The 288,358-nt window shown below is 40.4% G+C and overlaps 12 protein-coding genes and 1 long non-coding RNA gene across 26 annotated transcripts; 7 read left to right on the plus strand and 6 right to left on the minus strand.

Moving 5' to 3' along the window:
- Positions 1-363: 363 nt before the first annotated feature.
- On the minus strand, positions 364-19,376 carry ikzf1 (IKAROS family zinc finger 1 (Ikaros)). 10 transcript variants are annotated; one of them, XM_049600474.1, is made up of 9 exons: positions 18,878-19,376; positions 14,332-14,385; positions 14,045-14,158; positions 11,793-11,867; positions 6,603-6,872; positions 4,860-5,027; positions 3,129-3,254; positions 2,500-2,631; positions 364-1,968 (listed from the first exon to the last, which is right to left on the minus strand). In XM_049600474.1, exons 1-9 carry the CDS (start codon positions 19,209-19,211, stop codon positions 1,265-1,267), a joined length of 1,977 nt encoding a protein of 658 aa, XP_049456431.1. In that variant the 5' UTR covers positions 19,212-19,376; the 3' UTR covers positions 364-1,264. The 10 variants fall into 10 exon arrangements, with proteins under 10 accessions (XP_049456431.1, XP_049456430.1, XP_049456433.1 ...); XM_049600473.1 differs by having other exon boundaries at positions 2,500-2,634; XM_049600476.1 differs by lacking the exon at positions 11,793-11,867.
- Positions 17,245-26,017, plus strand: LOC125903516 (uncharacterized). Its single transcript, XR_007451311.1, has 4 exons — positions 17,245-17,501; positions 20,402-20,864; positions 24,824-25,397; positions 25,617-26,017. It is a non-coding gene; the product is annotated as an uncharacterized LOC125903516 (long non-coding RNA).
- Positions 19,468-40,374, minus strand: LOC125903515 (spermatogenesis-associated protein 48). Its single transcript, XM_049600483.1, has 10 exons — positions 39,392-40,374; positions 36,964-37,061; positions 31,694-31,776; positions 31,139-31,277; positions 27,432-27,499; positions 27,307-27,348; positions 27,064-27,171; positions 26,729-26,833; positions 24,766-24,927; positions 19,468-19,602 (listed from the first exon to the last, which is right to left on the minus strand). Exons 1-9 carry the CDS (start codon positions 39,819-39,821, stop codon positions 24,792-24,794), a joined length of 1,209 nt encoding a protein of 402 aa, XP_049456440.1. The 5' UTR covers positions 39,822-40,374; the 3' UTR covers positions 19,468-19,602; positions 24,766-24,791.
- Positions 40,375-55,984: 15,610 nt separating this feature from the next.
- On the minus strand, positions 55,985-88,382 carry vwc2 (von Willebrand factor C domain containing 2). Of its 2 annotated transcripts, none has more exons than XM_049601134.1 (4): positions 88,116-88,382; positions 75,696-76,425; positions 74,116-74,245; positions 55,985-56,642 (listed from the first exon to the last, which is right to left on the minus strand). In XM_049601134.1, the coding sequence occupies exons 2-4, from the start codon at positions 76,344-76,346 to the stop codon at positions 56,491-56,493; spliced, it is 933 nt and encodes a 310-aa protein (XP_049457091.1). In that variant the 5' UTR covers positions 76,347-76,425; positions 88,116-88,382; the 3' UTR covers positions 55,985-56,490. The 2 variants fall into 2 exon arrangements, with proteins under 2 accessions (XP_049457091.1, XP_049457092.1); XM_049601135.1 differs by lacking the exon at positions 88,116-88,382 and adding an exon at positions 86,341-86,433.
- Positions 88,383-94,894: 6,512 nt separating this feature from the next.
- Positions 94,895-108,458, minus strand: zgc:110045 (uncharacterized protein LOC664755 homolog). Of its 3 annotated transcripts, none has more exons than XM_049601130.1 (14): positions 107,841-108,458; positions 106,469-106,509; positions 102,864-102,974; positions 102,661-102,684; positions 102,496-102,528; positions 102,279-102,395; positions 101,930-102,061; positions 101,378-101,506; positions 100,472-100,561; positions 99,807-99,848; positions 99,318-99,393; positions 98,322-98,374; positions 96,505-96,674; positions 94,895-95,236 (listed from the first exon to the last, which is right to left on the minus strand). In XM_049601130.1, the coding sequence occupies exons 3-14, from the start codon at positions 102,939-102,941 to the stop codon at positions 95,200-95,202; spliced, it is 981 nt and encodes a 326-aa protein (XP_049457087.1). In that variant the 5' UTR covers positions 102,942-102,974; positions 106,469-106,509; positions 107,841-108,458; the 3' UTR covers positions 94,895-95,199. The 3 variants fall into 3 exon arrangements, with proteins under 3 accessions (XP_049457087.1, XP_049457086.1, XP_049457088.1); XM_049601129.1 differs by having other exon boundaries at positions 94,895-96,183; XM_049601131.1 differs by lacking the exons at positions 94,895-95,236; positions 99,318-99,393 and having other exon boundaries at positions 96,520-96,674.
- A 3,710-nt stretch (positions 108,459-112,168) lies between these two features.
- On the plus strand, positions 112,169-124,428 carry mocos (molybdenum cofactor sulfurase). Of its 2 annotated transcripts, XM_049601127.1 has the most exons (15): positions 112,169-112,572; positions 112,661-112,750; positions 112,858-112,924; positions 113,032-113,676; positions 113,786-113,862; positions 113,991-114,190; positions 114,299-114,415; positions 114,501-114,872; positions 114,979-115,141; positions 115,273-115,360; positions 115,741-115,862; positions 120,625-120,721; positions 120,867-121,008; positions 121,104-121,208; positions 121,312-124,428. In XM_049601127.1, exons 1-15 carry the CDS (start codon positions 112,461-112,463, stop codon positions 121,414-121,416), a joined length of 2,502 nt encoding a protein of 833 aa, XP_049457084.1. In that variant the 5' UTR covers positions 112,169-112,460; the 3' UTR covers positions 121,417-124,428. The 2 variants fall into 2 exon arrangements, 1 of the variants encoding a protein (XP_049457084.1); XR_007451343.1 differs by lacking the exons at positions 120,625-120,721; positions 121,312-124,428.
- A 1,200-nt stretch (positions 124,429-125,628) lies between these two features.
- On the plus strand, positions 125,629-133,136 carry LOC125903935 (lysophosphatidylserine lipase ABHD12-like). Its single transcript, XM_049601132.1, has 13 exons — positions 125,629-125,848; positions 128,144-128,259; positions 128,353-128,458; positions 128,588-128,707; positions 128,858-128,888; positions 128,993-129,038; positions 129,353-129,482; positions 130,918-130,955; positions 131,048-131,127; positions 131,236-131,318; positions 132,022-132,100; positions 132,235-132,356; positions 132,461-133,136. Exons 1-13 carry the CDS (start codon positions 125,757-125,759, stop codon positions 132,480-132,482), a joined length of 1,065 nt encoding a protein of 354 aa, XP_049457089.1. The 5' UTR covers positions 125,629-125,756; the 3' UTR covers positions 132,483-133,136.
- Positions 133,137-136,508: 3,372 nt separating this feature from the next.
- tm9sf3 (transmembrane 9 superfamily member 3) lies at positions 136,509-153,412 on the plus strand. The gene is made up of 15 exons (XM_049601128.1): positions 136,509-136,711; positions 137,759-137,954; positions 138,092-138,214; positions 140,485-140,645; positions 140,754-140,831; positions 141,249-141,380; positions 141,588-141,754; positions 142,172-142,266; positions 142,391-142,521; positions 143,487-143,626; positions 147,166-147,234; positions 147,322-147,468; positions 150,140-150,223; positions 150,355-150,431; positions 151,759-153,412. Exons 1-15 carry the CDS (start codon positions 136,610-136,612, stop codon positions 151,824-151,826), a joined length of 1,770 nt encoding a protein of 589 aa, XP_049457085.1. The 5' UTR covers positions 136,509-136,609; the 3' UTR covers positions 151,827-153,412.
- Positions 153,413-153,662: 250 nt separating this feature from the next.
- On the minus strand, positions 153,663-161,531 carry prdx3 (peroxiredoxin 3). The gene is made up of 7 exons (XM_049601136.1): positions 161,386-161,531; positions 158,292-158,403; positions 155,662-155,803; positions 155,289-155,424; positions 154,944-155,047; positions 154,100-154,265; positions 153,663-153,833 (listed from the first exon to the last, which is right to left on the minus strand). Exons 1-7 carry the CDS (start codon positions 161,419-161,421, stop codon positions 153,783-153,785), a joined length of 747 nt encoding a protein of 248 aa, XP_049457093.1. The 5' UTR covers positions 161,422-161,531; the 3' UTR covers positions 153,663-153,782.
- Positions 161,532-162,389: 858 nt separating this feature from the next.
- On the plus strand, positions 162,390-165,856 carry sfxn4 (sideroflexin 4). The gene is made up of 14 exons (XM_049600747.1): positions 162,390-162,706; positions 162,829-162,894; positions 162,980-163,036; positions 163,130-163,156; positions 163,432-163,486; positions 163,928-163,953; positions 164,028-164,081; positions 164,172-164,234; positions 164,322-164,390; positions 164,501-164,591; positions 164,782-164,897; positions 164,991-165,076; positions 165,153-165,270; positions 165,346-165,856. Exons 1-14 carry the CDS (start codon positions 162,665-162,667, stop codon positions 165,421-165,423), a joined length of 948 nt encoding a protein of 315 aa, XP_049456704.1. The 5' UTR covers positions 162,390-162,664; the 3' UTR covers positions 165,424-165,856.
- dennd10 (DENN domain containing 10) lies at positions 165,684-170,990 on the minus strand. Its single transcript, XM_049600746.1, has 10 exons — positions 170,833-170,990; positions 170,693-170,747; positions 170,241-170,437; positions 170,039-170,118; positions 169,807-169,955; positions 168,600-168,711; positions 168,414-168,514; positions 168,169-168,276; positions 167,969-168,063; positions 165,684-167,871 (listed from the first exon to the last, which is right to left on the minus strand). The coding sequence occupies exons 2-10, from the start codon at positions 170,736-170,738 to the stop codon at positions 167,704-167,706; spliced, it is 1,056 nt and encodes a 351-aa protein (XP_049456703.1). The 5' UTR covers positions 170,739-170,747; positions 170,833-170,990; the 3' UTR covers positions 165,684-167,703.
- Positions 170,991-174,462: 3,472 nt separating this feature from the next.
- Positions 174,463-187,553, plus strand: eif3s10 (eukaryotic translation initiation factor 3, subunit 10 (theta)). Its single transcript, XM_049599947.1, has 22 exons — positions 174,463-174,633; positions 175,937-176,127; positions 176,215-176,351; positions 176,841-177,004; positions 178,543-178,742; positions 179,012-179,220; positions 179,308-179,479; positions 179,703-179,807; positions 179,968-180,066; positions 180,171-180,287; positions 180,571-180,756; positions 180,936-181,283; positions 181,384-181,488; positions 181,564-181,677; positions 181,807-181,929; positions 182,113-182,266; positions 182,617-182,798; positions 184,211-184,305; positions 184,413-184,852; positions 184,964-185,096; positions 185,212-185,462; positions 186,639-187,553. Exons 1-22 carry the CDS (start codon positions 174,585-174,587, stop codon positions 186,821-186,823), a joined length of 3,759 nt encoding a protein of 1,252 aa, XP_049455904.1. The 5' UTR covers positions 174,463-174,584; the 3' UTR covers positions 186,824-187,553.
- A 2,737-nt stretch (positions 187,554-190,290) lies between these two features.
- On the plus strand, positions 190,291-194,400 carry emx2 (empty spiracles homeobox 2). Its single transcript, XM_049600923.1, has 3 exons — positions 190,291-191,005; positions 192,156-192,340; positions 193,691-194,400. Exons 1-3 carry the CDS (start codon positions 190,615-190,617, stop codon positions 193,856-193,858), a joined length of 744 nt encoding a protein of 247 aa, XP_049456880.1. The 5' UTR covers positions 190,291-190,614; the 3' UTR covers positions 193,859-194,400.
- Positions 194,401-288,358: the final 93,958 nt, after the last annotated feature.

Below are 288,358 nucleotides of genomic sequence, written 5' to 3' on the forward strand. Positions count from 1 at the left end.
GTCATTCACTCTTTCTTGGTTCTTCCCTGACAGGTAGGAGTGAGTAGCATCTTGAATGACATCTAAAAGTAATTATTTCAGAAGGTTCGAGAGTATGAAATGAAATCTCCATATTTCTAAAGAAGGTGAAACTCTGCAAAACTTTTCATGAACTCCAGGAATCATTTTCAATTTAATGTGGACATTTCCACATTCTTTGACACGTGGATCATATAGCCCAGTAACGAAAAAAATATCCTATTAAAAACATACATATGAATATATACAGATGATCCCATGTAGCTGCAGGTCTGTGAGCCAACTATAAGTTCAGCTGTCTCCTCATTACTACACTCATTCAATAAAAACAAAACACTTCCCCACTCTTTGTGCATATATAAAATATCCTTTATTGATATTTTTGCAAGCATAAAGCTCCTTCAAACCTCAAACGGCTTATTTTCATTTTGTAAGTGTGTATCAATTCTTAGCCATCAGGTACAAAACAAAAGGCCAGGATAACATTTTCTTCGGATAAAATGAAAAAAATAAATTCCAGCAGCGGTCATGTTTTCACCTCTAACACGTTTCGTACAGTTGGACAGAAAGATGCAGCTTTTGTTAACTACTCTACAGACAAACATCGATCACTGTAATAAATACAAAAACAGACAGGCGTGTATATGTGATATAAATAATATGTAGGTTGTTACAAATACAAGAACAGGTTGAAACTTTTGGGAGGAAATGTGGGGTTATCTACATTGATTGTTTTTATTGATTGTATCTAATATTAAAGTGGTTTTCTGGCACTGAAAACAACTGCAGAATGGAATCTTTTATTGACATTTCAGACACTTCAGTGAAGATGGAAATCTTTTCTATTGCTGCCTGGTTTTCCAAAAGAAAAGACACGTTTATACATTTTATACACGTGGCAAGTGTAAATACATAATTTAAAACCTATGTAGGATGTGGCACATTAACTCTGCTGTGTTGTCTTCACTGAACATTATTTAGTTCCTTTAAAAAAAGACAGATGAACTACTCTTCCTTTTGAGCATGGGAAGGAAAATAAATGTTTTTTTTTAATAGTTGTACATTTATTTGTGTTTAACAGACATGCATACTTTGTATAAAAAACACATCTTTCAGACATCAACAGTGTATTTTACATTTTGTATTTCTATGCATTTGTTTCAGGTGCATGAGTAAGTGTGGTGGCATGTTTTCCGTATGTTCACCTGTTTGTCTGTGTTTGCTCTCTGGCCAATGGGGGTGGGGCTCAGTAGCGATGCTCCCCTCTTGTTATGTGAGAAGAGAACTCGTATCGGTCTTGACTCCGGTGACCGCAGAGGTTGCACTCGAAGGGGTCTCTGAAGCCGTGGCAGCCCATGTGAATGGTGTACATGACATGGTCCAGGAAGAGAACGCGGCAGTGTTCACACCGGTACGCCCTCACCTGCTCCCCGTCTGTCGTCACCACCTTGAAGCCCTCGGAGGCCATCTCAATGCTGGCTCGGATAGCCTCGTACTGCCTCTGCTGCTCCTCCTTCACCAGAGGGAGCACGCCGTTCCTCACCCCCGAGGTGATGTGGTTGGTCAGGTAGATGAGGCCGGATGCTGCCCCGCCTGGACGATCCTCGTTGTTGCTCTCGGTGTCTGTGGAGTCCTGGCCGCTGTGGCTGGGTGAGCCGTCCTTCTCGCTGGATGCAGACTTGGAGTTGGAGAGCAGCAGCAGGTTCTCAGCTGCGCTGTCTTTGGCTGACATGCCTGACCCCGTGTGACCCTCGGGCGCCGGCTTGTGGAGGGGGTACATGGAACCGAGGCCCACATCAGAGGAGGAGGCTGGGGAGGTCTGGACCAGAGGTCGAAGTGACTCAGCCCCCAGGTAGCTGATGGCGCTGTTGATGGCCTGGTCGATGACGTGGGGCTGGATCAGCTCACCTGCTCCTCCATCGAAGGAGAGGTCTGAGAGACGTTTGTCACCTGAGGGAGATAGGGACAGCAATGTAAAGATTATACTTCACTGACACACTTAAACGTCCACCTACATCCTGTGATTTCCACATCTTAATACTAAGCCTGCCTCTCTCTAGATGAATCTAAAAATGACTCGTTATTGTAGTTTCTGGTCTCATGGTCTCCTTTTGGTATTTCTAGTCTAGAACTGGCTTTTCCCTCGGCCTCTTAATATTCTATTTTTCTCCCTCTTTTGTTATGAAGATTATCATAATCTTATGTAAAAATAATATACAGGATTAAACACTGGGTAAATATTCAAACATCTCAAACAGTGCTTAAACAAATTAAAAGCACAATTCCTGATCAGGCTGGAAAAATAGACTTTAACTGTTACATTGCATGCTTTCGGGTGCCAGGTTTGCACAGAAAAACTAATTTACACAAAACACATTGAAGCTTCACCTATTCAGCTGTCATGGTGCAGCATTTACACAGATTTTTCAGCAAAAGCAGTGATGATGCATTTACACAAAGGAAGCAGATTTCAGCCCTTACCCACAAACTTCTGTGGCATAGTGCTCTTACGCTTAGCTACATTATTAGCTAGTCTGTCTAGCACCAAGGCTCTGTCAGATCCCGTCTGGCTTAAGTCTTCCCTCTGCTCATTCTGGTTGCTTTCTTCCTTTACTACTGGAAAGCAAGACAGAAAAGTAGATTTCAGAGTCAAAGTAATTTGAGTGCCTGATAACACATGCTGGTATTTTCTGGTCTGATGGTATTTTTCTCACAGAGCACAGAGCGGACTATTCTGACACACGTGAAGCACTTGGTCTATAAATATAGTATTTGTTCATGCTCACAGATGAGGTATGGATGTGTTTCTAGGTTTGAGTGCAGAGGTTTACAACAACCTGTGCTTTAAATAGCTATAGTGTACAGAACTTTACACTCACAATATGATTAAATCAACTTAATTATCTCTGCAGTCATTTTAAGTAGCTGAAGAATTTCTGCATTAGTTTATATTCAAAAGGAAATAACAGTAATTTGACCTGACCTGTCAGAGCATTTAGTAAAAGCTTCATGTTACACTGCTGTTGCATGCATAGCGGGCCCTGCACTCAGGGTAAAGTAGGCCATCAGATTTGGGTGAAAGTGATGTGTGCGTCTCGTGAGCCACCAACCTGTGTAGATGCTGTTCTGCAGCCCCATGCACTGGAGGTAGTTGTGACACCTCTCCTTGTGCTCCTCGAGAGAGCTGCGCTGCTTGTAACTCCGCCCACAGTAAGCACACTTGTGGGGTTTTCCAACTGCAGAAAATAACATATGATCAGTGATGAGAGCACAATAATGATTCAACGTATGGTTGAGTTCATCTTCTGTTCTAATTGCCCTTTTTGGTAACTCTTAACTGGGAAAAAAAACAGGAAGTGATGGATTTTTCATTTCCAGTTTTAATGGAATAAATATAAAAAGACAAACTGGGCATTTAGCATAAACAGTGGTCAGACAAAGAAAAGAGCACCACCTGTAAAAACAGAAAACCCAAGGAAAAGATCTGGAAGTACCGCCTACACTGTTTGATTGACAGCTGATCTTTGGGAAGTCCAGAGAAAAAAGTCACAAGTGGATAAGTTCACACTTGAGCACGACTGTAGCTGCTAGTGAGGTCATTGAGGTCATGTCCTCTGTGCTTTTTTTTTTTTTTTTGGGGAATTCAGGAATCAAGTTGGGGGGAGTTTACATTTTACAAATAAAAGTTACTCATGATGGGTATTTTCTGAGCTGATTCCCTTGGAGACTTGATTTAAATTTAACTATTTTCAAGATAACAAGATTAACAACTGAAGCTTGGTCTTGTAAAGAGGTCTTTTTAACTAAATAATAATATACCCATAGTGTGTATTTTAATCTACTAAAATATATTTGTATCTGTATCAGTCAGGTCAGAATTTTTACATGGGTGTCTGGGACTGGGGGGGACCCATGACCCTGGTATTTCTAAAATTCTGTCTTCAGCCCTGAGAATGAGCCACTACTACAGCTTATTCCTTTTGTGGAATAAACTAAAAACTAAAGAAAACTCATAAATGAGCCACTCTGTTTCACTGGGTGACAAATTCATAACCAGCATACTATTTACTCCAATCTGAGTAATATTTGCCAGTAACTACAGACCCCTGCTGTTTTAGGAAACTGCTCAGCCTTTTTATGAAATCAAATTAAATATTTGTGAGTTATGTTTTCAAAGCCTGTCCTCAGTAAGAATGAATTGGGCTTGGAGCTGAATGTCACAAACATAGTAGGGAAGCTGGAAAGTACTAAGAGACTGCCACACTGTTGGTTCTCATCCTTTCATGGGAATTTAAGGAACTAAAAAAAAATAAATAAATAATTTCAGTCTTATCCTTTAAGCTTAGGCCATCTTAGTCTGTAAGCTTTTTGATTTCAACACTCTTCCATTCATGCAGCCTTTTGCTTTCATTGAATTCAGTGCCTGTGCATACCAACTTGTGGAGAATTACAAAGAGCTTCAGATGGATAACCCATCATAGTGGTTATTATGCCAGCTTTAAGCTCAGTCACTGTTGTTGGTTGACGCAGCTGAACGTGTAAACTGACTTAAATTGCTATGCAGAAGTAAATGTGCAGGTTATCCCATAACTGTTTCTTCGAATTATTCAGAGCAGTCTTTGTAAGTGTACTGTTTACACCCAAAAATTTCATTAACACATACTTCTGCAAAGCATTTGCAAAAAAAAAAGGTGACACCATATCTACACCCAGTCAACTTCCCCTTATACAGTCCTGAGCTCTCTCTGTATGCACTGCAGAGCATGTCATGGCCTCAGAGCAGTTCTACAATTACCACGAGTGCAGAAATTTTCAGTGTGGGTGACCTTTTCTATACTCACCTGAGTGGGTGCGTAAATGACCGGTGAGGGCGTCCCTCCTGCGGCAGGCGTAGCTGCACAGGTGACACTTGAAGGGTTTCTCCCCTGAATGGAGCTTGATGTGACGCAGCAGGTTGCCCTTCTGGGTGAAAGAGGCGCCGCACTGGCTGCACTGGAAAGGGCGCTCTCCTAAAGAGAAGAACACAACAGATGCATGTTACTGTAAAGAGGGAGATTTAAAAAAAAACACACAATAAAACAACAGAAAAAAAGAAAACCTTGTGTGTTTTACTGGCACCCAGTTTTATATGTTTTTTATACACCCTACTAGGCAGTGCATAATTTTTCATGTTTTTCTTCTTGCACCGCTCTCCCTAACCTCACTATGCTCAATCCCTCCACTGACAACAATAAAAGCACAAAGTCTTTGTCTTTTCTACGAGGATGAAAAAGCATGTTGCTGCTGTAGGAACGCAGGGTCACTGCATTACAAGCATCCCAAGCGCCAGAACAAGCCGGATGATGGAGCGTCTCCGGGGCAGAGAGCAATCCAGCAGCCTGTGGGAGGGTTTCACAGCAGAGTGACACTCCATCTCTCCATGCTCCCCCTGCCCCACCGACTTCTGGCGCTCTGATCGAACAAGAGCCTTTCAGACTCAGCCTGCCAGTTCCGTAATGCACCATTGCCTAGGTCAATTTGATCTGAAAATCTCATTTTTTCCTCTTCTTCGTCTCTAAAATAAGAGCGGCACATCACAATGCAAATTCAGCCTCATTTGAATAAAGCGAAGGAAACACTTTGTGTTGAGAGCCAGTCTTCCTGATCAGCGCTTCTGGAATAAACCAATATCCAGCCTCTCCGAGTGTTGTGGCATTCTGTGAGAACGTTTTAATATGGCTTTTTTTTTTCAAAGGCCCCCCATAAAATAAGAGTCACCAGTGAAGCAGCAAAAATATATAAAAAAGGAAATTCATTAAAAATGCATTTCAGGAGCAAAGACTCACCACAGAATATTTTCTATTTAAATAGGAGGCACTTCATTATATCTTTTATTGTACTTTCTTTTGCATTTACATTAGTCTAGTGTTCCTTTCTTCCATTTTGAGTTTCATTAGTTTCTAAAGCTTGACAGTTAAGTGCCTTTTTCAAAAATGTTCCCCACCACTGGTTTGGCTTCATTACAATAGAATATCAATTTTGAAATTTGAAAAACTTTTAATAGCCAGATAATTGTCACTTCATAGAGATCCCATTTAATTGCCGCAGATATCCTGTTTCTCTACTGAGGGCATGTTTTTTCGGACCAAGTTAGTCTCTGCTGCTTTATCGCACAATAATTTGATCAGTTAATGTTGCTTGTCATGTGGTAATTCAGAGTCATTTAGATGAACAATAATGAATACTAATGATGTGCTCAAAGTCTATTTCACGCACGATAGGAAGGTTTACATGCATACAGCTAAATGCAAGGATGCCATTATAACAAGTACTGAGTATAAGAGCAGGCTTTTCAGTTTATCCATCACTAATGTTTGTGTGCAGGCAAAGAAGACACAAAGCGTCAGTATATACACTGTGTTACTGCTTGTGTTAGCGGGAGACAACTACTCTGAGCTTCATTTTTGCCATTTAAAGTCTAAAGTAATGCTCTGAACAATGGCGGGAGCCACAGTAGACACCTTTCTACCCCCCCCATTCATTCTCTCATACTAACAGTGAACATGGGTGCAAAGGAAGGGCAAGAAGTATTGCAGGTGGCTTACCAGTGTGGCTTCGCTTGTGCACCATCAACACATTGGGGCCAATGCAAACTATCCCACAGATATCGCACTTGAGCTTCCCGTTGGGCAGCCGGATACCGCCGGCCGAAGAGAAGGCCTTGGCTTCAGGGCTCGGTTGTGAGCCGTTCACCTTGGCCCCCGAGGCATCGATCACGCGCAAGTCTTCCGCGCACTCCTCCTCCTCCACGCCATTCATGTCACAGGCCAGCCCATTCTCCTCATCACTGCGAGCCTCAACTTTAATGTTACAGGCTGGAAAAGAGGGCAGGGAGGGGAGGGGGGGCCACGGTTTAGAATACGAGCATTGGTTCTTTCATGATGTTATATACTAAAGATGGGCAATTATCAGTGTGATATTGATACTGTGACATAAAAATAGAAAGAGCTGCTTATTGTAACATTGAGATGTAGCGTTCAAGTTGCATTTGCCTGGTCTGAAAGGCTTCATAAATGGAAAGTGAAGCGATTTTGTGAACCTATTTGACTGTCCTCACTGAATGGATGAATGTCTCTAAGAGATGTTTGGTCATTATATCTACTTTACCTCACTGATCATTTATAAAAGTGCAAGAGAATTTGTTTTGCCTTATGGATCTGCCTCTTTTTCATTTTGTTTGGAGTGCCTGTCCTTCATTCTAAGTAAAAACAGTTGTATTCTGTCATAATTATTGTTAAGTGATGCTCTTAATCTTATTATTTTAAGTGTTTTTATTTGATTTTATAAAAATAATTTACCTGAGTGATTGTCATTGTTAAATTATTCCTTATCTTTTGGTGAGATGCTTCTGTTTTTTTACTCAAAATGAGACACATCATAATATATGCTAAACTGTTGGACTCACAGCCATGAAACTTAACTTGTACAATTGCAATACGGCCTGGCTTTATTTGGATACATTCAGTATGGTATTGTAATTAACATGGTTCTGTTCATTTCCTTGTCCTCCGTCGGGACAGACAGTATGTTCAAGCACTGCTACTGCACTAAAACACAGGCTAACTACAGCAACAATGCTTTTGCAATGGCAAACCTTTACTGCACAATGCAACATTTTCAAATTGACCAGGACTGCATCAAAACTTCCCCTCTTACTTCAGCCGTTTTTGTGAATTCAGTCTGAGAGAACTCAACAAACACCAGATAAGATCGACCCACAGCCTTTTTGTCTAAACTGTAGACTACACTGCTCGTTTATTTTCAAGCAGCATAGAATATTTCATAAGGATACACTGGTGGGTAGCGTGTGTACTGTTTGAGGATGCCGGTGATGAAGAAACACACAGATCATCTCACACCATCACACTTTGGTGAAACAAATGACAGCAAGATAAACAGGAAACAGAGACACAGGAAGCAGTGTGAAACTAGGGACGACAGCGGTGTCTATCAAAGCAACAAAGTGAGATGAGCACACACAGGCACACACAAGATACACTTGGCCTTTTTACTATTTAGAGGAGTCTTGATCTGTGTACAGAAAGTAAATACTGCATGATTGGTGACGATTATTTGAACTACACTAAAATTTCTACTTGATGGCTGGTGTTCCCAAAGTGATTAGAAAAGAGAAGTGCCCTCTGTGCTGAACGACCAGCTCTCCCTCTTTTCCTGGCAGAGAACTTTAGAAATGTTTAAGAGAACTGACAGATCTTGCAAGTCCCACGGCTACCAAACTGTGGTTTGCATGTCACAGTGGCAGCCTGATTTCCCCATGCCTCTACCTCTGTTTGTACAACTGAAGAGGAAGAAGTGGAAATCATGAAATATAGGAATCTATGGAAAAGGGGAAGCTTCAGAAAGAGGGCCTGTCTAACTGAAATACCAAGAATTATGGAGAAGTGACAGAAAGGGAAGCACGGGAAAGGAATTGTAAAACAGCCTGTAACTGAAACGTGTTTTTTTTTTTCAGTCTTGTTTTCACTGAGAGCCACTGAGGGAACATATATCCCCTAATGCACACAAAGTTTCCCATAGAGAGCGGGAGGTGGTGTGAAATTTGAGAACTGACAGTATAGGATCATGAGACATTAATGATCACTTTTCCGATCAAAGTTTCATAATCCAATCGTCCATCTTCACACCACTTTTTTTTTAATTCACTGTTGCATGACAAACAATCTTCTTATCTGGTCGACTGTTGAAATTTTTTGGACATACTTGTCCTTTTGCTGAGCAGATGAGATAAGAGAAACACCAGCCGAGCACGCAAAGGGAAGGAAAGGCTTCACTGTTCATCAAAACAAAATGGTGATTAAGTTCTATTAAACTGCAGACGATGCTGATGATGAGTTATGGCACAAAACTGTGTATGAACCAGTTACCAAACATACTACTTGTGTGTCCAAAATGTGACTCTTATGCAACGACCCTTGCTATTTGTTAACACAAAACTCTGATACTGTTACTGGCATGATGCTTTTAGTTTCACTTAGGAGTTCACTGGTTTCATATGCTGTAATAGATTTAACTTTAGACAGTGGTTCTCAACAGGTGTACATCCACGTCCCTGTATGATAAACTCTAATTCCCTTCTTCTACACCATTATTTCATTTTAACCATTCCCCCATTACTATTAACAAACAAAACTGATTTTGCCTTAATTTCAACTATCTATTACCTTTCGCTTTTAATAATTTATCCATTAGTTAAAAGGAGCTGTATGTGACACTCAGAGCATATCTATGATTCAGTCTTGGCCAGGATTGCCTATACACGGCTCTCAACACTGTGGGTTGGGGTGGCATTGTCAGTGCCAACCGCCGCATGAGCGCAGTGCAGAATGGCGTGGATCAGCTAGCCGATGGGATACACACGCATGGACTCTATGCACTAACAGGCACGCACAGCCGAACTGGATAACGAAACTAAGACAGGAGAAGCTTGTATTACAACACACACAGAGGTAGTATGACTTAATTATCTGTATAATTCATCCATTACTTTAAGTTTTTAAAGATATCGTTCAGACTTTTTTACGTGGGGCTGTATGAGGCACTTATTTATAGTCAGTGTATTACCTTCAGTAGATGGCGGCCGACATGCCCCCCCTTCAGAGCAGCAGGCAGTGTCAACATGGAAGCTAAGTAATGTACTGCTATAGAGGGGGGCAGCAGTAAAATGTTTTCAATCAACGTCAGTTTAATTGCATTGCTATATTTAGAATATTTTCGCAACTTAACGTAGCTGTCAATTTTTCATAGCTGTCATTTCTGACAGGGAACTGAAGCCGTTATATTGCTCTTTTCAAAGCCAGACTCCATTGAGAAAAATGGTAATTTAACATCTTTGCACACAGGTGCTGCAGGACGACTGCTTCTATTGGTTAGTTTGTGGTATTGTGTGAATTAAAAAGAGTTAGTTCAGATTCACCCAGAGTCACGCATGACACAAAAAAACTAACTGATCATGGCAGTGGTAGAACAGCAGCTCCTTTGTTCAGCAATGTTAAATTACTGTTTTTGTTAATGGAGTCTGGTAGGTTGTACAAGAGCACTGATGGGGAACTAAAGCTGTTAACGGCTTCCCCGTTGGAAAGAGCTTTCCCGCAGCAAGGTAAAGCAGTGAATATATTGCTTACATTGCTTAGCCTCTGATTCGGTATTCCCGCCTGTTTAATTCCAAACTGGGGGCTGCTGCCATTTACTGAGGTAATGCACTGACTTTGGTACTTCATACACCCCACTTCAAAAGATCTGACCTGTCCCTTTAATAATTTATCCATCACTTTAACCAAACTATTTCAGCTGTTTATCCATTACAGCTAACTGTTTCGACTTCTCTGCTCGCTCACTATACTACTACTACTACTCTACACACACTCTCAACAAGTGCTGTTCAGGTGACTCAATATGAGAATGTATTCATTTCTATTAGTTCAAATTACTTAAGCTCCACCACAGTCCTCCTACATTCCTCCATGCAACAGCAGAAGTTCTTCCCGAGGTGCAAACACCCCTGGTTTTGAATAACAACCTGCACTAAGCAGCCGGAGCCATCTTTCTGAAGACTTTAAGTTGCACATGTTACAATCCATGCGTATGATTTTCGCACTTGAACCACTGAGGTTTTTCAGTCAGGCATGTAAGCACTTTAATGGTTACGTAAGTGTCAGAGAAAATTAATGGGGGGATTTTTTTGGGGCAACTGATCAGGTTCATCTCATTTGCATATCACAGAGCTTGAAAGCAAAACTATGAGCAGCTACACCACTTCAACCCTTCTAACTTAATTTATGGTTTTGCCCACATAATCTATGGTTGTCACAACTTTCTGGGTAACTTAAGTACTTAAGTAATGTCAACAGGGAGTTGTAAAATGATGTAATAATAAAAAGGCTTGATCATACTATTGGCAGGAGAGGCATTTCTCTGCACACAGAAATGTTGCCACTGATCCAGGAATAACTCTTAAATATAAAAAAAGATGTATACTCCACACAACACATTTTGTTAGTCACTTATTTCATAATTGCTGGACCTATGCACTAAAAAACCTTTGTGTATGTGTTGTTGTCAGTTCCTGAGACATCAACACCAACGAGGCTCTCAGGTTATCAGCGAGTTAAAGCAGACAGAAGGGAACCATGAACACTGGGCTGCCACCCACTTCTCATGGATATGGGGAAGTTGTGACTGAATTTGGAATAGGAAGAAGGCTTTTTACTTTTTATCTCATTTGTCACGGTCACACATCCTGATTTGGTCGTTTTGGGAAGCAAGGGTCAGACAAACAAAACAGGTCGCAATAAAATGGTTATAACCTGATGTGACTCTAATCCTCTGATCACAGATAAAGAGGTAACACACACTGAAGCAGAGAATCAAACAATGATAAATACAGAGAGAAGCAACTAACAAATATAAAAATGCTGTAGCACAAGTAAAAGAGGCAATTTTTGGCATAAAAAGAAAAAAATAATAATAAAACTATGTTGACAGGCTTTGATAGCAGGAGCAAGTTAGTAAGTGTGTTAGCTGAGCAGTGTGGAAACACAGGGAGTCCGCTGGAAGTTCCTGTTACTGACTTGTGCTGCTCTCACTGCCTGAAAATAACTGTGTGCAAACTAGTGGAACCACATGTGTTAAACCACGCCAGTAACACTCTGAACACGACTTGCGGGAACACCAAAAACAGACTGCCTTTCCCCTCACACTCTTTTTCAAAAACTCGCCTCCATGTTTTCGGGAACTAGACAGCTCAGTCTCCCTCTTTGTCTCATGAAAAAGCAAAGGCTCCGTCTGAATCACTGAAAGTGAAAGAGAAATCATGTCACTGGGATGTTGAGAAGTTCATCTTGTCGCCTTGTGACTAAAACCAAATATGCCTCCATGTAAATATTCACTTCAATCCACACAAGATAACTCAATTAATTTAGTTTGCATGTTTGTGACAGTTTACTAAACACACTGATATGGACGACAAACACAGTTCACTTTGACCTTAAACCTCCCTCATGCTCGGAGTCACATACATGTTGATTGCAGCGTTGTGAATGTGACAATCCCAGGCTGTGAAGGCTTATTTGCAACAGGAAACAACCTGGGTTTTGAGGTTTCTGAGCTTTCGATACTTTGAGGTCCTGTGTCCCACATATAGTCCCCCTGCTTTTCACCTTTTTTTCACTATAGAGAACTGAGCGGCACATGATCCTGGGTGATAATTATAACTCATTTGGGCTTTTATCACTGAGGCAGCCATGCATAGATGTACCAGATACTTGCACTTCCCTTCTTTCTCTCTGTCCCTATATAGACATGTGTACACACACTCATACGAGGTGATCGTGCCGTTACAGGGAATGAACAGAAACTCACTTATAGTACATAAAGTCATACACACACGCCGCCAGCTCTGCTGTCTTTACACGACGCTGATGAAAATCAGATATTTAAATTCTTTCTGCCCCCTTTTTTCCTGATTATACCAACATCTGTCAGTCAGCTCAGATGAGATGTACACACTCGTATAAAACATAGTTGAAACACTTCCTACCTCAATTTCACATGTTTTAATTTTTGCCCTCGATTTGTTCAGAAGTGTTCAGAGATCCCTTTTAACGCTGAGCTCGACACCTTCCAGCTCAACAGTTGTAAAGTAAAATAGAGAGCCTTTGTGAGTAAGCGTGTGTGTGTGTGTGTTCGCAGGTGTGTGACCTATGCGGTGTAGTGATGCGCTGATCTCTCTGAGCTTGGCCCTGTTCCTGAACTCTTTATCTCCAGGAGTGTTGAAACTGTCTGATGGCAAGTTCTTCTTAGGAAACTCTTACACATCCTATTTCAGTTTCCTCTCGCATTTTATTTTTGACTGTGTGCTGCTAATCGTTGCCGCCATCTGGATAAGTGGAAAAACACCGATGGAATGGTCAGCCGTCGTGCTCGGTTTTATTTGTCAAGATTAAAACAAAATACACAACCCACGTTATATTTGTGATCCTGAATTGCACCTTTTTTTCACAATTCACATCTTTAACTGTGAGAATTTTCCTCAAACTTGTCTGATTCTTTATGCCTATATTCTCTGTATCTCCTATTTTTCGAATTAGTAAAAATTTATAAATCACTTCAATAAATGACACCAGATTCACCTCATCTGAGTGCATCTTGAAAGCTGCTAATATTTTGGTCATTCCCTCGACATATTAATGTGCTTAGAAGTTTTACCAAGCTTTTAATTTTATAATTAAACAATAATTCTGATAAGCAAAAATAAGACCTGTATTATTTATGCTATGTAAACTGTATATTATGTCTGATTCATCTTGCTGTCATGTAAAACTGATTAGCTTTTAATGACTGATGATGATTACACCTTCCTGTTTTTTTGGGGTTTTTTTTTTTCACAAACCACCCACATTAGGAGACGTGAGATAAATATACGCCACTGATGTGAATCCCCCTAGCATGCTTCATCCTTATTTTCACCATGATATTCCCTGGCTTGATGTTCACAAACTCAAATCAAGGCCACATTAGCTATTCCTTAAGATTCAGCTTATTAATGACATGCCATGGATCAAAGGGATTTTTTTTTTTTTTACCTTTTTTCTGCCAATGACCTAAATGTGTCTCTTTGCAGCTTTAAATTAATTTTTCCAAGGGATTTGAAACGGCAAATATCTCCCACTGGATGTGCATGGGATTAAGTTATAAAAACATTTTATGCTTTTTTATACATATATGTGTGTTATGCTTTTGATACTGACATTACTTTCATTTAACCATTTAACTCTGATTTGGATGCTCTGGGAATGAATACATCACTGCTGGGAAAGCAGTGGGGTTGACTCATTTTGATTGCTGCTTCCTGGGTACACTCAACTTAACGTAGCAATCACACACTGAGAGGAATTTCTTCTTAATTTACACAAGCATCAGTGATGTTCTGACTGGCTGTGGGTGCATTTAGTGAGATGTTGCCTCATACCTTTGTCCGCTCTGTTGTTCTGCTGGTGGGTGGAGCCGGCTGACAGGTCCTCAGGGACGGCCATGGGCTCCTCTGCCTCCTCGGATGCTTCGTTGGCAGGGGGGCTGTCCCTGCCTGGGGAGACACACACATAAGCAAACACCCATCACTCACCACACAGCCTCTCGACGTGTTTCATTCAAGAGAAGCAAAATTACCTCTGCGTGGTGTAAGAGCTTATTTGTTGGGGCCTATTGTATTTACTTTCTGCACTCTACAGCTCAATCATGCAGTAGGTAGTCCTTTACCTGGCATCTGGGCCATTTCCTGGGCCTCCTCTGTCTCCATGCGGTGCAAGTACTCTAATGGGAGAGAGATGGAGATGTAGATGTGTGTAAGTTTAATCAAGTGCAGGCTGAGGAAACAACATTATAAAAAGCCAGAGTGGAGTAAAGGGTGTACTTCTCGGCGTGACTTTGTCACCTCAGTGAGATCACTCTTGTCACTGCTGCAGACACACCACTGTCCTCCACATTACATTACAAAGAATTACAGACATTTTCATTACAAGTCTGACAGAGAGACTGAGCTCGGAGAGTGGCTTGGCTCCGGCTGATGGGGCCCGCTGGTAGTGCGGGGTTGCCGGGAATGGGCTTTCAGACCACATTTGTTATTTATTGTTAATTTCCTGCCACGTAATCATCCAAAAATGCAAACTGACTGCCGCAAAATTAAGCAGAAAATTAACTGGCCCCAGGTCACGAGGATGCGGGTGTTTGCCGTTCCCAGCTGATCGGCGCTCGTGTTCTCTCTAATTTACTGAGCATGCATCGCTGAGCCCGCGGCCTGGGCACAGATGCATGCAAGCCACAATCAGAAACAAAGAGAGGGGAGGACAGATAGGGAGAGCAAGAGAGAGAAGAAGAAGAAGACAGAAGAGCGGCAAGATAGATATAGAGGCAGAGACGTAGATAGCAATGGGAGGGCAAGAAGTCAGAAGAGCAAATGCAACAGGAAGGTGCAGAGAAAAGAAAAGAGACAGAAAAGCAGGCCGAAGGACAGAGAAGTTCTCTTTATTTATGAATTTTTTTAGAAGCGATCCTCCGGCCAGGGCTGAATATCTGAGGAGTCACCAGTGCTCGTGGCCCCATTAATAATGGATGGCCCTCAAGCCTGCAGCAGATGGGCCCGACAGCCTCAGCCCCAGCTCCGCCACTTCAAGAAGCCCTTGGTGGGGCCGCTGCCCAGTCCAAGCAGCCACTCAGGGAGAAGTGAAGCTCCCGAAAATAGCGAAACGAGCCCAAGGGAGAAGGGGAACCTAGGCCTTCCTGTTTTACTGACAGATGGCTCCACACATTTGGAACAAATAGTGGGAAGCGACCGGGCCTCTCTGTCGCAATGCACAATATTCTGCGGAGTCAAGTCAGGAGCTCAGCGGCCTGCAGACGCCCAGGATGCAAGTGTGAGAGGAGGAGGAGGGGGGCAAAGGTCACTGGTGCAGAAGATTTGTTCAGCACAACACAGGGGTGTTGCGTGTTACTCTGCTGAGCTACAACTCCGCAGCGTACTTCTTCAGCATCTGGAGTTTGGAGGTCGGGGGCAGAGGGGGGTATATTCTCATGTGCCCTTTTTTTCTGGGCAGATGGTGCGAGGGGAAACACGGATGTGTTGGCGAGGGGGGCCTCAGCAGAAATAAAAAAGTCACAGAGTTCCTACATTCAGCCACAACCCACTTGCGTAGGCATGTGGAAAGTAAGGTGCACGTAGAATATTCAGGAAGTAGCTATTTTGTGATACTATTTTAATGCTGTTTACATTTTCTGTGTTGCAAACACTCTTGTTACTATTTTAAAAACTTTTCTCATGTTGTTTTTAGTTGTAATTTAGATAATGTGCTTTAATTTTCCTTTCCCAAAGTTTAAAGTCCTACTTTGGAAACATACTTTTTGATAAGAGCAGGTGCTGCACAACTAAAATGTTTACATCTAACCAACCAGTCATAACTTTTCTCATTATTTAATCAAATCAAACTGAAATTATAAATACAGCAAGACTTTTACTCCTTTCTGCTCATGTCCTGGCTGGTAACCTGGAGGACTGCGTGTGAGTGTAAATGAACTGGGGGCAGGTGGAATCTTTCAACCAGTGAAATGGAAGTCACAGAAAAGGCTTGCACTACAAGTAGCGCAGGGGGACTGGAAAAGTTTTGGTCTGAGTACGTCAAGTGAGGAGAGGCAGGAAGAGGCTTGTGGGTTGACAGAATTCTCGGTCCTCCTCCTTTGCGTGTGTGTTTGTGTGTATGTGTGTGTGTTGTGTTTGGTAGCTGGTGGGGGTGGGGGGGGGGGGTTTTAGAGCCGTCTGCTCATACTGAGGTGCAAAAACTACACCAGGGAGCAGGGTGGAGATGAGAAACAATGAAACCGTTAACAGATACTGTGGACCACACCAGCAAACTTTGGATACCCAGGAGGAGGCTTAGAAACTGGTGTTTAAATGAGAGTACACAATACACATTTATGATCAACAGTAAATACTGAAATATAAAGCAACACTCAAGTAAAGAAATGGAAAACAATGTTATAAAAAAGTTACTTGAGTGTTCAGTTAGAATTAAGTTCATGTCATCAAAATTAATTAAATTATTTTTTTTTAAATATTTTTTTTAACATGATAGCACACGTTTCTAAAATGATTTTATATTTAAATAAATAAAAAATAAAATAATAAAAGTGGGTTTTAAGGCAAAGGGGATTTTATGTAAAATATTTTTATATGTTTCTGCTTATGACAATTACATTTTTGGCTGCAATAAAACGTGTTGTAGCATTAAATACATCACTATATAACATATCATCACTATATGAATCCTGTGTCATCGCACGCTACTGTTGACTCCACTCTGATTACATGTTCAAACAATATGAATCATAATTCTATTTATTCTCAGACACTCCACTGAAAGTTTCCACCTCAGACAGTTACTAAACAGTCTTACTGGCAATTAATGAAAATATCTGAATTAATAATTTTCACGCCCATGGGTTTTCATGAGAAGTGATGAAGCTGTTGGCGCTTTCTTATCAGCCATTAGGATTAGAGATGCCAAGCAATGTGGTTGCACGGTCACCTTTGTTCATATGCACATGGAGATTCAGTAATTCATGAAACGTAATGGGTGTAAGTGGGTAGATAGTGTTAGCGGATGTGTTCTGGGAGCCTATCGAGGGGGTGAGGGGAGAGTAAAGGTGCGCTGAAGAGAAGTTTCCTTCATTTGCATCTGACACACTTCACTACTCTGCTATTCAGACAGTACAATCATTTTAATAACTGTCTGCCTTCCTCTGCCCCCCTCCTCCTCATCCTCCTCCTCCTACTTCTGTTTCTACTGACAAGAAAGATGATGTATCTGCAGACAGATTTGCAGCACTTTCAGCACTTCTCTTTCCAACTGAGATATGAAAAAGTCCTATTTGTGCAGGTACTGGGGTTCCTTCCCAAGTTTTAAATTGATCTGAAATCAAACTAATTTGTCTACTACTTTTGCCAAGTGTTAGTTTTTGTTGAATATTTGCATCTAAGTGTGATTTGAGTGGATTTTCAGAATTATTAAATTCCCTTAAATGTTTCAAACTCATAGAAAAATAACATTTTACCTGAAAGCAAACTTCAAAAGCATTCATACTTGCTTAAAATACATATTATAAAATGGAGATGCTCTCTCACAGTTTAAAACTGAATTAACTGACTCAGTGCTTTACATCAAACAGGCGCCACTTTAAAGACACAAATATGAATAGTTACATTAAATCTTAATTTAATCAAAAGCAAATGGGGCTTAAAATATTTTTGCAGAGGCTCAACTTCAGCAACGAGGAACTTTAGGTTTTGCAACATGTTATAAAGATGAAACACTGTATTTCCTCAACAGTCAGAGAGAGATTCTTTCTGTTTTTCTGCCTGGGCGTTGATGAACTACTTTCTACCTCAGTGTCAGCAGTGTAAAAAAGTTTCATCAGTCCTGCCTACATAGGCCTATGTGTGTGTTTTTTTCTTTCCTTCACACAGACGTTTAACGACTGTGTTTCGAGCCGGTGAATACAAAGCTTAACGGTATGAGAAATTAACACGTTTATCGATTATTAATTCATACGAAAGAGAAGGTAAGCGTTAGTCTGTGCGTGTTGATTTCCTGTTTGAGCAGCGCTGAAATATTCACACCTATGTTTTTTGGTCCTCGACAAAATTTCCGTCTTAATGAAAAGTTGTTGTTTTTATCTGAAAATGTGCGCTTCAATATTTTATGAAACTTCAGAGACAGAGGGACGATGTGAAGTTTACTGAGCGCGCACATCTGTTGCAACAGGTGCTATATCAGGAGTGTAATAACATAATAAACAGGTTAAAATAACACCAAAATGCGGAGATAATTAGAGGAAAATCTTAGAAATTAGACTGGTATTTTGTATATAATTTAAAGTGATTGTGAAATAATTTATCCATATGTTCCCAAAAGAAAAAGACACAGGAAAAATGGGGAACATTCCACTACTTCCGTTAAATTACTGTCTGTTTATTACCAAATGACGCGGAAACCTGACTTTATTTTTCTGTATTTAAACTTAAAGGTAGTCTTTCTGATAATCCGTTACATGCTCTGTACCAGCGGAGAATTACGCGCACCAAACGGGATCTGATGCTGCGGCGCACCTGCACCGAAACTAAAGGAGTCTCTTTCCCAGTCAGGTGTAAAATCTCTCCTACAGAACTTGAGAAGAAACCAGCTCAGTTTAGAGATGTTGATCTAGCCTTTGAGACGAGTGTGGAGCTTAAAAAGCGCGGTGGAAGTCACTTTACCTGCTATTCCTTGAGTTTGCAGTATGAAGTTCTTCCAACTCTCCCCGGCTCCATGTGCAGAAGGTCGCAGCGCCGCGGCGGCCCCATGGAGCTGCGCCCTGAGTCCCTCCCCTCTCCACTGCACTTCCTCGTTCCAGCCCAACATGACTATGTCTCTGAGCTCGACTGGGGCATTTTGCTCGCTTTTATCCACAGGCCGAGTCTGCAGCGGGGAGTCGAGCCTCGGAGCCCTTGGCACTTGCTTTGTGCCGTGCCAATAAAAGCTGACACCCAATAGACCATTACTGGCAGCCATGCATGAGATGGGATGAGGCGCGCGAGGAGAGTGGACCATTCATTGTTTATTTATTTCATTCTCACCGAGGAAGCTGACGGGCTGGGGTGGGGTGGGGGCTCCTTACTTGCATATTGGACAGCTCCCCTTCTGTCACCTGTTCTGGCACGCTGAAGCAGTCCATGAAATTAACACAACTGTTTCCTTTCCCATATAATGAGTTTTTTCTCTTTAATGTTTCATCCGTTTGACTTTGCTTATTCTCCCCAGCGATGGTCCCCTCAGTGTCAAAGCTTCTGTCCTGCCTCATCACATCAGCAAGTGTCCTGAATCTGGATCATGTCAGAACCTCTGCACATTGCTTCTTTCTTACAGCATTTTCCTCTTTGTTTCTTTCTGTTTGAAGATGCATGTCCACTCAGTGCATCTTCGCTGACTTACTGGCTCAGTCCTGCAGAAGATCAAGATACAGATATGCGTTATAGTCACTGAAATGTGGTTTTCCCTCTGGTTTTGTGTTCCTGAGTCTACAAACCAACACAGTCACTGGCTCTGAGTCCAGACCCAGCAGAGATATTTCAGTTTCAGATGCTTCCATCAATATGAGCTCTGTGAGACTTGCTCTAACTTCAGCATAAGAAGTTTGCTGCAAAAATTCAGTGACTTGAAACTGAGATACACAACATTGTATGTAAATTAGTAAACGCCTACTGTCTGCAGCTCATACGACTGGATTGGGCACAACACATCCTCTCCCTCCATTCTGCCATCATTCATGCTGATAGTATGAAGATAATATATATGGACAGGCCCTTTAAGATGTTTAATTTCCAATCTTCAGTGTCACTCTCCTGCACAGTCATTTAGTTAAAGCCACAGAGTGATGGGTGCCTATATACTGTCTGACATCATTAAGAGAGATATAAATTGTGGATTAATATTGATGGAAATTATAAATAAATAATGACACCTCAATAATAAACCTCTGGATTGTCTAAAGTAACTCACCTCTCATATTCAGATATGTCCTGTCATTATTATCTCATATGAATACTTGGTGGAATATGTCTGCTGTAATTACTGTATTTCAATTTACTGATGTACTCAAAGTTTATGCTGTTAAAATAGTTTTCCCCTCCAGAGCTGTACTCACTGCTGATTAATTTACTAGAGGTTATGCTCAGTTTTCCAGAGTAAGTAGTGGTTATACTCTGTTTTCTCTTCTTATCCCTGTATCCCACTGTCCCCAGGCCCCACAGAGCTCCCTTATCTCAGGAGAGCCTGTGCATGCTGGATTGCTGAGTCACCTTTCGTGGGAGGCTGCCCTTATCTCCTAAGAAGCACAACATTCAGGCAGTTGGTTGCAAAAGGAGGAACTTTGGGCAGGAGAGCACTGCGGCCTGCTGTGTCTTCACGGCCGTATTACGGATTGCAGCAATGCTCGCTGACTTCCTCAAAGTCTCACACCAGTGCTGTTTTCTCTGTCAGGTCAGAAGCTGAAGGGTTTGGATGTACGCAGGTGTGGAAAAGCTGCAGGATGAGCGACTCCTGAGGCCACACAAGAGGGAATGCTGGGACTGAAATGTGACTCAGCGCTATCAGCGAACGCAGAGGTGTCCAATCGTGACTGTGGTCTTCCAAGTCCCCAGAGATACTGTCCCGTCCCAGTGACACAGCAGCTTTGCTCACTACAGGCCAGACAGGCAAAACGCTGTGAGGACAATGATTCAGTCAAGGTTTTAGAGAAGTTACTGCAGTGGTGGGATCAATACTCACCACAGGCTGAGTTGCTGATCATCCTAACGTCTGACTTCTACGAAAAAGATTTCTATAGAGGGTTTCAAGGTTTTAGAAGATTACTTAATTCTACTGCCTTTTAGGTTTTACTACACTTATGGGCTTTAATCTACGGCTGCGCATCAAACAAAACATAACCTTCTGCTCCTTTAGGTTAATCCACAACCTGTAGCAAACCATGTTGCCGTAATTAATATCATTACCTGGCAAGTCTCAAAACATCATCAGGCAATGTAGCCGGTCGACTACCGAACAATAGGCTTTGGCTGGTTCTTATTTCATGGATCTTTAAGCAGTATTCACTGTTTCACATTTGGAAGCACGAGCAGCATGTAACCCTTAATTGGTTTCAACACCTTAATAAGTCAAAGGCGTTCAAGACTGATAATCACATTAAATAGTCCAATTTATCTAAAAAGTCAATTGCAAACTGAAAAACTCTCTTTCTTTAGGAATGCATTATGCTGTGAGGATGTCAGAGTAAATTAAATTCCCCTCTGCACACTAAAGCATCTATTTCCTTATGGTAATTATCTGCTGGAATAGACGTGTCACTAGAAGGAGTCAGGCATGCTTGACATTTAGCCTTTTTATGGAGCGGCGATGAGTAAAAATTAAGATGAGGAAAAGGAAATTAATCTCCAGCCCAGGCAGGCATTGAGAGATCCAGGAGGATAGTGGCTGAATCAATCATGATGTTTGTGAGCCTGTTTTGAAAAGGAGCCAGTGATGAGATTCAGACCACAGGCTGGAAAATCTGAGGAGGAGGAGGAGGAGGGCGCTTTTAGCAAATAGAGTTATGATTGCTTTGAGAAGGTTCACACAGTTTTATTGGTTCTGAACACCACCAGCAAACATATAAACTTGGGTACAATACCAATTTCAAAGAAACAAAGTGATGTTTTGAGAAATACAGTTTTGTCTGCAAGTCAGATAAAACAATTGATTATAAGGTATTATTATATTATATCTGGGGAAACAGCTAGCCGGACACAGGATGTCACAAGTGCTATTTTTTTTAGCTTCAGAGGTGCTGCTAGACAGATTTTGTTACCTTAAGACAGAACGAGGTTAGCCGTTTCCCCATTTCCAGTCTTTATGCTAAGAAAATGGTTTCCTGGCTGTAGCTTCATCTCTAGTACACTGATATGAGTGATATCAATGTTCTCATCTAACGCTCTAAAAAAAGCAATCAAGCGTATTTTCCAAAGTGTCAAACGTAATCTTTAACTGTCTAAAACATCACCATATGCATGTGAAATGATGATCACTAATTAGATTCAAAATGCTTTAGTTAATAGCAGCATGTCTGCTCCCTCCATCATTTCATGATGTGTTTATATGGAATGCTGGCTTTCCAGATTTAGGCTTAAAGTCAAGATTGTCCAGCACATTAAATGGTGGTTACTAGGCGTCAATCACCAACAGAGCTGTTGGCTGATATCAGGCCAAAAGGAAGCATGCACTCTGTAGATTCACTGGATTCACTATGATGCAAAGGAAAGGATAAATCTACAGTGTATGTTGGTATGATTAATTTCAAATCCTTTATACAAGAAGTTCAGATTCATTGTGATCAGTTTTGGGCAGGAACAGTGAAGTGAGATAATTTTTTCAGTAATGGGTATTATGAAGGTTTCAAATTCAGTCATTCCATTTCATTTACTAAACTCAGTCAGGCTCAGTTACTTAAAACAAATCGGGAGTTGACTTGACTGTCTTACCGGGAGTTTGATGGAGGGTTTTTTTTTTAGTTTGCCCTCTGTATACAGTGAAGAGACTGGCCTGGTTCGGGACATCTTAGCATGACACAGGGCCTGGAGGTTTAGAGAGACAGCTAGCGTCTTTCAAAAGAGGAGAAACGGAACTAACTCCAAAATTATTGTATTTAAATGTGTGTTCATGGCTGGCTTGCTAACAGTGCCTATTAGCCTACATTTGGAAGTCACTTGGGTTAGTTAAGAGTTGGAGGATGTGTGAATTCTGTGGCCTTGCTGTGAGGACAATGCTCACTAGACTAGCTGTTGATGGTCAGTAACTCTAACGTGGGCAGACTGTTAAAAATAATGTTTTGTTTTCTATTTCTGTACACAGTAAATATAGAATATGTGAAGTTTAGATGACTACCAGTTGTTTAAAGGCACCTTTGACACATCTGTGCTGAGTAACTAAAGTAAAGTAACAATAATGTCACTGGTGAGTAACTAATGTAATAGCTTTTTCAATGGATAACATGTAATGAGTAATTGATTAACTTGCCCAACACTCTGGGTGTCTACAGGTACCAAACACAAAGTTAATGCTTTTCAAGACCTTTTCTAGGTAATTTTAACCAAATTTAAGACTGATTTTTGGACAATTTCTGTTGTTGCTAAAGCATTGCGGGTAAGTAGAAAGCTAAGTAGAGTATATGTGGACCAATTTTATGTAGGAATATGGTTATTAGAGTGAGTTAAGTTAACCTACATTTTACCAACAGGCAAGTGCAAATATAAAGTATAAAGACATTATTAGGTTCTATTGTAGATTTAAAGATTTGAAACATCAGAAGTGTGAGCTGTCACACTGAAGAGCTTGATTCATTTTGACAAAAATACATTAAACATGGATAATTTAAAGATGGATAAATGATAGATAAATGAAATTAGATCAAATATCTGTTGCAATTAAGACCATGCCGACTGAAAATGAATTATATTTCAATTACTTTCAAGGCCATATATTTCTTAAATTGAATTTAAGACCTTTTAAAGACCTGCAGACACCTTGACACTGTCTTATACAGCCTGTAAAAAACAGATGTGCAATGTCTCCTGTAACATTCAAGGGTGTTTTCCAGAGTTTAATACATTAACCCTGATGATGTCTTATGAAAGGGACTTTTGAGCTTTTGAGTTAGGAACAAACACTTCTGACCTATACTAGTGTCTAAAACTCAGGATATCTTGGCCTCTGCTGTTTCAATTCAGACCATTATTATGTAAATCCATCTCTTGTGAGCCCCCCCCCCCCCCCCCAACTTTGTCACAAAGTGCAAATGGAAGTGCCCCTTTAATGACAATACATGTAAGATATTTAAGATGTGGATCAGAACTATGAAGCACAAGTGATCACACAACCTTATCTCCTGATGAAAAAAACAGCATGCTCAAGTAGAAATCCCTGAAATGTAAATCTAAACAAAATATAGATGAAGAGAAACAGGAAAACCAGCTCATCCCTATTTCCTGTCTAAGCGTGAAGCTGCACAAACCACAGACATATAGCTATAGCTGGCAGACACTTCATAATGATGTCTATTTGCAGTACAGTCACATCTACAAAAAACTAACGCCTCTAAATGATGTGTGCAGACTGCAGAATGTATTTAATATGTACTTCCTGAGTAAATCAGCTCAAGTTAATACTAAAATATGACTCATAATGGATCTCTTACACCTGCTGTTGTTTTTATGCTGTTAAATGCTAAACATTAGTGCAGAAAATCCATACTTCCCAAAATATTTTCTCTGTTTGGTCCACCTCTTTGCCCTTCATGATAGAAACAGCGTGTGTGGGCTGAAATGCACACACACACACACACACACACACATACACAAAGTGAGCGAGTGAGTGAGTCAGTGAGAGAGCGAATGTTTAAGAGGACAATGCAAGAGCTCACTACCCAGAGTTAGAAAACCACTCATCTAAATCAGGGAAATTATGATAATGGGGCATCTCATTATTCTCCAACTCACTCCGAATCAGTCACTGACATCACATCATTATAGACGTATTCATATAAACAGATTGGATGGCATAAAAAGGAAGCTGACACCTTCAAAACTTTCTCATCTGCTTTGTCTAATGCCTCCTCGCATGTTTGTGTGTGACAGGAAGCGCAGGTCTCAGGAAGGGGTTGCAGGGGTTCACTGTGGTCACCATTCGAGACAAAGGCGCTGCATGGCCAAAAGTAGGTCCCCCCGAATCTTTGATTGTCCTGTGAAAATATTACAATTTTAAGTCAGTAAATTATCATTTATTTTGGATCAAGTGAAAATGAAACACCAAATAAGTGCTACAGATTGATACTTAAAAAATACCCAAAGGCACTTGTGTAATGAGTGAGCTTTGGCAAGCAGAAATCCTGAAGACGTCTGACCGTTGCAGCAGACAGTTAATCAATCCAAGTGCTTGTCTTCTTTTCTGTTTTGGGGAAAAAATATGGGAGGCCAGCCTAATCAGCAGAGGAAACAGATCTCAGGGGGGTGTCAGGCATCAGGAAAATGGATCTAGGTTGTGAAAAACCACGATTACCACGAGCTGCTCTGGAATCAGCCATCTGGAGATGCCTGCTCCAAAAGCCAGTAAAGTTCGCTCAACTGGGGCCCATCTAGGAAACAGGTTTACACACCCTTAACAGACAGCCAACACTCCCAGAGCGGAGGGATGTCTGCTCTACACAGTGAGGTGTGTTACAGTGCTTACATTTTTATTCATGTTAAGTGACATGATCACAGTTAAGATGACTGTTAAACAGTTTTTTAATGACGTTAAATATACTAAAATGAAATACTTTCCATTGCTCTTGATGTCATATAAGAAATTCAGAAATCTCCTGTGAGATCTCCTCTGTGTGAGAATGTTATTTTTGCCCTCAAATTAACCTTCTTGTCATTTTCTCCCCAGTTTTCCAAGACTTCCAATTTCCCTCCTGTCTGTCTCCAGGAACGACATCCAATGTTTTTTAATCTCTGTCGGAACATTTCCAATTACTGTAGTCTTTGCCAACTGACCATTAACTTGTATCTCACCAGCCCACTCATCCAAAAAAATAAGATACACATTTAGCTGATGCAAATGCCCAAAGTTTAACGTGATGCCAGTCAAATACATACAGGCACTAAAACACAGAGACGCTGAAACACAATTCCAAACAAAAAGGGCACAACATTTTAAAAACCTTTATTATTTAGTATTTATAATATTTATTTAATTTGGGGTTTTTTTTGATGCTGTATTTATTGTGCATGCCCATCTGCTAATAACACTGCATTACTAATCTTTCTAATTTTATGCTATTTCTACAAACGAATAAACACACATAAAAAAATGACCATGTGTTTTGCTTGATATGGCAGAATTGGTTTGGTTGTACCTGAGTTATGCATCTTCTTCTTGGGACTTGTAGCACAATGATTAAAGCCTGAGATGTTTCTTGGCAAGAACTGCAGTGATTGCAAGAAGGTTTTACCCTCTGTAAAAAGTCTACATGGAATATTCTTTTTCTTTTTAAAAAACACCACTTACTACACAAGCGTAATGTGCCTGTTTAATACTGCCTGAAAAATGTATCAAATATTTTAAATTATTCATTTACTCAATATAACTCACTGTAGTCTTGGTATTAATGATAAGTACTCTGAGCTTTATTTAATTTTCAAATGAATAGCAGTATAATATGAGCGCATCTGTGTGGTGAAGTCAGAATGTAACCTGAGGCATGATGTGGCAGTGGGGTGCATTAGAACGCCCTCCAGTGGACATTTGTGATCATTCTTGTCCAGTGTCTTACAGCCATAAAATAATTATGTGTGCTGAGGATATGAGTAATACTGGGAGAAAAAATTCTGCAGTGGATACAACAGAATATCAAGAGAACATAAAAGAAAAGAGGATGATGACAGATTCATTAAAATAATTGCTAGCAATAAATAAAATAGTCTTTGCTTTGAGTTTTTGTCAGGTAACGGTTTCTTTGCTGCCTATGTGGCTTCATAAAAGTCACTGTGAAGACTCACCCAGAGGAGCGTGCAGCACTGGAGACAGCTGGGACAGAGACTGCAGCATCAGCAGCACAGTTAGCATAAGCAGCCCTGCCTGTACATCCAGGGATGGTGGTTCGGCTGGCACAAATCAAAAGTTTACACACTAATAATCAGGATTGGCTACAGAAGGTTGAATATCGCCATGTGAGAGGAATTTTAAAGATAAAAATCTGTTTCAGAATCTGCTTTAGTCATCCAGGGTGTAATAAAAAATATCTCTAGTGCAAAATAAATTTCATGCTAAATTAACACAGCTCAAGATCCACAGTGAATATGTGTGTGTGTGCGGGTCATAAAGTGTGTCTTACCGTGCTGTAGACACGTACTGGGGCACGACGCTCCTCCTCAGGGTCAGCGGGTGAAAGTCTTCATCCATGTTGTCAATGTTATCCATGTTCTCAGAGCCAATTGTACCTCTGCACATACATGAGAACATGTGCATAAAGGTCAGCTCTGAGGACACATGCCTGTGATTTGGATTCATAAACTCATACCAACATACATGTATGTGTAAGACACCTGCGGTGGCCTCTTAAATAGGAAGTACTCACGTGTACAAAGGGATTTGACCTGACCTTGGACATCCACTGCAGCTGGAAAGAGGAGAGAGAGAAGATGTTGATGATCACCATTAATGTAACTGTTCTTAAGATAAAGTTGGCTGTTGGAAACTTACAATGATATGGGTTTCCTGGCATCATTCCTCCATCGAAGCTGCTGCCTGTTCCACTCAGTTCCAATAGACTTGGAAAAGACAGCAAGGACAGATCTTTAGCAGAATTTATCAGTCACCTTTATCGAGACACTTTACAACCAGATACAGCCTCACTTCACTATATAAACACACACATGTAAGCAGACATGACAATTTTCACATCGGTAAGTGCTACATTCCGTTTTTTATCATCAGTATATTGTTGCAACATTGATTTGAAGACATTACAGGATAATTATGGTTATTACATATATATTTTTCTTGTTTAAACAAATGGAAAGACAACAAGTCTGTCTCTCAACACTGCAGCGATCTGCAGTGATAGTTTAGGCGTCTGGCCTATTTTTTCAACGAGCCACGAGCAAATCTGGCAAGAAAACACACTGATAATCTATAATAAACAAAATACAGGAGATATTAGATCTGATATAACTGATCCGATTATGATAAGTGATAAAATATGTCTATGCATGACTTATGACTTCATTTGGACTTGAGCCTTTTGACTTTAAAATACTTGATACCTTCCCACAAGGCCAAATAATAAAAAAGTGTTATTTAAAAAGTGTAACACTAATCAATTCATTTCCCTCCATTTCCTGCATTGACTAACATTAACGCTAATCATTTCCACCAGGTCAAAACTAAATTCCCCAGGTGATCCACTTTGTTTGAATCAATCTGATCAATCCATAACTGTTTATCAAACTAAATAAATGTAAATTTAAAAGGCATTAATGATTTTATAAACTAAGCAGTGGCCTTATAGAAGAGTGCGTTATGACTTGTTTAGGACTTGAAACTCAAAGGTTAGGACTTTGGACTTGACTTAGGGCTTGAGTGCAAAGACTTGTGACTTATTTGTGACTTGCAAAACACTGAGGGGTGAGTGTGCGACAATTGACATATCAGGGCGATTCTGCATCTACTGTACTGTAGTGTGAACATGACATGATGGTAGCAGGATGATGTATGTAGTATTTACTAAAAATTAACTACAGTGCCCGTGTTTATCATAGTGAAGGAACATGTCACTCAGTGCAAGGCTGCAGCTCATTGATGTGTTTTTAATAATTTAGAATAACTTCGGCATCTTTCAACCTGGATCCCATGGCCCCATGTAAATCGATCAAAGAGACTGATGTGAACAACACTTTTGGAAATTGTTCCAGTATTGAGGGAGCCAGCAGCGGCTGCAATGGAGGCACGCGGGGCAATCAAACATAGTCACTGTATGTCCATTAAAAGTGGTTATTTTTGCCACAGAGCGGCTAAGATTGTTTTGTGTTTTCAGTGTCTCTTTTCCTTTCACTTGATCCTGTCTGTTTGTTATTGCCTCCTTGAGCAGAAGTCTCTTACTGAAATACCACGAGATGTCACTTGTTGCAGCAACACAACAGTGGAAACCTGTGTGAGTTCTGGAGAGAGTAATCAGAGTAATTTACAGTAAATGTAGTTTAGTGTAATCTAAAATATATTCAGTGTCATGGATGATTATTTACCTGATTTCAAAAATGTGGATGAGGCTTTTGAATTTGACCGCTGCCGGTATTTATGTGAGCTGGAGTATACACATGAAAAGTGAAGGAGGAGGGAGAGAGAGGAAAAAAAAGGCAGCGGAGGGCAGCTGCTGCAAGGTCATGAAGCTGGGAGCTGTGAGGAAAAATGCATATTTTGTATAGAGTGGTTTGTGTTTGCGCATTTTTGACCTGTGCCGACAAAATGAGGAGCAACACTCCAAGTTGAATGTGGACGCACTTAAGTTTTGGTTAGTTGTGCAACAAATGGATCCTAACACTCCTGTCCTGGTGGTCAGGTCTGCAGTGACCAGCGAGATGAGTACTAACTGTCAAAGAGGAGAAGAAATCCAGAGCTTATTTTCCTGAAGAAAACTGCTGCTCCAAGAGTGGATTTACCTGCTGCTGTTGTTGACATTGCATAGTGTGACACATGAAAGCCTGGCAGGATAATCAATCAATACACAATTAGAAGGTTTAAAATATCGACTGATTCAGCACTGATTATAACAAATTTATATAGATTGATTTTCCATTTTCATCAGCTGACATCCATAGTATAAAATAAGTAATAATCAACAAGCTAACACTATGTTTACCACAGTGTGTGTGCGTGGTGGAAAAATACATTCATACTTCGGTATTATACAACCTATAATATACTTTAATTAAATTGTATGCCTACATTTGGCCTTCCTATGCATCAAGGAGATACCTACTGGTTATGAATGACAATGGTGTGTTAGTTATTGTACGAGGCCCTATACTCCGTCACAAATAAATACAGCAGCGAAAGAATTCAAAGTCCTGAACCACATTGTCAATCAGGTAAATAATCATCCATGACACTGAATATCTTTTAGACAATACATTTTCTATAAACTGCTCCCATTATTATACTCTCAAAAATAAACACCTTTAATTAACATACAGTGATGATACTTGATTGCCCTGTGTGCCTCCATTGCAGCTTGTTCCGCGGCTCCCTCAATACTGGAACAGTTTCAAAAATTGTTGTTTACATCAGTCTCTTTGATCAATTTACACAGGGTAATAGGGTCCAGGTTGAAAAATGCCAAAGTTATCCTTAAATGAAAGTCCATGGCACAGAAGAATAAACAACTACTAAGGTCAGAGTGCCTTGCTTTTGGAGTACCCATATATTTTCTGGTGGGGTGCTTCATAAATTGGGCCAACGCAGTGAAAAAAAACAAACACAACACGACACAGATAGAGAGCTGTGAAGTGTCCCAGTCGAGTGGGCTGACCGCCCCAGTGTGGTTTTGTGTGGCTGTCATAAGGAAAAAGTTGAATACTGAAAAATACAGGCATCCAAGTGCTTCAAAATAATAAGCCAATGCCTTCAGCGCCGCTGACAGTGACAGAGAGGAGGACCACAGTCACAGAGCGGATTCAGGACCACAGCTCACTGAGGCCAGTGAAAACACCAGCCAAGGTTCTGCGGCTGAAGTGGCAGAAGACAACAGGGATAAAAGGAGAATCAGTTCATTGTTGAATTTGGTCTTTTCATGGGATTTGATGGCTATAAGAAAAATATAGAATATCACTAAACATATCCCTTATCAGCCTCCTTCAGTCTCTATGCTGCATTTTACACTGTGTGCCCAGAGATGAAACCTGACAGGAAATGTGCTGCATTGTTTTAAGGCACAAGGGGCATATTGCTGCACGGCAGAAATATAGCACTAAACTGGATTTATTGAACATGGTGAAATAAGAGACAGTTAAGTATTAAATCTTCCTCCAACACATTTATCTCTTTCACTAAAACCAAATATAAAACAAATACACTTCATAATCGGAAACGTGGTTTAATTTTGAAAGGCAATAGCAGTTTGTTTTTATTCTAACAGTAATTACATTAAGGTAAAACAATTAGATTGATTTGTCTTGATAATGAATTACCTCCTTAAAAACTGCCACTGCCTAATAACTTACAGCAGTTATACTCTATGAAATAGTTTGTTTCAGACATGATCTATTAGCACCTCTCTCCAGAGTAATCAGCGATTACAAATTCAGATTTCCTTCAATCAGTTAAGGTGAGTGTAAACCTCGAGGTGCCCACAGCTGTGGAGAAAGAAAACAACTGAGCTCCAGCACTGGCAGTGTTTGTCACTTTGTTCTTACCTGCCACAGCTGAGGTCGACTATTGTAGCGCCTTGATGAGGGACGCTCACTCACTGGGTCCACAATATTCTCCAGGGTTGTTTCCGGTGCCTTCAAGCGCCGGGGTAACTTAGTATCCCAGCCAACTTCCTCATAACTCCTGCAAACGAACAGGATATGCCAGCCATTAAACATCAGTACCAAGTGCCTTGAGTGTAATTGATTAACTTGATTCCCGAAAGTTATTAGCTTTAATTTGAATTCTTAAACAGCCCCCTTCGTTGCACAAAGTATATTAGACAGCTTATTAACTGGGGAGCCAATTCTTCCCAGAGGCTTTAAGCAAGGCTACAGTCCATCTACATGATTTCATTGAACAGCAATTAACACAACAAGAGGACACACTGCTCCCTGATGACATCACTGAAGCACAAAATCAAACCTACTCACGCTCAATAACCCTCAAAGCACAATGACAGCGTGTGTGGACTGCACATAATGAATTATGTGGGAGGTGAGCTTTGTTTGGTTCCACTGTTATTGAAGGGAGACAATTAAGGGTCACAGTGCTCTAACCTCTGTGTTGCAGAGGTGTATCTGAAGCGCCGAGCTGCTGGTGAGTCGTCTGTCCACAGTCTCAAATCAGAAGAGAGGCCATCCTTAAAAAACAATATTCAAAGTTTATTTTATTTTATTGTCAGTGGTTTCATTTTGTGTACATTTAAAAATCAGGCAGCAACTTGCAAAAGATTGAAAAACAAAACAGGTGATTAGGATGCAAGACACTACATGGTCACTAATTAGTGTTGATATTTTTCTTTATTTTTCTTCCTTCCTTAATGTCTCACATAAACACTTTTAATTCAAAGAAAGATGTGTTTTGAATATTAATCAATAAATGCATACTTCTTAAACCAGCACCATATTAAAAACCAATGTACAAATGAAACATCACACCATTAACCTCATACACAACTCTATGATTCATGTGTGTGTCTTGTGTCTGACTATGCTGGTTTCAGAGAACATACGAGTTGTTCGACTGTGCATCATTAAGTGATTCAATCCTTTTTGGGAGTCCATAAATTTTCTCAGCTTTGGCCGTTAGTGGAGATATGGGATGGGAACCTCCAAACATCAGGTATAAATGTTAATAGAACAGACTTATGAAGATGTCTGATCAGAGACTAACTAAAAAGATATTTAACTGGGACATCTCCCACTGTCATCCCTGGGCTAATTACACGAGACCCTTGTTTTATTTGAACAACTTGCTATTTATTTCCCAGAGCAGCTTACTCTGTGATATTCAGGAGACTAGGAGTAAAATGTTGCTCATGTTTGGAAAAAATGGTCTGATAAATACTTAGTATCTCATAAAGAATCGCTTCAGTGTAGAACCCTTTGTGAAGTATAATTCAAACTAAAGACAAATATTCCTATGTGCACAGGGACATTACCATCAGCCTCAGAGACCGGTAGGTTTAATGCCACTCCAGAGGAGGACAGACATTGTTTGCTGTGTAACATACCGTAGGTGAAATTGAGAATGAGGCTCATTTTTTTGTTTTACTGTCCTGTCCAAAAAGACATAAGGGCTGTACTTTTCAGCAAAATGACCCCCATTTATGTTGATTTGTTTTGGTTGGATGACCATGAAAATTTGAGTTATGTTTTAGAGGGGGAACCTTTTTTGAGGCAGACTCTGTGGGAAGGCAGAGTATTCTCTCTGGAGACTGAGCAGTAAGATTACATGTATTTTGGATGGATCACTGCACTTATATAGTAATGGGGTCTTGTAAATCCATGAGGGTTAGGCACATGTTTGTAAACATGACACAAAATAAAAAAATATTAATCAATGAATCAGTCATTCACTTGGAGGGCCAGTGTGTAGGATTTCTGGCATCTAGCGAGGAGGTTGCAGAACTGAAACCTCTCCCATGAGCCAAGTGTGTAGGAGAGCTATGGTGACCAAAATGTAAATGGCCCTAATTAGAGCCAGTGTTTGATTTGTCTACTGGAGAGACATGGTGTACTCTGCAGAAAAGGACCCACTCTGTATGCAGAAATATCATCTCATTCTAAGGTAATGAAAACCCAACAAATCTTATTTTCAGGTAGGTATAACCTAGTGATATAGTTATGAATATTACATATAATTTCTGCCAATAAATCCCCCTAAATCCTACACACTGTACATTTAAAATCTCATACAAGTAGACCACTGGTTTTAAACATAAACAGTATAATGCCTCTAATACCAGCCTAATGATCTTACAAAGGACCTCTGGTACTCTCCAAATCTCTCAACAGTCTGCACAAATTCATTAATTTAATTAAAATCCCTTCAGTACCTGTAAATGAATAAAGAGATCAAGAATGAAAATAACAAACATCTATTAGATGTCAGAACATGAAATAAAACAAAAGTAAGAGTCTACAGCCCCGCTAGTGGCTCTTTGGGGCTGTTCTTCAGCACAGCCAGGCTTTGGGCTATATGCTAACATCAGGATGCTAACATGCTCACAGTGACAATGCTAATATGCTGATGTTTAGCAGGTATATTTTTACCATAATCACTGTCTTTGTTTAGCATGTTGGCCTGCTAATGTTGCACTAAATGCGAAGAGCAGCTGAGGCTGATGTCATTTGTTTTGCATAAACCAAAGTGCTGGACAAAGTGAACTTTAAAGGGATAGTTCAACACTTTGGCAAATTTGCCTATTGCCGTAATCCCTATAGTCATATGAGTAGGTACATTACCTTTAATTGTCAGTGCGTGCTGTTCTGAGATCGGTGGGACAGAGCTGACCGCTGAAATGGAGATAAACGGTACAGGTCCCTCTCTCCCTCAAAACTAATCAAATACACCATCAAATGACTCCAAAACACTCTAGTGGACAACACATGGCTTGCGCATTCCCCACATTATTAAATAATAATGTATAATTAAGTAACATTATGACACATGAAGCAAATACTCGGAACTACTTTCATGAGTAAACCACTGGGCGGAGTGACACAGTGCGTACCTGAGACAGTGCCGTTGTTATTGCTTGTAGCCATTTGCGGTATCGTCAGCTGGACGCACCAGAAGGTTTGAGGAAAGTTTAGTGTTTTTGTAAATCATGGTTTACACATGCATTGTAAAAGGTTGCAGTAACAAGCCAAAGACATGGAGCAGAGTGAAGTTTCACGTAGTTCCAACCAGTAATACGGACAGGATGAAACAATGGCTATTTGTGCTGGACATCGACCCCAACATGCCTGTGGAAATAGTCCGGAAAATGTTTGTGTGCTCCTGCAATTTTTTACCGGAGGACTACGCTGAAAGGATGGAGCGCAGAAGCTCAGGAATGGTTCAAACACTTTTCTTGAAAGATACTGTCATACCATCTGTTGGCATCACAAAACGAGCAGACGTGGTAAGTGATCATTGTGTATTTTGCTCAGCAATCTCTCTGCTGTAACGTTACCTCCATGTTGAGTAACATTAGCCTACAACCCAAGCATGGTAAATAAGGCTAAAATGCAAATGTTGTTGTGGTTATGTTATGGATAATTGCTTGCCCAGAGCATATAGTGAAGTGACTGGCATTACTTCTCATTGTTGGGAATAAACAGACTGCTAGGGAACATTTTATGTTGTGGTGATTTATGAGTGTGGAGTTAGCATGTTCTCCCCGTGTTCCGGTGATTATTTTGAGGCGTACACTATATTTATATTGCACAGGTGTACCTAATAAAGTGGCCAGTAAGCCCCACATTTACACCACCGGGTCTGGGTCTCCCCTCAGCCCCTGGTTGTTTGGCAGCCCCAACCTCTCTTCTTGCTCTCTCTTCTTCCAAAACCTGTAACTCTTCCTCTGTATATTCTGGCTTCTTCTCAACAAACTTGTTGTTTTGATGACGGGAGTAACTGCACTAAACATACGCTGTTTGAAATCACTCCGCCCAGCAAGTACTGTATGTCTGGAATGTAGCTCCGGCTCTGTATTTGGCTTCAAAACAACTCTGCCTTGTAATATTACATTATTAATTCATAGCATGGTGAATGTGTAAGCTACAAGTTGTCCACAAGAGCGTTTTGGAGTCATTTGATGGTGTATTTGATTAGTTTTAAGGGAGAGAGGGACCTGTACCGTTCACCTCCATTTCAGTGGGCAGCTCTGCCCCACCGAACTCAGAACAGCACGCACTGACAATTAAAGGTACTTTGACTATGGGATTATGGCAATAGGCAAATTTGCCAAAATGTCGAACTATCCCTTTAAGCCTCATGATGGTGTGAGATGAAAACCTAGGGCATCACCAAAGCTGATACAATTCATCCTGCCGGGGACATGTACTGTATGTGTAACATCTTTCATGGTGATCAAGTTTTTGAGACATTTAGGCTACCTAAATGTCCACAACACTTAATATTTTAACAAGAGATTAACAGAGTCATTAGGAGTCATCCTCAGAGACCCGTGAATATCTGTGCCAAATGTCATGGGTGGCACATTGGTTCAGTGGTTAGCACTGTCGCCTCACAGCAAGAGGGTGTCAGGTTTGACTCAATCAGCCTGCTGTGGCCCTTCTGTGTGTTTTTTTTTTTAAAGATTTTTTTATGGCTCTTGCCTTTATATTAGAACTGCTGGGGAGTGACAGGAAATGGGAGAGAGAGAATGGTAATGACACACAGCAAAGGGCCACAGGTTGGACTCAAATCAGGACTGCTGATAACCGCACCTTTAGTGCACACTCTACCCAGTGCGCTAAAGGGTGCCCCACTTTTGTGTGGTGTTTTGGTTGTTCTCTCTGTGTCAGCATGGGTTGTCTGCAGGTTCTCCGGCTCCCTCCCACAGTCCCAAAACACGCGCTTTAGGTTAACTGGTGATTCTAAATTGCTTGTAGGTGTGAATGTGAGCGTAAATGGTTGTCTGTCTCTAAGTGCCCTGTAATAGCCTTTCGACCTGTCCAGCTGGGATAACCCTTATTTGTGACCGTTTATCCTCAGGGACCCATGAATATCCACATGTCATGACAATCCAGTTTGTTGAGATATATTAGTCTAGAGCAAAGTGGTGGATCGACTGACCAACATTACCATAGAATGACGCAGCTAGTGCCTTAAAGCACAAAATGTCAGAATGTTGTCAAAATGACTAATGCAAAAACAAAAGTAAAGATAAAAATCCACACATACCCTGTTAAGTGAATCTGAATTAGTCAATCACACAATCTGACGTTCTTAGGCAACAACAAGCGGCACTGTTTTCACCGCTCGCCTCCCACGTCTCCAACTGCTTAAATACAGGCATCAATCAAGCCTCCATTCACAAGATAACACTTTAACTCTTCACTGCAGCTGAGGATGGCAAGATTCTCCTACGCTACAATAATGTATGTCAAGATAATTATGATTACTCCAATAAGCAGACTCAGAAACAACATAATAAAGCATGATTATGTTCTCAAAGTGAACACCTGCCTAAATAACAGTGGGCTAATGTGATGCTTTATCATGTGTGGTGAAGCCCTAAGGGTGTGTTTATGGATTACTCTTTCATAGTTAATATGTGTTTGCGTTATGATGGTGAAGTGATTAATCGACCAGTGATCTAATGAAATGTAATAACTATTTGTTCTAGAAACTGATCCAGTGTTTGTTCAAGCTTGTGTTTGTGGTGATGTGTGGTGCGGTGGATGGAATATAATATGTAAATAAATATGTGTTCAGATAGTTAAACAGGAAAAATTAAGGTAAATGAAAACAAAGATCTGTTGGGGTCCATGTAGTAAATACATGCTGTTCTGTAAAGCGCTTAAGTAGAAAAGCTAATTCAGTCATCACCCACCTGAGGTGCACCGTGTTTATCAGTGAATCTGCTGTGTGATGTTGCTTTAGCTGACGTCCTCGCTGAATGTGGTTGAACTTTAACAGGATTGGTTGAACCTGAAGATGACACAAAAACGATTAAGTATCTGGGACACAGGCAAATTGTGAATTATAATAAATCTAACTATGCACAGTAGTAACTGCTCTCAAGGCCAGATTACCCCAGGAGGGGGCCCGGGGGCAAAAATCAGCCATGGGCCCTTATTGATCCCCCCAGCACTCCTACTCTCTGTGAGCCTCACAGAGCAGACAGCAGACAAATGGCAGCTTAATAATACAGTATTATGCCTAGAGTCACACCAACTACCACTCCTGTTATTGATCACTACCTGCCCATGGTTTGCTGTGTGTCAATTTGTTTGTTATAATTTCATTAAACAGAAATGTGTGCATCCTGCTAACACAGTATAGTAAACATTATTGTCCTTATCAAAGACATAGACAGTTAGCATTAGCTAACAGTGTGTTTCTGGAATAAACACAAAGCCCAACCTTTCTGGAATATTAAATAAGGTTTCACATCTGCTTAGCTGCAGTAACATTAACATATATTACACTTATATTACACTGACACCACTGGCTCCAACTTTTAGCAACAGGAAATGCAGAGCCACTTGGCAGGACTAGCTAGCAGTTTTGAGGTATGCTAGCTAACAACTAGCTCAATTAGCAGCAAAATAAAACATTACACTATCTAATTTTCGATGAAACAACATAATTACACACTAAGAAGTTATGTCCAACAGCAGAAGACGTATTTTACCAGGAGAAGCAGTCACCTTGTGCTCTCTGCCTTGCTTCACAAATAATCTGCCCTCACTTATACTACTGCTGTCTAATGACCAGGAGGGGGCACTGCAGCACCCAAAATCTTAGCTAACAGTTTTAAATGCAACCCAGACACAAGGCACAACAGTAAACGTAATACAACTAAACAAGATATATGCAGAAGTGCAGGAGCTACTTCCAAACCCAGATGATCATTTGTATGTCAGATACTCACTCTGTGTTACCCTGAATTTGTGAAGGAAACTTTTTCTCACATGCCTCCATGTTGAACGAAGAATCCAAAAAAGCAACATTCTTGATGGGATGAAGTCAATGGGGTCTGCGTTTAACATCAGCAAAACTTTAAAAAAAAAAAAAAAAAAGAAGAAGTCTCATTTATCCAGTGCTGTGCTCAGTGCTTCCAAAACACATGCATTTTCATGAAAACAGTAGTATTTAAAGTGTTTTAGATACTACAGTTTTAGCAAAAATGCATGTGTTTAGGAAATAGCATAAGATTGAATAAATGAGACTTGGATTATACTGCATGAGTTATGTAAATGAGTATTTTTCATAGAGCCTGGTTTTACTATTTTTAACTGTGGACCCCTATGACTTCTATTCATCAAGAACTTTCTGTTTTTGGATTCTTTGTTCACTGTGGAGGCATGCAAGAAAAATAAAATTTTCTACAGGTAACATGGAGTGAGTTACTGATATACCAACGATCATTTGGAGGGTGATGTGTTCCTTTAAATCCTTTATGAAGGTGAACACTAGCTATTTTTATTAAACTTATTAGATATGAAAGGGTACATATGCACATCACTGGCAGCAGTGGTGTTTGCAGCATTTTGACATAATTTTAGTTATTTTAAAACTGTTTATTGAAAACATGTCACACTGTGGATGCAGCAGAGCAAATTCTGACTATCCAACTACAGCCGACATCACAGAGGTGAAACCTTCAACCAGTGAGAGCGGTGAAATTTTGATTTTCAGCCTGGTGTTCAGTGATGTTTTCACTTTTCTCTATTTTGTATTTGTATGATAACAATTTATGTACTTTGTGTGTTTAAAGTTTTGCGTGTGTGTTTCACTGCTAAACAACAAATTGCTCTTTGAGGTCAAAGTGAACAACTGAGACAAAATTGATTAATCTACAATTTACTGGATTAATAAGAAGTAATGTAATCATTTAGTCCATTAGATTGTGGGGAGCTCAAGGTGACCCCTTCAAACTGCAACATTCAAATCTTAAAGATATTTACTTTACTATCATATAAAATGAAAGAAAGCAAAAATCTTCACATTTAAGAAGCTGGAGCAAGAAAATGACCTTGTTGCCAATTAATGTTCTGCCTATCAACTAATCTGTAAATTAACTAATCATATTGGCCGTAGTCTAATTTGAGTTTCAGCTGCCCCAAGTGTTTGGGGCCTGTGGCAGTTGTCCTGTAGGTATGCCAGCCTTGAATACTAATATAATCTGTCCAACTTCATAACTCAGACCTGCACAGCATCTGATATACAATATATTGTGACAGACAAAAGATATATATTTTAATATCAAGGTTGTTATTTGAAGCAAGTTTTAAAATAATCTCTTGCTGTTTTACCACTGAGTGTTGCTCTCAAAACTGCATCAGGGATCCTCCTGGAGTTCCAATCCTTATCTTCCCTCAGGTCTACACAGATAACAGAGGAGTTTGGGGCAGTGTGTGGCCGCTCTCTGAAACCTGGAGGCACCCACAGAGCAGAGGCCACATGCTGAAAATCTATGAATTTCTGTCGACCTTTGACCCCTAAGACTACCTCCGCTCCGGCACTTAGCTGGCCGCAGCAAGGATCCAGCAAGGGAACGTCGTCTCGTAAAGGAGCCAGGTTGACACGCTCAGCCGAAGGCTGACTTCTAGCAAAAGGAGAGTTTACACGTCCAGATTCCCGTCCATCTTCACCACCTCCAGCCCTGTGCAACCTGGAGCTCAGCCGTCTGATGACATGCAGCTCTGCAGAGAATGGCTTGAAGGGATCCAAAACTGCTGTCATTACTGCCAGGGGAGAAACTCACAGTGTGTATGTGTGTCTACAGTATGTGTGTGTGGTTGACAGAGCAGGTCATAGATCTGCTGTCTGGCATAATGATGCAGTGAGCACTGGTTGCTCAGAGACCGTCTTTGTTTGCTGCTAGAATCAAATTACTGATATGCAGAGAGGCAACATGACCTGCTAGCTGTGTGTAGCTCCATACCATAGCACATTCATGTGTAAAAATTACTCTGTGTTTGTTATAATAATGGAGAACAAAGATCTAATGAACATCCCTCAGTATCTATTTTGGATGCCCCACACACACCAATAATTCACCTCAGGGGAGCTTTCACGACAACTGTTTCCTCTGAGCTGTAATGTTCTGGCAACCTACAACTACCAATTGATCACACTGACCAAATAAAAATGTTTTGTCAGTCGTCAGGGGCGGCTATTGTCCCTGGAAAATTACTCCACTCAAATGTGTTTTGGTGGCAAATAATAATGAGAAGACTCTGCCGCAGGGTTTACTGAACTGACCCTCCCGAGAGAAAGCTGCATTATGTCTTGCGATGGGTTAGGAATAGTTTATTTTCTTGAGGAAAAAAAAACATATTTTCCTCTTTGTAGAAGATAGTAGTTTTCTGCTTTTCTTTAAAAGCACCACTAGATGGAGTAATAGAGCCAGATGGTAACACCAGAAAACAGGCCTGTGTGTGTTGTCCTGTCCCTTATGAATTTAATGACAGTCCACAAATATCACAGCAAAAAATATAATTCCCTCCTGTAATATTACGATGATACATTATGAAATTAGAAATACCATTATAGCTCAACAAGGTGACCATAATACCAACACTGAATACCTCAGACACACTCTGGAGTCCCTGAAGAAATATAAAAATGATTTTTCTTCGGTGCATGCAGGCTAAACAACAAGCAGAAGTGGTGTTAGTTGACTTCAAATGTGAGCCGTGTTTTTAAAGTTGACAGTAAACTAAATGAAAATTATGTAAATCGCACGGATGTAAAAAGTGTTTTCACAAATGGTGTAATCCGGTGAATGCACTGGCTTGAAAGAGCTGTCTTATATTCACTGGAGCAAAGAAACACAAAATACTAATGTACTCAGTGCCTATTAATTAGTTTGCTCAGGTTGTCTGAATTGTTAATGCTGATGTAAATATTCCACAGAAAAATATATAGGCACATATACTGATTCTGTTATGCATGAGGCTTTAAATAAATAGTGAGAGCACCCTGGCTAGGTGGCATTTTTCTTGGGAGAGGATCCATGTTAATGTGTCAGTGGCAATGACGGTGATGCTTGCTGATAGATGATTTTTACTCAGGCTGTCATTAGCAAATGTAAACACCCAAGAGCTGTTTAAAAGGATGTGTTAAAAATAGCCTAATTAGAGTTATTCTGATAACTGAGTGGTGAATATGCCCGACTCCCACACAATGTTCCTCCACAAAAGGAGAACACAAATGACACTTGTGAGATCTGATGTGTGCTCCTTTTGAAATCGCTCTCCAGATAAAAAACATGCCATTTGTTGCATCAGTCTTGTGTCTCCTGAGAGCTGTGCTGATTGTACTTTCATACATTTCTAATGAATTAGGTTATATAGGTCCAGAGGTCCTCATGATTTATTGCATTTGGAGTCCATTAATTATTCCCATACCAGAAAATTTTCCATTCACCATATTATAGTCCCCCAGTGCTTTGTATCCCAATTATTTTGCAGGGGGGTTTCTGTTGTTACAGAAATTTAAATACCAGCCTCAGCCTGAGATGGCTGAATTTTTCGCAGGGAATCAGATATTGCCGGAGTGAGGAGTCATTACCATCGTAGCAGCCCTTGTTACTGAATCCTGTGTTATTAGTCAGCTTGTCTGCCATTCTCCAGACTCCTCCACAGTCTCAGAAATTATTTAAATCTCACATTTTGCCCATGGTGCTATGCCCAATGCTACAGAGCAGCAGCCATTAATTTGCACAGGCTGCATTCATCTGAGGGAAACTGTTGCTCTGGATTAAGAGGCATTGTTGTTGTTGTTGCTGCTGCTGCTGCTGCTGCTGCTGCTGCTGCAGAGGGTCATCAAAGCAAAGTCACAATTGTAGTGTTGTGGCTGAAGACAATATGGGCTGATGCTGCTCTGGGCAGGACATTATTTTTGTTAATCAGACAACAGGGCTGAGGGTGACCCAGGATGACACCTTGGGATCAGACAGGCAGGGCCGGGAGGAGATATGGCTACTGGGCATGGGGAATGGATCATCCAAGAGTGGAGAGGACGCTCCAGAATGTAGACAGACAGCATCCTTCATCACAAACTGTGCTGGCGAATCAGCGCTTCAAGAAATTAAACAGATAAATAGGAAGAGACGACAGACAGATATTAATGTTTGCAACTGTTCATGTCATATAACCTTTAATGCATTCAAATAGGGGTATATCTCATGAAAGTCACACCCATGTAAAGCTATCTCTTTGTCTGCTGGATATACAATTCATTCAGTTCATAACAGGGAACCTTATCTACGTCTGATTCTACATCCACTTCTGGGATCATGTCCGTATGTCTTGTAAACTGATGAAAATGCATGATCATATTTATAGCATAAGGGCCTTAAGTCATAGCTCATGGGTCATATTCATCACACTGTAAAGGCAGTGAATTGATTAGTGCTCGATGACCATGCATGCATTAGATTAGGGGGCAAATTGGCTGAAGTGAACTCTGTCTCATGCTGTGTGCGGCACCCTCAACCATTTGGAAAAATCCAAACAGAGTGCAGAGATGAAGCTCCCACGAGCGGCGGGGGTAGCCATGTCCTCAGAGAGTGGCCGAAGGCTTTATTGTAGTGCTGCTTCCCTGCCCTCGGTTGCTGCAGCTCTCCGCTTGTCACACTCAGTTAGCTCAATGAAGTAATGAATATGCCGCTGTACATTTTTCATGAGGGTGGTGGGAGTGAAAAATCTGCTCTTTATAATGCTTTTAATATGGAAGTTTTCACACACACTCTTCCCCCGCAAAGCACCCTCTGGGCTATCATGATGCCACATGACCATCATGTTTAATGTTAACATTCCCCAGGGGAGAGTCAGCATAATGCAATGTCACTTTCAGTGATGAATATGTTGACTACAGCAGATATACAAGCAGCTGTAAATCATGAGTAAGTTAAGATAACAGCCCCTGTCTTCCTTGCAAAGAAGTCAGGGGCTGCACAGGAAAAAACTGGTGGGAAAAGATCTCACTGTACTGTGAGTCACCTATTCAGGTCTCACATCATTAGAGTAATTAATTAGATTACAAGGAAGCACACCCATGAGCAGTGAAGGGAGAGGTATTCAGATGCTTTACTTTAAAGTATTAACACTGCATTGTGAAAACACAAGTAAAAGTCCTGCAGTCTTATGTAGAAGTATGTAGCCTAAGTATGATCATTAAAAAGTATGGTGTTTTTGGATGAACATTCCTGCTGCATTTATGTGTATGTTGTATTTTACTGCTGCAGATGTTTACAGTTATGCTAATTTTAACTTCCTGTTGGGTAGTTTAGTCTGCAGCAATGCATCATATTCTATAAGATCATCTTATGTTTAGCAATGCTGTCCTTTGAGAACCATGTATCTCTAAAAGGTCAGCTTTTCATGAGCTCAGAAAGAGCAGCCCTGTTTTTTAGCTTTGTGACGATGCATTTTCCAGCAGATCCAAGGGGTTATATATATATATATATATATATATATATATATATATTTAAAATCTTCATCCTGCAGTTGGTCAAAAACATTCACAATCAGCATTTCTGGCGATACACGGTTTTCACTGGACATGAAGGGGAATAAAAACGGTAATTTGAGGAGTAACTACAGCTGCCTGACATATATAGTGGAGCAAAAATACAATGTTTTTCTTTAAGATTAGATGCAGTAGAAGTATAAAGTTGCAAGAAATGGAAATACTTCAATAAAGTACAAGTACCTCAAATTTGTACTTAAGTATAGTACTTGAGTATTGTACATATTAGCCTTCATGCCACCACTGCCTATCAGCTTCCAGGAAATGGAGGACTGGTAACGATCCAAGAATTAATGCAAATGAGCACACTTGCGCTGTCCAAAAATCATCAACAATCTAGTAATTACGCAAATGACACAGGTGTGGCATGTTTTTAACCATTTTAAATGCACTATTTTCAACCATTTAATTAGCATGGAAACATGACATTGACACTGCTGCCCAGCTGGTGTTTTACGACAGTGACTCCCAACCAGAGGTACTTCTGCAGGTTACAGGTGGTCTGTGGAAAGATTGGAGTAGGTCAAAATAGAAATTATGATTTGATTAAAAAAAGAAAAAACATATCCACATATTTGCGTTGAGAAGGAAATAAACAACCAGGATTACACATTGGTGTGACAGAGTGAGGTGAACAGCTGAAATTATTAGCTAAAAGTAATAGATGAACAGTTGAAAAAGTCAAAGTAAAAGATAAACAGTTGAAATATTCAAAGTAAGGGACTGTTCTTTATTTATCACAGGAGGTTTTTTATTATCTTAACCCTATATTTTACTTTGAGGCTTTCCTGTGTGACTAGCAGAAAATGCATGAACTTCCATCCACCATAAATTAGTTACTGGATTTTTAAACACCTTCCCTTGACAGTTAAAAGTTGAAAATGCCTCTGTTTTTCACCCTTGTCGTGCATGCTGTTTAGTTTGAGCAAATGGTTGTTATTTTTTTTGTCCAAATTATAGATGATACATGTAGACAGGGTGATTTTGATGAAATATCACTGTCTTAAGCTCAGATGTGAGTGTTTTTTTCTGATGGGAATGTTTGTTGCACATGATGTGTAGCTGTGATGTGATGATGTGATGTGCAGGATTATCAGATATTTGAAAATCCAATGATAATTTCTATTTTTACAGTTTCTGGCCATGATATATGGTGTAAATTTGGCAATTTTTAAAGAGAGCATGCCCTCCAAACCCACGAGAGGATTTGGAAAACATGTTTTCTTTAAAAGATGGCTGTAAAATTAATACATTATCCAACCATTTCAATTTTTATGTCCCTCCTCTGAGCCAAAAATAAAAGGCATAAGTCTCTCCACAGTGCTTAAAAAATTATTTGAAATGTCTCCCCCTTTTTGCACCACCCCCTCTCCCCTCATAAATAACGAACAGTCCCTGATGGATAAACAGTTGTAGGTTAAAGTTGCAGCTTCTGCCACTCCAGCTGGTAGTTGTAGGAAAGCAAACTTCCCCAAACCAGTCTAAAAATAGACCATTCAATTGCACGTAGCCCAGTGTCCATGTTTATGTAGTGTTACTTTCCATCCACTTTAAAATCATGAAGGGTGGTGCTGATGAAGGGCTACTTCAGCTCATCTGGTGGTGGTGCATCAGACAAAAAGGTTGGGATCCACTGTCTCAGATCATTTCTTTTATGTATATTTTTGGCTCTGTCTCGAGGTGTCTAGAGGTGGCATACAGGATGCCACTCCACATTTCTGCTTTTGATCTGTGCGCAACAACCCACCTCTGATTTTCAATTACAAATAAGACGTTGCATTAGGCAAAGAAACACTGAGGGTAATGGACTTTTTCTGTTGCTCAGAGAGATGGACTTGTCCCTCGAGACCTTGGTTTCCATTATTAAACCACCATGTTGCCCACCTAGGCTGTTTCCATTCCCCCTGACCAAAGTGAAATTACCTGCTTTTGAGGCTTAAGCATAGAAACCAAACAGTGGTCGCCCACAGTCTGAACCTCCATTTCCTCCCTGCCCAGGTAAGGCTTTTTATGTTCTTTGGGAGGGCAACAAAGCAAGAAAAATTCTGCCCACTTGTTTGCGTTGAGGTCTGACATCCCTATAGGTTTCATGCACAAAATATCCCAAGGGAATCTACAGCAGCATGTGAGCCGGTGGTTAATACATTCTTTGGACACTCTCACAGTATGCACCAAGACCTGGATGATGAATTACCATACAAGGGCCATAGAAAATGAAAAAAAAAAATACCCCAGGATGAATGTTGTGTTCCAAATACAAACACTTAGTATTCTACAGGGCTGACACAAAAGCTGCTCCCTCTATGATAACCTAACAATCCACAATACTATCTCCAGTCTGACAGCAACTTATGCAGATGTGCGTGGCTCAGCAGCGCTCTGCTGAATTGAACCCCCCCTTGAAAAGTGTTCAGCAAGCAGGTCACATTGGCGTAGGCTGTCTGTTGTGGATGAAATGCTGAAATGCTGTCCTCCAAGATGCTCTAAGCCGTATTACTCACCTACCTGGCCTATAACAGCCTGTGATGGATAGGGCCAGATTGAACCTGCAGTCACCTATCTAACCCATGTCATTTAGAGAAAATAGGGGATTTGCTTTCACCCAAGCTTAAATTACTTCTTAACACTAATACAAAGCCATGTTAGACGTTTGCTTCCCATATCCTTTCCTTCTAAGAACCGGTAATCTGAGCATATCTCACTGTGTGAGATGTACTCCACAGATGTATGAATGGGGAGACAATTCAACCCTGCAACAGTGTCACCCTCATCTGGAGGCAAGACAAGGCAGAGAGGTGAAATTGAAAATGTGAATGTCTGGCTAATGGCAGAAGAGGAGTGCTGGAGATATAATACCAAATCTATAAAGGACAATTTCAGGCCCAAGACTCTGGAGACTCAGGCGCTCAATCATGAAGTGATTCACCCAGATTGATCAAGGAGCGTCGTAATCACATGGGAATGTTACATGTGGCTCCAAGGATGACTCGCAGAACTGTCAAGAGATTCAAAGCTGGATTTAATGGATTTGAGGTGATGTGCTTAGAAACCATTTCAGAAGGTGCAAATAGAATCCTGAAAGCATTTTACCAGCATTTAGCAGCTGTCCAGTGAAATTAATGTTCAGAACAGTAAAATTTGGAGGAATAAAGTCGCCAGCAGAGAAACAGAAGGCTGGAATTCACTCTGTCGTCTCACAGCAGAAATTCAAAGGACCGTATCTGTGAAAGAAGAATCGCAAATCTACTAATGAACCGCGCCGTTGATAACAGTCCCGTATTAAGCAGAAAGCCTAAATGCACTTACAGATAACAAGCCTTCTTTTATTTAAAGTGATTCTGGTTAAAAGCTCAGTGCTCCCTCAGAAATTGAAATAAACGCTGCAAATGTGACATTAAATATTCATAACCTTCAGCTGTCATCTAGCTCTTCCTGTGTGAAGATACATGTGCAGCAAAAAAACAAAATCCTACATAATTAATCACTTTAATAAGTGAGAAGTCCACGAAGGTAGATCATAACAGCATTATGGGAGAGTGAATTCATTGTGTAGCTGTATTAGATGAGACATTAAGAGCTGCATGAGCTGCTTTCTGGAGATATTATTAATCACTGTTCCCTAACACTGCCTGCTATAGATGCAGGAAGGTAAACTGCATGCTGACCCTTTGCTTATTTCCCTGTCTTATGGGCTCACGGAACATTTTCACCTCTGTCAAATCATTGTCTCACAAAGCTTTTAATGCATTTCATAAGATTGCAGACAGATAGGGCCAATGGCGCAGGCTTACACTCGTGTATGTGAAATCATGAAAGTAAACCCATGCTTTCAAAACTTTAGATTGAAGATCTCACTGAAGCGTTTTGATCTTTAACTTCAATCAAATGGCATCTCTATTCTGAACTTTAAAGACAAACCATGCTCAAAAAATTATTCATATAAAGTCCTGCCATGTTCATGAAATCACTTCTGTTGCTATACTTTGCGCTGCAATATGACATAATAATTTCATAAAACAATAACTCACCATTTCAAAAGACTCAATAAGGCTTTGCAAATCCCACTCAGTGCATTAAAGGACTTTATCAACCAGCTTTTGAACAAAATTGGAAATACTCATTCCAGTATCTCCCTCAAGTGTGTGTAGATAAATAATTACATGGCTTTCAATAAATGACTGAGTGAGAAACATATCAAAGATGTCAAAGAGGGAGGAATGTGTCAGAAATCCAAAATGCTATTTATTGATAAAAATACATTTGCCATGGACAAAAAGTCTGATATTATCTCAGTTATTATTCAGTCCTTTTCTGAATACTTGGCCGTTCAAATATAAGACAATTTCATAGCCTGAAACTTCATAGAAAAACAGTGGGGGTCTCAGGGGTTGTTTGTATTTGTATATTTCTACCTTAAAGGTAAAGTCAGCAATTCCGGATAGACGTTGTTAATATTTATCAATACCCAAACAAATACTGTAATAATACATTTACCGTCCCTCTTGAACCCACTGCCTTTCTCTTTACACATCAATGGCTCTTCCACTGTCCTGTGGACGAGCATGAACACCCCCTGTTGCCAATTAGCTGGAAGAGTGTTGTGTGCCCTGGTCTGAGCCACTTTGTTTGTTTCCCATTCTCAGAGTCAGGGCTGTGTATGAACACTGGATTTATTTTCAGTGCTCACCAGTGACTGTATATAAAAATGGATGACTGCAAATCCTACTGTTCAAAAATGAAGCCAATATATCGCAGATACAGCTGCTGCTATTGTGCTCCTTTAGAGCCAGAGTCTGCACAGTAGGGCACACCGGTTGACACACAAAGCTGTCAGTCATGATGTCACACACCCCCTTTTTTATATCATCCAATGACTAATGAACACTTGAACATACATCAACGTAATAAGAACTACCTAAAATGATGAATGAATGAATTTATTTGACTTGCTGTGCTGTGAGGGGGCAAGGCTTTAGGACCTATTCTGCAGCCAGCCACCAGGGGGCGATCAAGATGTTTTGGCTTCTCTTTTAGGGAGCTGTCATGCTGTCCATTTTTATAACCAACCTATGGTGCACACACAAAATGGACAGCTAGCAGACTTTAAGGAGATATTTGCTGAATTTGACAAAAGGTGTATTGGGTTGGAGTTGCTGACTGCGCCTTTAAGTTTTTCTATTGACTTTAACCCTTGAATAGATTGGTTTTTAGAAACCCATTTCTTAAGATACAAACAAAAGTTTTCAGAACATAATGTTGACAGAACGTCCCAGATAGCAAAATGTTACTGATTCAGCAGTCAGATTGAATCTGCATTGATGCCCGACACTGGAACCAATTTTAAAGAGCTTGTTATGTTTAATGTTGAATAAATATCAAATTTTCAGTCATGACTGACACTGAATCAATACTGATTCATCTGTGATCTCAAATGGTGCCGTAGATTGAGTTTCAGTTGATGCTGATGTATTGAAATAATGTTAAACTAACAAACTAAAAACTAACTTCACTCACAAAAAAGCTAGCATATAAACATTTTCAAATTGAAAATGACAGTAGGATCAATTTAAATTTGTATAATATTTACTGACAAAGTTAAGTTTGCCACCTTTGAATATTTCTTGAAGTGAAATATAATATCACAACATGTCTTGCAAATTAAACAGTGAGTAAAATACTCGCAGAACATGCAATATTAATGCAATCACCTCATTTGATTCCACACTTGTCATTTTTATTGTGAAGTTAATCCTTCCTTTGTTCCGGCCTCTCTTTGTCGAGCACTTCTCTGAATTGCTGAAGGTCAGCTGATATCGTTTTGTTTTTGCAGTGCAGTCCTCGAGAGGGGAAAAATTAAAAAGGCAGAGAAGATAAGATAGGTGAGATGGCTGCAGAAAACATAAAAATTGTACCTTGAAAAATTACAACAGTAAGTAAATGTTATCTTTTTTGAAGGGAAAAAGATAACATTGATAGATATGAAAATTACCTATCATATAGCCTATTAACTAAAACTATCCTTAATACACATTCTTAATTTGCAAATGTTTTGTTTTCAAAACCTTTAAGGTGAGGACAGTTTAGTCAGTATTTAAATAGTGTTATTTAAATATGTAATGCACTTAGGTAAAGTAAAGTTAAAGTTCCACTGACCGTCACACACCTGAGTGTGTGAAATTTGTTCTCCGCATTTGACCCATCCCCTGAGGGAGCGGTGAGCAGCAGCGGTGCCGCGCTGGGGAATCATGTGGTGATCTAACCCCCCAGTTCCAATAACTACTTAGATTGTAGTTATTGCACTGTGTTGGACCAAATTTTAACATACATTATAGAGATATAGCAATGTAATACAGTTTCTTTCAAAACAACCACAAAGCAAACATACAAACACACAGTCCTGACAGACTACCGCTTTCCCCACAAATCTCCTGACTACAGCCAGTAGGTGAAACAAGGTGACTGTATGGGGCCGAGTCAGCCCCATGACATACCATTACTTGCAGGTTGTGGGGGACCATGAGATGTGGTACTGGCCTGAGGTGCCCTCTGGTATCTCTGTGAAAACACATACTTGCTGTAAACAAGGAAATTAAACAGCTCTGCACAAAACCATATCATGAAAGATTTTTTTTGTATTTCATTTTCAGTTCACTTACCATTATTAAGCTCCCAGTAGTCTCAAAGGAGGTGTCTGCACACAGCTTGAGCTGTAGATACTCTTAATATCAATCCTGAAAAGGAGCCATAGAACGTTTCCCTTTATCTGAAAAGATGACTTTAAAATGTTTTTGAAGAATTCTATTTTCCTAAAGGACTTGAAGTCAAAGTACCCTGATAAATCTTCCATGTTTTTTAATAGCCAATCACCCATTTGTATCTCTGAGACATATATAATTGTACTAGTTTGAGCCCAACCAGCAAAGGTGACATGTAAATAGTCAAATCAAATCAGCAACAACAGCTGTTATTGTTTTCACCAAGATAAAGTGGTCCTGGAGCAGAAACTATCACATAGGGGTTTTAAATACTTTGCCAGGTATCTGTCTGTCTGTCTGTCTGTCTGTCTGTGGACAGGTTCTGTCACTGATAGCACCACAACTGTGCAAGATGCAGTCAATAAACTTCACAGCTGTGTGGCTGAGATCAAAATGGAGGCCGAGTTAAAAGATGGGTGTGGTCTGAGCACAGGCGCCAGAAGGGTGGGGGGTAGAAAATAGGAAAGGTAAGTCACAAGATTATTGTGATTTTAAATGTTTTACAATGTGCTGAGTATTGCAATAACACATATTGCGATTTATTAGCTTTTTTAACGGCAAATGATATTACCAAAGAAAATTTTGTTTATGTAATTGGATTTTGTTTTCAGTCACCTCTCTTTAATCATTTTTTTTATTGCAGCAAAATGTATGCAGTGGACTGAAAAAGCAGTTGATTTTATGACTGTAGTAGGCCAGCAAAAGTTGGATTTGTATTTAATATATTCATAATTTGAATTAAATGCTAATAGCTAGCCTAATGCTTGCTGGCATAACTTCTTTAGTAACAAACATTTTACAATAGTCATTTAAAAACATTTACCAGTAAAGATGCATGATAATTGCACTTGTTCAGGCTTTTGTGATATAAAAACACTAACCTACCAGAACATTGACAAAGAACTTGAAAGTTCTGGTTTGCTGCATTAGGCTTCTTTTTTGAGTTTACTTTTTTGTTCTTTTATTACTGAGCTAACTAGCCTATTGTTTGTTTGCACCCCTCTAGATCCGCCTTATTATGGATCCCACTGCTTTTTTTTTTTGGCAAATCCCACCCTACAAGAACTAGTCAGTAACATCATGAGTACTACACCAGTAGGGCAGGACTTGCCAAGAAAAGCAATGGGATCCATAATAATATGCCAGATCCCATCAAATATTAGAACTACTAGTCTCCAATCAATAGACCAATTTGCCAAGACAATAATGCAGCCAAGCTGACGGTGAAATAAATCCAAAATACACTGCCACCAAATGTTGTGCCTCAGGACAGTCACTCCTATCACTGAACTGAAGGGTGCTCCTCCCATCCTGTAAACCAGCCCCTGATCAGAAGCATGGACAGCTGCACTAGTTATATTGTCGATATTTACGCCACTGCATCACAGTGAAGAAGTGCTTTAAGATAAGTGTATCCTACAACCCCTTAAATGACTGTTCTCAAGTCCTCATCTAATTCATACTATTTTGTCGGGAAAGCTGGCAGCAGGCACAGTGAGGTGAACATATCACCTTAAAAAAATAAAATGTTGGTTTTAAGTAGAATTTATATATAAGTTCAACCATATAACAATGGTTGAGTGCAGGGGTCCACTTTTTGCTGTAAGGTTCATGTCCTCTGAGCTTGTAATTTAATGCTATGCCCCAATTCTGCTTTGACTAATCACAAAACTAAAATCCTCATCATCCCTTGCTTCAGATTTGTCTTCATTTTCAGAGCTGCTTTCATCAAAACCCTGCAAAATCAAGGACAGTGATGTGTCAGCACGTTAATATAAACAAACTTCGTAATCCTTTTGACTTTTAACCTTTTGTTTATTTGTAATATCAGTGACACAAAATAATGTCAAACAGGGAAACACATATAAAACAGCAGGTCTATAAAGCTTCTAGAGAAAACATTTCAACATTTAAATGTAACACATCGACACCAGAGATTCGTGAAACAAGAAATATCTCTAGTCTGGTTTCTTTTCTCCAGGGAAGGTAGCTTGATTTTTACATCACCTGCTCTGGTCAGTGATTTTAATCCCATCCGGAGTGCATATGTGGGTAATTTTTCCTCTCTACAGTAATAATTACAGCAACAATTACCGGCTGTTTTATGGTGAACCCGCTGGTCCTTCTATAATTTAATTCCTGTCCAGGCCGACGTCCTTGTATTTTTAAATGGAGTGAGTTCTTTGCACAGGCAGAGCTGCTTGTCCTTCTCATTTTTATATCATTTAATCAGCTCAGTGTGAAATGTGACTTTTATGAGAATATATAGGAAGAGAAAATTGTTTTCACTAACCTGATAGAAAGAAACAAAGTTAACACAGACATATAGACAGGCTGACATTGCTACTCCTAGCCATCCTAGCATGGCTAGGAGTAGCAATGTCAGAGAGGACTTTAGATTTAAAGAGAAAGCTCAGATCTTTTAAAGTAGGGTTGTATGTGGTGCATATTCAGTGGCAGGAGTGCCGACATCCCAGCCAACATTTGTATGTGATGCCCATGTGAGTAGTAAATAGGCTAAAAAATGGCCCCTATATAGGATTGCCCATGGGTTCCATTATGGGTTCCATTATGGGTTCCATGCCAGTTGCCCACATGGTTGGGTTTAATCAAGGGGGCCCCACATAAGTTATGCTAGGGCTATGTGGGTACGAAGTGGGTATGGGCCCAAAATGGGCATCTTATCTGGGGCCCACTTGGGTAAACCCATCCATGTGGGCAGTTGGCATGGGGCCAATGTGGAACCTGTGGACGATCCCATTAAAAGACCATTTTTCCATCCATTTATGACCCATATGGGCCATGGCTGGGATGGAAGCTAAACATTTTACTGTTTGACGGGGGCAGCAGCAAAATATATTTTAGACACCTAAAAACATCTATAACAGATGTATGCTTTACCAAGAGTATTTTCACTCCTTTACCTTTTCATCAGACAGCCTGTTCTGACGGGGAAGCCATTTCAGTTCTCCATGCTCTCGTCAAAACCACCAGACTCCAGTAACAGTAATTCAGGCTTGCTGAACAGGTCACACAATAACACAGACAAAACTAATCAAGGCAGCGGTCCACCAGCAGCTCCTGTGTTCAGTGGTATTAAATTACTGTTTTTCTCAGAGTCTGGCTTTGAAAAGAGCGATATAGCAGCTTCAGTTCACCATCGGAAATCGCTGTCTGATGGCAAGGTAAAGCAGTGACAATATTCTAAATACAGCGTATACTTAAATTGATAGTGATTTTTTTTTTGTTTTGTTTTGTTTTTTAGTTTTTAGGTGGGACTTTCAGGTGGCTAAAATATCTGTTGCTGAAACCTTGACAGCAGTACAATGCTTAGCTTCCATGTCAGACTCCAGCCTGCTTCTCCAAACTGGGGGCGTGCCATGTGATATCTACTGTATGCAATATACTGATTATGGATAAGTACCTCATACAGACCCATTTCCAAAAACACAACCTATCCTTTTAACTGATAAAGCAAAATCAAAGAATTAAACAAGATATGTGTTCATGGAATTTTACAAGGATTTAGCTAATAGGAGCTCTTGACTGAGCAAACTATTTTATACAGGGACAATACCAAACTAGAGGCATTTTTCTTGATAAACACTTAAAATTATCAACTAGTAAGGTGTAGATCCATCATCGAGAGCCCACAGTTCCGGAGGACATTTAATTTAATGCTGTTATATTTGAGTTACAGAAGTCTTGTTGTGAAGACGCATGCTGATGAACCTTTCAACTTTCCAACTTTCAACTTATGATGCTCTAATTTCAAATTACAGAGTTGGCTGATTGCTATAGATGAATAATGAATTTCATCACTTACTGTAATATGAACACACATCTCATCTCAGTGCAGCGGTGTGCATTGTCCAGAACAGGGCAGAAGCCTAATTACATAGTTAGAGCTTTGGGGAGACCAGGCTAATCTCTTATGGGTTTCTCCAACAGATGTGTCCAATTAATGGCCTGTCTTTGAAGGAGTTTAGATGTATACCACTCTGGGAATTTTATTTCAAAGTAAAAGACCCGGCCTCGTTTCTGATGAGTAGACTTTATAGGCAGTCTTAATCACGGCTTTCTTCCATCCGCCCAGTCATACACAGAGCTGATGTTGAATAAATGCTGGAATATGAACTGATCTGAGGCCAACTGTGAATGCTAATGACCTGGACAGAGCAGATAGTGTTGACAGATAACATCCCTGGTCGGAGTCATTACTTCACTGGCTGATACACAGCAGGTAAGCCGCTTGGACAATTAGACATGAGGGAGTATTATCTTGTAAAATAAAAGAATAGACACGACACTGCAGTAATTCCTCTAAATAGATGAAAATTGAGGGGGCATACGAAAATGAGCACTTTGTATTACTGGTGAGGACTGCTGGACAGGAGAGAAAAATCCCACAATCATTAACCACTTGCATGCAGGAGCACAAGTCCTGTTTTCCTTGAATGAATGAGTCCGGTTGGAGAGGACCTTTACAGTCGTAGAAACAGAGGAGTTAAGCCTGGCCAGAAAACCTTAATAGATCTGTGCCACCGCTCCCCTACTGCTCAGAGAGAAGCCTGTCACGTAGCATGTACATGCATTTAGGCTTATTTACCTCGATCCTGCCGACTGGCTGACAGGCACGTCTCACTGCTGGAGATGCAACATCGTTGTCTGGCAACCCCTCGATCAAAGAGTTCTGCGGAGTGGCCAGAACATTGCAAAGGGTGACACAGAGAGCGCCGCTCTGCAAATGCAAAAGATGACAGGAAAACACAGAAACACAACATCTGCATCCATTCATCAGAGCCTGCCCTTCAGCGTTCATAACCTGAACTTAAATTATTAATCATCATTTTGATCTGCTGGTCGATGGGCCCCTTGGCATTGCCAGATACATGCATTCATTACTCCTCCTCATCCTCAAACGGAAGATGAAGACAAGAAAAATATGCTGCAAGTCTTTTGACCTTTCAATTTCTAATTTTTTGGGAGCAAATTGGGATCAATGACATCAGAGTCTCCAGAGACAACTATTATAAATCCACAGGCAACTAGTGAGATTCTATTTTCTCACTTTCCAACCTCCCTTATTTATATTGTGGTGCTTTTAGCTATTGAGAATGAAACCGCAGCATTGCTAAATAACTTAATATTCTCTTGACAGTTCATTAAATATTTACCTGTAGTTTCCTCACAAACAGTTCTCATCCTGGGACTTAAAAACAAGAAAATGCCAGCATCTAACCAGTGAATTTGTTCACGTTTGTCACACTCAAAGGTTACCTGTGATATCTCAAACACAAAATTGGAATAAATTGGGTTGATCATTTTGTCTCAGTATCATTTGTTGCTTCAAGTGAAACTGCAAAACATTTTTATTCGGTTGGAAGTCTGCAAATGTAAAACACCATCCTCTCAGCAAAGGAGACCTACAGTTGAAAAGCACCATTTGAGCATTTACAGAGCGCAGATTGGCATTTATTTGAAACATGAACACACGGTACCAAGAGAAATACAAAAAAGCACTTTCAAATCAAAACACATTTGAACATCCAAAAAGATCAAAGAAATCAGGAAACAGTCAAGTCCTCTTGAATTTCCTTCCTTTTTCTCGTCATTTTTAACTCTGCACTTGATCTTCCCAAACAGTTAATCTTAACCCATCAATCTGAAATGGATCGCACATAGTCTGCACTTTGGTGGTAGAGGGACGGGTGTCAGGATTTGTCAGGTGACACCGCATGTCGAGACATTGAGGTTTTCACCTCCAAAGACAGCTGTGTGTGTTCTATACATTCTGTTTTATTGACCTCTGGTCCAATACATTGCTTAATAAAATACAGAGGCTATAAAAAATATCTGTTCACTAGTTCAGCATTAATTACTCCTATATTTGTATATATTCATAAATAATTTAATACATAGATAAATAGATATTCTGTGTGTGGATTATAAACTTTCATAAAAGCTTTTTTTTTTCAGTAGAGTGACTATAAATGCTGAAATGCTCGGGGGCTGCTGTCCGACCCTGATGTCCGGTAGATTGGGTGAAAAGGCCGAGAGTTTACATGCAGATTGGCACTGGTGTTGCGTGCCAATGTCCCCTCAGACCGTGCCAGTCTCTAGCTCCGCTGGCACTCGTTCTTACTGCAGGTGGCCTGACGCTCAATCTGCCATGTGCCCTCCTCGTATGTGCAGTAGCAGATTGTACACTCATCAATCTTCACCTCTCGGCCGGCCGGTATCACTGATGTGTCCGCGTAGCAGTTTGGCCCTGTAGGTGGTACGAGAGAAGCAGGGAAAGTTTGGAGCAGAACAGAAAGCAAGCCTTATAATATGTTTCAAAATGGGATCTCAAACCGGCCTTATATATTTTTAATGCGTTTCTTTTGTGTTGTCAGCAACATGTCACTTTATCGAGGTCAGACTAAAAATGCATGATTTGCTTTGCTCCTGTGATTTAATATGCTGTGGGAACTGTGCTCCGGTCAAACTAAATCAACAGAACCTTGATGATAGGTCAGTTAATGGTTTATAGTTCAAAATCTGACTTGCACACACATATACAGAACATTCATCCTTATGTTGGCGCTGCAGTAATTTTAAAGAAAAAACTGTGTTATTGAGGTTGCACTTGTCTGTGTTATTTTCCTGCTACTAGACCCATCAAGGACACTGTTCAATGTGTAAAAACGTCATTTAAGGACTGAATACACAATTCAAAGTCACACCTCTTTATGCTGCTGGAAGGATCCCAATCAGTTTGAAATCCTGTGAATTCACAGACACCCTTGTTAGTTTGGACGCAAGTGAAATATGAAATGCAGTAACTTGCACATTTTCCACTCCTGCAAATAAAACATCTTGCAGTGTTTTTTTGTTGATAAATCTGGTAAGTGCCATTAAACACCTGGATAAATAACGTGTGAATCAAGACGTTGACCCGGATTAACATAGTATCAATGCAAGCATTCTATTTCACATGCACTGGGCATCAGGGAGACACTTTTTTCCTTTATGTGCAGTTTATAACCTGTGCCACAAAGTGAGGCTGTGTAACATTTGAAAGAAGAACATTCTTTCTCTTACAAATGACAAGTTGAGTTCATAAACAATAAAACACACCCTATAGCCCAATCATACACTCAGGGTTGTTTGCTGCTTTTTGGTCTAGTGTGACCAGGAGCACATGGTGGCTCATGTTAGCTAATGTCAGCACTGGGCAAGCTGTGGTAACAGACTGAATATACATAGCAGATATCTAATAATAGTAATTCAATTCTTCCTCGTCAAAGTGAACATTTTCAGCTTCTACAATGTCATTCCTCCCAGGACATGGGTCTTCAACAGGGGGGCCCGTGTGGATATTTGATCCCATCCAGCCATTTTCGTAACCGCTTATCCTCTCGAGGGTGGCGGGGGGGCTGGAGCCTTTCCCAGCTGACATTGGGCGAGAGGCACGAGCAATTTAGAGTCACCAATTAACCTATCCCCAACCTGCATGTCCTTGGACTGTGGGAGGAAGCCGGAGTACCCGGAGTTGAAAACCCACCCTGACACTGATATCTGATTGCATAGCCATAATTCTAGGTCATTGTAGATATCTGAAATTGCATTTTTACTAGTCGTAATGCCAATTGTGGATATACATAATGAACTTTCTACAAGTCAACATGCCTTTTTGATCATCAAAATTACACAATGGGTATCTGGAACATTTTTACTCTGGATAGCCTACCTGAAATAAAAATTATGACTAGTAACAAATGGATTGTAGATATCTGGAATTAAAGATTTTCCTAGTAAGGAGTCTATTGCAGATAGACTTCATTGTCAATATCTAAAAATGACTTGAAAATGACCTGAAACTGAAAGCCCAATACGCATGAATAGATAAAGTGATGCCATTTGTCCTCAAAGAATGTCATTGTGGATATTTCAAATGTTGAATTATGAATAGCCTATAAATAATACATACACAGTCTAGTGATTAAATGTGAAAACAGCCACTGATACAGCTTTGAGGATTAAAAATAAATCTTAAATTTAGCTTTGACTACTACTTATTAAGTTGTAGATATACTGAAATACAATTTCTACTAGTAAGAATTGTCTTGTGGATATTTTTAATTAGCATTCTGACTAGTGAGAATATAGTTCTGACTAGGAGGAATGCTATTTTGAATATCTAAAATGTCATTATAGATAGGAGTGTGGTTTAATTAAATGTTAAAACAACTTGCCCTAAAAGAGTTTGGCTCGTTAAAGAGAGCTGGGTGCTAACTAAGGACACAAGCTAACGTTAAAAGGATTAGTACCCTTCCTTCCTTGCCATCTTGAATTACCATCTCAGTTAGCATGTTAGCCTTACAACCTAATAAATAGCTTTATAGCTGCATCTACCGCCATGAATGCCTGGGTTTTTAAGTGACCAGAGTTTGTCCCCTGCATTTTAAATTTCTCAAACATCCATGCTCAACAACTGTAGTTATTTTTGCTATGGGCATTAGCCCACCATGCAGAGCCCCATTCAGGGTCTTGTAGCTCAAAGATTCTTTTATTGGTGTTTTCTATAGGCTGCATAGAAATAATGGATGTAGCCACCATGACATCATCCATCGGTTTGAGGATGATCATTTTGAAGCACTGAGTGTGGCATTTTGGCTGTTGCAATCTTGTTTCTTTTTGGAGACAAAAGTGACCATATTTGAATGAGAAATTGGAGCTGCCTGTATGCCTCGACTGACCAGATGGTAGCCACTCCTTAATCAAAAGGTAGCTAAAGTACGCCCTGTTTTATCCTCTACTTCATTCTGAATTTACAAAATAATTTACAAAATGAACATCATACTGTGTTAAAGAAGACTTCAAACTAGCAACTGAAACTACAAACTCATTAGGAAAATGTTTACTGAGGTAATAAATCAAGTGAGAAGTAGGGTTCTTTTCTTATACACTTTTATACAATAACTTCCAAATAGAATGTGATGCACCACTTACGTGAAATTAATTGGTTAGTTTTTTAAGTGTACACTATATTTAGAGTATTTTCACCACTTCACCTTGCTGTCAAACAGCCCTTTGAGGAACTGAAGCTGTTATATCAAAGCCACAAGACTCCATTGACAAAAACAGTAATTTCACTGAGCAGAACACGGGAGTCTGTGGTCTACCGCTGCCTCGATTGGTTAGGTTAAGGGGAAAAAAATATTCCAAATATAGCATAAACTTAAACTGATATTTATTTTTTTAGGTGGCTAAAATAAATTTTGCTGCATTCCGCATAGGGATGGGAATTGATAGGATTTTATTGATATCAATGCCTTTATCAATTCTGCTTATCGATCCGATTCTTTATCGATTCCCTTATCGATTCCTACTGTGAATTAATGATATCACCTCCTGTCGTTTGTAACCCAAGACATCTGCTTTCATAACGTTTTATTATGAACCTTAAAGCCATGGTCTAGTTTAGAAAGACGATGAGAAAGATTTTAAAAAAAGCACCCCAGGGATGCGCGAGGCTCCACAGCGGGCTAGCAGCTCCAGGGAGGCTAACAACAACAGCGTCCTGCCGCCGTCTACCCGGAGCGGGGATGCACCGAAGTTCCACAGCGGGCTAGCAGCTCCAGTGAGGCTAACAACAACAGCGTCCTGCCGCCGTGTACCTGGAGCGGGGATGCGCAAGGCTCCACAGTGGGCTAGCAGCTTCAGGGAGGCTATTAACAGCGTGAAGTGAAGCCACGGCTTTGACCGCTTCTGTCTCTCCGCCATTACATCTTCTTTGTTGTTGAACGTGCTGCTGACTGACGAGCATAGATTCGGCGTAATGAAAAGAATCGATAAGGGAATCGTTAAGCAAAAAGGCTAATGATGTCGATGAATTGAACCAGTTGGAACCGGTTCTTAACAGGAACCGGTTCTCGATTCCCATCCCTAGTTCCGCATCCACAGCAGTACATTCTGTGCAGGTCTGGTTTATCAAGGACACTAATAACGGAACACAGTACATAAAATCAGCACAGCAGGAACGTCAAATAGGTCGGACCGCCGTGTCTACCTATATTGTTACAGTTATGTCTGACAACAGAAATTAACAAGCCTGCAGATTTCACATGTCTCTGCAGGTTAAATCAATTGCCTTCGTCTACCCAGAAGTGACTGTTGCGTGTCACAGCATGTCACAGGGATTTGGTCTATACAATCAGACTTTTATTGCAACGAATGGAGTCGCCCCCTGCTGACCATTAGAAAGAATGCAGGTTTAAGACACTTTTGCATTGGCTCCACTCTAACCTGGAGGTTATATTGTTTATTTGTTATTATTACATGACAAGGTTTTGATAATGTTTCAAGCCAAAGTAAGTCAGTGTTCTACAGAGGTAGAGATTTATTTAGCAATACATATATATATATGTATATATATATATTTAGCTATGATATAAAATATTATGAGCAGAATTATCCAGCAATACATTTCTGTTTTTCACAGCGACTGATGAAAGAAAGCCCTGTATGTGAAAACACATTTTGGAACGAAGGCCAATGGGAGACAAGTAAGTTTGAAAGTAGGGCAGGACTTCAGTTATTGTTTTACCATTGCTTTTAGATGCTGTTGCACTGACCACATTTCCATATGGAGTTCGGTGCAGCTAGTCATTTTATATTGTTTCTTTTAGACAAGTTTCATGACATCGCAGCAGACTTGAATACAGGCAGTCAAAGAAGAGAATGAACACAGGAGACAAAATGCACTACCCTTCATTTCATTTCTCTCAGTGGAAAATGGGCTCTAGCATCTGAGCTTTCATTGATTGTTTCCCAAAATAGTGTTACAGCACAGAAAAAAAAAATACGAGCATCAAGGTTTGTGAACAGGTTTCTGCTGGTGTCAGTGGCCATTTCTGACAGGATATCAATCTGAATGACACCGATACTGAGCACATTTGACATTTAAAGGTGGACTTTGCAGTTTCTGATTTTCCTTTCTTATGTGCTTATCAGAATAGATGTTCCTTTGGCCATCATTACCATGCTCTTCAGAGCACTGAGTGACTACTTATGGTTTATGTAGAGGAGCGTTTTTATTCTGGAAGACTGAGCTCCCGTCAGGGAAGATATGCATCCTGGGATTACAGTGATTATGCTAAATTTTCAAGGACCCAGTTCACTTGATTATATCTTTCACTGTCTCGTTCTGGAATTCAGAAATTTAATCTAAGTTTTATGTTTAAATTTGCACTCACAAATTTGATTAATCCATGTTAGACGTGCACATGAGAGGTAATCAACAGTATTTTGTTCCACACTCCTTAGACTGGCCGCACCACTAGTGAAGCATAAATCTTGCTGAAGGCGGCCTTCCTCCATATTGCCACACACTGTCCATTTACTTGCAATAAACTTTGTTTAGAAATACATTTCAGTCCTTCGACATTTACAAGGCAGAGGAAGTAAAAACTGAACAAGGTTTCCGTAGGTGAACCTGCAGAAAGGATCATTAGTGTCCTCTTTATCTGCTTAACCTGACGAAGGTCTATGAACCACAATGTTGAATTTCTGAACAAAGTGTACGGCAAGTAAAAGGACAGTGGGCAGGCTTTCGCTCTTCTCTTGCCTTTGGACATTTCCTCCTACGCACCTGTCTACAAAAAACTGAAGGTGTTCATGAGCCTTCACAGTCAAGGACTTCCTCCATATGTAACTTCAAAGTTGGAATGCACAGAGTGGGATTGTGCATAAAAAACCAAATTAAACACTGTTACACAGTTCTTTAATATAGTTTTGAAGTGCCCCCCAAGGGAATGTTCTTTTTTATTATTTTGCAGGAAATTGGATCTCACTAATGGACATTTTGACGTTGAAGGTAATAGTTGTTAAGAACTGAGCTCTGTAAGCCCAGAGACGTGCAGAAAAATGAACGACCATTGTGTGCATAAAAGATCTACTTGCCAAACCGACAATACCAAACATAAATGGCACTCCTCCTTGTATCACCCACAGCATTACCTCGCGTGGTACTAGGCGTGATGGGAAGACTTTTGTCTAGTGAAAGTGCCTCTGTCCTCAACCAGTGGCTGGAAAAAAGTGCTCATAAATCATCCATTATCTCTCAAGCTGCACTGCAAAATATAAACACTGTGGGAATTGCTTCCACAACATCAGGTATGGCATAACAATGGCTATTTCCCTTAGACTAACAAGGTCCTGAGCCACTCTGTTGTATAATTAAGATGCTGATAAATGGGGAGTCTTTCAGCTTCAGCCATCGCATTTCATTGGACGGCAGCACCCAGAAGGAGCGTGCTGGCACATCAATCATTGTGAACAGTTTGCAGAGGCCTGTCAAAATGTCAGCCCTAACACATTTATAAGTCTTCAGATGAACACGCACACACCCTATCTGAATAACAACTCATCCTGTGGCCCAGGCTGCTGTCGCTACTGATTCATCATCATTAGCGGCATTTAGAACACAGTGTCTCAAATAAAAGACGCATATGTCAAGGATATGCTTGGAAAGAAAAATGTGAAAAATAATCATGCACTTTACAGAATAAATCAAAAGTACTTCCTCCTGGAGCTGGGATTAAACCACAGCCCGTCAGCCAGTCATTCACTGTTGCATGACACTCATTTGTGTTAATTAATGCATGGATTCGGTGCCACTGTGCTTACTCATTGCTGTCACCCTATTATTCCACCATTCATATAACACCCACCTTTTTGTCATCGCTTCATTAATATAATATATCGCCGTCTCTCCATCACTCTCGGTCTTTCTCTGCCTCTCACTCTCTGTGGCAGAAAGAGATTTTTATAGGCGCATCAGGCTTCACAAGAGCTTTTCAACAAGAGGCAGAGACAAATGGACTGTGCATGTGCATGAACAGTTGGACCCAAACTGTCACTACAGCGTGTTAGAAGTTGGCATGGGCAACGTGTGAAAAACACGGCCATTAGCACCTGTGGCTTTTGGCTCCGTAGCAGTGCCAGATAATAGACAGGGAAACGAGGACAGATCCCGATTATCACACCCCTTCATTCTGAAATGTTTAAAAACCTGCAGAGCTCCATTATAGGGTAATGGAAAAAGAAGAATAGCACAAATCACTCATCTTAATGCATTTCTTGAGTACGTTTGCATTATAAATGCAGAATAAAAATGACCTTGCTTCATAAAGACTGAAAGTGGAGGAACTTTGCAGGGGGAGACTATGATTTAACAACAAAATTAATAATTTCTTTCAGAGATTCTGCGCGAAACGGGTTCGGACTTTTAAATATGAGCAGCCTCACATCAAAGCTGGTGACAGTGAGCTTTTATGGAGGTGCCACCTCATGTGAATGTTCGGTTGCATATGTTGTCTCCAGTGACTGCGTCCACTGATAATCTTTGTGGCTGAACAACCCAGCTGCACACAAGTAACACGACTGTCACGACTGATGTCCTTCACAGGGACGGAGCCACAAACCCTCGCCAGCCATCTCAGCGGTGTCCAGGTGACAGACTTCACTGAGAGATTTATCTAAACCCCATAAACAATTTATTTAAAGCTTTGACATCAAACTCAGAGGTCTTTTAATTTAGTTTTGTTACTCTCCATCTCTGCTTTGTGAAAAATGTATGTGGAAGTCATATTAACATTGACTTTTATTCAGAGGAAAATTAACACCAAACTAACAGACCAAAACCAAAAACCTCTCAGTGACCCAGCAGCAGTACTCTTATTGTTAAGACATAATGTGGCTAACCATTACCTTCATTATAGTGACCTTTCTCTGTTCTAATGCAATCATAACTCTGAAGTCCAGTCATGGAAAATTACCTTTAGATAATAAAATATCGCTGTGAATGAAAGAATTAAACCAAAAGGTGAAAAATGAAAAAAGTACCTTTTGTGAATTCATTAAATGATGCAAAATGTCCTACTTTCCCCATTCAATTTTATCAAACAAATATTTAATAGGAGTACACTTTAGGTATTATGTTACACAACAGTCCTTGTGTAACATGTTGCAACACACAACACACATACTGAATTCAATACCAGTCATCATTGTGGTTGTTGTATACTGAAGTCATGTTTCAAAAAGAGGCAATAATTGTTCTGTTAATTAACTGTGCGCTAAACCCTTTTTATTTGGTCCAGGCAAGTTTGAACTCCGGCAGCTGCAGCCAAAGTTGCAATTGACAGGGTTATATTTGCCAAACTCATCAGGTATTCCTCATTCTTAAATTTCCCTCGTAAAAGAAAAGCCTGTTGTTTTAAAATGCAAACACTGAAGCATAAACATTTTCATTCATTACATGTTGTATTTGAAATATTGCTACAGCACCAGGGCTATCTAGCTCCTATAGTACATGAAGAATGCTTCACCTTTATCTTCATGTCTGCTATAGATCATAAGCTCGAGAGGATGCAGACTTTTTTGCTTGAGACATACAGCCTTGGCCTCCTTGGCACCTTTTTTTTTTTTCTTTTATCGTTATATCATGTAGGTAGCCATCATGTGCCTATATACATAAGACCAATTTACAGCTTTTAAAATCATTCAGCTGGAAACAATAAAGTCAGTTATAGGGATAGGCAGAGTTCTACCATTAACATGAACTTATGCTGCAGATGCATCTGAAAAAAATCTGCCAGCAACAGTCATCATTTAAGCCAACAAAATTAAAAAAGTCAGTCATCAGTTTGAAACAAGGGGCCCCCTTTTATTAGCCTCTAAGAGAAATCAAAGATGAATTGTTTCAAAATTACTGTAAATTTGATGGTAAACTACACACATTATGTGCCATGTGTGCACGGAAAGCGTGGCGTAGCGACAGTAACTAAGGGAAGCAGGGCTTAGTCAACAGTCAATTAGAAAAGAGCATTCAGGTGCAGCCTCTCGCTCAGCACCCCGTGTAGGCTGAGTCCTTTGCAGCGGCCCTGGTTTGATTCCAGCCTGCAGCTGTGTGTCAACCCCATTCTCTCTCCCCCTCTCCTGTCACTCTCTAGCTGCACTGTAATAAAAGCAATAAAAGCCCCAAAAATAATCTTTAAAAAAAAAAAAGAAAGGAAAGGAGCATTAATTTTGGCGTAAATTGAGTGAGACTAGAGCTGCATCTAAAATCGCATACTATGCACAGCATACCCAAGATGTGTTCTGTTGTTCAACATACTATTGTGTGGATAAACAGTGGTACAGTTTCAAATGTACTGAGCTCTAATGACAAGACGCGTAATCATGCTATGCTGTCGACAACCTGAGTTCTACTGGCATTTGCAATCCCTGACAGCAAGCATGGCGATGTTAGACACGTTCCCCTATTTCCTCTCATATATGCCACATAATGTTACTAACGTTAGCTGACTTAGCATTGCAACCTCAACTTTGCATCTGCCTCAAGCCCCCGGAAACAATGACAGGCTTTAAAGCCAATTTTTGGAGTGGCCAAACGTGGAATTACAATTTCCAGGTCCATCACGTGATGCCATTGGGCCCAAAAAGACTTTTTACCATATACTGACATTTCGAAAGAGAAGTCTGTAAATCAGTGGATACATTTCTTTGAGCATCACAACCTAGGCTGACCAAACGTCCTCGTTTGCCTGGACATGTCCACTTTTCACGTCCCATCCAGGGCGTCCGGGGCGTCTGGAGGGTTTTTATAAACTGATTATAATGTCCGGTTTTCCGTGTGTGTGTGTGTGTGTGTGTGTGTGTGTTAGAGTGCGGCACGGGCCGCATATCCGAACCCGAACCGAGCCCGACATTATTTAATTACTAAAGCACTGAGTTTGTGTCACACAGTTGTTATGGTTACAGGCTATTTAACACGCCGGGCATGCGCCATGGGTGCTCTGCAGAGAGGGAGACCTCCGTGTTTGAGACGCTTCCAGCGAGGGGAGAGGTAGAAATATAACAAAATAAGATAAAATAGGAAAAACCTGTCTCCCTCTTTTATTTTATTTTCAGCGTTTAATCAAGGTGGAGGCGGGCGACGGGAGGTCCGAGACTTCCAGCGAGGGGAGAGGTAGAAAAAAACAGCCATGTGTGTGTGCTGTGTTCAGGTGTTGTCATGTAAATAACAGTGCCCAAGCAATAAACAGGACAGACAATAGGATTTTATTTATTTTTACACTACATTTTCACTGAAAGCTGACCGAATCCGACCCGAGCCCGAATACAATTTATACATTTTTGACCAAACCCGGCTCGACCCGTTGGGTACCGTCGGGCTCGGATCACCACACACTAGTGTGTGTATGTGTCCCCTATCTATAGGGGCCTATCTGAATTTCTGTCTTTGAGAGATATTATTTTGTAATATAACTGAATTTTCAATCCATACATATAAACTTTAAATATATTAAAATTATAAGGCATCTTTGAGTAAACTGCGAGTATCATTTAAGTAGGCTACCTCGTGGCCAGCCGAGTGTCCTCTTTTTTGGAAATCAAAATATGGTCAACCTATCACAACCCCCTCAACCCTCACTATCAAGTCATTTTGCAATAATGTTTAAAAAGTCTAAGAGCTGCATGATTAAATAATTTTGTCCCCATTTAAGTTAGTAGAGAGCTAAATCAGAAGTTAGCTGCTCGGTCACGCTCAGCTACGCTCTAGCGTCCTTGCTCTATGGATCTCTCAATGCCTCCGATGCAGGTTATTTCATACAGTGGAAAGTGAGCATTGTTGGTCTCATGCGGCAATGAGCAGCTTTCATAGGAATGAACAGGTGCCTGCCTCCAATGCTGTATCGAGATCTCCTTAGACATCCATGGTCTGCCTTTGTCACTGTCTGCCATTTTCTATTATGTAAGTTGTTGTCTCTACCATATCGCATTGGAATATTTATGCGTAGCGTCCAGTGTTTGCATACTGTCATATTTCATGGTAATATGCAATTCAAGCACTACTGGTTTCATACTAAGGTTTTGGATTAACTAAAAAATCTCCCCACATTGTTTTAGCTTCTTCAGTTGCATATCAGTGTGGAAATACGGACACAGTGTGGCTGTGTTTGCTATTATTCCCTCCCTGTGCTGAATGAGATGGGAGCTGCTTCAAATGGACAATTTGCATCAATATAATCAACTTCCCTTTCACTTGTGTTTTTTTCATGTATTCCTTTAAAAACCTGCCACTTCTTTAAAGGCTCTCTATGAATCATGCCTCTCTTAATTTAAATGAGTCTCCATCCCTCTTGGCAACCAGGCTACCATGTCTCGTGTTGCTCTATTTGAAGTGATTTTGGCTCGGGTTCAGGCTGTTTATCACATCCCCCCCAGATTAGTGTTGACCCTAATGTCTGAGTCTTGAAGAGCACCACTTGTTTCTTCACGCGTTGCCAAGGCGATACCCTGCAAGAGCAAAGGACAAGAGGGAGGGAGCCAGGGCCGAGGAGAGAGGCTTCTCCTGCATAGATTTTTTTTTTTCCCCTAAGCGTTCTTCAAAAGCAGATGCTGCAAGAGAGACAACACGAAGCTTAGAATTTACAACCAACACTCTAACATCTGTATCAAGTAGAAAACAGAAAATAATTCTATATATTTCAGAAATAAAAATAGTACTTCAAGCAAGAGAAAATATACAGCATGTTTTCCCTCTTTGACTTATTTTGACTAGGTGTTCTTTGCATGAATCAATATTGTTTAATTAAACTTTATAGCAGCGAGTGAGTGAACGTCACAAACTTTAGAGGGTATGAAACCATTTAATTGCAATGTGTTCCAGTGCTTTGAGATAATGAGTAAAAAATGATGAGAACCTGCCTCCATTCACAGCTGTTCTTTGATATTCATGAACAACTGTCTGGGGTGGATGTTAGCGATACCTCTCACTTTCATCTTCCTCCCCTGGCTCTTCCCCAAGTGTCTCCTCGCATACAGGCTGAATGACACATCTGAGACAGGGTGCTCTGCCATAAGCATTGATTTTGCATGCCTGAAAAGGCCAAGATAATGCCTGTGCATATTTGATGCACTTATCAAACATTGAAATACTTCATTGTGATTTATATCAATACTGAGGAAAATGGTAAACAGGAGAAGGGCTGTTAGCTGAGAAATTAGAGTAAAAGACAGCACGACCTGTTGAATGAGAAACAGAATCTGAGGTTTTTTTTCTCGTTACAGATCTGATATCTCAATCGTTCACCTTATTTGTTCCATTTTCTCTCCCTTTCTGCTTCTTTCATACTTTTTTATGCTTGCTCTTAAACTCTACAACACAGTTTTCTTTCCTTTTTGGTGGCTTTACACATCTGGATGAGTATTTAATTCTTTCCCATTAATGAGCTGAGCTTTGATGTGACACTGCGGATGCGTCAGGCTTCCTAGGAGGTCTTAACATCTGTCTGCACCTCAAACAACATCTGCAGACAAGACAAACAACACCACCTGAGCTGTAACTCTCTGACGACCTCCAATAACCTTATTTTTACATCATCAGTATTTCATCACGAAGCTACCACTGCCGCGCGGTCTCATATTGAGCGCTGCATGATCAACTGTGGCGAGATGGGAGTTGACAATCAATGATCCTCATCATTTAAATTAAGGCGTCTGTAATACCTGGCAAAGAAGCGTCATGAATAAAAGACAAAGTAAAATCCAATGTGTAATCGTTTTGATAATGATACAAGCTGAAGGAAGATCAGTGGTGTCATTTAGAGTGATGTCTCATTTACTTCCATTTACGTGTGATTAATGTATCTTCCAATTATTTAATAACGTAACCCCTGTGTAGTTAATCTCTTAACATGTTGTTTATTGTGTTTACTTTGTGGTGTCAGGTCTAGCATGAAATGAACTGCAAATGCAAATGAAAGCATATGACAATTAAGTCTTCAAAGCGACATGTTTTTGATGGATTATCCATTTACTCCAGTGGAAGGTGACCAGCAGTGTGCTGAGTCTGACACTTACAAAGATGTTTGTTGATTGCACAGAGTGTTTACACTTCCTGTTTACACGTTGACAACCCCATCAGCCCCGTTCATCAAATCAGAGCCAGAAATATTCCCTGCCCAATAAGAGGTTGTTAAACACATTCTGCTACAACGATACTCAACTCTGCTTAATTAACAGCTTTGATATTCACAGCTGAATATGTGAAAACGCCAGCAGGAGGCACAGACATGAGACAGGAAGTCTAAATGATTGGCACAAAACTAAAATTATATTTATTTTAAAAATAAAAATCTCACCTGCTGCTGCTTTAAAAACACTGTAGCCTGACTGCTGCGCAAATGAGGCGTAAATGTTGCCAAAGGCTATTTCTGCATCTTCATAAATACCACTGTGCTCCTGTAGATTACTCTGAAAGAGTGTGGGACCGAGCTGACAGAGGTTGCATGACGATGAAGGAACAGAATTCTAATTTTAGCAAAGTGCCATACAGGTGTGTGTGTGAGGGAAAATAATATGACCAGCTTAAAGGGGCGCTCCAGAGATTCAATATTTCACTTCCATACATGTGGGGGTTCACAAAAGATGGAATAAATTAAAAAAGAAAAGTCCAACTCAAAGCTGTAGAGGATTTTTTTTTTTTTTGCAGAACCAGGAGCTGCTTCAGGCACTCCTGGTTCTGCAAAAAAAAAAAAAAAGTCCAGATCATTTTTGCTTAGACAATGTTAGCTGACTGACAATTGGGTTGTATGGATGTGACACACTCCTGGTTGAATCATCATTACAAAGGAGGCACAACTGTGTTAGAAATATCTGGTGCTTTGATAAAACTTCAAAGGTACAACTGTATACATAAACAATTGAGGGAGAAGTTAACTACAACTCCCAGGGTGCATTTCTGCAAGAAATATACAATGTGGAGCTTAAGCTAGTTTACTTTTAAATTCAGGGTGAATTTTGAATCAGTCTCAGAACCTATTGCCTATCGGTCTGATGATGATAAACCTCTGAGGACAACAACAACAATATTTTGAGAGATCCGGAGTAACAAGCGGATACCTGAGCCAAGACTTCCTCTTCCATGCATCAGCCATTTTGGCTAATGTCTTTAAATGGATATCTGCATATGAATGTAGATAATCTTTTTTCTTTTTTTTTTTAAAGCTAATGAACAGCTAAATTGTTGTCAAAGTGTAGCCAGTGGCCAAGTCTGACATGTGCATCCCCTGCCCACCAAACACAGATAAACTGTTGGCAGTGGCAGGTAAAACCCTTCAATCCGCCACTTTGGCAGACAAGAAAAACGCACCACAGAAACACAAGTTTAGTATGGTTAGCATGATTTGAGAGAGCTACACACCCACTTGTTACCGTATCAGCATTACTAGCTCACGTATCAATTTTGTCTGAAGGAATAGTTTAGTGTGCAGTGAGTATGCGGTCAAGAGAGACTGACATTGGATGCGCTCAGAGCAGACAGGTGCTTCCCGACCACGAAAAACAACACCATTTTAATGGTAAAAGTATTTCTGTTTCTCAAGTTAGATAGTCTCTATATAAACTGAGCTATATTATATTTTTGCATGTAGGCGTGCATGTACGTGTATGCATGTGAATATACTCTCCCAACCTCCGATATAGAGCTCCCCTAAAAGCTACATTGTAGACTAGGTTAAACACTGGATTTTACCACGCATGTAATGTTCTTTGTGTAAATATCAAACATTGAATAAAATCAGTCTTTGCATTAAATGATGTCTTAATGATCTAAAAGTTAATCCTTCATTTAGTGCATAGACTTCAAAGGTGGCAAATAAAATTTCTGAGAGGCGGACAAAAAAATCAAATGCTTGCCTGCCACAGTGTCAGCTAGTGAAAAAAATTGAACTTCAGACCTTGCCTGATGGATCCCAAGATTGCATTTCAGCCAATGCGTTCCACCTCTTTTGCTCTCCATATCAAGTGTTTACCTGCAGCTCAAATGTGACTGGTCAATACTACTAATACTACAAACGAAAACCAGAACACTTTCGATTGCCAACAGATTCTGCATAATATGCAGATAACTCTTTAAAGAGATTAATTTGTTAATTCAGCAACTATGGTGCTGTGTTTTGTTAAGACATTCAATGACAAAGCATTTGCTCGCTTTTTTCTCCACAGTAACAGCAGACAAGGCTCTTGTGTATTGTAGTATTTAGAGTTATGCCAAACTGACAGAAAAACATGACATCTCAGAAACAAAGATGAAACAATTGAAACCGGGGGCCATAGCATAATCCCATAGCATTGTTAAATCATTCCTACGACTCCTGTATTTCTATCTTAAGGAACACTGAGAATACCATTAAAAGAAAAACTTCAAACAGGGATTTACAGCAGTAGGAATGGGAATTGCTAATATTTTATTGATACCAGTGCCATTATCAATTCTCCTTATCAGTCCCTCATCGATTCTTGAACAAATCAAATGTGTGGGAAAAAAAGTAGGCCTTCACAGGTTTTTAGTGTCATAACAACCGTTTTATTACCTTTGAGTCTGAACACACTGTATAAACAGAATATAAAAAAAGGAATGTGACTCAGGTGTGCAGGAGCACTACTGTTTAACTGTTTTCTTCGTCAAAGAAAAGATGTGCTAACTCTGCCTGCATGGCGCTAATGTATTATTATATATATATAACAGGATATTTACCCTTGGTAACAGATGTGCTGCTTGGTTGGGAAGCAGTGAAATCCATGAGTGAGTTTGACATCATTGATTTGCAATGTGCAACTGTAAGAAAACATGCCGGCATCGATTAAGGGAACTGACAAGTTCAGAGGTGTACAATTCAGATTCCAATTTTGAACCAGTTCTTAACTGGAACTGGGTCTTTTTCCGATCCCTATATAGTGGTATTTACAATACTTGAGAACCAGCAGCTACTCCCACTTCAAAGCTGTATAAAACAATCTCTGCCTGGTTAAAGCCCACATATTTCACACTCCACACCCCCAGTTTAAAGTGTAGGTTTAGAGAGAGACATGAAAGACATTATACAACTGTTTTCACAGGCTGAGTAGCACTCCTCCTGATGAGTAAACTGGTCTCCATGTGTACAACTGATAGTGCCCCTTTAACCACAGAAAGTATTTCTTATTTAGACTGTGACAGTGTTAGTTGTGGTCAGGTAACTTGGCATCTTAAGCATAGTAAGCCTTGTTTGTTGAATGGTAATGTGTGGTAATCTTATGGTAATGGGGACTAATGCCATCTTAAAACTCAAAATCCTTATCGGCTGGATGAGCCTGTGGATTTGGTGGGACTTTTGAATGCAGATGCACACTCTCTTCAGTCTGCCACATTCATGCACGTACTGTACTGTATCTACATCTGTGTCTGAGACTGATGTGCCTGCGAATGTAACCCAGCAAATCCACTGGGCATTTCACAGGGAAAATATGGAGCGCTGCCCAACCTCTGCACAAAGCACTTTCAGCATGATCAATATGTGCATATCTAAAAAGTGGGGGAACAGCAAAAAAAAAAGGGAACAAAGGACCAACATGTATTCCCCAAGATTACAACAGGCAAATATTAATAGAGCGAGTAACGTTTCGTGACTACCAATGCTTTCAACTCATTGTCTCTTGAGGTTGTGAGACAGACTTTAATTTGAGCTGGACAACCTCTGATTGATAACTAGTCACAAAAATCCATTACATGCAAATGCTTATGTCTATAATGTTTTATTGCTTTATAATGATACATTAGTCATCCTAATTTGACATTCTGGGTGTAATTATAATGAACATATGCTGAGTAAGGTGTTTTGTAGACATTTTTGTTTATTTCACTCAGCTTAATTATCTTCTTGAAATATTGTTTTGTCTCTTTTGAGGATAAACCTTGTTTTGGTAAATTCACTTGCTCAATCTGTTATTTCTTATTCTCTTGTGTTCATCATTATGCCCAGTTCCAACAAACAGCATGAAAATCAAAACGTCTTGCTTGCAGTTTTACTCAAAAATTACATTAGCAGTAGTGTTGTCTAATAAGTGCCTCATCCAGACAAAGCATTTTTATGTGGAACGTACCGTATAGCTTGTCTCTATCACAGGGATTTTGTCCTCATGCAGATTGCTTGCTCTTGTTTATAGCAGACAGCCTGCGCCACTTTAAGATTCCAACTCAGAGATACATATCGCAAGTCATCATTCTTTTTGCTGAAGGAAGCAATGTTGCTGACATTGCCATGTTGCATTAGAGTCACACCAAGAAAACAAGGGGACATAATCTAGGACATGCTGTCTGGAATCATCCGAAACAACTTCAGATAATCGACTCTGAGCCGCAGAATTCCTTCTTCTCAGATGGGCCAAAGCTCCTAGACCAACAGGATAATAAACCTACAGCTCCTAGCAGCAAAAAAAGTCTGTACCAGGCAGCAGCGACGGATTTGGAACCTACTCTAAAGCCTCCATCAGATAAACTGAGTAATTATGAGAAAATTAAGACTGAAAATGACACATGAGCAAATGTTTTATACAAAGCGGGTCATAGCTGATTAACAACAGTTGTTGGTGTAACTTCATTAGAATAGATCTCATGCTTCAAATATGCAATCTGATATGGCAAGGGACTGCGAACACTGCAGTGCAGCATGCTGCGTGCTTTGCGTCAGCAAAATGAGCATCGTGCTACCTTGCCCTCATAACTCCTGTTGAGGTGCCCTTGAGCAAAAACATTTGACACTAGTCTGCTTTGATTGGAGCTACTCAGCAGCCACCACTAGCAGACTGGTTACACTGGAATATACGTGTTCACCTCAGTGTTGTTGAAAGAAATGGTCCCCACTCACCAGTCTTGCAGATTGGACAGCACTGATCCGGCTCGTACTCCGGGTCCACACACTCAGTCTGAGGGCAGGCTGCCACAGAACACAACACCTCCCCACTTGGCTCACATCGACACTTCTCACATGGAGACACCTGGATAGCAGAGAGTAATTAACACCCTTATAAACAGTTCACACACAGATACACATACACACAGACAACAAAGAGTCTTCTCCTCTAAATTAATTTCTTGTTATCTTTGCCTCTGCCTCTTTGTTTGTCTCAGTGTCTGTCTCTCTTTTTCCAGCACCCGGTCTCTCTACAGCTATCTCTGTCTCTCTGTCTCACACACACACACACACACACACACACACACACACACACACACACACACACACAGTCTCCTGCCTGTCTGACTTGTTTAATACAGTGTGCATTCAGTGTCACAGAGCTACATCTATAGGGAAGTCCCATCCTTCTCAACTTCATTGCCAATGAATGCTTCATTTTAGAGAGAGCTGAGTCGAGAATTGAACTTCACTATCCAATCAGGGGAAATGGAGAAATCAATAGCAATGGGAAACAAAAGAAAGAAGCTTCCAATTTTCTTAGTGCGTGAACAGAAACATTAGAAATGATTGGTTATCCAAGCGTTTCTGTATGTCTGAAAATAGAACAAATGTGGGACAAAAGCTGGGACTGATAGTATACAGTTCAAATTACATCCAGCCTCTACATTCCCTGTGAAAGGCTTCATTTAGCAGCCACTTGTATAAAGCCATACACCTTTAATCTTAACAAGAGAGCAAAGGTTAATTCCACCAACAGTGCTGTAGATTGCAGAGGCTTGCGCCTCCGCATGGCACTCCACTGTGAAAAATGGAACGAGGCAGCACTTAGTACAATGCCCAAGAACTTAGCAATCAGGCATAAAAACCTGCCTGTTGCTTAGTTTCAAAGCACCCCACCACCCCACCGCACAGCACAAAGGCTGACGTATGCCTCTTGTGAAAGTGGAGCTTCCTGCAGATTTCCCTCAGCAGAGGCTTGACATAGAACTGTCGGTAATACAGTGAGTTAGTGGAGGAAAATCCCATATTAGCCTTAACCTCCTGCTGAGACACTCGCCAACATAAAGAGAGGTATTAGAAACCGGTAAATGTAGACGCAACACCCAGATTGTGGTGCAATCCTGAGTCGAGCCTTTCAAAGAAGTGTCAGAAGATAAAACATTAAAGATCTTTGCTGGTGCATTTCTTTGTCTCTTCACAAACACCCACATGCAGCAGCGTGCTCTGCAGAGTTGTAACATTACTATAACTGTAACGCTATCATCATGTGTATCAACAAACTGAATATGGAAACTCTCTGCTGAAGCAGGCAGCCTGCGGTAATATTCAGCCGTTGTGTGAGAAAAAAAGACAAGTGCTGACCTTTGCCATTATAAATCTGCCTGCCTGCTCGCTCGCATGCTGTGAGGCAAGGTAACTAGTTTCTGTGTAGTGCCTGTGATAAACTCCATTGAACAGCCAGGAGTGTTCTGTCAGCACTTCTTTCAACTTTGAGGATGTCAAAAATGAGTGAATGCAGTTAATGGGCTCACCTTAAACTCTTCTAGCGAGGCGTAGATTTTGCCACGAAACTCGCAGTAGTTCTTTTTCTCCTTGCACATAGGGCAACATTGGCTAGTGTCCACTTTAATGCAGCGAGGGTGAACCTTGGGACATTCTGGCTTGGTGCACAGAGGGCCCTCATCTGTGCAGAGGCAAGGGCACGTCGAAGGGCCCGGGGTGAACTCCTCACCGATGGCAAATACAAAGCCGCTCTCATCCATGCAGCCTTTCCCCCTGTAGTCTGGGTAGGCGTACTCGTCGATGGCGTCCAGGGAGAGGGTGACGTCACTGGTGGGGCCCTCGTCTATTTGGTTCAGGGTGTCCTGCTCAGTCCACAGCTCCTGGGGCTTCGCGCCCTTAGATCCTCGTGTCTGGGAGTTGATGTTTGGCCTGGTGCGGCTCACAGCAGTCCTGTTGAGGCCCAAAGAATTGATTTCCTCTGGCCTCTGCTGAGCACCGTATCCCGGCGGTTCCTCGGGGGCCTGCATGTCCTGGTGTTTGTCCTCTCTGGCTTGGGTCAACACTCTTTCTAGGCGTTCTCGGCTCGCTGGTAAGGTCGCTATAGGATTACACTGAGCGGCGCCCATCAGGAACCCCAGAACAAAGAGAACTTCTGCTGTCATGGCAACGGAGTGCAGCATCTCTCCCCACCACCAGCGAGGTGGGAAAACACCTTGGCTCACATAACACACTTCACATCTCAGGTGTGAGCCAGTCCATCTGGAAAGAGAAAATTAAACTGGGGTTATGCGCTCAGTATTTTTGTTACTTTTTATCCCAGGTTTGGAGTTTGTTTCATTTAGCCTCTAGAACAGTGTATGAAATTCAAGCGACTTCAGAGCCACAAGCAAACATCCCAGTGAGTGTGACGCAAGGCTGTAGGATCAGTGAATTGGATCATCAGGACAAGGAGTATTCATAGGGCTGTGTTAGGAAATCAATACTGCTTCTTACTGTAACACTTCCCTGCATCAATCACTCCCAGCAGCGACTGAGTAAGAGGAAAATGGCCAAAGTAGGACCTGAATCTAACACTCTTAAGCTCCTGCTCCTCTCATGGAACAAAGCATCCGAATCAATGTCTGCTTTTTTTTAAATGAATCACAGTCAACTGTACAAAAGCAGAAATTGATTTGAAAATAGAACATAATTCCAGTCTGGAAAGATGAATCTACTATAGCTGACAGATATCAATTTCAAAATAAAGCCAGATCTGCTGCAGCTTTTGCAAAGTGCTGGATGTGCACCAGAACTTTCTCTAAAATAAGGTCTACTAAATACCTCATTGGTTTGTTTTAATCAAAAGTAAAAGCGCCTCACTTTTTTTTTTTTTTTTTTATAGTTTTCTGCACTGTGAGGAGTCAATATACAACAGCTCAAGTGGAATGAAATCCCAGGATCAACTGCAGACGTTGCAGAGACTGCACATTTTTTAAAAGCTGCAGTCAATGTGTTTGTTTCTGTCTCTTGCTTAACTTGATTTACTGCGGCATCTTGAAATTCAAATGCCTGATATGATGCTTTGCTGCGTTCGGTGGCCTACTTCCATTCATTTCCTTCTCACCAAATGTTCGGTGTCATCTCTGAGCTTGGCTTAACGGGCTGCAGTCGTGTTGACATTTATAGCTTATTTCAAAAAGTGAGATAACATAATATTGACTGACTCAACAATTAACTGTAATGTCCTGTCTGCACTTGTTTAAGAATATAGTTCACCATATTGATTAATTTGTCAAACACAATGAACACAGGTAATTTCCAACAGAGTGACTGGGAGCCCTAAACAGGAGGTGAAGAGCAACTGAGCATGAAATAAGCCATAAGCAAATGTGTCTAGGTATGTGGTGATACAAAGAAAGAGCAGAGATTATGCTGGGACAACCAGCCGCATTAATTCTATCCAGCTCCAACTACGAAGCCAAAGTCTCTCTATATGTTTTAAGTCATGCATTTTGATATTCATGAATTCTGAGCCATTCTGAGGGAAAGGGGCTGACATTGACTGCTGGCACGCCAGTGGTATTTGTGCGGTGTTTTAGCTGAATTGCTATGTTTGAGGCAGAATCCTTGGAGCTGCTGTGGAACGGAGAGGAAGCAGAACGAGGTGCATACCGATAACGCTGCTGCAGCTGAGTGCGAGAGAGAGAGAGAGGGGGAGAGAGGGAGAGAGAGAGGGATGAGCCCAGGCTTAATTAGTAAAAGGACCTCATTTGGCTTTTCTCAGTCTCACCTCTCCACCTTAACAGCTGTTACTAGCTGTCTTACTGATACTGCTGCTGCTGCTCTCCGTCAGGACTGAGCACTGGGTAGCCCTCAGGCTGGTTGTCAACTGGGCACAACTAGACACAGTACCACAGTATCTTAAAGACCTAGGCTGCCGATAGATCGTTATTTCTCTCACTGTTACCAAATCTCATGAAAAGACCAAAAGCAGCTGCAAATTGATCCTACTAACAAGCAAGTATGAATTAATTCAAATCCTAATTTAGCTTATTCCTCCATATAACCATGGATATATAAAGAGAATTAAACACAGTGTTGAAAGCGAGGACCTGTTCATTCCTATGAAAGTTTCTCACTAGCACGTGAAGCCAAAAATGTTCAACTACTGCATATAAGATTACCCAGATAATCAGCACTGTGTACACACTGTGTGGCCTATTGAGCAGGCGCTCTGGAGACCTCCACCCACCAAGCCGGCTGCTTCCAGTTTGCAAATTTGCAAATTCTACAATAGTGAAGGAATGATCCAGCTTACTCTCCCTATGACTGACTTGTGCTCATTGCCTTTGTTGATTGGATTGATGAGGTTTAGGCAAAAAGAGTGGGACTGGTTAGGGTTAGGATTACAAAGTCACGGTGAGCCAAGTAAAGGCAGAGCAAGGCAGAGTAAAGCAGGCCATTCCTTCACTATCCTATCCTATCCTATCCTATCCTATCCTATCCTATCCTCTCGCAAATTTGCTTCAAGTTCCGTGCTCTGCTAACTTGAAGAGGGATAAAAATGATTCAATCATGCAGCTCTTCTAGATTTTCCAGTGTTATTGGACTGAACGGATCAAATCCAGGTAGTGAAAGAGTCATTTCACGGGGCTTAGATGCTCAAAAAAATGTATCCACTGATTTACAGATGTGTCTTTCACCATGTAAATCAATGGAAATAGTCTATATGGGCCACAGGGCATCATGTGACGGATGTAATTACACTATTTGGTCTCTGAAAATTGGCTTTAAAGGAGGCCTGATAACGACCCATGTTTACGTGTTTATTATAGGAGCAAAGGAAGAAGTAAGGTGACGGGGTGGGTGGATGGGTCAAACAAATCCAGGACTCTGACCCAGGACACCGCTGGTCATGTCCCCTGTGAAACCAAAACTGTTGATTTATTTAAATGCACACAGTAGTTGACTGAAATCACATTCTGAGCAGAATTAACTTTAAGTAAATTATGGACTTTATTTAAGTCATGTAACAAACACACTTAATTTAACTCAAACCATGATCCTTTTTATTATTATTATTATTATTATTATTATTATTATTATTATTATTATCCTCCTTTTGCCAAACCTAACCAAGTAGTTTTGGTTACTGTGACCATTTCACAATGCAGTGCACCTATCACCGGTACTCTCCGACGGTCATATATATATATTCTCTATGAGGATGTACTGGTTATTCCACTTGAGCTTGGTCTCACTCTCAAGTCACTGAAATCCAGCACTTGGGCAGTGACTTACAGCGTCAGAAACCAACAAAAAAGGGCGCCTTTAACGTCAGCATGATACACGGCCATGCCGTTATAGTGGCATCGGGGCAATGCGGCGGGACAAGGATGAAAGTTAAGGTGGCAAAAGTCCGACTGGGGCAGGCGGGAGGGGGGTTGGATGTTCTTCCTTCCTAAACCTAACCACATGTTTTTGTTGTCTAAACCTAACTATGAGTGTTTGTTGTTGAAGGGAAAAAAACTTGCTAACAACATGAAATAGGCCACTTACTTTAGCATTAAATGTGTATTAAAGAGACAGTTCTGAATATCTGAAGTGGAGCTGTATGAGCTACTTATAGTGTATTACAAACAGTAGACAGCCATCAGAATGCTCCATGTTCAGAGAAGCAGATGGAGGTCCCACCAGTGAGGCTCAACAATGCACGCTGTGGATTGGGGTTAGCAGTTAGCACCACTTTAAAAAAAAAAAAAGACCTACGTAAAAAAATCAATATCTGACTAAGTGAAAACTATATTGAGAATATTTTTACTTGCTGTCAGATAGCCCTTTCCTTTGGCACCACATTCTCAACTGTATAACGTTTGCATTCCTTTGTATGAGCACAACTGCACCACACAGTCTATAACGCCAGTCAGTGGCAACAAATATATGTAAATTTAAAAAACAGTGATTATGACACAATTCTGTTCACTGTGGAGACAAAATGATACCTTTCGTGATCCGAAGTACAAAGGAAGAACTTTTGCGTAGGGAGACTGATCAGCCGAAAAAGAGATGGGAAACTTCTGTGGAAATGGAGGCCAGACAGAACAGAAGCTAACTGTGAACTGTAATACATGCTGACAGACCCAAAGAGCTACTGCTGTCTGGACTTGGTTACAACACAACTTCAGGATCTTTCTGATCAGAAGATTCCAGAGAATCACATTTTACTGGTTGTTTGGTAAGTCATTTCATTTATTTGTAGGTCTTAGGTGTTATTTTATTTTACTCTTCAGCAAGTGTCCCTCTGGCTTATTTGGAGGTGGTTTTACATAATCCTCTTGAGAGAAATGTTCACTGCAAACGCAGCGTTGTCTCAGTCTTGCGGGTGGAGTGTTGATGTCTATATTCAGCGTAACTAGTTACAGCTGTTTTCATTTCTGTGTTCGAACAGCCTGGAAAAACACAAATATGTACCATCGTAAATCTATAGAAAATTGAATTTTTGTTTCAGTTGGATCAGGCAACAGCACTTTCTGACCCAAACACCTGACCTTACATGGCACTGTTGTACTTAGGCATAGGAATATGAAAGTTATACGTTTGAGAAAAAGGTAGTGCCAAAGGAAAGGGCTGTCTGAAGGCAAGGTAAAGTGGTAAACATATTCTCAATATGGCATCCACTTAACTGAAATACATTTTTTAGGTAGGTTGTTTTTTTAACCTGTTCCAATCCCCTGTCCATTCCCATGCCCAAAGCTCTTCTGGGATCTCTAGATATATAATTACTGTCATCTCGTTTCACTGAATTGCACTGGTTTGTTTGATGGGATGTCTGTAAACCAATCATAGTGTTACACATCATCTAAACTGGACTGCAGTAGTCTCTTTTTAAACAAGCATGGCTGACAGTGAGGCAAGGAGGAAGTACAAGGCACATTTAAGTCTATTAATCATATTATTAAAGAACATATTTTAAACTGTTTATAAAGTAAACATGAGATGTTATATTACTTATACATGTCAAAAAATCATGAAAGATTTATAGCTTTTACCCAGGATTTTTTTCAAAAACATTCATCCATTAGAATGGACAAGGGATCAGAGTTCCATCATAGTATGAATAGGAATGTACTGTTCTAATTTAATTTTCTAATGATACAATCAGCTTATAAAGCATTATATCGATTACGTACACAAGGGGTGTCAAGCTCATTTTAGCAAGCGAACAACATACAGCCCAATTTGATTTCTGGGCCGGCCTGTAAAACCATTGCAGAATAACCTATAAATAACAACAGCTCCTGGAGTTTCCCTTTCTTTTAGTGTAAAGAAGCACATTCTGAAAACATTCAAGCTTTTACAGAGCAGATGACGAACAGCATGAGATCTCTTCAGAAAAATAAGTGCAATTTCATCAATATGTCTGTTCAGTGAATCTACTACCCACATGTGCAAATATTTCCACTCCTGTGTAGTAATACTGGCTGCTACTGAGGAAGCAGGTTAAGTTATCCCCTGCCTTACAAACACTTACAAATCAAAGGTTTTGCCAGTGCCTTAACAATAGGGTTCCATCGATACTGTTTTGAGATAGAAGTCTGATACAGATTGTTTTATACTAAAGCTGCTGATTCACAATATTTTGCACTCTATTCCATATCTTTAAACATGACCATAATAAATATTGATTGTTTTTTCAAAGAACTGTATTCTGGTCAGGGAGGAAAAGCCCCTGAAGAAGCACTTCACATGAAGTATAATGCACACTGTTTAACTTGCTCCTGAAACCTGGCACCTTAGCCCCCACAAGTTTATCAATAGTAGGTGTGTAAAGTCATCTGGTGGGCTGGATTGGACCCTTTGAAGGGCCGGTTCTGGCCCGCTGGTCACATCTTTGATGCTTCTGATGTACACAAAATATTAATCTCAGGAGGTTTTCAGCATACTGTTAGAGAGATGTCTGGAGATATATTTATGAAAAAGATGATATTTTGAATGATGATGACAAATCCAATACAAATTATACATGCATTGTGCTTTAAAGCATCACTTTGCTTATTGATTGATGAAAAATAAATAATTTCATGTTTTTTATGAAAATAGGTTTGTTAAGTTTGTTATTTTTACTATTGCATGGTTTCGGCATTCAGATAATCCATTGAAATGGGCAGAAAAAATGACATGTAACAAAGTATCCTAATAAAAAAAGGAAATTTGCTTATGATACGTGAGTGCATTTAGTGTAGAAATCCAGTACTATTACTTTTTGTGTGTTTTGAACATAACTGGGCTCTTAATGGGTGGCTAAAATCCATTTGCCGCAAACCCCCATCATCAGCAGTGCATGTCTGAGCTTCAGTGGTGCAAATTTGTCTGCTTCTCCAAACTGGCAACATGCTAGCACCCATCTACTGTATGTAACACACTTGCCTCTGACTTAGTACTTCATACAGCCACACTTCAAAAAATCCAAACTATCCATTTAATCTGTGGCTGAGAAAAGTCCCCAACAAATGCATTACTTCGATTTGAGTAATGTTTGCTTAAAACTAGCCCACTGTGCCTGCTCTTAAGAGAAAATACAGACCTGTCTTGAAAATAGAAACTTTTATATTTGTGACTGTATTCAAAGATTCACTTCTTCAGCAGGAATTAATGGGATCTGGGCTGAGTGCCACACACAGTGTAGAGAAACCGAAAGTACTGAGAGGCAGTTAGTTTGGGTCTTGGGCATTTGTTGACAGTAAGACAAATAACGGCAGCCATATCTTTTAATATTTCTCCTTTTTTTTTACCCCATAAAAACAAAATCTTTACAACCCTATGTAAATTCTCTGGATCTGCTAATTAAATTATGAGCTACATTCATTATATCCTAAAGCCATCTTTAATACAGATCTAATCTTTTCTAAATGTCTAATTAATTCTCAGCCACACAGCATAATGTCTGTCATATTTTCAGGCTAGATTGAAGCACATATATACCCTTTTTTTCTATAGCACCTATGTTTTGCGCCTTTGTGGATATTTTTTCTCAGCATTCGTCAGGTTCAAGTGATCGCTAAGTTTCTTACATTCATAGTGTTGCATATAAGCCATTTGGTGAAAGGTCATGGATTTATCTTTGCCCTGCAGCCCTGCAGAGAATTTACTTTTTTTTTTGCTTCACTGCTCTATCTTGAATACTTGCAAAGCCATTTTGGCTGGAAAGAAAAAAATACTATGAACTGACATAAAGATATAATACAGTCTACACATCTCTGCAGCACAGGTTAGAAGCTTGTGCAATGGACTATTATGCAGACATATCACGAGTATTAATTTGAGTGTAATGAGCACAAAATATGTGATAAACTGCAACTGTGGCTCTGTAAAGTCTCTTTTAAGATCAGAGCCCGACACAGAAACTCTGTTTTTACCAACAGATTCAGACACTCTGCACAGGTGTGACCTGAATCAACCCATGTTCTGTAAAGCCTTATACCAACAAGCGGTAACAGCCATCAATCAGCAGCATACTGGGTTTACATAAGCCAACGTCACTGAGTTCATTCACGCTTCCGACACATTTGAACACCCACTTCAGAGCAAAAAAAAAAAAAAAAAAAACAGCTCTGCAAGTGGGAAAAACAACTCTCCAATTAACACTTGTCAGCTCCAAACAATTATCTCTGGAAAACAAACACTTATTAACGCTGGAAAATTAGCTGTATATTTTTGTCTTGAAGAACAGTCACCTTTTTTAACCGCACAGAGCAGAGTGGTCATGTGGTTTAAATGTTTCCACATCTGTTCAGCAACTGTCAGGACTCTGCGGGGCTCCAGATATTGAAGTGGTCCAAACTATTACCAAGCAACATTGAGTGCTAAAATGACAAGTGAGTCCAGCAAAATATGTTCAGTTATAAAAGGAAATATATAGTAGAACAATTCTTTTTAAAAAATCATACAAGTCCTAGTCAATTTTATGATTCAACAACATGCAGTTTGTGCTGCAATGTACAAGGTGGCACCAAAACAGTTTTGGAAACCGGGCAGGAAGCCTCCTGTGGTTTAGCATGCATTAAAATAACTCTGCTTAGCTTGGCAGTTACCTTGTAATCTAATGTTATTTCTTTAACTGATTCTAATTAATAAATAATGATGCAAAGCAGAAGCTGTGAGAAGTGATGTTGTGTATGTGGCAAACAAACTACACACCCCTGGAGTAAAATGTAGATCTTAAATATATGTATTACTGAAACATTGGTGCTCATATCATAAAAGTTTAATGAGTGGGTGGTAAAAGAGTTAATATGAACTGGGTTGCTTAACCTCCACTGAACCGGCCAGCCACGGTCAGTCAGCACTCAGACCAGAGATGTGAAAGTTGTTAGTTCGAACCTGACAAGCTGAACCGCAGGAAAACCGCTGCTGAAAACTCAGCAGCAGAGAGAGCTGCTATTGTTTCCATGAAATACAATATAACATCATTAGAACTCATTAGGGAAAGTGATCCTCCAGTGGGTAATAAATAAACCAGTGTTAGTATTACAGATGTGCTCTCTACAGTGTGTAAATTATACAGTGCTTTCTGTTTGGGGTCTAACAGTCCAAAACATACTTCAGATTGTTTTATCACTTTAATACTTGGTCACTTTTGCTAATTCTGTGAGAACTGTTTGAACCGATAATGTGTACCAGAAAATGACATGTTTTTTCTGTTTGCGGTCTCAGAGGCTGCTGCAGTAAAACACGGTTAAATACAATAGATTTTCATCTGCTCTGCTTGTGACTGGAGTTGACAGGATGTTTTATGTGGCACTGCCTTCCCAAATCACAAATAGGGTTGTATTTCTTTAATTGGAGTTTATAAGTTTGCTCATCAGATGTTTAACTGACCCTAAACATGAGTATTGTCACTATGTAGATTAATAAACTGTTCATTGTTTTCTATGAATGATTTCTTCGACAGACAAAGGGGACTTCTAGTTGTTCATGCATAGCCTATTTAACACACACAAAACATGAAACATTAAATTTTTCTGGTGTACTGCCACACATTTCCTTATGTTTTCTCTTTCAAATTTGTGGCAAGGAGAGGAGTAACCACTTCAATGCTTTTTGATAGTGTATTTCAATTGGAAAAAAAAGAATTATCAATATTATATATAACAAGAACTTAAGGAATATAGGTTGATATTGCAATTATCACATCTTTGCCGGGCAATGTTGCCATTTCAGATACGATATAGGGCTCTATCCCTGTCTGTAGCTAAATGAGCAGTATGTTAAACCTGCAATTACTTTTCATGTTTGTGTTTTTTTTTAACTGCTGTGTAATTTTACTCTGTCTTCAAAAGCTGATACAAGCTGGCACAAAATCCAGTACCAGTGTATAAGTAGGAGTAATCACATCAGCTGTCACAGTGACCAGACCCTCATCAGAATAGGACCTGACTCTGCCAAAAATTAAAAAATGTGTTTTCCCTTTCCCTCAAATATTCCAGTTTTGGCTTCAGAAAGCTCTACAGCTGCACTTTCTACACACAGTAAACAGCAATTATCACATGACAGTAGATGTTACCTTGGAGCTGCAACTACTTGGCAGCAGAAAATTATAATTACCTGCCGTAATGGCTAATTTTACAATAATAAAGTTGCATTTATTTATTCTGCTCCCCTATTGCAGTTGCAAATTTAAATTGCTGACAGGCCCTGTGCTGTTACTTTTAAGTCCTGACTGACAATGTTTCCACTTTCAACTGACATTTAAATGTTGCAGTTGCTTCCTATATTATAGTGGGAATGAACACAGCTTCAGCACAGCGCCAGCAGGAGTAGGTTTAGTCATTATCGTCACTGGAGATATAAATCCCTCTGTCAAAGGCCAAAGTTCTGTTTACATCTCAGGCTATTGAACATAGCCGGTTTGACCACTGAGGTGCAGCAACAATGATTAATCAAGCAGAGACTCAACCTGACTGTTAGTTCACGGTTCAATGATGCTCACCATCGCATTGATTCATGACTCATAAATTATTGTCGTTTTCATTACCCAGCAGAGCGGACAAGGCCCATAAGTCTTGACACAACAACCTTAGCTCCAAGTGAAATTTCAGCTCTACCTTGACTAATAAGATACTGTTATTCATATAGATTGAATTGGCAGTGCTTCAACAACACAAAGCATGGTAGTTAAGATGTGTTAAGGCTGACCTGCCTCTCGCTTTCTTCTTTGATGTCACTCAGAAAGGTTTCTTCCAGGGAGGTTGATAGCTCTTTCACTCACACATTAATGCTATAAATAGGTCCAAATGTACCCAGGCAGCGCTCTCATCTCCAGGAATTTTCCACACACGAGCTCAGATGTTTTTGTTTATTCCTAATTACCGTTTGGTCTTAATAAATGTGAGCAGTATTTAAAAGAATATTTGCAAATGTGCAAATTTGATCCGCCTGAAAAGCATGGTGAGAGAAAACGACAACAGAGGAAGTGATACATCAGTGGTGAGGCTCACAGCATCCTCCCTGTTTCGATTTCTGTTTAAGTGTACACACTTTAAGTCTGACAATGAGCCCCCAAAACAAGCAAACATCACATCCACATTGTCTTGGAGAATAAAACTCGACGTCCCTCTGTAAAATCAAACTGGATGTCATTGAGAGGAAAACCATCTCCTCAGGGCTGGAATTAACTCAGACAGACAATATGCCCTCGCCGCTGTGTGCACTTCATTTATTGCACATTACAGATTCTTCTACTTACACTGTTCCAGCTACCCAACATGCCATCGACGGCACATGGGGAATGCAACAATTTACTTTGAGGTCTACTTCAATTTATGACAAAGCAGATCATGGGGGATGAGACGTGAAATGTTTAGACAGTGGTGGCTAGTGGGCTTGGATCTGACAGGGCTGAGAAAGGATTGAATTAATGATGCCACGTTTGAAAACTCATTTTTATACAGATAAACAGTGTGAAATGATGAAATCCAATTAGAGCAATAAGGGATGCTAAGGCAGGATCCAAGAGTATTAAGCCATCTGCCAGTGAGTAAAGATTGCTGCAGGGCTGCCTAATTGAATTTTATCCTCTGACTGTAAATCTTACGAGTGACCCAAATCAAAAGAAAGTTTGCCTAAACGTGAAAAGCAAAACCAACAGCCCTTGCAAAACTGTCATATAATCTTAAGATTATGTGCAGTGGAACAAGGTGAGAATTTGCTCATACACAGAGCCTGCCAGGAAAAGTCTGGAGCAGGAAACATATTAAAGAGATGAGTGGAAATCAGCTTGATTTTTTTTGTAATGCTCAGATGGAACAAGAAAAGATGATGATGTCAAGCCGTTTTGACTTCCTTCTGTGTCAGAGACGTGGTGACATTTAAATAAAACTGTGAATAAATCTCAATTCAGTGATCATAACTGCAACAACCACTGACAAACAAGCAGCTATATTCTCAGGAGAGCATATCCTATCATCATCCAACCTTCTACCTTTCTGGACACTGAATGTATGCAATAGTGAAAACACTGTATTATGTGTTTGGGCTGTACTGTCAGAGCCTGTGTTGACTAGATGTTGCATCCTGGAGTGTGTGAGCAGGCAGCGTCTTTGTGCAGCCACTGAAATCCCTCTCATGCTTCTTAGAGCAGCCTCAGTCCCATTTCCATGAAAATACTAACACAGTTGACTTACACTGAAACCTATGTAGCCTCCACAGGTGCAACAGCCTTTGTCTGCAGGTTTGAACAATCTGCATCAGTTTCCCACCATCAAGCTCATCTGCATATAAAAGCTTATATGATAAATGCAATTTAATTCCCACGCAGGCATGGTGGCTTTACTGTAAGTGAGTGAAATCTTTATGAATTTCAGGAGAAGACACAGTAAAGTAAGTTGGTGTGAAACATGAGCATTCAAGCAAATTAGCCTGCACAAGATAAAAAGCCGCATCCCCCACACAGCATCAGTGATATAATTCACCTGTGATCCTCGGAGTCTGTCCGTATCCGTCAGTGCGCTGGGTTGAAACGCAGCCTTCGGACTGTTGGACAGCGGAGCCACGACAGCAACAAATGATCTGTGGTGAAGAGATGGAAACTGACGCTCGTTAAGCCAGTCAAATGCACAGTTTCCCCGGAGGATGCTCGCAGGTCATCAGCGTGTCGCGCTCAACTTTGATCGCCACAGTGAGTGAAAGCGCTCCGTCTCCGGCGATCCGCCGCTGCAAGTGCCGCGCAGCTACTGATGTCCCTGCTCTACACTGGCACTTTATTTCTCACGGTGACAAAAAATAAATAATTTAATAAATGGTGGGGGGTGGTGGGGCGCCAAGTTCAGGCGAGCGGCCGCTAGATGGGGCAGTTTAAAGTGAGTGAGGACCAACAGGCAGTCAATTAGTGAGCCGAAGAGACGTTTCACAGGTCGGTTCATGAGGTTCACACACCATTGTGATTAACGACTTTACATAATTATCTCGCATTAGGAAGTCGTTTCCATGACACATTTTGGTCACTGGGTAATTTGTTGCCGAATGAGAAAAGAATAAAGCACATTAGCCTACACAAGGAGGGGAAAAGTAAGTAAAATGTAGTGTAAAATCAGTGTTGGATCATGCAGGGCCACAGCAAGGATTTTACATTCACTGAGCCAGCCCCCCATGATCCACCACTCTGATTAGTTTGAGCAAAATTATGGAATAATATTTGGATTTTTCCTATTTTATTTCTTAAGTTAACTATTCATTTATACTGTCTTTTAATTTAGGCTGCAAAAGTAGTCTTAAGCGGGCCCCAAGGGGGTCCTCAGAGTTACTGCAGGGGGGCCACCAAATTATTTCATTTGTTTTATTAATTAGTTTTTAGTTTTTAATTAGTTTTAACACTAACACAAACTCAACATATTATTAGCAAAGATAAATTGACTTATTCATAAAATATTTTAATGGCAGGCTAACTGTTACTCATGAATCCCAGACACTCAGGAAAGCCACTCAACCTTGCTTCCAACTTTTTCCGCGGTATTGCAGCAAAAATCCCTTGTGGCTCAAAAAGTATTTCTCCCATAGAGGTTTTTGTAAAACTTACCTTGAGCAGAGAAAAACAATTCTGTTCAAAGTCTGTGAGCTGACCTGGAACTCATGAGAGACACTTGTGTGCATATTCAGTGAGCAGAATATTATTATATTATCATCATATCGTGGAAACAAACTTGGCAGCTAGAGACGTTTTTGGTGTATGCACCATAGGAATGAGTAGGCACCATCTTGGCATCTGGCATCTAGGTATCATTAAACATCTATGATGAATCCTTTTGTAGTCATGTGAGCTAACACCAAATCACTGTGCAACCACTGTCCATAACAGTAAGGTGAACTAGTTAGCTAACATTTACATACTATTGAAATATATTGGCCAGTTAGCTGTATAATATTCCAAGTGGGCGGACGTCCTTTTGAGCCATAATGGATCATTTTGTAATTCTTCAAGCAAGAGACTGTGACACACCGTCCACCTCAGAAACCCCTACCAAAAGTGCAGAGGGTGAGGTTAAGGCACCTAGCCATGCTATAACCGTTGCTGACTAAACAGCTACAGGAAAGTAAAACAAGAGAAGACCTGTAAATATTTAGAGAATTATCCCAAGTGCAACTCAGTTTTATACAATATATTGTAGTAAAGGGTTCCTGCTCTGTCTCTCTTTGAGCTTAGCGGTCCTTGGCTTGAAAAACGATGAAGACACCTGGTCTGAAGGCCCAAACACACTGAAGCATTACACTATTTTTTGCCCTGGCTTCGACTGTTTTGATTTGGAGCATTGATGAAGACCCAGCAGCCACAGCTGTGTTTTCTGCAGCCACAGTGTAAGGAGAGAGCTAAAAGGAATAAAAAGGTAAGGACAATATTTTATTAAAGAAATTAATTATTAAAGGTATACCATGCAGGAATTATGGGCTACTGTTTGAAAACAGCATCACCAGCAGAAGTGAAAGTGAAAGCCAATCCTAGATTTACACCACTTGGCATTTTACCTCGCTTTATTTGTGCTTTTGGTGCTGTGTCCACAACCAGGTCTCACTTTGAAGCTGTCGAAATCCAGCGCTTGGGCAGTGACTTCCGGCGTCAGATACCGGGAAAAAAAGCCATAATTTAATGTTGGCATGATATGCAGCTGGTTGCTGTTTTAGTGTAGAGGTGGCTGGTGGTGTCAAGGGGAATCGTGGCAGGAAAAGACGAAAGTTAAAGCAGAATAAAGGCTAGAGTAGGGTGGGTGGATCCAGCAAACACTTGACTTTCACCCATGAGAGCAGTGTTGGCATCCCATAAGAATATAAAGCCAAACCCTGTTCTTATTTTTCTAAACCCAACCATGTGCTTTTGTTGCCTAAACCCATTCACCACAGTTGTCGAAGGGAAAAAAGTATGTTTTGCCATGTTGCACTGACCTAGTGTGTTTATTTTGAAAGAGACTGTATGTAGATGCTGAATTTCCTGTGAGAACAAAAGTATATTTTCAAAGAAGACAATGCATGTAACAGGCAGAACTTGACACAGCTTCCCAGAACGCCAACAACCAATGCACCCACGGTCCCTTGCACGTTGTATCTGGACATGAAAAGTCCATGACCAAACATCGATATGTGACGAGATCGCAGTGAGAATGTGTTGGTCATAATTTCCTCTTGGTTGCGAGCTGCTTGCATTTGGTACCTGGTCACCTTTTTATAAAGTCACAACCCCACCTGTGCACTGTGCCCAGGGTCACCACAAACACAACAAATTAAGGATATAATAAAATACAGGCTGAGGACAGGGTCTCTGCAGGAAATACACCACCACACTCTCCTGGTGTGGCTACTTGTAGTTACGTTCATGTGAGTCTGTATAATGTTTATTTTTTATTAGGAAAATCCTGCAAAGCTTACCCTTAATAATAATAATGATGGCCCACAAAACTAAACAGTGTTCTGCTGCCAACCACCTGACAAAAACAGCAACATGCATCAAACAGTTGCCCTCCTGACTCATGTAACATTAGGCTACCTCAACAGAAATTTATAGAAAATTAACGGGGCATAAAGCATATTGTTCCCGCCTACTTGCGTCCTTTTCCCAAAATACTGCTGGCTCTGTGGAGTTGGAATTTTATATAACATTATTCAAAGATTGATGGGGGTATCTGTAATACACACACAAAGATGCCTAAATAAAGATCTTTTCCTAAAATACTGCTGGTTCTGTGGTGTTGGCATTTCGAGTATGATGCTTGCAGTGTGGCAAGGTAGCATCACTTGACATGTCAAATGAGACGTTTCAATTATCACTTTCAGTGTGTTTGCCCCTTTAATATTTTAAAGCCTTCTCCACACTGCCATGAATAAATTCTCTGGCTGAGAGATGCTGCAAACTTTCATCTATTTATTATTTTGCTGGAATATGGTAATTACAGTTAAAAATGTTGAATCTAAAAATACTGCATTCCGCTTATCAAGCACTCCTGTACTAACCTATAAGCATATTTAATACAGTTGTGAGGTATTTGTACTTTACTTTATTTGATTTTTTTTCTACCTGCACCTGGTCCAAAACATTTCAGAGGGAAATACTGTGCTTCTCACTTCACAAGATTCATCTGACAGCAGCTACTTTTCTGATAAAGATGAAGAGTGTACAACCTCTAAGCTCTCTAAGCTGTACTTGTACATCACCATGCTCATAGTGACAATGTTTAGAAGGTAAAAATGTGGAAGTGGCAATGGACTTTTTTTTCGACAAAACTAAAGACCTTTACACCATAAACTGATGCAGAAAAGGTACAAATTTGAATGCAGGAAACGAAACCTTCGTCCTTGGCTGAGGCTGAGGTGAATGTCATGGGTTTTGCAAGTATTTAGCAAGCGGCAGCCTCCAGGGCTGAAAAAATTAAGCCAACAAAGAAGTGCCAAAAACTGCAGTTCTTTGAACAGCCGCTTGAGGTCTACAGTCTACGGTATTTAGTCATGAACTAAAGTTGGTCAAATCAATATTTTGACCTGATGATAGTGCCAGAGAAAAAGTCAGATTCATTGGGATTCATCCTCTGGGGTCCATGAATGTCTGTACAAAATTTCATGGTACATTAAAAATTTAAGTTTCACGGCTATGGAAGTGAGCCTTCGAGCATACTGACGGTCAGGCAGAGTAAGAATTGAGGTTGCAGAAAGAGCAAAATATAACTTGTGCTTGTCTGCACCTTACTATGAACTGATGCCCATTTCCATCATGGACCAGCCTTCAGAAAATGAAAATTCCTATCTCCTTTTTTTCCCCCTTTCTCTCTATTGTGTGAGTAAATTGGGATTCACACAGAATTACAGCCTGGCAGGTTCTGGTCGTATGGTTTTTGATTATAACTTTTATTCTCCTTTTTTTTGGAAAAAAATACAAAGAAGAAACAGTCTCAACCAAAATTATATCGACATATCATATTCCAGTTACACAGGCTTTCATAGTATAAGAATATAGAGCATTTAATGAATATTATTTAAGATTTGACTATGAAGTCTGTGAGAACTGCTCCCAAATGTACAGCACTGTGTAATCACTCTCTTGAAGTACTTGCGGTTCCTCTATAAAATTAAATGGATGATTAATTTTTAAAAAAAAGATATTTGAGAAAATAACATAATGCAGTGTAATACAATAAACTAAACCACCCAACTGTAATAAAGTAACCGTAGAGTGAGCTCCACTGTAGCCAGCTACATTATAAGTTATGCATCAGTAGGAATAATCCAACATTATGACATAAATTATAACTGATAGAAACCAGTTTACCTGCATACCCGTAGTGTATACTCTTACTACACTATAAGAATATTATAGGACTACAACCAATGAAAATTACATAATGTAAGGTCTCCAATGTCTTATACTATTTGCTGTGTGATGTCGCAAAAGAAACATGATACATTCCCTTGAGATGATAGTAGCAGAATAGGAGATTTGAAAAACCATAAACCACAAGTTAACTATGACAATCACTAAAACACATTTACTGTATCTAGCACAGAAAGTACTATAATAAACTGCTTTACTGACCTATATAAAACTGTGCAAACTACTGAAGGAGTACCATAGACAAAGTAAAAAATACAATTAAGGCACTACAGGCATGCCAGTGTGTCCCTAGAGGAATATTTTTAGAGTACTGCAGTGACTTTTCATCAGGGATTGAGTGACAGCCCTGCCTACCAATTTGCCACAAACTTTCAAGTGGTTATGCACCTAAAAAAATATATATATATTTATTTACTTATTTACCTCTAAATTGCTTTTTCAAAACTGCATGATGGCAGCGAGCTCCAAAAAGTGGGACCCTCGCTCCTGCCTGTGTCAGGTTGAAAAAGGAAATCATTAATATAGCATTAGAAGCTGGCTGTGAACTCATAACTGCCCTGGGCACACATCAGCATACATGCAGTACTGTTCTCTGCTGCTACACCTTCCCCGAGGTTCAAATGTCATCCTTCACTGTCATTACATTTCTGCCCCCATTAACTATTGATTATCTCCACTTTAGCATTTCGAGCCCTCCTGTGGAAATGGCCCACATGGCTCACTACCCATACTCCACGGATCGGGCGGAACAGAAGTGCCAACTGCTTGGTTTTTACAGTAAAGGCGGGGGGTACTGCTTCACAGGGGGGCAGGGGTTAAGAGGGACAGAGTGGGACACAGAGCAGCAAGGACTGCCTTCGCTGTACCCTTCCTGCCCATTAGCAGTATGCTTGAGCAGACAACTGGAGGTTAAGTTGTTCTTTTCCAGGACCCGTGAGAATTTTGCAACAACATGTGTTGAATATTTACTGTGAGGTTAGTCCAAGTTTGCTTCTGTTTTTCAGGAGAGTGCAGGTAGAAAAGTTTGTCTGAGCAGCAACTTTATGCCCTCTGCCATCAACAAAGTGCATCTGTAATACCACGGTCTAGTTAGTGCAATGTTCTCTTTATATACCTGCCAAAACCTCTAAATGCGAGTGCTGCAAACTGCCAATGGCCACTATTACTGCTGTCTAGTGTTTCTATACGTCAGTATCACTGCTGTTTAATGTTTTACATGTTCTGATACATATTTCCTCTTTGGTGAAAAATATCATAAGCTAGAGAACAGGTATCTGTTTGTTATAAGTCATATTTTTCTGAATGATTTATAGAAGTTAGACAGAGACAAGGGCATAAGGTTTTGTTTCAACACTGGGGACACACACACACACACACACACACATCATCATCACACATTTCCTGCACTCTGATAAATGTTTCTGCATTGATTTATGTTGTAAATGCCTTAAATTTTATCATTATAAAAGCCCTCTGCTACTTAGAGCTACTTATGTTTTCTGCACATGTTCTAAATATAAGGATTTGCATCATTAAAATGTGAAAATATATCATATATTATAGTCATATCCCAGTAAATACCATATCCACTGGCACTACGTGTACACAAAGTATAACAAACTCATATTTTTAAATATCTTGTTCATACAAAAAAAAAAACCCTACAAAAAGCTCTCGAAGTTATTAACAGTGATTCCGGCTGAGTAGAAATTTGTTGCTCTGATTAATATACAATTAAAGCTCAAAGCCACTTAAAAGTAAACAACGCATAAATCATCAGAGTAGATGTACTTAAGAGTCAGAGTAATCAACAAAAGTAAAAGATTTTTTTTCCACTGACAAAATTACAACAAAACAGCCAATCTGTATTCATAAAAAGTTCCATTTATTTCAGTCATTTCATCAACAAATATTACAAATCTGCATTGTTTGGGGGGAGACCCACTCCAGAAACACATGAATAAAACATTTATCACAATAATTGCTCAGAGTCCATTTTAGATGCTGAAAGTTGAAGCATTCCAGTCATTTAGGTTGGAAAATAAACAAGACACATGCTATCATACAGAAACAATAAATGAGTTAGTTAGGCCAGTCCCGCTCTACAGAATTAATGTGTAGAGTGAAATCCACAAGAATCCCATGTGGCTTTAGGATAATCCCATCAGAACTGCAACAGCGCAACGCTACTACAGAACACCCAAGCCTGTTAGCACTGATGAGAGCCTATAGTGAAGGAAAGGTTAAGTTGACAATCCTTGTTAAAAAATACTGACACACCGACTTCTACTGTACAAGACAAACATTTTAACAGCCTGCTGCCAACAAAGCACCACGTCTCATGATTCTAGTTTGCGTTATCTAACAAAGAATGATTGTAAACTAGTGACACAGATAGAAAACTACAGCAATGTTTGCATCATGTGAATGAAAATATATGCATGATACCTCTCCTGGAGTAAGTCTTCATATAAAGCTCTGTAACATGAATCCATTTGAAAAAATAGTTTTTTCTAGGATACTAATACAAGCCTGAGTTACCCACATTAATTGCTATGCATGTCTGCCGATAACACTGAGTTAATATGCACCTCTGCTGCCTGTTTTAATTAATGAGAACATGTTTTGATACTACCATCCTTTCAGTGTGTTTCCAATATTCTCCTGATTTATGGAAAACAAGTGCTACATGGGCAAAACTTACACGCACCGGTGTAAGCTATTTTTAAGCCTTTATGCTAAATTTTAAATAATTTCTCATCATTTAATAATGTCTTAGCAGTCAGACGCACTGACTAGACTTAGAAAGCAGACATCAATAAGGAGCGAACTTCTGGCGCTCAGATTTTTTGATGCCAGAGGTTGGCATTTTTGCGGTGTAAGGGGATAAACCCTGAGTTAGGCTGGAAGCGGCTGCTGGGTGGACAGCCAGGAGAGGGAGAGTTTTCATGCCAAGCAGGCTGGAAACAGGGACGGCGTAATGTGGGTTTTGGATGGTTTGTAAGGCGGAGGGAGAGTGGACGTTAATGGTGGGGGCTGGGGTGGTGGCCGCCAGGACGGCCATAGAGGTAGCAGCTGTGGAGGCAGTGGGAGCGGACTGAGAGAAGCTCATGTTGAGGTCAACTGGGGTCGCAGAGGAAGCGGCCTGCATGGTGTATTTAGCCATCTCTAAGCTGCAGGTTGTGACGTTTGGAGGGGGGGTTGAGACAGTGAGGGGTTAAGAGGAGACAGTGAAAGATGAGAAGGTGAGACAAAGGAGAAGGGAGGTGAGAGAGAGGAGAAAACATAAGTATCAAAGAAGGAATGTGTTAAAAAGCAGAGACAATAAGGATTTTAATGCAGTCCATAGAACGGAGCGGTGAGACGGAACAAATCCAGCCTCACTCTGAGCACAATAACTCTGCCCTCATACAATAGCATGGTGTTTGGCTGTCTTATCATCAGGCCGCTATGTGATGCCCTGCTGGACGTGGCCACCCTGCGTAATGTCTTACCTGGCGTTGATGAGGTACTGGGCGATGCTGATGCTGGCCGGCGAGCCTGTGATCGTGACTTGGCGCATGGCTGAGCCATCAGTGGCGCTGGCAATTTTGATGTGAGCTCCAGAGACCTGGCGGATCTCATTGATCTTGCTGCCTTGTCTTCCAATTATGCAGCCAATAAACTAGAAAGGGAGAGAATAGAAACATGTAAATGGAAAAACAGCTCATGTTTTAATGCTTTTCAGGAATTAGATTTCAAAACAGCATTGGGAAGCAAATGCCATGGTGATAGCAGCACCACCACAGTCTCCTGGTAGTTTTCTACAGAAGATAACCTCATTCCCCAGCTGTGTTATTGTTACAGCAGAATATATGTCAATGATGCATTGTATCCATATCACATACACACCATGCTGTATTTCTAAGATCACATAAGGTTAGTTGCCAACACTGTGAATGTTATCACTAGGACACTGGCTAGTTTGACATTTTGGGAGATACAATTATTTGCTTTGTTGCCAAGAGTTGTATGTGAGCTCTCTCATGTTGTAAGGTAAATATGAAGCTATCACCAGCAGCTGGTTAGCTTAGCTTAGCTTAGCACCTAGACTGGAAACAGGGGAAAACAGCCACCAGCCAGCGCCTCTAAAGCTCACTTCTTATAATGTTATATTTGGCTTGTTTAATTCATTCAAAAACCAGTGTGTAAACAAAACTATCTGAGGTAACTGAGTGTTCACGAGCAGCACCATCTGGGGACATAAAAAATGAAGCCTGCAGGGAAGTGCTACAAACTGCAGTTCCTCTAATTGCCACTTGAGGCTGGCTCCAAGAGCCAGTCAATTCCCTTAGACCTCCATATTAAAATGCCCAACTTAACAGCAGAAATAAACATGTTTACAGCCTGGTACTATAGTCTCTATAGCTAATTTACTCATTAAAGTCAACTGTAAAGGGGTTATTTTTTATATATGTCTACAAGGCATCTCTATGGTCTATGAGACAGATTGACCCTGCTCTTCAATCTGCTCCTCTGCAGCATCAAGACAGCGACAGCCAAAATGCCAAACTTGAGGCTTCAAAACAGGAGTCCACAAACCAGTGGATGACATCTCAGTGACTACATCCATTATTTTGTACAGTCTGGCAATCTCAAGGTGTTACAAAACTCCAGGAAGTCACTGCTCCTGCCCAGGAAATACTCCAGCACCACCAAAAGCTATTTTGTTTTTTGCACAGATTAAGCAAACATGTCAGATAAAATATAGTGACAGAACCAGACTAGTCGTTTCCTCGTTTTCATTATGTGAAGCTAACTAGCTGCTGACTGTAGCTTCATATTTACAGCACAGGAATGGTATCGATCGTCTCATCTACTCCCTGGGAGAAAGTAAAAGACTCTATTTTCCAGAGACAATCCTTAAAACACTGGAAAATGTTTGGTTATACTTTGTGTAATTCCATAGAAACATAAAACTTAAATAACCCCTGATGTAATTTTGAGATGATTCATGAGTCTGATAATACATGAAAATAATTGTATCTAAGGTTAAGGGAGCACAGCTAATAGACTGCTCTCAAGCCTCTTAGTCTTTTATTGTTGATCCATTAATAGCTTATGGTATTATAAATGCCACTACAACTTAAAACTACAATGATTTTGGTTTATTTATCCAATAATTTATGCTTAAAAAAAGCAGGTGGAGGTTTTTGTGCCCAAAAATTCCTCATTACAGCTGTCCTCCCAGAAAGTGTTAATGGAGTAAGTAGCATGAGGATTAACGGTGCGAGTTTTAGTGCTGGAAGAACACAAACAATGTGGCACTTACATCATTAGGTATTGCCAGCTCTTGTGAACTTGTGGGGGCAGATGCATCCAATCCTGCAAAGTAGAACAAGGAATGCAAACAACAGTATGGCACTAATGGCTTTCACTTTCATTGCATGACAAGTTAACCTACTTTGTCTAGTTTACACTGCTAAAGTAGAGACATGAAAATGGCAAATGGCAAGAAAATCCTTCTAGACTGACACATTTACTGTCTATACATATTCATCACACATTCTATGCACATATTTTACATTACTACAGTAAGCTACGTTTTCATTTAAATAAGTGTGTTTCATAACACCATCGTGTCTGTATAATCAACATGTTGTAATGTTTTGTCCTCGGTTAGTTGTGGCAGAGTAAATGAGTACATGGGGTGGTTGAGGTCAGGGATGGTCTGGCCAAGACAATGTTAGATTTGGAGGAGAAATGTTGCAGAGGTGGAGGATGGGGTCGAGAGATTAGGATTTGTTTTGGAGAGGGAAACTGGACAAATGGAGCTGAATTTATTTTGGGAGGATATGAGAAATAGTGAGAAATGGTTAAATATTTACTAAACTGTAAATATTTCTGACATTTTTCACATTCCCCTCTCAGAGAACTCTGTTGTTTTACTTTTGTATTTCCTTCTGTCTGCTTCAATCTGTCACACACTCTTTTTGGATTATAAATATTTCAGTGACTAACTTTCAAGATTGTTGATAATAAACTAGTTTGGTGGCTTAACCTTAAAACTTCACAATCATATTCACTGTTCTTTTGTTTTCATCTATTTTCTGGCGTAAATAGATGCAAATACCAATGCGATGCAGGTTATATGCACATCTCTGGAAAGCCACCTTCCATAAAAAACCTGTGAGAGCATCTGTAAACTCTGAGAGAATGAAGATATCCTTGATCTTCTCTGAAGTGACAGGGGTGTTGATGGTGTGATTCGAAGAGGAGTGAAGACAGAGGGATAGATGGACTTCCCCAGGGAGCCGTGGGTACGTACCAGGGAAGGTAGGGTTGCTCTGCCCAAGGGAAGGGAGGGGGATATGCTGCATAGCCAACTGGTGAAGCTTGGTCAACTGCAGGGTAGGAAGGAAGTTAGAGCTAACCAATCAAACTGGATTATTTCAGAGGAGCTGACAGCTACAATACAGAGCCAATCTGAAGTTCACAAACATCACAGATGGTGTCAGTGTGAAGAGATTCATTTCCTTCAGAAAGCATGCTGGCTTCTCATGGCAGTCATCTGAAAATACAGTCACATCTCTGGCTACAAAGCTACAACTGATCATGAACTCTTAGGATCTTCACTTTCAATTCAATCAATGCATGCTGCTACAACGTGTTAGTGTTAGTAATGTCAACAGATCAGGGTTATTGAAGTTTCATCTTTGCAGAGTAGGGTACACAGAGGGCATTGTGGTGGCTTGGAGGGAATGGGCAGGAGTAGGTCATTGGGGTGGATGTCGGTCACTCAAACGAGCATACTTACATCTTGATGCGCAAAAGCATACTGCCCTGGAATTGCAAAGGCCTGAAAGGCATAAAAGAAAAGATGTGGTTATGTGCACACAGGCATGTTCGAACATGTCACTTGAAATGTGAATTTGTCACAGAGTGTGAACTCAGTGCAGTGAGTGCATTTCTAAAAATCCATTCTGTTCCTCTTCTCCATAGCTCTAATGTGTATGGATTTGATGGAATTTCATTTAAATGTCATCTGCTGTTTTTCCCCCTCTTTGACCATGGCCAGAAATCCAATAACATAAACAGATGTCTGATAGGTCAGAGCAGACTGTGCCAAATTCAGGGCAGCGAGTAGCCAGCTCATGGAAAACATGAGCTTTAGTCACGACATCTTTCAGGTCTCAGACTGCAGGGGGATTATTAATGTAAATGACTGTTATTCATATCACAGACACATTACAGCTTGGCTGAATACTTTCTAATGTGATCATTACCTCATCTTATTGCTTACAGCATTACAAAATGAAGAGCTTATTGCTGTATAATTACATGGATGTGTCCCTCTAGTGGTGAAATATGCTTAATGATCAGCGCAACTGAGCTCCCACAAAATGAGAAGCCTATTCAATTGTTATGCTTTTAACAAAGCTGCTAAAATCACAGCTAAATAACTCCCATATTGCTACTTACTTGTGCAGAGTGTTGTGGTGCTAATACTGCATGGGCTCCAGCAGGTATGGCCTTGGGACGGTAGGGAATAGTCGCTCCTTTCGGTGGAGACTAGAGACACAGTCATGCAAACCAAAAAGGCAGAATTTATACACTGCTGCAACTGAGAAAAGAACTCTTGCTGGCACTGATGCATTTTATATCCCTTTTTATATCACTTGCTGAATCTTTTTATTCCTCCTTTCATCGGCTGGGAAAGTTACATGAGACCTTGGACCAAAGAAACCTATGATACAACTGTGAATAGTCCTGAAAATAGGGCATTGGTGAGGATGTGTTAACAATACAACAAGAATAGGTGGATGCTGCACTTGAATCTAAAGTCATCCGTCTTACTTAGGAGTCCATTTTACCCACGGTTTCAATCTTACATAAATAATTATTTTAAAATGTGTTGTACAGTATAATAATATACATCACGGATTCTTATCCAGGGGTATTTGTACCCAAGAGGGTACTTCTGCAGTTACAAGGGATATGTGGAAAACTAATTAACTCAACTAGCTCAGCTGAAAAAACAGGAATTATGATTTGATTGAAAAAAAATATATTCACATATTTGTGTTAAACAGGACTGACATCTTTAGACAGGGCTTTGGATGTATGCCTGACAGAAAAAATGATTACCAGAAAAAATGACATCATAGCAAATAGTGCTATTATTGTTGCACATCTCATGAGGACGACCAACCACAACCTGAACACAAATCTGTAGCCTTGCAGGAGTAACATTTCGCTGAGACTGAAAATACCCTGAATGTGCCACTGAATACCTTTTACCACCTCCCACGTAAACAAATGTGACATACTTGACGCCTAAATAGAGCTGTTGAACGTGAAGATCATCTGCTGTCTGACAGTGCTTACCTCCAGCATGACAGAGCAGATGTGTCTTACACACTGAGTGATGGCCTGTGGAGTGCCGGAGATTGTGACAGCCCTCTCTGTAGAGTCCGGCAGCATGTCTCCTGCCACCTGAACCTGAGCGCCTGTGGTCTTAACATCACCAGACAACAGAAGAAACAAAGGCTATTTATTGCTGAAAAGAGCACACCATCAGCCAAATTGAAATGCTGTTTCAAGCACCCGCAAATTACCCCGAACACATTTTGACATGCAGGGAGCAGCTGCAAGCCAAATAGCAATGTGTGCTCCAATATTTGAAGAGGCGTACACAAATATTGTCCATTCAGAATGAGTATTCAGCCTCCACCGATCTTTACAGGAATAATCAGTGGGATTTTCATGAGCAGCAACCACAAAAAATACATACATTTTAAGGCAGAGAAAAACAAGAAAAGTTTGAGTGGAGTGTTTGATACTCGAGGTGTCAAAGCAGCAGGGAGGAGGTTTTCTGTCCCTGTTTGGGTGCAGAAAAACAACTTCCTGGTAAAAAATAAAAACGAAAAGGGCTCCTACCTCTCTGATCTCTTTGATCTTTGAGCCTCCTTTGCCAATCAGTGAGCCACATTGGCTCCCTGGGAAAACCAGACGAAGTGTCACAGGTGGCTTGCTTGTCACGTTGCTGTTTGTCATTGCTGCGGTAATATCCTGAGGGAGGATTCAAAAATATGTTGGGTTTTTTTCAGCACTGACTGTAACAACCTCAGCTTTATTTGACAAGTCTCTCTTTTTTTTAAAGACAATAAAAGGTGCACTCAGTGTCCTTCACATTTCAGACAAAATCTTTTAAAGAATCTTTCTTAAACATGGGATTTTATTGAAGATATGTTGCAGCAGAGTTTGTTGCACGTTTGTTTTGCTGTACCTCCTCAAACTTCTGAGCGATCATGGAGAAAGCTCTGAAGATGCCCTCTGTGGGTCCTGTGATGGTGACAATTCTCTCGGGAGATGATCCCTCTGATATGTTAATACGAGCACCACTCTGAAAACACAAATCCACAATTGTTTTAACTTTGATTTGCTGTAATTGATCTGCCAGAACACATTAAATTGTACGTGTTTTCACAGTAGTCAATGCTCACCTCCTCCCTCATTTTCTTTACTGTTTCTCCTTTCTGGAATCATGTAGGAAAATATAAATCAGTAGGATTGATTAGCTTTGTAAAGTGGAGGAGACAAGACAGTCAGAAAAAAAACAGATCAACAAAAAAAAAATTGCTGATGTATTGAAAAATAAATAAATCTACCTTTCCAATTATGCTGCCAACTTCCTGTGAATGAAAAGATAACAGCGCTAAACAAGCAAGTGGCAACACACAAGACTTTCTCTTAACAGCTTTTCACATTTAGAGCAGGATGTAATCATTTTAACAACGACGACATGCTATTACCAGACCATTAGGATGTTACTACAAAGAAACACTCAGCTATTTCCACATTTGTCTATTACCTTTCCATGCATCAGCAGCCTCAGCGTCAGTGTAACATTCAGACTCCCATCTGAAGCCATTTCTTCCTTGTCAGACATTCTCTGTGTTTTCCAAACTTTAAAGTAAACCCTCTGCAAAAAAGAAAGAAATGGTTCAACACAGTTCCTATGTATAAAAAGAGCTCTAGTATTTGAGGTAATATACAATGTCCTGTTTTTTTAAACAAATGTTATTACAATTTCAAACTATGTGTGGGTATAAGAGAGACAGTTCACTCTAAAACTCTAAAATAACTAAATATTTTTCCTCTTCTTTGCAGTGTCATTTATCTTTTCAGACTGATTTGGTCTAAGTTGCAGAGTGTTGTAGATATCAGCAGTAAAGCTGTCTGCCTTCACTCAAATGAAACGGTAATAGATGGCACTCAGCTTGTGGTGCTCAAAACGCCAAAAAATACATTCAATCAAAACTCAACAGCAATGTTTCTTTCCAAAAATCATGACCTAATTACTGAAGATAATCCACTTGCTGTGAGCAGTTTCATGTAGGAACTACCTGTAAAACTTCAATTAAGAGCCTGGTCCCTAAACGCTGAGTCCCTTTCACTAGCCTGGTGTTGCTACACATTCTGCCTGGTCTGGTTGCCAAGCAGTTCATTTTTATAGTTTTTTGATGTATAAAATCTTGTTTTTGGCTACCATTTGAACAAACGTTAGATACCTGTATAGATCGCACATACAAATATGTTTAAACTATCAGAACAGACATGCTACACGTCTTAAGCTCAATTAGATTCTCCACAATTCAGTCATTCAGTTCACTTTACTGAAACCATGAGCCCTGAAGAAAAATTCATTTAGATGTTACCACCATGGTAAACAAGAGGGCCTGAAAAAAACTGGTGACTCCCTTCTTTTGTCGCTGTCATAAAGGCAGAATATGTGTCCATTCCTCAATTACCCAACAAGTTATTTATATTTTTTTAGCCTGTAAGGGTCCACTGAACAAAAAGATCAAAAAAGTTTTCATAAAAAGTAACCCAAGTTATGAATACTGTTTTAACAGGATTAAATGGTGTTGTGTTGGTATGACGGGTGCTGTTAAACAAGTGTCATGCCCTGTCTGTCAAATGAATGATACATAATTGATGTATTATTCCAAGTAATATTCATACTGGTTCAAATAATCAGTTTGATTGTATTTTCTCATCTTTGCTGAACAGTTTTGTGTAAAAAGAATGAAAGGCCCGTCCCAAATACAAGTCTGTTAGGTTCAGTGATTTAAGCAAATAGTTTTACAGTATGTTCTTTCTTCCAAATTACACCCACCAACCATATCACTGCACAGAAGGAAAGTGTGCAGCTACTGCTAGCTCACTGAGCACCACTGAGCTAACTAACGCTACAACTCACCATGACGCCATTAATGTTTACATCTCGTTTTGTGATGAGCACAAGCCTCCCGTGTTCATTGATAGGGTTGTTGGGTATAATTCAGTAAAAAAACAAAAAAAACCCAAAACAAATAGTTCCTACATAAACTGTTCACAAAAAGGTCTGTGGATTATCTTTAGTATCCAGGTCATGATTTCTGGAAAAAGACATTGCCACTGAGTTTGTCAAATGTATTTTTCGAGTGCCATCTGTTTCCATTATATTCAACAGAAGCCAGACATCTCTCTGGCTGATATCTCCGACACTCGGTAACTCACACTAAAACAATCTAGACTGATAAACAGCACCACAGGTAAGAGGAAAATGTGTATTTTTGATTTTGGAGTGCACTGTCCCTTTAAGCTCCAATAGATTTCCAGCCTTTTCCAATCTTTGTCTGTTAAGCCATTGTGGTTATCATCATTGCTCATGCTAACCACCCTGTTTTTCTTCTATTCATTACAGCCAAACTGCTGCAGCTGCAGGAAATGTGAAATGTATCATCTCCTGTGCTCCACAAGATTTTCCTGGGAAGAGCTACCAGACACAGAAAATGTAAAAGCTTTCATGAACTGTGTGTAAGCTGCATCATCATTGTTAAATCTGTCTGCAACAGAGATAAAATAGATCTCTATTTAAAAATGTTATGGATCATTACCTTAACCATGGGGAATGTAAAATGCTCCAAAGTTGGAAGAGTCATTTTTATGCTGCTAAGAGGAGCCAAATTCCCTTTTATAGAATTTATCAAGGGGCCGCTGCTCTCTGAAGAGTTGTGGATCATTGTTGTTTGTCTTCTGACCGTGTAGTTGTGAGTGGGGGAAGATAAGCCTATCACTAGGTGCAATCTTCACATGGGACCGTGTCTTTAGTTCCAGCTAAATACAAGTTGTGTGAGTCCCTCGGATAAGATAAGATACAAAGGAAGCCACTTGTGCTGTGGTGGCCTGAGGATCAAGTGATGTGTGTGTGACTGTCTCTTAATATCACACCACACAATGTCGGCTCTGTTGTGGCCGCGTATCCAATTGGTTGTACTTGCAGAACAAATAAAGAATGTCTCGATGCAGTGTAGGAAGGGCAGCTTATTGCACCATAACAGACAGAGAGAAGACTTAAAGTCTGCAAAGGACCAAGGTCACCTTGTTTATTAGACCATCATGGTTCTGAGAAATTCCTTCACCATATATTTTTTACACAGGTCTTGGTAAAGCTCAGTGTTTCACAGAAATTAAATTGATCCAGAGGAACAATTTGTGACCTAACAAAATAATCTAAATGTAGAAATGGTAATTTAACAAGTTACTGCTTGCATGGAGTGATCAAGCAATCACACGTGAGACTTCACCTAAAACCGATTGGCTTAATGCAAATAGTGGATTTACTTTTAGAGGGCTTGGTAAAAAGGGGAGGGAACATGGCGACACCATATTGGTGAGTGTGCGGTGCTCCCAGTTAATCCAGAATTTAATTCCATCCTACTCTAGGGTTTTAACAGTATGCACATGGACATGTTTAAAGCCACAGTTCGACATTTTGAGAAATACACCTATCTTGCAGAGAGTTAGATGAGAACATGGACACCATTCTCATGTCTGTACAGTAAATATGGAGCAGTAACCAGCAGCCTGTTAGCTTAGCTTAGCATAAGGAGTGGAAACAGAGGGAAACAGCAAGCATGGCTCTGTCCAAAGGCAACAAAATCTGCCCATCAGCACCTGTGAGGCTCACTAATTAACATGTTATATCTCATTTATTAAATCCATAATAAAGTGTAGAAATTGTGTGGGTTATAGACTGTTCTGTGGCTCTGACCAGAAGCCAAGCAAACTGTGGAGGCTCCAAGGAGTTACTGCTTCCAGCCCAGCACATAACCGCCTGCAAAACACTGAAATGTAATTTTTACACTTCACTTAATCCCTGAACAAATTAAACAAACACGATATAATGTATTCATGTAGAGGGGCTGGATTTTGTGGCCTTTAGACAGTCAGGCTGGCTGTTTACCCTGTTTCCGGTCTTTATGCTAAGCTAACTGGCAGCTAGCTGAAGCTTCATATAACAGACAGATATGAAAGTGGTATCAATCTTCTCAGTTAACTCTCTGTAACAAAGTGAAAGCATATTTCCCAAAATGTCAGACTATTTCATGACATGTGACCCCCCCCACAGACCCCTGCTTAGATACTCACACAAACCAATAAATACAGAGCTCTCTGCCGCCATTCCACACCTAAAAAAAGACCAAAAATGAGTGTGGGTTTGACTCAAGCATGCTAACTCTGAGGATAACACAATTCTCACTAATTATCCAATGAAACGTGGCAATATCAGTAAATACCAAGTAAATAAAACATAGCTTAACAGAAGCAGAGACAAGTTTACAATAAGATATTGTTCTAGCACATTCCACTCTTGATAATACCAGACTGAGCTACAGGACTTACTCCAAACAACGTCATGAATATGTGGAGGATATCTTACTGCTAACAAGACTTGCAGCTATTCTCTTTTCTGTGTATGTATCATTATAAAGTTACAGTGGATACATCAAATAAACAGCAACATCTCTGTCTAATCCTATAGGCCGGGATTTGTTTAGTTAATGCTAAGACCCTTTTGACCCATTTCTGTCACCTCTAGCACGTCAGCGCCCACTCAAGACTTCCGAACAAAACACTGGTGCACAACAGCACCCGCAGAGTATACATGATAAAACAGATAATCTACAGAAACCCAGCTCCCAGAGCACTGACAGGCAGAAATGTGCTTCAGACAATAAAAAAACAGGGCATTAATCCTTGAGGGAAATGGAGAACATTGTCTAAGTGGATTATTTGAGGGGTTTCATTAGAAAATATATTCCATATTTGAGGCTAAAACAAAGGATTTTTTACATTCTGGAAATTGTAATGCAAAGATTATTGTATTCTACAAGATTATCGCATACAATAGAGCTCCTGTGTAGTGAGCAAAGCTCCTAAACAGACAATAATTCAGACATTGTTCTATGTATCTTGAAACGTGTGTTAAATTATTTATCTTTATCATAATGAAAGATTTCGACTAACCCATGACTAATCACTTGTTAAATATTTAAAGTAACGTCCTATTAATAACCATCAAATATCAGACTGTAAGCATGGGGCCATGCAGCATGGCATTCCTCCCTCAACACAAAGGTAACACTATCACAGATTCATGTTTGGTTTAGTGTGATAAGTCATTGTAGCCCAAACTATCTCTGAAGTTAACAGTGCAACAAAATGCATTTACAACACAGCAGAGTCCGGACACACAACCAGCACAAATTAACTAATAGGAGTCAGGAGTGGTGCATTAAAATGAAGAACGGACTCTTTGTCTCCCTTTAAATGTACAGAACCGAAAAGGGCGACTGAATTAAAAGTTAAACTTCGACTTTGTGTCTTTCTAAACCCTTACATTACTACAGTCTGCAGTGTTACCAGTAGAAACTAAGCTGTGAAGGAGTCTGGCACTTGTGGTTGTGGCTCAGTGAGAGGCCTGTAATGCAACAAGAATGATTAGTTCCAAAGTACTGACCTTATATACAAAATACTTGCTCCTCTTCTGTATTTCTGATATCACCTAAATGAACGGCCTTTTAGTTTGTAGTCCGTGTTCAATGTTTGCCCCCTTTGTTGTCAGCTATCCACAGAGTGGACAGATGGTTCCCTGTGCCCTCAGACCGGCTGGAGCGGAGGCTGGCTTTGCTATTAGTCCCTCAGCTTAGCCCAAGATAAGCCCCTACGCAGGGCAAGTGAACCCGCATCTCTTGCCTAATTCTCCCTGTCACAGCCACCAAAGAGGCGTTCCTCCGCACGGAGATCCACAAGCTGAAGAGGCCTGAGGGCAGGGCAAAGAGGCTCTTTGACTGGACACTGTCCAGCTCAGATAGAGCAGGCTACAGTTAGAGCCGCCACAACAAAAAATCGGAGAGGTCTAGCCTTTTGCAGTCATCAAAAACACACATAGAGACACTGAAGAGAAGCTTTGTTAACCGATGTTGCTCTGAGACTAACAACTCTGCATGACTGCTGTGTTCTTCATTAGATTTTCAGAGAGCTTCCTGCCTGCACAGGGCTGGATTTTCTCTAAAAATAAATCTCCCTGTATGAAATCGGTGCTTTGTACAAGGACCCCAACTAATTGAGGGCTGGGAAGGACAATGTGGCGTTTGAGGTATTTAGTGATGTTAAGCACAATGTCTTCATGGGGTGCTTCTCCCCCCTCCATGCCTCTGCCCTCCCCCACACCAAGCCCTTCTGCCCTTGTAATGAGGCCATACTGGATACAATACAGCCCTTCTGCACAGAAAAATGTATTCAGCTGAGCTTCAAAATTGTGAGGGAAATGAATCAGTGAAGCATAAGTGGCATATTTAATTACTACTCACTGCGTTGCACGGGGACAATGACGGCTGCTGTGAGCCTCATGGCCGTCTATCAGACATCTAAGCAGGCCACACCACATTCACTTCTCAACTAGGATTTCAATACAACTTCCAAGTTTTATTTCTATGATTAAAAGTACTGAATGTCCTTATCAGAACATGAAAATGCAGATAATCCTGAAAAGCAAAAGAATTTTACTTTTTCCACTTTTATAAGGGACTTTTCCAGGGTTAACACCAGGTTAGGTTGGAATTAGGGGTTAAAGAAAGGTCAGCAACAGCCAAGAAAACTATAATTGAAAACTTGAACAACAGTGTATTTTTTGTTTCCAAACTGCAAACAAAATCCACAACAAAGCTATCAAAGCTGTCAAGGGCATGGGCGTCTGACAAAGTATGTGACAGTTATTTCTATCCTTTCAGAGACCATGAGATGATCAGGCATTTCATGCCAATCACTTGTGACTAATTTCCTCTCCTTCATGTACCTTGTGTGTCAATGAGATTAGGAGTTGGGGATTATATGTAATGGGATTACTGTAGAGCGATTACAGAGACGTGCTGGTGTAATCAGTTACAGTTACTGAAAGCAGGGTAGATTTCAGATCAAGAATGCCTGAAAAATCAAAGGAAAGGGGTCATAGTTGCGCCAATTTTACCTAAACTGAAAGAAAGTAGAGGATAAATATAATATACACATGGTTCTTTCATCATTAGAGTTCATAACACTCCATAGGTCTAGTAGTAATCATTTCACTAAAATAAACTTTCTAACCATAATTTTTTAATAAGATTTTGAATGTAAACCATTTGAAATTAATTTACTCATTAATGTGCTGTGTGTGTCAGTGAGAATAAGAGTCAGGGATGATATGTATTGGGGTTACTGTGACTTGCTGGTATAATCTACTACAGTTACTAAAAGCAGTTACTGAGTGTAAATTTCACATTTATGTAAATGTATAACCTGAAAAATGAGGGGAGGGGAGTATAGTTGATATCCTTCTACTATGAATGAATGGTTTTGAAGGATAAATATAATATTCATGTCGGTCAATATCTGTGTTTAACTTTAATGTCTAACAGATATCTGAAAACAGCAGGTCACCTTACATTTACTCCTCAGGATTTCTATACCAAATCATGATTAAAAGAGTAAAGTGCCTGTGAGGACTGCAAGATGAAGGTTTATCTAGAAAGTGAGAGTAATAGTTTTTTTAATTTTACATTTTAGAAGACTTTGTGCATTTGGGCATCGGGTTTAGGTTGGGAGTAGGGTAAAACAATGAAGATCAATAACAACTGACCCATAAAAAACAGGGTGAGGGGTACCTTGAATGCATGGCAAAAAGGATAGGCCTGCCTACATTGATTTTTATCATCATTTGTGGTTCGCTATAATAAAGCTTTTCAGGCCTGGTAGCCCACTCAAAAATTTGATATATCAGCACGTATCAAAATGACTTATGTGTCAATATTTGTTTCTCATCAATATCCAAAGCATATGAGTCATATATGTGTGTACATGTATATGATGATGTCAAATTTTCTTTTTTTTTCTTTTTTTATCAAAGTTTCATGTGTGTCCAATGCATTTTCACAACTACCAGGATCTCTAATAAGGAGGAAAAAATCCCAAAATATTGAAAATATGACATTTCTTTGTGTGTGTGGATTATTTTGTCTTTATGCTTTGGATTAAATAAATGAGCTGATGTAAAGAAACAGGTTTTTCATACCTTACTTTGTGGCTGCAATCCTGCAGTATCCTTTACTTGTGTATGTACCTTTACACATATAAGAACAAACACAGTAGATACTTTGTCTTTTCAAACATTTTGCAAAACTCACTGAAAAATGTATCTGACTCTTCATTATCGCTGTTCATATTGTACATGCCTGTTAAGTACTGCATAGCCACATTTTCATATTACTTAAAATTACAATAGATACTATAAAGCCTACATGTTTACGTTATGTTATGTTTATGTTGAATATATAGGTATATATTGCTGATGCATACTTGATAGTGTTTGTGTTTATGTCTGGATGTATTGTGCTGTTGGAAGATGGCGGGTTTACTTACTGGATGTTTGGTTCATTCTTGGTTAGTGTCTGAATAATCCCATGAGGGATAGGTCGTGTAAATAACGAGACTTGAAAATAAAATATTCACTCCTGCATTCATGGACATCGGAATTACAGACATAAATATTATTGTGCCAAAAACTCAGATTCACATACTTTAAGTTGTTAAGTGTGTGAAACACATATTTTTTCAAAATACATACCCATACTTTTTTGTCAGATATTAATATAATGTACACTTGAATGATGTGAAATAATCACTAATCTTACTACCATTTTGAAAATAAGCTTCCTGTTCCTCTTCACTGGTGTTTTTCTGCCAGGTTAGCTGCTATTTGAACTTTATTTAACACTATCTAATGTTTCTGAGAGCAAAATGCTAAAAAATATCCCAAGAATAGTATAACAAGTTATGGTCGGCATGGATGGATTACTAACGAGCCTTCAAGGCACAGGTCCGGGGTCACGAAGTGTCAGGGGCCCCTGGCCTTCACTTGCAAAATGTCACTGAAATTAACAAGGAGAGACCAGGAAGAGACTCAAAATGACCTCAACGAGATGCAAAGAAACTGCAAAGAGACACAGAATAACTAAAAAATGGACCAAACCAAAGACTCAAAGAAACATCAACAACTAAAAAACAACAGTAAAAAAAAAGCAGTGAAAAATGACTACAAAGCAACACAAAATGACAATAAAAGACACAAAATAACCTAAGAGTAGGGATACAATAATATGAGATTTTTATGGTATGATAACTGTCTCAGAAAACATTGTGGTTTCACAGTATCATGCTATAACAGAATTTAAATTATTATCAGTCAGAAAGACCCTTCAATGACTGACAAATGAAAGGATTATTTACGTTATTATTATTAACGTTTTATTACCATAATCCCAATTTGAAGCCATTTTGTTAATGGAAGTATGTGTAAAAGGTCTTGTTTTTGAAAACAACTAAGATAACGGGGAGATTATCTGCTTTTTCCCCCAATATCGTAGATAAGCAAATGTACACGGTATGATAGCCATTAACTTTTATATCACAGTATACCTTAAAACCAGTATATTGCCGCAACCCTACCTCAGAGACATAAAATTACCTCAGTAAAACAGAAAATCACCTCAGAGACCCAAAGAACTACAAAAAGAGAATACAACCACAAAGAGACACAAAATGGCCATAAAGAGACACAAAACCACAAAATGATGCATAACTGTTACAAGGAGATGCAAAACCACCACAAAGTCTGTGTGTCTTGCTCCTATGAGAAGTGGTTGTGGTGGTGGTGGTTGCGGGGGGGGGGCGGCATATCTGTGCCCAGGGGCCCATTATATCATAATCCGCCCATGGTAGTGGAGGAAATGTAGTTTAAAAAAAAGAAAAAGCTTGTCACATGATTGCGAAGTAGTTACTACAAATATGGCTCCATTACAGCCGAGTTTCCATCTCGACAAAATCTTATTATGTCAACATGGCTACACCACTGTCATGCCAGTAAACAGTCTCGAGGGTTGCATGCACGAGGGCTGCAAAGGGAGGAGGACTTTAAAGCTCAGCCGCTGACCACCGGACTTCGACCCTGAAAATTGTCAATGAGTATAAAAGTAGTTGTTTGTGTTGAAACGCCTGCAGCTGCCCCGAGGTCTGCTCCGTAGCTCTCTGCAGCCGAAAGCTGTCGATGGATTTCCAAAAACTTTGCACTTTTGACACCTTCAAGCAGCTGTGGAGTCACTACGGTTATGGAGAAAACTTCCAAGACGTGATTGAGCAGGAGTTCACACGGATTAAAGGTAATGCTTGTGTTCAGTCATGAGCAGTAGTGACAGACTCGGTGTCGTTGTCTGACCGCCTACATGGCTGCTCTTGTCTTGCAAATAGGAATTACATACCTGGATCATGCAGCAACTACTCTGTACCCTGAGTCTCTGGTCAGGGACTACTTCCAGGACATTTCAAGGAATGTGTACGGTGAGAGAAGTCACATAAAATTTTCAAACGTTACGTTTATGAGTTTATTTATTCTTTATTCAGTCATAAAACTCAAAGCATTTAAGTATTGTTATATGTCCCAATAGGAAACCCTCACAGCCATAACCCCAGCAGCAGACTGACGCATGACACAGTGGAGAGGGTCAGATACAGGTAAACTCCATTCATGCCCTCAGAAGCATTTATAATAGGCCCCTGCGACTCCTTTGAATGGTACTTTGCTGGATCAAATGAGTGAAAAACAGAACATTTTCTTACAGGGTATTGCAGCATTTTAACGCTACCCCTGAGGAGTACTCTGTGATTTTTACTTCTGGTTGTACAGCCACACTCAAATTAGTGGCTGAGAGCTTTCCCTGGAGGCCACAGACTGAGAGCGAAGCAGGGAGTTGCTTCTCCTACCTCACTGACAGCCATACCTCTGTAGTCGGCATAAGAGGACTGACTTCTGGCCAGGGGGTGGTTGCCCTGCCTGTCTCCCCGCAGGAAGTGGAAAACAGGGCAAAGGATGAAGCTCAAGGTGAAGATGTTATTTGCCAGACACCGCACCTCTTCTGCTATCCAGCACAGAGCAACTTCTCAGGGAGGAAGTATCCCCTTAGCCATGTGAAAGGCATCCAGGCGAGACGCCTTTACCCAGCGTGTGGCCACCACGGCCGCTGGTTTGTGCTGCTCGATGCAGCATCTCATGTCAGCTGTTCCCCTCTAAACCTACAGGAGTGCCCTGCTGATTTCATTCCCATCTCCTTCTATAAGATGTTTGGCTTCCCCACAGGTCTGGGGGCCCTTCTTGTCCGTAACGACACAGCAGGCATACTAAAAAAGACTTATTTTGGAGGAGGCACAGCAGCAGCTTACCTTTCTGGAGAAGATTATTATGTGCAGGTGGCAAACATTTCTGACAGGTAAAGTACTGTACAGCCTGCCAAATCTTGGCTATTTTCTGAAAGCTTACACTTCTATTACTGCTGCATTGTCGTCTAAAATGCACTGTTTTCTCCCTCCTTGATAAAGATTTGAAGACGGGACTGTCTCTTTCTTAGATATCATTGCTTTAAATCATGGTTTTGAAGCTCTTAACAGGATCACAGGTAATGTAAGAGCATTCATGGGAAAACATTAAACACTTGTTTAATAGCAGAATCATTATACAAGTTACTCATGATCTGATTCAGGTTAACATCAATAGTATCCCTTCATCTTCCCTTTTTGCCTTCAGGGGGCATGCACAACATCCAACAGCACACATTTGGCTTGGCACGCTACACTTACATGCTGCTGTCAAGTCTTTGCCATGGCAACGGGCGACCAGTGGCTCAGATATACACCGAAGGCCAGTTTGAGAGTCCAAGCACACAGGGCGCAATCCTTAACTTCAACATTAAGGATTCTCATGGACAGATAATTGGATATTCTCAGGTACATTCAATAAAAGGGTTTCTTTCTGTTTGACTGTAGTTAAATTACTGCATGTTTATGCGTAGGCAGTGCTGGTGAAAATGAAAACAATTCCTCTGTTGCCCTCAGGTGGACAGAATGGCCAGTCTTTACAATATCCATGTGCGCACAGGTTGCTTCTGTAACACCGGTGCCTGTCAGTTTTTCCTCGGGATTACCAATCAGCAGATGAGGAGGAACCTGCAGGTTAGTGATCGTGGAGTAGGAAAAATGTCAAAGTCTGTTAAGATCACGTGAAGGTAGAATAAAACAGTGTCTTTTTCTCTTCAAGGCTGGCCATGTCTGTGGAGACACCATCGACCTGGTGGACGGCCAGCCGACCGGATCTGTACGTGTGTCCTTTGGCTACATGTCGACATTTGAAGACTGTCAAAAGTTCCTGAACTTTGTTGCTGAGTGCTTTGTGGAGAAACCAGTTACAGTGGACCAAGTGAGACTAGAGAAGCTAAAAAAAGCCACAGCAACAACCCAGAGCCTAAATGAAGGAATCAAAATCACTAATGGAGAAATATGTAAAGTAGATGAGAAGGAGAAGGCTGCAGAAGCGTCATTGAGAGGATTTGGACACAGAGACTCACACAGAGAGGCTTATACTCTGACCAACATTTTCATATATCCCATCAAATCATGTGGCGCCTACGAGGTTTGAGGATAACCCAAACAATTCTTTCTTTAACTTCTTTTCTGTCCCTTTCTGTCCTATTTCTTTCCCTCTGCTTTGCTTTGACTCTGTGCCATTCTTCATGCAGGTCCACAACTGGCCGGTGGGACCACTGGGTTTACTGTATGACAGAAGCTGGATGGTAGTGAATGGAAACGGCGTGTTCCTGAGTCAGAAGAGAGAGCCACGCTTATGCCTCATTCACCCACAAGTCCGCCTACCCTCAAACAAATTGCTCCTGCAGGCATCAGGTCAGACAGTCCGTCGGTGGCTCACTGAAAATAAACACACCGCTTAACTAAAAGAAATTTCAATCAGTTGGATTTTCAGCCAAAAATTCTCTTTGTTAGAGGATTTATATTTTTTTCCCACTGCCCTGCAGGGATGGATACCATTTCACTTCCCTTGGAAAGCAACAATAAAATGCACACAAGCTATCAGGTGTGTCAGAGTAAAGTTTGCGGCGACAGGTGAGCTGGCAATGTTAAAAGATCTGAAAGCTGCAGGATATACGGTGACACATATCATTTGTTGTGTATTTTTACCCATATCGATGCATTCTCTCACTCCATATTTCTCGATGCTGCCTTTCTACAGTGGATGGCATTATAAGGTCTCTTCTCAATTTAATTAAAAAATCGTGTTATTCACCGCTTTTATTGAAAAAACAAACAACAAGCAAGCGATGATATTGATCCCCTCAGATACCCAGATGACAAGTCACAAGTTAAAAAAAAAGCTATTCATCCACTGATTCTTGGATTAGATGTCGCACCAATAGCAAGCAGCATCAAACTCTGTATTTCCCTTGGGCCTCCAGAACATACAGTAATCCTCCTCCTTCCCCCAGGGTGGAGACTGTCGACTGTGGGGATGAGGCTGCATCATGGCTCTCAGAATTTCTTGGACAGCCATGCCGCCTGATAAGACAAAGTCCTGATTTTACCCGAGACATGAAGAGACCTAGTGGAGGTACCTATATAATAATCTTTTCTGTCAGGATCTATATCTTTACCCTGAATTTATCTGTAATATTGTTCCATCCCAGGTCACATATCCTGTTAATACTACCTGGTTGTGGTTGTGACCTTACATTACCTTCTGCTGCTCACTTGGTATTTAGAAATGTTATTTTTTTTTTCTGTATTTGCACCTTTCTCTGTTTAAAAGCTTCCGTTTTATTACATAAAAAAAATATACATTCAGGTTGGGGTTGTGTGATACAACGATATATATTAATTTTTGAATATACAGTGAGATTAATCATTAATAGCTAAATAATATCTAGTTGTCACATTTAGATAAACATACTTGGAACATGACTGCTGATGTCTATGAAGGAAGTTTTTCTCATAGGGCTGTGAAGGCACTGATACATACCATCAGACAATATATATTTGTAAAACATTTTGATATACGTACCAAGGTAGCCATTAGTACTTCGATAGTTTTATATGTGTATTTTAGGTTTTGTGTTATGGTTTGTCGTACTCAGCCTGTGAAGGAGCTCTGTCAAGTCTGGGAAAATTACCCTGATGATAGCTAAGCTCGGGCTTAGAGGGAGATTTTCAACACAAAGCCGTTACAAACTGGCAATGAGAATATTTGAAAGCTGTGAGTATTTACCATCCAGGGAGGATCTATCGGGTTGCATTCTGGGAAGTGTTGGCTCTTGTGTTTTTGGAGCTTGACTTAAACTAAGGACTAAAAATTGGGATTACCTGTGCTGCACAGATTTCGTCTTTCTCCAGATCTGTCTCCTGAAATACCCTGACTTGTACAGCTGATGTACATGGGGCACTGATGCGTCATGTAGGCTGTGCACAACAGGGTTTTTACTATATACACAGACTTCGTCTTTATAGTGTGTGGTTGCGTGCCATGCCTGCTGGCTACGTGTTGAGTTTTGCCAAGTTAAAGGGAAATTTCGGGTTATTTCAACCTGTCTCCTATCATCCTAAATTTGTTTCAAGTGACTAGTGACATACAAATAATAGCTAGCATGTTAGCCGTTAGCCTAAATACAGCCGGGGCGCATAGTAGCGTCAGACCTGTTAAAACTAGGGGTGTAAATCACCAGCTTCATCACGATATGATATTATATCGATTTGTTTGGATGACGATACGATGTTTGCCGATATCGCAGTCTGTCACGATACAATTTCAATTTGATTCGATTCAGGAGCCTGCGATCGATATGATGCAATATCATATGCCCATCAAACACAATCATTTACATCAGCTCACAAAAACAGCTAGAATATGATTTGACCATTTTATTTCTGAGCTCTTCCAGGTATCAGGCATTTAAATGAAAAACAGTATTCTTCTGTAACAAAAAAATAATAAAAATAGACCTGTTCACTAAAATGGTGACACAGACGTGCTATGTGAATTTCAAAATAAAGGTGTATCTTTAAGATGATGATATGGATCGATGTTTTCATTTTGCATTGATGTAATTGGATCGTTAATCAATGAATCAATGTGGATCGATGTATCGTTACACCCCTAGTTAAAACGTAAGCGAACAGGCATACTTCAAGTGCAAAGTTAGTCCACTAAACAAGCTTTTTTTCCACAAAGACCGCCTCATATCGTTAGGATAAATGTCAGAGAACATATAGAAAACGACATGTAAGTGTGTTGTCTTACCTTACCGGTGTGCTGCCATGTTTGTTGTTTACCATTTAGCTCTGCTTTCCAAAGCGCGGCTGAAATATCGCGAGAACAAGCAGCAATCTCATACCGTGCCTGAAATCTCGCCAGCTCTAGATAAAGCCCAGCTGGATACTACTCCAGGTGGAGGTGTCTCATCCTTGGTCATATCCAGACCTTGAAAATAAGGCTGCAACCGGTCCCATTCCTTGCAACAGAGGCATTCCTCTTCTGTGGGCACTGGGGCACAGCATTCACAGGTACACCACCAGTCTCCAGAGCTACGCAGCCTTGCAGCAGCCATTCCTCCTCTCTCGTCCTCTACCTGTTGCGCCTCTCTCTCTCTCTCTCTCTCTCTCTCTCTCCTCCTCTGTTCTTCAATTTCACGAAGCTCTTGGTCAGTGTATTCTGGCTCAAATAAATAAAGGCGGCCATCAAACTCTGAAAAATCAAATTCCTCCTCCACAAAGTCGAAGTCTGGCAAAAAGTCAGCCATTATTCCACAAATCTTTCATAAAATAAATGAATGAACTTTTCAGGCTACTGTCCGGTTCTGCCTTCCAGCTGTTGCTGCTTGTTTTTGCGAGATTTCAGGCAGGGTATGCAATCGCTGCTTGTTCTCGTGATATTTCGGCCGCGCTTTGGAAAGCAGAGCTAAATGGTAAACAAACATGGCACCACACCAGTAAGGTAAGACAACACGTTTATATGTCGTTTTCTATATGTTCTCTGACATTTATCCTAACAATATGAGGCGGTCTTTGTGGAAAAAAAGCTTGTTTAGTGGACTAACTTTGCACTTGAAGTATGCCCATTCACTTACGTTTTAACAGGTCTGACGCTACTATGCGCCCTGGCTGTATCTAGGCTAATGGCTAACATGCTAACTATTATTTTTATGTCACTCGTCACTTGAAACAAATTTAGGACGATAGGAGACAGGTTGAAATAAACCGAAATTTCCCTTTAATATGCAGTTGGTTATGCACGGTTCGAAAGCATGTAGGCTATATTAATTGGTACTGAATTAATTCCCTGGATCGTTTTAACCACAGGATGCACTAATTTGATTTATGTTAATGTAAAATGTAATCAGTGGTGGATGAAGTCAGGTCATACTTGAGTACAGAAGTACAGATATCTTACCAGAAAATGACTTTGGTAAAAGTTAAAGTCACCTATTAGAATAATATTTAAGAGTTAAAGTGTCTGATATTACTGTACTTTAAGAACTGAGAGTAAAAATACAAGTAAATGTTAATAATAAAAAAGCAAGCAGTCAGAACTCTGAGGATTATGAAGTGTATTTCTTCTTAACATGTATACAATAAAAAAACAAGGTCTGCTTTACAACTTCATTCATTCATTATCTGCAGCCGCTTATCCTGTTCAGGGTTGATGGAGGGCTGGAGTCTATCCCAGCTGACATTGGGTAAGAGGCAGGGACACCCTGTACAGATTGCCGTGCAGTTACCTGTGACAAATCTGTATCACCTTGAATCGTTACTCACCCTCTCTGCTGTGGAACGCCATTTACCGTTTCCATCATGAAGTCAGTCTCATCGTCGAGTGGAATGTAGTCGCTAGCAGGTGGTATCTTATCTGACATGCAGCCTGGGTATGACTGGAAATCTAAACTTAAATGCGACTTTGAGAGCACTTGTTTGCACTTGCCCTTACATGATTGATCTACGATCTAACATGCGAGCTAGGACCACTAATTCGTCAAACCTTATGATTTTATTTTGTAGTAACAAGGTAATGAAAATGCTTAGGACATAGAAATACATAGATACTGGGGTAAAACTTTGGGAGTTGTAGTAGAGTAACCCACAGGGTTGCTCTGCTGCATTGCATTGCCTCTGGTACAATGTGGTTTTCATTTTAATCTTTTGCACATGTATTTTATACAAATCTATGCCGTTTTTATCTGTTAGAGAGCTGCGGTGAGCTGCTCCGGGCCCGCATGGACAAGTGTGGCTTCTGTGGTCAGTGTATCAGCTTCAGTTGATTATAATGCATACGTTCTGCTGTGGGCGTGTTGCAGCAGATGTGTTGTGCTGCATCCGTGCCCTATGCATTTCGACTGTCAGTCCCTGGTATGAGTCATGCTGGATTGTACCTTTCCCATTATGCAGCCAATACATCATTTCGTTTGACCCAGCCTGTCTGATAAATGCCCATATCTTCCATCGTTTGTAATGCCGGGCTTTCTGTTAAATATTTGTAGACTCCAAATCCAAGCTGATGTAACCCAGATGACATCATCAAGATTATTCTCTCAGCCTTTAAAAATCTCCCTTCAGAGCCACAGGAGACATTATGCAACTATTTTCACAGTCTGACTAGTCCTCCTCACGACAAATATACTGACCCTCATGTGTGAAATCGGTAAAGTGCCCCTTTAATATCTATAACTGTATAATGCTTTTGCTGGTAATGTTGGATCAATGAGCTGCTCTGCTTTACAGCATTGTTGAATTCACAGGGTTCTTTTTTTTAACATCAATATGATGAATTGTCTCAGTTGTTCAGGTCTTTCACTGGATGAGCTAATTTCCACCTTGTTATTTTATCCATTAACAATTTATCCATTCAATTTCCATAATAATTACCATATCATGATGTATATATTGCTATTTGACAGAATGTCTCATAACGAGGTCCATTTAGTAGCTGTTCTGTAGCTTTTGATCATATCGCACAATCTTTCTCAGCAGATGGAGTTTGTCTGGTTATCAGTGAATTATAGATGTTCAACTTTACATTTTTTGGAGCATTTCAAGGACTGCTTGTTGGCTTAAATGTTGAGATTGATATTGTTGTGTAAAATTACATACACAGTGGTAGAAAATTGTATCCATATCGTCCACCTCCACATCACGTATGTTTAACTGTGAGTTTTTAATAATATTGACAAATCTCTTCAAGTCGCACTCACTTTTTCATCCTCTGTATTACAGCAGAACTTCAGCTTTCAGGTTGTGTGAGGATGCAGGCTGCGCAAACCAGAGATCACAATGTTTTCCTCAAATTGAACAAATCACTGGGGTAATATAAAGTCTTTCCCTTCTAGCTGCCACCTCCACATCCCTCTCCCTCGTGAATGAAGCTCAGTATCTCATGATCAACCGTGCCAGTGTGGAGCTCATTCAGAAACTAATGAGGAGCAGGTTTGAAGACATGATGTGGTATTCAAAATACGCAATGCTCGAGTGAAAAGTATCAGGATCCGTCGACGCCTGTACATTTACATTACTGTGGATAATTTACGTAGCGCTGCAAAATAACATGCAATTTGCACATTCCCTTTCTCAGGCAGGACGACTCTGAGGGCGATCAGCTCCTTGACACACAGAATGTCATTAGCCGCTTCCGAGCCAATTTAGTCATCGCTGGGGTAGAACCATTTGAGGAGGATAATTGGTCACACTTGATTATTGGCAACACTCGATTCGTGGTGAGCTGACACTTTGAGATACATGATAAAATCTTCAGATGCATTAAAAGCGGATATCTCAAAAATGAATGTGCTCTCTGTGTGATTAACACAAGGTCGTAGGGCAGTGTGGAAGATGCCAGATGATCGGAGTAGACCAGGAGACTGGGACCAAAACAAAAGAGCCACTAATGTCTCTCTCTGCCTACCGCAATAAGAAGGTCAGTCAAAAACAATTAACTGCTCGTTTATGTAGATGCTCTGTGTGTGTGTAGGACATGTGCATATAAGGTGAATCACTTTGCTTGCTTTATACATTTTTAGGTCACTTTCGGTGTGTACCTCACCCATCAGGTACCAGAGGGCTCCACTGAAGCCTGTGTTCTCTCTGCTGGTTCCTTTATACAGCCAGTGCCGCACAGTTCTTGAAGTAGTCATCTGCGTCTTTATTTATTTTGGTGTCGTCTTTGGTCCTAAGTGGTTATTTTTGCACTGCATGTCCTAAAGATCACCTGTCAAACACTGCGGGGAGTTCTGTAGATGTTGCTCTTTAATTTGTCTGTGATGCCCTGGTGGCTTTTGTCCTCTCAAGTATCCTTTTCATACCAGGGCATTCAGATTTCATTTTGTCTGAGTCTGTTTTGATGGGAAATGAATAAGATTTCTAGATTTCTTCCCCAGTGGTTACGTTCTTAAAATGTGTGCAATAAAGTTGATGTATTAATTGCAATTATAATTTGAATGCATGACTATTATTTGAGCCAAAACATGTCAGCCTTGATGCAATAATCGCTGCTCATGGTAACCTCCCAGACAGTTGATCCTCCTCTGTTTATTCCCATGGAGGATTATATTGCTATTTATTCCAAACACACCACCACTGTTACTGCTGCTACAAATCTAAAACATATTGCTCCCTGTAATGGAAAAACCTACCAGACACTCAGTGTATGCTTTCAACGTGGTGCAGACTTGGACATCAGATGTTCTGCCAGAGAAAGTAATAACTTGATGCAGAGAGGATAGAAAATGTGTATTTTCTGGGAGTAAAGTTAGATATCTTGGCCACCAGAAATGATGTGCTCAGGGTGACATGCTTGTACATGAAGCACATACGTATGTGCTCAAATGATGTGTCAAGGTCTGGCAGTAAATTGTCCCTGTAAATTGCTCACCTATGGTGTTGTTACAGAGGGCTGTAAGAGGTGGCTGTTGTGTGTCCCAGGGTTTTGTGCTGCTTAAAGGACGTTAGCCAGTATGTGTGTGTTCACATTTCAAGCTGCATAGTGCACAGAAATAGGGTTGCACTACTAATTGAAATACTATCAAAATCACAGTATGGCCAAGTGCAATATCCAAATCGCAGCAGGCCTACAAATCATATTCCAGACCTAAGGGATCATGCTTGTTTCATACAGACCCCAGCAAAAAATTACATCATCATTTCTGTATTTTTATCAGTGAAAATAGAGTGCAGAATTACTATTCCCACTAAAATTCAACTCATATCATCATTGCAGTATCTATCAAAAATAAAAACTGTGATTTTTTTCTTGCATATTGTGCAGCTCTACATAGAAATAGATTGCATATGTTAGGGAATAGTAGGACATGACTGTACAAAGTGTCTTAGTAGTGTGTTGGACTACAACAAACTTGGACAGCTTCACTGCTGCTAGAGGGATGAACACCATTCTTCCAAAAGATATCGCTTCACGTGATTTTTACAGGGTATAGTATATGACTCATTTTCATAGCTACTCATTAAACACTTTATTGACTCTTCTTTTTCATTAACATCCATCTCTTCTTCCTCCTGGCACCAAACACTGGTACAGTTTCTGGAGACTAGGGCCTGTTACAACATGGGGAAGTTGCAACAGCTCTTATTCCGCCAATCAGAAGATAATTTTTAACACATTGCAACACGTTTTCATCCCAAGTCGTCACATATCACCTCTTTGTCAGTGGTCGTTTATATCTACCCATTACGCACCAGGTATCCTTCTGCGTCAGCTGTTAACTAACGTTCCAGAATGCCACTACCAACACAGACATCAACAAAAGCACATGGTTAGGTTCAGGCTACAACAGCATGTTGTTGGGTATGAAGAAAACATCTTGGTTTGGGGTCCACATTCATACAGGAGGCAACCACCTGGCTTCTGAGTGAAAGTTTGGGGTTTGCTCAACCCATCCACCAACCCTCACACCCACCCTGTAGGGACTGTCCAGCTCCTTATATTACATCATTACTGGCAGAGTCTCAACCTGATGCTGTCCAGAGGTGTATCATACAGCCGTGACAGGTGCCATCTGGCAGACAGGCAGTGTATCATAACACTGTGAAAGGTTACGTCCAGTTACATTCTGACGCTGCCCTGCCGCATATTGTACCACCACGAAAGTTGGCTTTTGGCTTCAGGAATCTGTGGTCAAAATCACTGACAATGCGACGGTATTTGATGACTTTGGAATGAGAACAAGCTGTTGGAACTGTCCCCAGGATTGGGATCAGTTGCAACCACAGATGGTATAAATAATGGACACAACTACTGTGATGTCACCCACTGGTTTGTAAACTCCCATTTTGAAGACTCAAGTTCGGCATTTCGGCCATCGTCATTTTGGGGTTTTTTTGGAGCCAGAAGTGGCTTTATTTGGACGAGAGGTTAGAGCTGTGGAGGAGTGAGTGGTGTTATCTGATGTAGCAAGGCCTTACAGATGGCCTGTCACGGTAGCAGCCCCGCCTTTAAATATGCATAACCTTGAGCTTTAATGAAATGTAAATGGGTACATTATGAAAAAAATAACACCCTGTACAGTTGTCATGAATGTTAAAATTAGCAATAGAGACTAAAACCATTTTTTATGTCTGCAATAAAGTTGTGCATTTTAACGTTGGTGTCTATGAGGATTTACTCCAGGGGTGATTCTAGGATCAGAGGTTTAGGGGTGCTGAGCACCCAGAGAGCTGCCCGTCCAGGCAAGCTGCCCGGCCAGGCAAAATTTCACTGTTTTGTACATTTTAACGCAATTTCATTCCCTCATTTGTGAAAAAAAGCACAACACTTTTTGGGAAAGTCTGTGACTAAACCATCAAATCTGATCAAGGTTATTTAAATGCTGAGCCACAGCAAAAGAGGAATGGATTGGAATCATAAAAGAAACGTATTCTAACCCTAATTTCTGGGGGAAGACAACTCATTTTGATACAGCAGCTCCTCAACATACGCATAGTATGTATGTTTCTGGAGTAAACCAGCCCCCTATAGTGAGTACCAAAAATACCAAAAATGGACCTTGGGCTTATTTTTTGGACTTTAATTTGAAATGAAATGCACAACATGTAACATTAACTCATTAACAGTAATTGACTTTTTCAGTGTTTGTCTCTGCCTTTTTCCTTCTTGTCTGTATTATATAATACAAATACATAAATAAAAATACACTTCAAAAAAAGCTGTTGTATTTTTGTTGTGAAAATATTACGTTTCAACCAAGTACTGTACGGTTTTGACACTTTTCTAGCTTGTTAAAAAAGGACATACAGTAACAAAAAAATCTCTCAATTTTTAGGGGTGCTGGGATTCAATTTAGGGGTGCTTCAGCACCCCAAAAAATGGGCTAGAAACACCTATGATTTACTCTGTTTTGGAGGCAGCCTCGCCAAAACCACGTTGGCTGACTTGTGACAAATGCTGGTTGAAGAATGGGATGCCATCCCACAGCAGTGTGTGACCAGGCTGGTGACCAGTATGAGAAGGAGGTGCCAGGCTGTATGGTACTTCCACACCCCACTGAGGCTCCTGTTTGTTAAATGAATAAATTGTTAAATTGCCAATACGTCTTGTTTCTTCAGACTTCAGTCATCCAATCCACCAAACAAGAGTCAACAGCTAAAAACGCTGTTTGGCATTGGCAGAGAAGATTTGGCAAATTTTTCATGGGCACAACCCACATACTCAGCTGCTGCTCATCCCACAAAATGCATGTTCCTTACAAATGTGGCACCATTAAAAAGGGAAATAAAAAGGATTTCCAATAAGATTCATTGCCAAGAAGCACTGTTACAACAAAGAAATAATCTACCAAACACAAATTTCCTTACTTTTTGTGCTTAGTTTATATATAAAGGTTGGTTTAGTCTCAATAATCTCTGTGTGACTGAGAGAAATACAAAATTGTTGCAGCTATCCCCAGTCTCCCCTACACTGTGCACTGTGACAGTGCTTGTTGAGAAGTTTCTAATTGTTTTTAATTTAGCGATGTTTTGCTTTCTTTTCTTAAATGCATGTATGTTTTATTTATTTACTTTTTTCATTTGGGCTTTTGCATGAACCTAGCAAAATGTATATTCTTTTAATTAAATAAAAACACATTTCACTCCCAGCAGTCTTAAAAGTCTATGTCAACTGAGACATGTGCTGTCAAACGTAATTTTATACGCTAATTAGTGTAGTAAAACAGGTTGCATTCCATTCCGTCTTTGAGAATAATGACCGGAAGTAACAGTACAAACTTTACTTATGTGTGCTGTGTTTAAGGTGGCGTCACGTGTTGCATGTTGTTGTCTTTGTAATAAGCTGAACAGTATATAAAGCAGTGCCACCTTAAAAAAAAACCAGGTACCTCCCCCTAGCACGATTAAACTGTACTTTGCTCAAACTAAATATTGGCCGATAATCAAGTGACAGAAAAACACAGCAACTTGGACAGAGGCTGAATATATATTTATCTCCATTTATTTGCCCAATACTGACGTAAACATGACCAGGAAGAGGGTCGTCAAACAGGATGGTTCGTCCTCCGCAGCCAGCGAAGCTCAGAAGTCTGAAAGAGTCCAGAAGGAGGGGACACCGTGAGTTAACGAGTTCAATAACATACTCCGCTTAGGTTAGAGTTTTAGTAGCATATTTTACTTAAAACCTACTTCTGCACAAGACCACATACTTAACTTTATTTACCTGCAATGCTTGAATAAAGATTTGTCCAAAAATTGGTCTTAAATTTAGATACAATTTATCTTAAGAAAGGTTTCATGGCTTTAAATGTAAGTGCCTGATACCTGTAGACACCTTGGGAAAGGACCCTTTTAAAGATAGATAAGTTCCCACTGCAACACAAGGAAGTGAAGGACAGTCAAGAACTGGAAGTGTTCTGAAAAATTGTAAAGACCAGTATCTCTAAACGTGAGTATAAGTCACAAATAATAAGGTTCATATATTCACAACTGTTGGAGAAACTTAAAAGACAACAGTGCATGATTTATTTTGTAAAATACCACGTAAATGAATAGAAAAATGGTTGACCTATTAAATTAAAGTTTAACATTACATCGCGCTGCAGTTGTACATTCATTAAAAATCTGGTGTGAGCTTTCGGTCATCATCTAGGAAAGAGTTAGAAGTGAATAGTAAAGTAAAAGTGTTAACTCTGGACAGATGCAGCAGTTTGATGGCTGTTGAAATAAATGATCTTCTATATGTTTCCCTCGAGCAGTGTGGAGAAATCCGTCTTGGACTAAAAGGGCTCTTCGGGCTGATTAGAGTGTTAATGGACGGGGTGGGATGTATTGTCCATTAATTGGCAATAGTCTGAATAGCATCCTCTTTTCTGCTGTAGCCTCTGGGGAGTCAAGACTGAGTCCAATGACAGCCTGCCTTCTTGATTAGATAGATTATTCAGTCCTTCTCTCCCATATTAATGTTTCCATATCAGTGCTGCAACCACAGACTGGTAGGACATGTGCGGAGCAGCTCGGTACATGCCAATGGACTTGAGTGCACATTCCCATGTACATCTGTTCAGATCTGAACAATAGAACAGTGAACAAAGTATAGTTAGTCAGCCACTGACAATGACTCTGAACTGAATTGTGATTCAGTTCAGCAAAGTGATTCGTAAATTTCACCTCCAGCACCCTCACGATTGCTGAGTCATCCAAAAACTTCTGCAGTTGAAATAAAGCAGAGTTGCAACTGAAGTCAGATTTAAAGTGGTTGAAAAAGGGAGGCAGTGGTGAAACTTCACCATTGTTAAAGTAGTATTGATATGGTGTTGTGACACTTGTTCATACTGGACATGTTTTGTGTGTGAGCTGATCTGGTTCAAAAGAGGAGATTTAAATGTCCTGTGTGTAGGATTTAGGGGTATATACTGGCAGAAATTGAATATAATATAATAAGTATATTTTCTTTCGTTTATAATGACCTGAAAATGAGAATAGTCATGTTTTTGTTACCTTAGAATGAGCCATTTACATCTACATAGGTACATTATGTCTCTACAATAGCCCACAACAAACAAACAAACAAACAAACAAAACAAACACTGGCTCTAGATCGGGCCATTCATGTTTTCATGCACCAGCCACAATTGTTAGCAGCATTTTTACCAGTTTTTATCAGAGTTAATTTGTTTTAGAGAGGAGGAGACCTCTGCAGATAATTTGGCTTAAGGTAAAGACCTTCTGAACATCTGGATCTTAAGTTATCAAAGATGAAAGGTTAGCACACATTAGCAGGTGCTGGGCTAGTGGCCCACCGGCGATGAGCCTAACGGCATTGGAGAAACACTGATTTGTAATGTGAAACTGCTTAATTCAGCATTTTTTAAAGGTTATTTTTTGACTTTTGCCTTTATTTGATAGGACAGTCTGTGTGTGAATGGGGGAAAGAGAGCGGGGATGACATGCGGCACAGGGCCACAGGCTGGGACTGAGGACATAACCCTTGTATATGGGAAGCTTGCACTGCCCACTGAGCTAATGTGCACCTAAGTTCAGCATTTTTATCAGTTTTTATCACCAGGTCTGTTTGTTTTGGGCACGTGGCAGAAGTTTCAGCTGGTTGCAATCTGCAGTCCTTACTGATAGATGCCACTAAATCCTGCACACTGCTCCTTTAAAGTCATCAGTTATAACTACTTTTCAATTAACAGATGGTGATGCAGAGTGATCTTAGTCCCTATTAGTTGTAGTTTGTTCTTACTTGGCTTAGTTAGAGAAATTTCAATATTGTTTTGAGTTCACTTGTAGAGGATCTGGAGACTTCTCAAAGGCCCCTAGAGGGTCTCTGCCTTTACTGACACAAGTTATGTAAGATAATGGTCAGATGTCAGTAGTCACATTGATTTTATTTCTCTCTGTTCTCAGGTCCCGATGGTGGCTGAAAAGAGGCTTATTGCCCCTCTCTCTTATCTTTATTTTGGTGCCTGTCTTGCAGAAAATACTCCCAGAATTAATCCAGCACCTTGTTTACACTCACAGAAGTAAGCGAATTCCCTCTCTGCCTTTGGGAAGTACTGTAAATCTTCAAGTTGCTCACTAAAAAGGGCCCACCTCTCTTCTTTTCCTGTTTGTAGTCAGGTTACCGTTCTTTGTTGACCTCAGCCAACCTGCTGATTTCTCCCTTAATCACACCATCAACATGTACTTAACATCAGAGGAAGGAATCTCCCTTGGCGTATGGTGAGTATAAGCCAAGTTCAACTTTTTTCTTTTTTCCAGCACAGATATATAGAGGCTAAGAACCTTTTTTTTAATGATCCAGTTATCGGTCGTGTCTCTAAGCGGGTGTATTGTTCTGAACTGTTCAAGGCACACTGTCCCTGAAAGTCAGTGGAAAGAGGCACAGGGGAAGGACTTGGCATGGTACCAGAACACTTTAAGCAATGGAAATCCGGTTTTCATATATCTTCATGGGAACACAGGCACAAGGTATGATAAATAATGCATTTTGTATTATAGCTGGCTCCCTGAAGAAGCAGAGAGTAAAAGTTCAAAACAGCTAGACAAATTATTAAATGGGTTTTTTCCCCAAAACACCAACTTACTGGCACTTGTGTTGTCTGTGAATCATTCCAACAGGGCGGCTCCTCATCGGGTGGGAGTGTCAAAAGTGAGTGATCACCACCACAAACGTATTCATCTTCTGAATCTCTGATAAAAATATAAAAGCCTTAATAGTCATTTTGATGACGAATAAGCATTATGTGTCAACAGATATTGAGCGCACTTGGTTACCACGTGCTGGTGCCTGACTACAGAGGTTGGTGAAAATGAAGACTTATGACTCTTTGTCTAAACATATTTTCTGTCTCTGCGCTTCTTTGCCTTCTTATTGATTTGTAACACAGAACCTTCTCACATTGATTTAATATAATGTGCAGGCATACGATTACATGTAGAGTAATGTTCTTCTGCTTGATGAGTTGTTTGTTCTAAGGCAGTCAGAAGACAACAGTTCAATTTAAGGTCAGTGTCTAGTGCTGGTTTTCCTCTGAGTGGCTGCCACCTGGTGGCCGTCAAGAACACCTCTGAGATCTGTCAGTGGGCAATAGTTGATGTGAGAAACTCTGGCAGGGTTTGGAGATTCCACCGGGGAGCCGACTGAAGCCGGTCTGACCACTGATGCCCTCTACTTGTATAACTGGGTCAAAGCACGGAGTGGAGACAGCCTGGTTGTCATCTGGGGACACTCTCTTGGCACTGGGTCAGTAATGAAAGACTTCCAATCCACAGCATTTTACTCAAGTAGAGAAAGAGTTTCTCTACTTGAGTAAAACAAGTAAAAATTATTCAGGTCACTGTTTTGGATATGCATTGAATGCTCCTCTTTTTTGAAATATTAAAGTTTTACGTGACAGCCTGCAACATTTACTCCTTGATAGGTGATGATGATACAATACAGCAGCAACTTATAGCAGTTAGCATGAGCAGTGATCGTCATAAGAGCTCCACACAGAAACACAAAATATATCAACAGGAAATCAGTGCAGTGCAAAACAGTTTGCATTCAGCAGAGAATGACAACAAAAAACTGTTAAGAGCCAAAAAAGTTCTCTAATAATAGTAATTAGCTATACAATTTGGTCTGATATATACTGTCACTGTCGCGGTTTGTGATTGAAGCTTGTTAAAGTAGTACTTTACCAAATGATCATTTGTCCATCAATTACTCACCCTGTGATGAGTTGAATTCATGAAGAAAACTTTGTTTTTCTTGCATGCTGCCACAGTGAGCGAAGAAGCCAAAAAAGGGGAAAATTCATGAAGATTGAAAATCATAGGGGGCTGCATTTAATGACAGCTCAACTATATCAAAACAATACAAAACAAAACTCTCACACAACTTGTAATCCAAGTCTCATTTATCTAGTCATATGCTCAGTACATCCCAGGCATGTGCATTTTTGCTAAAATGTTGCTATTGAAAACACTTCTGCATAAACAGCACAGGTACGGTACTCATCTATGCACTGTTTATGAGGAGTGTGAGAGTTTGTAAAAGGATGTTTTGATATAGTTTTGCTGATGTTAAACACGACCCCCTTAACTCCAATTCATCAGGAATTTTCTCTGTTTTTGGATTCTTCGTTCACCAGGCAGGCATGCTAGAGAAGCACAGCTATCGTCATGAATTCAGGGTAACATGGGGTGAATAAGTGGTAAAGAAATGATCATTTTAAGTTTTCCTTTAAGAAAAGGTTTCTTAGTGTTAAACTGAGGCAAGTCACATCCAGTCTGGAAAGATGTCGGTAGCAGATATTCACAGAAACTCAAAAATACAGTGTGTTACAGTAGGATCTTGATATAAACTGCAGACATATCTCATCATATTTGATATGATCATGTCTAGCAGTAAGATATAAATTCATACAAAGTAGGAAAACAATTTTTAGAAAATGCTACTCTGAGAAATTGTAGAAACTGTAAAAAGAAAATTAAACCACCCGCATGAATCAGCTAGCTGTAATTAGCTACCTTTAATTTTTCTGCTTGCGTAGTAAATGATTTAATTGACATGGTTCATTCATGGCAGAAATGATTGAAATTAGCCCACAGCTACATTTATCCTCAGGAATAGCTGAAGGGGAAACTGTTAGTTGAAACTATATAAACAATGAAGATGTGGCTCTCCTTTGCAGAGTGGCCACTAACGCTGCAGCAAAACTGATTGAGAAAGGTAGGTTTTGCTTCCAGTGAGATTTGGCAAATAGAAATAAGAGGAAATAATTTGAACATCTCAATTAAGTGATCATTTCCTGTTATTTTCAGGTGAGGTTTTTGATGGTGTGATGCTGGAGGGTACATTTGATACTACTCAACATGAGATGCTAATTCATATTTTTAGCTGGGTAAGCTCATTTAACATATTACTTTTCATATTGGGTTTGTCAAATTTAATTAAGCTGCCACACAGTCTGCACAGCCTCTCAATGTTTTATTTTGTTCACTGTTTAAAGTATTACTGGAAATTTCCGGGCTGTGGATACTTGTTCCCGGAGCCATGGGCAGATAACAAGCTTGTCTTTCCTTCTGTGGAAAAGTAAGTTTTCATGAAATACTAACATGCAATAATGATGCATTATATCCAACACTGATCAGCTATTAAGATTGTTATAACCAATAAAATGCAATGATCTATAGGGAAACTTTGGAATTTTTCTCCCGGGACAATGGGAACAATATTTTTTTTAATTGATTCAATACTGAGCGAGCGGGCTGCAGCCAGCAGCTGCAATACAGGCTGCAGTGTAATCCATTCGGGGCAGTAGCGCACTGTCAATGTACGTCCATTAAAAGTGCTTGTTTTTGCCACTGACAGGCTCTGATTGGTATTTTAAGTGTCTGGCAGCATTATTGAAAGGACCCTGCAGAGAAATAAAACTTTTTTCTTTACCTATCTTTGATTCACTCTGTTTGCGAAATGTAAAGAAAAATGTTTTATTTCTCTGTAGAGATCCTTTCCAAAATGTTGTCGGACACTCACAGTATAGACCAATCTGAGCCTGTCAGTGGCAAAAACAAACCCTTTCAGTAGACTTACGTTGACAGTGTGCTATTGCCCCGCAGCCGCAGGACTTTACTGTTTTGCGGCTGCCAGCTACAACACTCTCTTTCTCAACACCGGGCCAGTTTAAAAAATTGCTGTACCCATTTGTCACTTGGACCCAAAAACATATGACAGTTTGGGCCAGGTTGAAAAACACCCGATTTTCCCTTTAATATGTGTGTTTGTTATTCTGCAGTTTGAAGAAAATGAGAAGCCCAATCCTTTTTCTTCATTCAGAGGATGATCACGTGGCTCCCATTCACGATGTTCAGCAGGTATTACTGGCACAGAAAGCACTTTTCCATCTGATACAATATAAACTGAGGTTGTATTTTTCCTATAACTGTAACCGATTAGGTGTTTTCTATGAGATAGCATTGACAGAACACTCTTTCCTTCTCTCTCCCAGATGCACCAGGTAGCAGCGAGTGTCCAGAATGCAGAACGAGTCAGGCTGGTGTCATTTGAAGGTTCTCTGGGGTATCTGCACAACGGCTTATACAGAGACCCCCGTCTGCCTGATATCATAAAGTGAGATAGTGAGATCACTTGGAACACTGATCATATTCTGACTCAGCAAATATGTATCTGTTTTATTGCTACATTATGTTTATCTCATCATGTCTCCTCTGCAGGAAGTTTGTGCTGTCACTGTAATGTTGGAAAGATGGCTGAAGAAGACCTGACAGACTTAAGACACAATGCAGTGGTTTCATTTGATCACACGCTTCATTCAGATTTGTTGCTTTGTCTTTATGTCTGCACATATGCTGCATAATAATTATGTGATTTAAATACTTGATTTTTTTTATGAATCCAGAATTTTTGTTTGCATTATTTTAAGAATAAATGCAAAAATTGTTCAGGCAAACTGATATTAAAATGTGTTTTTAGATCAGTTACAGTTGTTCAAAATAAGATTCACTTGCTATGAGCCTGTTTCCCCAACCCTCAATCTGTGGGCAATTTATTGTAAGTGATCAGAACTGGAAACAGCAATTCCCATTGGAAGTGCAATTTGTGTGAGCCATTTTAATAGGTGCCCTCTGATGGACATTGTTGTGGGGTATTAATGCTCATCTATAATACTGGATAATGAGTTCAGTAATCCAAGGCTTAAGATGTCTAAGTGTCAGTGACATTTCAGAGCAACACAAGGAGAGCAGCTGGGGAATGTCTGTGGTGCTGAAATTCTTTAAGTTTAATCACAGAATATAAAGTGCATTCAGATACGTTTGAAGAATCTAAGTTTAAATGTCATTGCAGTTCACTTACAATAAATCTGACTACCTGTCTGTCTGTCTGTCTGATCATTGTTCTAAGACAACACACATTAACATATTGGTCTCATTAGGAAAAACTCTGAGGGAAAGATCCACCCTGCAGAGTTCAAGTAACTCAACATAAAAGTAGAAGCCTTGCTGAGTCTGTCTAAACACTGCGGTTCTTCTGTGACTCTAAAATTTACAGATTAATGGGGAAACCTATAGTAACTAAAGAGTAGTTGCACGCACAACATTGCAAATGTCCCTGTGCTTTAGGGTGTGTTCAAATGCACTTTAATATGTAAAACATCCACGAAGGTGTATTCCTTTGAACAAAAAAATCTGCTCAGTCTGGGCTGATTTCTCTCAATGTCAAGAACACTTTTATGCATACCTTATCCAATTAGCCACTGTATGTTACACTGTATTTTTAACACATTTGTTGATGAACCAGGTCCTGCTTATAAACCGTAGAAGATTATTATAATGTACAAAGAATGTACCTTTCATAAAGCCTTACAACCTCTTTTTGCACTGATACCCATCTACATTTACATACTGTGTACTGAGGTCAAATAGATTTTTTTCTTTGATTAATTCAACTCTCATTAGAATTTCAAATTCAGTTATTGCATTTTGTAGATATGAAATTACATTTTAAAAATCAAGAGCACATATAAGAAGGCCGTAGCCATGGAGTTAACACTGGGGAGACCAAATATACTGCAGAGTCTGGGGCTCAGAAAAAAAATCAGAATTTTAAAACTAATCCCTATTTTATTATATTTATTATCATAAGCAAATGCAGCCATACAGTATACTATATGAATATACAATAAATGAACATGCAGAGCTGCAATACACCAACATGCAATACTAAAACCAGTAGTAATAATAATGACAACTTGTTAATTATTTATGACTAGATCATACCCTTTGGTAGCTTTGTCACCTTCTACCTATGCCAATCCTCAGTGCCTATGTGCAGTTTCACATAGATTGACCACGTCAATGAGTAGAAAAACGTGGGACAGACAGAATGACTGACTGACAGAATGACACACTGACAGTTTCTGTGATTATGTACAGCATACTATACCATGACTTAGTCATACCAAAAATTAGAAAAAAAAACCCCAACAACATTCAGCCACAGGGGGAGCCACAGCGATCGGTTGCATTTTAACCATTTTTTAGCATTTTTCTGTTGTTATAGCGCCACCCAGTTGCCAATTAGAGTTAAATTACTACTAATTTACTAATTTACTAAACTTGGTTATCTACCAAGTTTAGTAAAAATCAATATGGCGGTTAGGCCTAGATAAGAAATTAGCTCTCTAGCGCCCCCATTTTGTTTGATTGGGTCAATAATGGAGGGGTCCCCTCAGATTATGTGTGGTCATATGCCTACAAAGTTGCGTGGTGACTGGTGAAACCCCTGAGCTGTTATACACCTTTATGTGATGAGCCACGCCCTCTGCAATATTCACTGCCTTATAGAAGCTCAGTTTTAGTAAGTTTTCCAACTTTTGCCAAGAGGGAACTTTAGATATTGGTCCCTAGATTATGTTCACCGAGTTCTATGCAGATCGGTCAAACTTCCTAGGAAGAGATTGATTTTAAGTGTTTTTCAAAAAATTCGAAATGGCGGAAAATCTATATGACCAGAAGTTATGGGTTCGGCAGATTGGTTCCTCATGAGGAGAGGCATCTCTGTGCAAAGTTTCATGTCTCTACGACATACGGGGCATGAGATATGCCCACTCAAAGACTGCAATTTTAATCGGTTGCTATAGCGCCCCCCTTTGGCCAATTGATGTAATATTGCTTCATTCGCATCCTCCCATGACCCTCTACCACTGTGCCAAATTTCACATGGATTGACCAAGTCAGTGAGGAGAAAAACGTGGAACAGACACACCCACAGACAGAGTTTTCGTCATTATATAGTAAGATTTGCTAGTGATTACTTTGGATAGCACTGTGTAGTACTGTCAAAGCTTAGCAAATGTTTCTGATCTATGTTTTTTATCAATATATTGGGGAGGGTATTTTAAGCATATTTGAATATTGGGTGAAGTGTGTCTCCCCCCAGTATACATTGTAATTACTGCCTTGACTTTTAAATAGTCAAAGAAGCTGGATCTGTCTCCTTCTACAAAGGCAAGGTTTGACCACTGCTGTCCCACATTTGTACAATGGTATCTTGAAAGTATAGAAGAGAATCAGAGTACCTTTGAACTACTACTGTAAACAAGCATTATTAAACATGAAGCCCATTTTATTATACTTGGGTGTTGTGGTTCTGATAAGAGAAGTACAACCAACTTATCAATGACTTAGTGGAGTAGGTTCTTTGGTAGATATTTATATTATATTCTCAACATCTGTTAACTGGAAGGTCTTAGCCTGTGGTATTATCTGCACTATCCTCAGAGCAGCATGAAAATGCAACCCAAACAGATAAAACAAATGGCTGAGCTTGTTGTGAATGCTTTGAATGCTTGGATGAAAAGATTGATATTGTTCAAACAACTTCAAGCAGGGATGGAGCACCAAATTCTTGGCCCTATGCTTGAGCAGTCTCTGCGGGCCCCCTGCCCTCCCTCTCTTGATCCATGTCTCTCCCCTTTACATTTTGATTGTTTTTTTTTTTCAAAGTCAGTTTGCTTTCTTCCCCTTTCCTTTCTTTTTGTGGAACTCTAACTTTTCTTTCAGGGGAAAAGAAATAACAGTGTACGCTGGCGCTCCAGCAGCAACTCACTGGGCTCTAGCTGTGTTTAGATCCTAGTGTGGGGCGGACTAAACCATTTTGCACCTGAAAGGAGTGAGAGGAACCCTTAGAGAGCTTCCACTACATTTTGAGACAAAGTTCAGTCTTTTAACCGACTTATTTTCCAAATCTAATTTAGTTATGGTACTTGTTACTTAGAAATAAGAGATTGCAAAGAAAACCAAACTTTTAATTCCAAGCTTTTTGAGGACCTCCTCCACATGGGGCTCTGAGCAATCAGCCCCACTTTTTTCCCTTCTAAGACGCCCCTGATCCTCAGATGAGCATAAAAAATGCAGTCCCAACAGATAACATGAATGGTTGATGTTGTTTTAAATGCTTTGAACTGCCCGTAACAATGCATAAGATATTGTTAAGACAACTTCAAGCCTTCAACAAGACAGTGAACAGACTTGTTGTGCGCGCGGATCATGTGTCATGCACCAGCTCTGTCAAAGGTGAGGAGAAGCTCCCGTCTTGGCAGTCGGATGACGTGGCTGAAGGTTGCGGACGATGCCGACAGAGTTTCTTTATTCACCGTTTGCTCCATCGCTTTCCGCTGTGACTGGTGGCTGTGAGTCATGTGACTCTATTCAGCCAATCCGACGCGCGTGCGATGTGCGCTCGTCAAGCGCTTACGCCATATGCGTACGAGAGCATCCCTAAAATTGCCTCTGTCATACAACCAGGAAGAAGGTGGGATAGCCCTACAAAGCTAACATCCCCAATCTTTCTGCATACTTTCTATGAAAATAATGGGATCTTCCAGGTGGAAGGTAGCAGCGGCGGCCTTTCTCGCTATAGTGGGCTCTTTATTACCTGTCGACGCAGATGAACATGAACACACGGTAAGACGGCGTTTTGAGAGGCCGATTGAAAAGGGGGAGCCTTGAAAATAATGGACGTTTGTGCTCTGTGTAACCTGCTAACTGTAGCTTCGACGGCTAGCTGCCTACAAGACAACATAATTACAGACAGGACAGACTGTACTGCTCGGCCTGTCGGTTTATTTATCGATACTTGGTGAGCCATTGAACAGATAGGCTATCAATTAGCTAGCTAACTTGTCACCACTTATCGGCCTAAGTGCTTATAGCTAACGTTTGCCTGCTAGCTTGTTAGCACGTCTTCCACACTGGTCTTCACAAGCTTTCCTTGAGCACCGGCGGAAACTGCGCTCAAGTTAGGCTAGCTAAGGTTAGTTAGTTGTTCAACAAAATCTCAACTAATGTCATAATGTACGTGGAAAGCTTTTAGCCTTAAGAGAATTCAAACCATTAGGATTTATCCGAAGTGGTGACTGCGATGGTTGTTATATCAGCGAACGTTACATTATGCAGAAACACCGGTTAAACGTCAGGGCCTCTCGGCTTTTATTTTCTTTTTCGGTTTTATCAGACTGAGACACCCTTATTACAACTGGTTAACAAGTTGATAATGTGTATTACATTGTATTCTGCACAAAATGCCACTGTCTAGTCCGTGAGAGGTGTCAATCAATTACAAGCGGACGTAGCCTTGAAGTTAACTTCCTTGACTGTCAGCAAACAGTCAGCGTATCACCACTTTTTATAACGTGTCACACTCACGTAGCGATAAAGGTGTTACATTTTATTATGTTTGCATAAATTTGAATGCAATAGTCAGTTTTAGTGGGAATTTGATGGTAACCTTACTATAGATAACTCATTTTTTTAATCTCAGTGTCAAAATCAAATATATCTGTACCTGTTTTGTTACTGATATGAGGGTGAACGTGTGTTGAAAGTTATGTGTAAGTCTCAGAAATGCTCTTGTAAAATGTCAAATAACCAAAATATGAAACCAGAAGGACAAGAAGAACTGGTGTAACATGCCTGGACATTACAATAAGAGCCCTTGTTTGTCCTTTGCAGTACACAGATAAGGAGGAGGTAGTTTTATGGATGAACACAGTGGGGCCTTACCACAACCGACAGGAGACATACAAGTACTTCTCTTTGCCCTTCTGCGCGGGCTCCAAGAAGACCATCAGTCATTACCATGAAACACTTGGAGAGGCTCTGCAGGGAGTGGAGCTTGAATTCAGCGGGCTTGACATCAAGTTCAAAGGTGCTGTGTCAACGACTTTCACCTGTTGAATACATCTGAACAGATGAGAGCATTGAAATAACAAGTTGTTGCTTGTCATCTGTGGTTTTATTCATTTCCGCACAACAAAAATAATGTTGTATTTGTGATCCCTGTAGATGAAGTCATGCAGACAACATACTGTGAAATTGAACTGGACAAAGCCAAACGGGATGCCTTTGTCTATGCCATAAAGAATCACTACTGGTACCAAATGTACATAGACGACCTGCCCATCTGGGGTAAGTGATACTCCATTTCTTCTTCTTTTTTTTCTTTCTTTCTTTTTTTTTTTTTTTTTAACTGCCTACTAGGCTTGAAAGACGTCAAAGAACTGACCAGATACTGAATCTTTGTGTTGTGAGTTTCCCTGTGATTTGGAGTATTACTGTAGTATTTTCTGACTATCTGTCTTCCACTATGCATCTGTTATGAGTTATTGACTCGCTTAATAGCTCATTAGCTTCTTCCAAAGGTATGCAGTGACACTTGTCTCTTGTGTATGGGGGTGTTTATCTTGATATTGGAGATGTTAAACCAGTTCTTATTCATGGGTGGGACTGTCCATTCCATCCTTGACCAATCTTCTAGGGGTGTAACAATGCACCAATATCATGTATGAAATGGCTTAGTGAAAGGCAACTCAACACAGTCCATGTGCTGACTCTCAAGGGTTCAGCATGTTTTTTTGTTCAGAATCTGTTGAACAATGCAGTGTTCGGGTTGATTAGTTGCTTTCTTAAGTTACCGTCATCTTATCTGGTCGCTGTCGTTATGTTGTAGAGAGCTGTATCTATTGTGATATATGCTGCCGAGAATCCACTCTACACCAATCAGATACAACTCCACTGTTTAATTATGAAGTCACGAATGTCCAATTTTGGACGGCATGCTGGTGCAGTGGGTGGCACTGTAGCCTCAAAGCAAGAGTGTTCAAGTTCGAGCTCACTTGGCTGCGAGGAGTTTGCATGTTCTCCCCATGCTAGCTTGGGTTTTCACCAGGTTCTCCAGCTTCCTCCCACAGTCCAGTAGTTGTACTTGTCCATAGGTGTGGATATGAATGTGAATGGTTGGCTGTCTCTATATGTCAGCTCTGTGATAGTCTGGCAGCCTGGCCAGGGTGTACCCCACCTCCCACCCAATGTCGGCTGGGATAGGCGTCATCCCTCCTGCAACCTTATAGGATAAGTGGTTACAGAAAAATGGATAAACATATGCAACATATTTTAATAAACTGAAATGCTAGAATGACTTAAAATGTTGTTGTTTAAGGGCACTCCTTATTTCTGCTTTACTGAAAATGTGTCGATAATAAACCCAGCTTGACATACCAAATCAAACCTTGAATCTTGTGAGTAATTGCACTCCTACAACTTGTAACATTGGTGCTTTCACAGGTGGAAAAGAGCTTTTGATGCCAACCTTGACTAGGAAGTGCTCCATTGTTGTTTAGAAGCATATTAATGAGCCACTGTCATTACAGACTCCTCTTGATTCTCTAACTGTCTGTGTGGTCACTTGCATGTGCCGTAATAGTTTGTACAGTGGTGCCACTCCCACGGTTCCTCAAACATAACTATAAGCTGATGTTGATAGTGGGTGGGGCACAAGCCTTTACTCACACAGATCTCCATGTTGTATTTTACGCAGTCGTGCCTTAATCACAATAAATAAATATAGACTTTAGCCTCATGTCCGGTTTGCCAGCATGGTTACTGAACCAGTGCACTTATCTTGTCTGAGACAATGACACGTTTGGTTAGGGTTGTTCACAGCAAGCCTGGAGCAGCAGATCTCTAGTTAATCACTTTTTTTCTGACAACACACTTGCAGCAACATTTCCCTCAGTGTATGAAGTTAGCTTTAGCTCACCTGCCCAAGGTTGCTAAACTAGACTAAAAACATTGCCTGCCAAGATTAATTTGTCATCCAGAATAATGTGCTTTCTCATAGAAATATATAACCATGCCTGCTACCAATGCTATAATGAGATGCAGTGTGATCATTTGAGGCATAGGTATATTTAGACCTTTATGTAAAACTTTCTCATTACTGAAACTTTTTGCGTAGTGGCCTCACATCTGCTAGGCTATATGTTGCCACAAGGGAATAGCATTGACTTTCTATGTTAACATTAAATTTGTCGTGGCCCCATGTAGTCGAGAAACAGAAGGATAAATATGCAGTTTTTCAAGACCTAGAAAACAGGCGGCCAGTTAGGAGTGATTGTTTTGCATCAGCCTGATTTGCTCAGAGTTAGAGATTGTTTACAGTGGCTAGCAGGGACAAACTTTGATAACAGCTGAAATCTAAAGACTGAATGTAACAGATGAATACAGATGATGTTGTTAACAGAGTTAATGAGCAGTGTAGCAAGTGACCTTTATTTGGCATTTACACACCCTGATTATTAATTGATATAACTGAGGGCTCAGTGTTTACACCTGTCCATTTGGCCATAAGGACCAGATCTCTAATTCAGTCCATGTCTTTTTTTCTTTCTTTTTTTAAGGTATTGTTGGTGAGGCAGATGAAAATGGAGAAGATCATTACCTGTGGACATACAAGAAACTGGAGATCGGCTTCAATGGCAACAGAATTGTTGATGTAAATCTGACCAGTGAAGGCAAAGTCAGACTCGTGCCAAACACAAGAATCGCAATGTCTTATTCTGTGAGTACGGCATGATTAATTTGTGGTCCTTTTATAATGTTAGTACTCATTGTTCATCTGCATTGTGTGTCTTGTAATCTATATGAATGTGAATCTTTGCCATTACAGGTGAAGTGGAAGAAGTCAGATGTAAAGTTTGAAGACAGATTCGACAAGTACCTTGATCCATCCTTCTTCCAGCACAGGGTGAGTTGAGTATTAATTCTCAGGTATTTGTGCTTCATGACAGCCTACTCAAGTATGACTTTTCACAAGGTACAAGTTGAGCCTCGTACCTTGGCAGGTAAGATGTAATTGACCAGCCTGGTAACTTTTGGCTGACTCTTTGACTCTACCTGCCACTGTGGCAAGAATCCAGCTGGGCTTTTTACAAAAGGAAGTTTGGCTGATTTAAAAGTCTGAATGTTAGAACCCACCAGTGACTACAGCCAGTTGATGAAACCGTTTGTCTCCTGCCCTGACTTGTACAGTCAAGCTGAGAACACTTAGAGCAGTTATTTTATGAGCCATTGTTTGTGTGATATATTATTTTTATGATTTAATAATCTTAACAGCACAGTTACTTTTTCAAATAACTTGTTTTTTTATTCATTGTGTTATTAGATTCACTGGTTCTCCATCTTCAACTCCTTCATGATGGTCATTTTCCTGGTCGGTCTGGTGTCCATGATTCTGATGAGAACACTAAGAAAGGATTATGCCAGATACAGCAAAGAGGAGGAAATGGATGACATGGTAATTTTTTATTAGCTTAGCAGTTTGCACTTGAGCACATTGTTATTCGCTGTATACAGAATTGTTAGTAAGATTACATTTTTTGGTTTTGTCAACGTATTTTAAAGAGTTTTAGCGACAGGAATGTTTTGGGTGCAAGTGATAGACGGTGTAGCTTTATGGTGTGCAAGAACTTTTTTGAAATGCCTTCTCACTATGCACCATCAGGACAGAGACCTGGGAGATGAATATGGGTGGAAGCAGGTACATGGTGATGTGTTTCGGCCGTCAAGCCATCCACTGATCTTCTCTTCACTCATTGGCTCTGGCTGCCAGATCTTCTCTGTCTCCCTTATCGTCATCATTGTTGCTATGGTGGAGGATCTGTACACAGAGTGAGTAGTCGGCAGCTAACTACCTGGTTGTAAATTATCATTGGGGTCAGATAACAGCTTCCATTTTGAATCCAGTTCCATGTTAGTAAAATAGGTAGATGTGTTGAACTCTGAGTGGAATAGTCAAATATCTCATCTCCTCTCAATTAATATATTGCCAAAGAGTAATGCCAAATCATTGAGCTAAAAACAAAGATGCAATCCATCAGAGGGAAACTGTATAAAAAGACATCTCTGTGTTTTTGTCTGGCAAAATTCAAGCTCCCTACAAAAATGCAGCTGAAAAAAAATATACGGTGAGACGTTAGTGTAGGAAAACACCATAAATATGAAATACCAGCTCCAAGGGGAATAAAGCCCAACACTAAGAGAGCAGTGGACTTCACAGGGCTCCGCTCATATCATTTTTCTCTGCAGGAGAGGATCCATGCTGAGCACAGCCATTTTCGTGTATGCTGCCACCTCCCCTGTCAATGGCTACTTTGGGGGAAGCTTGTACGCAAAACAAGGAGGTAATATAAAAAGAAGTGTGTGCAACATATTCTCTCTCTGTCTTGATACTATCAGCTTTATTTCCTTTCAAAAGCTATCATGAATTTCTCACATTATGCTGTTTGACTTGTGTGAATATTACAGGCAGAAGATGGATTAAGCAAATGTTCATTGGGGCCTTCTTGATCCCAGCCATGGTGTGCGGCACCGCCTTCTTCATCAACTTCATCGCTATCTACTACCACGCCTCCAGAGCCATCCCATTCGGCACCATGGTGGGTTTGACACAGCGACACCTCCCTAATAACCACAGAGTTAGGAAGACAATCCTTGGAATCAACAGCTTTGGTTTATCTGGGTGGCTCTGCTGCACTGTGGTGGAAGTGATATGATAGAGTAGCCTGTCATGGAGCTGATAGACAACTGAAGAAATGAAAATAGTGCAGACAGTGTTAGGTCACAAGTGTTAAAACTCACACTGTGTATGTTGAAAATATGTGCCTGTGGTTCAGGCTAGAAAATGACCCCTTTGCCTCATCTGAAGAACATTAAAAACACATCACATCCTATAAAACACATTCCACATGACACTGGTTCCTCTGACTCGAGACAGTTTGTCTTCTCTGTTGAATCGACTCATGCATTTCGTGCCAAAGTTTCCTAGCTGAAAAGTAAAAAAAGAAAAACGTGAACGCGTTCCAGAGAAATTCCTCCGTTACTTAATTGCAAACGGCTGTTTGTTGGCTCAACACAGCACTCTAGAGTTGTTGTGTGTCTGTCAGCGCAACATAACATCCATCATAAGTGTCAAGTAACCATCTTGAAATCAGAAATTGAAAAAAGTGTTCCAACTGCATGAGCCAAATTTGTTATTTCAGCAGACGTGAAAAAATCTGGGGCAGTTATGTTTTTTGTTTTTTTTTCCTTTTTTTTTAGTATGGCCAAACCTGAAGGTCATCTGATAATAACCACGAGCCTGGATGCATTCTTCTTTGTTCTCTCATTTAAAGAGCACTGGTGTTTTTGGCAATGATACATCTCGAGCATGAGAGCATTATGAAAATCTGGGAATCAAGAGATCCAGCACCTCTCTATTTCAGCAGTTTATGTTATGGCATTGAGCTGAACTAACTATTCCTGGGACACAGTCAAAGGAAAATTGAGATAAATGATGATGGATCTGAAAACACCCTGGATGCTGGACCACCCAGTGGAATGTTAATGGTTTTTGTTTCTGCAGGTTGCTGTCTGCTGTATCTGCTTCTTTGTCATTCTGCCGCTAAACCTCGTGGGAACAATTCTGGGGAGGAATCTGTCTGGCCAGCCGAACTTCCCCTGCCGAGTGAATGCTGTGCCGAGACCCATCCCTGAGAAGAAATGGTAGGTGTGGCCCGACACAGTCAGGGTCACTTTAGTCTCCATGTATGGTGAATGTTAAGGAATTTCCCGTGGAGACTCTGGAGTGGAGTTGGAGACAGTTCAAAGTCTTACGCTGTAAGACACTGTACAAAAACATCAATTAAAAGAAGCTGTCGATCACAGACAACACATAATAATAATTATTATTCTCAGTTAACCTTTTCTATGCTTATAACGGGGAAAAAAGCTTTATTAATTTAATTTCTAATTATCACTGTCACGAATAATCAATTTACAATGAGTATGTTTACGCGGGCATGAATAACCTATTTATGAGAGACATATCCCGGTCTAGAAACTTTGATAAGCCCTTATAAATAACCTGAATATGCTACCTTGAGTACTTTAAAAGAAATCGTGATATTGTTGCATGTATACACCTCATCACGGTTAATGAGGGCTGCAAACTACCTGTGCAGGCACGGCTTTCGCCAAGTCACATAAAAGAAAAACAAAAAAGCTCTGCTCCCCTGACCAATACACGATGACAGCGACAGTCCGGCACCACTGTGGGAAAATTGATGTAAGAGTAGTGTACAGTTGCAATCAAAATTATTCAACCCCCATTGTATATTAGGCCTACTGGCAAAATATACAATTTCTCAGATGTTTGCAATAAACAGATTACACAAGAACTGTTTAAGTACTTCAATGAAACCAATATTACAAGGGTTTTGATCCAAATTCAACACAAAATGCTACTTTTAATGACTAATGCAGTCTCAAAATTATTCAACCCCTTCGTGATGAGCATCTTCAGTACTTAGTAGAGCACCCTTTTGCTGTTAGGACCTGCTGCAAACGTGATGCATAGCCAGACACCAGCTTCAGACAGCGTTCCTGAGGAATCTCAGCCCATTCCTCATGGGCAATGGCCTCCAGTTCAGTAATACTCTTGGGTGTGCGTTTTGCAACTGCCTTCTTCAAATCCCACCAGAGATTTTCTATGGGGTTCAAGTCAGGCGACTGTGACGGCCACTCTAGAATCTTCCATTTCTTCTTCTGAAACCAAGCCTTGGTGGACTTTGAGGTATGCTTGGGATCATTATCCTGTTGGAAGGTCCAATGACGCCCAAGCTTCAGCTTCCTCACAGACAGCATGACGTTTTCACCTAAGATTTCCTGATACTTGACTGAATCCATCATGCCCTCCACACGCTGCAGGTTTCCAGTGCCAGAGGCAGCACAGCAGCCCCAGAGCATCACTGAGCCACCGCCATGCTTCACTGTAGGCAGGGTGTTCTTTTCAGCATATGCTTCATTCTTCTTCCTCCAGACGTACCGCTGTTCCATGGGCCCGAAGAGTTCCAGTTTTGTTTCATTGCTCCACAGAACAGAATTCCAAAACTTCTGTGGCTTATTTATATGGTTTTGAGCATATTGGAGCCAACTTTTCTTGTGCTTTTGGGTCAGTAGTGTTGTACGTCTTGGAGTCCCGGCATGGAGCCCTTCAGTGTTTAGTATGCACCTTAGCAGTGCCTGCTGCCACCAAGTCTTGCCACAGGTGTTTTGCAGTCACTCGAGGGTTTTTGACCACTTGCCTTCTCAGGAATCTGGTGGCAGCTGCTGACAGTTTCCTCTTTCTGCCACGTCCAGGTAGTGTAGCCACTGTTCCTTTAACTTTGAACTTGCGAACTATGCTTCCAACTGTATCTCTAGGAACATTCAGAGCTTTTGCTATCTTTTTGTATCCTTTTCCTTGTTTGTGCAAGGCAATGATTTCTTCTCTGAACTTTCTGGACAATTTTTTTGACTTAGCCATATTTCTAACATGCAATCAAATGTCACTCTCAACAAACCTCTAGCCAGTCCAGGTATTTATGTGTTCTATCTCAAGCACACCTGAACTAATGAAGCCCTTGATTAGTTGCACCAGGTGTGCTTGAAACAGGGGGTTGAATAATTTTGAGACTGCAGTAGTGGTTAAAAGTAGCATTTTGTGTTGAATTTGGATAAAAACCATGGTAATATTAGTTTTATTAAACTATTTCAACTGTTCTTGTATACTTTGTTTATTGCAAACAGCTGAAAAATTGTACATTTTGCCAATAAGCCTAATATGCAATGGGGGTTGAATAATTTTGATTGCAACTGTAGCTGCTTTCAGGAATGACGTTTGGGGAGTAACTGCATCGCGTGTACATGTGCGGTTGAAGGAGCGAGAGAGGGGACATAAGCTTGACGTGGATGTGCTCAGAGCAGACAGCTGTTGGCGTTCACAGCAGAGAAGAAATTAACAGTTAAGTTGTAACTGTAAAGTATAGTGTTTAATAATTCCTGGCGCTCTCATCTCCCATCGCCAGGTGGTTTTTGTAAACATCACAGTGCCTGCGCAAATGGACTGCAGTAATCAGTAACTGGGTTACTAGTATTTTTCATGGATACAGGGCATGTGAATAATCTGATTTCTCTGTACTCATATAAACACCATATCCTGAATTTGATCATGACCAGGATGAGCCTCATAAACTACATGTCCATGTCTCAGTGATATGAAATGGAGAAAAACAGCAAATAAGCAGCAAATCTGGGCGATTTTTAGAAGATAAATTAATTAGTTACGTAAGATACTCTAAGTGTATTGATAGAGTAATCATCTGATCTGGGTACTACTGCTCAGTAGAGTTGTCACCAGGATTTTTAAGTACAAAACAATACAAATATAAAACAGAATACACAATATGTCTTTCAATACCATGGCAAACAGAAAAAAAATCCTAAGCACTCAAAGCACCCCCCCCCTTTTTTTTTTTTAATTAACAATGTGCACACAGTGCTGGTACAGAAAGAGAATGCTCAAACAGCCACAGGTTAGGACCAGTTGATTTTCCTCCCTGTTGATTCATCTGTGCAGCCTTGGGATGGAAATCAGATTGTAGAATTGATTTTTTTAATAGCCTCAGTACTTAAGTAAATATTGAATGTAAAATTAACCAAGATCTTATTGTTTTAAACACTTTTAATAGTGTCAAATATATAATTAACATTGTTTGTTTTGAACAGCTGATATTGAAAACATAGTACTGATACTTCTGACAACCTTACTGTGCAGCATCCAGCGTGATTTCAAACGTGGCAGACAGTGTTTTTATCATTGTAGAGAGGAGCGTAATGACTGATAAGTGATCAGTTAAAGCATGAAATGAATCCTAAGTGCTGTAGCGCCTGTGTTCAAGTGTTAGACGTCAGGTCTGAAGTAGAAAATGGCTTTGCTGTCTAAACAAAGTCTCTGAATAATAAAAGATCGCAAAGCGATGAACTGAGTGTATTAACATTTACAACCTTCTGCCAAACACTGTGGCCAGTTGCCAGCAGGAAATGGTCGATGTGACTTCAGGCCGCTGTCAGTCTTTGCTTGATCCGTGTCTCTCTTTTCCTTTTTCCTTCCCACAACACAATAAGCTGTGCACCTTTGCCCTGGAGGGGGGGAATCTGATGTGACCACTTGTGTACAGGGATCAGGATATACAGTCATTAATATGTTGAACCTCGTGTTTCAGGTTCATGGAGCCGGCTGTCATCGTCTGCCTCGGAGGAATCCTTCCGTTCGGGTCTATTTTCATTGAAATGTAAGTCTGTGCTGTAATACAGAGAGGTTTGTTTTTTGTGCGGTGATCTGTAGAGCATGTGACATGATTCATGTCCTCATTCTTCAGGTACTTCATCTTCACATCCTTTTGGGCATACAAAATCTACTATGTGTACGGCTTCATGATGCTGGTCCTGGTTATCCTCTGCATCGTGACTGTGTGTGTCACCATCGTGTGCACGTACTTCCTGCTCAACGCTGAGGACTACAGATGGTGAGTGTGGACGTATTTTACTGACTTTCCTGTACAGTTAAAGCAAAGTCAGAGAGTTTAGTAGGGCTGGGGATATAGCTTATATGTAATAACACTATGTTGTTAGGCATTGCTGCAGTATATATGTATCGATATTTTCTCTAAAATAACATAACTTTTTAAATGATGTGTATGATTATACTAGCATGATCATTCTAGTGAAGTCTTCTGAATTTAGAGGTAACACAGCTCGTATATGACATTTTAGTGGGCTGTAATTTTGAAATTCCATATCAGAATGTCCAGATATTGTCTGAGTGACACTCTGATGTGGTGTGCTGTCATTTTGAAGACTACGTGGTGTTTGGAAATGTATTCAGTGTTAAGTTTGAGTAATCATTCATGCAATTGAAATTTGATTCTTCTAAGGGCAGGTTACAGTCGCTAGTTGTTGTTTTTTTTCATGTGAAATTGTCTCAAGTTCACTGCTACTTTGCTTTATTTGGAAGTCAGTTGTTACACGCTCTTGCTGAAATGCCTACTACAGTTGCAATCAAAATTATTCAACCCCCATTGCTTAGGCTTATTGGCAAAATGTACAATTTTTCAGCTGTTTGCAATAAACAAAGTAGACAAGAACAGTTGAAATAGTTTAATAAAACTAATATTACCATGGTTTTTATCCAAATTCAACACAAAATGCTACTTTTAACCACTACTGCAGTCTCAAAATTATTCAACCCCCTGTTTCAAGCACACCTGGTGCAACTAATCAAGGGCTTCATTAGTTCAGGTGTGCTTGAGATAGAACACATAAATACCTGGACTAGCTAGGGGTTTGTTGAGAGTGACATTTGATTGCATGTTAGAAATATGGCTAAGTCAAAAGAATGGAACAAGGAAAAGGATACAAAAAGATAGCAAAAGCTCTGAATGTTCCTAGAGATACAGTTGGAAGCATAGTTCGCAAGTTCAAAGTTAAAGGAACAGTGGCTACACTACCTGGACGTGGCAGAAAGAGGAAACTGTCAGCAGCTGCCACCAGATTCCTGAGAAGGCAAGTGGTCAAAAACCCTCGAGTGACTGCAAAACACCTATGGCAAGACTTGGTGGCAGCAGGCACTGAGGTTTCAGTTTGCACAATAAGGCGCATACTAAACCCTGAAGGGCTCCATGCCGGGACTCCAAGACGTATAGCACTACTGACCCAAAAGCACAAGAAAAGTTGGCTCCAATATGCTCAAAACCATATAAATAAGCCACAGAAGTTTTGGAATTCTGTTCTGTGGAGCAATGAAACAAAACTGGAACTCTTCGGGCCCATGGAACAGCGGTATGTCTGGAGGAAGAAGAATGAAGCATATGCTGAAAAGAACACCCTGCCTACAGTGAAGCATGGCGGTGGCTCAGTGATGCTCTGGGGCTGCTTTGCTGCCTCTGGCACTGGAAACCTGCAGCGTGTGGAGGGCACGATGGATTCAGTCAAGTATCAGGAAATCTTAGGTGAAAACGTCATGCTGTCTGTGAGGAAGCTGAAGCTTGGGCGTCATTGGACCTTCCAACAGGATAATGATCCCAAGCATACCTCAAAGTCCACCAAGGCTTGGTTTCAGAAGAAGAAATGGAAGATTCTAGAGTGGCCGTCACAGTCGCCTGACTTGAACCCCATAGAAAATCTCTGGTGGGATTTGAAGAAGGCGGTTGCAAAACGCACACCCAAGAATATTACTGAACTGGAGGCCATTGCCCATGAGGAATGGGCTGAGATTCCTCAGGAACGCTGTCTGAAGCTGGTGTCTGGCTATGCATCACGTTTGCAGCAGGTCCTAACAGCAAAAGGGTGCTCTACTAAGTACTGAAGATGCTCATCACGAAGGGGTTGAATAATTTTGAGACTGCATTAGTCATTAAAAGTAGCATTTTGTGTTGAATTTGGATCAAAACCCTTGTAATATTAGTTTCATTGAAGTACTTAAACAGTTCTTGTGTAATCTGTTTATTGCAAACAGCTGAGAAATTGTATATTTTGCCAGTAGGCCTAATATGCAATGGGGGTTGAATAATTTTGATTGCAACTGTATATACACATACTGCAAAACAACATGGGTGCTAGTTTGACCGCCTTTTTCAAAGTGGAGGCTGGCTTGATTGCAGTGTTTTGCACTAGGTGGTGTTTTAGGTGATGGAACAGATATGTGGCATAAGATAGTAGTTTGTGTCACCTCTGCCCTCATGAAACTGAACCACCTGCAGATGATAGACCCACTCTAGTTTCTTCCTCAATTTTGAAGTGATGTGAACTCAGTGATGGAGGTTAAACCGGTGGCTGTGGTTGATGAGTTTGAGGTGTTTGTGTCTGTGCGTGTATGAGAGGGAGAGTGACTTTCTTCCATGTAAACATGCCCTGCTTTTAATACATAAAAAAAATAATAAAATGTGCTAGGAAGCTCTCTAAAGATTTGGGCGCTCGCCATGTCGCACATAGAATGATATTTTAATATATCGAGTATATTTGATACATCGCCAACCCCTAGAGTTTAGTGGTAGAGAATAATCTTCCTGCATTTCATAACCCTCATGTTCACCTGCCTCAGTCCCTACTCAAGAGGTTGAAGAATAATAAGTGACTCAATGAAATGACCTATGCAATTTGTTAGTCTCTGTTTACTTACTTTTATCCTGTCCTTTCCAGGCAATGGACAAGCTTCCTCTCTGCTGCATCCACTGCTGTTTATGTTTACATGTACTCCTTTTACTACTACTTCTTCAAAACTAAGTAAGTTTTCAGCTTTAATAACCACAAACCCACATGAGTTCCATAAAGTGCTCATTAAAAAAATTATGAAATTGATAAATAAAAAACCTAAACCATTTCTTACATGTGGTTTTATCCTTGTTGTATTCCAGGATGTATGGGCTGTTCCAGACATCCTTCTACTTTGGCTACATGGCTGTGTTCAGCACCGCCCTAGGAATCATGTGTGGTAAGTCCTCCACCCAGTGGTTAGAGTTCTGTAAAACTGTGCTGAACTGACGAAATTCACGACTCTGTGACTAATAATATTCACAGAATTCAGTGTTTTTTAGTCAAGAGGGTGCAATTACAAAGGCTGTTACAGCACCAGAGATGTGGAGTATACTGGCACAACTTCATCAGTTAATTTAAAATCAATGTCAAAGATATATTGGCAAACAGTCGATAATATTAATTAGCAAGGACACAAAACTGTTGAATATTTTGTGGCAGTTTTCTTAAAGACTTGGCCTCATGCAAATGTTTGAGTATACCTCTGACTTTTTTTCTGTGTTCAGTCAGACTCCCTAAAACCTCTTAACTGTGCTATATAAACCTCCCTGTTTACCTCAGTATATATGGACAAGTTCCATTCACAAAAATGTTACTGAGGAGTAAAGAGAGGAACGTCACACCACAGAGCTTTAAGTCCTGCTGTCAGACATCAGCAGAGACATAACAATTGTAGCAGTGTGAGAAATCACAGAGGACACAAAACAACATGTTATTAAAGCAGCATGGCACTGTGACACAGAGAGAGAGATTGGTTTGACCTGCAGTTGGGTGCTAAAAAACATCCCGCTAAACCAAGGCAGCCCATGATTCAGATGGGAGATGATTAAAGGGACAGTCGTGGAGATGGATGTGAGAATATGACACAGCAGGTGGTGTTACTATTGGGTGCAATCTAGAATGTTCCCCTGGACAGTGACACCAAATGTCATGTAAAAATATTCCAATAAAATAGAAAAAAGAAATAAACTCAAACTAAGTAAATTTTCAAACCATAATGATAACACAGTAACAGAAAATTTATTGGTCCCCCCCCCCCCCCCCCCGTGGAGAGAAGCAGACTTTACTTAGATGTGCCACTGAGGAACTGATCTGTACAGTAGTTCTTGCTTGAAGCCTGATGTCTTTTCAGAGTAGCCCAAACATTTTTTCCACATCAGTTCTTCAGCTTGAAGTGCAGTTAAGTAGACTTTTCCTCAGCAGCTGCAAGCCAAACTCATTGTTCATCTTGAAGAGTAATAAGCCACGTCCGGCACCTTGCACCTCAAAGCACCTTTGAGGAACTTTCTCTAATCAGCACAACTTCTAGAGTGCCCTCTGGGTTTGCTGGATGTCTGGCTGTTCATTTTGTGGACGTAGGATGTGCTTTTTCTTCCTCAAAAGTTTTATTGGGTACCCTCACCTGTAATCTTTTTGTCCTGTGATGGATTTACCTGCAAAGTCAGCATAGAGTGATATCCTGCTGTTGCCTGGCCACCTAAAAGAAAGTCATGTTTGTTTTCCAGGTGCCGTTGGATACATGGGAACAAGTGCCTTCGTGAGGAAGATCTACACAAATGTGAAAATTGACTAAGTGAAGCAGCAACACAGGGATATTAACGGATTTGCCTACATGTATCCTGAAAGACGGCAGGCACAAGTCATTCTTTATTACTTTTCTTTCTTGCAAAGAGATTGTGAGGATCTCACTTTGTACAATGTAGTTTTTCCATTTTCTGAATGAATTTCAACGCCGCAACTCAGAACAAGAGCAAATCTGCGGAAGAGTTCTCAAACACAAGGTTCTGTTTTTATCGGTTGCTTTCAAACAAAAACGTCGGGGCAAGTGTTTAAGGCTGACATGGCTTCTCTTTTCCAACCCTCAACCCACCTGAGACCAGAGAAAATAAATGTTTATTGATGGAATGGTGTAGCTCTCTTCAGTGAAGAGGCCTAAGTGTATTGAAAGCCTTTTGTTCTATTGGGTCAGAATACTGGAGAGTTGGCCCGTATTCTGACTTGATTTCTATTTTGTATTCTTGAAGTCACTCGAAATATCGTTAATACACAGTTCAGTCGTTTGTTCCAATTAAGTTCCACTGCAAAAAGATGATTATAAAAAGCTGTCGTCACTCGAGAATCATTCCCCCATTGTGACGATTCTTAATTCCCTGTTACAGTAGCAGTCCATCCAGTTGATGAGGGAGATTTTAGTCCTGCTGTAGTTTACTGTACAGACGAGAACAGAGGGGCTGATCAACGGTTGAGGTACAGTAAGAACCGATTTTTAAATGGATGTTTGATGTGATCCCATTTCCCCCATTTAGTCGGGGTTTTCTTAATGTTTGGGTTTGAATGAAGTCTACTTGTAAAGATAATATATGGATGGGTGGGAGTGTATATAACCTTAATAATGTACCTTTAGATGTAGATCCCAAATGTATTTTCGTTGTACAGATTTACTACAGGGTGTTTTTTTTAAACGAATCATTCAGTTAAAACAACAAAAAAGATTTTTTTTTTTTTTCCTTTTTGTTTGGTGCTTGGGATGGGGCTGGTGGCGCTGTTACATCTTGCCTGAAATTGCATGAAGTTTTCACCAAACCATCTGCTCATCAAATTCCACTTCAGTCAGCGCTGTCAGTTTGTTGTTTTTTTTTTTGTTTGTTTTTTTCTGATTGTGAGCAACTTCTGTCTCAAAGTGTAACGGTACATTTTGACGACCAGTAGGCCTGCTTATGGATACATTAGTTTTAATTTCATATATTATTTAAAGCTTTAAAAGGCTCTACATCTTCTGGTAAGCCATTTCCCTCATGTTCTTTTCGTTGCCTAACCTGAAACATCATTTGTGAATGTCAGAAGGAATGGGGCGATTGCTTTGTTTCCGCAAAACATACTGTACAAAGTGAAGTTTATGTACACTTAAAAACTAGATGTTTTCATAACCACACACAGTGCTGCGGAGTGTTTCAAACGCTTTTTTCCATTTTGTGTAAATACAGTATGTACCCTACTTGTATGAGAAGTGGCAATGCCTTTTTTTTCTAATTTCCAGTCCTCCCCCACTGAAGTTGATTTTGGCACCTCATGTTGTGTACCAATGTCTGATTAGACATTTTGAACCTGCATATTAACTTGCTGTAAAAAGAGAAAATAAACATGTTTATGTACAGGGTTTATTAAGTGTGGCTTTGACTTTGAGGGTAAATATTTTCAACTGAATTATTAAATGATATGTAGATGTGTTTCACAGTCACACTCACCTTAAATTAGCACAGTTTTATGTGCAGTGTCAGGGTGAGGTGAGTTAAATCCAGGAGGAAAATAACAGCCATGAATAAAACAGTTTCAGGTCAGTCAGCCTGAACTCCTGCTTAAAACACAGACCACTACACCACAGTCTGGCACATTAATCAAAACTAAGGGCTGCCTTTTATAAAGAATAGATTTATTTAGTGTATCCAGTGGCGTACGATTAAATACAACTCAAACTGTAAACTAAGAGAACATTTATTTTTAGGTGTACGAGTTGTGAACTTTGTCTTCTTCAGTTGACTTTTTCAAAGTACTCCTTGGATCCCTCTGGGGTTGGTTTAATCTGGAAAGAAAACAAAATGAACTTTGAACATGAGTTTCCGCTGCGGCTGTTTTATAAAGACTGATGTACCTAATGCAACAGCTGCTTCAAACCTCATATCTTTAAACTCACACAACTATAAATAACACAACCAACTAAAAATAAAGACAGCGGACAATATATTAAAGTCTGCAAAAGAAATAGAAACATTTCAGTAAACGGATTAAGAAGCATGCAGTGTTTGAGAAACTCATTTACAGATGGTGTCAGAGATTAAAGGAACTCACCGTTGGGGACTCGGGAGTCCAGCTTGCTGGACAAACCTCGCCGTGGGTCTCCACAAACTGGAATGCCCTCACCAAACGGAGCGTCTCTTCTACACTGCGGCCCACTGGCAGGTCGTTCACACTCATGTGTCTCACCACACCGTTTGGATCAATGATGAACAGACCCCTGAAGGACAACGTGAAAAATGAATTATTAGACATCTTTCTAAATAAGAGTTGTGAAGTTCTTCACAACTATCAAGGTGAAACAGACAAAAAGTGTCAGGTTTCGAAATAGCGACGGTGACAGTGGTAATAATAGTAGCAATATGCAAATGTAATGGATTCAAAAATAAATGGCAGCAGCTCTGGGCTGAACAGTATTCTTCATGTGCTTCGATTGGGTCAAAACTTATTATTAAGTAGACATATGTACACCTTTATCTTCTAACATTTCAGTATTGATACTGTGCAAGTTTACCAAAGGCTGTTAGTAACAGGCTGACAGCCATATGCAACATATGGCCAACATCTTTCCCTTCTACTCAGGGAACATCTGGACTGGATGCACGGACTGAGTTGGCAAAATAAAATTTAATAAAAGGCCTGGGGAATAGTCTTTAAAAATTCAAAACAGCCCTGCAACAACATTATGAAAGCATATAAAAAAAGATACCAAGAATATTTAAAGGTCTCTATTTAAAGCAGTGGCAGGTGACAGTGACGTTGGCCACATGACAGCACCAGAGAAGGTGGTAGCAAAAGTAATAATAGTGAGGGAACAGGATCATATTCATAATTGTAAAGTTGTGATATTTCCACATCCTGTAACAGCAGCTGTGAATGGATCACATAATGAGCATACCTCAGTGCAATGCCTGGACCCTCCAGCAGCACCCCATAGTCTCTGGAGATCTGCTTGGTGAGGTCAGACAGCAGGGGGATGTGGATGTTGCCCAAGCCTCCAGTCTGACAACATGAAATAACACCTGTTAGATTAACACTGACACATTACTGCTAATACTGTTAATAATTACATTTCAGTTTATTCCAGCATTACAAAGTACTGTGAACACAACAGACATTGAGTCCTTGTTGGTCAGTCATTTACTAAAGCTCCCCACATCAAAGGATGGATGAAAAAACTCACAGAGCTGAACTTTGCACCGTGTGTCTGTTACTGAATTGATTATTAAATAAGGGAGAGTACCTTGCGTGGAGTGTTGATCCACGCCAAGTGGGTGAAGTGAGAGTCCACAGACACGCCCACCACCTCACAGTTAATGTCGTGGAACTCACTGGCCTTGTCACTGAATGAGATGATCTCAGTCGGACACACGAAGGTGCTGCAATGTGACAAACACAGAGAGAAATAAAAGGCTCTGTGAGAACAATGTTTCTGACCCAGTCACACAATAGCCACAAAACATCTGCAGACGCAACAACAGCCGCAAAGCACTACGTGGGGTGAGGGCTGGGGCCTGTGGGACTGCTTATCAGTCAACTTAAACTACTCAATGTACATTTTAATCAAAGGTAAGGAAAGCCATCATGTTGTTTTTATGCTGGTCACAAATACTCACAAATCCAGCGGGTAGAAGAAGAGGACCAGGTATTTGCCCTTGAAGTCAGCGAGGCTCATATCCTTGAACTCCCCATTGTGGACAGCTGTGCCCTTAAAAGCTGGAGCAGGCTGAGTGACAGCAGGGCTCCATCTGGAAGAGCCTGATACAGACAAGACAAGCACACCTGATTCATTCATACTATCTGCTCGGTAAAACCAAGGTTATCTACAGTGTGGAGCACAGAGAATTCACACTGACAAATTTATACATCTCTATACAATCTCACTTTACATCTCAGGGGAAAATAACTGATGATCATGGGAGGAATTTACAGTGATATTAAAAAGGACCTGAAGTGGGACATGCAACAATTTTAAATTCCCTTTTAAACAACTTGACACATTATACAGTCATAAAAGCAACAATATCAATGTTAAAGGAATATTTTGCCCACAAAATGACCATTTGTATATCAATAACTCAGCCCATGTTTCATTGAATATGTGAAGAAAAATTTGTGAGTTGTTCTTGCATGTGTCAAAGAATCCAAAAACGGCACATTCTTGTTAAATTAAAGTCATAGTGGTCTGCATTTAATGGTAAAACTACATTCATTGGCCACTTTATTAGCTAATCAGCCAATCACATAATAGCAACTCAATACATTTAGGCATGTAGGCATGGTCGAGACGACCTGCTGAAGTTCAAACCGAGCATCAGAATGAGGAAGAAAGTTGATTTAAGTAACTTTGAACACTGCGTGGTTGTTGGTGCCAGACGGGTTGGTCTGAGTATTTCAGAAACTGCTGATCTACTGGGATTTTCACACATAACCATCTCTAGGGTTTACAGAGTATTGTCCTCAAACTGCTTTCTTGAACATGACAATGAGTTCACTGTGCTCCAAAGGCCTCCACAGTCACCAGATCTCAATCCAATAGAGCACCTTTGGGATGTGGTGGAACGGCAGATTCGCATCATGGATGTGCAGTCGACAAATCTGCAGCAACTGTGTGATGCTATCATGTCAATATGGACCAGAATCTCAGAGGAATGTTTTCAGTGCTTTGTTGAATCTATGCCACCAAGAATTAAGGTAGGTCTGAAGGCAAAAGGGGGTCCAACCCAGTACTAGCAAGGTGTACCTAATAAAGTGGCTGCTGAGTGTATATAAAAATGCTGGTTTACAAACTCTCACACATTTATCCAGTCTTTTGCTCAGAACTTCCTAGAGACATACATTTTTGCTAAAAACCTTCTGATATCAAACACTTCTTAAGAAAAGGTCTCATGCACGGATGAGTAGCACGCATGAGCAAGCCTGTGCGTTTGAACTCTGCTTGTGCATTACACTGAATTGATGAGGTGTGCTCCTTGGTTTTAGTGAAGATGGATGTGTTTGGGAAGTACTGAATGAGGCTTGGATTATTCTGCACGAGTTGTCTGAGAGTTTGTGAGCTTTTTTAATTTTTGGATTTTTTGTTCACTGAGGAGGCTTGCAGGAAAAACAGTTTTCTTCACAAACACAACATAGCACAGGGGAATAATTGAGATACAGTTGGTTATTTTGTGGTTGAAGTATTCCTTTGACTGCCGAATATCATCTGTGGAGTTGTATTACAATTGTATGATTATATCATATCAACTACAAATCTCAACTAACAGAATGAGAAACTGAGGGTTTTGTTGTACATGCAAACAGTTTGTTTTTTCTTATCAGTTTATTATCTACATCACATCAATTTGAATATTTTATATGTGACAGAGCATATTGTTTACTAAATGTAATACCAGCTGTCTACTGAATCAGACACTTAGGTGTGATGCTCTTTAAGACATTTTCAAGATAATTTCTAACCAAATCTAAGACCGATCTCTGGACAAATCATTTTCTTAGTCTAGCATTGAAGGTAAGTATAAAGGTAAGGAGTATATGTGTAGTCTGGGCAGAGGTAGGTTTTATGTAGGAATATAGTCATTAGAGTGAGTTAGGTTAATTCACAGTTTGCCAACAGGTAAGTGCAGGTATAAAATAAAAAGACAGTATGTGGTTTAGGTTTAAAGCTTTGCAATATCAGAAACACAAAAAAGCTTGACTCATATGACTAAAAGAAACTAAAAGACAGATAAATGAAATTGAATAAAATGTTTGTGGCTCAATTAAAACCTCGCAAATTCAAATTTAAGACTATTCAATTACTTTGAAGGTCTAATATTTTGAAATTTGAGACATTTTAAGACATTTTTCAAGGACATTTCAGAAACAAAATAATAATAATAATAATAATAATAATAACAACCACATCACAGAACAGTAAATAGTATTCTGCTTTCAAATTCCTCTTGCACTGCAACAGCTTTGAGAAAACCATCTAGATCTGCTAAATAATTTCTTGATTCACTGAAGAATCACTCGGTCTATAAAATGTGAGACGATAATGAAAAATCCCACAACAATGTCCTGGAGCCCAAGCAGATGTCTTTGAATTGCTCATTTTTTTCCAAAACCTAAAAGGCATTCAGTTTACAGATTAATCAGTTATTAAAACTGTTGCAGATTGATTCTTAAATGAAACAAATTATTGCTTATGCTTTAACCTTCTTGCCAAAATCGACTGTATATCCTCTGGCTTCAGTTTTGTACGTACTGGTGGAGAAACAGGCTCTCTGAAGTGCAGCGGCGGGGAGGATCCTCGCAGCTCCAGACGCTCCATGTTGACACGCTGCTGTCACTTTCAATCCTCCTGCTGCAACTCTTGCCTTTAAAAAAATACATCAATTCAATATGAGGAATGCACAAATACACTGAAAAAATACTTTGCTATTTTGGTAAGCATCTTGATATAACTTGTGTTTTAAGGTCAAACTAGCCATGTTTTGAGTCCCCAACATGAGGTCTGTCTAAAATAATAAAACACACTACGACAGTTTATCAGCTGAGTTTGTCCTTCATGAGGGGAAAAAATGTGTCCTTCATCCATCATAGTTTTCTTTTTGGTGCCAGCACTTCAGAGTCTAGTGAGCAAAGGTTTTGATGTGTGAGATGTTTGACAGGGCTTTTAAAGAAACATGAATGAATGTGAGGGTGTTTTATGAGCTGGAAGAGAAGCGATGGATGAGGGAGGAGACGGGATATCATCAGGTTTCACACCAACAGGCTCTCCAAGCCACATCCTGTACTAAAAAATGAATGACATGCTAAACCTCAGTCAAGTGCTACAGTTTTGATTATTAGTGAGACTGAGGCATTTAAATCCTGTATTACATATTCAATATTTGTAGATAGAATATTAATAATCCCCTTTTAGTTTTAAAATGATACACATTATTATTGCTATGAAGAATATACTGATACAAAATATATTTAAAATACAACAGGACATGAAGTTTTTAAAGCAACTTTTCTTATAACATCAGTTATGACAAAATAATTCTGAATTATCTTTGTCATTGTTTATTTTTAATTAATGTCTACAAGTAGTTTTGGAGTTACTTGTGTAATTAGGATCGTAGATTGGTACAGTACTGTCATCCTAACATGCACCACTGTCAGGCAAGAAAATTATAAATGTGCTAAAGAAAATGCTTAGTTGAGATATCAAAGGGTGATTCCAAAAATAGCCAAAATAGGATGATGCTGCACTGCTCTGTGGATATAAAAGTCAGCCATGAAGCACTTGTGACCACAACCCAAACAGTGATATCACAGCAGGTGGCTTCTATCAGCTCACAGGGCAGAATACCTGCTGTGACAACACTAAAGCTCCAATTAACAAGAGTAAAGACAGGAACTCTAAAAATAGGTCTGCAGGTCTGATGCGGATTTCATGCTGTGGAATAAAAACACTATGTGGTAGTGACGAATATCGACAGGCTACTTAACCAGAGTACTCATGTTTTCTTAAATGAAATGAATTATGATTTCCTTTCATTTTAAATTTCTTATTCTTACATTCTTATAATTGCATCCTTTGGCTAACTTTGTGTGTTTTAACAGACTTACATTTTATATTCTGAAAGGCATGTGTCACTGATAAAATTAACAATGGCTCTGTTCTCTTCAAATGTCCCAATAAACCATGAAAGTGTGACGGTGAGCCACCAGCATGCACAACTCAATGACCCTGAAAAAATGCAATGCATGTCGACATGCCTGTGGGAAAAGGCCTATTGTATTGATAACTGTATTAAGTCTTCTGCCTACAAATGTTTAACTTAACTCCTCCAGAGCTGCTCTGTTGCAACAAATGTTTGTCCAGTATAATAGTGCTCAAGGCCTACAGTCGCTCTTTGTATGATTTTAAGCTACAGACTGTTACATAAACAGAAGACAAACTGTCAGACTGCACAGACACAACCTACAGGTGACCCGTTTAGTCATGCTGGAAAAAACTACAGTTTATACCTTTATGCTGCTGTTGTGTTTATTTATAGCTGTCAGCTCCAGGATAGTATTCAAGTTCAAACATTTTAGAGTTAATCTCATTAAACATCACACAAACACGTGTCCTGTCTTGCTGACTAGCGTGGCTACACCATTAATTAATGTCATTAAATATTCTGGTGCTTTTCCAGCTTTGCAGTATATATATTTATATTTTCTATTTTCTTTGTTAATTTTATAGCACTAGCTTGATGAGCAGCAACAACTAAATGCTGCTCTTAACTTTAAGAAATATATTTTTTAATCAATTAGATTTTACATTTTATTTACCACTTGTATGTGCAGTCACATTCAGGGTTTTAAAGGTCAGTTTTCTAGTTCAATTTTATATGTGAAGAATGTTAATTTATGTGGAGTTTTCAAGATCTCTATTCATTTTGACTTAATATCTTATTTTAATTATTATTATTGTCACCAGCTTGATGAGCAGGACTAGTTCAATTTTGCATTTCACTTGAAAATGAATTTTATGTACTTCTTTTATATGTAGTATTGTAATAATGCTGCTAAAATAAAACCCAGAAATACTTATTGGCATGTGGTGTGCATTGTTTTTGGAAATATGATAACATAGTCTATAGGAGTGAATGATTCAATTCTTTTCCTGATGTCTGATGTTAAAGAAGGAAACAAAAATCTCAATAAATAAATACTAATACTTGTAGAGTTATGATACTTACAAACCATGATACATATTGAATCGGCACCAAAGTATTGTGATGGTATTGTATCAGCATATAATCTTATGGCCCCAGCCCAGCTGTGACATGCAGTGTGAAAAAAAGAGTCCTGCATCATCACTATGACAAAGCAAATATAAAAATCCTAAAATCTCATGATTTTAGAATGGTGACTGGTGACTCATCACTAATGACTCTCTTCATTATAATTAAACTCTGTCACAGACACACTGACAGTCACTGATTAAATGTGGCAACAATGGGATTCAGCACCATGCAACACGTTTACTTTACTGAATAACCCGCCAAGATAAGCTACTTTAGGTTGCTTTGTTTTATGTGAAGGAGGAAAAAATACTTTCTAGACAGCTTGAAAGAATATTAAGTACTTCTTGTGAAGCATATTGGTCCAACACAGCGACCGCGGACCAGATGTTTATCACCTCAGTGTCAGTGCAATGTGCGACACACACGAAATGACAGCGCCTCAGTGCACAGGTGAATTATTCCACATTACATGCTATAATATTCAATTAATGGCTGATTAATAAACACCAAACTAAAGAGAAAGAGTGTCGATAATAAACTCTATGTTGTGTTGAAATAAGTTGCACTTACAGACGTCCTGAGAACTCTTCCGATGGTGGCCGCCATTTTGAATTATGTCAGAGGAAGGCGGTGTGAGCAGTTTGTTGCGTCATTTACGCACGTGCTCGACGCAAACCTGTCCCGACCTGTCCTCTGAAAACATAGACATCTAAAATATTCACCTGTGTGTTATTTGGCTGTAAAAACTGTGTTGCGAGACTGTTACTGAAAATGATGCACAAAAAGACGATGTCATGGTGCCTTCAGGTGCTCGTGAGCTCCTCGGGAGTCAAACCTGGAGCTTTTAACCCTGTCAAATAGCATTTTGGGGAAATATATACATATATATTTTTCCGAGCAGTGGAAAAATAACATTCTGAGAATTATACCTTAAAAAACCTTCAAGTCATCAACAAAAAGTTATTGTGAAATTGTGTGTTATTTTTGTGTCCAACCGTCTATCACTAACTGTGCACACGGCCCCTGTGCCTCCTCCTCAATAACATGACCACATTTTTTTTTAGATATTCACTGAACAAACATAAATGTATATTACATTATATAGCCTATACACATAACTAACCATACCAGGGGTACATATATACAGAGAAAAAAACAGAGGAGAAGAGGAAAAACAAAGGCAAATGAAATAGTAATACAAAATCTGTACGTTCAAATGGAATTTATGAAACACAGTTTATTTTGCGTTTTTAATCTAAAGTCTCTTATTACAGTGCCATTTTGTTAAGATTCTTAGTAGCAAAATTCAAAATCCGGGTTGGAGTCTGCCCACCTCTGAATGTCAATCTGACATTTTCCCAATAACAAAATCAACTGCACAGTTATTCTGCTTATATTAAGTTCAACATCAACCCAGAATATTCTGGTATACATACAATGAAACAAATGGCAGATTGTTTCTTCTTTTAACTCACAGAAAAAACAGGAAGATTTAATATTAAGTCTAAATCTCTTTAGTGTCTTTTTTACTGAACATATTTGATGCAAGATGGCAGACCTTGTCCCTAACCAGCCCAGCTGTCTGCCAATTAATTTCATCATAAATGAAACCCAAGATGATCGGACTGACTTTTTTCTTTATTCTTGGTAACAACAATTACTGCACACTGAACACAACTTGGACATGACAGACGTAAAACCTGATATTTCCGATGTCCCCAAACGTAACACAGCCCCGCCCACAGCTGAACACGTGTTTGAAGCCGGAAGTGATTTCTAATTCGAATTTGACCTCAAAATACTCGCTGATGAAACATGTGTTGTTGAAGAAGTAAATGTACTCGTTGTTATGATGGATCCTAATCTGTTGTTTTGGAAGAACCAGCGACAGGTACCTGTGCACACAGCAGTGTTGTCACATGCAGAACATAAAGATACATCCAGTCAGTCACTATGAAATTGTGCACGATACTTCCTGTCATATTTTTGAACTGCACCTCTCCTATTTTTCAGGGCTTCCTCAGTCGAGTCCGGATCTGGCTTGATATCCTTGATCCAACTTTCCTGCTGTCCTCTGATGTAAGCAGCAGACACCACAGTGATTTTATTCTGTCAGATGATTAGAGAATGTGTGATGTTTAAATAATGACACTGCTCTCTACAGGCTGAAATACAGAAAGCCCACGCTAGCCTTGCAAGTGGAGAGAAACTCAGTGAAAAGGTCAGATTATGTTGCACAGTTGTTGGTCAGTCAGTCAGCCTTATGAGCCTGTCACAGATTTATTAAAATGTGTTTGTTGTCTTCTCTCTCCAGGACAGTCACGCTCTGACCCTCTCGCTTGTAAGTGTTGCAGGACACAGAAAACTGCAAGTAACACAGGATTCATCTCCCAACAAATCAGAATTCACTCATCATTTTCTGCATGAACATCCACAGTTTCTACAATGATAATATACAAATGCACTTTAAAGATTTGCACAAACAGAACTCATCTCATTACCAGTGTGTTTATATCTTTGAACGAGTCCAGATGTTTTATCTTCTGGATCCTGTGGTGTCCAGATGTTGTGATTTGAGGGAGTTTAATGTGTCTCAGTGACTGCTCTGCTTTACAGTCATCTGTCCACGCTGATTCTGGAGCTGTTCTTCCACTAGCTTTCCGCCCTCCAGGTACAGTCAAATCTAGGCTTTATTTTAGTTTCCATCCATTATTAAAATGTATTTGCGTTCATGTCATGTCATATCAACAGGTATTAAAACTGGGCTGCAACGATATGAAATTTTCATGGTATGATAAATGGAATTACAGAATTATTATTATTACTATAACTCAAAATGACCCTTGAAGGAATGAAAACAGAGGGGTTATTATTGGTTGAACAAATATTTTATTACTATAATTGAAACCAAAAAATCTCCTTTTTGAAAATAACAAAAATAAAGAGTCCAGTTGTGTCTTTTTCTATATTGTAGACAAGTAAATGTACACAGTACAATTATGTTTCTGAAACTTGCATATATACAGTGTACTGTGTATATTAATTGTATCACTTAAACAGTTAATTTGTGAGAGAGATGCTGATGCTCTCACTTCTGTTGTTTTCTTTCTAGCACTGGTTCCAATAACAGCACCTGTGGTACGTGTGTCGTCCAGTAAATATATACACTTTGTTTCTGATAATGGCTGTTGGACTAACAATCTTTTTTTCAGGTGGCGGCCACCTTTTTACCACACACCCGTGTCAAACACGCTCTGTTTTGGCAGGTAACAAAGCATATTCATCATATTTATGAAGACAGAGCATGTGGCTTTAACACACTTTACGTTAATGATATAAACGATGCATCCTTGCAGTTTTTGCTGCAGAGTTACAACGCTGGGTTCAGCTACGCAAACAGAAATTCTTCATCAGAGCAGGTAATGTATATGAATCCTTATTTAATCTTCAGTCTGTCCTCTTTTTGTTTCTGCTTCACGTTGTGTGTCCTTATCTCTCACCACCAGCGTAAGGCGATGCCTTCGAAGCAGTTCCTGTTGATGGCCGGAACAGTTTCTTGTGCAACAGTTGCAGGGGTGTGTATAACCTGATTGTGCCATGGTGACTGTAACAAGTGAACTGTGATATTTGAAAAGGTGGCTTCTCAAAACAAATGTTTTTTTTATTTCCTGTGTATTTTCTTTAGGCCCTTCCTCAGGTTTTGATTAACAGACTTAGGATAAGAAGCGCAGGAATCCAGACTTTTCTCAGATCATTCTTACCATTCCCACTCTCAGGTAAGTATCTGTCTACTGCAGCATAAATCAGAATACTTTGTTTTTGCATGTCAGGCCAATTGTAAATTCACCCCAATGTCGACACAAATGCTACATGATTAGCTGGTTTTCCCTTTTTGCTTTTGATTGAATAGTCAGCTGGTGTTGATGCAGGATTTTTTAAACTAATATGTGGTCTAACTCTCTCCAGCTGCTCTGGCCTTCTTTAATGTGTTAACCGTCAGAAGTGAGGAGTTAGAAACTGGGATCCAAGTGTTTGATTTCAATGGAAATCCTGTCGGCCTTTCTAAAGTAGCAGGACAAAAGGTAAATAAAAAAAAAAAAAAAGAAGGTGCAAATGGACAATAATAAGGCTTCTCACAGAAACCTTGTAGTGTTAAATGTTTTCTGTTTGTTCAGGCTGTGGGTGAAACTGCATTATCAAGAGCGCTGCTGTTTGGTGCCACTGCTCTTGTTCCGGATAGCCTGGTTTTTCTGTTACAGAGGTCAGTCACTTTTACATTTAGGTCCATTTACCTGGACTGAATAATCAGACGTTAACAAGCAGATTTGACTTTGCAGACTAAGAGTTATCCAGAAGACATCTCGGCTGGTCACTCCTCTCCGTGCTGTTAGTGTTGTAGCCGTTTGGTGCTTCATGGTCCCTGTGTCATTTAGTCGCTTTCCACAACTGGGAAAGGTAAGTTCACGATCCAGCTGTGCAGTAATGTTTTCGTTGTGATAAACTCAGCTGACACTGAGCCTTATTTTACAGATAAAGACGGAATACATAGAGGAGCACCTCCAGGCGGCAGCATACGGCAACCTGTTATACTACCATAGAGGACTCTGAGGAGCTGTTTTATATAGCGGACACAAATCAATCAAAACATGTGTTGCTGTGTTGATAAATGTCTTCTTTAACATGATGCAGCTGAAAATGTACGACGCGTGTAACAGACTCAAAGATGCAATTTATTTTCCTCCAGTTTTCATGTGAAATATTTTGTTTAATGCACTAAAACAAGCAAGAAGCTACTTTTGATAGTAAATTTATTTAGTTGGAATATTATGAGTTTTCATATATAGGAAATATTACATCAATTCATGAAAATACATTTAGTTTTCAAAGTTACATGAGCATTTCTATGTATTGCACTCTGCGTATTATCTGAAATACTGAGGCACAAAACCATCCTTTTGGCAATGTGGTTAAAATGTACTCGACTGTAAAACAACAGCGCTAACTATACATTCAAATTAAAAAAAAAGAACCTCAACAGTAAGACACACATGATGCAGTATAAATCAACATGGACATGAAAGCACCAATCGTTATTTGATCAGTTGCAGACTGATGAGGATCAGCTCTTTTTCTACCTATCAACTTTTTCTTATAAAACACTGTATGAAAAAGCCTCATACAACACAACACAATTTGCTTCTATTTAAGTCATTAGTAAAATACAAAATGTTAAAATAAAAAATAAACAAACATGTTGTGCAATCTCTATTGCAGTTGTGATCTGATAACCACACATGATGCAGTTTCTATCAACACACTCATTAATAATAACTGCTTGTTACGTCTGAGTTGTTTCCGCTGCTGTTGCTGCGTATGTTTGTATATATCTTTTATATATATCTGTATATATCTGTCGGTCTCTTCTCAGTGAGTACCCAATAATTCGGACCAGGAAAAACATGTATGATTATGTATGTTGAGTGTTTCTTTGCACTGTGGAGTGGAAGCTAACTCCTGGAAAGCACTACCAGATGTACCAGCTGAAAAAGTACCAGCTTATTTGTTTCCATTTCACAAAGTAACACAAATACTGCAGCTCTGTGTCTATACCTACAGGTAGCACAGAGCAAGGCTAGCATTAGTTTGTTTGTTTTCTTATTGTCACCAAATTCCAAGTAACAAATATTCAAATATTTTCATAAAAAAGGCAATTCCACAAAACAGCTGGGCACTGTCATTTTTAACAAATGTAACTCGAACAGGAGTAAATAGTCCATTTGTTTGGGACTATTTTCAGCTGCGGATTTACACGCATTTGGTGTTTGTAAAGGAAAATATATTACCTCACAGTTTTATTGTACTTCCTTCTCACTGATTAAGATCCTGCTGTTCTGTGTGATGTTTCATTGTACTGAGACCAGCTATTTAACATTGATGAACAGATCCCTGTGTGTAATTCTTTAGCTACTCGTGCAGGAAGACAGTCTTCGGGGTGTTGAGGGGATCTGGGCAGATTGAATCAGATTGGATTGCTATTTAGCCTGTTAAGGACTTCCTGAGTTTTATTTACCTCTGTTGCCAATCAGACCTCTTGATTAGCCCTGCACACAACCCATTGTTTTAAGCTGGCCTTGATGTAATAGTGTAAAACTTTGCTCTGAATGTTGATCTTTAGAGAGAAGTCTACAGCTTTGTTGTGAACAAGAAAAATTCTTCTGAACCAGCCGCAGAACTGTAAACAATTTTCTCTTCCACATGCTGTAGTGAACGTTTATGACAGCAGAACTGACTAACTTGACACAAAACTTAGTAGAATCGATTCATTGTCTGTTTTGGTGTTTTCATGGGATTTGTTGGCAATAAAAAAACCCATATGGGTCATTCTGTGTCAAATCAGACAGAGGTTTTTGTAGTCCATCTGTGTCTCTACCAAATTTCAAGGCATCTGAAGATATTAAACCCTGAAAATGGCTTCCTGCCTAAGACCTTTTTTTAGGAGACAAAAATGACAGCATTCCCAGTGGCAAAAAAAACTATTCTCAAAATACAGCAAAAAATACTTTACAAAATTATTTTTTGGGTCTCAAATAGCATATACATAAACAAAAACCTCTATCTGATATGACATGAAATCACCCATATATAGCCAAACTTAGCCTTTACTTCTATTCTGTTCTAAAACATCCTGCTATTGGTACAAGATGCAAGTGACACACTTCCCACTTCCACTTTCCTACCTCACCTAAAGATCACCATGAGAAAGTTCCTTGTGCACACACTCATGCTAACAGTGAGACTGTGCACAAGCCTTTCAGGCAACAGTAATTATCCCAACATATGCACAACAGCAGAGCCCATGCTTCTGCAGCACAGCATCTGACAACAAGTCTATATCCGTAAGAGCTGCTCGGCAGCTGCCAAATGAAAGAGGAAGTTCTCTGTCGCCGGAGGGAAGTGATGCTGCTTTAAACCTTCCAATGTGATTTTAGAGTCGTCACACTCATTTGCCAGGGCCACCAAGTTGGCGAGGATCTCTTTTGTCTTGATGGAAATATCCTGTGAATTAATGTGTGTTTGTCATGATATATTCAAAACTACATTTCTTACAACTGTGCATTGAATGCAGATATGTGTGCTCTGAGGGAATTCTCACCTTGATGACCTGACTGTCTGACCTCTCAGTATCCTCGGCGGACTGGACGATAAGGTGGCCAATGTCCTTGTGCAACTTCCCCATAGCCATGGCTTCTGTGGTGCGAAACCTGACATCAGTCTGAGGGAAATGTTGCCCTACTCTAGCAAGAATCAAAGCACTCTTACAGACATACTGCTGTCTCTTTGAACATACTGTACCTTTGGCGCTCTGGGATACTGTGATGACACTGTCTGGGAGGTTCACATACACATCAAACAAGTCCGATCTGTTGCTTACTTCCGGATCCACAAATCCTGCTACATATCCTGCAGAGAAAACGAACATATTGGTGCATAAATAATTAATCTCCCCATCACACGATCACAGTGATCACAGTGCAGATGGTGGCTAATTACCAACCATGAAATAAATTAGAGTGAATAAACCAGGAAGGTAGCCTCACCAGGGCATTTCTTGAGATCCTCTAATTCAGCATCAGTCAGGTGCACATACGGGTGCAGGATGGACCAGTCTTTCCTGTGCCACGTCAGAGTCGGGAGAACTCTGGGGAAAAACACATGATAATATTCTCCACTATGAAGTGTCAAAGTTTCAAGCCAAATGTTTTGAATTTGAGTCTTAAACGCACCTTGTAAACTCCAACAACGCTTCAATCCGAGGATGATGGATGACAATCCTCTTCTTCAGCATGAGAGCGGTATACAGGATGATCGTCTCCATACCAAACTGAGACACCACATCTGAGGTAGAACACAAACATGCCGGAAGTAAACTGGATGACCCACTTTTACTCTGAAGGAATCTAGATTGTGTTTCAACTGATTTTTTTATGAACCACCATCAATTCCTGGGAAATATTGTTATCACTGTGAACAAGTGATGAAAACGCCTACATTTGTGGGAGCTAGATAAAATTGAGAGTGAGGTTAATTCTTTATTTTATTGTCCTGTTTAGGAGCACAAAAGTGACATCCGTTTATGCTGATTTCTTTTGGCTGGGTGACCATGAAAAACCTGACTTGTGCTTCAGGAATAGGGATGTTCCTAACAACTAATTTGCTTAACGTTTCAATGTAAGTTTAAAGTTAGTCTAGTCGACTTGCCTAAAAGCAGGAAAACAATCAGAAAACAGTCAAAATTAATCACAATTCAATCTATAATGTTAAACATTGTCCAAAAATAAATAAATACTGCATATCTTACACGAGCCATTTGAAATTGTTAATCACATTTTTCAATAACCAAATCATATTTTAAATAAATTGCGTGGCCCTTTACACTATGACAATGAACACTGGACATCATCCCAGAAAAAATGACAAGAACTTACTAAAAAAGTTAAATAATATTTCTTGAAAATAATATTCTTTCGGAAAATAAATATTTTGCAACATTTAATTGACTAGCCAACGTGCACATCCCTGTTCAGGAATGGAATCTTTTTTGTAGCTGATTTTGTGTGCCAATCTTGGAAGAGAGGGCAAAATACTTAGTTTGAGACCGAGCTGTAAAATTACTCCAATCTTGTAATTAAATTAAATATTTGACCAATGCAACTACACTTTTGATGTCTTGCAAACCAGTGAGCTTTGGGCACTTTGTGTGCATGACATGGAAATAAAGAAAACCAATCAGTCGATCAAAATCTAACCTACTGATGTGCTACATTTTACTTCCTTGTAGGACTTTTTTCAGTGTTAAAGTTTGCTTTTTTATTATCTACCGAAAGAGGAAATTGTCCTGGATTTAAATTAATTGCTGCATTAAAATCAGACATGTCACCAAAAGGATATATAACAAAATACTGGTTTCCTTTAACGAATAGGATGTCTCACCTTTGACTGAACCGGCCAAGTATGCTTTTCTAACATCATAGTCCTTAATTAGAAATGAGCCGTTTTCATCACTCTGGCAAATTCCTTTGGTGAGGACGGTGACATAAGCCTCCATCATCTTCACTGGGCTGCCATGTTTGATGTACATCCTGGACAAAAACACAGCACTCAAATTAAAAAAAATATTCTTTAGAGAAAAGCGTGCCAAACAATGAGGAGTTCAGCTCTGTACCTGCAGAGTATCCTGCTGAGTGCAGCATACTTTTCAGGGTTGAAGTCTTTCGCTGTAACAACTATTGAGAAATGAGTGACCTTTAAGGGAGAAAATAGAGACCAAAGTGAAACTCAACTATGGAGACATTAGACAGAAATATTGCACTCTTGTCGTTCCTTGTTTGAGATTTGAATGTCAGCAGAGTCTCTGGACACTGTACCTTGTTTAGTGCTGTGGGTTCCTGCACCTCCGCTGTGGTGATGTAGTACCAGGTGCGACAGTACTGACCGAACACAAAGGTGTGGAAATCCCTGCTGTCCTGTGTCAGACAGCACTTCCTGAGCAGGACTTGCCTCAGGTCTGAGCCCACGGAGGGATAGCACCATACCCACAGTGTGTCTCCATTCACATCTTTCTCTGGGCAGAGGAAATATAAAGCAAAACTGAAAATCACAATGGAGCCTGTATTACTAGATGCATTTAGGAACCCATCCATGTCCGTGTATGCTGTCTAATATGCAGGAGTAATAAACCAGTGAGGGACATGGAGACCTGCTGATCAGACGCTTTCTGGTCACACTGATATCATGTGATTCTCCTGCACGTACAGTGAATCTGAGGCGCCAACTTTACTTGAAAACCAGCCGAAACTACCTCTGAACTGAAACTTACCGATTAGTCCGACGCTTAACATAAGCTGCGTTTCAGTTGCTGCCATATTCCATACCTGAAAGAGTTCACAAGAGCCGAGTTAACAGCAGAGAAGACACCTACCAGCTCTCTCTGTGGACACCAATGTAACTGTGAACTACCTTGAGCGCTCCTGCTTCCTCCAAACAGTAGAATGCGACGTTGAACAGATTTAATCAGACAGTAAATATATTAAAACTTATCAGTGGCCTGGGTGGGATTTCTGCTGTCAACAGACTTTCCTCTCTGGGCGAATTCTCTTCCTTCTTCCGGGACGGGAGGAGTCACGCTGCTGACAACCAATCAGAGCAAGCGATACTTCCGCGGTAATGGTGCGTTCAGGGTTACTGGGATTACACAACTGTATATACAAATTTAAAGAGGAACACCACCTAAATTAGGAAGTCCAGTAAGTTACTTCCATGGCCCAGGAAAGTTTAATCAATATTTGTGAACATGAGCTACTCTCTCTCTCTCAAAGCCAGAAACCAGAGAAGTAAATCTTAAACTTGTGATGTCAATCAATCAATCAATTTTATTTATAAAGCCCAATATCACAAATCACAATTTGCCTCACAGGGCTTTACAGCATACGACATCCCTCTGTCCTTAAGACCCTCACAGCGGATAAGGAAAAACTCCCCAAAAAAACCCCTTTAACGGGGGAAAAAAAACGGTAGAAACCTCAGGAAGAGCAACTGAGGAGGGATCCCTCTTCCAGGACGGACAGACGTGCAATAGATGTCGTACAGAACAGATCAACATGATAAATTAACAGTAATCCATATGACACAGGGAGAGAGAGAGAGAGAGAGAGAGAGAGAGAGAGAGAGGAGAGAGATATGCAGGTAATATTGCAGTCGTTCTTACAACAACATTAATGGAAGTAATAATATTATAGTTATAGTTCTGGTTACTGCGGTACAATATGTTGAAAGTATGTATTAATACCTGGCAGTATACATGTGTGACAATAATCATATGTGTATAATAACAGAAGAAGTATGACTAATGACTAATGATGGCAGCAGCAGCAGGAGGCATCTGGCAGGACCACGGCAGCAGCACAACCACACACGTCACGCTGTCCAGGCACCGCTGTGATATGAGTTAATCTGAGAGACAGTGGAGCACAAAGGCTCCGGAGAAGAAGCCGAGTTAGTGACATCCAGAATGGCCGGGTTAGCTAGATGCAGTAATAGGATACGAGAGAGAGAGAGAGACGGAGAGAAGGGGCCCGGTGTATTATAGAGGGGTCCTCCGCAGACTAGGCCTAAGTCAGTTTAACTAAGGGCTGGTACAGGACAAGCCTGAGCCAGCCCTAACTATAAGCTTTATCAAAGAGGAAAGTCTTAAGTCTAGTCTTAAATGTGGAGACGGTGTCTGCCTCCCGGACCGTAACAGGAAGATGATTCCACAGGAGAGGAGCCTGATAGCTGAAGGCTCTGGCTCCTGATCTGCTTTTGGAGACTTTAGGGACCACGAGTAACCCTGCGTTCTCAGAGCGCAGTGTTCTGGTGGGATAATATGGCACTATGAGCTCTCTAAGATATGATGGAGCTTGACCATTTAGAGCTTTATAAGTTAACAGTAGGATTTTAAATTCAATTCTGGATTTTACAGGGAGCCAGTGCAGAGAAGCTAAAACAGGAGAGATATGATCGCGTTTATTAGTTCCTGTTAGTACACGTGCTGCTGCATTCTGAATTAGCTGGAGAGTTTTTAAGGACTTACTAGAGCTACCTGATAATAGAGAGTTACAATAATCCAGCCTTGAGGTAACAAAAGCGTGGACCAATTTTTCTGCATCTGTCATGGGATATAAAGTCTGGAGCTGAGCCACACACAATGAATGGGAGACTGATTTTGTGGACCCATAGAATGTTTTTCCTTTTTATTTCTTCCAAAATGAGCTTTATTCTATTGTTCTGTTCTCAGCTCTGAAACAGAAAATGTACCGATATACTCAGAACATTCTCCTGTGTGCTCTCAATGTCATCTATCACATCTTTTTCAATTCATTATTCATGGAGCAGCTCCAGACTTTATACCCTATGACCGGCATATCACAAGTCCTCCAGGGCTAATTGCGGCCTGTGGGCTTGCCTTCAAAATGTGGCCTGTCTGGTTAATCTAGCAAGATCACTTTGCATTTTTTCCCATTCACCTCATGATGTCAGGACTATCATACAGTTTGCAGGCATGCAACGGTCAGTAGGAGCTACACAGACAGACCTCATGTGTTGTCTAAACAGACGCTAAACAAGCAGATGAATGGTTACCTTGCAGCAGACAAGGTAGCAGACACAGCAAAAATCGGCATCAAGGGCCACCACTTTCAGCAGTGGTGGAACATTTAATAATTTTTCACTGAAAGATTAAAACAGTCGCCTGTGTCTCATTTGTATCTAACTTTTTAAAAAGGTAAGTCATATGATGGGAGAAGCATTACATTATCTAACCTGAACCCCACACAAAATTGAGTTTTTAGCACTCTATCTTTTGGATTTGAGAGAGAGTCATTCATGTTTGGTTTTTTTTATATATTTGTACTGTCCAGGACTGTAGAAATAACATTTATGAATTTTGGAAATGGGCATAGTTCCCATTTAAATATCTTGAGCAATGCAAACAAATGCTGCTGCCTGCACTTCTGACTAGATCAGACTTTGTACATCAGCTGATACATGCACACTGATTACTCTAAAACAGGTATCCAACGGTATTTTGGTAGAAAAAAAAATTGAATAGCACAGGCTCGGTCAAAATGGGGATTTCCTCCTGATCATATTTTAAAGCCGATCCTTTAATTTCAGGTACCTGCTGATGCTGAGTCAAACCTGCAAGAGCCAAGAGTTTGATTTAATTCACATTTAACGAGGGTACTTGAACACACCATCAATGGAGCACATACGGGAACTTTATACACCCAGAGCTGCCAGGTTTGTTGAAACCCCCCGTTTGTAGGTTTTGTGTCGCTGTTATCTACTTAATAATGCTACAGTCATATTAAACTTTTATTCAAGATAAATAATATTAAATTAGGCTATGCCTAATAGATCTCAATACCGTATTTCATATACTTATTTATCTGATACTTTTTATTGACACCCATGGTCACATACAATGAGTTACAGATGATATTTCCTCATTTAGGGAGCTACAATTTGTACAAGTCAGCGCAAACATTTACAGAATCATCTGTAAAAAAAAAAAAAAAAAAAGTGATTTTAAGTTTACAATATGCATGTTAATATTTGATTGCAAATCAAGGTTCAAGATTATTTGTTGTCAAATGTACAACAATAGCAAGAGCAGTCGTTGCCGTTGAAAAATTTGGGTCATAGACTTCTTCCAACAATGCAATTTAAGTATGTATAAAAATCATTAATAATAGTAATTCTAAAATCACACAAGTAGAAACAACAAGGGAAACTAAGTATAAGGATATGGGGAAGTAGTGCAAGTCAAAACAGGAAAAAAATAACATAAATAAAATATGAAGTAGTTGTATGAATATAGAGAATCTAACAGGAATGTGTTGTGGTAAAATGTATATGCTTAGCAAGAGAGTAAACAGTTTACAAAGAGAGGTAAAGAAAATAACGACATAAACTTTAACATTAATTGTAACTTTTGGTTGAAACAAAACAGCACTCAGTTTTTCAGTTCATGGTCTGCTGACACGGGTAGACACCGTGATAGAGGGAAAGTGTGGGACGCACCTGGCAACCCTAGCTAGGCCGCTCACGAGGTTCTTCCTTTCTCAGCCAGCACCGTTGGAGCGGGTGAGTGCGTGGCGTTGATGGACTGGTGAAATCTCTCAAAATTTACTCAAGTCAGCCAATTTGAGTTTCACTAGAACGCCGCCAACATGCCGGCGTATTTCCAAAGGCCAGAAAATGCCCTGAAACGAGCAAACGGTGAGTAGAAACAAAGATTCGAGTTATACAAATGTCAGACATCTATGCTAAGTAGCTCATGTAAGCTAACGTTAGCTAACTTTTAGCCTTCAAACGCATCGTCACTGACGCTGCGGCGTAGCTAGCCAGGCTAACTGCTAGCTTGACGGGGAAGCCATATCGTTTCTCACGGCTGCGTTAGTATTCAGCTAACCGGCTGGGCCATTTTTGTGGTAATGACATCGACTAAGTCGGTGACATTTTAGAAATGTTGTTTAGGTGGATGTTAGACGACCTTAAGCATTCGTTACATCTTTAAAACGTTACTGACAACGCCTCTTAGCTAACGTTATTGTCTAGTTGTTAGTGCTTTCTCTTCTTGCAGCGTTAATGCTAATGTCACGTTCCTCAGGCACCATGGGCCTAACAGTGTCAGGCAGATTTAGCTAACCACGATTGTGGAGTTTGTGCGAGATGCCAAAGCTAATATGTATACAGCATACAACATAGTCGTCAAACATTTTCCCGCGGGCCAATACTGGCCCGTCTAGGGTCCAATCCGGCCCACCGGATGACTTTTAACACCTAATATCGATGCACCTGTGAAGGCTAAGAGGTGCCATGTATCAGCAGCAAGTTAAACAATAAGCATCGTACTTCACGTGAAATGCTTTTTCAGAAGCTGTTCCGCCCAGACTATAATACAGTTCTCTGGGAAAAAAACATATTATTATTATTATTATTATTATTATGCCATTGATCATATTTAAAGATATTGAACACTCTGCAGAATATTGTGAATCTAGTGAATTTAGTGCAAAAGAATCTGCATCAGACTTCTATCTCAATACAATATTGGTGGCACTGTCAAAACTTTTGATTTGTAAATGGTTTGTAAGGCAGCGGATAACTTAAACTCCTTCCTCAATAGCTTCCACTTTTGTTTGGTGTGCTGATGTCAGGATTACTACATAGGAGTGGAAATGTATGCCCATGAGAGTAGTAGATTCAGTGAATATGGAAAAATTGACATATTGGCGAAATTGCACTTACTTTTCTTAATAAATTTCAGGCTGTTCATCTTCTGTTCTGTAAAAGCGTGGACATTTTCAGAATGTATGTGTACCTGTTAAACACTAAACGTGAGGGAAACTTTAGGAGTTATTGTTAGTTACAGGTTATTCTGTAATAGTTTTACTGGTCTGGCCCAGTTGAAATCAAATTGGGCTGTATGTTGCCCATAAACTAAAATGAGTTTGACACCCCTGGTATACACTGACCTGTGATGGAGGTTATGTTGATCTATTTCTTGATGTGTTTACAGAGTTTCTTGAGGTTGGCAAAAAGCAGCCAGCTTTGGATGTTCTGTACGATGTCATCAAAAGCAAGAAACATCGAACATGGCAGAAGATCCACGAGCCCATCATGCTCAAGTACCTGGAGCTCTGCGTGGATCTTCGCAAGAGCCACCTGGCCAAGGAGGGTCTCTACCAGTACAAGAACATCTGCCAGCAGGTGTGTGAGGAGAAACTTTGATGTTCGCACAAATTAGGCAGTTGTTTTTGTTTGGAGCCAAAGTGTAGCATCTGTCTTTGCTTTCAGGTGAATATCAAATCTCTGGAGGATGTGGTCAGGGCTTACCTGAAGTTGGCAGAGGAGAAGACTGAGACAGCCAAGGAGGAGTCCCAGCAGATGGTCCTAGACATCGAGGATCTGGACAACATCCAGACTCCTGAAAGGTGAGGATACTCAAATGACAGATGCAGAAACAATGTCTCTTTACAGCATAAAGGTGTCCATACATGTTTCTTGATTTTTTTTTAACTTCATACAGAATTTTAACTCATGTCCCATTGTAGTCAGATGAATGTGTGTTACAAATTATACTGATGTCACACCTAAGAGTATAAGGCATGGTCTTCAATAAGGGATCTGTGACCCCTAGGGGGTCCTCAGAGTCACTGTATGGGGGCTGCCAAATCATTGTTTGAAAATATTTTTGTTTTTAAGCTGCTGTTTGTTCTGTCTTCAATCTGTCACTTTGTATTATATTCACAATAAAAAGTTATGTTTATACATGGCACTTAAGGTTGCCCTACACATTATTGTAGGCCCAATATAATTTGCAACTCAAGTTCATACACAATACATGGTATGATATAAGGTAATTAGCATGTGCTTGAAAACTTTAATACGTATTATTAACATTGAGCATGTTGCAACTTTAGTGTTCTCCTGAGTGCTGTGAGTGGAGAGGACACCCAGGATCGTACAGATCGCCTGCTGCTCACTCCCTGGGTGAAGTTCCTGTGGGAGTCTTACCGTCAGTGCCTGGACCTTCTGCGGAACAACTCCAAGGTGGAGCGCCTGTATCATGACATCGCCCAGCAAGGTAGTGACACACACTGAATATTTTATAAAGAACGTTTTGTACTCAATCTTATATTGTCTGAATTGTGTGTGTGATATTTTTCAAGACTGCATAGTAGTTGCTGTCAACAAAATGTTTTATATTTTGTCTGTTTTGATGTAGGTATATGTTACTGAATTATAATGTATGTACAGAAAAGCCAGATGCATCATTTTCAAAAGGATAAACACTGTCATTTTCATCCAGTAACAAGGGAATTCATCTGTTAATAGGTCCCATCATAAAATAAACATTTCAAATGTCACTGTAAATTTTTCTGTTACCTTTACTTAATTTCAATAACATTGTACAGTAGGGATGCAACGGTCCTTGGTAAAATATTGAACCGTTCGGTCTGCCCTGCACAGATCAATATGCCCTTAAGGACCGTGGGTTTTTGGTTTTGCAATTAATTTTGCATTGGTGCTTTACAGGCCACTGTGTGTGTGTGTGTGTGTGTGTGTGTGTGTGTGTGTGTGCGCGCGCGCCTATCCACAGGCCGAGTCCATGGATATGTAAAGACAATGGTCGAGTCAGCCTGCTGCACAAAAGCCCTCCCCGCGACTTAATGTCCAATCACTGTTGTGGCTCCGCCCACTTACCCCCTCACACTGTTGTTAATGGAGTTGGGGAAAGTGACACTCGCCCCACACAGAAAAGAAGCGGAAAAAACAAACATAGAGAGCCATGGCAAGCGCAAGCTGAGGAGTTGAGAGAGAGAAGTTTGAAGAAGCACCGGCTTCATACAGATCTCCAGTGTGGGATCACTTTGGTTTCACTGCTAAATGAAACAACGAGGGAGTGAAAACAGTTAACAGAAATTTCACTGTCTGCAAACATTGCTTGAAACATGTCTAGTGTTTCCCCTACCATTATATTAGGGGGGCGCCCCGCCCCGTACCTTGTCCTTTTATTAAACAAAATAAATAGCCTTATGTTATTTATCTTATTTACACAACGGCATGTCATTTCTGTCTCTACACGGTGCGCGTTTACAATTCTCCTCTGCTCTCTGTGTCACGCACGGCGAAGTTCGGCCCCGATGCGCGCGCGCACACACACACACACACACACACACACACACACACACACACACAGAAACAGGTGAGCACACAAGAGCACGGCCCAGGCTGCATTTTCCTGCCCGACAATTATAACCGAGCCCGGCCAGTGCGCCTGTGTTGCGCTCAGGCGTTGTCACGTAAATAACAAATTCCAGCACTTGAATAGGCTGTAGCACAACACAGCAGCATGTCAAGTGCAAAGTCAAGCAAAATAAAGTGATAATTTTGGGGGGGAAATTTGTTCTCTTTATGCACAAAACACGTACCGAAACCGTGGCCCAAAAACCGAGGTACGGACCATACCGTGGACTACCTGTACCGTTGCACCCCTATTGTACAGTGTAATGGCATCATAAAGTCACACAGAAGACTAGTCATTAAATAAAAATCTGCTGTAAATGTCGTGTTGTTACACACTAAATGTTGAAAATAATATCTGGACATTTATTTCCGCAGCATTCAAGTTCTGCCTTCAGTACACCCGTAAAGCAGAATTTCGCAAGCTGTGTGACAATCTGCGCATGCATCTGGGTCAGATCCAGCGTCACCACAACCAGAGCACTGCTATCAACCTGAACAACCCTGAAAGTCAGTCCATGCACCTGGAGACACGCCTGGTGCAGCTGGACAGCGCCATTAGCATGGAGCTGTGGCAGGTTTGTCTATAACCGTGAATCTCTCAAAAGATGATATCAGCATGCATTCATGTTTTTGTCTGCTTACCTAAAATTTAAATGTATAAAGCATTTTTTTAGTAATGCATTAGAAAATAGTCAACAGTAATGTACAATTATAGTGTATGACCTGTAGGAGAACATCACACTAGTATAGTACTGTAATGTCCTTCGGTGTCATCAAATATGTGAGACATGGTCAAAGTGAAGATGATATTGTTACTAATGTGATACTGTTTGTCTTTTACCAGGAAGCATTCAAGGCTGTTGAAGACATCCATGGACTGTTTGCTCTTTCCAAGAAGCCCCCCAAACCCCAGCTGATGGCCAACTACTACAACAAGGTGTCTACTGTGTTCTGGAAGTCTGGGAATGCTCTTTTCCACGCCTGCACCCTCCACCGGCTCTATCACCTCTCAAGGGAGATGCGTAAGAATCTGACCCAAGATGAGATGCAGAGGTATCTTATTCATTTTATGTAGATAAGTGCACAAAATTTACTTTGGTAGTGGCCAAATGGTTAATGATACTTACTTTGGACCTTCAGGATGTCCACCAGAGTCCTCCTGGCCACACTGTCTATTCCTATCACCCCTGAGCGTACTGACATTGCTCGGCTGCTCGACATGGATGGCATCATTGTAGAAAAACACCGCAGGCTGGCCACCCTCCTGGGCCTGCAGTCTCCACCAACCCGGCAGAGTCTCATCAATGATATGGTATGTTATCTGCATGAGAAAGCTTTATTAGGTGTTTGAGGGTTCAACAGTGCCCCTCAGTACTTTAGTAGAAAAAGCTCTTGTTTGCTTTTGTGAAGAGATTTATATCCTTTTAAGGACAATTAGTTTGAAACTTTACTTCTAACCTGATCTTGCAAAACTGTTAATTCACATTTGCTTTAAGATGTTTTGACAAATTTATATTTTATTGTTTGTGGTCTAGGTGAGATTTAACCTGCTCCAGTATGTTGTACCTGATGTGAAAGAACTCTACAACTGGCTTGAAGTTGACTTTCATCCTCTGAAGCTGAGTGGAAGAGTGACCAAGGTATACAATCTGGTGGCAACCAGTGTGGCAATAATCCAGATACACAGTCCATCTTTGTAGTTTTAGAAGCTGTTTTTAATAATATTATTTAATTAATTAAATTGATTAAAGCTGGTCATTCTCATATCAGCATATGGTAACAAACCTACTCTGCTACTAGGTGTTGAACTGGGTGAGAGACCAGGCTGAGAAAGAGGCTGATCTGCAGCAGTATGTCCCTCACCTGCAGAGTAATACCATCCTGAGGCTCCTGCAACAGGTATTCTCTTTAATCTTTTTTCATTCCCCTGGAATGCTGTCTTAAATTATTTCTTCAATGAAATGGTACAAATCTCTCTCATTACTCTACATCCATTATATTAGGTTGCACAGATCTATCAAAGCATCGAGTTCACCCGTCTGGCTTCCCTGGTTCCATTTGTGGACGCCTTCCAGCTAGAGCGCTCCATTGTGGATGCTGCCCGGCACTGTGATCTGCAGGTAAGGTCAACATCATGACAGATTATGCATTAACTAATTAAAAACATTAAAGCTTGGGTAGACAGTTGTATTTTGGTGTAACTTTGCAAAAATACCACTAGAACATGATGAGACTCCTAGGTCATTTCAGAGAGAGGGGACATATGCCCATGCTCATGTAGGGGGAGGGGCAAAGGACAGAGAGGAAAGCAACAGGAGGAGTGTGTATTCTTTATTTAGAAGTGTAACAGCGTTTATCATACTGTTTCTAACGTCTTATCTGACATTTCCTTTTTCCCTGCAGGTCCGTATAGACCACACCTCTCGAACACTGAGCTTTGGCTCTGACCTCAACTACTCAACCAAAGAAGACGCCCCTGTTGGTCCTTTCCTGCAGAACATGCCGTCAGAGCAGATAAGGAACCAGCTGACTGCCATGTCTTCTTCTTTGGCCAAAGCCATCCAGGTCATCAAACCTGCCTCCATCCTGGTGAGTTCACCCTCTTATTGAGCTCTCATATGTAGACACACAGAGACACCTGTTCAGTGACCAACATTAGCTTTTTACATAGTCACACATAATACTAACAGACATATCTGCATATTACTGTGTATTCTCTTTTATTCTTCAAGTCTAATCTGCATTTTGATGTTTGTTTCCCCTCCCAGCAAGAGCGTGAGGAGCAGAGCCAGCAGGCCATCGCTGCCTATCTGAAAAATGCCCGCAAGGATCACCAGCGCATCCTGGCTCGTAGACAGACCATCGAAGAGCGTAAGGAACGCCTGGAAAGCCTGAACATTCAGCGTGAGAAGGAGGAGCTGGAGCAGCGTGAAGCTGAGATGCAAAAGGTTCGTAAGGCTGAGGAGGAGCGTCTGCGCCAGGAGGCCAAAGAGAGGGAGAAGGAGCGTATCATGCAGGAGCATGAGCAGATCAAAAAGAAGACAGTCCGTGAACGTCTGGAACAGATCAAGAAGACTGAACTTGGAGCCAAAGCCTTTAAGGATATTGATATTGAGGTGAATTTTGATTGATTCACTAGGTTGAACTCCATGTTGCAGAAATAGGTCATTGTAATATGAAGTTGAAAGGTGAGACTAACAAGTTTGTTTTGCACAGGACCTTGAGGAGCTGGATCCTGACTTCATCATGGCCAAACAGGTGGAGCAGCTGGAGAAGGAGAAGAAGGAACTTCAGGAGCGTCTGAAGAACCAGGAGAAGAAGGTAACTGAGTGATTCATCAGTGAAAATATCAGTCATCTAGATGTGAATTGGACACTTACCTTTCTTTCTCTCCAGATTGACTACTTTGAAAGAGCAAAACGCCTCGAGGAGATTCCTCTCATCAAAAAGGCTTATGAGGAGCAGCGTATCAAGGACATGGAACTATGGGAGCTCCAGGAGGAGGATAGGGTATGTAGAAAAAAAACAACCTCAGATTGAAAAAATACATCCATAGATCAGAGAATTGTAATACACCCAGGTGAGTATCCAGAATGCACAAATTGTTTTTTTTTTGTTTTTTTTCCCATTTTGTTGTAGATCAGTAACATGAAAGTTGAACGGGAGAAGGCTCTGGAGCACAAGAAGCGCATGTCCAGGATGATGGAGGACAAAGAAAACTTCTTGTCCAAAATAACTGCTGCCCGTAGCTTCATTTATGAGGTAAGGCCATTTAGTCTTTCCATCAATTTAAAGGTATACTGTGCCAATTTTATACCAGCTTTGTATCATAGCAAGGTGGATAGTGTGTTAATAAAGTACAGTAAACTTCCAACATCTTACCTCCCTACTCAAAGAGATGTGACTAATGCAGTGGTTTTAAAAAAAACTCTTCTGTCTTTGAAGGAAAAACTGAAAGCTTTCCAGGAGCGCTTGGTGGAGGAGAGAAAGAAGCGCATGGAAGAAAGGAAAAAGCAGCGCAAAGAGGACAGGCGTAATGCTTACTACCGTCAGAAAGAGGAAGAGGCACAGCGTATCCACGAGGAGCAGCTCAAGAAAGGTAATTAATTTATATTTGCACATGTGCACTGGTAACTTGTAAGCCAACTAGTCATGATAAAGGAGGGGCAGTTACCACCAAGAAGAAAATTGTGGTAGAAATGTTGGCAATGGTAGTTAAAGTGGTTGTTCTGAGTGACATTAGTACTACTGGGACTTTTATTTGACTGACTTTTGCAGGTTAAGTAAAGTTGGACACAAGAGTTTTTTTAGTCAGGAAAAAGTTTTTCCAATTGTGGAACCACTCCAAGTATGTCACACCTTGCGATTTTTAATCAGGTCATAATGCAGTACTCTTTATAAGTTCATGTAGTTTGAACACACCACCTTATTTTTCTGCTTTTGTTACAGAGCGTGAGGAGCGTGAACGCCTGGAACAAGAGCAGAGAGAAGAGGAGGAGAGGGAGTACCAGGAGCGTCTGCGCAAACTTGAAGAGCAGGAACGGAAGCAGCGTGCTCGTCAGCAGGAGATTGAGGAGCGAGAACGCCGACGTGAGGAGGAGAAAAGGGTCCCCCAGGAGGAGAAATCCAAGGTACGAATGAGCTTTTATTTACTGATGACCAGAGCCCACAGTTATTGAGTCTGACAGTTAGTTGAAGTTTCATGCGAATACAAAGGGGTGGGAATTAAAGTACTCTCAGCAATGTGTTGACTTGTCCCTTTTATTCAGTAATTTATGTGAAATTAATTTCTAAAGTTAATCTACCAGAGGTGTTCTTTAGTGTTGCTGTAGTGGATTTAATAAGAATTAAAGGGATAGTGCACCCAAAAATGAAAATTCAGCCATTATCTACTCACCCATATGCCGACGGAGGCCCTGGTGATGTTTTAGAGTCCTCACATCCCTCGCGGAGATCGGCGAGGGGAGCAGCTAGCACACCTAATGGCTGACGGCGCCACAGCCTAATGTCCAAGAACACAAAATTGAAGCCACAAAATATCTCCAACATGCTCATCCGTAGTGATCCAAGTGCTGCAGCCCCGACATAAAAAGTTGTTTTGAAAAACATCATATGAACTCTGTTTTTAGCCTCACTGTAGCCTGTAGCTCTGACTGCTTCTCTGTGCTCCGCGCTCACGTGTGCGCACTCAGGGTGATCGGTGATGCACGGTGTCTGAAGAGCAGCAGTCTCGTCAGTACTGATGTCCAGATTCTCAAGTGCAGGCATCGCCAATTCCCAGTCTTAGCAGCAAAGACTTTCCTCATCCGTTGGCATTGCTTTGCATTTGAAACAACTACACCACCAGGTTTCCAGTGCTCGACCTGGTATTCTGCAGCTGGCTGAGGGTTAGGCTCATGAGCTGCGGCGGCTGCTTCGTCCAGTAGCCTGAGTTCCACGTCCATATATTCGGGCTCAACAAAGAAATGCTGTTCCTCCTCAATTTCAAAGTCTTCAGACATGTTGGGCTGTCCTTTGCTAAAAGACCGTAGTGCAAATTATCTTTTAGCTCTGTGCTTATTGCTGTCTCCCCCTGCGGTGCACGTGTCACGTGATGTAAACACAGGTAAGCAAAGCTCATGCTTTCACTGGTCTCGCACAGGCGCGTGCACGTGAGCGCGGAGCATGGAGAAGCAGTCAGAGCTACAGGCTACAGTGAGGCTAAAAACAGAGTGCATATGACGTTTTTCGAAAAAACTTTTTATGTCGGGGCTTCAGGACACTTGGATCACTACGGATGAGCATGTTGGAGATATTTTGTGGTTTCAATTTTGTGTTCTTAGACGTTGGTCTGGGGCGCCGTCAGCCATTCACCAGGGCCTCCGTCAGCATATGGGTGAGTAGATAATGGCTGAATTTTCATTTTTGAGTGCACTATCCCTTTTAAGATGACTTAAATACCCAGTATTATTGTAGCTTGTAGGAACAAATGATTGTACAGACCTTTGAGTATTATTTATGTAATAGCAAATTGTGACTTAATCGGTATGTTTTGCATATACAGGATTGGGGCGAGAAAGAGAAGGAGGAGGGAGGAGGAGGATGGAGGAGGCGTACTGAAGGAGGTGATTCAGAATGGCGTCGTCCTATGCCTGACAAGTAAGTGTTGGTAACTGTGTTTTATCATTTTTTTTTTTTTTTCTTTTAAACTGTTAACCCAGTTAAACCATGAGGGGCTGCTCTACCAATAGCTGTGCTCTCTCTAGGGAATGGAGACAGGAGGGCCGTGAAGATGACAGAGAGGAGAGAGAGGGGCCCTTTAGGCGAGAAGGTCTCCGCAGGGGCGGAGATGACAGAGGACCTCGTCGCGGCTTTGATGACGATAGAGGTCCACGCCGTGGTGGTGATGATGACCGTCCTCTGCGCAGAGGGATGGATGATGACCGTGGTCCACGTAGAGGTTTTGATGATGACCGTGGCCCGAGGCGTGGTTTTGATGATGACCGCGGTCCCAGGCGTGGCTTTGATGACGACAGAGGTCCCCGAAGAGGCATGGATGACTCCAGGGGTCCCAGGCGTGGGGTTGATGATGACTGGGGTCCCAGAAGAGGAGGAGATGATGAAAGAGGTGGAAGGAGAGGCATGGATGATGGGCCACGTCGTGGTGGTGACGACGCCAAACCCTGGAAGCCCCTGGGCCGACCTGGTAAGCCTGATAGAGATGTCTTATTTAATTGAAGAATGGTTTGTTCAGTAATCAGACTGCTTGGCAGCTCTGTGCGGAATGTGGGATGATGAGTAAATGCTTACGTGGCAGGTGGTTGGCGTGAGCGGGAGAAGGCTCGAGAGGACAGCTGGGGTCCTCCTCGTGATAACGCTAGTGATGAAAGAGATGATGCTGAAGGAGAGAGGAGACCCAGCGACAACTTCAGAGACCGTCGTCCAGTCAGGTGGGCCTGATAGACCTATGCCAAGAGTTTTGGTGTATTTTTTGGTCATAAATGCAGACAGAGGATATCACAGTTACCTTTCCAGCAAGTTTTTAGTATCACTTTATTTCCACAGAGAGGACAATACCTGGAGGAGAGCAGGTGCAGATGACGGAGGAAGCAGCTGGAGAGAGTCTCGCAGAGAAGATGCCGACCGCGATGACCGCCGTGACCACCGCGATGACCGCCGTGACCACCGCGATGACCGCCGTGACCGTGATGATCGTCGTGGTGAGCGCCGTGATTTTGGACGCCGTGATGAACCTCGTGATAGAGAGCGCCGGGATGACCGTGAACTGAGAGGCCCACCCAGAGATCAAGATGATGGTAAGCAGTGGGATTTGAGTGTTATCCATTACATACATCAGTCATACACTGTAGGAGGCATCACCATTTTCCCGCTAAAAGCTGTGGGGTGTAATTCTCTTTAAACCCAAAACCTACGCATATGTATGTTATTTAACATAGCTTATGGCTGAACAGAACATTCAGCAACCGTCAGGCTTCAGATTTGTCTGAGTTACCATCAGATCAGTGACTATGATAAAAACATTGTAGCAATCAAGTCACAAGTTCACACCATCCTAATAGGCTCCAAATACAGACACCAGGTTACTAAATAGAACAGATACATTTTAAAGTAGGTGTGAACTTTCCTGTTTAACAAAACTAATGGGTATTGGGGGGTGTTGCACTCAGACAGCAGGGGTCACTGTCACTTTTGCTACAGCAGGGGCCAGATGCATAAAGGTCGGTACATGTAGAAACTGTGCCTACATCTTTTCCCTCAAATAAACTGGTATTTATAAACAAAGAATGTGCACACCTCACACATTCTTCAGGCCAGGCGTTACACATGGTTTTAACTGAGATAGCTGCAGGTGGTGTGACCAGGAGCACATCAAATAAAAGTAGAGAAAGATAATATTGTTTTATGGATGTTCACTTACTGTGTTATTATTTTTACAGGCTACACAGCATTCTGTGAAATATCGATCAAAAGCGTATTTATAAATTTAATTTTAAATAATTTGTTCGATACATTTCATAATTATTTTTATTAACCTTCATCAGTGTTTATTTTATTTTATCATGTGAAGCTCTGTGAAGTCTGTTTGAACATGAGCTTTATGAATGAATCATTGATCATCCTTCTGATGTTTAATAATAATAAGGATGATAAAGATTTTACCACGATGATGGTTTGCAGAAATGTCATGAATTAGTGATACGGCTGCTACAAATACCCACAGCCCTGCGTAATGACAGCTGCTCCAACTCTATTGGAGAACCTCACCGATGCAATGGGTGATGAAATTTCACTTTCATTACCGTATTCCTCAGAGACAGGTCTAATGAGTGGTGGAGGTACACAAGTACACAGAGTTTTATGTATCTGGCCCCAGGTTGGGTAAATACACAAACTTCTAAAATAGAGTTGTATTTGTAAAATTAACATGTTCCTCCTTTAACATGTCCTAATGAGTGTCTTTGTTTTCTAAGGAGGTTCTTGGCGTCGCGGAGGTGGAGGCGAAGACAAGCGTGAGGAGCGGCCCAGGGAGAGGGAGAGAGAGAGGGAGCGTGAGCGTGAGCCTGAGGGAGACAAGGGTTGGCGTTCAGACAAAGAAAACCCTCGCCGCACCAAGAACGAGATGGATGATGATGGCTGGACCACTGTCCGCCGCTGAGTTACAATCTCTGCATCCTATAGATTCAGTTCATGATAAATTGGTTTTGAAAAAAATAATATTCGGTATCCCATCAGCCAGTTAGCAACAGTGGTGATTTAATGGCAACAAACTTCTGATACTCCTGTGCATAATTCCTTTGAATTGAATATTTGTAGACAGTAGTTTTCCTGGGGATTTTTTTCTTCTCTTTATTTTGACTTTCAGCAGTTTTGAAACAGAGGCTCCTTACCACCCAAAACACCATCAGCCAGTGAACTTGTGTGCACTTAGGCCTCATGCAAACCATCAGTGTAAACATGACTGCCCCCAGTGGTTAGGAGTGTTATTACCTTACCTGAAGAAATTAAACTGGATAAACTGAAAAACAGTGTACCTGCTCCAATGTTCAATGCAAACTCAGTGCATCACCAACTGCCTCTTTTAAATAATTGACCTTTGCATTTATGTCATAATACCACAGATCCACAGCTCTTTTAATGGCAATGACTAGAAATCTGTCATCTGCTTCAGTGATCTCTGCTCTTCATCTAATGTTTCAGATGCTTCTTAACCTGTTTAACAACTAGTGGAATGGACTTAACATTTTGATGTGCATGCATAGAGTATTCAATTGGTCTCTCTCGATATCCAGTGTGTGGTTCTATCTTGCTGCAATCGGCGGTATCAAACCAGGTTGCATGTGTACAGATAAAGCCTTTATTAATAAATATGTTTGCTCACCACCTAATGGTTCATGTTGTCTCAAATGCTATATCAACATTTAAGATCACAGCACACTTAGCAATTTAAGTCTGGTGTTCAACAGATCCCTTAAAACAGTGGGCAACAATATTGTATACTTATATTTTATTTTAAAATATAAAATAACAAAACTATGCAGGAAATATGTTAAGTTTTAATGAGTTTGGTCGAATGTGTCAACACAAGCATAAGGATACATTGGTGCATATGTCTGAGACTTGGATGTCTACAGGACTGTGAGTCAGCTGCCTTCACAACATGTAGTGTTTGTATTGTAATACCCATTCTGAACTTTCTTAATTGTGTACCCCGACAAATACCACCTAATTATAATTAAAAAAAAAAAACCCTTGAACATACTTAGACTAATAAAAACTAAACTAAAAATAGCGTTACATTTTTTTATGCAATGAAAACTAAACTGAAATGATCAAACCCAGTCTGGAACCAAACTGAATGGTTTAAAAAAAAAAACAACAACTAATAACTCTGCTCCCAGTGTGGCGATCAGAGGATAAACCTGATGGGGCAGAATTGCTGATTCTGTTCTGAAATATCTTCCTGTATTTGTGTTAGTCATAAATATTAGCATATATCAGTCCCTCTGACTAACTTCAGTTGTGAAAATACAACTTGACAGAGAACTGTATTGGCAGCCTGTGTCCACTGGAGGTGCTCAAAGAGCAAACTTTGATCCCAACAGTTATATCATCAGCTCAAACTTGTACAGAGTGCGACACTATTAAAGTCAACCAGTCTTTATGTCGTTTTGAACTAGATCTATCTACTTTCACTGCACCCTACAACTCATCACCCCCAGGTTTGGTACCATTTTTACCACAGTACCAGCATGTCACCACTAGAGGTCGGTAAAGCTCCGTGGAGAGAACCGACACGCTTCAACGTGTGAGAGCAGGCGGTGTGTTGGTTCATCTCCATGATCAGCAGTTAACCGAGTGTAAAACTCAGGAAAATATGAACGTGCAGGCAGTGGTCAGTGTGCAGGCAATTAGCAAACCGGTAACATGCTGTTAGAATTGTTAAAGAAACCCTTAACCATGCTTAACTTCTCCTTTAAAAAAAGCTTTCCATGACAACAAATGACTTTAAAATGATCTGCACTGCTTCGATTTGAATCCACGATGTACTTTAATAATGATAATGCTGATAATACTAATAACAACACTAATAGTAGTCGTGATAATAATAAAAAGAATAATGTGTGTAATAGGTAGGAAATTTTTATTTATGACGCGATTATATTACAAAAATATAAGGCTTTACCTTAATGAACTCAGGCGAGTTTAAATAAAACATCTAAAACAACTCACTCCCAATGATTCTTTATTGTAACAATGTAATCTGAACTGACATGTTTTTAAGATGTTAAATCAGGCGTATATGGTGTTGCACCGCTGCTGGTGCTCTGGCAGCTTTGCCAAACCATTTTAGTCTTTAGGTTGTATTTTATTCCACACAGACCCTGAACCCACCCGCACAAATAACAACCCATGTAGACTAGTCCACAAGCTTTGAATGGACAAGCATATATCCTAGACTGCGACAATAACAGTAATAATAATAACAATAATAATAATAATTATTATTATTATTGTTAGAATAATAAAAAAAATAATAATACACTTCAATAAATATGTTTACCATTCAGGCTCGTGTGGTCTCTTAAAAGGCGACTTTAATTTTCTGACATCTGAAGTCATGATAACCTCTTATGAACATCAAAACATTAAAAAAGAAAAAAGAAAAAAGAAATAAACATATATTATAATTTCAAATACTATATAACAATCTGAATTTTCAGGGCTGCATGTATCCATTTCTCAGCAGCCTCCTGACTGTAACTCCGCGTGCTATTAGTGTGTATCATGTCTTTATGGAGGCCCTCGGTGCGCGGCCATAGCTGCGGCTTTGTGCTGCTGCTCTCAGCCACTGATCCACACACAGGGGTGACAGCCTGCAGTCACAGGTAGCTCCTCCAATAAACACCTGAGCATTTTACATTGAATAACACTGAATGACAAGCAGCGCGACTCATCAGTAAGAAGGCGTTATTGAATTTTCAAGAGGGTCAGCCTTTACGCACTGTCCCGCACAGTTGCGGAAAAAACAAGATCTGAATCTATAGCTTGTTGTGTCTCCGGTGTCTCCCAGACATCCCATCCATCCAGCAGAAATTAAAAGTCTTCAATTTGAAACTTATCCTAATAGAATCTGGAGAAAATGGAAACGAGCAGGGACGCAACAAGAACAGTTTCTGTACATAAATCCAGTTAGAAAAACAAAATCAGGAACAAAATTAAGAAATAAACGAAGGCCGAATGATAGCCAATTAAACTCAATATTATCCCGCTAACAGCATCGAAAATAGACCTTAATGGAGCTGATTTGATGTTTGCGCAACATTGTTGTGCATAATTAAAAATAATCACTCGCTAGTATTAACACTACACGCGCCCCCACCCTTAAAAAATCAGTTTGAACCTGTCACAGCCCGTAAATGCAAATAAGCAGGCTACCTTGAGCTTTTCTACTGGTTCAGATGAGTGTGTTAAATGTCCTGGAGATATGTGCGCGTGGGTATGTGCGCGCGCGCGTGTGGGGGGCTCCTCTCTGGACGAATCCGTTCCGTGTTGCGCGTTCGAGTCCGCCTCTCCGCGCCCCTGCTTCCCATTGACGCACTTTTTAAGCGTCTTCCCCTTCTCCACCTTAAGGCGAGCAGCAGCGGCAGCGACCAATCACCATGCCATTACAGCCTTCAGAGGAAGCTGTTTATGGGACTGCAGCGCTAATTAGGCTCATGAACTAACAAATCTGCCTGCACGAACCCGGCGAGGAAAACGATCACATCCATGGATTAGTCTGGGAGTAGCCGAGCACTTTTTATTTTGGCTTTCTCGACACTGCCGCCTTTTCCCAACTTATTTACTGCGCAGAAACTTTCCCCCTTTCTTGGGTGTGGAGTATTTTTTAAGCGAGAGCGCCTACGACAACTTTAACTTAAACTGGGGAATCTGGACTATCAGACCATGTTTCAACCTACACCCAAGAGGTGTTTTACTATAGAGTCTTTAGTGGCGAAGGATAATCCTGTACCGGCGTCCCGCACCGAGGAGCCCATCAGGCCAGCGGCTCTCAGCTATGCAAACTCCGGCCAGATGAACCCCTTCCTCAACGGCTTTCACTCCGGCGGCAGGGGCGTCTACTCTAACCCGGACTTGGTGTTTGCCGAGGCGGTCTCTCATCCGCAAAACTCAGCCGTCCCGGTGCATCCGGTGGCCCCGCCGCACGCTCTGGCCGCTCACCCGCTTTCGTCCTCACACAGTCCGCACCCTCTTTTTGCCAGCCAGCAAAGGGACCCCTCAACTTTCTACCCCTGGTTATTACACAGATATAGGTACTTGGGTCACAGATTTCAAGGTAAGTTATCAAAAATGCTTCGTTTGGCTCTTTTACGCACGAAACGCACCGAGCGGCTGGAGAATGGTTACTGATTTCTCTCCATCAGTGCAAACAACAGGATGGATAAGGAATTAAAAATGTGTCAGGCTGTAGCAGAGCAGCTTTAAAGCCTAGCAGCTCCAGTTCTCAGGCCAAAGCAGACAATAATTTAATGGATTAATTCGCTCAAGAAATGGCCCTGTAATTATTATTTTTTATTTACAGAAAAAAAGAAACAAATCTCGAGTTAAAAAAAAAGAACATGTTGCCTTGGCTTGTATAGCTGTCTGCTGCCTGATGTGTCTATCCAGGACCAAAAAATATAGCAGTAGAAATGTTGACGTTTGTACACTGTTGGCATTGGATATATATGATCTATTTTCATGCGTAAAAACGATACTAATGTATCTCGCTGCTCTGCAGTTTTCACAATTCAACTAAAAAGATCCATTTTTGTTTTTAAAGGAAAAAATAAAACAATTCAGCTGGTTATTTGACTAGCCTGCTGCTAATTTTCTAAAGCAAATTTAGGTTAATTTAGATTGTATTACCCAAATTGCCTTGACCTGCGATACTAAGAAAATTCGTTTGTTATTTTTACTTTTGGGCACTCATTTTATGACATTCATGTGTATAATTACTTGTATTTTTTCCTGACAAATAAAAACAAAATTAGCATTTTTTTATAGGAATGTTTTCGAAATTAATTTCCAAAGTGTCTCTTGGCTGCTGTTTATTTAAATGTGTTATGCTGCTTCAGTTTACCTGTCATTTTGTTTACAAAGGCAGTTTTTCTTAGCTAATTTAATTAGGCCCAGGATTATACCTCTGCTTTGTGTTGTTCTGCTCTGTGCATTATGCCGTGCTCTCACACATGTCTGATGAAGAATTAATACAATAAGCAATATTTTAAAAATATATTCGTGTTCGATAAATGATCTTAATTTATTGACTGATGTCCAGCTTCTCTTCAGACATTATTATCATGCCGTATTTCCAGTCTGCCCTCAGCAGACTGTTTCATATATGTAGCTGTGCGCTGGCCTGCTGTTTGGTATGGATAATTTAATATATTATAGAATTAAAAAATAAAACTCATGACGGATACTCGTTTTCTGCTCGTCTCCAGGTAATGAAACGAGTCCAGAGAGCTTCCTTTTGCACAACGCGCTGGCCAGAAAGCCCAAAAGAATCCGGACAGCTTTTTCACCTTCGCAACTCCTGCGGCTCGAACACGCTTTTGAGAAAAACCATTACGTGGTGGGAGCAGAAAGAAAACAGCTCGCCCACAGCCTTAGCCTCACAGAAACTCAGGTAAGACACAAAATTTTTCTCAACATTAAATTCCACAAGCTGTCGTTTTCTGTCACCTGCAGTGCGCGTATTTTATTTTGAAATGTGTACACTGCTTTGTAGTGTGTTGTGTCACCTCCTGGCTATTAAAACTTTGCATGTGCACTTTATAGTCCTTTTTATTGCTGTTATAAAAAGACATTTCTCATATTATGGCTGATGTAGTGAACTATATGTGTTATTTTTGTGTTTTTTTAACGTGGCACCGTGCGTCATGGAGGTTTTAAAATCAGGCCGCTATAATATGAATGTATGTTAACGTTTGACAACAAATAAGAGACATACAGTCACCAAAATAATAATTTTAAATAATCAGCTACCAAATTGTTTCTACACACCAGGGTCCATAAATGCATGTTGTCAATCGAAGACAGAGGCTTTCTGTTGGATCAAATCCACCGTCATTGTATAGGCCTAACCTCATTTTAGGAGGGGTTGAATTACTTTGTTTTGGGGGGAGAATGTTGCCTTTCAAAATGGAGGGCAAATTAACCAGTTAACCATTTTATGGGATAGGCGATACAAAGAGCGAGGCGGGTTCAGTGAATTCCCCCTGCCATATTTAAGATGCCGTTTGAGCCCATCAGCCGCTGTCTTTTGTCCGCTGTGTCTCCTTTGGACGGCGGGGCCTTTGGAGGAACTGAAGGGAGAAATGAACCATCACCTACTTTAATTAGCCCACTGAAGGCTTATTAAATGCACCTCAGTTGCCATTTAAGAGCTAAAAGGACTGCAGAGTGACAAAGCAGGAACAGACAATTTATCGATTTAGATGTTGTTAATTCCCCACGGCATCGCTTAACAGAGCTGAGTCGATTTATGTGTGGAAATACAGGTTTTAAATATGAGACATGGATGTGACTCTTGTATATCTTTAAAGGTTCACGTGCAGGCAGAAATGCTCATTGTGGGGGGAAAAAATTTTGTGACCTACTTTAGATGAAGCATCAAAAGTTTTTTTCCAGACAACAGATGTTTGTGAGCCCAGGGCACATTGCGCACACTTTATGCGTTAAATTAACTTGATATATTAGACCAACAATTGTAATTTGGGGATTTAAATACATGGCTTCCCTGAGAATATAAGTGATCTGTGTTTATTCTAGCGGTTGTTTGCTCTGTGATCACCAACTGCAGGTCACAGTTTACCTTTTTTATTTCCACTGCACCGCTGCCTGCTTGCATTTAGCCCCCTGCTGCAAAAACAATGTGTCCCTTTTACGCGTGGTTTTACGCACTGGCCAATCGCGGTTTATCTCGTGACACTGATCCAGGTTTTTTCTTTCCTTTCTCTTTTTTTCCCCTCTGCAGGTAAAAGTGTGGTTTCAGAACCGGAGGACGAAGTTCAAGCGACAGAAGTTGGAGGAGGAGGGCTCGGAGTCTCAGCAGAAGAAGAAAGGATCGCATCACATAAACCGGTGGAGACTGGCGACAAAACAGGGGAGCCCAGAGGAAATTGATGTCACTTCGGACGATTAAAAAAAGACTATATAAGCGTCTGAGTGAAGGAGGACATGGATAAAGGATGCCGTGTAGAGACAGTGAGGGGGTAAAAAGCCAATGTCACATTTCAGATCTCCGGAGATCGGCAGCTGCGGGTGAGAGAAACCCGACTGGTGGCACTGCTGTCACCGTGTGGGTCTGTCAGGAAAATGTGACTGACAGTGTCTCAGTCCACCCACCTGAGCCCTTCCACGCACCAACCACCACCACTACAATCTCCCATCTACCACCACCTAATTATTTTTTCTCCAATTCATATTGGACGTTTGCACTTCAGAAGGTTTTTTTTTTTTTAAACAAAAAATCGTTTCCACTCAAGATACCAAAACACCAAACTGCTTTTGTAAAACTTGAATTGCATGGTATAGTTTTTCCTGGTAGCTGTTTTAATTTGACAAGTTTTTCTCCAACCAAGAAAAAAATATCAATTTTGTTTTTAACTCTATTTTCAAACAGAGATGTCGTGCTTCTTCCTTTTTACAAAGTGTGCAGTCTTTAATTAATGATTCTCGTGTAAAAGTGATTGTGAAAACATATGAAGTAGCGGTGCTGCGTTATAGTGTTTTTTAAAGAAAACTCAACAAAAAAACTGAATTTCGATTTAAGAAAAAAAAAACCTTTCTAAAAAAGTGAATCAGGCCACAGATAAAGTACTTTAAAGGGAAGGTATCAGGACATTCCTTTAACCTAAAGCTTTACCAATATGTCGCTGTGGCCCCACGCAGCCTTCTGTCAGGACTTGACCCTCCAGTGAAAGTTGCCACGAAGGACTAAATGCAAGAATTGAGAGTAAAAAAAAAAACTTCAAGCACTGAGCGTATTCCATGTACAGAAATGCTAAAAGTTAATGTTTCTGTTAAACCCTCTTTTACAGAATGTAAATAATTTTTGTGTTTGTGTTAAGTTTGCTACAATTTTAACACAAAGTATACTTCCAAGAAGTATGTAATTGTCAATATTTTGTCAATAAAGTTTTATCAATATGTTGCGCGCAGTAAAAGCAAAGATTGATTGATTATAGAGCAGCTGGATGAAGGCCTGTCAGGGCGATGATCTTTATTCTTATGTTGTGCCTTTAAAGAGAATGATTTGGATTTACAGTGAGGTTTGCTGATGTGGCGTTACGACACTTTCATTTTTAAACACACACACACACACACACACACACACACTGGAAAAAAATGCTGCAGCCTGTAATTTGTTGTCCTCAGCTCTGCATTTGTTTCTCAGTCTGATATAGACGGCATTAGTTTTATTTTTGAGGGGCTGCAGCGTCTGCTCCGCTCCAGCTACAAAGAGTCCCTACAAGCTTTTGTGAAAGTGCAAATCAGTTTGGGCAATTATCATGCGAGTAATATGAGGGGGAAAGGGGATGCATTGCCCAGTGGTCCACTTTAATCTCTTAATCCACGGATCCAAGGGGGCTTGGTTGGACATAATTTAGTACAATCTGACTACCCCTCACGACGCGATAAGGGAAGGTTGCAATGTGCCGCAAAATGGGATCTTTGTTTAAAATCTTGTCCTGTAGGCTCCATCATGCTGCAAGCTGCTGCTTTGGACTGAACGGGAACATTACAGGACTTCTTTAGGAGCCTGTAGGCTAAACCAAAAAAGATGCTATTTACAGCAGGAAATTACTCTGTTTACACGCAAACAAACCAACAGCAAAACAATGCAGTTTAAAAAAAAGTCAGACAAATTTAAACTGGATTATGATTTTTTTTTATTGTGAATACACAAGCCCAACTTGAGTGTTTTCTGATGCGAGGTGTTTGTTTAATTGTTTCATAAACTAAAATGGAGCTGTTTTTGTGGTTTGGGTTGGGGGCATGGCATATAGGGAATTCTTAATCGGTCCATAGATTATAACAGCAATAAAAATCTTTAGAGAATACCATTAGCTTTGAAAAAAAAAACCTAAAAGCTTTATTACAAACCCAGCTTTGAAATAGGGGGGATTAGAGGACTGAAAGGGTCCCACAATAGTTAGAAGAAAAGGTTTCATGCTAATGAGGTTAATGCCCTTTGTATCTCCGGACTCCACAACTTCATTACTCCTATCTCGGGCAACACCGAGCGGCTCAGAGCTTCACAATCCACTCGAGCTTTTCCCTACCCTGCCTCTAAAGAAGGATTTGATAGCAGTCCTGTTCAAACTAGATAATTATATCTTTTCAAGTTGGAATTAAGATAAAGAAAGTGCAGTGGAGGCGGTGAGCCTTGATCCGCCGCAAACAAATTTGGCGCACTCTCCCCCCCTCTGTGCGCCTGTATGGACACACAGGAGACAGGACAGGCTTCTCATTAGAGCCTGGCACAATTTGATTCATTTAAACGCGTTTGTTTTTAACCTGGAATTACCTTTTTTTTTTCAAATTCAGCGGCAGCTCTGCTTATGGAAATATTTTTTGCGGATGAATTTAACAGGTTGAGCTGCAAAATGTAAAACCCAATTTTACCAAACTAAGAGCGCGGTGTCCTGGCCGACTAAATTGCGAAATGACTGCTTACCGTGAAGGCACCCATCCAAATATTTAAATAAGAAAAAATATTTAAAAAATAAAGGTTGCAGGCAATTTTTTTAGAAATGCAAAAATAATATTAATTGCATTGCGCATGCAAGTTGCGCAAGAGCCAATATGTAGATGCATTTTCTTTAGCGTCTAAAATTTCAACGCGCCATTCTTTCCACATCTTATTAAAGGACGATCAAGCGCAATCTGACACTAAGGTCACATGAATGTAATCGGCGCGGGCACAATTCAAACAGTGTGTGTGTATTATGATGTGAAGTGGGGCCCTCACATATCAGATCCCTCTTCGAGACGCTCGTGCTGCGCGTTAAGGGCCAGCTGTGGGGACCTTTGGTGACCCGTTTATCTAAACTTAAGCTGCTCCGCTCCGTCCAGGGGCCACAGTCTCCATAAATCATCACAGCTCCCGAACAGTTGGATTATTCCTTAAATATTCACGACCGAGGCAGTTTGGACATTTTGGACCTAAGCCCCGCTGCATGAAACATTTAGCCTGCAACGTGAAATGATTATCCGTCATTGAAAAGAGTAGTCGGTCCTATCAAGTGACCCCACTGACCCAAAACCTCTAATCTGCAATTAGTAGGTATAATTACGCCCGCTGACACCACTAATGTGGATAGTGGCTGAGGGAGGGAAAAGGCTGCAGTGCTGCTGAAAGTCAATAATTGATCGAGCTGAAATCTCTTAAATTGGGAGAAGTGGCTTCTGAAAAGGATTGGCTTTGGATCGTTTGTCAACATGTTGCCTGCGCGGGGAGCTTTTCTAGGTTTATTTCAAAGGGGCATCTCATCAGGGTGGATGGACTGCTCCTGAGGTGGCACCTGTAGGCCGGGCCTGTCACAAAAACGACGTCAGGCACAAACTTGATCTGTCCTGTTTCACAAATTGCCTCTGAAATTGATCCTTGAAACGAGAGAATGAAGTCCACACAATTCCCTTGGCCTTGACATAAGGTGCAGCGATAAATATACAAGACTAATGAGCAATTACCATACAATCACCCTTCAAATAGCTTACATAATAATAAATTAAACATCGGAGCCTCGGCTTCAGTTTCTTTCTTTATTATTAATAACGAGGGAGGGGCGTTTGCAGCCATGATGTGGTCTGATGATTATGTTTTCCAAACGCAGCAATTTCCAATTCGCCATCGGGAACAGTCAGCACTTATTGACTCGCATTGTAACTAGTACACTGACTTTCGACTGACATCAACACGACTGCGCAGACGCGAAACTAATCTCAGTTAAATGCTCTTTTTTATTGTTATGGATTTTAATTTATGTCTAATTTAGATGGTGAAGGAGATGAGGCGTTTAAATGTACGATTAAACACAGCGAGCATATCGGGCTGCTGCGTTCAATGACATGAATCGCCCACGTTAAAGTCTAAACTCATAAATTAATTGGGTTAGACAATTGATTCTACTTAATATTTTATGTAAAATAAATTAATATAAAATGATGGCATTAATGTGTAAAGTTACATTTAAATACAGTTATTTATTTTGCTGTCCCTGCCCTGATTAACTTGCTAAGTGTACTCCCCTTTTTCTCTTTTTATCCTCCATCACAATTAATGAATTCAAAGCAGGGTTACAGCTTGTAGACACACACTAAGAGGCTGGCACCACCATGTGATTGTTAATAGATGAACGAAGCCAAGAGCCACATTACAAGCCTCTCTGACAGACCCATGCTGAGTTTCACTCAGTAGGGTTTGGTGCTCCATTGCCCGTGTTCACCGAGGTCACCACGCAGACAACATATGACCAAGAGATGTCACAGACCTACAAGTGACAAATGGCCATTTCACGATGAAATATTCATCGAGAGCTACGATTCAGAAACACTAAACTTTTTCCACCTGCACAGACGCCTCTTTCTCCCTCTGTCAGGCTTCTTCTTGGCCTCGGTCCCATAATGCCATGCGCGGTCCGCAAACACCTCCAGCATCTGCCTGAACTCGGCCTGCTCCATGCAATAACAAGGCACAGCTCAGTTTGGGAAGACTCAGAAAGTTTAAGGCCTTTATTAGGTGTTTTTTCCTTTTATTATTTCCACCGGCTGCAATACTAAACATTTATTTTCAGTGCATTAATATTCTTATGACCTGCTGCTTGCCCAGAGATTCCTAGGGTTTATTTTCTTTAATGATAGGGGGGAATTTGGGCTGTAATGTGATGCAGTTTCATTTGCATATAAGTGTTTCCCACATATGCACCAGCTCTGAAGAGAGCAATTGTCGACCCCCTGTCCTCTGAAGTTCCAAACTCCAAACATTTTATAGGTTGTATCTGCAACCAGCATTCCCCTCAGCACACTAATGTGTAACATATGGTGGACTGTACACCTGATAAAATACCTCAGGGGCCCTGCAGTTTGGAAAATCCTCAATTCGCTCCCTAAATAAAACAAACAATGGCCTCACTAAATATATCACATGTGCCTGCTGAGCTATTTTGTGTCTCTTGACCTGTGAGTCCCCTCCCACATCATCAGCACTGATACACGTCTATCTGCTTGCTGGCCAGTGCCATGGCTCAACCAGCAGGTACTTTTGAAAATAATACCACAGATTTCAGAGGCTCCTGTTTTTACCTGCTGCAGGCTAAAAAGGTTGTAGGAGTATGGCTTGTTGAGGCTACATCACTCTTGTGTCTGGCTCTGTTAAACCCACATGAAGGCTACTAATTCTTCGATCCATGTTTTGCATTGTTCCATGTCAGGATATGACCACATCCAATGAAATTAGCCCACTTATAAAACTGGAGTCCACTTCTCTTCTGCAGTTTCATCTCTGTGAAAGTGCTGTAAATGTGGCTACAATTAGAGCTGAAATGCAATATAGCTGCTGGAGTGTGGGTTATTGAACAGACAGGTGAAATTGTGGGCACCTGTTCTTCTGTCCCTGCTTTGCACCCGTCTGAGCTTCGCTGTGTCTCCCCCTCTTGGTAGCTGGGAGGGAGAAAAATCTACCCCCCAAAAAACATGAAATATCAAGTTTCTGTTGGCCGAGTCTGACGGCAGTTGAGTGCTTAGTGTCTGGAAAGTGAGGCAGCATAAAATACTACTGGTGGACTTCTTGGACAGGAGTGGATACTGGATGGTGCATCGCTTTCCCTTATTCTTTTTCAGCATGAGAGTCAACTGAGCCTGTGACACATATTTAAAGAGTAATTTTAGAGGTTTGGATTTTTCATTAAGTGCTTCATAATAGATTGGTGTTGACTAAGTGAAACATAAAACTAAAATAAACCCACATCAGTAAATAGGATTTATTTTATAGCCTTAAATATTCTTAATATTTTGTTGTCTGACTGCTTGCGGTAAGTTATGCACGATTTTGCAGAAAAAATTTATTACACTTTACTATGACATGAGCTTGCACAACTTGTGTGTCCCATATTAACTCCAGACACATTTAAACAAGCTGTAAACTCTTGCAATGGACATTTATATGTGTGTTTATATATATATATCTATATATATATCTATATATCTATATATATATATGTATACTTGTCCCTATAAATATACATTTATTCATAGGGACAAGTATGGACCAGTGACCTATGCCACAACATTTATAGCCCTAAGCTGGTTTGGTTTGCAGTGGTCTTTATGATTAATTTTTTAATAAACGCAAAGCAACAAAATGGATGTTAGATTCTACACATAAACATTTTACCAAAAACAATACATTCTAATGAAACCCCTTTGTAATTACAAACACTCTGATTAGTAACCATAATTTCTTGATTGATTACATATTTTTTCTCAGTAACTTTAACTACAATTACAATTATTTTGTTAATTAATAAATAATGACATGTAACTAGTTCCTGTAACTAGTTACATCTAATTAGTTACTCCCCAAATTTGGATGGTCCTTTCAAATAAACAAAACTCAACGACAAAATAGATCAAATGCAGTGTAACACACAAACAATAAAATAACACAAACAGCAATACGATAAAATTAACATAAAAAATATTGTGTGAAGTTACAAAACATTTGCCTGAAACATACTGGAAAGTGGTGCTTCTTGCCATTTTAACTTTACAAACTGTGGATAATATAAAATAATTTATTAATAGACATTATAATTCATTATGTCAAAACAGAAAAAAAAATCAAAGACTGAGACACTGCAGAAATAGTAGTTTAGTGCATACATATGTGAGCCATTACAAAGTAACTTGCACAAACTTAAAATACTGACAAGTGCTATAAATTGTTTTATATTTTTTAATTTGGATAAGAACGTTAACGCTGCATAAACTTCAGAATGACAACCAACATTAAGGAGCACTTTATTCCCTCTGAAGCCTAATTTACAACAGACAGCATTCATAACACACAAGCAGGGGTTTCATGACATGATAACTGATGAAGTTTCAACTTCTCCACAGCTTCATGCAGCGTCTTCATGAATGCTGACCCAACTCTTGCGCCAACTCTCATTAGCTTTTTCATATAAAACTCAAGTTATTTGTGGCATCGATGCAAAGCCGTGCCAATTCTCTGGTCAGTGCTGTCATAATACCCTCCTCCCCGCGCGCAGCATACGCTTGAAGTTGGTTTTAACATGACTAATATTCACAAACAATATTTTCCGTGGGGGTTGCTTGGGCGTCTCTTGTATGTGTACAAATGCATTTGTGGGTAGGCAGTGGGTATGCCTGCATTCTCTGCTCCTTCTAGCGTAAAAATGCTGTTCGACAAAATAGTCTGTGGGTTTGAATTGGATGTCCTGGCTTGTGGTGAAAAGCATTTGGATTGTATGTTCAGCACAAACACCTAACTAAAGAAGTGGTTTTGTCTTATAAGCTGGAGGACTGAAGGCTGCGACTCCAGCAGAGATGAAGCACAAGTTGGACACAATGTATGGAAGTAATATACAGATCTCGAGTATGGAAAAAGTAAGAGAAGGTTCATGTTTACGTCTTTCCTTTGGCGGCAGATGTTCTTGAATTTCCTGTTGTAAAAAAAAGTGCAGCCATGTGTTCAAAACATGTTACAGTATGCTGATGTGTCTGACATCTAAAAGCAGCAATGTAGAAAGAAAAGAAAAGGTGTTTAGTTACTCGTTCTGAGCATAAACACAAGGTTTCAGTATGGCTGCTTAAAGAGATGGAGCATTGCTTGACAGGCGGTGTAAATGATTGGTAGTAGTAATTCAGGTTGTGACATCTATTATGGGCCAGTGAACTCCTTAACACCTCCACAGAGAAACTAACCCAAATTATACTTGCTAATCATTCACTCTCATTCACTCATAATGTTCTTCCTTCACACTGCAGAGCTTAGCCATTGAAGGAGAGGGATGCTAACATTGTCTAACGATCTCAAGTGGAGTTTCCGAGAGCCGCCTTCTAATTAATAACAAGCATAACTTCTTGCGGAGGGTTTATGTAAGCTTAAGGTGAAATAATTACTCCTACAGCAGCAGCAGCAGCACTCCTCGTACACCGAGGGACTTTGAAGTTCGACCAGCAATGGTTGGGAACTCTCCAACATCGACGGTTGTGCAGCACTCCATTATGCATTAGCAGCAACTGAGATGTGCTCTGTGCCTCACCTGACTCTAACTGGTGGTAATGCTCACTGGCTAAAGTGCTGTCTACCATATAATTGGATGCAGTGTGAACATATGAACTCTAAATGCATGTAACCCACAGAAATGACTGGCAGGTGACTTTGATGATGTGTGATGATCTGTACTGGTGTGCATCACAGATTAATGATCCCGGACTATAAAACAGCAGTAAGAAGAAACAGGTGCAACGCTGAGTGTAGAATATATAAACGAGGTAATGGTAATATATGTCTTTTCAAGACCAATTACTGCAAGAGCCAAAGCCACTGCACATGGTCTTGTTGTAGCTTTTGTCCTCCCCTCCCCCCACGGGCGGTCCTATGTGTTTATAAGCGAGGTGTAATGGTAGCAGGGTGTGTAAGTGCTGCAGGTTATTTTGTATTTGGAGGTGAGGACATGGCAAATCAGACCACTTCACACATGAAAGGCAGTAGTAGGTCCATTTAATTCTCTGTGCCTCTCTTACCCTGGATCTCGCTGTCCTTTTAGGGGGACTCCAGAGGCTAGTTAAAAGGTGTCTGATTCTCACCATGAATCTAATTAGATCTCTGACTGAGGTCTTAACATCTCCTTTGAAAAAAAAGAAGAAGAAGAAAAAAAAGAAATGCATGGAGGAATAAGGTGCTAAAGCCCCTACCCCTCGCCTCCACTGCACCTTGGCCCGAACCGTCCCCTGCTCCCTCCTTTTCTGGAGAAAAACAAAGTCCTGCAGGCTAATGAAGTTTGTAATTAAGGAGATTCTGTCAGGCTGAATGAGTAATTAGGACGCGGTCTCTCAGGGGTGTTAATGGTGGTCAGGCAGAGCACAGGCTGCATGTATGTCCAAAGAGAGCACCCTTTCATACTTCACCAGGAAACGAAAGGGAGAGAGGAGGACTCGTTTTTTTTTCTCAGCTCTGTTTTCTTTCAGAGAGAGGGTACATCTTGTTGTTGCTGCACTTGCTATATTACAACATTTATGTTAAATATCTGCAATGTCATTTAAGATCAGAAAAAAATGCTAGCACAGAGACAACTGTAGGGGATGTCTCTCTTGCTTATTGCTTCCAGATGATCATGTTTACATATGTCTATGGGAAACATTACTGCATTTGTTAGCCCACTAATTTGCTATAGATATTCTGATGTGTTGTGAAATCAGATATAATTTGAGGGAAATGACTGCGGGACAGGACCACGCTCTGTTCTCGGTGAAGACATCTCCGTTCTAATTATCACATTTACTTCAGATTGGTTGACTGTGGTGCTGATAAAGAAAGTTCACCTGGCCTCAATTAACTATATTTATCTCAGATTATCCCTCCATGAGATTTCTGCTCTGGCAAAAAGATTAGCGTTATTAAGAGTCGCATATGCAGGATGAATACATTTTCAGACAAAGTGACATCTCTTAAGGATGAGAAATTAAATCAATGAAATGGGAATCAAAAGGAAGTGGCTGCATGTTCTTGGGATTCTCCGGTAGCGTACTTTTTTTTTTTTTTTTTTTTAACATTCTGCTGTAATATCACAGTTTACGTCCACTGATATGCTCTTTTCATTATGGACAACAAATTGAAAATTAAATTTGATAATTTTTTTAACTCTTATGTAAATGTTAGAGGTAGTGTTCATGGTAGAGTAGTGTTGAGACGAACTTGAAGTTGCTATTTAAATTTGCAGTGATGCAGTATGTATGAAAATATATAGCTGGTGTGTTTAGACACTATTACAGTGCATGTTATCACCAGTAAGGACACTGAATAACCACACACACAACAGACAGGAGCAGAAGAGTGTGTTTACAAACTAATGTCTTTGACAGATACAGTAGAAAGAACCTCTTCAGAGGTGGATCTCTGTGATCTCAGGTTTACCTCTACATTCTCTAAAATCATTTACACTGTTTAGACTGGGAAGTGTCCTGCTGCAAGGCACAACACCTGGGCTTTGAACCCATGACCTCACATCTGAGCGCTCTCACTGAAGCCCCTGCTGCCTCCCGGTCAGCTGGAGGATCAGTGTGGACAGACAGGCCCAAAACTCTTCATTTCCTGTTTAGCCTGCAACCAACCCTTCCCAAAATACTAAAAAAAACCTACCTGTGTTTCAGGTAATATAATCAACATAACCAAGGCATGACCTTTATGAGGACAAGTTATGTTTTCACTGCAAATTCACGAGGCAGTTTTGTAAGACAAGGGCCAGGAGGAAAATAGAGAACAGGGGGGGGGGGGGGTTAGTAAAGTTCACTTTATATCTTTTGATGTGGTCATTCCACATATTGTTCTATATATTTAATCATAAGTGGGGAGATTTTAAAGCAATATTGTTCTTCACATTATTTCCCTTTTATTGCCGTTTCATGTTTTCTTAGGATTGCTCCTGCAGACAAAAACGGACAAGACAGATCTGAGTTGCAGACTCATTACAGGTTAAGTAGAACAGGTGTTTGTCAGCTTCAGGCAGACCTACGTGGACGAGGCCTTTTCATGTTGGCTACTTCCTCACAAATTAGTCTTCAGCTAAATTGCTCTGAGTGGAGGCTTTGCCCAGCCCATCCCTCATCGTCCAACCTGACCTCTCTCCCCTCCGCGCTGCAGGCAGGGCTGGAGATAAAAAAAACAAAAAACAAAAAAAAAAACCAAAAACTGAAAAACGGCTCTAGGAATCCTAAATATTAGTGGTTGTAAATCAGCCCCCAGTGGCCTATGAATAGCAATTATCTTTTTCGCACTAATAAATCCCCCCAGTCAAAGATAAGATGGTTTCCCTTCCTAACCTGCAGTAAAAACAGCTAAGTATTGAGCAAGCAAAAATGGGAGGGGTGCAGCAAATAAATGAGGGCTCTTTAGCCATGGATTACACTCAGTCATAAGAGGAAATATGTAGTCTTCTGTGCTGGTGGTGCACAGTATATCATGTATGAACTGCAGGGGGAAACGGCGCATGATCACAGGACTTTGGGAATTCAGATGATATCAAGAAGCAGGCTAGAGCTCTTATCAGCCTTATCAATACCTGCTAAACATGATTCACTTCAGTGCACAGTGACTTTCAGCTGGTAGAAGTGCTGAGATTTCCTGAAAATGTCACCAGAGGGGGGGAGTGGAGGCAATGTGTTGAATGATAGTAAGGTTATATTGATCTGATAGGAACATTCCTTGATTTTGATCTATAACATGGCAACATGGACAAGGTTTAGCTATTGTAGAGCGCCACTCTTAACCGATTAAACTGACCATCCTTCATCCAGAACCACAAACTAACTTCCTGTCTTCTCTTCTCGGTGTTACCACTGAGAATAAGTTCACTGTACCTCTGCACTCCACTGGGATTTACCAGGCTTCATGGTCATCATCTATATAGGAGGAAAAACACGGCAATCAGCAGCAGTGCGGCTTTTTTTTCTTTCTATAAGGTGACTGAACCCTTATTCCATGTAAAGACTTAAGTTAACCTCATTAAGCTCGCTCACACACTAGATACATAATTATCCCTGAGAGGATAGCCAGTGCTAATACAAATTAGAAAGATAATTAAGCTACTGAGACTGGCCATTGCATCTCCCAGAGCATTGGACCCATAGAACCATTATGATGAATTAGAGCCTTTGTTTACAGTCACAACAACAGCCTTTTACCAGTGGCCATGTTTGTCAAAAGTCCCATATAACCTGGGTTCAAGTTTACAGTGCTGCCTTTAGTCACCTGTGATTCTTGAGTTTGGGAACACACCTCGCACAGGTGTTTTAGTTATAACTGCACAGCAGACATAAAATCATGTAAATTATTTCCAGTGTCAGGCAGGACAGCCTCACAACACCCTACCTTGCTGAAAACAAAGAAACTTGAGTCCATCTGAGAGAAGTGCCTTTGGGTGCTCATAAAAAATCAATCTAAATGACAATCCACCTCTGTAGGGTAATGCATCTGGTCTTCTCTGTAACAAGGCAGTTTAGTGCCCTAAAAAGTCTTACAGCTACTTCAAAGATGCCTTAAATGCCTCCTCAAGCTAGAGGAAACATTTCTCTCTTTGCCTCTGTGAAGTCAAACAGGAACAATAAATCTGGCTGATTTCTACATTCCTCTTTAGATCATATGATACCTGAACAGCAGAGTTAAAACTCAAACTGCTCCAGTCTGCGCACAACAAACATACATGTGCGCTGCTCAGTCTGGTTTCTCTGCAGCGTCACGATTAGATCAGGGCTGGACGTTTTTGTTGAAAATATGTCAAGAGAAAAAGATAAGTACACACAGCTGGATGCATTTTAGAGTGCAATTCCCCTTTGTCATAGGAAGAGCACACGCTGTGTAAGGCCTAAATGAAAATGCTGTTGCGTTTGAGTGCACCATAGCAATTGGAGGGAAATTGATGCACAGACTTCAGCAATGCTTTAAAAAATGCAGCAATACAGCTTGTAATGTTGAAAAAGTTTTTGGCCGTGTACGGAGGAGAGTTTTATTTTTTCTTCGCCTCCATGGCGAGGGGAGTACGGAGGAGAGGAGCACGCTGTTGGTTGTGTGCCAGCTCTGCCTCCTGTGGTTTCACGCATAACAACCTTGCATGTGCACAGCTCTGAGTAAAGCATTGATTTAAGAGGGTACTTCTTCTTTCCACAGCTTTAGCAAAACAAACCCCTATGTTTGGATAGACCCGGTAAGCAGCTCACTGACCTGAGCAATGGGTCAGATTAAGTTAGACCCCCACTCCCTCACCCCATCCTCCACCTACCTCCCTCCCTCCCTCCCTCCCTCCCATCTTCCCTGCCGGCCCAATGCAGGATGAGGAAAGGGAAAGTGCTCCTCAGGGCAGGCGGGCCTGCCAGCCAGGTCAGGGGAGTTGCTCAGGAAAACAGGAAACTGACAAGAGAGACAAATGATAGGTCTCACCCAAGCATTTTGCCACAAAGGTTGATCATCCATAATTGCTGCAAGAGTAATACTTAAAGAAGAACTTTAAATGATACACGTCTTGGGAGATTTCATTTTATAATGGAGCAGTTTTCCTAGAGTAATTACCACAGCTCTGTATATTCTCAATTACTAATTTTCCACTGTCTACCACCGAGTTAGGTAACCACTTTTTTCAGAGCGATCCCAGCCCAGGTGAATCTGTTACAGCAAGTCTGGGTTGAACTCGGGGAAATTAACCTATAAAGGAGCTCATACAGTTTGTCATAAACATAACAAACCATTCGTTTTAATCTGCAATTACAGGAAACATTAACTCTCAGTGTGGTTTTTCTGCAAAATCACAAAACAAACATTGCGACATGGCAACGGTCTAACTGATATTATCTATTGACTCTGCTGTGAGACTGTTCACAATAAGTTAGTTACATATTTTCTCTGGACATGCTGGAGGGATGATCGTGTGTTTCTGTGTGTCTTTATGTGTGTGCGTGTGTGTGTGTGTGTGTGTGTGTGTGAGGGTAGGTGGGTTCAGAGTAGAGAAGCTGCTTTTGGCCAAAGGCAAAGATAAGCGAAGGGGAGTGGAGGTGGTGGTGGTGGTGGTGGGGGACACAATGGATTGAGCCAGGCAATCAGTGAGCGATCTGGGGCGGTGTTTAGTGGTGCTGTAAGATCTGCTAAACTAGCCCTAATTTCCCCTGTTGTAGGAGATGTGTGAGTTGAGGTGGAAAGGGGCAGGAGGAGGGGAGGCCTTTGGTCTGTCAGAGTGGAGTTAATCTGAACCTGGGGCAGCACGTTCACTTTTGATGGAGGCCAGAGATAGGACGTTGAGGCGGAGGAGGAGGAGGGCTGGGAGGATGAAAGATCACCCACACCTGCGAGGGGCTGCCGAAAGTTACAACTCACTCAAAGAGGCCTTTCTACTGCTGCTCCATTTGTCAAGAATGATGGGGGCAATAGCAGTGAGAGCTTCACTCCATTTCTGTTTTCACTGGTGACTCATCATACGCACTCACAGCCACGGGATAAAGATTACACTGATTTGTCTTTTCACCAGTAATTCTTTTCCAAATGCAAACAAATTGCATATTTGCATGTGGACAATGAAAATCACAGTAGGGACATACGTCTGTGTGTAGACCAGCTGTAATTGAGTCCTACACACTCCAGTCCTTATCTCCTTAATTACACTATCACAACAAAATAAATGTAACACACCAGACAAAAAAATTAGGCAAATATATTTTTCCTCCACCACTTCATATTTGATTCACCGTGGCCCCTTTTTGGTTTTGAGAGGTGTCTGTGTACAAAATCCCCCATAATCCTCTTGGAGAGAAATATGAAGCACCACCCCTTGAGGTTTGCGCTCTTTGGCCCTTTGTTCGTGCACTATAAGATTCATCTGTGCCATCATGAGCTTTCGTTGAACTTACAAAGCCAGAATGATTAAAGCTCCTTGCTTTCTTGTGCCATAAAACACTAAGATCCAGAGCAGTCAGCACTGTCTCCACAAACCCCAATACCATAAACAATAATCATAAACAGTAATTTTACGAGGATTTAACGCAGAATTACAAACATGTTGTCTAAATCAATAACTTTGCCAAACTCAGAAACAATAATTTTTTAGTACACGTGCAAGATATTTTGGTAGTGTGTTGCCATGGTATTAAGACATTAAAGTCAGTAACTAGCCAGTTTGTAAATGCATTATGGGTCTGTCACACTGTATGTAGTGAGTGGTTGCAAATGCAGGTTCCCAATAAAGATGGGAGGACAGCATTAATCCCCCGCCTCTGTCTGTTTCATCTGGCCTTTCTGCTCTTTGCCAGGGTAATGCTCTCGCCTCAGCTGGCAGCTCAGACTGCGCCGGGAGCACAGCACATCTGGATCCGAGGCTGAGGGAGGGATATGTGAGTGTGTGTGTGTTATGTATATAGACGGAGAGCTTGTGTGTGTTGGGCAGGTGGGCAGCACTACATGTATGGGCATATCCTCTAAACTATGAAGAAAATGCCCTCTGTGTCCCAACATGACGGGGTGAATTCCCAGGCAGAGGTAGCTGCTCATAAACAAAAACATATGGAGGAGCAAAGAATCATAAAGATTTTGTTTCCGCCGGCCAGGAGTCCCACTGAGACTTAAATATCAACCTAAGTCAAAGAATGAGAGTATTCTGCAAGACAGCAAATCTGTAAATTATTATCCAGACAAGGGGAATAAGTATCTCTCTTCCTGAAAACAAGGCGAGCTCCCAGTTGTGAATGAAATTGATTGTGTTCTACATGTGTGTGTTTTAAATGAGTCACGTTAATCGTGCACGCATGCTAACATATTGAGATGTTTTACAAGTGAAACATGCTTGCTTTGACATTCCTGCTAGACACATTAGCTTTCAGGATCTGTGACGCTGCAAAGTGCTCCCTCTCCTCAAGACCGCCAAACTCATACGGGGAATATTTTTGTGGAGTGTGGTTTGGATTTTCATGCTTTTGAATTTCACTTGCAAATCAATCTCCATATGTCCGTCTGTGCTTTGTAACTGCGAGGACTACAATTCTGAGGGTGATGCGTATGTGTGTGTATATGTGGTATGCAGTACCAGAAATTCAAGTCCTTTCTCTCAGTTATTCTAATGAGACTCTGTTCAAATATAGACAGGAGAATTGCTCGTGCCATATATAAACAAAGTGAAATCATTGTGTTTGACAAGTGAACTAAAGGAGGCCTGTATATGCACATCGCTGGTGTTCGCTGCGGCTTAAGGCTCTTGTTGAATAGATGCAAGAGAAAATGTAGGACATAAATCCTGGCAAGGCAAACAGGTCAGGGACTATCCACTTTATAACAGCACAGTGTTGTGAAAAGCAAGTGAACCAGCAGATCACAGATCACATTTCACGCTCTGGTACAATTAAGGTTGCTTTCAAGAACATCCAGAGCATCAGAACATGACCAGAGGTTAGAGATGGAGCTGTCTCAAACCTTAACACTACGGCCACATCCACACTAATACTTTTTTGCTCTAAAACAGCGTTTCAAATCAAAAACGTTATCTGTACGCACAAGTGTTGTGGTACCATTTCAGAATAATCTCCATCCATATTAACACAAGTGAAAGCGCACATCACATGACCATCCAAGTACGCTGGACATGTGCATGCCAGTGTAAACAGGAAGCAGATTGTCTACTCTGCAGTTGGTTGCTTCATTACAGAAAAAAGTACGGAGAAGGCGATAAGTAAGACCAGGGATTTCTTTGCTTGGACCGACAATAAGGTGGAACTGTCACTGAAAGTAACATGAGCATAAGGTGGCCAAGTCCGTGGAAAAAATACTGGGAGTCGCTACAAAGCAAATACAGAGAAATATTAGAGTGGTACCAGTGTTGTGCTGAAGAATGTTTCCCTGTTGATATGTGTTTCCTACTCCTTAAAGCTGGACCAAACCCTTAGCCACCGAAGGGGGTGCTATGTGTTAACGAGAGGGAAACACTATTGGATATAACAGCAACAATAGGAAAGGATTACCCAAAGAAGAAGGATGAAATCACAATGTAGACCTAGCTATAATGTTTTTACTTGACAAGCTGTGACTGATAAGACCATATTCAGTAGCTAAAGTGGGTGTCTGCATCATCATTTCCAGAAACCCCGGGCCCCAGAGTTTTCGAACTACAACTGGGTCTGCAGCGTTTTTTAAAGGCTTCCGTTTTAGGGGTTCCAAAACACTGGACTAGTGTGGACGGTAGGAGTAGAAGTAGCAACATTATGTGCTTTAAAACAAAAACATATGATTGTGGATGTAGCCTAAGTATGAACGCTCATTGCTTTGCATCTGCAGTTTATGTCGCCAACAGCAGTCATACACAAGAGTCCTGCAGTGAAAAATAATAGGCACATCTTTACACCCTCCAGTCCTTCACACCTGCAAACCAAATCTTTAGTTTCAAACTGGATGAAGTGGTGGTCTTAGCAAGAAACAACATTCAAAAGACCGTGTTCCACCTGTAGGAGCCAGCTCATCATTTCTTTTGTCAATGTTTTTGAGACAGGCACCATTTCATAGTGATTGTGAACAGCTAACTGGTGATGTCGGGTGTGAGAAAGTGTTGCTGGGATATTTCGCCACATGGAGGGCAGACCAATTGTGTGTACAGCACCGTCTCTGCAGGGATTAGTGGTGCCATTAAGTGGCGATGAGTTGCGGTGGGGGGCCACATCCCCTGCTCCCTCATTAAATCGCCGGCAGCTGCCCTTTATCACAGCTCTGCCTCACCACCATACTGTACCATCAGCACCCCCTCAGCACCCACGGTGCCAGTCTAGGACCCTTGACCTTCATGAAATCTCTTTTGGTAGCTTTCAGAAAGTTTAATTGCAGGCTATTGTGAGGATCACACTGATTTTTTTCTCATGGTTTGCATGCATTTAGTGGTGGTTTGGTGTATTTCTGAATATAAAAATGTACGGCATGTTTTGATCACAGAGCAGAAGATGTGGGTGAGGGACGACAGAGTTGGAAAGGGATTATTAAAGCTGAGAAAAATGCAGATGGTGCTAAAGCAGTTGAATATCAGTAAAATGGTTTAATTGTTGTACAGTTTATAAATACTGTACAATGTCTGCAATTCTGTTATTCTTTATTTTTTCTGTTACACAAAATTTTAGTCTGGGATGTTACCTTAGAGGTGGATGGCAACTAACTGCCCAACAGGTGATGTGTGAACATTGATACTAGGATTGATTTGTTCTGTTCATGCAACGACATGACAATGATCATCACAGCAAAAAACGTTGAGCATTTCCAAGAAGAGCCTTTTTCTCTTATAAACACGGCGCTCTCATAGCTCTTTAATCCATTACAAAAATTAATCCAACGACTTCTGTTTTAAGTGTGGATGAATTAACAAAGAGTGTGTGCTCCTGTGTGTGTGTACAACACAACAGTACATGCAAAGATATCAAAAGGGATCCATAAATATTCCTGGGATCTAAACAGCTTTTGAACAGAGGGGAGAGAGGTGTGTTCAGACACCACCCAGAATGCTGTGCCTAAGGCTGTGGCCACGGGGCAGAGATGGGCTGCTCTGTAGACAGAGGGGGAAACTAGTAGGTGGGATAGGCAGTAATGACAAGCTCTACATGTCTACTCGAAACACCCACTTTTGTGAAGTTTGTCATTTCCTGAAGGCATAATTCATTTCTAGAAGCATCAGGCCTCCATTTAAAGTTTGAGATAAAACTGATTTTAGAATCATTTTGGACATGGAGGAACATGATGCCTACTACATGATTTTCACCTGAAGGATCTTTCTTTACAAAAGCAGCTCAACATTTCCACTGTAATCCTTAATAAGTACCGTAATAAAGAGACAAGCAGTGAGTCCGAGGCAGTTTAGTTTCAGTAGTTTTGGTGTTACAGTGCACTCAGCCCTGCCCCTGTCTCGGCCCCTGAGGCGCAGAAGCCGAGGTGAGGTCTCAGAAATACAATCATACACACATGGATTTGGGGAAATTAGAGTTTCACGTAAATGTAAGCATTTACAGGTGGTAAATATCCTGTTGGATTTCACGAATGTAAAAGCTTAAGCATTACACCCACAGGCTATGGGGCAGAGGAGGCGAGCACACACACACACACACACACACACACACACACTTATGTTGGAAGTGATTTAGTTTTCAATATTAAGCAATTCAGTTGTGTATTTTTCACACCTTTAGTTGGATAATCTGCTACATCTTGACACAAACACAATTTCACTGATACGTATGAAAATACAAATTGTAATATGCAATCTATGGCAATCACCAACTCAACTGGTGGATAAATAACAAAAATCTCTAACCTATGTCAATTTCTGATATCTACACCATGGAATATGAGTCTAATTTCAAGGTAATTAAGATGATCTCTTTCCTATTTATTTTTTCAATTTACGTGCCTTTGCAGTAATATCTTTTTCCATACATCACCCCTGGAAATAGTTAAATCAAATTTGTATCCCTTGAATTGGGTATATCACAAACCTGATTGCATCTGCAAATCCACCTATTTTCTGGGGTTTGACTTTAGTCATGCTTTGTGTAATTACATGGCCGCGGACGGAGACGGCGCTTGAGACAACAGAATCGCATCGATATTGACTGAAGTAATCGCTCGTTCACAGTGTTAAAGTTTCTACTGCTGCCTGAATTCTGCGACTTTTTCATTGTAGTGGAACAGAGATTGTAAAGATGATTGCTGCCACTCAGCCCCCTTCAATTTGTCATTGAGTGCATTGCCATCACCTGGAGAGCCGTTGTAGTTAAAAGAGAATAACAGCCATAATGGAGATCTCTATCCAAGGTTACATATCTGATCGAGGGGCTTTAAAGATCAAACAGTCAGTCAAACATTTGGCATTCCTCACGGAGTTTCTTTTGATGCTGTGGACCGCCTCTCTTCAAAGGTGTTGTCTTCATACCACCATGAAGATGTAAACATTATTACTGTTAATCCATTCGGTCATATTCTGTTTGCTTTAAGGGTTAAGGCCAAATTCATTTTAAGAGCCAGAAGAAAGGCTCAGATCAGGGACCATTCATAACATTGTTTAAAAAGTGAAAATGTATAAAATGTGTAGGAATCAAAAGGTGTAGCTGCATAGCTAAAGGCCATTCGCTTCACTGGAGCTTTTATAGGGAACACTTTCAGACCATAAAATAATGTTTTTTTATTTGCTTACGAGCAATAGTTCAGTGTTCCATTAAAAAGCTATCCTTTCCAATCTGAGAAATTCCTGCACAAGTTTGTTAGATTTTTGCCATTCTATGCATACAAATGGCATGTTATTATCGCAACAGCCTCTCACAAACTTATGTTACCCGCTTTTTAAATAATTATTTGTTGGACTTTATTTTGCACAAATGTAAATAAATGAAAAACAATTGCAATGGTTAACATTTTTGACAGAAATGGGTCTTATATTTGACTTGGCTTGCATCACCTTGATTCTGTTCAGATGGAAGCAGCTATTATCTGGCAAATGATGTCTGAAAATGTAGAGAATATTAATGATGACTGTAACGCATGCCCAATCACTTCCTCGGAAAAATTATAGAGGATTATTTCTGAAAGGCAGAAAAACATGCCGCTTATTAAATAATTTCTCTTCCCCCCCTTCTTCATGCTTTTCATGGGTGGTCAACAGTAATCAGTTTACCGTCTGGCTCTTTCAGGGTGTTAAGACATCCACTTTTCATTTGCACAAACAGTATGATAGTTTCAAGCACCCATTTAAATTAATCCCCCTTAAAGTTTTGTGCAGTCCCTCTAGAAAAAAACAAACCACCCACTTTTAATCTGAAACCTATGGTGTGTGTGTTTTTTTTTTTTTTGTGAAAAAGGATTTGCCCATAATTCTCATTGCCTGCATCCCTTCCCCCCACTACTTGCAGAAAACACATCTGCACCCTTTTTGCGCACACGCATGCAGACACACACACGCTGACGCACACAAATACACACTGTATAATTTATAAAGCCTAAGCTCTTTCAATACTCCAAAATGCCAGATAAACTTTTCTCATTTGCTCCTAATTTGGTCACGCAAGATAATGCCAACATCTGAAGGCTTTTTAAACTGCTTTTTAAAATGCATTCCTGAAAGGAGCTGGCACTGGCACCTCTGCACCTTGTCAGCTCCAATAATTATTTCCAATCCGGAGCTAGCCCTTAATGTGCTGATTAATCCAGCCCTCTCCTTGCTGTGAGATGCATTCAGCTCCATTAATTTTTCAAAAAGGCCTCACTCTCTTTTGCTGGGAGCCCTGCAGATGTCAGGGCTGTGGCAGAGAAAGCCATTAGAAGTTAACACCTCCCACTCCCTAGAGACTGGCATGGACTTTCCCCTCCCTCATTCTAATGCCAAGCAGCCGCATTAAGGACGTCAGCTGCCAGGCCTGGCATTCCCTGAACTTGGACATCACCATCTAAGCACCATCCCCCCAAAAAGAAAACAGCCCTAATAAGAGTGGTTTCAAGAAACTAACATAATGAGAAACAAGGCTATGGCGTGCTCAGTTTCTCACAAGCAGTGTCAACATCTTCGCTTTCGATTCTTGGGAATATTTAGGATTCGTGGAGATCTCATGTCGTGTGTCACAGTTCTTATCCAAACTCTCAGCTCAGAGATTCCCAGCCAGGTTTCAGATCAGCCTCTGTGAAAACGTCCTTTAGAACAACTCGCTCACCAGTGTGTTTGAATTCAAAGCGATTTGAAATCTGTGCTCCAACCTCCTCTCACTCCAGAGCTTTGTGCGGCTTCCCCCTTATGCAGACTGGTTACAAGCTGTCTCAATTGAGGAAATCCCCCCCCCCTTCAACCAGCTTTTATCTGCCGATAGGTAGGTGAATGGTGGAAATTAGGATTCCTGGAGAGACTTGGGATAGAGAGAATAGAAACAAAGACTTCCCCATGTCGGGAACCGATGTCTCTTTTTCCACTGCTTTTCCCTTTCATCCCAAGGGCTCCTGTCAGACAGAGGGAAGGAGAACGAGAGCACATATAATACCTTTTAAGAGGCTGCCAGTTCTCTCCCATGCGATAAGCTCTGCTCAAATCACAATGGAGTTTCAGGACCCTGCAGTCACCCCACTGTAGGCCTGAGAACACACTCCAGCATACACATCAACACCGATATGCAAGCTGCATTGAAATATAGCACTGTAGCTAATTAGACATACAATGTTGGATCCAACTTACACTAAAAACTCAGTTTTCTAGTGATCATTTCTTCCAAATCATCTGTAGGGTTTGACTTTTGAGTCAAGAAAAGCAAGGAAACATTTTAAACATTCAGCATTAGAAGGAGAATCATACGTCTACACCACAATGCTTCGGTTGCCAATATGGAAGTGTATAACGCCACTCAGCAGTGGAGATACTATATATACAGTATTTTGTATACAATCCCCACCGCAAAGTATTCAAAAATCTGTATAAACAGAGGCAGTGTCAAAATCCCAGCCCTTTTGAATGTTAATGAAACGGAGGTGTTAGGATGTCAGAAATCTGTCCAATAATGATAACAGTACAACTCCTGTTTACACTGAGCACGCTTCAGCTCCCAAAACCCAAAGTGCAGCCTCATTTACGTGCTAATGTGGGGAGGCAGATAAAGGACGGAGGAGCGATCACATGCCCTGTCAGAGAGTCACCCTTTGAACCATCCCTCATGCCGGTGAAGAGGGGGGAAATTAAAGAGCCTCAGCAGGTTTACCACCTTTCAAACACAACTCACACTCCACTCAAGTCCTCACATTTGTGACAGAGAGAAAAATAACTGTGTGTTACCGCCGTAATACACAAACACATACACACACAAGCTTTCAGGGCAGGAGTTCAGTCGTGTTTGTATACGGGAGATTTTCTTTGACAATTAATCCAAATGATTGTTTGGATGGAACAGAATTAGGGTGAGGTTGATGTAATGTACATGACAGCACCAAACACAGCTATACTTTGCATAAGGCATTAAGTATACACCACTATATTAAATGCTTTTTGGTGTCATATGGGCAAAGTGCTCCCAGATTGTTGGACAGTTTGACTCGCTAGCAAGCTAATTTAACTTTTTGCTTAAATAAAAGTGACTGAAACGACCACGTGCGCGAGAACAATTGTAAAACACAGATAATGTCATGTTCAGTAGCAGACCTGCATCTGGTTGCATTTGCTTAAACCTGCCCTTTTAGTGTGTTTAGTCCTTGTTGCATTGTTCACAAGCGGCCACATAAATCAATAAATGCAGATTTAAAGTTATTGTAGAGATAATATGGAGTAAGCTTCAGATCAGTTTTATTATTATACTTTCCTGTAACAAAGCAAGTGGTGTGAAATTGTGCGTACTGTATTAAAAAAAACTGGATTCTGTTAAAGGTTTCCAAAACTGTCAACCACAGAGAACAATTTGAAGAGGAAGAAACAACACGCACACTCCCAAGACCGTCTCAGTTGTGGTGCTGGAGGTGATGTAGCCTCTAAAATTAAAAATTTACTGCTGCACACAAGTAATTGTAGACTATTCTAGTGTCAATGTTTCATCTTCTGACCTTTATGATGACATTTGTCTTGTCTTGAGGGCATATGAGGTGAGAGATGAAACATTAACAATGTTTTACCAAAATGTTTTGACTACAACAGGAAAGAACTGTGAATTAAACACTTTGTGACGCTGTCTGGACTGTTCCAGTCGAGTAAACCCCACCCATCTGGTGCTCTCAGATGTACACTTCGTGACCCTGCTCTGTTTAAGGTTAAAATGAGGTAACAGAGGACTGATGGAGCATGTGCGTGATCCCAGCTGCACTGCCTTTTGGAGGAGTGGCTCTGTATCGTAGCAGGAAGTGAATTCACAAAATCCTCATATAGGTGCGTTGAAGTCTTAAACAAATAGGCCTGGATGTTCTCCATCACCCCACAGCCCTGCCGCTTCAGTCATCCTGCTAATGAGAGCAGCCAGCTAGCCCACATTAGTGGTGCTGCAGTAACTGTTCCCACATGCTGCTGAAATCTCAAATAATGCACCTGTAATTTTTCCTCCGTTTGTTAATATTTTACACACAGGTTTAAGGTCGACGTTACTGAGTCTAAAAGACCGGCTTAGGCCTGCGGTCACAGTTTGGTTCTGTTCAGTTTTCATTCACACCTGCTTACAGTTTTACAGTCATTGACTGGTCTAACTTATAGGTGGTTGTGTAATGTGTTCACATAACTCATAATAACACCCACATAAAAGCACACAGTCTAACTCAGAGGTCACTTCACGGTGTGCTAATTTTCCATCTGTCTGATTTTGTTCATGTTAAAAGAAAACTATATATATATATATATATATGACTGATTGAACATGTCTGTTACAGTCAAGGCATTTTATTTTCATCCAGCTATGCACGTTGGCTTTGACGGGTGAAATACGAAACAATGTGGTTTCGGTAACACGGTTACTTTCCTGACTCAAAAGGAAGCTGCCCACATGGTAAGATGAAGGTCTGATTTGTTAGAAATTAGTTCCCTTTCCTGTAATTCCTGGAAAAGGATCAGTCTCTACAAGGCATAAATGTTGAATAAAATTTCAGTGTAATTATTCAGGGGAGATTTGGAACAGTGGAACATTTAGGCCTTTATCCCATGTATTATGCAGGGAATTAACAGCTAGAGAGCTATCTGCATTTGGCAAGAGGAACTAAGTAAACACCCCAAATGGATGAACCAGACAACCTCCAATCTCACTAAATGCAATCATTAAACTTCCCTGCATTTTCATTAACTTTTGGGGGCTATATTATTGCACAGGCCCAATGTTGTCCCTCTGGGATCCTGTAAGCAGTAATGTGAATCATACTGTGCTGTAACAACGCATATAATAACTGAACTGTGAAAAAAGCAAAGGTACTATGACTTTGCTTTTCCTCTTTCTGTCTTTTATCTAGAGATATTTTGGCGGCGACAACAAAAAAAATGAACCCCCAATGGCTGGAGTTCAGAGAGGGGGCAGGCCAGATTGCGAAAGAATTGCTTTGAGTGGTGGATCGGCATTGCAGGAATTTTTTAATTTCCTGTTACTCAATAATTCTCCTCTAGTTAGGTCCTTGGACAACATCCTGCACTATACCTTGTCTGATCAGCTCAATCCATTGGACAGATGCGGGGGAAACATGCTTTAATCCTTTATCATTGGTCCACGACATGGTGGCCCTGTGTGACTGGCCTGGCAGGTAGGGGACCGGTTGTAGTTTGCTGGGAGGAGGTCGGACAATGTGGTCAGGCTCAGTGATGTCACACACTGGGGACACACCTCAACAACTCCTCACCCGCCGTACAAGTGATTATTTCATCCTCCAGGCTTTTTATGAGCTCATGGTGATAAACGGGAACAATTCTGCTGTCTTTTACAGGGGAAATAAAGAAAACAGTCAGATGAGAAGCAGAACGAAGTGAGCAGTAAGTGCTTTACAGTGGGGGCGTTGACTTCCAGGCCTCGGGGGCTGTGGAGCTGGTTTTCTGCTGAGGATCTTCCCCTCCTTAACCTCCACCCCGCCTCCCTCCCCACTGCGCATTTGTCATGGCTGTTCAGGGTCAAATAAATCACCTGCCATCGCAGGTGCTGACCTGTTGTTTATTAGTAAATGTCTAAAGGACAAGCTTTGAGAGGGGGAGGAGTTGGAGAGAGGTAGTCAAGGGGTTAAAGCACTAGTCTTAGGTCTTAAGGTTGATTTAGCATTCCCTTTGGGAGACTGCTGTACTACCCTGAAGAAATGAATGCCAATAAAGCCTGCAGTGACTGATGTTTGAGAACGTCTTAATTGTCTTGTTAAAAAGAAAGACTATGTTATGTAGGAAGAAATTTTGCTCTTGGTGCTGTGAGTTTTCATAGCAAAAACAAACTGCTGAAAAAGTTACAGCTGAAAAATGCATTCATATTTGATCACAATGGCAGAATAAATAATAACAATGTTTTTGTGCAGTGAAAAACTTCACTCTCAAATCGAAGTTATGGAAAGTAATCTAGAAGCTGAGAAGTCTCTCCATATTAAACGGATAGTTTGAGTCCTTGATTATGATTTGCTGAGCTGCTTTCTAAGCCATTGCAAAAATACTTAGTAGAGAGGCAAAATCCCTCCTCTTCCACTGAAAAACCATGGGACCTTATTTTGAAAGAAATATGTTTGGTAGTTAAATGCAAGAGACAAATAATTTTTGATCCTGTTGATACTGTGCCATGAATTACACATATGAAGTTTGTCAATTTAAAGATTATTTTGCAAGCAAAAAAATGCAGTCTGTCATCAAACTGTTGAAGTATAAGACTGGGAAAATAGGTAATTAGAAAGACCACACAAGTTGCATAAGCCATGTGATAATTTTCTCTTTCGCTGAACCTACCTGATGCCTGGGTGTTTTATAGCAAGATGTACTCATATGAGCAACAGGTCTGGCTCGTTCTTTTGCTTCCAGGCTGATAAAAAGACCAGGAGTTGCTGGACAGAACACATCCAGGAAGACAACGTTACATTTGTGCTTTGAACACAGCTAACCTAGCTAGCCTAGCTATGTTCATAATAAACAACACCAACACTAGCTAGCTAGCTGACGTATATTGTGCGAGACAAGAGATACAGTTCACTGAGCAGTTTTACACAAAACTAAATGGGACTACAACAATCCTAAAGCAAACAGTTTTAAAGTTCGTAATTCATGGCACAATTAAAACAGGATCAATAAAGTATTTGTCTACTCCAAAATCTTGACTACTGTACCTTTTTTTTTTTTTTTCAAAAACAAGGTCTCATGGGGACACCGTAAGGTGAGGGACTTTGCTTCTCTAAAACACACAGCTGTGACCGTGTCGGTCAACTTGAGCCTGAATCATTTGTCATCTGCCAGAACAGTCAAAAGGATGCAACGCCGCCATTCAATGACTGCACAAAAAAATCCAAAAGATGCTGCAAAAGAAACAAACATATCCTATGGGGATTTATCTTTGAGCAGCCACTGTATTCTGTTGCTTCACTGGAAACATTGATACTGCTGCACAATCTAATGGCCTTTTAGCTCCATCCAAAGCAGACAGACTACACCAACAGTCTATGATAAGTTGATGATGTAACTTTAGCTAGTTTGCTATTTTAATTTGTAGCCTATTCTGCTCACTTTTCTCCAGCTATGTTGTCAATTGTTAGCGATATAATTTTTACAGTGTAGCTTGGTTACTCAACAAGTTGCCATGCTACTCTGTAACAAACATTATATCACTGGCAGGTGACAACATCTTGGGGAACATGAGCATAACAGTTACAGATGTTAGATACATGTGTGGTTATAATGTAACTGCAACATGGTAAGAACATTTTCCTTCTCCTAACTTCAGGTATACTAGAGCCCATGGGGGTGAACTTCTTCAGCTCAGTGTTGTCATGGATTTGTAAAGTAGCCGGCACTTATCACTGCGTCTTTGTGTTGCTTGGCAACCATTCTGCTAAATGTCACTCCGAACTACTTTGCTTGGTGGAAGAAAGATTATTTGTTATTAATAAATTATTGCATTTTTTATTGCTGTGTGTTGATTTTGTGAAACACTACCAGGCATACTGTATGTGATAACTGTTTTGTGAAAGGAATAAACTGCATGTCGTGCCTCGCAAAGACACACCAAACAGACTTCAAAGAACCTGAGGCAGCAAAGGCCGTTGCAGTGTCTCCACCAGAAAGTTGCACATGAACACACCACAAAGACTACAGCTGATGGCCAACCAGCATGTACGTTCTGTACCTACATGAGAGGAAGTAACTCTATGCCAGCAGATGGAGAGTAGTCTGTAATCATCATTCAAAAATGGAAACCAGGAGACCATCTTGATGCTAGCACATTAACAACACAATCCAATGTTGAAAGAACAAAGCATATTTACCGTGCGCCAGTGAACAATAACACAAACTATCACAAAACATTTCTACTAAAGAGCTCAATGGCTAAAGAAAAAAAATCTTACCTTGTGTAACAAGTTGGTTTCGGTCTCACCCTCTCTTGACTTTAGTCCTTTCGTTCTTTCTCGTGCACTGAGCTGAACTGCCAATCAGAGTGATTTTATTTACCAACGGGCTCCACTGTTGCTGATTCAACATGCTGAATTGGCCAAAAAAAAAAAAAAAAAAGTCAATGGGAGCAGACAAGGCAACGTTCCAGGCTACACCGTACCACCTAGGGTGACAGACACTTACCATCAGCCCAACATTGACCAATAGCTGACTGTCGGCTCGGTGTGTCAGGGCCTTTCTGTTCTGAAATCACTGTAAATCGTGGCCTCTCCTGGTTTATTGCTAAATTATAAAACCTGACAGATAAACTTAGACCCCTGTGCATTTTTAGAAAAACTAAAAACTGACAGTTGGGAGATACCTGGTTTTTACCCAGCAGCAATATTTTGCATGAGAAACTATTCCACACCATTTAATCACGTCATGTGTTTAAATGCTGGAGGATTATAAAAGGATTATTAGATGAGAACGCTGACTGTCAGAAATGACAGACACAAAATTACTTCCATCATTGCTTCATAACTGAAACAATAAAGGTGAATACAGTATAACCTTTGAGACACGCCAGGATTGACAGCAGAGCCAGCAGAGTGATCTTCAGCTATCTAATAAATTAGACTATTGTCTCTTCACTCTTGACTTAGCCTCCTGAAGCATATGAGCTTGAAAGAGACCAAAGCACGTGAGGCCTTAGCATAACACTCCCGCTGCCACCATCCAACAATGACTGGCACCTTCCACCAGAGGCAAGTCAACCTTAAAATTTTTAAATTAAAATAATGATTGTCTAAACATTTATACACTTGATTTCTGTGTACATACGCCTTTGTCTAGACCGTGCCTTGCCATAAAGCTGGCAAAACAACATTAGCCTGTGAGAGCGGCGCAAAATATCTGTATCAAGTGATGTCATCTGCCCATGTAATGTAAAGCTAAGATTGAGCTCGATCAATTAGGATTTGCAGCGGAGCAGAAAATAGCTTATGACAGAGCTAAGGTGGAGGAATGTATGAGGAAAAATAAACTTTTCCTCTGACACACACACTCTCTACCTTTGCAGATTTACAATGTAACCCAACTGTATGCATTCATGTACTGTGATGAAAGTCTTCTTCATATTTGTTAATCTGAGGTCATACAGTTTTACACAAATAATAATTTAAATGGACTAACAGTTGCAATTTTGCAATGATGTCTGCCGTTCTGAATTACTTAACATCAGGTAAAACACCACTGAATCAATGAACAATCTCCCTATGGAAAGTGAATCACCTTTAAGTCATATTTTTGTTTCTCGTACACTGCAGCCATTTGATTTGGCGTCCCCTAGTTGTTCCACATCAGTGTAACACAGCATAAATTTTCATTTTGGTCTGTTTCACTTGTTCTTCTAACGTGTTGCCTCATTTCTGGTCACATAGGATCTGCTGGGTGTGCTACAAGTTTTGCTCTTTTAGCAGGATTGTGAATGACAAGCAGAGCATGCTGAGTAGAGCTCTGAGTTTACCCAACATATTCCATTCATCTCAACAACAGACAAGCTTGCAACTCCAAAGAGGAACACTCAGAGCAACACCCATTGACCTACAAACCTGCAGCCTGACATTGGCTTCACGACTTCAAACAGGTTACATTCTTGACATAACTAGAACTACAAACGACAAACATACAGTTAAAATGCAAATCTAAATTGCACAGTACTTTCGGCAACATCTTTGCTGTGATGCATCACTGGTGGTATAAACTGCTGATTTCCTTTGTTTACCCCAAACACACCACAACTGCAACTGCAGGAAATGCAAAATTTATTATTTTGTTCACACTACAGGCCTGCTACAACAGCAAATGCGTACACGGTAATAAGCTGGGTTTACTGTAGGCTCCATTGTTGATGTGCGTTCTATTAGCTGGAAAGAGTGTGGAAACTGACATTTATTAATTTGATGTATATTTAAAGAAGATCTATTATGCTTTTATATTTTTTGTCATATATATATAATGCTGCAGTGTCAGATGTTAAGTGTGGCAAAAGTTTTAAATAATGAGGTAAACATACATTAACAGTTATCCCTGTGAGCAAAAGCCTCAGGCTTCAGACCGTTCTGAATACTGGTTTCAACATTTTTGCCACTTTCGAGACAAGCTGACATCAGCTTGTGATGGATTTCTTCATATTGTCATCTGCTCCAGGCACACTACCATTTACATTGTTTACATTATGGCCTATACTGCTCTGTGTAGCTACATGCTAATGTCAGGAAAATATGGAATTCATAACCAGTGTTGCCGATTTCAGATCATAATCCCATCCGGTACATGTCCTGTTGTGTGAAGAAGCTTTTCTTTGTGATTTTTCCTGGAAGAAAGAGCTCCTGCTCTCCGATTACAATGATTCTATTGGCTGCAATGAGGGTGCAGAGATGCTGAGATATGGAAGACCTGGAAACACTTGACCAATCAGCGCATACTGGACTTTTTTCGGGAGGGGGGATTAATACTATGCTGAATTTTCTTAATAATTGATGTACAGACTCAAACAAAAATAATTCCATTCAATCATCACTCATGACCCACTAAAAGTGAGTGGCAGTGTATCATCTGCAGACAGCCTGCCCTATGTCCTTATTTTTTTATTTTCCTCTGATTTTGCTGTGTTTGGAAGGTTCTTGGGAATTGCACGCAGGTGAAGTGAAGCATGCAAGCATGTAAGCAGCATGCATCCCAGAGTAAGCAACAAAAACAGCGGATAAAGTGCCGAAAACCCCCCTGCAAATCTATGGCTGACTTTTGCTGGTGATATTCTTTACAAAGAGAATTAATATTCCCTGCATAGTACACCTTTAAAGAGACGGAGCGTCTGAGATGCAGGGTGAATACAGGTGTTCCTGCACAGACAGTGTGTTTTTCTTTGAATATTACAGCATGTAAACACATTCTAGTAAAAACCCATAATACAAGTATGAACCTGAAAATGAGCTCAATATGTCCCCTTTAACCTAACCCATAAGGACTGTGTTGTTTCTCCCATACAGTGTAAACATGTAGTTGAAAATGTGGATTGCTGTTATTAGTTGTACACCTGAGTCTGAAATATTCAAGTCTCCATTTTACAACATGGAAAAGAAGACAAACAAACTGTAAAACAGGGGAACATATACTACAGTGTCACCTTTTTCTTTTCTCAGTTTGAAATGTACAGTGAGACTGCTGGGAGTACAAAGTTTGTTTCTTATAGCAAGGGAACATTGGCTGCAAATATGTAAATGCTGACCTTCTGTAAAGCGAGGTCTAGGCAGAGGCATAGTTGAGGCTTCATAATCTACAGGCAAAATCTCTTACTGTCACATCAGTGAACCTGTAAAGTTGATCTTTTCATAGCCTATAATTTGTAGCAGATATTATCAGTATGGATATCAGCACGTCAGAATGAGTTAACTGATGAATCAGTTAAAATGACTTATTACCTGCTCAATCCAGCTTATCACCTTCATCTTGCTTTCAAAAGCACCGTCTTTAACAGAAAACTTCCTCTCGGTAAGCAAGTCTGTACAGCGGGTCATTCGCAGTGACAGCTCAAATCATGTTTGTTATTGAGCAAGAGGTTGAGAGCTAAGGTTTGACAGGCAGGTGTAATAAGCCAGGGAGTTGAGATGTCACCCATGGGTGCAGCCTGGGGCGAATAAGGCCTAGTGAGCGTCTAAGGATTCCTGGGCTATAATGTAACTCTTTGTTCGAGTTGTACTGCAGAAATGGGAAATATGTTCGTGCTTGACGTGTTCTTGTAATACCGGGGTAATGAGTGTCAAAAAGCAATGGCCATTCCAAATACCTTTTGGCAACTTGCGTCACTTTGGTGTTAAAACCACAATCCAAACGCAGGTGTAGCTGTAATTATTTCACTTAAGAATATGAGATTTATGTCAGCTGTGAGCTTTTAAGTACAGGAAACATAAATATTACTTATTAGTCATTTCCACATCTATACATTTGATCTGTCAGAGGAACTGGATAAACTTTGAATCAAACTGACTGCGTTCATAAGCAAGTACACACATAGTACATTCAGTAATTACAACATGCAGTGGTTACTGGCAACCTGCTTTTCTTACCAAACAACCGAGTATGTGTGAAGGATCAATTAATGAGTGACTCATTTTTGAACAATTACATAAACATGCCAAACAGCATTTCTCTGTGTATATTACCACAACACAAACTCATCTTTCCATGTTTTCTTTTTTATCTACCCTATTTAAGGGGGGCGGGGTACACTCTACAATGCTAAATGCTGTTAATCCTGGCCCGAGGCCTCAGACAACAGAAATACAAATTTGCAGCTGCCTTAATTACCAGATTTCAAAAACAAACAATAAATCTGCCTTAGATAGAGATGCTGGTGGAAAACAAACAACCTCTGGGCTTACAGACAGTTATCGCCATATTCTGATGTCTTAGGAAGATTAGCGTGAAAGCCCCATATATTGTGGAAAGGGCTCCTATGCAGGGGTTGTGACACTTAAAAAGTGCGTGACTCATAGTTTCCTAAAGTTAATTAATTCTTGCTTTTTGGAGCAGCAGAAGAAGAAGAATAACGGCACTAACTTTCAAGGTGGTTACTTTCCCGAGTCGATTGAGAGATACATCTCAGTCGTTGGAACAAGGTGTGTCTGTTTCACGCATGAGTAATAACTCTCACAGGACAAAGATATGCTCTGTTCTGTCCTGACCACCCGAGTATTGCAGCCCAGCTTTTGAGGTTTTGATTATATTTTATGAGTCCTAATTGTGACTGACCTGGCCCGCTGGAGGCCTCATTTCATCTGAGGGAAGAAGGGTCCGGTGCTTCCTGCTGACTGGGGCATCTCAGCCGATCAATGTGGCTGTCTGCTGACCTCCACCTTCACAGGACGGTGAGGGACACGTCTCAAGTTCATCCTCCCCTTGGGTGGTATGGCTCTCAGCTTACCTCCACCTGTCCGCTGGGGCCAGCTTCTCCCTTCACCCCTCGCCCTCCAGCTTCCCGGTGAGGCTACTTAACATACCCCGCTCAGCTCCTTTTACAGCTCTTAAATAAAACTCTGCCATTGTTTACCAACACTAGTTCGGGCAACACACTGCTTTTAAAAGTTTGAGAAGTTTACTGTTTTTATAGGATGTGAATGTAGCTCTGAATTAACTTAAACATCCTACAGATAATAAGATATTAGTTCAAAACGAGGCAACACTGAGGACTTCTTTCACTCTGAAGTCCAGTGGCTGGTGCTCTCTTTAGGTAGTAACATAAGAATGTGAGTCTAACCCTTTATTAAACTGCAGATTCCTCATTGTTTGTATAACCCCAAAGTGACTCCGTAGTCACATTTGTTCTCTAGGCCTCTGTACAGCAGAAAATGGCCGCTGCATGACCAGATCCTCTTTGATGCAATAATGAAAACAAATGAGTGTAACATGATAATATATTGAGGAGTGCCGCAGTTTCAAAGCTGACATCACGGGGAATTGAGGTGCAACCAGGGAAACACTAAGCTATGTTTGTCATCACTCTCGACATTGTCTCTTGCACAAATTATTTCCTCCAGTTCACTTCAGAGTATTAGTCTTCTTAGGGGTTCAATTAATCAAAGGAAGCACGGTTCCATATGCCTCTGCAGGGCGAATCCGACTGACCCCGGCATCACTGCAGACTTGTGGCGATACTTCATTACTCTGTTCTTGGATTTTTTTCTATGCTAAAATTCACTGCTTTACACACTGTGTAAATACCAGAGAAAACTGCAAATCATGTTGGAAAAATACTATTTGAAAAATAAAACATTTTAGCAATCTAAATTGTTGCTTAAACAAGACCCCTAGAAATTATGACTATTATGGAGCTCTAAATATGGTATTAGGACATGACCCAATTTATCATGTGTGAAGTGAGTTATTGAGCCTTATCCTCTTTATTTACATAAACATAATTTTATCTTCGTAGACTCGGTATTACCTGCTATTTAGGTAGAGTCTGAGTTATTTTCTACAAGCTCACCTGTTGTTCTCGTAAGGAAATCAATGCCTCTCTCTGGCGGTATAATAACATTCCCGCTGGAGGGTAACAGCTTAATTCACTCTTATCACTTTTGGTTGTCTGGCTTCCAGTCAAGCTGGGGTCCAAGAGGTGAAATGAGTTTGGCAACCTCAACTCCAGGCACGACAAGAGAACACACATCATGGTACAGTTAGTGGAAAAAGAGAGGGAAAATTGCCTGCATAAGCAGGAAAGATAGAGTTTCATCGTCGTCCCACTAAAAACGCACACTCGTCTTTGGCAGACTTCAAACACTTAATCGGCAATCATTTTTCAATGAGCCCCAGAGGAGCACATTTTAGTGCTCCACCAAACAGTCTGCTGCTTTGTGCTCTCTAATCCCTCACGGTTATGCATCATGGGGAGCCAGTGGTCGTTCTTTAGGCGGAGGTTAACCCCCACCTCCAGACACACAGACAGGCAGAAAGACAGACCCGCAGCACTGCTCCAGTCCTCTCCTCTACTGCCTCTGCTCTGCTTCACCCACAACATCTGTATCCATCAGGAAACACTCACTTTCTATTGGTGCAGCCCTCAAATTAAGATTGTCTTTTGATCTGGAGGCTGGACAAAATGCAAATGAAACATGATCCCATAAATGGCCTTCTCATCTGCCTTGTTAGACTCTATGAAGAGGTTTCACCAGCCCCTTGGATTGAGCCCTGCCTCTTCTGGACTTGTATCACACATGTGACTGCCTCACTTCAGAGACACCCTCCCCTCCCCCAGTAAACACACACACACACACACACACACACACACACACACACACACACACACACACACACACACACACACACATGCACACAACTGTCTTCCCTTAACCTCTGCTTCACTCCCATCTCATCTTTTGCTTGTGTTCACAATCTGAGACATTAGTGCTCGGGAAAAATCATATGCAAGGAAGCCAATAATCTAAACAGCACTTAACCTGGCCGGTGGAGGAGAGTATTTGTGTGATGAGAAAATCTCCAGGCTCTGGCTCCATCTCATTAATGAGAAAAGATGAGCGTTCCCCACTGCAATTAAGAGTCAATCTCCTGCATTAACTCGCCGCCCCGCGGCCACACACACAGCACAAAGACAACAGGCCATCCCCTGTCACTCATTTTCCTGGGGTGAGCAGTGCAGAGAGCACTCCCAAGATATATTAAATTAGATGCTCTGTCCTTCTGGGCTCACCTGCTGAAACCTAAACTTTGAGAATGTAATGCTGCAAGGAAATGGTATGAATGTAGCTCCAACTCTGTCTGACATCTGATCATATCACAGCGATAATTTCAGTGTAGTGTCCAAAAGAAATAGATGCAATACAATCCTGCATACACAGTAGGCCTGTTTCCACAGCAGACATTTTAAGCTGTCATTTTAGGTGTTACTAATTAAACTAACATTAAAGGTATACGATATATGATAATCACTTATGATGCCCTAGAAGTGTGCGGTGGTGTATTCAGAGACTGTCTGCCTTCTGTTCTTCTTATTCTGTTGTGTTTGAGACATTCCTGGGCACAGCGCGCAGGTGAGGTGCGACTTTATAAAAAGGTAGTAACCAGGTGTCAGACTGTAGGCAGGAGGCATCAAAGTATTGGCAACAAAAATCGTGTACATAGCTCACAAAGGCTGCTCCAAAACAAGAGTGACTTTGGTGTTGGACAGGTAGGTGCTGGTGGTTAGCATAGATAGCTTGTATCAGCTTATATATATAGTATCAGCTTTTCTTTTACAACAAATGTGATGTTCCTACAATAGTAGCTTGCAATTTATGTACAAACAGTATAGTTAGGACGGGCCAGGTTTAAAGAGGCAACAGATAGGATTTGGGTTTTTTTTAGCTTGGTGTCACCTAGCATCAGAGGTGTTGCTCACATTGTCGCAACGACCAAATTGACCACTCTATGTATATGTAGATAGCACTATGTATATGTAGAATGAGAAGGTGTGTGGACACTATACTAAATAAATGAGTAAAGAGACCGAGCAACAATTATCAGATTTATCTGAAGAAAAAACAAATAGTAATGCAAATAATTATACCAGAATGCACAGTACCAGTACAAACAGCTCACAATAAATTATACCAATATGTACAGTATCAGTACAAACAACAGTAGACATGTAAGGTATAATCGTCGGAGATGCCGGGTGCCCAGTAGCTGCGAAGACTGCCCTCACATGATCTCCCTGCTCTCCAGGCCAGCTTGGGAGAGCTGTGTGGACTGATGTTAACTGATTTTGATGCTCCTCAGTCTAAGGCCGTTGCAGTGAAAAGTCCAGTGTTCACAGCTGGGCGTAACTTAGCTGGGAGATATCCGTTGATAGCTGCCTTCGTGAAGGGAGAGCAGATGGGGGGGGGTATCACTGCCCAAGGACTGCCGTAGAATGGCAACCTGGTCCCTGGTTGCAGCGATTTGCGATGCTGGCCAGCTAGGAATTGACTAGCAGCCAGTACAGTACAGTCCTCTCTCGGCTAGCTAACATTTAGCCATGTTACTTACAGATCCATTAGAAAGAAAGCTAGCTGAACATCGGTTTTGAAGTCTCCCTTGATCACGGAGCTCCCTCCATCTCTTGAACGCCTGATTGAGGTTTACTCTTGTTTTTCCTCTTCTTGTATCACTCTCGTTTTTGCTCTCCTTTGCCTCCTCAGACAGAGGAGCTCGTTTTCTTTCGCTAGGCCGTTTTTCACTTGTTTCCAAACTTTGTCCGTCTGCCATTGTGCTCGTGACTCAACTATCTCATGCCCAACTCCTCATAAGGACCAGCTCCAGTCCCTGATTGGCTGACCAACCAGTTTCGCAATACATGACGTGTTTCCTGCCGTAAAGCAGATTTTTTCCGCGAAAATTCGCCCCTGTGGCAGAAGCTTATTACAAAGATTGCAAAGCCACTATGTAAACACCGATAGTCTGATTTTACAGTGGCTACTACCCTGTGCAACCCACATTATTTTCATAATGATATATATAGGAAAAAATGCTATCTGTTGCCTCTTTAAACTCTGTGTTCACAAATATCAGGCAAATAATTCAGGCTGATCTGGTGTGGCCAGTGAATATTCAAGCTAGAGAGAGAGAGAGAGACAGACAGACAGACAGACAGACAGATTAACAGATTGGTTAACACTAGTCAAACGTGATTGGTAAACACCACTAAAATGTGATTGGTAAACACTATTAGGACTGCAAATGGACTGAAAACAGAAACCAGAACACTTCGCTACAGAGATTAGCATGCATAACACCAGGGGCCAGAAACTGAAACAGCTAAACAGACTTCTAATAAGACAAAACAGAGGTCCACTCATAAAAATGTTCCTCCATGCTACTAGTGGTCAAAAACTCCAAAGGGTACCTTTAACTTCAGAAAGGATCATAAAGATCATAATGTGGTATTAGACTCGTAAATATGTCAAGAACTTCAGAGAACTTCCTCCTTAGTTTCCTTTTGCATTTAGGATTTTTCACCAAAACACACTGTTTGTATCCTTGAGTTCTAACAAAAATATCATTAAACATTTGCAAAGCTGATTATTACACTATTTCAAAATGTATATTGTTAGCATCCATGTTTGCTAGCTAGCGGTCTTCTTCGTCGTTGAATTTGTTTACACATTGCTGCCTTTATTGCTACGGTACTGCTACTGTTGAGCAGCAAGAGTAGCTTGAATGCTACTGTAAACTTTGCTACCTGCATGCTCGCACGTGCATCCTCCTGCACATTCATAATTCAAGAAAATGGGGATCTACTCATAAAAACATTGCTCCATAGCGCTACTAGTGGTCAAAAACTCCAAAGAGTACCTTTAATTCTCTGAGGGAAATTGTATTTCCACCCATAGATACTCCTTGCAGACTAGTTGCTTCTCTTATTTTAAGCACAGGTGTTTGCCTCACGTTGTGAAAAAAAAAAGGCGGCCGCAGCATATGACACTATTTTAAGACTGTGTAACACTCAATGGGAAAGCAGGTTTGGACAATTCACCATTGTAATTTGAACAGCAAACATCATTAAGCACTCTAAGCGCAATATTCATCAAACAAGATTATTGCAGCACTCAAAAGGAGCGCAATGGCGGGCGACAACAAACAGTCATTTCAAAGAACACACTGTAGGCGTGGTGGGAGAAAATCTCAACAGAAATACTGAGGATAAACACGCCACTTGAAAACCATTATTCTGTTTATTATGTTACATCATCATTTCTTTGCAGGACTCGGAGACCAAACAGGGCCCATGAATGTCTAGTGTGTGTGTTTGTGTTTGTGTGTGTGTGTGTGTGTGTGTGTGTGTGTGTGTTGGTGGTCATGGGGGTATTCAAGAGTCTGACAGAAAATAAGAGACAAGTGGAGGGATAGGAGATTGAGTTGGGGTGGGGTGGGCTGGCATAATGAGTGACATATTGTGAAATCTTTACCTACAAAGCAGAGTCTTCTTCCATGCAAATGAGACTCACTCGATAAGGATCTGTTTGATGGGACACATGCGGAATATGAGGCAGTTAATTCCCTCATTAGTATTCCACAGAGCTGATTGGCAAAGACCAGAGAGAGCCAGCCGGAGAGCATGTCTGCAAAACCCAATATTGATTTGTTTAATGGTGTCAGGGAGTCAAAAATCACAAATCTCCTGTCAATTGTTTATGAGGCTGTTTAGCGGGCCAATAGATGCCCCTCGCTTAATTAATACCTCATTACGGAGATGTGATTATATGCTTGAACTGTTAATGGGGCCCCTGAATTTCAAAGACTGCCATAAAAGGTGTTTTGACAAACAGAGCTGGGGAAAACGCGATATCTGATGAGTCTCAGTGTGTTTGTTGATTTGGGACTCTTTGTTTGTTTTCTTCCCTTTTATGCTTCCATTATTCACAGGGCATCCGTGCTGGAAGGCTCAACATTTTCCTCTGGTTATGTTCGATTTTGCTTTCTATCATTTGCGGCATAATTTTATTTAACCTGCTGGTCCATACATTAGGTAAATAAATGTAATAACAAAGGAGTAATAAACAGTTTGTGAAGAGGTTGGAAAAGTTATTGAATAAAATTTTGATTACATAAAATGTGCGCACGAACGATAGATATGCAAATACATACACACCTATGACGGATACTGTACACAATGTCTGCAAGAAACACATTTTTAAAAATGATTATTGACAAAGAGGCCAATCCAAAAAAGCATTAAATGTCTTGTTACAAATGGCAGAAAAGTGAGGGGGCTGATGTTCACCTAGCCGAGCACACATGGCTGATCTGAAGGGCTCTCTATTTAAAGGCCCATAAAGAGAGTGATAATGGCATAGGTTTATGAGGACTCAGCCCAGTGAGACAGGCTGTTACTGCCGTGGCTGCTGTTGTTGTTATTCCCACTGTTCCTCGATGGCCACTAAAGCGGAAAAATGGATCCCCACTTTGGGTTGAAATATGAAGCTGGGCTTATTCTCCCTCTCTTTCTCTTTTTGTGTGAAAGGCGCCCAGGCATTTGCCTGCATGGTTATGGAGTTAAATGCTCAGCTCCATGGCTGGGCTTCTGCACGGTTCCCCCCTCCATTTCACTCCCCCTGACAGGATTAGCAGGTCTCCAGTGTTAGAAATACATTAAGTGGACCTTTGCAGTCACTTATTATGCCTGATTATGCAGCTGGAATGGGCAAGGTAGGCTCTGTTTGTAGTTAAATAACTTCTCAGATGCTTTTTTTTTTTTTTTTTTTTTTACAGCAGCAATCTTCAAAGCATGAACGGGTCAGTGGCTCAGGCACAAAGCTGAGATTGATTTCCACCCTCCTACTCTTTGTTCCCGCGGTTTAAAGAGGACAGGTTCTACTAAATTAGTTTGCCCGTGTTATTAATGGAATAGCCAATTAAACTCCCATACAGTGGTGTCATGGCAAAACAATGCAGCCGCACAGCCTTCCCACAGCACTGGTTAGTACAGCAGGGTTAATGAAATGGTTAACTTATGCTGATGTATAGATAGGATTAGGCTCCGTCTGGGCAGTGTGCCACAGAGTCCCAACAGCTGTCTATTTTCTACATCAGTATAGCAATCCTCCGCAGAGTGATGCATTCTGGGATCTTCTCAGGTCGAGGCAATATATATAACTAAGCGTCAACATCACCCGAGACTGCGAACGTGCCTAATGTTGACTCCACTTTGTTTTGACAGCTGGGACAAAACAACCTGAGAGTTTTGAGGTAAAACAAGTGGACAATTCAGCAGAGTCTGAGAACGTTTCCATGAAATCAGCAGAGAAAGTGAGATTGACAGGGAGAAGAAGGGGGAAAAGAAACTTCACCAGGAAAGTCTAGCAAATGGTGATAAGCTATGTGTGTAAGTGTGTGTGCATGAGTTATATTGGAGGTTGGGTGTTTAGGTGGGTACAGACGCTGGCTTAGTGTCAGCTGCGTCAGTGCTCAGATTGTCCAAAATGAGAGAATATTTACTGTCGCGCCAACAATGAAACCCAATCCCGTGTGCTTCCTACTTACTTGAGTTATTTTCTGTAACGCCAGCAACATTTGCCGTTTTGTTATTCATTCATTATCTCTGACAATGTAAATGACTCATCACATTTAAAATGGCTCCCTAAGGTGCACAGACCCCTGGAATGATGAGAATGAAATCATGGGCATTTAGGTTACGGCCCAGTTCCCTTGGCCTGAAAATCCCAGTAAGAGTATGAGGCAGAGCACAGGGAAAATTAGTCCTCCTTGCTTGATGGCTGTTATACTTGGCCATTTCCTGACCCACTGTGAATAAAGCTCCAATTTATGGCAATTATCCATGTTAAAGACGGCACCCATACAAATTAGCAATAATGCCAGAGGTGATGAGAATGTGCGAGCTGTTGCTATTATCATATTCTTCAGCTCAAATACCTCACATGTACAGCAGATCACAGCTAAAAATGACTCTACACATGTTATCTATGAGGCGAGTAATGCCAAAGCTAAATTGATAATATTTCTATTTATGTGCTCCTAAGAAGCAGCATATTTGTGGCAACGGGGAGGGGAATAGAGGACTTTTCTCCCAGAACAGCTGACACAAGTGATCCGTTATTTCTTGGAGGGGAGGTCAGGCACATGGGGCCTCCACACATCACACACCTCGGGCCATGACCACTCAGCAACGCCCTCCCCATCCCGGGCCTGGCCCCGTCACATCTGGCCCCAAAGACCCGGGACGTTTTCTTTCCCCTGTTCAAAATGCACCAGTGGTTCCCATTTAACACCTGTTCGCCCTAATTTCCATTTTCGGGGACGCTGTGGATTTCAAATCATTTATCACTTCCCAAAGTGCTTCCACATGTGCGCTTGCCGTTCCCAGTGTGCGGGGTTCCTGCCTCCGGCCAACCTTTTCCAAATGTATTAAAATTCAGTTTGGTCCAAAGAAGTTCAGACACTGATGTTTCATTGTGGTGATGTCTGGTAATTATTAGTCTAAATTACGGCTCCGGCATGTGACTTGACAGGGTGGACTCCATGTTTAAAACGAGAGATGGGGCAAGGAGGTAGGGCCAAGGTGGTCCGTCACGCTTTGTGCACTTTTATAACTGTGTTCCCCAACACTGGGATGTCAGTCAGACTGAAACAGTTTCGCCACCGTGGAAACACTTGTGTGGTTAGGGACCCAAGAGGGGTCCACTGGGGCCCACTGTGGGGCAGCTGGGTGAAGGCTGTGTCAAAAGCACTCCACTGTGAGGGAAAGACTCCCACATCGAGCTCTGATGAACATTAAATACCAACTGCAGTCCGGTTGATATTCAAGGTCAGAGTTCATATTGTGAAACCAGGATTAGATCTCAAAGTGGAAAACGATTTGAATGAAAGTGAAATCAAGATTATGTCTTGGGGCTCTTTGGTCAACAGTCCCCAAGCCTCAGCAGCATACCAACAGTGTGTAATTGGCTTTGACAAAATGGGACGGGAGACATGCAACCTACTTGGAAACTGTGGTGTGGTTACGTTGTGCATTCTACTTGAAAACGTACACATGTAGAAACATCGACCTGTAACAGCTCCTCACACATGTAGTTGTGTTTGTTGCTGTCAAGTCAGCACCTTTAATTAACAAATTCAAGGTCTGGGATTGCATTTGCATCCCTGCATATGCAGCTGAGTTTAATCTCAGCGAGAAAGTTACAAAAACAGAAAAAAATAGAACAAGCACAAATGAAGAAAAAAACTGCAGCGAATTAATTGTGTTGTCACCATATTAAATAATAACCCAAAATCATGGTAGGTAATAAGAACCTTATCATCACCACATTTTCATGTTCAAGGGCATGTGCTACAGAAGTGGGGGGAAAAAAGACGTTTCCACAAACACACACAAAAAAGAAATTTATTTAAATTTAATCTAATTAAAAAAGGAAATTGCAACATTTGTGTTTACAAAGTAAGTTTTTTGACGCGCTAAGCTCCATCTTCAAGTGGTGAATGTTTGAAACTGTACTGTAAGTGTGCTTAATTAAAGTGGGCTGTGAAAATGTGCACTAATCAGATATGGTTGGTTACAAAGTCCATGAAATTACTAATTAGAATTTCATTAAAAGGTACTGCTTTATCATCTGAGGAAATCGTAACCTTTAAAACGCTTTCAGGAAGGCAGCATGCCTCTTTAAATGGGCTAAAAGAGAGAAACGGCTGGCTTTTGATGTAATATCTCATTTAGGATTTGAGCTAAATTGGACCATTTAAACATGTCATTGTTTTGGACGTAATTTATCAGACTAATTAATGACAGTTATTGCCTGGGTTGGGCGACTGACAGAACACCAGGCTCCTGCAGGAAGAGATCACAAAGACAGACGTTTAGCTTGGATGAAAACACACCATTAGGAAGCATTTGCCAAGAACGAGAGCAACCCGTTTTTGATTTCTCGTTTGGTTAGACTACCTCAGATGATTAACAATCCCATTTCAAAGTGTTGTGGAGAATACAGAACACGTACAGTTGTTTGGTGCTTATTTTAATCCAAGTGTGTAATTCACCGTTTTATTACAATGGTTTGCGAGCTCATAGACATTTAATATTCTTTATGCTACAAATACTACATTTTTCCTTCCATCCACTTCAGTAGTTTCAAGTTTGCATCCTTTAGGCAGTTATGGTGTCGTCCACGTGACCGTCTGCCTGATTACTATTCCTCCCATCAGTTGGTCAGGATGGGCTCTGTTAGTTGAAAGGATCATATGTCAGCACTCAGGCCTGTTTATCTGAGAGACAGAGGCAGTGGAAGAAAAGACAATCTGTTCTTAAACTAATGACTGCCTGATTTAAGCGCCACAGAGTTCACTCCTTTCTACACGGACACACAAGAACAGAGAATAACAGGCAAACTGTCGACATTGGGCAGATATGTGTAGAAAGCTGATTAGTTGATAGTTCACTCTGGTAACACCCATGAGTCAGAGGTGAGTGCGGGTGAACAGTGAAAAGTAATACTGTAGGTTTCCCTTGTGTCATGCCCTCTGCAGAGGTGCTGGCCTGCTGCAGATGTTGAGGAGGGAAAAGAGTCTGGAGCAGAGAGGTGCATTATGGGGCCAAAACTGTCAGTCTAACTGGATGCAGTTTCAGACTGACTAAGTTCAAATGAAATCAGGAAACTGATCAAGCCCTCCGAAAAGGGAAGGGAACTCAATCAAATGCAAGGCTCCCATTAAGTTAACTGCCAGTGTGGTGCAAAACAAGGCATGTCGGGAATGCAGCTGTTTAATTTGCCCTGCAGGCTTCATAAACCTTTGCCTTTGAAATACCAACCATGGTGGCAACATTCTGTCCTACTGTCTACATGTGTACACATGTAACACATCGTCAAGTGTTTCTCATGCAACATAAATTCTCACAAGATGAGCAACTGGATGCAAATGTGAAGGATTTTTGAGGAAGGAAATGCTGAGAAAAGCATGTTTATTTTTATTTATTGAATTGTATTTTCAGAAATAATCTCTAAAGTGGCTCCTAAAATTAAAAGACCATAACACTGATTGAATTGATTATCACAGACACTTTAGTTGATTGTGCTTGATGCCTGAGGCCAAATGATGTCGTTAGTTTGATTTGTGGCACACCCTGGTTCCTCAAGTGGAAACTAATTTGCACCTTCGCACGGGTGACACTTAGGCATTAGCTTGTGAGTGTGTCAGTACCTGTAATTAAAGCAGATGGTCAAATAACCCTGTCAGGACTGTTAACAAAGTAGGGCCTCTGCATGGTCCTAATTCCCTGCCCGTTTGTGAGAAGAGCAGAGCTGTGCCTCGGCCAATTCCCCCTGCACATTGTTACAGGAGGAGTTGTTTTTTCATTTGGTTTGAGCCTTATTAAAACTGTGACCACAATTAAGGCATACAGTAAACAGTCTTGGTTGAGGACAACAGAGAGGACGTTTAGGCGACGGTCTCTGTGACATGCCAGATATGACCTTAAATGACTTGAAATGAAGCCTGTTAATACCAAGCTGCCTAATCTCCGCAGCACAGGTACTCATGTTTGAATGACCTTCAATCAGCCCCCCAAAAGAAAGGGTTATTTCCTCAATAATTTTCTTTTTTATCCTGGAAGCAAAGAAAGAAAGAACAAGAAAGCAAGAAAAAGAACAAGTACACCATGGGAGGTCACTAAATTAAAGCTGTGACAGATCTCTAAGTTAGTGTGCGGTTGGGCGTATATTTGAAAATAACCCAGTGAGATTCCTATTAGGCCATTTTCTCTAAACTAGTTCCAAATTTTTTGGTCCTTCCCCCTTAAATAGTGAGATGTGTTTAAAAGCGCCACACTGAGATATGTGCTAAATAGCAGCTGAGCAAAAAAAAAATCCCCCTATCTGTCATTAAAAGGATCATAGAGTATAATCATGGAACACATGCTGTAATAGCGCATTCAGCAGTCCTGTGCAGTCACTATACTTTCTGACATGATACTACAGCACATAATGCAGCCTGTAATTATCTGTTTCCTGAAGGTGGAGGGCTGCGTAAAACTGCCATGAGCTCCTGTGTGCTTTTCATAAAACGCTTTTCTCCTCATTGGCAATCACCCGCGTGGGCTGACTCACTGGGCTTCGACAAGGAACTTAAGCAGGTTCACACCAGGAGGGGCAGTAGTACAACAGCCATCTGGTTAGAAGAACAAAGACCAGTGAAATATAGTGCACATCTATACGCAACTTACCATACAAAGCTGTATTTAATAACTTACTCATTCGTTTTTATGAGGTGTAAGACTTGATGCATATTATAAGCTTCCTGGTATTTTTTTCTCTATATCTGCCATCATGCTCCTATCAAGCTGGTGTAATTTAGTTTAGCCCAGGCTTCTATATCAGGCCTTAACATGACCCTTCATCCCCACAGACAACTGCGAACAGCCAGGAATACATGATACCCATATCTTTTAGCTGCGTGAGATTAAAGAAGCTAAATAAACATAATCAACACATGCGATAGTGCTGTTGTCCACTGCCTTATCTAAAAATACTCTTGTGAGACGTCATCATCCTGCTTCCCAGATTGGTGGAGGTATTGAAGCGCTTTCTTAATGATACAGCAAACGGAGGCAGGGAGGGTGTGTGTGTATGTGTGTATGCTGTTTCTTGTGGTGGTGGAGGTAGAGCAGGAGGAGAGAAAGAGAGGGTAAAAAAACATTAATTATTAGCCCCAGTGGGATCTCTTATATTCTGTCTAGCCTGGACAACACCAATTAATACAGCAATTATTATCCTGGCCCGTAGCACAGGGTTGACTAAGCTGGCTTGCCTTCTGACGATTATGGCGTGAGGGGGAGCAGCAGAAGAGAGGCATGCTGGAGCGAGATTATTCATCTCACACTAAACCCCTGCTTTTATGATGCATGGGTGATGGGGGAGATAGCCAAAAGAGCCAAAGAGTAATTTAGTCTGCACATTTCAACTCAGCATTACTGCAACACAATCTCCCTATAGATTAATTTCTGTTGGGTGTCATCTTTAGGGGTGTAGGGGAGCATCAATTCGATAAAGAATGAACCGCGCAGACATTTTCTCATTTTTCGCCCTCCTCCGGAGTAACAAGCAGGCCTAAAGCTGTACTTTAAGTCTGAGACCCTCTAGATCCTGTGTGACAGGTGCACAGTTCACAGTAGTACTCCTCTTCTTATACCCCCAAGGTCTTATTCTAGGCTGTGACCCAGCCCTGCACTGCATTCATTTCCTAAACATTGTCTTCTCCCCTCCCCTCTCTTGGCCCTGATTCCTAAGCAGTGGATGCAGATGTAAGCAATAGCTCCACCTAGTTTCTGCAGCGCAGCTCTCGCCCATGCACTCCTTTTGAGAGCAGCACAGACGGCTGAATGGGGCTCAGATGAGAGAAGATCTGCCGTTTCAAATAAAATACTGCTCCATATTATCCCCCTACTCCAGTCAAATTATCCACTGTGCTCTATTCTTCCTCATCATCTTTTTGGACAGGAGAGCTCTCTGTCTCTCTTGTTCTATTTTTGCGCCTCCCCGTCCCCGTCCCCGTCCCTGCTCTCCTGCAGTGACAGCCCTTGCAGGAGCATCTTAAGCACATATGCCCCTTCTCCCCGCAGCCACTGTAAAATCTGTGCTGACAGCCAATGAAAACAACACGGATGCTTGCATGTTATCTTGACATGGCCATGTTAAGCTTCGCTCTCATGATGCTAAATGGTCGTCATAAACCTTTTAAGATCTGAGCCGCCTAATATGGACTTTTATAAAAACATTATGCTGTGTAATATGTTTAGGTTCAGTGAGGACATACAGTAGGCAGCCACTGCTCGCTGTCACAGAGCTCAAAAGTCAGGCACTTTATCAAAACAATGTGTAAGCTGTATTCAAAAAGAACCAGCAAGGTGTTTACATAGATGCATATTCTATCCCCTGAATGTATCATTTTTCATGTTACAGCAGATTTTAATTTGGAAGAATTCTATATATCTAAAATAATAGTATTGATGTGGATTTTTTAAATGTTCCAAAATAATGTTGTACTGTCTCCTGCTCTCTAATCTATCTGCGCTTTTCTATGGGATCAATTGACAAAACAATTACAGTCTACAGGATCTCGTCTAACAAGCCCTTGGAGTACTAAGAATGATTAGATGGCGGGTATTACATGAAGAACCCATCTTTGGATTAGTGATGAACACAATAAATTCTGAAATAAGTGGAGGAATATGTACATCCCTTTCATGGAAGACGCTTAGGTGATTGCTGCCACGAGAGGATTTGTCAGCATAACACAGGATCTCAAACAATAATGTGTGTGTGATAGGACACCATGGAACACATTCATCGTCAAATTCACTGCCTGTTGTGTAAATGGATTTCTCCTCCATGCAACCCAGCGAAGGGCCAGAAAGAATTCTGCTCAGTTTCATCATCGTTTAGTTGAATACATTAAACCGTCCTCACCATCATCATCGTCAAAAAGAGAAAGCAGCATTTTATTTAAAAAAAAAAAAAAAAAAAAAAAAGTTAAATCCAGGCAAATGTCTGTCTCCAACACATCACAGGTTTTAGTTAGTAATTGGTGCATGTTCTTTCCAGCAGGACCGTCATTTATTTACAGGGGTGTTGTGTTGCGCCTCAGTACAGAAAACCGGCCAGGCCTCTAAGAGGAGGCGCTGTCATTGTCACTGTGAGGTGTAGGATAACAGCTCTTGAGCAGGTTGTAATTAGAGTGGCTGAGGTGTAATGAGGGTGCAAGATTCCTGCTCCTGCAGCCGGTGCCAAACTGGACCGGAGTGCCGATGGCACATCGTTGAGCAGCATCCAAGCCAGAGCAGGGTTGCCACCTCGCTGTCACTACCTGTGACTTGGAGCAGCTAAGTGGACACCTGACAGACGGCTGCATCATATCAGAGAGGGCGTTTGGATTCAAGTTGCTGAATATGTTCACAATAGTCTCTTAAGCTGAAGTGAAAAGGTTCCCAACAGGTGGTAATGATAATAATAATAATAATAATAATAATAATAATAAGAATGATCCTGAGTTATTAAAGTGATTTTCTCAAGAGACAGAGACAGTGCTTTGGCTCAAAAGCTTTGTACTATGTAAAAGAATTTGTGGTTTACAGATTGACTCTTGAATGAAAATGTTTGATCATCCTGGGTGTTGTTTGAAAACACATTTTGTGACCTGCTCCTTTTCCTATGGTCACATTTTAACTTGCTCACAAGATGTGTACAGTACATCTCCCAACATTCGCACACACCCACACCCACACCCACACACACACACACACACACACACACGCCTCTTTTTGCACTCTTGGCAAAATGAAAACTTCTGTCAGAGTCAGATTGAAATTTATATCAGTTTGTCAGGCGCAAGCCAAAAATGATCTTACTACACATTATTTTGATAAGTTTGGTGCCAGAGATAGAGAAGAAATTGAGGAAAGAGGGAGGAAAGTACCCCACACTCCACACACCAGATAAGTGCACAAGCCAAGATTCCTCTCACTGCTCCATCAGTAAGTGCTCAACCTGACCCTTAAAAAACAACCTTTTGATAGAGATGCCTCTTTGCATAATATTCCACTCTCAACTATACTCTCTAAACTGCACACAATTTTCTCAGAGAAGAAACAGCATCGATCACGCAAAATGTTCAAAAACAATCCAGCTGCACGGTGAGGTGTGTTTATTCAACACTTAAACAGCAATGCACTAATTCAGTTTTTCTCCAAGTCATGCGTTGGTTCTGTACATTAATATGTGTGTGTGTGTGCCTGCTTGTATCACTAACTGTGATGTGCCAGGAGTTCGTCAAAGTACAAACTGCTACTACAGTACGTGATTGAACTTTTAAATTAGTTTGTGAGCAGTTCTCCATCTGACACTTTGGAGACAACACAGCTGAGGAATCGTAATGAGACATGGGGAGTGGAGGGGAGGGGTGGTATGTCAATAAAGTGTTGACATATAATTTTCTTCTCTTGTTTATTTATTTTCTTAATGAAGAGAAAGCCTTTATCTGTGGCTGAACCACCACCATGAAATTCTCTTCTTGGCTGTGTGTGGAGTCAACCACAGTGTAACACAGTTACACCATGTCAGAGCTGCAGCACAGAGCAATGCGACTCATTACCGCTCTGCTAGAGAACATAACCACAATAAAACCACCCCTTTCCACCAGGGCAGGCGGCGGGGGCAGCCACTGTATTTGTGTCCAGCCCAAGAGTGAAAGGAGTGGGCGAGCTGTGGTTGAGCTGGCTGGGTCAAGTCAGGGTTGACTTTTAAAGTGCTGTAATGTTGTAGAATATGAAATACTGTTACATGAAAATGATGATAGTTCAGGCTCGTAATGTATTTATCCCTTACTGTACTTTTACTGGGTGAGATCGTTTTTTTAAAATCATTCTTTATATTCATGGATATAGCCAGTTTACTACAGCATCAGTCTAGAGCTGAGGAGTCTGGCATGTGGTGAGACAGTCAGGGACGGGCATTTTCCCGAAGTCCTGTCGGGCTAGTGGGAGCAGACCCCCACAGGCCATAAACTCCATAATGTAGGCCATCACAGCAGCTAGCCCGTGTAAGTCTGACTTCTGAGGGGCTTCCAAAATACCATGGCAGCGCTTTCATTTCCCCACCGCTTGCCAGGCAGCCGCAAGAATGTCAATACGAATGAAAGAATGTCTCGGGAAAATGTCGAGAGGATTAATCAACACCTGTACTCCTTGGATATGGATTTACAAATGGCTCTAGACTAAGAGACAGTGCAAACTAAGCAAAGCAAGACGCTGGGATTCATCATTCTTTGCATTCATCATATTGTGAACAGAAATGGATCAAGTTTGTTCTACCAGGCACAAGCTTAAACTCAAACCAGAAAAATGTATTTGTTGCTTGTCTTAAACGTTTTTTCAGTGACACATATTAGAGATGAGTAAGTGTATAATGTGAAGCAGACTGGGAAAATGCACTGTGACAGGGTCCTCAAATGATAGCAAATCCATACACACAAGTTTAGGATTATTATAAGAATAAATGGAAAATGAAATAGAAATTATAAAAATAAAAACATTTTTCTGTGTTGCCACTTGCCAGTTCCAAATGTGCAGTGGTGAAAGAAGTATTTAGATCCTTTTTTAAAAGGCAGTCGCACAAAAAATAGCAAAAACACAGGGTAAAATTTTTTTAATTACAGATCTAGGTCCTGCATTTAAAATGTTACTTAAGTGAAAATACACATGTATACTCATCAAAATGTACTTCAAATATAAAAATTAAAACTACTCATTATGCAGAATGCTCCCTGCTGGTGTGATTACATCATCACTAACGTCAATTAATTAACATTTAGGCAAAAGTTTAATGTTTCATCTGGTTCAGGTGGAGCTAATTTTAACTGCTTCATAAGCAAAAACCTCCCAAATTAAAGGCTTTCTAGATATTTTACTGTATCTGTTCACCTCCATATAGGTAGTTTCATACTATATGATGTTTGCCTTCTCTCCAACTTCCCAGTTACTCAAGATAATCCACAAACCTTGTTGTGAGCAGTTTCACGAAGGAACTATTTTCTTTCTACTTAACTACACTCACCAACTGTATCAATGTGCAGAAGGAAGCGTGCATCTACTCATGGACAAGAGGTTTGTGCTGTTTATAAGATGTAAACATTAATGGTGCCCCTCACCGGCTGAGCTGTAACATTAGCTAGCTCAGGTGAGCTAGCAGTAGATGCACGCTTTCTTCTGTGCAGGGATACAGTTGGCCAATTTACTTCAGCAGAAAGAAGATCCTGCACAAAACTGCTCACAACAAGGTCTGTGGATTATGTTGAGTAACCGGGTCATGATTTCTGGAAAGAGACATTGCTGTTGAGTTTGTATTTTTGGCACTTTGAGCACCACAAGCCCACTATCATCTGTTTTCATTATATTTTGAAATGGCAGACAACTTCAGGGTCTATTTCTTCAACACTCGGTACCTCACAGCAAAACAATCTAGATTGATAAATAGCACGACAGGATGAGGAAAATAGTAATTTTGATTATGCAGTGAACTGTCCATTTAAATGTTAAATGTAGTGGAGTAATAAATACAAATATAGTAAAAGTTTAAAATATCATAAAATGGAAATACTCAAGTGAAGTACAAGTACCTCAAAACTATACTGAAGTACAGTATTGGAGTACATGTACTTTGTTACTTTCCATCACTACAAATGTATACAACATTAACAAAATGACCAGCAATTATGCCTCTGCAATAATTCATTAATTTACTGACTTTTAGTACAACCTTATGAAATAATGATATCAAGTCAACTTGATACGTTCTTCTATTTACTATATTATTCATTGAAAGCAAATATTAATTTAAATCTCTCAGAAAATGAGACGTTAAACAAATAAAAGAATGTTCACTTTAAAATTTGAATTTTATTTTCTCAAAATCATAGCAGCTTTTACTTCCTTCTTCATGTGAACCTTCAGCAGCAAACTGTGTGGTGCAGTCTCTTCCAAATGCACCCAAACACGTGAGAATAATAGTTATCACAAATGTGCTTATCAGGGCTTACACCTTTTACATTCACACTTATTATAATGAATAAATTACACTGCATTAGTGCAGCAGACGCGCTTTGTGACCTAACACTGAGTAATACACAGCTATGTTGTGTGTGCTGATATGTGGAGAGCAGATGATGTTATGAGGTGATAATGACCGCGCCAGGGTAATTGCTCTGCCAGCAGGAGACCTGTAATCACTGCGCTGTGATTATGTAATGGACCTTGCTGATATTGAACAGGTGAGCCGAGAGCGAGTTGATTCGTTTGGAGCATTCACAACAGGGACTTAATTTACATGATGCACACAAATATTAAGATTATGCTGCTATTAAGACAATAAAGGCAGTACAACAGGACTTATGTTAACAACATAATGATTATGTCATTGTTATTATGCTCTTAATATGAGTACATGTGGTGACAGTGGTGAATGTGAGGAGTACGATATTGTTTATGAGTACCATTAGAGACCATTAGATATGTATTTACCTTTTCTCAAAGTCTCATCAAGTTGTGTTGTGTGATTAAGTAGTGATGACGTTTACAGTAAGTTACTTAACTAGAAAAATACACTCAGTAGACTCAGTATGTAGCCTATTTACTTGGTAGAGGTGCAAATATCAAGGAAAAATGACCAAGGCAGGCAAAACGCTCCGCTTCTGAAACGCTCACGGTGTGGTGTACCATGCAGATGACGGAACAAAACTGGGCCATGGCAGCTGGAATGTGGCCCAACTGTGCCTGGTAGATTTGTCCCTCCCAGCTCCCTTACAACCAAAATGCCTGCGAAGATAACAAAAATGGGGTCTAATTCATTGCATACTGTGCCGACCATAGCTGGATCATAACAAGCAGGGTATGAATTTTAATCTTCTGATAATCTGGTTCAAAATGAGACCAAACTTTTTTGAGTTTTTGAGCCACAACGAAGGCCAAAATGTGTCCTACAACACACTAGGTAAGGCTGGTTGGTTTTAGCTTAGCCAGTTGCTAGAAATGCCCTTTGCTATGACACATGGTTGATGACCTGCAGCCCCTACTGACTGGTTAAGAGAGGTGAGGCGTCAGTCACCAGTCAAAGATGGTATAGAACAGCCAATAAAACGTTTTGGGTTTTTTTTGTAGTGAATGACCGTGATTGCAAGAGATACTTGAGCATATAGCAATAAACGTGCACGCAAAATATTGGGGTTATTGGTCCAGTAGTCCGTGAGATAAGCTGTGGACAGACAGAGGCACACACACACACACACACACACACACACACACACACGCATGCACACATATGTAGGCCTATACAGCGATGGATATGGATCCATAGAAGCTGCACTGGATTCAGTTAAAGAAAGGCCTAATCATTTTAAGTCTTATTTTGATGCAAATCAATAATTAGCAGGAATGTGGCACAAGGTGAGTGTGGTTGGGTAAAAAAGCTGGGTAAAAAAGTTTTGGTACAATTTTATTTATATTTCGCTTATAGGGGATGGACTGTAAAGAAGGACTAGTCTTATTTTGATGCATAGATTAGTAGCACAAAATGGAAGTAAAAGCAGTGCTCCCTTTCTTTTAATGTCAAGGTGCAACAAAATATTTTTTCCTAAAAACAATGAATAATCATGATAAATGATCAATCAAATCGAATAATCAATATCTATCAAACTAATCATGATTGTTATTTTGGCCATAATCGTGCAGCCCTAATGCACACTACCAAACACATGATTCCTTCCAGGCTCTATGCCTGGCGGAGATAATTACGGGTGGCTGCTTCACTGAGATATTAGAGAGGTGTCTTCTACTGAGTTATTCTTAGTGACAATATTGTCTTAATCAGGCTATAGGTAATCAATACAGTATTGTTTGCCTGTAAACAAAACCAATGGAACAAATATCATAAAAAAAAACAATAATGAATCGATCCTACAAACAAGAATTGTCTCTAAAGCCAAAGCCTCATATCCCATATTCCTCTGAGATATAGAGCTCCATTGTCCAAAAACACATTAGTAAGTCACACTGTTGCATTTGCTGCCATGTTCCTTCATCATGATTTACACAGGCACTGTAATTTCTTTGGAGTCAGTCCAACATACATCATCCAGATGCTGTACATACTCAATAAAACACCAAATGTGTATTAATCCACAGCTAAAATCCCCCCATAATGCTCTGTTTACTCCTGTTTTGATTATATTTGTTAAAAATTCCAGCGCACAGATGTTTCAGGAAATTACTGTGCCTTTGAAAAAACTAAACTACATATTTGTGACTCATCTTTTAAGATTTATTTAGATTTGATTTATTTAGAGATCTCATTCTCCCACCCTTCAGCTACATCTCTTGCACCCAATTGCCTTTTCACTTGCGTGTCAGATGAAGGTCAGAGTGGTGAGAACGTTGAGCAGAGCTCGACCTCCCTAATACTCGTAGACACTGGACTTGTCTCACCCTTCACTGGTTGGACATTATCTGTCTCCCCAAACAGGAAGATCCATGATTCCCAAGCAAGGTGCAGCACACCGCTGTCACTGCCCGCCTCTTCATTGCTTGCACCTGCTAAAACATTTGAGGTATTTGAGCAGCAGGGCAACACATTTGCTTTTCATTTAACCTGCCTTTGGAGACCTTTGAAGTACATAATAGCAGAGCAGCATAGGCCCCCCTCCCACCCCCCTTAATCATTTACCTAGTAAAGGCGCATTCTCTGCAGCTAACCCATCAAGCGGAAAACGAGTTTGGCCCGCTATTTCTCTCTCCCTCCCTTTTTCCCCTCCCACCTTTCCTCCCTTGCTCTCTCACTCTCTGCCTGTTTTGCTCTGTGTCACTCCCTCCCCTTCCCATTGTGAAACCCTCATGCAGTTGCTCACTGACTCTACTGTATGTGAATGAGTGAGGCATGGAGCCAATTGTTGGCCACGTCTGGGCGAGAAAGGTTTCAAGAGATGGTGTGTCTGGCAGCCCATTGATGCAACATGGCTAATTATCTTTTGCGTCCAATCATGAAGAAATTTATTGGCATAGGGAATATAGCCTTTGTATTCTGGGTGAGATAATGAGACTTCTGTGTCTCAACAAGCAACATGAAAAAGATCTAGTCAGAAATGTGTGTTGGGAATGGAGCCAGGTTTGGCCTAAATGTTTAATCATCGTCAGTGATAGTAGCATATGCTTTAATTTTTGCTTGTGAATGTCCTTATTAGACAGATGGGACTGTCTGAGCGTGAATTTGTTTGTGTTTGTGTGTGTGTCTCTGTGTCCAATGGGGAGTAAAGAGAGGCAATTAGAGTAATTCTCTCACAACTGTAATTTGATTATCATGTATAAGATAAATCCATTGGACTTTTATATCTTATCTGAGCTCTGTGGACTTTCCGGGAGATATAAGAAATATTTCCAACAAATGAAACATCTGTTTATGTTTTACATTATCCTTTAATCAGAACCACTGAAGTGAGTGTCTGGTTCAGATGATTTGGGCAATTCACATGGCTCAGAAGCAACAGCCAAATATATATTGAATAAATGCTGTGATGAAATGCTCCACAGTGGAGGCAGTGATGGCTTTAATGGATGAACCCCTGGCAGTCACACACTAACTACCCTCACCTGTGAATGCTCACCTGGACCTGGGAACTTTTAATAGACATTATTACACGCATTAAAGACACAGCCAAGAATTGGAAGATTCTTTGCTGGAAAATGTGCTTAGGAAATGCCACGGGGCAATTTGCCCCACTAGCTAAGGCTATTGGTACATTGCAATCCCTGTGACTGTGTGCAATAACAACAGCAGGCTGAGGATGTTCCTGTTACAGACAGCTGGGGTTACAGATGCAGGTTGGCATCTTGTTTGCAGCAATACACTAAAATATTGCCCAACACCCATGAATGTCTGCCAGTCGTGGACACTTACTTGTTTCTAGGAATATACTGTTTATCTGGAGGTTTACCCTACAGTTTTATTTACAGTAAACACAGTGATTCAAAATGTAGACCAGACAGGCATTGTTGATATAGCTCCTTTTAGTCTGGCAAAGTGAGGATACAAAGGAGTCCTGCTCTATGGCTATCGACTTAATGTATGCTCTGGTAGAGAGCCTGGTGGAGAGACACACTCTTCTTTATGTCACTAGAACAATGCTGCTTTAAGTCATAGCACATTACATAGGGTGCCAATTTTGTGAATCAAGGTGCAGGGCACAAAGTGCAGTCAAGTGCAGTGTGTACAGTGCTTTAAGTGTGTGACACATCCAAAGCACACATGGAAACAGGGTGGGACTAGAAAGAATCTATTATCATACTTTAGTGGGTGTGCTAGGGGCTGAAACAATCTGGCCAATCAGCAATCTCTGCACTATGACATACTGCAAAGTTTGGTGGAGTGAAGAGTTCAGGAGAACTTTGTTCAGGACATGCAAGGTTGCAAGAAAATACAGAAATCCACTTGAAGATTTTGGACCTCTGGCTGAACAGTTGTAGTCATCAATCTATTCTACTATATAACAAAAAAATGTTGAAAATACTCATAACAAGCTGTTTTAAGCAGGTATCCATTGCTCTTTTACAACTGAAAGAACATGCTGTGTTGTATATTTACAAGGATCACAGAAAACAGAAGTCTTTTCTCTATACTGAGTTGCTGAGTCAGTCTTCTTTGGTGGTTGCAACGTCAAAGGAGATGCAAGCTGCAGTGAAATCAGTAGCAGCTCTTTGTTACACGGTGGAGGCCTTCAGAGCCATCAAGGCATATTTGCTCCATCATTCCATTGTTCAAGACTCAAATCCACATTTAAAACCTCTTGCCTTTGTCTTCTTTCAAGTCACATGGCTGCCTCCCACTCTGAAATCTCTGTTAGCCATTCCAACCAACCACGCTTAAAGGCATAGGCTACAAGCAACTACAATTATCTCAAATGTAAAATGTCATAACTGGTGTAGGTTCAAAGCTAAATGTTGAATTATCCTAAATTGAAATAGCTTACAGTTTTTAAACAACCTTTTTGACAAATAAACTCCTCTGGAAAAAGCTGACAAGAAAAGTAGTGAGTTGTTAAAACCCACACATCAATAAAAACATGTGAGGTAAAATAAACATTAAGGGGCAGTAGCAGGGTTTTTGTACACATCACAGAATAGCAGCACACTGACACTCCTTATGGTGCTATCAATGTCAGTCACTTGCATTTTACTAGGGCCCTTGAGTGGTTCTCTTTAATGCTCAATTTAACACAATCACTGTATGAAAGGACCACCTTCACCACCTTGCCGCTTCCATTGGGAAAAAACCATGCTGAGGATCAAACTCTTGACCCTGCTAACTAAAATTGTTATGCACCCTTACAAATGAATCTGATGTGCATGCTTACTTAACAGATCTCCTTTCCTCTAACCACAGCCACCTCACCACAGTGGTTCATTTGGGTATTTTAGCAGGGTAAAGTTAACTTGCTAGCAATGTTAGTGCTCACTCTGCCCATAGCTACGATGTCCAAAAGCATGAATTCTTAACAGAAAGGCAAATATGTGAAAGTAAGACACAGTTTGGTCACCAGTGGATTAAAAATGAACAGTGACTGGACATTACTAGTATTCTCAGTCCGTATAGTATGTCTTCAGCCTTGTTCAGACAGGCCAAATATGTTTTTTGGCATATCCAGATTGTATCCAGACTGACTTAAGAAAGTCGGTACAGCGAAAAACAACAACATGAAATGCAATTTTTGCAAATCAAATCCAAACCACATTTGGTGGTGGTTTGAAATGTGATTCTAATCATATTTATACAGATGTGTCTCAGTCCAGCTGTTCTTGCTGCTCAAAAAGTGTCTTTCAATGCAACACAATGACAACATCAAATCCAGAGTGCCAGAGGTACTGAGCAGAATCCATGCTGCTTGCAGAGTGCTATGGGGGACAACATGGAGAACAACAGTCCATTGACAGACGCCGAAATAAATAACAAATCAATGTAGTTGTAGATTGTTTGGAGGTGAAATGTATTCAATCTGATCACTTGCAAATAACTGTGTGGATGGTCTGTCTTAAAGATCTTACTTGAGAAACAAATCTGATTTGCTGCAGTCTACAAGTAGCCATAGTCACTTATGAGGCCAAACAGAATTGCCTGAGAGAGAGAGAAAACAGATATTTCCCCTTTGGTATTTGTTTGTGTTTATATGCATGACTCCTTCTCTCTCAGTTATGTCAGCCAAACTAAAGGGCTTGTTAAAAAGGGCCAATCTTCCCAATTCATAGGAAAGGGGTAAAAAAAAAAGATGAAAAAGGGACACGGGGCTTAAAATCAAATAAATCACACCTGGATCTGGGTGAACCTGGCAGAGCGCTCCTTATATTGCACTCAAATTACTCCATTTGTTCCCTAAGATATTTTAATCCCGACTGACCTCAAACTTCCCATGAACCAGGGCCTGAACAAAAGGCCGCCCACTGTCCGTGCAGTAAATCTGTTGTCTCCCTTCTGGGCCCTCAACAGGGGATCATAGATCAGCACTGCTCTGCAGCTTGCTTCAATTTACTCAATTAACTCTGGTAAAGCACTTGTAAGTTCTGCAGATGTTGGTTTATTATCGAGGCCTAAAATGTACAAGTGGGTTCAGGAGCCCGGGGTTGTGGCAAGGTTCACAAAGGGGGGGAAGGGCAAACTAATTACAACCCGTAGTTTTAGGTCAGAACATAGATTATGGTAAGTAACAGTGCATATGCATCTGCAAGGTTTAATGTGACTGTTTAAACCTGCATATTAACTTCTGTCTGTTGTTTATAAGATCTCAAACCGAACTGACAACATAGCAGCTTTACAAAGAAACATTTTCAATCTTTACATTTAGACATTCAAATTTGACGATTTACAAGTTTGCTCGAGCCGTTGGAAAGACATAGAAGTCCTCTAAAGATGAGCACATACAATGTAGATTATTTCCGCTGCTGCAGCTGTTAAACTTCCAACCAGCCTCTCTGAATAAAGTCCTCTTCAGATCATAGCCAATGGCTACAAGGACTTAGTCCCTTAAAATGAATCATTTGCAGATGACAAACCTCAAGTGGCTAGCCATAAATCATGATCACAATATTATTGCAGTGCTCACAGTTATCTCAGAAGTGACCTTGCACCTAAATAATTTGTAAAAATGTTTTACATATTTATCTCCCTCAAGTTATCAGAAAATCTCTGATCTGCTAAAACATAAAACTCTATTTTTTATCCTTTGCTAACCTCTCTTGGATAAATCAAACTAAAACTGACGTGAGGAATGTAAAGTATACAGTAAGGAGGATGCTAATATTAACCAGGTGTGGTTACCATCACCATAAAACATTCTGCCGACACCATCCATGTGTGCCCATATATTTCCTTGCTTGGCCAACTACATTTCAATTAAGAGCGGCAACACAGGATGACATTCATAGTGCTTTAAAAGTAAAGTTTTGACAAATTATTTTCCTCTGTCACGCTAATATGCTAACTGCAGGCTCGGCTCTTTTGAGCCACTGCTTATCTTTGTGCAGTTGGTGAATAACAGGCCAAGTCAAAGATGGAAGGCTCTGAAACAGTTTAATGGCTTGCCAGTTGATTTTAATGTGAAAAGTGTTGCTCATACACAGGTACAGCAGCTTCAGCCATAGTAACCTCATTCCTCTAAAGCACATTCTAACCAGCTGACACTGATTTCAGGAGGTATGAATTTCTCTTTCAAGATGAAACATTTTATCAACTTGGCAAAGCTGATAAAGGAATCTTTAGCTGAACTAAGCTCAGAGATGCTTTTGAGGATATGATCGCTTTAACAGCAATGTCAACATTGTTAATATGATTTTGACTAAATAGCCTTCTTATGCTCTAAAATATAAAAAAATACTTAAATTCTGTACATTTTTAACATTCTTTAGCATTTTTAAGAATAAGAGTTTTACTTGGAACAGACACTTATAGAATTCAGTACAGTTTAAGGTTAATTTATTGAACAGACTTCAATTAGCCTATTAGACAATAAAATCAAAGTTGACATGAAAAAAATTGAGCAAACTTTTCGTTATTAGTAGGTTAGTCGCAGACCAAAAGAATGTCCCTGGAGTCTGGAGCCACTCTCCTCCCTGTAAGCTCAAGGTCTGCCCAGTTAGCATGAGCTAACACAGTAGCAGCAGCTAACATCTGCCATTAAACAGTCCCAACAAAAACACCAAAACCGAAACAGCTTGACCCTCTCATCAAACCCATTAATGACCATAAGGTAACATTAGCCGTTTGACGCCAGCAGTTAGCCTCGTATATACATTACTCTAAACAAATACTGAAATCCAAATTAAGTACTCGAATACTCATGCCCAATTCTATCATCAATGAACAATTCAATTAAAGCACCACTCAGCCCTACATCACAATGATCTTTGTTAAAGTTCCTCACATGTGTTTTTTATTGTTTCAGTTATTTTACTAATTTTCAGCCAGATTTCATGTCTCCACGCATCCAAAATTTGGGTTTTCTGGAATAAGAAGACAGTAATCACTCAGCACCATAATTTCTAGTATTATTATAATATTAAAAGATATAATCAGCAAGTGGTTTCTAACAAGTCTTTAAATTCACAATAACATACTAGAATAAAAACAATCTAGATTTAATTACAGGTGTGAAAGCTATTTCATTGACCTTTGTGATATTTCAGCAGAATGTTGCTCCTGCAAAACAACATGTTACGGCTCCAGAGCATTTACTGTAAAACAGATTAGTGCTATGCAAATACAAACTATAGCATGCAAGGCATCATGAAAGAGATGAGTCTTACTGTCGACATTTTCCTCCATATAAAAGATGAAAAGTAAGACAAAGTCTTTTGGGAGGCTATAAGAAGGAATTCTCCGCTAATGATATTCCCTGTGGGAAGAATGTAATTTATTCAAGTTAATGCGCCTTATTTTCTGTTCAAGGTGTATTCCACGGAATTACCAAACAAATTTAATTGTTAATCCATCTGGCTTTGAAACAACTAAGATCTTGTTCAATAAGCTCTGAGTCAGCTTGATCCAATTATACTACAACGGAGACATTTGTAATCATTTGCCATCACACCACCCCTGCAACCTACACAGATACACGCACAAAACCGGCTTATGCTATTTGCAAGAAAGCATGAAACTTGCGCTTAGTGAGCACCAGAGTAATACAAACTGTTTGAAATGAAGTAGTGACCCCAGAGAGTTTGAGGTCAAAGGTCTTGGGGTAAGAATTGTAAATGACATGTTCACCCCAGGGCTTCTTCTAATAACTTTTTGAGGAGAGGATGAGGCCCGCTCATTTCTCCACTGTCTTCATTGACAGGTCTTTGGGGAGTGATATGCAAGTATGGAACTGTAATGAACTTGTTTTCCTTCTCTAAACCCCCTTGCTGTCTCCTAAATCACTTGTGCAGCACATGAGCCACCATCCTCTCTCCCACAGCTGCACTTGCTCTGAAGCTCTGACCGACAGAAAGCGGTGTTGATTGTAAGCAGATACGGATCTTCTGTCCAGTTCAGTGCTGAACTATTGACCATGTGGAGTTTTTGTCTTTAATTGTGAGCTTTGCAGATTTGAAATGATCTCAGTTGCATTTTTTACAGTATTAATGATGGAATTTGTCCATCCTTTCATCAGTGCCGCTAAATAAATAACAGACGTAGCTTGCCATGAACTATTTTCTTGCAAGTGTTGTAAACTTAAATGATGTTTGACATTTCCCGTTGACAGAGGAGTCAACTGTCTCATCCTGTATCTGTAAATTTTGGTATATTTCTATTAACTAAATTCTGTTTATGCACACCATTACATAACATGACACTAATTGTGGCATCACTCTGAGTTTTCTTCTTCTGGTAATAAATCATGTCTGTCATTTGGCCCCATAAGTTTCTGTTTTCATGTCTGAACTTTCTACGAGGCTGAAAGTTATACTGCACATTACTTTCAGTGTAGCTGTGTTAGTAAAGCAGATATGTGACACATCATTGAATACTGACTCTGATCTATAAGTTAATTGGGTACCAAGCTAAACACAGCTAGGGTTGCAAAAGAATACTGATTTCAAGGTATACCATGATATTAAACCGTGTACATTTGCTTATCTGCGATACTGGAGAAAAATATGGTAATAAAACATTTGTATAACCTGTCCGTTTGAATTCCTTTAAGGGTCATTTTGACTTAAAGTAATAATAGATTTTAATACCGTGATACCATGAAACCACAACATTTTCTGAGACGTTTATGGCACCATGAAAATCTTTTACGATGGCAACCCCAGTCACAACCTTTATAAATTCTTCTATATTGATTATGATTTCAATGTAATGAATTACTGAAAAACAAAACAAAGACCTGTTTTGCTGCAGCACTGTCTTATTTATTTATTTATTATAATTTTAGCATTCTTTCAGCACGCAAATTCAGCTATTAAAGTCATGCTTATTTAGTCTTCCCTATTAGCTGCCATCATAGGCGTAGATTTTAGGGGGGATGCAGAGGCACGTCCCCCTCAATATTTTGAACATGAGCATTTGTTCCGCAGTACAAACTAATGTTCTAAGGTCTTCAGAAATTATTACTGAATGCTTTGATCAGTCAATATTTTTAACTAGCTCATTTTGAGGTTTGTGTTGTGCTCAATAATATCTGATTGCTACACAAGGTCTTCTAAACATTTCAGCAAGGCCTATGAAAGATATGAGATAACCGTGTCCATGTCATATCCCGCACAGGGTGCAGTGGAGGGTTAGCCTCAGGTCTGCTCCTGGTTAGCTGAACAGATCTTAATCTTCTGGGCAGACTGAGCCCAGCATCTGTGGTATTCAAAGAGGATTGATGGGCAGCATTCCTTGATTTTTAGCCCTGCCCTTCCCCATGCCCCTCCCGTGATGTAATGACATTATCAATTAGCCCCCATTAATTTAGCAAAAACAAATAAGCACCTCAGTACACCTCCCTTCAAGCATGTGGTTCTGATTTCCTGAATGTTTGTCAGTGGTTGCTGTTTAGTTAATCCTTTGGCCAAGGTGGTGTGGCCAGAAGAGGTCATGCCTTTCTCCTCCCCTCAACTCCTTTCCTCCCTGTCCTCTGAAGGGTTTCCTCAAGTCTGTGGCACACTGTTAACTTTCCTAAATCCATCTTTTTGCTTTCTCTGCAGTTAACTATTAGCCAAAATTAAGTTAAAAATTGACAGTAAGATTTTACTATATGTATCTAGAGGGATGATCATTTTTATGTAAATTTAGTTACAAAGTGCAAGTACTTGTTTGGGCCAAAGCTGCCTAGAATAAAGAAATATACAGTATTCTTAAGTGATACTTCAGTTGATTCAGTAAAACCCACAGCTTTTATGTTGACTGTAAAATATCATATGTACAGGTCTAAAAACAGTTATGAGATATTTTGACATTATTAGTGTCACCATTTTTATTTAGGAATAAGAGTTATGAAGTTAGTGAGGCTCTAGTTTAGAATCATATGCATGATCTATCATGGACAATACCATCCTGAATCTCAGAAGAGTAATTCAACAATTCATCTACAGTGTAATGATTATCTCTAAGATTTCACATGCAGAGCTGATATCTGCTTTTTTGTTGTTGTCATTTGTTTCTCTTCACATATAGTTGTGGTACTATCTATTTGATATAATTGCTAAATTCTTCTTTAGCTGTTTGTTAGCTATGAACAGCGATCTTAGAAAAAGAAAACACAAGTATTAATTACTTAGTCCAAGGTTAATACAGACATTACAAAATTACATTAAGGACTTTTAAGTTTTTCAAGCACTATTTTTTCATTTTCAAGGACTTCACTCAAAGCAAATGATTCCTTTTCAAATATAGTTATCACACTCATCACTATTCATTAGTTACATAACACTCTTTTTCAGCATAACTGTATTAAATCTTCAACAAAACTCTGTATGTCATAGAGCCATCTGGATGTAGCACAAAGAAACAGTGCCAGCTGGAGCTTAAGTTTCACTTCAGAATTCAACCTAACCTTACAATGGCACAGAGGTGAAGAAAGAGAAATACAGATCAAAAGCCGGTTCACTAAGTTAAGTCATGTAAAGTTCAGCCATGCCAACATAGGCCTGCTTTTGTCCGGGTTTTAAGAATGAAGCAAGGTAAAACAAAACTACAGTGTCAAAAGGTACATCATCAAAGCACAGAGGAAAGGAGAGAGAGTGTGCCACGTTCACGCCGCAGAGTAGTACAAGACAGGGACGCGTCAGATATCTGAAAAAGAAAAAGTTGCCCTTTTTTAATACTGGGCAATTTAATTAAAATGACTTGATAAATAAAACTTTAGTTAAAATATAAAAAAGCCTTATGTGGAACTTGATTTTTTGCCTTTCAAAAATTCAACACTTCAATTCAACCCTGTTAGTCAATGCCGCCAATACAGGCACATATTCACATACACACTCTGTACACACATTGATAGACAGCTTTGTGGTTGGATTTCAAGTGTGTAACAGTCTAAGCTCAAGTATAACACTCTTAGCTCCGTGCACCATACTCTACCTTCATGCTGAACATCTGGTAACACTGTTTATACAGTAATACAATAGTAATATACTGTTTATACAGTATACAAACTTTTATGGCCAAGAATTTTTTTTTTTTTGGGACTGTATGTGTAGGGTACAGGCAGCTAACTTCAGGAACTCGTTGACTCGATTTTCTTTTTTTTTTTTTTCAGGCAAGGCTCAATTTTTTTTTAGGTTGTAGAAATAGTTTTTAGTGAGAATAACTGTGGTTCTTTTGCTCCACCCATTGTGGTTTAAGTCAAAGATTAAATCTGCCCCCAGAAACCAATGTAGGCTATAACTACAAGTTCATTGTGCCATTTCTAAGCGAATCAGTGGATATTGGTCTCTGTAAATAGCTCTACCCATAGCCAGAGTTAGGATGGAACAAACACACACAGAGTCACACACAAACATGAATATACAAACAAACGATTAAGGACATATTAACCTACACCAAACAATATCAATACGCATAATATGGATTTTATGTTATTTACAGGGAATTAAAGCTAAGTGGAAACACATCAAAATGAGCCTGAGGAAAAGTTGACAACCTCCACTGTGAGCCCCAACATCCCAGAGGAGCAGTTCATACATAATACTCGACCCCTGCAGGAAATTGGGGCTTTCCCCCCTGTATCTCTGTAAAACATATTCCACTGCAACAAAGGCTATGGAAAGTAGCCCGCTTTTTTATATTAATAATGAGGTTAAGACTGACGCTCATAGATTAGACCACAACGTCTGGCTGTATGGCTGCACAAAGACGAGAAGTTGACCCCCTTCTCTTCTTTTCCTCGCTGTGAAGTGGCAGAGAGGAAAAAAGAAAGTTACAGATCATACAGTTACGGCTGCTGCTGAAATAACTCTGCTGCAATCTTTACTTTGTGTTTAACCACTGCTGGAAGCCTTCATAGCCAAAAAGGAACGGTTTTAATTAAAGTTAGAAAAAAAAATAATGAAAGAAATACATAATGTATAGCAATCATTGATTGGGTTTCTTTGATTGTGATCACTGAAGACAAACTGACTTGTTTATACAGGAGTCTTTACTGTTTAAAAGTTTTTCTTTTACTGCTATTACATAAATCACAAAAAAAATTCTTTCTGTCTCTGATAATAATTCACCATGCTATGACTGACATAACACGTAAGTGGCTCCATGTGTACGCTTTTACTTTTATTGTTCTAAACCTCTGATAGATTTTCACTCCAAAAAAAAAAAAAGGTACATAAGAAGTGAAGCAATTTGCTTACAGCCAGAGTGACAGGGTTTTGTCAAAGGTATACTGCACAGGAAATGTTGGCTACTGTTTGCCGGGTTTTGCACACATTCATTTATTTGTGGCAAATGGTAATAGAATGTTCTAATTTTTAAAACATCAGTGCTCTCATTTTAGTGAAGAGCATCAGATTGGATTTACTAACACAATGACCATTATCTATCATTTATCCAACCTACTTTAGATTATACTGGATGCATTCCCACTGAATCTGCGCACCACACGCTCCAGCACTGGGTCTAATCTGTGTAACAGCAGCAACAGAAGGTTTGTTGATATGCGTGCTACTGACACCTGGTTGTCAGTTTAACCAACTAAAAAGTAACCACCTAACTTAATTAGTGGTGGGGGGTTAAATCTGAACATTAAAAAGTCTGAATGGATTTACTAAGGGTCAGTATCAAATACCAAACCACCTGCTACTAGGTCAGGGAATCTGGATTAGCTATAGGGGTCTGTTCTCTTTTCATTCAGTAAATCTTCTGTCTGAATGGTGTCACGCTGCCTTTACTCAGGCCACATTGACACTTCTCTGTGCCACTTCAATACTCATGGCTCATTTACTAACCGGGACAGATTTTATTGTTTCCGAGGACCACTTTCCAAAAGTGGTGACATGCTCAATACACCAAGTTTTGAACATATCGTTCCAAAACCATCGGGTGATGGAAAAGGTTAAAGAATTTATCTGCTTGCAGATTAAATGAAACAGCAATGATTTTGGTTATGACAAAATCTTAATCTAGACTCCTGTGTTTTCTTGATAGTGGAGCGTGTGTTGGTTATGTGATTGCTTCCCCTGCCTATCCTATTTACTTTAGACTGAAGGGAACAAATCTCCAGCTTCTCCTCCTGGTTGCCACACAGTAATTCCTGAAGAGAAATCAAGAACCTTGAAGCGTGTTAATGCTCACATATTGAAGTCTTACAGCATGGTTAAGATACAGTACCTATGAGGGAGCACAGATAAGAAGGTGTGGACAGTGATGCGAAGTTTCTGTGCAGCATGTTTGTGTAATATTGCATCTAAACACCTCAAAGGTGGTGTGACTCATCTCTGGACTTTGCACCTGACTTGTGCTTAGCCAATCAGCAATGTCCATATTTATCCCAGAATCAACTGTGGATTAGGAGTTTTCTAGAGAGCTTTTTAAAGGAGATTTCTGCAAGAGGTTTTGGATGTTTTTCGGTTAAAAATGCGCCGGAATAATATTTCACAAAGCAGATAACCTTGTGAAGTTATTTATGTCTGTAGTGGGATAGATGAAAAACAGTACATGCTGCAAGACAATAAAAATATGTATTAGCCTAACCTAGCTTGGCCTACTTTTAGGTCACACTTGAGGGAATCTTGAAGCAAAAGCACACTAATGTTTAGTGTTAATCACTGGCATGTAAGAAACCTACTCCCCATTTACACTGGCATGGTACAGCACACTTTAGCTGTGTCATGGCCCACAACACTATGACTGCATGCCTTTCCACTGCAACCCTCAAAGAAGGGAATAACTGCATGACCCATGATATTGCTGTCCTGATGGCAGCACAGCCAAGCTTGCAATTGCCAAAGCAAACGGAGGCTTTTATTGTAACAGCCCAGTCACCAGAAGAAAATGTTGGCATTGTGCGTTTCTGCAAACCAGATGTTACATTTGTACATTTCATATGTTTTAAATCAACGTTTCCAAAGTGACGTTGTTCTGATTTCAAGTATATTAGCTAACTTTGTAATCCACAGGTGGAGGGGATAGTGGATGGCGTGTGACCAAGGTCAGACGACTGCCAAGCTGCAGACCACTGTTCGACACCAACACATGAAAAAATGGTTGTTTTTTGGTGAGACATTGACATTGTGGTTTTTGTGTACAAGGCCAACACTGATTCTGGCGATTGGGTTTATAGGAAAGCAGCTATAGGGACTAAGGACTCACTTGGGGCTGAAGTCAGCAATTGTCTGGTTACTCTCTTGTCTACAAAGCACGGTACAGATGTTGTCATTAAATCCATTTTAAATAATGCAAAGGAAGAATGGTAAGGGAGGAAGCAGCAAAACTGACCTTGTTAAACAAAGATCTGCATGCTACAGGCACTTATTATGTTTTAGGTAAACCTCAAGCCTTAGACATTAAGATAAGCAATACAAACCAACTTCTTGACCAGTATCACTCTGCTTTGTTTACATGAACACAGGGTTCACACTGCAACTCACAAGGTAATGGCTCCAAAAATAACTACAAGCTGAGATTCACACACAGCTGATACAGACTTTATGCTAACCCTTATGCCCTGTTTTTACACTGTAGCCACATTTCTATGTGTTACTGTGTTTTGAATCACAGAAGAGAGTGGATAACCTTATGATACATTTTTGGAAAAACTTATTATATAAAATTTTACAGTATATAAACATAAAAGCTTTAACTTGGTTGCAGCCTTAGTTCTTTGACTTCAGACCACTTACTGCTACTGATTGGTCAGACAGACAGTCCAACAAGATTTATGAGGCTTCAAGCCAAGTCATGTTTAATTCATTAGGTGTTGAGGCTACCTTGTGGTTTAAGCTTTTAAGATATGTTCACATTTGTCGTCCTTAAGGTTATTGCCTTTAAAATATACCAGTGCAGCATATGTGTGTTTAGAGGTCTTATAAAAGCTTTGCTCGCTGAAATAAATTTCTACATGATTTGGGTATGTTAGTGATGCTAAAAGCACTCAAAACATCACCATCATCATCTGACATAATCACAGTGAGTATCACTCTCAGGCATTATTGCTGTAATAAAGCAACAGCTTCCTTTTTTCTTCCTCTCACATATCCACAGCTGCATGCATGTATTGGCTGGGGGATAAGAGAGAATGGAATTTCTCTTTTGATTTATATGATGGACCTGGTTTTGACCCAGTCCTACCGCTGGAAGCTTGCCATCACCCCATTCAGTTATCAGTAAGCACTTGAAAGTGACCAGACAGCGTTTTACACCACGTTTGGGTCATTCTGGGCAGCTTGGGTATTTAAGGAGTGAAGTGTCTTGTCAGGTGTATGAGTAAATATGTCATGCACCCCTGTACCTGCAGCTTTATTTATTAGGTCTTACCAGAATGACTAGAAAGCTGAATTTATGAAAAGCTATTTCCAGTGACGAGTTATGGTTACAAAGTTACAAACTGTATGACTATAAAAAGTCTAGGCAGAAGCCATCACTACTGTGTATGTTGTGAGTAAAGTTATATTGTCCTATGTTAGATACAATGGTGAGGCAAGCCGGTGAAGACTCTTGGAAAGTGAAAAGTACAGTAGCTCCTTCTTCTTTTATCTCTAAAAGAGCTGTTAAAACCTTCCAATGAGCACTTGTAAAATGTCTGTTGGTAAGCTGTGTAGTTGTTGGATGAGCAGAAAGGAAATCTAGAAATAAATAAAGTGGATTACATCCCCTGAAAGCTCCATCTTTGCCCTACAGCCGACTGGGTACCTCTCCTGTCTGCATGATAATGCTTTTGTCAAGGCTTGTGACCCAGTTGGTACAAAGCGGGAAATTACGTCATTTGCAAATATGCTTTTATTCCATGATAGTGTATAATTGTACAAATGAAATGAGATTATCTCTCTAGTCCTCCACAAACAGCCATGCAGCTTTATAGGGGGGGATTGGAAAAGACTGATAATTTGCCAAAAAAACCCGTGGCGTGGAAGCATGTACTCAACCTTGGGCCCAGGTTATTTTAAGGAAAGCCAATCTTTGATCAGCCAAGCTGAAATGGCTAAGATAAGTGGGAGCTACATCTCGCGGCAGGACCGCGCACCAGTCTGATATTGCTATTTCCTCCCTGGTTTCTCAAGAGCGGTAAATAGCTGCTGCCCCCACCACTCCCCCCACTGCACCTCCTCCCCTCCCCCTTATCTACTCCCCACTTTCTTCTGGAGATCTCTGTCACTTTAATCCACAGAGTCTGCCGCTGGTTAACAAGGAAATCCTGTGTCAATTATCACCAACCACTTCCTGCTGGGAGAGCAGCGGGGAATCAAAGGGGCCTGAGAGTCTTTCACACCAGAGAGGAGCAGTAGGCCTAATTAAATGGCCCTTGTGTCCCGCTGGCTGCCGGTGGCCGGGTGACAGATAGCCCAGCCCAACGATAACCTCCTTCAGCTGATGATTGTTTTGATAGGGGAGCTAGTAGGCACTTTGGGTGCCCTAAGGTTGGCAGATTGCAATCCAGGGGTCCAAATTAACCTACATCCAGGACACAAAGGTTTATGGAGAAAAATGATGGCTAAATTCTTTGAAATGTATGTAATCATAATGTAATGTGGGTATAACAGATCTAACAGATTCATGAGATCCAAGCTGTTAAAGCTTTACAGTACAACATGCATTTTTAGAGAGTCACCAAAGGCTTTCACAAAAATTCAGTCTCCTAAACTACAAGTCAGGGGGGGAAAAAAACAGTCATTAAAATTCTGGTTTCATAAATCTGGGAATGTGAACCCGCGATGCATCATTTGCACACTAGTGGGTGAAGCGTGCATATTAAGATTTGATATGCCATATTTTATCTCGATTCTCAAAACCCAGCGTTTGGGGGAAAAGGGAGGTTATTTGAAGCCCAAATATGCAACGCTCAAAATGACAATTCCCGGACCACTTTCAGGTGGGGGCCTGTGAAAGCACAACTCAGGGTTCAAACTGCTTTATATCAACTTTAAACATCATATGGGGTCAGCAAATCACCAGCCTGCCTGCCTTGTAGTTGTCATTTCACTCTTAACTGTCACTTACAGGTATCTTGTGTCGCCTGCATAATGTCAGATTAAGCTATCACCCACAGTCACTGCCAAAAGTAGCTCTTTCTGTTCATTAAAAAAGTTAGCTTCTAAAAACTCACCAGAATTATCATTTCAAATAGCGCCTGTATGAAATATGGTTCCCAGAGATTGGCTATGGATTGTGCATGATTGATAGAATAGGTAATTTGAGGGTCGGGAGGAAGTGAATGTGAATAAATACGCGGAGAGCCTGCACACAGTCAAACTTTGTAGAATATTTAACATTTAAACAGGCTGATGCTGAAATTTTACATTGCAGCCAAACACTAAGAACAAAAAAACCTGCAGCTGGATGAAGTTCATCACAGCTTCCTCCCCTCTGCCTCTCTCAGCCTCCACTCCTGTTGGAGACAGCTTCAACCCCCAGTGCCTTGTCCACCTTTAAATTTTCATATGGAGGAAAAGGGCTGCAGAAAAACCAATTTACTAACAGAGCGACATCATCTGTTTGGCCGTTTATCTCTGACACACCACCCCTCAGTCCAGTGTTGACAGTACATGATATTCCATTAATCTGCCTAATGAAAATTTAACCAGTGTTATAAACAAATAATTGGCCATTATCCTCTCAAAGATCCCGAATAAATTACTTGGGCGTTTTTCATGGCTTCTGAAAGAAGAAGAAGCCGGCCCCTCCTGATTGATGTTGGAATAAATGCGGGGCCGGCTCCGACGCTGCGAGTGGGTCTCGGCTAAGCCTGTGATTGACTTAATGAGAGTCTTTGGGGTGAGTAAATGTTCCAAATTGCTCAGTCATTAGCTTTTGCTCGGCTGTCTGAAGATACCCCCGGATCTGCAGCGCGGGTCTCTCCTCTTGTACCATTCCGCCTGCAATTACATTTTCATTTAGAGCAAACCTCTGAAGTCCGATAGGCAGGCCCCTTTTCATTATGCTGGCCTCCTTTTTCTTTTTTATCTAAATGGTGTGAAATGTCTCTTCATTTAGACCAATTAAAGTTGAAAAAGACTGCGCTGTAATGAATTATCATACAAATTATTTACTTAATGCCACAATCTCTCTCCCTCTCTCCCTCTCCTCCTCTCTCATCCTCCTCTCTCTGGCACCAGGGATGCACAGAGTCAGGCAGACGGGGAATATGGTGTGAGAGAAGACGTGGTGGGAGTCCACAATGGATCTACTTTGAAATTGAAACTTCCTTCAAAATGATACACATTTTGCTGAGGTTATGGCTCTCTTTGGCATTTATCTATGTCTTGCATGATCCGAGCTCTGCATATGGACAGTCTTGACTAATGGAGGAGGATGGGGAACCCAACATCTGAACAAAGGGAATAGTATGTCGTCAATATAGCTCATTTCAGATATTTCATTTCAGGAGATGTCTAAGCTCTTCTTAATTAAGGACAAGCTTATGGTTTCAAATTAACTCATTTAATTGAAGGGACCAGTTCTTGTCTGCAAGACGGTGTGGAGAATGTCTCCAGTCTCCTTCCGGAGGCTGTTGGCTGACACATAAACACTGGGAGAGTTCACAACTATCACAGCAGCCCCATCCATACCTCTGGGACCGCCTCTCTCTCTCTCTCTCCTCAATGAGACACACACTGCCAAAGACTCCCTCCATTAGCTTTTCACCAGCCGAACAGCTATTCAGCGCATATTCTCCAGCCATTATTCGTGTTAGCAGCCAATGCACCATATTAGGGCTGTTTTTCACCAGCCGACATAATGGGGAGAGGAATGAAACGGTATATTTTCTCTCAATGTTTTGTTTTTTTTTTTAAAGCCAGTCAATTCACAGCCTGATCGTGCTGGGTAAAGCTGGTGGAGCTGAAGTGACTTGTCACCATGGAGACGGCAGCTTCTACTTCATGCCAGAGCAGTTCAGCTAAAGCCCCGAGATGAGGGGGCAGCAGAAAGGGGCTGTTAGTTTGTCCCCGGCCCAGCCACCCCTTCCCTTACTACAAATGAGGGGGACCGGCCTGACCTTAGATGGAACCCAGATTTGTCACCGGAGGCCATATTTAAAAAACCTCAAGCTGGTGAAATGAAAAGTCCCAGCCTGGATAAATTACTTTTACGTCCTGCAAAGCAGTCCGAAATCTATGGGGAAAAATAAACTCAAGAGGGGTCAGTTTCACAGGAGGTGTCAAAGTGTTGTTAAACTCAATGGGCAATAATCTTAAGTACTCCATGATTTGCACTAATTGGTATGAAATCACCCACAGTGCTTAACTGCAGCTACCGCTTCGGTTTGCTGCATCTGCTCTATGTCAGGGCCGATTCTTTGTGACAGCCTGGAAATACAAATACAAAATTGCCATATGGATCGCCCACCTTTGAGCTTAAGCCACAGGTACAAAGACGGAATGGATTCACACCAGAAAATCTTCTCTATTGCTTTTTGCTTTCTTATCAGCAGTAAAGAATACAAGTGCTATTTGCTGTCATTATCAAGGGACACACAAAAGCTGCAGATATTCTTTTGTGCAAAGGGAGCTATTCTAAATATTATGACATGAAATGATTTAAACACAATGACAGGATTGCTGTTTGGCAACTTAGACAAGCAGTTAAAAGCGGAGGGGCGACAGAATGTCACAATATTTCAAGATATCTTCATAATACAAAGAAATATGTTGCAGGAGACATGCAATCATGACAGTAATGATAAATTACTGCTGTGAGAGGATACTGTCAGAGTTCAATGTCTAAACCGTCTCACTTAGATCTGTCGTGGGATAGTGAGTGTCCCATAACCACATATGGCTAGATGAGGCTATTTGCTCTCTCAAACAAGCTGTCTGAGTAATCATACCCAAGTACTCATTATGTGTGGCATGCACCCTAATGCATGCTAATTGCTGCTTATTAAGCTAATACTTCCATTAACAGAGGTAACTCATTCTGAAGCAACATATAAACAATATAAAAGTCATTTATAATTGTTGATAGCAATTAAAAAGAAGGTTGCACTTCTATGAGTCTGTGCACCAACCAAAAATGCACCTGATGCAGATTTAAAACCAGTGTGAGTGATTCCTGCTTTCATATTCTTTCAGCATTGCTTGTGGCTCTAGTTTACATGAACATAAAATCAGGACAGGCTAATCCCAAGTGCCTATGTAAGTAGCTGTATCTTCAATCCCACTGCAGCTCGTTGAACAAATGTGCAAGTGTTGACTTCAAGTGAATTAAATGGCCAACTGTCATGAAATGTTTCAGTCTCGGAGCAGAGTCATGAGTTGTGTTAAGTAGTTAGGTGACATGAGCAGAAATTCTTTATAGACCTGCAGGCTAACATTACCTCCCTGTTACTTTAACACAAAAGGGCTTGTTTCTTCAGTATTAATAACCAAGCCTCACCTAAAAAATTAATTTGAAACTATGCATACACTCCTGAATAGGAGAGGGTAAAACTATTAATTAAAAGTGGAACAGGTTCTTATTTTAGTGGAAAGTGGAAAAATTATGAGCCTTTGTTAAGGAAGGCCCAGGAGCAAAGCTTTCATTAGCCTACATGCATGGCAAAAGCAATTCATCAACTGTAATTTTGCCTCAATGGGCAAAAAAGAGGGATCAACCTCAGCATGCTATTTATGGAGATTTACGGAAGTCTGGGAAATGCTAATGTGATTAACATTTATCTACAACATGTTTCGAAATGGCCCTCATGTCCACGTTTTGCCTTTAAGATTAAGTTATTGCACTTGCTGGAGAAAAAAGAGAAAATATAGAGTGATACAGAATCTGCTTTGCAGTGCAAGAGCACACAATGATGATTTTTTTTTTTTGAGAATTCTCTGTCACATTAGTGGAGGATTTCTTACCCCCCCAATCCCCTCCCCTCTCTCTAAATATCTCTCTTTATGTGTGTCTGTCCCTAGATGAAGGCGCGGCGAGCAGAGCGGCGCTTTTGTCCTACCGGAGTGTCTCTCTCGAAAATGTGAACTGTTCCACGGATTAGCTGAGCAGAGATTTATTTAATGCATCCTCATAGAGTATTGTTGAAATCTATTTTGGGATACGGAGCTTGCCAAGCTCTAAGCCTGGTAATATATGCCTGCTACAGTTTAAGAGAGAGGGTTCACAGACCCTCTTTATGTTGGGATCATATGGATCATACAGAGTCATTGAATATGAAAATATTGAGGGCTGGTAGCACATTTATTGTTTTCACACAGGGCCCACAAAAGGCTTGTTTCCATGCCCTCCCTCCTGTCTCTTGTTTGTTTGGCCTGTTTAAATATTTGATGTCCTAGAGAATGATTGTGATATTCACCAGATAAGATACTACACATGCATATGCCATGAGAGGCCCCTATTTAAGATACCGGCTTAAGGTTTCTGAGAGGCCAACAAAGCCATGGATGGAAAAGACTGCAGTGCATTTGCATTTAAGCAGTGGATTTAGCTAGAGCAGAATGAATACTAATAATGTATCTAATTTAAAATGCTAAGTATTTACCTTAGAATTTATTCAGCCATAAAACCTTATAAATAAAATCAAAAGACGCATTTTTATTCAATATCTATAACAGTGTGTTTACAGCAAAGGATGGGCTATGCAAATTTCATGAGGCGTTTACTTTAAAACACACTGCAAATTTAGCCACAGTAATTTACTTTCAGATGAAATGTAAACTGCATCAGAGCATTGATCAGTTTCAAGGTGCTGATATCAGCAAAGTCCCCAAAACTGAACCAACAATCCCCAGACTCTGACTACACTTCCCAGCATGCCTCAGGGGGGATAAGGTTTGGACTGCTTCTCCTCACTGTGAACGGGTAGCAATGTGACAGAGAGTGACACAAAAGAGGAAAGCCAGGGGGTGTGCAGGAGTGGGGGAGAGGGAGCCGGACAAAAGAGAAGACATGGGCTTTGCACGGAGGACATGATAAAGCCAGGAGCATTATCGTCAGTGTGAAAGACGGGGGCCATACTTCAAACGGGATTTTCTCTCCATGACAGGATACTCCGCTGACGCAGAGCAAATAGCTCTCTGTAGCAGTATATAGCTTCAGGGCTTCTAGGCTTCTTTGTAAATTCAACAAACTACAATGCAATGATAGGATCTCATAGAGAGAAACCAGAATGCTCCGTATCAAAATTATAGATAGGTAAATATAATGATGGTGAGGAGAAAATTCATACGTAAAGCATTAAAAAAAACATATTTTGGTGGATTTTATTCTATGACTGAGAAAAAGTGGTTCTTAAAAAAATAAAAGAGACACACTGGCAACTGATGCATTATTTTAGCTGCTATAAAGGAGGGTTTAAGCTTTACAAATATGACTCTTGCAAGGAAGCCACGGGGTTCAATCAATTAGTCTGTGATTATTATTACTTCTGTTGTTATTACTAGTCCCAGCAGCCAGGCTGTTATGGTAACCCTAGACGCAGCCCATACTACTAATCCTTGCCCCTTCCCTAACCTTAACCTTTACTCTCTTAATCAACATCATATTCGGAGCAAGTGGGCAAAATATTTACATGTTATCTCTCGCAGCATTCAGTGAGAATTTGCTTTCACTCTGGGAATTCTCAGCTGGAGTTGTTTTGTGTGCTTGCATATATCGCTGTGCATGTAAGATTGTGCGTGTGTGTGTGTGTGTGCGTGTATACAGTACATGCATGCGTGAGTGTGTGGACGTGTGTTATTCTGTGCGAGCTCCATTGTTGTTTTTTCATCTTTTGTCTGAGTTGAAAGTCACAAGGACATTAGGGTCCCAATAAATTAGAAGAAGAAAGGCTCCCATTGTAGATGGGCTGTCGTGGGTGGTGTGGTTCTGTCTTTATATAGATCTGTCTTGCACATTATGGTGTTACTGACAAAAAAGAGTTTAGGCTCGGCCCTAGAAGTTGTGGTTAAATACAAGACATTTTGAGTTAATAAAGGCAAAAAGACAGTAGTACAGCAACCACAGCTAGACAAGTTTATATCCCAGACTGGTGGAAAAGCTCTTCTTTTATTTTGTTCAATATTCAACCCATCTGTCCTCGATTCTGACAATGACTATTGAGAAGTTTGATCCAACAGCAAATATAAACTGGACAGCAAGATAAAGGAAAAGCACGAAAACATCGAAGCAAGCAAACATCACAGTGAGACAAAGATATTTCCTATGCAAAGCTCGCACACAATGTCATGTGTGATAGCGACGAATCCCGTCCAAGTCACACGCAGGGGGGTTGGTGGGGAGACAAAAATGAGGTCGGCTGCCTGCATCTTCCAATGATTCCCCCTCTTAGCTTTGATTCCGCTGATCCAGTATCTCGCCATATAGCAAGGGACACAAAGCAGATTTCAGCTTTGGGCTAATCTCATTAAGAAACTCTAACCACCCCTATGAGTGGTGGGGGGAAAAAAGCAACTCATTCTGCACTATGCCAGAGCCAAGGCTCAGGGAGGCAGGTGTAATGTTACATAATTAGCCTCTAAACGGTAAAAAGGAGATTATTGCAAATGGCCTACCAGCCAGCACATGCAGTGGACCTGGTCCCTGAAGACTCACAAGTCTAGTGAAGCTGAAAACATCCCTGGGGAATTGATGTGTGAAAAGGGAAAAACAGGTTATTTGCAGTAAGTGTGTGGCACAGGGTGGTCAAGGCCCTCTGTAATTTGGTCCACTTTAACGAATGAACATGAGTTTGATTAGGGTATAAGTGGGGGATTTAAAACAAAGCAGTTGATAGCCAGTTTGGGGCAGTAGTCAGTGCTGCACGACTAGAGCAGGAACCTAAATTGACATGTAGCTTACCTCCATCATTCTTCTCTTTCTCATAACAAGTGAAAATGTTACTTTAAACTACATAAAAACTGCATGAGGGGAATTTAGTGGGGCCCAAGTCTGTGCTTCTGCTGAGATGTCCTGTCAACCACCAGCAGGGGCTCTGCCGCTGACTCCTGCACAGAAATGGCTAACAGAAGAATTGATGAAGTCGGTCTGATCCAGGGAGCCCACACCTAGTCACTCATAACCTCAAGACTGGATTACCATGTCAGATTGTTGCCATATGTGGCACGGCGCACCACTCTAGCAATGACAGTGATCAACTACTACCGTGCACCATAACCATCCAACAAACATTACTGTCAGAGTTCAAACACTGAACGGACTCAAATAAAGGATTTCTGCACCATGTTGAAGTACAATACCCCATATTGTCCAGCAAACATGCTAATTAGAGAAACAGATGATCTGAAAGTCTCTCTGGGCAGAGCCAGTTAGGACAAAGAAAGAATGGCGGCATTCCTTTGTTGCCTCTTCAGACACGCTGAAGCATCGGCTCGTTGTTACATAAAGTTGTATAACAAATGAGCCTGGGCTCTTTGAACTGGCTGACCACACAAGCCTGGAAGAGTCACTAGGAGCCCAACATGTGGCAGCAATAAGATGGCCCCACCCTCCGCAAGACATGTGGGAGACACTGCATTCCAGTGGAGCTCATTAAAGCTAAAAAACAAATCCAACAAACACTGCCCCAGTCTCAAAGGAGGACCATGAAATATGTAGGACAGGCCACGGCAAATGACGCTGGCCTGCTGTTATTTCTATTTCTCTATCTATTCTTTAATCATTGATTATTTCCATTGTCTCATCCACACAACACCAGAAATGGAGAAATCCCAAAATTCTCATAATCCTTAATTCCATTTGCTCATCATCTCAGGAACTTTAATAAGTCAGTGTGACTGACAGCTAAATTTTCAGACACGTTTTAAAGACAGTGACATTTACCATGGCTTTTATAAAGTGTACAGATGTGGTCTAGCGTTTAAACCTGTCATTGAATTTGGCTTATTTATAATGCTGTTTGTTCCACCAGTCTGCCCAGTTAAGCTATGTGTTGTCTGTTTAACTTGGCTATAAACAGACTGTTGCTGACTGTTTGAACTCCTCCTCACACATTCACATGAGCAAAGGGCGTGTTTTACTGTTATTGTAAAAATGTGACATGATATTCAGTTTGTGTACATGACTTCACAACATGAGGCCGTGCATTACGAGGATCCCAGAGTGTATTCACTTAAGATTGATAAAAACTCAATAAAATCAAATGCCCACCGGGGAGGCAGCTTTCTCGCTGTAGCAGACATCTGGCATGATTATTTTCAGCTCTTCAGCTAATCCTCTCTAAATGTAAACTGAAGAAAAATGTGCCAAATGGCTTTAGAGCAAGACTGAATTTTGGACTTGTGGAAGATTTAAATGAGTTTTATAGAAATGTTAGAGGCATTATTGGAAAACACAGTGAGACAATTGTAATTACTTTTCAGCCTGTCACATTTATAATCATTATCCCACTTTTTAGACATGCCAATTTTTGACTCCTGTTAACCATTGCAGCTGTGGAGAAGCCACATAACATACAGCAGGTTTTTTTTTTCATGTTTTGATGTGCTTTCATCTGTGTTGCTGGGCGTTAGATGTTTGATATGTAGCGTTGTGACTGGAAACGCTTGAGTCGTGTGCATGCCATTCAGAGGTGGCCCAGTAAGAGCTAATCTACTTGTCAGGGTTGACTGCCAAGCATATCAGCCCACACACTTCACAATATGACTTTATTCATACTGTAGATCTGGGACATTAACTGTCTCTGCCCACCAGAACACAACACTTACGCCCACCGCTACCAATGAAAGAAACCTACATTATAAGTCTGCGCAAGTGATAAAAAACCGATCCACATCCCTTATACCTCACATTTACAACCCCCGTTAACCTTAAGATTATAACATGAACCCTGTTGAGACACATGCCTTACTCAGAGTCACTTTACCAGCACTACCTTTATTTTTTATGTGAAGACTCTACAACAATTGTGTAGATTGTGATATTCTCACTCAGTAAACTTCAGGAAAACTGCCAACAGGATGTTTGGACAACGCTCTACTTTGCATTGATTCAGTTCTTATGCAGCAGCATTTGAAATAAAAAGGCTTCAGGGGCTATAATGTTCACAGTGGCTGTATCATTAGGTACTTCTCAGATGGCTACCACCATAGTCAATATAAAAGATTCAGAAATGTAAATGCTTTGTGATTAAATGACTCAAACCCAAAGTGGATTTCATGATGACTGCTCAGACAAATGCAGTGATGGCTTCCAAGCAGATGACCGGAATCATCTTAAATTGAAAAAACTGCATATCGCTTCTGACTTTGAGCCAAGAGATGCATTTGATCAGGCTTATGGCACATTATACCATAATAAAAGTGGTTGGCATGATTTATTGGGCTTGAATAATGGTGCCTCATGGGCATTTCATAAATCTCTAATAGGGCAGTGACCTCAGTCGCCAACACTTCATAAATCTATATCAACAAAATTGGAACTTCAAAACACACATAATATAGCAAATATGTCTAATATGTTTGCTTCAATTAAAGAAATTGAGCACAGGTCAAATAGGCAGGGTTCACATATACATTAAGAGTAAGAGCAATTATTTAGAAAGTAATAACTCCTTGATAAAGAAGAAAGGACACACAGACATCTGCAGTCGATTAAAGCCTCACAAATTTACAATGAGGCGGAAGAGGGATGTCAAGTTTTCACACTAATCTAATACAGGGTCTTCTTGACCCAGCTATTATGAGAAGGATTCTTTTGCATAACATATTGTAATGATAATTTTTTACTCTGAGCCATAATGCTGAAAAGCTGTAACAGAAAGGGCTGTTGCCAGATGGAAGAAATATTACTCTGGACTGTATTATAGTGAGACAAAATGAAAATAAGAACGTATCCAAAGTTTACAATAGCAGAGCTATTCAAATAAACCAATAAATAAATGAGACTACAAATGTGTAAGCCTCGGGGCAAAGAGAGGATCTTGCTGCCAAGTCACAATCTCAATCTCAGTTTGTGCTACACCACAAGGGGCAGTGTGCTGTACATGACAAACAAGGGCTGCGGCAGTGATGTTGATAGGTTTTCAATGTAGTGGGACCTTGGGACACACAGCTGGTCATTTGAGTGGGTGCCAGGGAAATTCAGTGTTTGTTTATTCTTTTTAATTATAGTGTGAAACTTGTATTTGATGTTAAATGATTATAATTATGGCTGTATTCATGTATGTTGACAATGTATTTTAAAATTACATATGGAATCCCAAATCTGAAAACTTTACACTGTGCTAATAAGATTTACAAAACCACAAACTGTATATGTATGTTGATATACTGTCTTTGTATAAAACACTATAATGTCACATCTGGAGTTGAGTATAGTGAGCACATAAGTCATCTTTCCACTATCACATATGCCTAAATCTAATGTGATTGTAATTTAAATAAGCTACTGTAAAAATGTAATGGTTCAAACTTTTAAGAAATATGCTTTTTCTCTTTTTTTCCTTTTACTTATTGAGACTGGATAAAACAGGATCTCCTCATCTTGTGCAAGATACGCAATGTTTACACTAGGAAAATGGTGGAAGCTAGTGATAATCTTTTTTCAACACACAGCGCGTCCCCTGAACAGTGGGCTAAGCATCACCAGGTCATCATCGACATGAGTAATACAGCATTGATCAGTGACACATTATCACAATGTAGCATTGTCAAGGGGGAAAATACAGTGTGTCCCCCACAGTGAAGCATCTTCAGGTCATCATGGATATGAATACAGTATCTGCTGTCACAAAATACGTTGCAACTCAAGAAAACAGGAATGTCTGTAGTAATATCCTACATACATGTGAATTCGGGTACATAAATTAATCTAAATATATAAGGTTATTGTCAAGCGGCGGTCTCCCCACCAACACTGCTGCACAGAGGAGAGCCTAAAGCTGGGGGTGACGGCCAGCAGACAGGTGTCAGATCTATGTAGAGTTTCGGAGCAGATAGATACATCATGGACATTTTAATAATAACACCAAGAACACAAATTTCACTCTAAGTGGTATCTGTGACATGAGAAATACTGTCAAAATAAGTCAAGTCACTCGATGCCAATGATTTCAACACAGTTTTAAGGTTCATAATGTAGCATCTAAGATTTTAATCTGTCAGGGATGCAGGATGCATACATATAAACATCACTGCTGTGGTGCTGTTACACATCTGATTCACTGCAGGGGTGGGCTCACACAAGTCAGTTAAGGTTATCAACTGTTTACGACTCTATTTTTCCATAACTGCATGTGTCGTAGGATAAGTGAAACAAATGAGACAAAAAACAGAAATGTGCATCTATCTTTTAAATGTTACAAATACATCAGATCCTCAATGTGATAAATCTGTAGTTGCCCGTCTTAAAAGAGCACAGGTTTTTATCGGTGAACATGTAGCAGGGTTCCTTGTGATCGTCTTAAAAATCATCCAACCTGAATTGTTGTTGATCTCTCGCTTGTTCTGTTAATATGATGTTCTTAGGGCAATATACTGTACTAATATTAACAAGAAACCTGAGCAATAGTCCATTAATTCCAAAATGGCAAACTATTAATTTTCAATATGCCATTAAAATGGGCTGAGAGGAATGCTGAATATTTTATAAGACCAATTAATAGCTTCTTAGTGGATGGATTTTATTTGAATTAACAGACCGTCTCACTCTCCTTTTTAATTTCCCAGATTAGATTGTTTCAAAGGGAAGGAAATAAGTTTTCACAGGTACAGTACAGACAATGGCAATGAGAGTGTGTGTGTGTGTGTGTGTGTGTGTGTGTGTGTGTGTTGGTTGGGGGGTATGTTTAATACATGATTTGCATATCATATTTTAAAAACACAATATTTTAAATTTGTTTTACTTAAAAAAATAATATTTTCAATAAAGATACATTATTTTGAAAGCAAAATAGATGCTTAGTTAGTATGTTTTAAGAATAAACGAAAACCACTGGTTGTTAAATTTTAGCATATTTTCTATATTTTAAGAAAATGTGCTACTGACTAAAAAATATAATATATTTGTATTATTTTTGTAATAAAAGTACAGCCTAATGTTATTTCATACCATTACTGGTTCCTTTTCGTACAATACTGTAATTAGTAAACATTTCTGATTTTATGCTTTGGATCACACATTTAATTTATTTCTTATTATCTTGATAATTTCATTGTAAAGGAAAAAATATATTTTTAGATAACATACTCAAAGCTGTATATAGCACACAGGGTTGCATTAATTATACAGTAGGCTGGCGCATTTGTTTGTCATTTACTGATTCACAGTATGGAAGTAGGGGTTGTAATTTTTCATCTGTTTACAGTAAAAAAAAAGAAAGAAACCTGCCAGCTGACCCACTGAGGGGGCTGCAGGTTGAGGAGAGGGGACGAGGTAGAAGCTGGGGGGGCTGTGACGTGAAGGAATTTGAGAGCACAACTTGAATCACTTTCAATCTATGTACTAAATTGATGGCGATGAAAATAAGACTCAGAGACACAAAAAAACACTTGTTTGCAGATTAATGTCTTGAATGGAAGATTGTGAGGGTGCTCTTTGTGGCAGGCCTCACATTGTGTCTTAACCCTCACCTGAGATTAATGCTCAAAAGACCCTAAAACCTCACTGGGCTGAGCAGCACAAATAGGAGAAATAAAAAAAAAACATAGTTTACTTCACAAGTAATGTTCCTATATATTGTAAATATTTAGTAATAAACAAGTAAGCCAACTCATTGGGGGGGGATCACTGCTACTGCAACACAGTTTGTGTTTTTCCACAATGTCACATTTAGGCTCTAATATTCTGCGGGAGAATGAATATATTTGTTGACTAACAGCATGGATAAAACTCTTAAATATTCAGAATTTTTAATCTGGTTTAACATTTCCACCCGTTTTATGCAAATTACAGTCTATTAGCATAATCTCATTTGAGAATACATCCTTTTAAAGTAAAAGATTATAACCTATTTTTTTAAACACATATAAATCAAATGTTATATTGAAATGGTAATGTTTTAAAGTCTGTGTGCTCTGCAGAAAAGAAGTGCATTTACATATATACTTTTTTTTTATTTTTGCATTAGTGGCTCAACACTAAACGCAAAAGATACAAAACGAAGCTAAAACCTCCATGAGGGAAAACATCCAACAGCTTAAATGTCTTGGCAAACATGAAACATTCATTTAAAGAGCTACAATAAATAACTGCAAATATTCTTTGTGTTATTTTACCCAATGTATATGTATATACATTTTTTTCTTCCCGGGTTCCTCATACTTTTCTGATACCAATACTGTTGTTGACAAGATTAAATCAATTTTCCTGGAGAGAAGAGGAGAGAAGAGGAAAAGGTAGGACATTACCTCCAGGCATTTAAGTGGAAACAGGGTCTGTGAAAGCTTCAGCGAGATATTGGGATGGATAAAGATGTAAGAAAGAGCCATTATGCTGCTGACTCTATCTCTCTCCGTCCCCTCCTCCTTCCCTCTTTACGTCTGCCTTGAACTTGTAAGGAGTTCAGCAGGTCTGAGCCTACAGTCCAGACAGGCCTCTGGAATGCGAGTGCGGCCACTCAAGCCCGTCTGACCTGCCACCATACCAGCTCCATTTCACTGGGCTAACTTACCTATTCATTTACAATGGGACTTCAACTTTATCTTCCCTTGTAACACAACATTAACTGCCAAAGAGCTGGAAATGCATTATCAGCCCGCCCCAAAGCTTGGATTGCTTCCCTCATAAATAAGATCATTATACGAGTGGTAATCCCATTAAATAGATCATTTTACAAATATCTAAATCCAATTAATAAAGTGTTTTCAGAGGGGGTGCAGCAAACACTGCCTTTTAGAGAGCTGACATGCTGTGACTCCAGTTCTTTGTTCCTCACTCCCTTAGTAGCAAGGGTGATATTAATAAATACAACCGCGAGCCTGATTCACTCTTTGAAAGAAAATTGGGATTCAGTTCTTACTTGTTTTGGTAGAATAAAAAATTAAGCAAAAATGCTATGTTTATCAAATAAAAATATTTAAATATTTAAAGTTATTTTACTCTGGGTTCATAGAATCTCTTCACAAAAATAACTTTTTTCCCACCTTTCACTCTGACACGTATTGCGCTTGCTTGCATAATGTGCTTATAAAATGTCCTTATGCTGTAATCCTATAAAAATCCCTAGCTGGACTGAGCCACATGAGCTAAAAGCTTTTAAATGATTGCCAGATGGTTTAACAAATTAACCATTTATGGAATTAATCCAAACTAGTTTCCTAAATCATTACCATAACTCATCAGAGGAAGTGCCCTCCAAGTGCCCTTTAACTTCTGGACGTGCGTTCCTGATCATGTCACTTTCTCCGGACCATTAGCCAGAATATTAGAAAGACAGAAAACTGTTTTACTAATTAATTGCCCTTGCATAAACTAACCATCTGTGAGCAGAAGGGGCATTATAATCCTAAAGTAGATGCCCCTCAAGTGCTTGTGTTTGTTCCACTGAACTAATAAAGTGCATAATCCGATAAAGGATGATATCCTAAGCTTTGATTGCGCCTGAAGTGGTTGTTTTACCTTTGTGGAAAGTGCGTCTGGCATGGTAAGAATGTTTTCGTATCTTTTCATGGTTTTTAATTGCCAGCTGAAGCTGTTAGGAAAACACTGCTGTGGTTAAATGAATTAGAAAACACTGCCCCTGGGTGATGTTAACACGTCGCACTCTCTCATCCAAAGCGTATGTAAGGCAGCTGCCATTGAATGATCTATGTGTCATTTATATGACTGTTTATGGTACAGAGTGGAGGAGACCACAGCTCTGATTATGGTTTTGAACGTGTCTTTCACTATCTAGATAATTCTTTTGTCTAGGGGGCTCATTTTAAAAACTCTGAGATGATTTAAGTCACACTGGCAACAGTTTCTGTTGCACTTCAACCTGTCAGAGAAATCCCAAAGCCAAACATATGTCTGTATCTGCACATGTGATATCATTAGAGTGAAATGCTTTTTTTAATTCTGGAAAGCTCCATGTGTTCAGAGAGGGAGGGAGCAGCTTTTAGCACTGCAGCAGACCACAACTCAGCATCCTAATGACAGCATCATTAGAAGTATCATAGCAGTAATTATTCTCTTCATCTGAGGGCAAGCCTACAAAGAGGGGCTGGTGAAAAATTGAGCCTGAGGTTGAGACCAGTCTCCCCCTCTTCCACCCTGCTTTCCCCTGTCTAATCTGTCTTTTTCTAATGAAGAGAAGGAAAGCGAGAACAGTTGAAAGAAAGAGATGTCAAGATTGAGGTCGGCCGCCCCCCTCGCAGGGTCAAACTCGAGGGGTTAATACCTGGTGTCCGACACTGCACATAAACTCCGCTGAGCTCATCACACTAATTAAACAGACACACATCCTCTCGGAGCTCCGATGGCCAATCGCTGCCAGCTAAAAAAGCAGTCCATTCATGGAGGTTGGCAGGGTGTGCATGTGGGGTGGGCTAGGGAAATGCTACCTGCCCTTCCTCAGTTTGATTAATGTGAAGAACAATGGAGCTCTTGTGGCCCGCCAGCCTCACTCCACTTGGTTCTGGTTCACCGCTCGAGGAGAGGGGACTGCATGTTCCAAACTCGTACCCCCAGACGAACCACCACCTAGCCTAACAACTTCTCGACGATGGCTGTCTCCTCAACACCCATCTCTTCGTCCTCTGGCTGGTCATGTCAAAATACAGTCCAAACAAAAGCACAATTTTTCAGAATGTGCGTCATTAAAATAATGCAAACAAAATATATCTTCACTGACCTACAGTTACATACACTTTCTGTAGGTTGTTTGTCCTTTGTTTTTCTATTCATCTCAAAGAAACTTACTCTGAAGTAAAATCAAATCTCTTCCTTTTGTGCCACAAGTTTTTCTATGCAAAAAAACCTCCAATTCATGCTGCAGCTGATTCATGATTGTTAAAGCAGTCGTGCCAGAGAGCACCAAAATGGACATTTATTTATATAAAAATGTCATGGATTATTTCTTTAATGTCTTATTGTTTGTCTTTCCACAGACTTCTACAACTCTTAAATGGATGCATCACTTGCAAGTTAAGAGAAGTCAAGCGCTTTGTTTTGATGTTTCCACAGTGTATTAAACTACTGTTTAGTGGATGCCTGATCCAAGTTTTATCCAGTATATCTGGCCATCTTTCTTTCTAGCTGTTGGCATGAAGAGTAACAGACAGCCAACAATTACGTTCAAGGGATAAAGACATCAACGTCATCTCTCTGAGGGAGTGACAGCATAATGTTACGAGTGTCAAAACTTGGGTGACATAATTAATTGCAGCACTCTCTGAACTCACAAAGACTTGTAGAGCTTTACCGATACTTTGCCAATACTCCCTGCTTCAGCTTTATCAAAACAGGGAGACAAATTGAGCCACCTGCATGTCTCCAAAGCTTGACAACTCATCTCAATTGCAAATTGCAAGCATTTTACCCCCCCTACAAAGAAGTCCGTAGAGGCTAGCAAGCTTCTCAGCAGCCAAGGCTTGATAGGTCTTCATGTGGCTACGTGACACTTTGAAAACAGTGGAGACATTCCATCATTCTGGAGGCTGGAAAAAGCACATGCAAAGTCCTAATGATGATAGTCCATATGGCCAAGAGCACAGTATTGGTCACACACTCTGAAATGTTTGGAGAAGTGCTTCACAATTATTTGCAGAGAACATATATTTGAAAAACAAACCATGACTAGTGCGCTTAAAGGCATACAGTGAGGATTATGAACTCAGGCATGTTGGTTTTCTGTAACATAAGGTTTATATAAAATTAGATTTTTTTTGTCTTAGTAAAGCTGGTGACAAGCACACGTATATACAGACTGAAGGATTTTATTCATCAGTTGAGAAAGTTACATAGAACAGTATTTTTCGCATATAGGTAAAGCAGGCTATAGAGTACTGACATTGACTTTTAATTACATTTATTTTCAAAGGATAATATTATCTCATCAGTAAGTTAACTTAAATGTGAATAAGCACATATTAATTGAGAATTAATGTGAATGGAAGTGAAATTGCTGTATGTCTGGTATGTTCACACAGAAAATGGTTATCACTGGGAATTGTGCTGATGGGACTGTAGATGTAGATTACAAAAAAGAGAAAAAGAAGAAGACAGAGAGGGAATGAGGCGAGTGAAAGATATTTCAATTCCTTTCATTAAAACTTACTACTTTGTATTTTATGGTATTGTAATCCTCTCTATGAGCAATTTTGTAATAGCATAAACCATTATTTATCTCAGATTAATTAGATTAAAGACCTTTTAAATCTCGTCTCGTGCAGAACGCCCATGGAGCTTCTCTTTTCACAGCGAAGAAAAACCAATAGATCTTTCCTGCCGATCACTTTTTTGTAGATTAGAGGATTGTTATTAATTGGTCAATTGGCTAATTGTTCTTTTTCTTAATTAGTCACCGCAGAGGAATAACAGGCTTTGTTCGGTGACCCTCATTTACAGTAATGTGCTCGTCACATTAGCAGGGATTCACAGACATGCAAGCCACATGCAAGCCAAAATCTAAATGATGTGCAGAAATACATAGTTGTATTGTGAATTTGGAAGATCCCAAACAATCCATAGCATAAATCTTATCACCCACTGGCTATGTAATGAAATTAAAGGTAGTATACTGCATTGGAATCACACTAATCTTGTGCATAGGGAGAGGACAAAGCAACATCTATATTTGTCTAAGACAAGCTGTAAGAACATTATTTGCAGAAAAATGCCCACTCTCCAAGATGAGGAAAGGTTGCACATGTTTACATTCATACCTGGGACTGCCTGGTATTCAAACTGGTATGCATAGTAAGAAGAAAGTAAAGGGTAGAAACGTAGAGAAGCACTGATGTTGTCAGTGTTGAAGCTGCTTGAACTATACTGTTTATAAAGACACAGTACTGCTACATATTGCAAATCTGCAATTAACAACAAACACACAAAAGGACAAAAATCATATCTTCCTTGGTAGCAGTATACAGAGCCTTACATTTTGTTCCTCCCAATACTGTCTGTAATAATCCAAATAAAGGAGGTACATATTGTTAAGTCCCTTTCGCTGTTGGGTCTTCACTGGTGGTTCCTGCATGATTTACGCCCAGTGCCCCTTCAGAGACTGGAGTATTTCCATCTCCACAAGCACAGCAAATTTGAGGCAATTCCTCTTTCCATAAACTACAAGTGGTCAGCATAATGGCTTTAGTGGTGACCAAAATCTAATTATTTCCAAATTACTACCATAGGCACTATTACCATGAGAAATGCACAGGAGATCTGCGATGGAATCTGACAACATTCCCCAAGTGAGGTAAGCAGGGGAAATGTTAAATAAAGTGGGCCTTGGCCACTGGCTTCAGTCCCTGGCTCATCTAGGTGAGCATGGGCAGGGAAAGAGTCACAAAACAACATCTGTCTAACTGCCCCCTCATGCAGCATGTTAACCAGGGTAAAAATGCTGTGCAAGCCTACCTGATAACAGTCATAATTGGTAATAACATTAAAAAGGACTAATCAAAAGCACTTCTCTGGAGAATTAAAGCAATGTGCTCAAAGTATTCAGATGGAAAGAGACAATTACTATCTAAAAGGATCCCAGGGCTGTGATCACTGTGAGAAAGAGTGTCTCATGTTGTACGACAGTTTCAGCACCCTTGTATACTTATTTTATGTCCTCAGCCAACAATCATGCTAACTATCCAACAAAAATCAAACCTCTCATACTGGCCTCAGTTACTGTTTTAAAATAACAAATTACACCTGTCACTTATCTCTGTAAGCAGACAGGAGCGCCCCAACACATCCTAACTGAGATGCTGAAGGTTTGCCTTGAATTCACTAATACTCAGACAGTGGATATGGACATTTAGACCCACATAAAATGACAAATTAAAAATGTAAATAAATTAAAAGTGTTTGGCTTTTTTGCCTCTCTTGCCCATAATAGATGGCAGATCTTAGTGTGTTACTAAGTTTGACTTGAGATCTTGGTGCTCATGTTCAAAATTTGCATTTTGCTCTCTCTAAGCACAATTTGGTGGCATCAGTATACAAAGAGGTTTAGCATAGCTCTATTAAACAAAGCTCTTTTTATAAATACATTTTGGTTTTCCATCTCAAATGTAATACTTTTACAATAAGTTGTTTAACTTAAAAATACTGAGATGACATGTCACCAATGACATCCAACTGAACTGAAGGTGGTGGCAGGCAAAACTGATGTTAATTTTCTGAAATGTCTACCTAAGCCCAAAAACAACAAGTGGGCTGAATCCTGAGTCACTTCAGTAACAGGTTAATACTTTCTATTAGTACAGCGTATGATGATGTCACATCCTCCTGGCTGTGGCTCCTACTGTAAAACTGTCCACTGCCATCATCTGTAAGATGACCAGAGAGCGCAGCTCAACAAGGAGCTCTGTATGAGAGACCATGAAGCCAGACACTCAAAGACATTGGCAGACTTTGCTGAGCTCAGCCCAAATGTACAACACGCTCCCCTCAAACCTGGGCTTGTTTAGCTGCTGGCACCCGAAGGCATCAGTCAGATGTATGCCAGCTGAGCTGAAATGTGCCCACAGAGTACACACTGCAGCATCACTACCAGCACTCGTGCCCTCACCTTGTCTACCTTGGCACTTTTTGAGTTTGATGGGAAAAAAATGGCCCAGTACAAACGACAAGTCAAGTGCCAGACAGCATATTTATACATCTTAATTAGCAATAATGAAGCCCAGTACCTGCCAACGATCTGATGCCAGTGGTTACTGTGTCATGTTGACTAGAGTGTGTGTCTGTTGTTTGCCTTCTACTTACATGAGAATTGCACAAATAAAATAGTTGAAAGGATCCTGTGTTTTACTAAAACCATTAGATCAGATAACAAACATGTAATGATTATGAATCTTTAAACGCAGGTAACTTGAGAATGAAAATGTTTAGTTTGAATGAGCCTTTTACATCTCTTAATGATAACTAAGCTTATATCTAGTGAAAGGTAAAACCTGCAGGCTGCAGCATGCCTCAGATTTACAGAAGATTATGAATGAGCAGGAGATAATTATTAGTTTCTCTCACAGTTTGTCATGTAACAGATCATTCATTTCAAAGGACCTGTCAGGACATGGTGAATGACTACAGCAGATTCTCATGATGTTTTGTTTCAGGTCCCCATGATTTGAGGCCGTGTTTGGATGCAAACATGTTTAGATCTGTCCTCAGTGATAAGTTTTAGCCCTGCACAGTGAGACATTCTTTATGAAGGTAATGGAAACGAGTTGCATGGATTTTTTTTACCGTGAAATAGGCTACAGCCATCCTCCTGACGTCTGGATTTATGGCCTGGTAATTCCCCTCTGGAGTAATTTGGCTGGTACATCTGCAGCTTAGCAGCATTCCAGCAGAGCTCTCCTGTGCTGTGAAGTCAGGAGATGACTGATTGATTGATTGTATTACTCTAGTTTTAACATGGCTTTACTGAGCTATTGCAGTGAAGTTCTAATGTGATCTATCCACTGCAAACTACAACCGCTCTTGACGTAAGCAGTGAGCAGCATGCCTACTGCTGGGTTATTCTGCAACAGTGATCACAAACCATAGTTAAAAAGTGAACTTTGCATAATAACCACAAAAGTAACAATACACACATTTACTTTTTTTTTTTTTTAGATAAGAGGAAATTCAACCTACTTCCTCACAGACAGAAATACTTAGGATGTGTAACCAGTTTAATCCAGAACCATTATTAACACAGTGTCAGGCAATCTCTTGCTTTAGCGTGATTCTATGTAATTCTTCATTGTTAATAATACCAAAATGAGATTATCGGTTAGAATTTTCGCTGCTGTCACACTAGTGATCTCTCTACAAGCTCTTTGTGGTGCCAATTACAGGCTAAGAATGACTAAATGCAAACCTATGGTCTGTTGACAGCTCATGTTTCCTAGCTTTTAGGTGATAAGTCCCAGGCACGTGCTGCCCAGACAGTGATAATGAGACCAGTCGCTCACCAGCTTGCTGAGAAAACACTGTGGTCCTACGACTTCGACTTCGACTCCAGCCAGGCCTGGAAAGAGCACGATACATTCAAGTCTTACAGAGGGTCCAATACAAACCTGACATGAGTCAAAGTGAAATTACTGGATAAAAACCTACTATTCTTTAATGTTTACTAAACTAAAAGTAATGAGTGTGTCATGTGTTGTGTCATAAAAATGTTAAAGTATTTATTTATTTATTTATTTTTGTTAGTCATGCCATTTTTCCAAGTGTTACCTCACTTCATTAATTTTGTTTTAGCCACTAACTTGCTAGCAAATTAGCATAATACAGTATAGCTAGCAAGCTGGCAACAGGTACTAGCAACTATACTAACTTAGCTTTGCTAGCCTAAACAAAAGAAATGAAAAGTGTGTCCATTAACCACTGTTAAAGTTACTGCTTGTAATCCTCTAGCCTCTATCCAATTAAGCACAGAAATAACATGGGCAATTCACATTTCACTGTAATTAAAGTTATGTTAGCTAGCTTTGTAGGATAATATAATGAAAAATGTCAATCGGTCTTTGTCAGGTGACGTAACGCTTGCGACAGCCGCAGTGTATCGTGACAGCACTTACAGCAGAATTAACTTAGCTAACTATGGCTGGTTGGCGAGCCAGCAAAATGCATAGCCTATAAAAACAATATAGCTGGCTATCAGCTAGTTAGCGAACAGATAGATGACAGCTAGCATTAATGTTAGCATGTTGGCAACATTACCTTACCTTAATATTTCCGCCAGTTGTTAACGTTATACGGTTTTGATGTAAAATTTGCGTCTGTCATTTTGCAGTACTGATATAGTATGGTATTGATAACTAAACGTTAATTGCTTTTAGACATCTAGCGTTTTACTTTTTATGTGCAATAACGTTAGGTAGCTAACGTAACATTATGTAGCTAACGTTAGCAACAGTAGAATGTTAGCTAATTCGGCAAATAGGATACAAATAGCCATAACAGAATAAATAATGTTAACTGACACCATAAAAAATATTGTTTGTGGGGTGGCTTGGTGGATGGAGCGGGCGCCCCATGTGCAGGGCTGTTGCCGTGGCGGCCCGGGTTCGGGTCCAGCCTGTGGCCCTTGGCTGCGTGTCGTCTCTCACTCCCCCTTTCAGGCTTGACTGTCCTGTCAATTAGAGGCAAAATGCCCAAAAAATATCTTTAAAAAAAATATATATATATTGTTTGTAACCACTACAACCCAAACAAATACTAACTAAAATACCCGAAGGAGGGTTAATTGTTAAATGTTATGTAGGATGAACACAACCTGACTTGAGGTCTGAGCTTATACCTGAGTTGTGGCCACTTTATACGTCACCTAAAATTGTCACAGATGTGTTATTTCATTTATTAAAATCTAAAATTCATATGTGGGAATTCATTTTTAAATCTAAAATCCAGATATGGGAAAATAAAAATGAAAAGACCATGCTTCCACTACACATTTTAGAAAACAGAAATGTGGACTTAGTGCTCTCTGTTGACTTTACTTACATATTTTTTAATAAATAAAAACAAAAACATTTTCTTAAGCACCTCATTCACTGGCTTGTCAGATGAACTTGTATTATCTGAGCTCAGTCAGTGTGTTAAAGCAAATTAAGTTTTTTGTAATATTAGTTACAACAACAGTGGATTACTACATTTATACTTTCAAATGGGTAAGGATAATAAAAAAATATTTTTAAGCACAGCATAAACTGTATGCGTGTATTGATATCTCTTTTGCAGCTATGAATTCGAGTCTGTATCCTTCCCCCTTGTTTGCTGTTCGATGTCGACAGATTCCCTGTTTCCTCTGGTTGTCATCTGGCTTTGTTCACCTGATACCAGACGCGTGGCAGCTATCATAGGGAGACAATACCATCAATACAATGCTCAACGCTGGGATCTGCCGCATGTTTGACACCTGATTTATCTCAAGCACCTATTCAGATTAGTTAACTATCCAACAAAGAGTCCTGCACTGGAGGAGTGGGTGGGGTCTGATACTCTGGGGAGTTTGAGGGGTTAACCTTGACATCTGGTCCCCGATCATCCAACAAGTTCAGGCCAGCTGCCCAAATAGGTCTGGTTTTTCCCCTAAAAACACCTCATCCATCTGCTGAATTTCTCCTCATATAAGTTTCTTCATGATTGCCTGAGGCACTTCCATTCACAGACGCGTGCGGGGTGACACTGATCCCTGCTATGACGCCCATCCATATTTAAAGGGGAGTGCAGGTGACCTGTGGGTGGCCCTTTCTGGCACGCTTGGGCTCTCCTGCACCCACAGAATCTTACATAACACGTTTGTCAGATATTTCCTCAAATTACAGCAATATGATATAATGCACAATGAACTAATGGGCTTTAATCTACGAGGCACTCAGATGGCACGTGCCACTGCCATACAAAAGCTGGGATCTGTGAAATTCGATCTGTTGATGAATGTGTAAGGATGACAATGAGGATGCCAATTAGCTTATGAATACAACAGGTGACACCTACATAAAGCCCAATTACACACGTATTTGTGTTCGGGGCCTCCAAAGGCAGACTATAAGTTAACACAGGAAGATAAAAAATTAATAATGATGCACGCTGCCAGTTCTGTCACCAGGCAGAATTATCTTGACATTAACTTAAGAGCATAGCTGCATCTAACTGTAACTGACACTTAAATTTTGCCTCATATAAAGCAACCTTATATTCAGTCATCACAGCTGGTTCTGTCACCTGTGGCATTAAAAGATTATTTCATTAAAAGAATTATCTTGCAAGTAATTTTATATTTTTCTAGTGTCTGTGGTTACCACTGCTATCTTCCACTATCAGCTCAAACGCAGTACTGTGGCGTGCAGTGGCAGCTGCTGCAGCGTTGAGGTGCACCTCTTCAGGGCCTACAAGATTGAGGTGACAGGGGAGGGGTCATGTTTTAACCTGCTTCGTGGCGGGGAAGCAAACCGACCCACAAAAGCATCAGCCAGTAAACAACCTAAGTGTTTCTTGTCCCAAAAGACTTCACACAGTCTTGTTGTACACATAGGCAAATTAGAGTGGAGTTTTAACAAGCAATCTTGCTACTCGGTTGTCAAACGATGCCACTTCTCTCTTTTGCCAGGAAGGCATGGGAATTTCTCCAGAACAAAAGGAAGAAGTGCTTTGAGCAAGAGAGAAAACAAAAGCTTTGACACAAATCAGCACAATTAAAAACACTAATCGTGGTTTAACTGCCAGTGAGATCAGAGTTAATTGAGAGTGGCTTTTAATTTATCCACAAGAATGATAGGACAGGTGTTAAACAAAAGGAACAGCTGAATAGCAATCCACTTTATGGAAGATTTGCATCAGATTTACAATTGCAGAGTTTGATTAACTAAAACATAAGGATGCATATTACACAATTCTAATTTAATTGTGGCTAAAATGTCATTACAGGCTTTTGATCTTTTGGCCAAAAAAAGAAAAGAAAAACAATACAGCAGTTTTCATTTACAGTGAGTTTATTGAAAAGGACAATACAATCTTGCTTGTGTCATTTAAACTACATCCAGTAGCACATTGGAATTTGATCATGATCATGGTGATGATAATGTCTAAAAGTTAATGTTTGAAACTGTACGGAGAATGGGTGAATAT

The sequence above is a fragment of the Epinephelus fuscoguttatus genome, linkage group LG16, assembly GCF_011397635.1.
Source record: "Epinephelus fuscoguttatus linkage group LG16, E.fuscoguttatus.final_Chr_v1".
In the NCBI taxonomy this organism is placed as follows: Eukaryota; Metazoa; Chordata; class Actinopteri; order Perciformes; family Serranidae; genus Epinephelus; species Epinephelus fuscoguttatus.

Excerpts from the sequence above, each read along its gene's own strand:
- sfxn4 (XM_049600747.1), top strand. The coding sequence starts at position 162,665 with ATGATGGATCCTAATCTGTTGTTTTGGAAGAACCAGCGACAG. Across the intron at positions 164,235-164,321 it reads GAAATTCTTCATCAGAGCAG|CGTAAGGCGATGCCTTCGAA; the intron begins GTAATGTATATG and ends TCTCACCACCAG. Across the intron at positions 164,592-164,781 it reads CTTACCATTCCCACTCTCAG|CTGCTCTGGCCTTCTTTAAT; the intron begins GTAAGTATCTGT and ends AACTCTCTCCAG.
- tm9sf3 (XM_049601128.1), top strand. The coding sequence starts at position 136,610 with ATGAAAATAATGGGATCTTCCAGGTGGAAGGTAGCAGCGGCGGCCTTT. Across the intron at positions 136,712-137,758 it reads CAGATGAACATGAACACACG|TACACAGATAAGGAGGAGGT; the intron begins GTAAGACGGCGT and ends TGTCCTTTGCAG. Across the intron at positions 150,224-150,354 it reads TACTACTTCTTCAAAACTAA|GATGTATGGGCTGTTCCAGA; the intron begins GTAAGTTTTCAG and ends GTTGTATTCCAG.
- ikzf1 (XM_049600473.1), bottom strand. The coding sequence starts at position 19,211 with ATGGTCCACTCTCCTCGCGCGCCTCATCCCATCTCATGCATGGCTGCC. Across the intron at positions 14,159-14,331 it reads GGAAATGGCCCAGATGCCAG|GCAGGGACAGCCCCCCTGCC; the intron begins GTAAAGGACTAC and ends GTGTCTCCCCAG. Across the intron at positions 6,873-11,792 it reads TAGTTCCCGAAAACATGGAG|CCTGTAACATTAAAGTTGAG; the intron begins GCGAGTTTTTGA and ends CCTCTTTTCCAG.
- eif3s10 (XM_049599947.1), top strand. The coding sequence starts at position 174,585 with ATGCCGGCGTATTTCCAAAGGCCAGAAAATGCCCTGAAACGAGCAAAC. Across the intron at positions 179,221-179,307 it reads ACCCAAGATGAGATGCAGAG|GATGTCCACCAGAGTCCTCC; the intron begins GTATCTTATTCA and ends TTGGACCTTCAG. Across the intron at positions 182,267-182,616 it reads CGAGGAGCAGCTCAAGAAAG|AGCGTGAGGAGCGTGAACGC; the intron begins GTAATTAATTTA and ends CTTTTGTTACAG.
- dennd10 (XM_049600746.1), bottom strand. The coding sequence starts at position 170,738 with ATGGCAGCAACTGAAACGCAGCTTATGTTAAGCGTCGGACTAATCG. Across the intron at positions 168,277-168,413 it reads GGATCTCAAGAAATGCCCTG|GATATGTAGCAGGATTTGTG; the intron begins GTGAGGCTACCT and ends TTTTCTCTGCAG. Across the intron at positions 168,064-168,168 it reads AGTATCCCAGAGCGCCAAAG|AAGCCATGGCTATGGGGAAG; the intron begins GTACAGTATGTT and ends TTCGCACCACAG.
- vwc2 (XM_049601134.1), bottom strand. The coding sequence starts at position 76,346 with ATGCTGCACTCCGTTGCCATGACAGCAGAAGTTCTCTTTGTTCTGGGG. Across the intron at positions 74,246-75,695 it reads CCTCGCTAGAAGAGTTTAAG|GTGTCTCCATGTGAGAAGTG; the intron begins GTGAGCCCATTA and ends TCTGCTATCCAG. Across the intron at positions 56,643-74,115 it reads CTGTCCAATCTGCAAGACTG|GGCCAAACTGCTACGCGGAC; the intron begins GTGAGTGGGGAC and ends TACCACCTACAG.
- mocos (XM_049601127.1), top strand. The coding sequence starts at position 112,461 with ATGGATTTCCAAAAACTTTGCACTTTTGACACCTTCAAGCAGCTGTGG. Across the intron at positions 112,925-113,031 it reads GTGGAGAGGGTCAGATACAG|GGTATTGCAGCATTTTAACG; the intron begins GTAAACTCCATT and ends ATTTTCTTACAG. Across the intron at positions 120,722-120,866 it reads CAGAAACTAATGAGGAGCAG|GCAGGACGACTCTGAGGGCG; the intron begins GTTTGAAGACAT and ends TCCCTTTCTCAG.
- zgc:110045 (XM_049601129.1), bottom strand. The coding sequence starts at position 102,941 with ATGTCTGACAAGGAAGAAATGGCTTCAGATGGGAGTCTGAATGTTACA. Across the intron at positions 102,062-102,278 it reads TCGCTCAGAAGTTTGAGGAG|GATATTACCGCAGCAATGAC; the intron begins GTACAGCAAAAC and ends ATCCTCCCTCAG. Across the intron at positions 101,507-101,929 it reads AGATCAAAGAGATCAGAGAG|ACCACAGGCGCTCAGGTTCA; the intron begins GTAGGAGCCCTT and ends GGTGATGTTAAG.
- LOC125903935 (XM_049601132.1), top strand. The coding sequence starts at position 125,757 with ATGACCAGGAAGAGGGTCGTCAAACAGGATGGTTCGTCCTCCGCAGCC. Across the intron at positions 129,039-129,352 it reads GCTGGTGCCTGACTACAGAG|GGTTTGGAGATTCCACCGGG; the intron begins GTTGGTGAAAAT and ends AAACTCTGGCAG. Across the intron at positions 132,101-132,234 it reads CCATTCACGATGTTCAGCAG|ATGCACCAGGTAGCAGCGAG; the intron begins GTATTACTGGCA and ends TCTCTCTCCCAG.
- emx2 (XM_049600923.1), top strand. The coding sequence starts at position 190,615 with ATGTTTCAACCTACACCCAAGAGGTGTTTTACTATAGAGTCTTTAGTG. Across the intron at positions 191,006-192,155 it reads CTTGGGTCACAGATTTCAAG|GTAATGAAACGAGTCCAGAG; the intron begins GTAAGTTATCAA and ends GCTCGTCTCCAG. Across the intron at positions 192,341-193,690 it reads TTAGCCTCACAGAAACTCAG|GTAAAAGTGTGGTTTCAGAA; the intron begins GTAAGACACAAA and ends TCCCCTCTGCAG.
- prdx3 (XM_049601136.1), bottom strand. The coding sequence starts at position 161,421 with ATGGCGGCCACCATCGGAAGAGTTCTCAGGACGTCT. Across the intron at positions 155,804-158,291 it reads GAGAGCCTGTTTCTCCACCA|GCTCTTCCAGATGGAGCCCT; the intron begins GTACGTACAAAA and ends TGTCTGTATCAG. Across the intron at positions 155,425-155,661 it reads TTCTTCTACCCGCTGGATTT|CACCTTCGTGTGTCCGACTG; the intron begins GTGAGTATTTGT and ends GTCACATTGCAG.
- LOC125903515 (XM_049600483.1), bottom strand. The coding sequence starts at position 39,821 with ATGACAGCAGTTTTGGATCCCTTCAAGCCATTCTCTGCAGAGCTGCAT. Across the intron at positions 31,278-31,693 it reads TACACCTCTGCAACACAGAG|GAGTTATGAGGAAGTTGGCT; the intron begins GTTAGAGCACTG and ends GTTCGTTTGCAG. Across the intron at positions 27,500-31,138 it reads GTCGACCTCAGCTGTGGCAG|TCTATTGGAACTGAGTGGAA; the intron begins GTAAGAACAAAG and ends GTCTTTTCCAAG.